This window comes from Lemur catta, chromosome 7, assembly GCF_020740605.2.
Source record: "Lemur catta isolate mLemCat1 chromosome 7, mLemCat1.pri, whole genome shotgun sequence".
In the NCBI taxonomy this organism is placed as follows: Eukaryota; Metazoa; Chordata; class Mammalia; order Primates; family Lemuridae; genus Lemur; species Lemur catta.
This window is the reverse complement of record NC_059134.1, coordinates 103,002,071-103,284,615: the sequence shown is the minus strand read 5'-3', so window position 1 is coordinate 103,284,615 and position 282,545 is coordinate 103,002,071. Positions and strand designations below refer to the sequence as shown.

The following is a 282,545-nucleotide window of genomic DNA, read 5'->3' as shown; positions in this document are numbered from 1 at the left end:
GCCAAGGCAATGGGCAATTTTGGGGGCCAGCTCCCGTCTTCTCGTTCTGATTCAGACCTAGTGGCCTTGCCCTTCCCCCGCCCCACCCTCTCAACAAATCAAAGTCGAGGCCTTAAGATGTGGTTTCCCCGGGCCTCCCTTGACTTCCTGTCCCACAGGGAAGTTTTGCAGCCACCTGGGCTCGTGGAGGGATGGGCCTGGGTGGCAGGTCCACACGCTTACTCTCCTTAAAGACAAGTGTCTCTCATCTTCTGACCCCAAGAGCCTGGCAAGAGGGACTCGCCTCTTACTGATGGATCTGAGTGTGAGACCCCTGCCTAAGCCCACGGACCGCTGCCAGGGTCAGCTCAAGAGAGGCTCCCTCCCCACCAGCTGCGCTGGGCGTGTTGCCTGCAGCCCGCTGTGTCCTTCCATTCTCTGTGCCTGGGCTGCAACCTCTCATGGTTAGTGTGAAGTCCACACTCCTGGCTTGGACCTGGGCGTGGTCTGGCCCTGTCCTTCCTGCTCCTCCTGCCCACGCTTCACCTTGACCGGTCACTGGGAACTTGCCTGTGGGCCCTGGCTTTGCCCGCTTGGGGTCTCTGCTCTGGCTGCTCCCACCGCCTGCAGCTCCTGCCCTCACTCCTCCTTTGTTTGTCTAGATTCTTCTTGTTCTTCAAGATCCAGCTGAGAGAATCCCTCCTTGGAGGGGGGTCCGGGGTCCCCTGTGCTGTATGGGGCACCTGCATCGTCAGGGGGTGGCCGTGCCCATCTCGCCCACGGCTGTGACCTCCCAGACCCTCCAGCGCCAGTCTGCTCCCCTCTGCTTGGCCTGGAGTCAGCTCCGCAAGAAACAGTAGGCGCCGTGACCTCTGAGAGATAAGGATGCGAGTAACAGGTGGGAGGGGATGTCCACTTTTACCTGGTGCTGATTTCGCTACTGGTCAGCTTTTGACTGTGAGCGGCGGTTGCTTTGGTGATTAGCACGAGTCGGACGCAAGGTGTGGACTGTGAGGCCCAGACGCGCGGCCAGGACGTCTACGGATCAGCCTCTGGCATCAGCTCTGCCCAGGAGCGGACATTGGGACCAAAGCCCCAGCAGGGGCACGTGGTGTGTAGACCGCACGGCTGGGTCCAGATCCGGAGGAGTTCGACTGCACAGCCTGCTGTTTTATCAACACGGCCACGCGCCACCACGGAGATTTATTTTAAATGCACATCCCAGGACAAACGAGAGCCTTCCCTGCCCACCCCAGCGTGATGAGTGCCTGGAGCTGGGGAGTGTCCCCCAGAGAGCCCCCAGACCTGCTCCCCATTTACACGATAAAACTGACCCTGAAAGACCAGTTTGGATCTGCTTGGGGACGGAAGGACGGAAGGACAGGCTGAAGCAAAGCCCCCACTTGACTTGAAGAGCGGAGCTTGGGGCCGTAGACGGCCACTGCCTGTCTGTTCCAGGCCCACACAATGTAGCTAATTGGCCCCAACATTTTTCTTTCTTGAATTTTAAATCCTTTTAGCAGCAGATTATGTGACAAAGGCTGACCTCGCTGGAGCGTCATTAGGCTGGCGGAAAGTGAAGGCTCGGCTGTTCCTGGGTGAGTCTCCTGGTTGGGTTATTTAGAGGTGCCGTGTGTCACTCCTGGGGACCTGCACACAACTGTAAAGCACCTCTCCGAGCCACAGTGACATCTTCATTGTGGGCAGGTGCCCGGCCAGCTCACAAAGGAGCTTTTCCCTGCAGCTCCATTCCTGAAGGTTCTTATCCTGCCCTTAGGCACTCTTGCTCTGGGTAAAAGCAGGCACCATAATCCAAGATGAACATCCGACCTTTGACCCCTAGGAGGTCCTTGTGCTCAAGGCAGGGGTCCCTTTGGGGTGTGGCCTGAGGCTGCTGGGCTATGTGTTGTCCCAGAGCAATCCACCTCCGCCCCTTTTGTCCCAGCTTTTGATCTCACCTGCCTGTCAGGAGGGAGGGCCCGACTGGCCCCCACCAGCCCCCTTAACCCTTTCCTGCCCGCCCTGCAGGGCCAGGACCAACCCCACCGGAAAAGGATTCTGCTGAGAGCCCCACTGTGAGTGTGGGGCTGACAGGAGAGCTTGGGGAGCAGGGATCCCCCAAAATGGAGCTCCCAGTGAAAGTAGAAGAGAAAGCCCCGGGCCAGCTGGGCCCAGAGGTTGCTCCATGGCGAGGTGCCCACCCAGCGGCTCTGCGTTCCTCCCGTGGCTGCTGCGGGCTGGTCCGTAAAACTGCCGTTTTCTCCACCAAGCTTTGACAGCGTGGCCCGCAGCAAAGGCAGACCGGCTCCCTCCATTCCAGAGCCCAGCCCGGGCCTGGCAGAGCTGCTCACCTTGCCTGGCCTTGCAGGCAGGTGCGGGCATCTCCCTCGGGCCGTACCTGCGTCTTTCCTCAAGACCAATGCAAAAGCCTGTTTGTTTTCATAGCAGTTAAGTTGAAATAAAATTCACATACCATATAATTCACCCACATAAGTTGTACGATTCATTGGGTTTCAGTGTCGTCACAGAGTCGTGCAACCATCACCACTCTCCATTCTAGAACATCCTGATCACCCCAAACCCTCTACCTGTTAGCCGTCACTCCCCTCTTCCCTCCACCCCCCGGCCGCTGGCATTCACCATCTACTTCCTGCCTCTACGAATCTGCCTATTCTGGACATTTTATATATACGGACCATGTACTAGCTGCTCTTTTGTGACTGGTCTTTTGTGACCTGTTTTTGAATCAAAGAAAGGGCATCCTCCCTTCCCTAGCGCCCCCACCTTGGCACCGGCTGACCACCCACTCACTGCCGGCTGGCCCCAGCCCTGGCCTGGCGTGCAGACAGCAAGCGTTTAGGCCACTTCTTCTGAGCTGGACTTTGAAAACCAGGGGTCAGAGACGCTTCTGGAGGCTCTCGGGAGGCTGCCCTCTTCCCACCAGGCTGGCTCTGGCCAAGTCCCTCAGGAAATGACAAGGCGGTAATAATTCGCACATAAAGCGGCCCCTGCGTGTGGCACCCGGGTCGGAGTCGGCACACACCATCCTATGTCCTCTGCAGCCCCCTGAGACCCAGCAGGGCAGCATTCGGTCCCACGCCTGTCTTCTTCCAAGAGCTCAGCCCAGTCCCCTGCGTGGCACAAGCCCAGAGCCGAGGCTGTTCTCCCAGACGCGGGCAGTCTCTTCCTCTGAGCTCCTGCCCATGTCCCCCAGCACCTCCGCTGCCCAAATGTGGGGAGTCAGGAAGAGATGGAACCTCCCCCCAGTTTCCACATCTGAAAAATGGGCGCAATGATAGCAGCGTGAGGCTTGCTGCAAACACAGCACAGGCTTTGTGTACCACAGAGGTGCCGGCCAGCGGTCTCCTCTCCTCTCTCCTCCCCTGCCTCTGCGCTTGTTGCAGCATTGCCTTTGAGGGTGCCAGGGGAACCCCCAGCCTCAGATCCACCAGGGATGCCTCTGGCCCCCTCCCCCGGGAGAGCGGGGAGAGCCTTCCTCATCACTCTGCCTCCCGGCCCCTGCCCAGCTCTCTTCTTTAGCTGAGGCTGAGACCCCGCAAAGGCCCCCTTTCCCTGAAGCAAAACCATCAGAGGAACAAGTCCTCTGGCCCCACACCTTCGAAAACTGCTGCCATCTTCAGATAGTGGCATCCGGGTGGCCGCCTCACTGGACTGTGAGCCCTCGGGCAGGCCGGGGTCTGCCTGTCTCTGCGGCTCCCCCAGGGCTCTGCAGGACCTGGGGAGGGAGGGCACAGGGCTTGGTACTCTGGCTCTGTCCCAGGCGGAGAGGACCCTGTGGACATGAGCCTTGAGGGTCAGCACAGTCGCTACCATGGGCCCTAGGGACAGCCACGGAAGTCCAGGACACAAATCTCAGAGCAGGGCCCTGGACCTGCATCAGGTGAGAGAGTTTCTGAGGCTGGAAAGGGCGGGAGGAAAAGGGCAGGCCAGTGGGCACCCAGCTCTCCCAAGACCCCCCTCCGGGAGGTTCTTCCTGCAGACCTTTCTCAGCTACAAAATACAGATGGAATTTTATATTTCCCAAGGCATATATATTTCGTTTTTTGAAAGACAAAGGTAATCCATGTTCATTGTGTAAAATTCAAACAATTCAGAAAATATCCTTTGAAAAGCGCACATCTTCTGTTCATTCATTCAGTAACTATTTATTAAGCACTCACTGTGTGCCAGGATCTGTCACAGGTGCTTTGGCTACGTCAACCAAAGACCTAGACAAAATTCCGTGCCGCGTGGGGTTAAATTCCAGCACAGGAGGTGGACAAGGAACATAATAAAGAAGTATGTTATGTAACAGGCTAGCGGGTGCTGACGACTTTAAGCACGGAACCCTCCAGACCTTCTCCCTGCTCAGCACCCCAGGGAAGGGCTGACCTCTAGGACTTGAAACTAGAGCAGGCACCTGCGTCCTGGGATGTGACCCCATCTCTGGCCCCTGGGCTGGGAGAGGACAGGACAGACACAGAAGCCAGAGGCTGCACTGGCGTGTGCGAGTTCAGCTCCCCTGGGGACCTGCCCCTGAGACCCGTGTGCCCGGGAGGTGCACGTCCATCTGGAAAGATGTCCGGGAGAGAACTCGCTTTCTCATCACAAACCTCTTGCAAAAATGTCCCCAAAATATCTGGACCTTTTTCCCTTCCTCAAGGAGAGTTTGTAGAGAGCCATTTAGTACCTGTGTCTTTGCACCTTCCCCTGGGATGACTTGCAGGGCGTCCCCCTCAGCAGGTGGCCCCCGACCGTGTGTTCCAACCACTGTGACTGAAGGCCGACAGCCCAGACCCCGAGGCCCTTATGCCCCCCTGGAGGCCACAGAGACCCACCTGGAGGATGCTCTGGTGGCATCCCCAGGCAAACCGAGGCCCACCAGCTCTGGAAGTTGCTGTCCTGGCCCATCTGTGAGACCAAAGTGCAGTTTGGTGCCCCCTCCCTTAACATTCTGTCATCCACCCATCCATTCACTCACTCATGCATTCGTTCAACAGTATGCTGAGTTCCCGCTCGGTGCCCAGCCATGGGGTGAGGACGTGGGTTGAACAGGACACATGCCTTCCCTTCAGGGAGTTCTCAGCCTGGGGGCCAGGGAAGGGAGGTGGGGGGCCAGCAAACACCCATGACCAGTGAGTAGCTGGGTGACAAAGGTGACAGCTGTGTGCATTCAGGCCCTTGGGCGAAGGGCAGGCGGCCATCCTCCATGCCGGGGCAGGGCAGGAAGCAGAGCCGCTCCTCCCCTTGCACTGGCTGGGGAGCAGTGCGGGTCCTCTTGCTCTCCGAGCGCCCCCACCACCACCCCCGAGCTCGCCCACGTCTGGGCAGGGCCTTCCCTCCGGGCCACCCTTTCCTTTGCGTGGCACCTGAGCTCTGTGCGAGAGACAGGGAGGGACCACTTCTTCCCCTTCACAGATGAGGACACAGGCACAGCAAGTAAGCGGTTTGCTGCGGAGCACACGGTGGTGAGTGGGGACCCCCTACAGACTGCGCCCCCTCTCAAGCGGGAGAAAGCCAAGTCTGCCCAGAGGAGGTGGGCAGGCCCAGAGGCTGACAACGGTGAAAGTCTACCCGTCGGAGACTGACGTAGTGTTTGCGGTGCACGACATGCCCTTCTAAGCGTTTTGTAAATATCTACTACTTAATCCTCACAACACGCCTGGCGGGTAAGGACTATTAGTGGCCCTGTTTCAGGGATAAGAAAACTGAGGCACAGAGAGGTCAAGCTACTTGCCTGCAGATGCTCAGCAGCTGGAAGGCACAGCCCCGGTCCATAGGCAGGGAGCCTAGTGCCTGAGTTCCTGCCCAAACCTCTGTCTAGCTGCCCCTGGGGGCTGTTACCACACAGTCTCATGGGTAACTCGTGGGAAAGAGGCCCTCAGAAAACATTAAGTGAAAAAAGTTGCATTCAGCATCATGCATACATTTTGTTGCATGTAGGAGACAAAATATATACATATTTTTATATAAAAACATGACATCCATCTGTCACCTGGGGCCGGGTGGTGGCAGGAAGCAGGCACAAAACACAGGACACAAGAGTGATTAGCGTGGAGGAATGGGGCTGGGAGGGACCACCCCATTGTCCTTACAACAAAAATAACTCATTTCCCCATGAATGGGTTTCCTTGAAGTGTCACTTCACAGTTTCCCTTGGAGTCTCCAGGCTGGCCCAGGTGCCTGCAGTGGAGCTACGGGCTGATTATCCCAGGAGGAGAGGACAGGATCCGGCCGGTTCTGGGCTTGGGCACTCAGAATGCGTCACCTGAAAGCAGAGTGGCATTTCCCCGGGCAGGCCGGAATGTCCGGCAGGTAACCAGATCCTGCGTAAAGAAACACTGTGACCTTGCAGTGACAGAGGAGGCCGGAGCTGCGGAGCTCCAGCCGCCCTGTGTAATTCTGTCTGGGAATTCCTGGAGCCTTGGCGACTTGTGGGCACTCAGGCTCCCAGGTCCTGGGCCCCGACTCCAAACCCGGCCAGGCTAAGCCGAACAGTCCCAGAGGACCCACTCTTTTGGAAGGGTAAGGTGACAGTCCCCGCAGCTTGGAAACCGGCCAGAAGTCCCAGCGATCCAGTCTACAGAGGGTACTGCAGCCACCGGTGGGGTTCACACAGGGTTGAAGAGTTTGGGGACACTCCTGTCATAGCTGCAGGTGCCATGGGAAGTGACCTTGGTCCCACGAATGAGTACCCACTGGGTCCTTGACACAGTGACACTGCGGAAGTTCTGTGACCTCTCCGTGCCTCAGTTTCCTTGTCTGTACAATGGGGATATAATGACACTTACTTCATAGGGTTTTTGTGATGATTAAACCTTTGGAACCACCCTGGCAGGTAGTTAGCATTCAAATAATGCAGACAGGACTAAACGTCCTTAATCCTGGCAACACCCCAGTGGAGTGCCCTCTGGTCGCCCTCTTTTGTGGTGAGGAGCCAAGTGCAGAGAAGGCGCGTGATTGCCCTGGTGTCGGCCAGGGCTGGACATCCATCTGGGCTACTTGTTGCTTCTCTCTCCTGACAGCAGTGATCATCACTGGCTCCCCAGTTCCCAGGATGTGCAGATGGAGAAACCAAGGCACGGAGGCCCTGCTCTTGGCCACTAGTGTAGGCAGCTTGGCTATATCAGAAGGAATTAAGACCCCCTTCTGCAGATGGGGACAAGGAAGCACAGGGGGGCCTCAGGGACCAGCCCACACCACACCACACTATACCACACCACACCGCGTCCTGCCCAGGAGAGCTCTTGGCTTTGGCGGCCTGTAGATTGGACTGACCTGGACGGAGGAGGCTGGTCCCTGAGCCAGGCTGAGTTGTGAATCCAGGCGGCCGAACAACGTGGAGTAGGAGCCAAACACGGCAGCCTGGTCCAACCTTGGACCAATCCTGTCATGAAGCCTTGGGCAAGACACTTACCCTCCCCAGCCTCGGTTTACCCAACTGAGAAAGCAGGGAAAAGAATCTAGGTCTGCCCTATCCAATAGGGTAGCCATAGCTGAGCACGGTGATCGCGCACTTGAAATTTGGCTGGGGTGACTGAGGAACTGAGTCTTTAATTTTCATATGTATATATATACATTTTGTTTGTTTGTTTGTTTTTTAGAGATGGGGTCTCACTCTGTTGCCCAGGCTGGAGTGCAGCAGTGCCATCACAGCTCACTGCAACCTCAAACTCCTGGGCTCAAGAGGTCCTCCTACCTCAGCCTCCTGAGTAGCTGGGACTACAGGTGTGCACCACCACACCTGGCTAATTTTTTAATTTTTTGTACAGATGACATATTGCCATGTTACCCAGGCTGGTCTTGAACTCCTGGCTTCAGGGGCTCCTCCCACCTTCGTCTCATAAAGTGCTGGGATTACAGGCATGAGCCACCATGCCCAGCTAATTTTACTATATTTTAATGAATTAAAACTTAGATTTAAAAACTGATGCTCTATTTAGTTATTGGAAAATTTTACAAATGTTTGGAACAACTTGGGTTTTTGAACCTACTTTTTCAATCCTAGATTTTATGAAATCTAAATAGAGAGCAGGTATATCCGAAGAAAATGTAGCATCGGAATTGGAATGTTTTGCACATGTAAAATGCACACCGGATTTTGAAGACTTTGTACATATGCAACAAAAAACGTAATGGCTCATTCGTATTTTTATATAGGTAATCCATTGAAACGATCATGTTTTGGATGTATTGCGTTAAATAAAATATATTGTTAAAATTAACTTCACCTGTTTGTTTTCACGTCTTTAAATGTGGTTGTTGGAAAACCGGAAATGGCATTATCTTCCGATTAGAAGGGTCAAGATCAATGGTTTGCATCGCAGACATTGCAGCAGTCAATGATCTACTGCGTCCATCTCGGCCTGGCATGCACAGCAGGCTGGGGCTGGGGAGCATCGCCACAAGGGTCTGGAGCAGTGGCTCTGTGGCCAGGTCCAGGCAGAGCTGCTGTCCCCACCCCACCCCGGAGCACCTGTACTTCTGTCTCTGGCACGTGTTAGTGGGGCGGCCAAATGATGTAGCACCCAAACCAGGACGAGGAAGTAGGTGCTGGGACCACACACTGAGTGGGGCTGTCCTGGGCACACCAGGATGCGGGGCCCTGTGACGGAGCCGTTTCTGCCTTGGAAACACAGCCCCGTGTCCCCTCCCCAGGGGGAGCCTTCTGGGACTCCACACCCACCAGTGTCCTCCGGGAATTACCTGCTTCTCCCCATCGGTGCAGGTGACCGTGTCCTCTTGCTTGCTGCTGTTCACTCTGCAGCAGCAGAAAAAGATGACTCTCTCCTTTCTGGAAACTTCTGGAGTATGTGTCCCTTGACGAAATGCTCACCCCGGGCTTTCAGTTGCTAGCCTAGGCACCTTGGCTGTACGCCTCACAGCAACGCTACAAAGCAGGCGTTAAAGTTGTCCCTGTTTGATAGAGACGGAGGCGCAGAGAGGTTAAGCAAGTTGCCTGAGGCCACACAGCCAGCAGTAGTGGCCCTGGGATTTGAATCCGGGCTTTAGACCCTGCCCGGAGTGCTTCCCCCCCAGCCACATCACAATAGAGGCACAGGGGACAGCAGCCTTGCTCCGCTCAGGGTCCGGTGGCTGGGAGGGGATTTTGGTACCCGAGGGGGGTTCTGGAACCAATCCACTGTGGATACCGAGGATGGCTGTGCTTCTCACAATTCTGCGGGTTGCAAGTTGGGGTGACCTTCCCGCTGGTCTCTCCTGGGCTGACTCCTAAGGCTGTGGTCACCTGGCAGTTCCACCGGGGCTGGACCCTCCACAGCAGCCACCCCCCACGGCGGGTGGTCAGTGCCGGCTCTTGGCCCCGCAGGAAGGACTAACAGGGCCAGGCCCGTGAGCCACTCACATGTCGCCCATGGCACAGCAAACGTCAGCTGTCACTGTGAGCAGGATGAGAGTCCTGAAGTTTCCCTGGTCCCTACCCCAGGACCCGTCCTAAATCCATAACCCTTTTGGGGCACAAGGTGTCTGCCTCAAAGAGGTTCCACTGACCTAATGGAAGGACCATTGGCCTCATGGACAGTTCAGCCAGGAGGCTGTCAAACCCAAGTCCTCCTCCTACCTTGACAACTTCGTTGCCAGCTCTTGAGAGCTTCAGGGCACCAGGCAAGGCCACACCGAATCCTGCCCGCAGCCCAGGAGGAGCCGGAGACATCGGCGCCTCCATTTCATAGAGCAGAAACCAAGGCTGGGGAAGCGAAGTGCCCTGTCAAAGGTCACTGGGCCACTAAGAGGAAGCCCAGGATCTGAACCAGCTGTGTGACACCAAAGCCAGCTCTCGCGCCCACTGGGCTCTCCTGCTTCCAACGAACCGAAGTCGGCCCACAACCCTTCGGTCACGCATTGAAATAAGTCATTGTCACTGAAACCGGGTGTGTGGGACGAGAGCCTCGAATGGCCCAGCCAGCACCAGACCCTCTCTGTAGAATATCTCATTGGATCCCGAACAACCCAGAGGGGCTGGACTGGCCAGCTCGCCCACGTGGAGGGACAGGGGAGCTGAACGAGCGGCCGAGGTTCCCGGGGAAGGGTGGCTCTGGGACTGCCCGAGCCTGGGTCCCCCATTCGCCCTGGACCGGCGTGCAGTGTGCAGCACGGGGAGGAGGTGACTCCAGAACACGGGGGAGCCGTCATGGAACCACTCCACTCGTGCTACGTGGGTGCTTTCCTCACGGAGCTCAGTCGAGACAGGTGCCTCATTCCACAGGGGAGGAAACCGAGGCCCGGAGAACGTAAGTAGTTGACTTAAGGCCCCACTGCCAAGGGAGTCAGTTTCTATTTATTTCCACGTGGGCCCTGCCCCGCTTAGAGGCAGGTGTGACAGCAGAGGGGAGGGGCAGTCTCCCAGCTGTCCTGCTTCACTGGGGAGTCCTGGCCCCTCCAGGCTCCTGTCCTCTGGCCAGTCCAAGCCGCTCAGGCCCCGCGGGCCGACTCTCCTGGCCCCGGGCGCAAGGCCCGCCAGCGTCTCTCTGCCTAAAATCTTCTGGCCAGAGCAGCGACTGCTGCATCCCCGTGGGAAGCCCAGGGACCCCGGGCAGGTGAGGAGCGGGTCGCAGCCCCCGAGCCCCGAGACGGCAGCCCTGCTCAATGTCATCCTTGAGAGTCTGGGGTCACAGGCCAGTCCCCCCGCCGAAATGGAATAGTCCTTCTGGGAGCGGGGCGCTCTCGGCCAGCCGCGCCACTGGGAGCAGCATCACCTTGCACCGCCCGGCCACCCCTTTGTTGCGACTCCCACTTAAGATATCAAAGCCGCGGGGCCACAATGCCCCACTGAAAGCTGAGTCACCCAGGTTTTGTGACACCACCAAATCCCTCCTGCCGTCTCGCTCCGAGCCCGGGGCTCCTAGCGCCAGATGAAAAGGAAATCCCCAGCCATGGGTGGGACGGGGAGGCCCGGCGCCACATAAAGGGTCCTTGTTCCCAAATCAAAAGGGCCTGAACAAAAAGCAGGGAGAAGAAAAGGCTGGGGCGGCGGGGCCAGCTGCAGTCTGGCGCACCTTGGGCTGCCCGGAGTGCCAGGCCGGCCCCCAGCCCGGCTGGCAGGGGCAGCCCCTCCCCCACCGCTCCCCTGGCAGACTGGGCTTTTCCAGAAGGCCTGCGGTGGGAGGAAGGGAAGGGCGGGTGGGGTGGCACACGGAGCCACGCAGCAGGGCCCGGCACCCAGCATGGACCGAACCCCCCGGCAGCCTGCACCCCCCACCCACCGGCACCGGCAGCAACGGCGGCCCAGGCTCCTCTGCAGACTAGGGGTGGCCATCGTGGAACTGGCCTTGCTGGCCTTGCAGGGCTGTTGTTGAGATTAAATGACTCATCTATACAAAGTGCTTAGATGAGTGTGGGCACAGAGCCACCGACAGTTAGGCAGCATTTGCCACGTGCCAGATTCTGTTCGACACACTGACTTGGGTGCTGTCCTTCAGACAGTGATGCTGCTGTGCTGGTTCCCACGAGACAGGTGAGGACGCTGAGACCTGCAGGGGTTCAGGAGCTTGCCCCCTGCTGGAAGGTCGGGCATCCGGAATCGAAAGCACAGGCGATCTGATTCCAGAACCTGCCTGTCAACTAGCACACAGTCCGCCCCCCGCGGGTGGGCCGGGAGGGTGGTGACCGGCAGCACCAATGCCGCCCAAGGGGGCTGTGCCCACTGGCAGAGCGAAGCCCAAGCCTCTGTCCCATGTGCTTCCAGCCCTGCACCCCCAAGGCCCCCAGGAAATACCGGCCCGGAACGTGGGCTTTCAGAGGTGCTCCAACACCACCTCCCATGAAGAAGGAAGCTTCGAAAACCTGCCCTTTGGAATTGTTCAGCTGTTGGCTGCTAATTTAAAAACCCTGAAAACCCAACGCAGCCCAGATCAAACTGGTGTGAGGGCTACAGCTGGCCTAAGACTTCAGTCAGTGACTTCCAGTGACGCAAGGACGGAGCCCAGAGCCCAGGCCCAGGCTGCCTGTGTCCGCATCCCAGCTCTGCCAGGTACCACCGAGGGCACAAGAAATGGGCAAGAAATGAAACTTCTACACCTCAAATCCACAAAGTGGGGGTATCAATAGTTCAGGGTAATCTGAGGCTCAGCAGGACAGGTGGCAGCCACAAAGGGCCACAGCCTTAGGGCCTGCGTAGAGACTCCCAGGTCCTTGACTCCGAGGGCACTTGCAGCTGGGCCGGCTGAGGGACCCGCAGGCCACCCTTCCTGGGCTCTGCGGAGGTGGCGGCTGGACACCTTCCTCAGCTCACCTGCTGCTGGGCCAGGTGCCTCCAGCCCGGTGCTCTGTCCCCTGTGCGGGCAGGTGCAGCTGAGAGCCCCCATTCCCTGTCTGAATGTGTGGCTATGCTGGGGTGGGGCCGGTCTGTGACCTCTCACTTTCAGCAGCAAAACCAGCTTTTTAGCCCACACCTTCAAGGCAGGCTTCACCAAGGCCGCCCCCACCGCTCCCCATAGCCCAGGCATCCTTTTTTTGTTTTGTAAATTGCCTTTCTGAAAGCCACCCTGGCAGGCTTTGATGTGGCCCTTTGATAATTTAGCCTCATCAATTGGCAGGCCCTGCCCAGGGAGGCCGGCTTTGAAGGGGAGCCCTCTCCTCCCGGGGCAGGAGAGGCAGCGGCTCCTGTGTCCAGCCTGGGCTGGCGGGTGGGCAGCGCCAGGGGCTGCCCGCCTGAGAAGCAGTTCGCATAGCAGCTCTGTCAGCCCCTCGGTGAGGCCGGGCTCCGAGGTCCTGTGGGTGGTGGGGGGGGGTGGTGGCTGAGGATGGACCCTCACAGGAACCTGGCCGATGGAGAGCTGGCTTGCACTTCAGCTCTCGCACTTCCCTGCCATGTGCCTGTGGCAGGTCACTTGTCCTTCGTGAGCCTCAGTTTCCTCATTTAAAAATGGGGGTGGTGGTAGAAAATGGCCCTACTGACGCCATTGCAGTGAGGATTAAATGGGATGATGCGCTCGGCAGGTCAGCACAGTGCCTGGCACACAGTAGGTGCTCAGGACGAGCTGGAACAGTGATGATGATGGTGGCGTGATGATAAGGATGATGATGATGAAGATAGTGAGGACTGAGACGCTGCTGCTGAAGACCGATTCCAATTCTCTCTTTACAGGAAAGGGAGGGAACAACCTGAAGTCCCAAAGCAATTAGTGCTGGAGCCAGACCTGGCCCCAGGCTGCTGACTCCATTCCAGTGCTCTCCCCTCCACCAGTGCACCCCTTGATACTTCCTTGAATTGACCCAATGGTCTAATCCTTAAGTGGACTCCTGTATTTTGTGGGTGCCCAGGATTAGATGACTTGGTCTTAGATCCCAGACGTGTGGGGTCTGCCAGTTGCCTTCCTCACAACCCTCTCCCCTTCCTTCCTTAGTAACAGAAGGACGTTTGGTGTGGTCATGTGACTGAGGTCTGGCTAATGAGAGGCAAGCAGAAGTTATTAGATGGGGTTTTTAAGAGAACCATTTTTGCCCTTTCCTCCGGCTTCCTTCCCCCTGCTTGGGATGTGAGCAGGATGGTTGGATCTGGAGCAGCCATCTTGGGTCATGCAGCCATGAGAAAGGAGGTCACATGCTTCCTTGGAAACAGATGATAGGTAGACGGGGCCAAGGTCTCTGATGACCAGAGAACATCACGCCAGAGGCAGAATGCTCACCTGTGCTGCAGAAGCAAAGCTGCTGCCCTGGTGGAACATGTGTGCTGGTGGAGGAAAGCAGGAAATAAAACCATAAACACGCAAACATATCAGGTCAGGTGGTGATGAAGCCAAGTAAAAGCACGAAGAACGATTGGATAATGCTGCTTTACATGGCGGGGGAGGCAGTCCACGCCGAGGGAAGAAGGGCCTTAGAAATGTGTTGGCAGAACAGCCCAGAGTAAGGGAGCTGGGGTCATGTGAGCAGGGGTGTTGTAGCAGGCTAGATAGTGGCTCCCCAAAATATCTGTTCACGTTCCAATTCCTGAAACCTGTGAGCATTACCTCTTATGGCAAAAGAGTGAATACTATCTTATTGGCAAAAGACATGACCAAGTTAAGAACCTTGAGAGAGAAGCATATCCTGAATTACCCAGGTGAACCCTAAAAGCATTCATATGCGCCCTTACAAGGGAGAGACACAGACGGGGAGACACAGAGAGGGGCAGGAGGCCACGTGAAGACGGAGGCAGAGACTGGAGTGATGCAACCACAAGCTACCTTGAGCTGGCAGAGACCAGGAAGGATTCTCTCCCAGAGCCTTCAGAGTGAGTGTGACTCTGCTGACACCTCGATTTCAGGTTTCTGGTCTCCAGAACTGTGACAGAATAAACTGTTGTTTTAAGCCACCAGTTTGGGATTGTTTGTCACAGCAGCCCCAGGAAGCTAATACAGGGGCAAGTCGTGGGCACTGAGGTCAGAGGCTGGGATGGACCCTGTCACACAGGGCCTCGTAAAGCACCTTGAGGACTCTGGACCTTCTTCTGGGTGCAAGGAGAATTCATGGGAGGATCAAGAGCAGAGCATGTTTGCATCTGATGTACATATTGAAGGTCGAGTCTGGCTGTTGGGTTTCTAGAAGGGGAGGAGAAGCCACCTAGGAGATGGCTGTGATCATCCAGGTACAAGAGGGTTATGCCTCAAGGAGCCCCGTCCAGGGGCCACCCCACACACAATCGGCCAGTTGCATTCAGTGCTACAAGTGCTCTTGGGAAGACAGAGAAGGGCATGGCTGGGTCCCTCTGATCAGACCAGGTGTGATTTCAGTGGGAAGCAAGAGGCCATGTTGCCTCTGGAGCAGTGACACAGATGTGTGTAAATATTTAGAAAACTGGGTGTGATGTGTTCATCTTTTTTAGAATTTTCTCCCTTTTTAGTCAGTGATTCTTTGAATGACAAAGTGGAACCCCGCCACCAGTTATTTTTATGCCAATTTTCAGACAGGTCAGTGAGCTCTAGTAAGCTGAGGCAGAGGAGAAGGAAGGAAGAGGGAGGCCTGGAAAACTTCAACCCACAGCTCTCTATCAGGATGACAGAAGAATATGGCTCAGCTAATCCTGCAGCTCAAATCCTAGGGAATTCACAAGGTATGGTCACCAAAGGGAGCTTCACAGGTACAAAGACCAGCTGTTAAGACACAAAAGCCCAACAGGTAAATACTCTTGTCCGTCATTTGGTACCAAAGGCCTTTGCAGCTGGGGAGGCCAATCTGCCACAATTAAAACTAGTTTGGATGAGAGATCATTTTTCTTAAAGTCCCTATCCCTTCTCCCTCTGCATATTTGCACATACCACATTGCCTCTTCTCTGCTTTTTACCTGTCCAATTCCTGGATCCAGGTAGCAGATACCCAAGGTAGTACAGTATCCAGGAACCTTGAGCTTTGAGTAAAAGAAGACTTTCCCTTGGGCCATCCAAGAGGAGGAGTAAAATCAAACCCATCAAGGCAGGAAAAGCAGCTGGGACATCTACCTAAGGGGTTGGACAGAGCAAGGGGCCTCAGAAAAGAGAAGCAGGACAGAAACTTGGAAACTAGTTCCAGAGCAGGAGATCTGGTTTCAGTGCAAGACTCAGCCTAGAGGATGCTATTGCACCTCAGAAACACGATGCTGTACTCTCTATAGCTGGGGGGAGCTTTTAAGGGCACCAAAGCATTCCAGCATTGCCCAACCTAAGCTGTGTTTTAATCCTTGCACATTGAAGACCACCATCTCCATGAGTCATGACCTCCCTCTTCTTGTGCTCTTTCAGCTCTCAGAAGGCATAGGAAAGAGCTGTCACACATGCTGAATACCTAACATGTGCCAGGTTCTGCACCAGAGGCTTTACATATTTTGTATTCCTTAATTCTCACCACATCTTTGTCAAACAGGAACTATTAGACCATCCTTTCACAGATAAGGAAATTGAGGCTTAGAGAAGTGAAAACTTATCTGGACTTACATAAGTCTGTTCTTTTGCCACACTGCCTCACCCAGTCTTGAAATTTATCTATTTATTCTCCAAGTATTTATTGAATGCTGCCAACCCTGTTCCAAGTCCAGTAGATATTACAGTGAACAGAAAAGACACAAACCCCTGCCTCCTGAAGGAGGCTTCTGGATGCTGGAAACATTCTCATTTTTTTTTTATTTTTAATTTGTGAGATCAGGGTCTTGCTATGATGTCCAGGCTGGCCTCCAACTCCTGAGCTCAAGTGTTCCTCCCACTTCAGCTTTCCAAGTGACTGGGACTACAGGTGTGCACCACCACACCTTGCTTAACATTTTGGTTCTTGAATCCAAGTGTTTCCAGTGTGAAATGCATTAAACTCTGCCCTCACGATTTGTGCACTTACTGTATATATGTTGTGCTTCAAAAAAATTTTAAAAATCCCTTTCTTCATGGAGGTTACATTCTGATGGGGGCCAGGATTGGTGCTGTGTGAGGGAACAATAACCAAGATATGGTAGGCTGAACCATGGCCCCTAAAGATATCCAGGTCCTATTCTATGGAACCTGTGAATGTGATCTTACATGGGAAAAGGGACTTTACAGATGCAATTAAATTAAAAATATTGAGATAGGGAGATTTTCCTGGATTATTTGATGGGCTCTAAATATAACCACAAGTGTCCTTATAAGAGAGGGGCAGAGGGAGATTTGACTAAAGATGATGAGGAAATCAGGAGGTTGGAGTGATGCAAGGAAGAGGTCATGAGCCAAGGAACGTGGGCAGCCCCTAGAAGCCAGAAAAGGTAAGTGAACAGACTCTCCCTGGAGCCAGCGGAAGGAACCAGCCCCACTGACACACTGACGGTAGCCCAGTGAAACGAACTTTGTAATTTCCGTTTCTTATAATGTTATTTCCTGGTATTAGAGTTATACTTGCCACATAAAATGATTTGAAAATTGTTTCTCCTCCTCTTCCTCAGATCTAAAATTTCCATTTACTTATTTTTTTTAGTTTTATTTATGTGTTGTGATTCCTCATCTCTCTATTTATTATATCCATTTTTCCTTTAAATATTTGAGCATAGTTATAATATATTTGACCCTTGAACACGGGTTTTAACTGCACAGGTCCACTGATATGTGAATTTTTTCCAATAAAAGTTATACCGAGTGTGCCTGCCTCTCCTGCCTCCCTTTCCACCTCCTCCACCTCTGCTACCCCTGAGCCAGCAAGACTAACCCTCTCTCTTTTTCCTCCTCCTACTCAATGTGAACATGATGAGAATGAAGACCTTTATGATGATCCACTTCCACTTAATGAATAGTAAATATATTCTCTCTTCCTTATGGTTTTCTTAATAACATTTTTTTTCTAGGCTAACTTTATTGTAAGAATACAGTGCATAATATATATAGCATATAAAATGTGTGTGAGTCAACTGTTTATGTTATCTGCAAGGCTTCCAGCTAACAGTGAGCTATTAGTAAAGTTTCACAGAATCAAAAGTTATACGTGGATTTTCCACCGTGCAGGGGGGTCAGTGTCCCTAACTCCCATGTTGTTCAAGGTTTAGCTGTAGTTGCTTTAAAGTCCTTGTCTACTAATTCCATCGTGTGTATCATCTCTGGGTCTGTTTCTATTAATTATTTTTCCTCATCTGACTGTGGGTCAAGTGTTTCCATTTCTTTGCATGTCTAGTAATTTTTCTACTGTATGTTGGACATTACAAATGCTATGTTGTTTTAGTCTGGACTTTGTTGTCTTCCTTCAAAGAATATTGAGGCTGTTCCTCCCCCACCCACACTTTGACAGGCATTTAATTTATTGGTGAAGCATTTTGATCCTACCAAAGATTATTTTTATACTTTGTTAATGAGAGGTCTAGAATAGCCCTTACTCTAGGACTACAGTAGTGACATTGCTGCTCTCTGTTGAGATTCACTTCCCTGTGCCTCCCTCTAGAAATTTCCCTTAAGTATAAAGCCAGGATGAATGTGGAGCTTCTCTCATGTGTCTTCCTTCTCTCAAGGACAATGTCCCTGTACTGTCTATCTCCCAATGCCTTAAAAAGTTGTTTGAAATATTGTGTCCTGTTGTACACCTATTCACAGTGGAAGGCTGATTTTAATATTCATTATCACAGCTTAGTTGGAACCAAAATTCCTCTACTGTACAGTTTTTTTAGGCTTTTATTTTGAAATAATTTGCAAATTAAAGAAAATTTGCAAAAGATAGCATCAAAAGTTCCTCACCCAGCTTCCTCTAATGTTAGTATCTTATGTAACCATAGTGCAATTATCAAAACTAAGACATTAATATTATATAATATTAATAGTATGACACTATTATCTAAACTACAGACAGTATTCAGGTTTCATAAGTTTTTTTCCTAATGTACTTTTTCTGTTCCAAGATCCAATCTCAGATACCAAGTTGCATTCACTTGTCATGTCCCCCTAGTCTCCTCAGTCTGCGACAGTTTCTCAGCCTTCCTTATCTTTCATGTCTTTGACACTTTTGAAGGGCATTGGTCAGTTATTTAGTAGACTGTTCCTCAGCGGGATCACACCCTCAGAGAAGCTTCCATGCCGGCCCTAGCAAGAACAGCAAACCCCACCACAGCTGGCTCCTGGGTGCTAATCACACTGGACACGTTACCCCAGCTCTCCCCTCCAGGACACACAGCCCCGTGCGTCCAGTCTGTCCCACTCACAGTGGCATTGGAGGCCTGGGGCATGACAGTGGCCAAGCAGAGACCTGTGGAGTGGATGGTCTGGGAATAGTGACGCTGTAAGAACAGCCCTCATGCAGGTGACATTTTGGCAGGGAGCCAGATGTCAGTCAGCCAGTGATGCAACCCGTTATGCAATGACCACACGGTGAGCACAGGGCGCCGGGGGCCTGGCGCTGTGGCAGGCTGCGGCTGAGATGGCAGGAGCCCCTTTCTGTTCTGGAATCGAGCGCAGCCGGCAGAGGCAGCTCCCAAGCCGGCACGCGGTGGCTCTCAACCTCAGGCCGGATGCTGGGCCTGGGCAAGGCAGTGCCCTGGCTGCAGCCCCAGCTTTTGAAACCTCATCAAAACGAAGAGTGGCCTCGTGCGTGCTGGCCGGGGGGCTGGTGGCCCACAGGGACGACATTCCCAGAGAAACAAGGAGCCGGTGGCCCTTTCTTCTCGGCGGCGCCACAAAGACAGGAGCATGAATCGCTTCTGCAGCGACTGCATTTCCTTTGAGGGGCCTGTCACTGGCAGCGGGCAGTGAGAAAACATTTTGTCATGCGCGTCAGCTGCCTTTCTCGGGGCCTCATCCATCATGCTCGTAATGAGGTGGCAAATTGCTGTCTTGGAGAGACACTCGAAAGCCAACCACTTCAGCCCTGTCTGTGAAGGTGTCAAAGGCCTGCCCCCAGGGCGGGCTCCCCCCAGAAGCCTTTCTGCTGGGGCAGAATGCAGAAGGTTTTATTGATCACTAAAGAAGTTGCCGCGACCACCAGCAACTCCCTGGTTTCCTGGGGATCAGGCCTCCCTACCCCCTCCTACTGCCCCATCGCAGCCAGGGGGAGCCCATCTGCTCCCCACCCTCGGTGATACCCACAGCTCTGAATCCTTGTTGACTTCAGAGTTGGCCCTGGGAGATGCAGCTGACTGGGCCGGTCTGCTGGGCACCGCCTGGCTGCCTTCTACTGGCCTGGCACATGCGTAGCTGGGACGGCCTCCCCTTCCTCCCCCAAGTTCTGTAACTTGGCAGAGCAACAGCCAAGCCCTTTCCTGATTTTTGATGTGACATCGATGATGATGTAGGTGATGATGATGGTGATGACGATGGTGACGATGGTGGTGATTATGATGATGTTGGTGATGGTGCTGCGGATGGTGATGGTGATGACAATGATGGTGGTGGTGATGATGGTGGTGATGATGGTGGTGGTGGTGATTATGATGATGATGGTGATGATAATGGTGATGATGGTGATCATGATGGTGATGATGGTGGTGATTATGATGACAATGGTGATGGTGATGATGGTGATGATGATGATCATGATGATGATGGTGATGATGATGATGATGATGGTGATGATAATGGTGATGATGGTGATCATGGTGATGGTGGTGATGATGGTGATTATGATGACAATGGTGACGGTGATGGTGGTGATGATGGTGGTGATTATGATGATGGTGTTGCTGCTGCAGATGACGGTGATGATGTGATGATGATGGTGGTGATGATGATGGTGATGGTGGTGATGATGGTGACGGTGGTGATGAAGAGGAAGATGGTGATGATGAGGATGGTGATGGACTGGGCAGCAGCTTCATCCTCTCATAATGGAGCCTTCCACACATGGTCTTGTTGAGTCCTTGTGACCACCCATGAGCTAAGTAGTCCTGTCTTCCCATTTCACAGATAAGAAGGGGTGAGGTAGAGTGAGCTACCCCATCACCAAACAAGTGGGAGAGTCAGACGCCCTCCAGAGCCGGGCGCTGCACACTCTCTCTTAGATGACACCCACGTAACTAACCACTCTCCAGGTCAAGAAGGGACCAGCATTCTGTGGGGCCACTCCCTCCCCTAGAGGGGACCCAACACTGACTCTCGGGAACTCGCTCCCCTGCTTCTCTGTGTAGCGTGACCACCCATGTGTACCCCTGAGCAGGTTCATTTGGTTCTTTTCAGCCCTTCGTATGTGGAATCCCACTGCACGGGGTCCTTCACGGCCCCCTCCCCACCCACAGCATTTGGTGAGGTCTGTCCATGCTGCCACACGGAGCCGTACTTCACCCATTCCCACTGCTGCGCAACATTCCTTGGCAGGGGTCCTTCACCCCCCACCCCCACCAGCCAGGAAGTGCTCCCGGCTTGAGGCCAGTGTGCCATGAGCAGCTCCGGCAGCTCCAAGCCCCACAAGTGGCCCCTGAGGCTTCCTGCTTGCCCCTCACGAGGCCCACCTCAGAGAGGGCACAGAGAGGTGACAGCCACCAGCAGGAGGGCATCTGGGATATCTCTGACAAGGCTGCTGGGGCATGGGTGTGAGTGGGTGGTGGGCACACAGGGGGTGGGACAGCCTGGGCTTCAGGGTCGGAGCCCCAGGTTAGCACCACATCTCCTCACTCACTCTGACAAGGAGGGTGGGCACAGTCTGTGCTCTGGGCGTCAGCAAGAGCAATGTTGCCAGCCCAGAGAGGGGCAGCTTTCTGCCCAAGGTCACACAGCAAGTGAGTCCCAGAGCTGGGTTCTTACCCCCTCTCTCTGCCCCTGTGGAGGAAGAATCAGGCCACCAGACAAGGGTGCAAATGTGGAATAGAAGACACCAGGGACCTCGTTCTGAGAGCAACCTGGTGGGAGCAGAGTCCTGCATGTCTATGAGACACAAGCTCCAGCTGTACCTCCTTCCAGAATGCCTGGCCGGATGCAGCCAACCCGCTGCAGACTCAACTCAGCGACAGTGGCCTCCTCGGGCACTCTGCCCGGACCTCACCCGGCTGGTGCTCCGGTAAGCTCCTGCTGTTTACACCCCGCCATCTCTCCTGCTGGCCCCTGGCCCCGGCTGTCTTATTCCCAGCTGCCGCTGGCTCTGCCCAGTAGACGCGACGCTGAGCTGAGTAGTTGGACGTGTGGACTGTGGGGGTGTCACTAAGGGCTCAGCCCAGGGCCCCTGCCCGCAAACCCTGGTTCCCTCTCGTGTTTATGATGGGACTTGGCCACTGAAAACTCGATTTCCCAGAAACCTGCCAGGACTGCCGCCAGGTGTACAATAGTGGGACATGATGGTGGCAGTGTGGGGCCACTCATGTGGCCAGGCCATGGGGGAGGAAAGACGGGGAGCTTGGTGGCCTCTGCCACCCCTGGGACCTGGCGGAGCCCCAAGAAGTGCAGTGGGGGGAGGAGGAGGCCACCCTGCCCCAGGCTCACCAGCCTCTGTCCCGTCTGCAGCTCAGATGCGCTACACAGTGTGACCACAAGCTCGGCCTCCTCCTCCCTGCCTCAGTCTCTCTACCTGGTAAAGTGGACAGTTTCACCGATCCTTTCCAGCTTCAGAATTCCAAGGGAAGAATTCCAGAAAGAGCAGCCAGAGGCTCCTTGGGGCTCACATCTGTCCTTGTACGTCCTTAAAACCTGTCAACAGCTTTCCTCCGGTTAAAGACACACTCCGCAGCTCACTTAAAGGCCCTTCATGGTTGGTTTAACTGTCAGCTTTTTTTTCCATCCTTAGTGGGGTATAAAATAATGGTGCATTTTACAGTTGGTGGTGTCTTTATCCATGAAATATGGTAACACCAATAATTTCCCGTTTCCAGTAGTGCCCCAGTATCCTCATTCAACCCTGGCAACCCCAGGAGGTAGTCACTGTTATTAATATTGTCTCACTTCACAGAGGATGACCAGAGACGTTAACACCTTGCCTGAGGCCACACAGCAGGGTTGCCAATGCAAGTTACCCAGGGAGGTTGGACAGTGTCAGATGGCTCTGGACAAGGCACTGGGGACACCTCCTGAGGCAGGTGACATTTTCAGACTCTTCATGAATGGTCCAGTTTCTCTCTAGTGGAGAGACATCAGGTCTCTATGACATTCCAGACAGGGCAGTGGCAAAAGTGCAGATGCAAGACCACAGGAGTCATTTAGGGACCAGGAGGCTCTAGCTGGGCTGAAGCTTATGGGAATGTCTGGAGTCTTGATCATGAGGCTGTTAGGTACAAATTGTGCAGGGCCTTGAATGTCAGTGCAAGAAAGTGGTCCTTTGGGAGGCAATAGGGAGCCATTGAGGGCTTTAGAGTAGGGGTGTTGCAAGACTGAAGCAATGTCTTAACAGTGCATTAGGCTAAAACCAAGCTCCTTTTGCTGGCATGCAGGGCCCTCCCCAACCAGGCCCCTGGCACCCCTGCTGGTTTCCTCCTGACCCCTCACCGTTCCAGCCACACTGGGGCTTTCTCCGTTCCTGAGCCAATACACATGATCCTCCTGGAGGTCTCCCCAGGTCTCTGCACAGCTCCCTGCCCCTCGCAGCTCCCACCCCTGGGGACCCCCCCTCACTCCCCTCTGCTTTCCCTCCCACTGTCACCCGGCTTTACTGTCTTTGGGGCGCCCACCACAATCTGAGATGACCTTGATGTCTGTGTCACCATTGCCCGCCTCTCACACCACGTGCGAGTTCAACCAGGATGGAACTGTCCTGTTCACAGGCCTGTCCACGGCGTGTGCCACATGGGAGGCTTTGAGACGTGTCCATCGATGGATGGATTTATCCCCCCAGTCAGCGCGTGTGTGTCCATTTCATGAGCACTCAGGTAGCACCTGGCTGGGAAGGGGACGGGTGTGGTGCTGCACAGCCGTTTTCCTCCCTCTGCTGGTCCTGCTGCCACAGCGCATGGGGACCAGAGGTCTCAGATGTCAGACCATCAGGTGTGGCCCATCCAGGTCCCGGGCATGTTTGAGTGTGTAACAGGGAGCGAAGAACAGACCCGCACAGGTTAAGCCCTGGGCAGGTGCGGGGCGCTGGGCACCTGCTCTCCCTCCCGATGCTCCGTCCCCATCTCAGGGGAGGGAACCCAGGCCGAGAGCGGACATTTCCTGAGCTTTCACTAAGCTCACGCATGGGCTGAGGCCTTTCTCTGCGTAACCCTCGCAACAACCTTGCACTGTAGCCACGGTTGGGGGTTTTTAAAGTTCCATTTTTCCACAATGAGACGCAGCGAGGTCTCAAGGGTGGCCCTCAGCCACAAGGCCAGGGAGGGCGTGCGATCCAGCTGACCCCCCGGCTTCCTTTCCCAGGCCCAGGTGCCCCGCGGCTGCATGCGTGACCTTGAGCAAGTCCTGAAGCCTTCTCCAGCCTGGTCTGTAACGGGGCGAGTGTTGGGGCGAGGCTGTCTCCGGGCAGAGGCTTATAGGATGTGCTGGGCCCAGGGCCTGGCACTGGCAAGTGCCCGACAAACATCGTCACCACCATCGTCAACGAGGGAATATGCATCTGACCCAAAGTGGAACTGCCCTCCAGAAGCAGGGGCTCCTTCCGGGTGCACAGGAGAGCAAAGGCAGGTCCTGAGCTGCCACCCCTTGCGCGGGGACGGAGACCCAGGCCCTCGAGGGCAGCCAGGGGGTCCCCAGCCCGCCCCACCCTTTCCATCAGTGGGAAATGACTCGCCTGTTCCTCCACCCACCTTAAGAGCCAGGTACCCACATGAAAACGACTCGGGGTGGGCGAGCGCCTGCCTTTGTCATCAACGCCATCAAGGCCGGAATTTCTCATGGGAAAAGTAACGTCCTGGCTGCATGAAAGGCGGGGGGTGCGGTGCAGCCCGGCGGTTCCAGGGGTGACCGACCTGGTTCGTTTGAAGTCCACCCGTTATCTGCCGCTGGGGCTGTCTGGCTTCTGCTGGGGCATAAACAGGGTGATTGAAGTAGGCGGTTGTGTCTTTCCGGATGACAAAAGTCCCCTCGCTAATTGCTACATCAAATGATCGGGAACCCCCCAGTAGAAGCCCTCAAATTACCGTGAACACACACTGCAGCCCGAAGGCCGCGGCAGCGCCCCCAGCCCGGCTGCCGCCCAGCTCCCCGATTAGGTTACCAGCGCGGGCGGCGGCACAGGAAGGTCTCTGCAGATTTGTTCTGCTTCACTGCCAGCCCGCTATGCCAGCCCGGCCTGGGCCGCAGCCCATTGTCTCTGGCCTCCTGAGCCACCACACGGGCCCGGCCTGCACAGAGCCCCGGGTGGTGCTGGGGAGGTCCTCTCCCTGGGGCCACACCTCTGGACAGGGTGCCAGCTCCCACCCAACCCCCACACCAGCTGGCCACAAAGGTGCTGTGAGCCTCGCACCTTCAAAGAGGCCATCCCAGCACTGAAGTGACCTGGTCCCCATGTGCACCCAAAGTCTCAAAGCCCTCAGCCCTTTGGGCTCTTTGCTGTCCCTGACTGGTGGGGGGAGACTGGACATCTTGGGCCAGCACCCCCTGCTGTCCTATTACACACCTGTAACAGGCACCCAGTGAGTCTGGCCCCTTTATCAATACTGGGGACACACCACTGAGCACTTCCGGCATGTGCAAGGGTCCTGTGGCAGCAGTGTGAGGCCCATAACTGGAGCCAGGGAGAGCAAGGAGAGAGCTATGAGCTGAGTGCAGCAGGAGCGGCATTTTCTGTGCCAGAGCTTCCGTCACTGCAGAGGCTAATTCATCCTGTCATTGGCTTTGCCTGGTCAGGGCCGGTAGGCAGCAGGGCACCCTGGACCAGGTGGGCTCGCTCCCTAGTGGGTCAGCACCATCTCTGCACATGCGCAGGTCCTTGGCGCACTGGGGACCTTCGTGAGACCAAGATGAGCCCCACCCCGCCCCAAGAGCCTCGTTCTTTTCTTCTTTAAAATAGAGGCTGGGGTGCAAGTGGCTGTTTCAAAGTATTTATTTGGAGCAAATGAAATAGAGAAACACAGATAAAATGGAGAAAACTGGTGGTGTGCGGTGAGCAGGGGCGAGGGGGCCCAGCGCCCACCCCACCAGCCCCCATCCTCCTCCTCACTCTCTTGCTCCCCTCCTGCCTCGGGTCCCCCCAGTCCAGGGGACGTGGCAAGCACAGAGACGCTCTCAGGCCCTGGCACACATGCTGGGCTGGGAAGCAGGTCCGCTCCGGCTGAGCTGTGCCCGGGTGTGCAGCGCCCTCCGCTTGCTCTGTGGCGTGGGCGGAGGACCCACCTCTCAGCCCTCCAGCCCTGCCCCAGGCGCTGACTGCTGCCCGGCACCGCTCGCCTGGACGTTTCTCCACGGGGTGGGGTAGGGGAGAGCAGCTTTCTCTTCCCCAAATGAGATCTGCCCAATTTCACCCTGTGCTTGTGTTTGGAGAAAAGGAAGACCCCTTCCTCCCCAGATCCCCCGGCCAGCATCTCCCCACCTGGCAGAACAGGAGGAGCACAGACGCTGTCCCTATTTTACAGACAAAGTGACCGAGGCTGAAAGAGGTGGAGGGCCTGGCCCACGGCTGCAGGGACGAGGAGAGCTGGAGCTGCTGCTGGCACTCAGGCTGTGAGACCCCAGACCAGAGTGCCCTGCACCCCAACCCCCACCTGGCTCTTGCAAGGCACATGGACGCTCAGCCCTTTTGACTTTTAGAAATTCACAACCAGCCAGAGAAAAGTTGCTCCTTTCGCCACTGGACTTGTAGTTTCACCCCTAGGTGCATGACGCTTGGCTCCAAAGTCACCTGTTCCTGATTCTGACGGTTCAGCCCACCTGCATGGTGACACATCATACAAACGGAATCCTAAGTGGCCTTCTGTCGACTTTCACTGAGCAATATGTTTCGAGATTCATCACGTTTTAGCATACAACTGCTTCGTGCCTTTGTATAGCTGAACCACATTCCACTGTGCGTGAGACCACGGCTTATCCATTCCCCGCCGACGCACGTTTGGGCTGCTTTCACCTTTGGCTGTCGTGACTGGTGCTGCTATGAACGCATGTGTTATACAGGAGTACCCATACTTGAGTACCTATTTTCAGCTATTTGGGATGTACAACAAGGAGTGGAATTCCCGGATCATATGGCAATTCCATGTGGAACTTTCTGAGGAACTGCCGCGCTGTTTTCCACAGTGGCCGTGCCATTTTCCGTGCTCACCAGCAATGCAGGAAGGCGCCGGTTCCTCTGTGTCCTCACCCGCACTGCCCGATTTCCATTTATTATCATTGTCATTAGGGTAGCCACCCCAGTGGGTGGGAAATGGAATCTCTGTGCGGTTCTCACTTGCATTTCCCTAATGACAAAGGACGTTGAGCATGTTTTCACATACCTATTGGCCATTTGTATCTCTTCTTTGGAGAAATATCTATTCAAGTCCTTTGCCTATGTTTAAACAAGTTGTTCTGGCCAGGCGCGGTGGCTCACGCCTGTAACCCTAGCACTCTGGAAGGCCAAGGTGGGAGGATCGCTCGAGGTCAGGAGTTCAAGACCAGCCTGAGCAAGAGCGAGACCCCGTCTCTACTAAAAATAGAAACAAAATTAGCCAGACAACTAAAAATATATAGAAAAAATTAGCTGGGCATGGTGGAGCATGCCTGTAGTCCCAGCTACTCGAGAGGCTGAGGCAGGAGGATCACTTGAGCTCAGGAGTTGGAGGTTGCTGTGAGCTAGGCTGATGCCACAGCACTCCAGCCCGGGCAACAAAGTGAGGCTCTGTCTCCAATAAATAAATAAATAAACAAAAATAAATAAACAAGATGTTCTTTTTGTCACTGAGTTGTAAAAGTTCCTAATACATTCTGGACACTCCTTAGTAACATCGTAACTAGGGGCCTGCGTTTTCACTGGCAGTCGGTCCCCAGTTGGTGGTGGCGGGGTGGGAGGATGCTGCGTGGCTCTCGCAGGTGGCTCTGCCGTGCCCCAGCTGGTCTGGGCTGCCCAGGGAAACACCAGCAGGGTGGCCCTCATCCTGCCCGTCACAGCGGGAGCAAGGCAGGGACAATCTCTGGGTGCCTCGGTTTTCTCACCCGTAGAAACAGACGTAATAACAGAATCCACCTCATACAGCTGTTTTAGGGAAGCAGCGACTTCACTGATAGACAGTGCGGCAGAGAGCCGAGCACATAGTAAGTGCTCAATGAATGTTAAATATTAAAATATTATTACTGTATAAAATATAAAAACACTCAGTGCTGTGTCATCAGAGGAATGTCTGTGAAAACCACAATTGTTTCAAAGGGTACAAGGTTTTAGTTAGACAGGATAAATAAGTATGTGAGTTCTGGAGTGCCACAGTACGGCACGGTGCCTGGAGTGAAAAACAATGTGCTGTAGAGTTGAACGCTGCTAAGCCAGTCGATCCTAAATGTCCTCACCGCACACACCCCAGTGATAACCAGCAAAGTGACGGGTATGTTAATTAGCTCGATTGTGGCAATTGTTTCACAATGCATACATATATCAAAACATTGTGAAAGAACTAAAAGAAATGACTACACTTTTTTGCCTCCCCAAATATCAGATATTTTTTGAAAAATAATGATGCCCAGGATTAGCAGGAATCAGGGAACAGGCCCTCTCATGCTGCTTAGAGGCAGTGAAATGAACAACACTTTCCTTTTATTTTTAAGATGTCCTTAACGTATGATTGGCTGTTTAAAGCAAAGGTCAGAACAGAATATTCTGGGGTTTATGAAATACGTAGAAGGAAAACGTGTGGCAGCTACAGTGCAAAAGCTGAGAGGATCCCTCCATCGTGTGCGAAGTCGCATAACATTCTGGAACGGGAAATTGTGACTAGAAACTTCAAAGCGAGTGCTAAGCAAACAAACAAAAGAAAGAAAGAAAACAAGGAGGTAAAGCCAGTAAGCCAATGGAGAAGAGGAAATGGAATCCTCAATGTCGGGTTAATCCACAAGAATGCAGGCAAAGAGTGAGAAACAGACAGCGAGACTGGAGGTGTCGGCCCGACTATGGCAGTCAGCACGTCGCATGACCTGGCTTGAACTTCTCAAATAAAAGGCAGAAGTAGTCAGACTGGATGAAAATGTAAGACCCAACCATATGCTGTCGGCAGCTAACTCATTTTACGCACGAAGACAGAGATTGAAATAAGTATAAGGATAGAAAACTATATGCCATTCCCCGCCCACCTGGACCCCGCCCACCTACCTGGACCCCGCCCAGTCAGGCCCATTAGAAACGGGTGTTCAAGTGTGCCCACCTGGCCCACCTGCCAACTGGAACCTGGCTTTGTGCCCATTTTTTAAATGGTGCAAAGTGGGGGGTTTTTAGGACAATGAAACTGCTCTGTGTGGCATTGGATTTGAAATCATACATTTGGCAAAGCCCATGAGCCCTGTGCAAACTGTGGGCTTTAGTTAATAATAAGGTAATAATAATGTGCAAGATGTTAATAATACTAAATATTATTATGATAAAATACAATAATAAATCTAAAACTGTGCTGAAAATAGCCTATTAATTATTTAAAAACCAACCAACCAACCAAAAAGAGGCAGTGCAAAGAGTCCAAGACTGGAAGCAGCCCCAGCCTGACCTGGAAGCCGTGAGCAGTCAGGGTAACGATGCAGCTGCCGGTTTTCTGATTCTCAGCCAAGTTCACGGTTGGCTTCCCTTCGTGCTTCTACACTTATCACTTCACAGCATTAATTATCACGGCCCCTCCCCATTCACAAATAGCTTATCAACAAACGACTTGGGTGTCTGATAATGCAGCTGTGGCTGGAGTGAGCTTCCAGAACCTTCTAGTCCCGCAATGGCCAGCCGCTCCAGGCCCTCATCTCACACTGCCCCACTATCCAGCACTCACACCCGAGTTGGGAGGCAAGAGGTTAAAAGCACAGCTCAGACGCTGTGTGAGGCTGGGCCAGTTACTCAACCTCTCTGTGCTCAGGTCCGATTTTGAAAGTTAGACTTAAAGTAGCCCCTAGATCACAGGGTTAAGGAGGAGAGAGTGTGGTCAGCACATGTGCCCGGCTCGGGGGGAAGGAGTGGGGAACCTTCTCAGAGAGATCAGAAGAGGCCAGGGTGTCCCGGCTGTAGGAGTCAGCTCGGCTGCCGTAACAAAGCACGCAGACCGGCGGCTGAGACACAGGCATTTATTGTCTCACAGTCCCGGAGGCCGGAAGTCTGAGATCAAGGTGCCATATCTGCGAGGCCTCTCTCCTTGGCTTGTAGATGGCTGTCTCCTCCCTGTGTCTCACATGGCCGTCCCTCTGGGCGGACATGTCTGTGTCCTAATCTCCTCTGGTGATAAGGACACAGTCCTGTGGATTAGGGCCCACGCTAACGGCCTCATTTTAACTTGTTGACCTCTCTCCAAACCCATCTCCAAATACAGCCACATTCGGAGGCACTAGGGGTTAGAATTCTAACATACGATCTGTTGGTGGAAACAATTTGGCCATAACATCAATGAAATTCCTAAAATGCGCCCCCGGTCCTGGCCCCTCCACGAGGATGGCGGGGAGCAGCTGAGATGCAAATGCAGGGGTGGGGGGTGGCGGGGCTCCTGTAAGGCATCATCCGGGCTGGGGTGGGACAGGGGCTGCTGCCAAGAAGAAAGAGCAAGCGCCCGAGTGCTGGGTCTGGCCCGAGGCGGGCCCAGCTGCCACCCGGCCCAGATGGCCCTCTGGCCCTGCACCTGCATCTGCAGAATGGGCGAACACTCATTCAGACCCCAGAACGCCACCAGCAGGTGAGACCTTGAATAGTAATTGGCTTAATTGGCATCTGGGAAACACCCAGGACAGGCAGGTGGGAGGGCTGAGCCCCCTCCCCAGACAAGCCCTCCCCTTTCCAAACCTCCCCCTTCGGGGCCACTCTGAGGTGGGAGCCACTGCGGGGCGTCAGGAGAGCAGCAGGAGTGCCCGTGCCCGCCCTGCTCCTGGGGAGAAGTTGGTCTGCAGGCTCGGGCTCAGGTGCGCACGGGTCTTTGTGTGCCCAGGAGATGCCGGGCCGAGCCTTTGTGTGTGTTTGGTTCTGTTTGCTTTGTAACTACAAAGGGCTCACCAGCCCAGCTCGGTTATTTTGCTGCGACTGCAGGGACCTTTTACATCCACCACAACTGCGTCCCCGCAGCCAGGAGGGGCTTTCGTCCTGCAGAGGGCTCCGGCTGCTTCGCTGCCAGGCAATGGAAAGAACTTATTTTAGGAAAACGGGAAGCCACCTACCACTTAGCGAGGAATCCGGCTTAATTGTGACGCCGTTCTCAGTTTCTTTATTTAGCTATTTATTAAACTGGCTCGAACTAGGATTGATGGCAGTGCCAGCCTCGCGGCTCCTCGTGTGCCCCTGGCGCAGCCGCAGCTATTTCGGCCTGATTAAAGGCTCCACCAGCCACCCCCTCGCTCGGACACACAGCTCGAAGCCCCGGGCGCAGGAGGGCACGGCCCGCGGTTCGCAGGTCTGGTGGCACTGAAAGGCTGTATTTGCCTCCAAATCCACGCCCGGGGCTCCCAGCCACGCCATGGAGTCTCTCCAGGGGCACCAGCCTGGGCCTTGCAGCACGGAGCCAGCTGGGCGGACCCGGCCCCCACACCCACCCCAGGGCCCTCCCGGCCCCAAACGCCCTCCTCACACCCCCCTGTCCCCGTGGCTTTGAGTGATCTCATGTATTCATTCGCCTGCCTGATGGGAACATAGGGTCCGAGAAGCCAGGGCCCTCACCCCTCCATCCATCCTGAATCTCCAGGTTCTAGAATGTGGCTGGTTGCACGGTGGATGCTGAGTTTCTCAGTCCTGTGTGGAAATAGAGGCTTCAGAGACCAGCCCCAGGGGGACCTCAGCCTTGAAGACCCCCTCACAGGGGAAATGAGCGAGACACTATTTTGGGGCTGTCGGCCGAGCAGCCGGGTGGCGCCAGCCCCAGCCTGGGGGCTGCAGGGGGACCACGCAGGCCTGACCTGGGGGTGGCTCCAGATCCTGGAAGGAGTGCGGTCGCTCCTGTTCTCCAAGGGCGGGGGTTACAACCTGCACACCCAGGCCAGAGTGACGGCCTCACTGCGTCACGCCGCGGGATGGCGATGCTACAAAAGGCAGATAGTGACGAGTGCTGGGGAGGGTGGAGAGGAACCGGAACCTCCCTGTGTTGTTGGTGGGAATGTAAAGTGGTGCGGCCGCTCTAGAGAACAGGCTGGCTGCTCCTGAAAGGGTTAAACACAGAGTTACTTGTGACCCAGCAACTCTGCCCCTACGGCCCAGGAGAAATGAAAGGTGTCCACACAAGAACCTGTGCGCAAATGCCCGCGTGGCAGCATTGTCCCTAGCAGCCAAAAAGGGGAAACAACCCAGTATCCACCCACTGGTGAAAGGGCAGGCTCAGCATGGTCTGTCCACGGGAGGGGATACTACTTGGCCACAAAAAGGAACGAAGCACCAACACAGGCTACGTCATGGGTGACCCTGGAAAACCTCAAGACGAGGGCCCTCCCCGCCTGTCTGCCCAGAAGTGCTTTCAGCTGGCATGTTTACACCTGCACCCCAAAAGGCTGGGATGGTGGTTTGCCTCGGGGGAGGAGCTGGGGGTGACTAGGGTCCCTTGGTGCGGACTGTGTTTGTGTTTTGTTCCCAAGAACGGCCCGCCAGTGGCTTGCTGAGCCTGTCGGCTGGGCAGCTGGCTGTGTGGGGGCTTCACTCGAGCAAAGTCTCCGAGCTGTGCACGGGGAGCCGTGTACTTTCCTGTGTGTGCATCACATGTCAGGGAAAAACTCTTAAAGGTAAGGTTGAAACCAAGCGCAGAGGACTGCCTACAGGGTGGGGGCACAGGGGTGTGTGGGTTTGGGGGTCAGATGTCCCCCCCTCTCCTGGCAGGACTCATGCCCCAGCACTCCTGGCTGACCCTGGTTTGGTTACGGTTCTCACCTGTGCAGCGGGAATGACACTGGCGCCTACCTGAGGGGCTGTTCTGAGGACTGAGGGAACCGCTGCAGGTGACAGGTGAGCCGGGCCCGCACGGTGGAAGAAGTCCCCGTGCACAGCCGCTGCTTTTTGAGCTCGGTTAGCTGTTTCCGGCTCCAGGAGCCCGAGGCGATGGCGTGGCCATCCACGTCCCAAGCCTTTCAGCCCGTGCTCACGAGACCTCCCGTGGCCAAGGGACACTGCAGACGGGATGAAGTTAAGGATCTGGGGACGCAGAGATGAGCCTGCTATCTGGGTGGGCCCCACGGAATCACAGGGTCTGCCCGAGGAGGAAGCAGATCGGGGCCGGGGAGGGGACGTGACCGTGGAAGTAGAGGTCCGAGCAGTGTGGGGCCCAAGCCGAGGAACGTGGGTGGCCCCCAGACGCTGGGAAAGGCAAGGAATGGGTTCTATCCTGCAGCCTCCAGGGCGACCGGCCCCGCTGACACCTTGGTTTCAGCCCAGCTGGCCCATTCCAAACTGCTGGTCTCCAAACCACGAGAGGACACAGCTGTGCTGCTTTAGGCCAGTAAATTTGTGGTCACTTGTTACAGCAGCCACAGGAAATCACACGATGGGTCTCTCACGTGCCGCCTGCTGAGACATGTCCCAGAGCTGTGTCCTCCCCCCTCCCCCCAAGACCGTCTCCTCTCGGTGGGCCCTAGAGGTGCTGGGTACACTGCAAAGCCCCCGCCCGGGGCTCTGTCCAGGAAAGGGCCACTGAGGCCGACTGAGGCCACCTCACCTGGGGCCTCGGCTGCCCCAGCCCAGGGTACATCCCTCCCACGGGGGGAGGAAAGGTGGGTCCAGGACACTTGCAAACACCCGACACTGTCGCCACTCCATTCAGCACACCTGCTAAGCCCGGGCCTGTGCCGCGGGGTTAGGGGCACAGGGCTGAGCAAACGCCAGCAGGGTCTCTCCCCGGGAGTCCGAGCGCGGCTGGGAAGACAGATGTTCCTCAGACCCCCACATCGGCCAGGAGCACCCGGGAAGACCTACCGGGGGAGGTGATAATTGAACTGATATGGGGGTTGTCCCAGGCACGATGTTGGCGGGGACTAGACAGAGCCCCATGGGCTGGGGGAGGGGAGAGGCCACAGCAGCAGGGCAGCCAGGACTCTGAGCCCAACGGAAGGCTCTGGAAGGGTACAAGCTGGCAGTCTTGTGATCCCATCCACTTTTGGAAAGACCGCTTTGGCTACCCTGTGGAGACCGGCTGGGCTGGGGAGCAGAGTGGCTCCGGCCACTCCGGGACAGGGGCCACCATTCGTCCCCAGGGGCTGCCTGCTTCTTGAAGGGGGCAGGGCTACATCTCAGGCCTGCAACCCTGGCTGCATTCTGGGAGCTGGTTCCGAGGGACCTCCCTCCCGCTGGCAGGGGATGGGGTGGGGGTGGGGACCTGCAGAGGGAGGGAGATCCGAAGGACAGCTCCAAAAGGTGCCAGCTCTGCAGACCGGGGCTTCCGGGGGCCAGGACTCCGGGTTGCGTTGCCCACCCTGCCCCCATCATAAATGCATCTCAGCTCCTCTGTCCCCGTTCACTGACCTGCAACCAGGTGTGAATTGGGCCCAGCCAGGGACAAAATGGCTTTGATGAGCCAAATGGTGGAGAGTTCTTGGAGGGGGAGGGGCATTGGAATCCCCTCAGCCACCCAGGCCCAAGAAGGGGCCGGGAAGGGTTTCTTTTACAAGCCTGTCCCCTCCCCGGGGCCTGCTGTGCACAGACCCTCCCCAGGCAGCTGCCACCACTGCTGGCCAGGCCTCTCTGGGGGACAAGGAGGCTGGGTCCCCAAGGCCTGGCCCCTTCCTGGCCATAGAGATTGGGGTCCACCTTTCCAGAGGGTAGGCCTTTGGAGAGATTCCCAAAGGGACTAAAATGTTCATTTTTAAAAAATAGCAAATCAACCATGTGACATCTCAAGGCCTTCCCCAAGGCCTGAAGAAGAGCAGGGAGCACAGGGTGCCAGGCCCTTCCTGGGGTCTCTGTGGAGTGCCTGCCTGCCCGCCCACCCCGCCCTGTGGCCTGGCACCCTTGCTCTCTCCCACTGAGCTGGGGCAGCTGGTCAGGAGGGCCGGGTCCTGGTACCCCGTTCCTGCCCCAGACAGATGCTCAGACGGCGCCAGACTGACCAAGGCCCTTCCCAGTTATCTCTCTACCCCAGGGGTCCCAAGAGATGGGTGGGCAGGTGTCCTCATTTCACCGCTGGGGAGAGAAGCCTGCCCGGCCCAGTGGCCTCCTGCCTCCTCTCCCACTGTCACCAGGAGCTGACTGGGGCCTTCGCACCCCGACCGACCTTGGCAAGGCTGCCTCTTGTCGTCATCCAGGTCTCAGCCCAGGGACCCCCAGATGTCTCCTTTTTTTTGAGACAGTCTCATTCTGTTGCCCAGGCTAGAGTGCCGTGGCGTCAGCCTAGCTCACAGCAGCCTCAAACTCCTGGGCTCAAGCGATCCTCCTGCCTCAGCCTCCCGAGTAGCTGGGACTACAGGCATGCACCACCATGCCTGGCTAATTTTTTCTATATATTTTTAGTTGTGCAGCTAATTTCTTTCTATTTTTTGTAGTAGAGACGGGGTCTCGCTCTTGCTCGGCTGATCTCAAACTCCTGAGCTCAAACGCTCCACCCACCTCGGCCTCCCAGAGTGCTAGGATTATACGTGTGAGCCACCACACCAGGCCTCCCAGATGTCTTCCTTGAACCCTCCTCCCCCGCATGAAGGACACCTGTCACACTTCCCACTGTCCCCTGTCCGTGTCTTCCCTGCCTTCATCACTCCCCCTTTCCCACGGGCGCTCACTTCCTTGTTCTGCCACTCAGTGAGGCGGGGCTCACAGACCCGGCACCCAGTGGGTGCTCAGCAAACGCAGATCTGAGGATTGGAGGAAGGGACCCTCAGAAGAGGTTGAGAGGGAGGTACATCCCGGGGTGTGATGCACCCAGCCCAGCCCTGCTGCATGTCTGGAGAGCCAGCTGGGAATGGGTCCTGCCAGAGAGGCTCCTGCCCCCTCCTGTGGGGTCTCTGCCCAGTGGGGGTGATGCCACACCCCTGCTGCCATGCTAGGTTGAGAGGGTCTCGGGTTTGAAAGCACTCAGATGCTCTCTCTTGAGCTGTGGGACCACGTGGGGGTCCCAGGGCTGGCACTCAGGCTTTGGGGGATGGCTGATGCCATCTCCCTGCCACCTGCCCTTGGCCACTGCTGAGTGCCTAGCCTGGTGCCCTGACTGCACTCTGTGCCCCCAGATCCCTGCCCGCGTCCCAGCATGAGCCCCAGCACCACGCCCATCTGGTGCTGTTGACAGTGCCCCTCCTGGGTGTGGGGTGCACGGGGGTGCGGTTCCAGGGCCCCACTGCCGTTCACACTCTCTCTGCCACCAAGAAGCTGAGAGGCCTGAGACAGGTTGTTCGTCCCTCCTGGGATGATGCTGGATCCTCAGCCCAGAGGACTGTGACCGGGAAGGTCACCTGCCATCATGCATGTGACATGCTGAGCTGTGCAGCCCCGTCAGCACTGGAAAGACGTGACTCATGCTAATTCGTACCTTATTCAAATAGCCAACTTCCCTAGAGCCACCCTTCCAGGCCTGAGACCCCCGAGTTGGGGAGGCCTGTGGCCATGCCCCACGCCACCTCCAGGCCTGAGCGGATCGAGTGGGCCAGGGGCTGGGTTCTGGAAAGTGCTCTGGCCTCGCCCTGCAGCTGGGCCAGGCAGTGTGACCTGCAAGCCCGATCCACTCAGCTCCATGTGGTCAGGTGTGGCCAGGCCTCCTGGCTCCTTCCCAAGCCCCCTTTCCTGGACTCAGCCCCGCTCGCCCCACAGCTCTGCTGGGAGACTCTAGGCCAGAAGTTCTTCCTGGGTCTGGGTGGCTGTGGTGGTCAGCCCCGGCCTGTGGCTGCTGCCTCCCGCCACTCCTAGAGGGCCCCCAAAGCCCTCAGACCCTGGCCAGGCTGCTCCCGGGGACGAGACAGGGCAAGGAGGGTGACAGGGAACTTCTCCCAAATTCCCACCAGCCGCTGCCCCTCAGCCCATCCACACTGAAGCCATTGGCCATGGGGAAGGCCCTGCCTGGCCACAGGGCCCTGCTCTGGAAGCCTGCTTTCCCATCCTCCCCTGCCCCTAGCAGCACTTTCGGCCACAAGGGAGCCGGCGGGGCTGCACCGTCACGTGGGGCATCAGGTATTGACCAAGGGAGCCGTTGGGGGGGGGCAAAGGCCAGCTCACCACGGCTCCTCTGGAGGGGAAGGAGCCCGGGGAGGGGGGGGGAAGCAGGTCACCCACCCCGTTCCAGGTGCAGACACAGAAGGGAGAGGACAGACCCAGCCCTGTCCTCCAGGACAGCAGGGGAGGCCGGGGCTGGGGATGCCAGGGACTGGGGCCTGAGTCCTGCTTGACCAGCACTTGTGAGTCACCGAAGCCCTGACTTCCCCTCTCCTGACTCCACATCGTATCTGAGGCTGGGGACTGTGGTCCAGTAGAATAGAGCACAGCACACAGACTGTGTGTGCCACGCGTGTACCACCAGCATTGCCTGAGACAGGGCAGACGAGCAGCTGGAAGAGCACTGGGCTGAGTCCACGCTCAGTAATCACCCTTAGCTGTTGTCACCAAGGAGGTGCAAAAAGAATTGCTGAGCTCCCCGGGGAAGAAGTTATGGCCTGGATTCTGGGGAGGGGATGAGCGGGCAGAGAGAGAATCAGGTACAGCTTGGCCAAAGGGTAAGTGACTCGCATGCAGGGTGTTGGTGGGCAGCCAAGGAGCAGGGAGACCGGAGGCCTGGCTGCAAGTTCCTTATGAGACCAGTTTGCCGGGGGCTGGCTCCTCTGGGGCTCTGAAGCTTACAGAGGAGTCTGGACTTTTGTGCTGCAGGCAGAAAGTTTTAAGATGGGAAGCAAGGTCGGACCAGCATCTTGGACATTATCACCCAGGACTTCGTGAATGGCAGGAGTCTGATTAAGATGAAGTAGGAGAACTTGGGGGAGCCTTGACTCTGGATGTGAGACCATGAAAGACCACCAGGGACCCCCTCCACATGCTCCCGAGGCTCTAGCTGGAGGCCGAATCTGGTCTGGAGGGAACTGCGCTGACCCAGGAGGCCTCTGGCCTTCTCGCCTTGGACCAGCCTTCCCTGCTTCTGCCCCAGATCCTCCGGGCCCGAGAATCCCCACCTCGGCGGCTGGAAGCCACTAACCCAGGCCCCCTCTCCCTAATATTCCAGATGCTTCTACCTCCAGGCTCAGCCAGAGGTGGGGGCACAGGTGAGAGGTCGTGCAGTGCACCGACTCGGCCAGAGCCTGGACTTTTCCTTCAGGGCAGGGAACCAGCAGTCCCTGGCCGACAGGCATCCTCGGCCCAGCAACAGGGGCCGATGTTGCCCCCGAGGTCTGTCCTGCCGGCCCTCCCTCCTCCCCCAACCACCCCCGACCCCGGGTGTCCATTCTTTGACCAAATGTTTTTGATTTTGCAGGAAGTAGAGCAAGGGCCTAATCTGAGTTTAATTTTTGAAGCAAGGCCTTTGATTTAATACTTATTCATTTAAATAATTAATGCCTCTGAGTCCGGAGTCAGAATGCACCTCAGTCTAGCCCGTCTCTTTCCTTACATGCGAAGGCAGACCTCACAGCACTTGGTGCCTCCAAACCATTAATTTGTACCAACTGGGACATTCCAAGGGCCCGAGCAGTTCCCGAGCACGACTTGGCAGAGCTCGCCGCCATCCATCGGCGATTAAATCCCATTATAATGTGCTGCCGTCCCCGAGGACGTGGGGTGGGCAAGCGGCTGCCTATTTAGCAAGGACTCTGTGCTCAGGCTCGGTCCTCTTGTGGTTATAGAATATTCCAGGCTTTGAGACATTTTTTCAAACCTAGACTTCTTCACTCAATCAATAAACATTTATTAAGTGCTAACTGTCTGCCAAGCACTAGGTAGACCCTAGAGAGACAACTCGGACCCCAAAGAGAAAACACATGGACGTAAAATCTGCAGGGTCGAGTGCCACGGGGGACATCGCAGGACAGGCGTGGTCAGGGCTGCTCGGTGGAAGATGACCTCCGGTGGACACTGGAGGGCGGGTAGGTAGAAAGTAGGGGGAGGGGGTGACCCAGGGGTGTGGGCAGAGGGGGGACGGCCAGCTGAAAAGGGGGGCACGGAGGGGCAGGGTGCAAGGCAGCTGAGTTTCCAAGGTGAGGCTGGGAGGGCTTTTCCTCTACCGCTTCCTGGGGGAGATTTTTCATCTTTTTTTCTTTTTCAAAGCACAGGATGGATCTGCTCCCCTGGATGTCACCTTGAATCTGCACTGGCCAGTTGGTTTCTCCTTAATCTTACTACGATGATATGTGACTTCTTATCGTCCTGAGCAGAGCAGGCAAACAGCCCTGCTCTGCCTCTTGGAGCCCCTAGTTTTGTGCCGATGTAGTGTAGAGGTTCCAACAACTGCAGCTCTTATTCTGTAAATGGAGAAACTGAGTCCTGGAGACAGGACTGTCCGTAGACAGGCACTGGGTCCCTGGAGTCCCCTCACAGGAGGCTCCACTGTCGGCACTTTGGGCTTTTATTCAGAGGCTGATGTCAAGTCACACCAAATTGGACTTCAGTGCTGTTCAGAAAAGACAGGTGAGGGGACAGAGCAGACCCCAATGCCCCACAGGAGGGAGGGCCTTCCCTGGTCCACCCTTGGAATTCAGCCAAGGACAATTTTTCTAGTGAGAACAGCTATCTTGCCTGTGCATCCGTTAAGCCATCGATAACCCGCTGAGAAGAGCATGGAACAAACATGGGGTGAAGCTGGGGCCTTGCCGTCCTTCCTGGTCACCCCAGATGTCTGAGGGGTGCACAGCTGTCTGCAAGCGCAGAAGCAAAGGCATTTGGGCCCTCGGTGGCTCATGCGGTAGGAGCTCTTGGGACACCGGGGTGGAACCTTTCCCCTTCCCAGACACAGGACCTGGGTGAGGGCTGGTGAGAGAATGTGAGGGTGCAGGGTGGCCTGGGTCCCTCCCAGGGGACGTGCAAATGGCCTGGCTGTCCTGCTTGGCTTGTGGCACATGCAAGCAACAGCATGGACCGAGGCAGGCCCAGGTGGCCACGCTCCCTCCAGAGAGGGGGGCTTCCCGGAGCCAAGCAAGCCGCTCCCTGGGACCCAGGCTAACCCCAGGGCAAGGGTTTCTGCCTCATTGTGATGGGCACCCCAAAGTATTCACGGGGTGACTGAATGAGACATTTTCCAGTGCTGTCCTCCTCTCTCGGACATAGGACAGCCCACCAGCCACTGCCAGCTGGGTTTAATGTCACGCAGGTGCCTCTGTCATCTCAGGGCTCTAACCTGAGGCACAACACTGAGCTTTGTAGTCAGCGAATCCCCTGAAACCAGGGGCGATTTTTGCGCGTGCCTGCATTATCCCAGCATCCAGAGCTTCCAGCAGGGTTCTCAGGTCCTCGAAGGGCTCGGTGGTTGCCCGAACCCCTGGCTCCCTGCTCACAAGCTTGTAAGTAATTCACATACCCAGGCCCAGCAGGTGGAGACCCAGAGCTGCGGGAACGCGAGACAGCTGGGATTCTCTCTGACGGAGGGCAGGAAGGCTTCTTCCAATGGAATAATTTTTTCATCTTAAACTGTAAACATTAACTCAGAACCTGGGTTGGAGGCTGGCTCTGTCACTTCTCAGCTGGTGGTTTTGAATGAGTCACTTAACTTCTCTGGGCCTTAGTTTCTTCATCCTAAGATGGGGTAATTATAGAGCCTGCCTCAGAGGATCAAATGGGGATTAAATGAATTCTCAAAGATTGCTTAGAGCTGGACGTGGCTGCAGGACAGGTCCTGTGCCCAGCTGTGGGGAGCCCCAGTTGAATGCCACCCAGACCTGACCCCCAGGGAGCTCAGAGTGTAGTGGGGACGATGGACAGACAATGCCTGCACAGCCAGGTGGGGTGGCCACAAGGGCAGCACGGAGCTGTGGGAGCCCAGAGGAAGCCCCGCCAACCAGGCCCCAGCTTCCTCCTGGGGGCGCAGTCTCTGAGCAGAGCCCTGTAGAATAAACGCATCAGCGAGAGGAGGAGAAGAGGGAAAGGGCCGCTGAGGAAAGGAGATGGACCTCGCTGCTCCGCGCTCTCCAACAGACCCAAACAGACACGCACGCACACATACATGCATAAGCACACCACACACACACACACACACATATATGCACACCATGCACACATACACACACATACATGCATAAGCACACCATACACACATATACATGCACACCTTGCACGCATATACACACGCATGCACACACAGCTGCACACAAGAGCATGCACCATGCATACAAAGATGCAGGCACATGCATGCACACGTGTTCACACACATGCACACACCTAACAGGAAGATGTCTCCTGCCCTATGCACCAGGGCAGAATTACCTTCAGCCTCCAAAGCCTGAGAACATCCATAACTGTGAAGAAGCGCCCCCCCGCCCCGTAGGTGCACTTTTGCACTGGGAGGTCAGGTTGCAAAAAGAGAAGCAAAAAAAACCCCACAAAATGGTGCCATCTTGTGGTGGCAATGGGACTAGGCTGGAGGCCGCTGTTCCCTTCTTTTTTTGGAGGGTTTTCCCTAGAAGCTCAGCTTCCTGGGCTGGCAGCAACTGTGTCCCACAGGAAGGACAGAAGCCGCAGGGCAGCCTCTCAGCCACCCTTCCATTGGGGAGAGGTAGGGACATTCTAGACCAGCGTCCCTCCCACCCCATGGCCCCTGTGCTTGTTCCTGAGCAGGCTGGGGTCACGCAAGCACCGAGTCCTCTGCCAGAAGCTTCAGCAACCTCCTTCTCTGTCTGAGCTTCACTTGCCTCATTCATGAAACGGGGTGATTACGTCAGTGCTCGCCAACTAGGGCCCCCCTCTGCCTACTTGGGATGTCCCGTGGATAGACTAGGCCACCCCCCAGCATCAGGCCTGAAACCAGTGCTAGCTGGGGGTCTCCACCTGGCCAGTGTAGACACTGGCGGGGAGGTAGTGCCAGGGGCCCCCTTGCTGCCCCACAGACCCCAGGAGCTCGTGAGAGATGCAGGATCTCAGGCCCCACCCTGGCCTCTGACACCATGTCTTTACCCCAACAAGGCCCCAGGGATTTGGGCAGCTCCCCAGAACACCCGTCAGCAACTCCCGCCTCTCCCAGCATCCCCTGCCCCTGTGAGAACTCTGCTCCCCACCCCGCCCACAGGGACAAGGGTTCCTCGCCGTTGGTGGTGGGGAGAAGGCCTGGTGCCCCTCCCTGCAGGACGCCTCCCTCAGACGTCGCTTGGCAGGGAGGGGCAGGGACCCAGCCCTGAGAAAGGCTGCTGGGCCGGATCCTGGTTCTGCCGCTCTCTGGAGGCGAGTCCCACCCCCTGTCTGTGTCTCGGGGTCCTCATCTGTAAAATGGGGACAACAATAGACCTTATCTCACAGAGTGTTTCAAGAATCGAACAAAATACGATCCATGTAAAGTGCTGGTCGTGGTAAGAGCTCAGTAAATGTTCACCAGTGCAGGTGACGCTCTTCCAGCCCCCACCCCCATTCTGAGCACATTTAACTTGGGGCTTCCTCTCCAGAGTTTGAGGGGGGCCTCTCGGAGAGGACAAAGGAGGAGGCTGGGGCTCCTGCGCCCCATGGATCTGTCATGGGATGGATCTGCGACCGGGGACCCTGGCTTCAAAGGCGTCGGCAGTGGGGACGGCCTCACGCATTTCCATAATTCACTCCACACCAATTAATCTTTCACTGTCGATATGAGTGTTCGCTGAATGCCCTCCCTGGGAGAGCCCACCGTTTTCCAGCTCGGAGGGGCTTTCTTCTCGAATGGCATAATGTTAATTTCCCCCGAGTCCCCCTGGAAAGAGGTTTTAGAACAAGACGTGGAGCCTGGCAGGAAGCTGACATCTGAAACAGCCGTCCAGGGAGGAGGGGCTGTGATATTTGCTAATTGCCAATCAAGAGCTATGGGAGCGTCTGAGGCTTGGAAAAAAGTTTCCTCCTGCTGGGCTGGCTGGAGGCACAGGGCCGGTCCCCTGGCCACAGTCGCAGCTGCAGGGCGGGGTCCTTCGCCCAAATAAGTACCCTTCTTGGGTCTCAGGGAGGAAGGAACAGGGAAATCTCCTTTTGGAAAACTGGAGCGTACTGGTGGGGGCTGGGGCCTAGGTGCTGCGGTCACCTCTGCCGACAGCCAGCCCAGCTTCCGAGGGCGAGACTTCCCTCGCCAGGCATCCGTGAGATGAGGGCCGTGGCCAACATCAGGGGCCTTGGAGCTCCCTCCAACCTCCCCAGGGGAGCCCCCAGGGGGCTGCCCACTGTGGCCTGGCCCCGAGGCCCTTCCCCGGCCGGCCTGCCAGGAGCGCCCACGGAAAGTGGGCAGACAGGTCAGCCCCACCCTCTCCTCCCACAGGCATTGGCCGTGCCCAGCCTTGGACGCCGGTCCTCTATTTCCAAGTGACATCTGTGGCCTGTCCTGAGAGTGCCCGGTCCCGCCTGGCACCCGGAGCCTTTCCCTCTCTCAGGCCTGGCAGCCGCGAGCTCGGCTCCAGAGAGCCGGGGATCCCCGGGAAGGTGCTCGCCTAAGTGCCGGTGAGAGGCGGTTCCAGCTCACTGTGCGGACTAATGAGAGGGAAGCTTGAGAAACGCAGCACAGCACGGACCGTCTTAGGATGCCCCCGAGAACCCACAGGGCAGACATCTGTGTTCCAGCCTGATTTCCTCTCAGGAACCTCAAGGCTACAAAATGAGCACAACAGCCACACTAATGACACAAATATCAATCGTTGAGAGCCTACTCTGTGCTAATTACTTCCTTCTACAGAACCTTCCAGAATCTTCTGGAATCTTCTCAACAGTGCAATGAAGCAGGCTCTGTTATGGCCCCTATTTTATACAAATCAAGGCTCTGGAAAGCTCAACAGTCTTCCCGAGGTCACTGAGGGCCCACCCCCTGAAATAATAACTGAGGCATTGATTTTGGGTTGAAATCCTGATATCAAAGACCAAAATAGTCGCCCCTCACTTCCTCCCCCAGTGCTGTCCCCGCAGGGCTGAGGGGTGGAAAGTGTCCTCCCTGTCAAATACTTTGGGCTCCTGTTGCTCTGTCCCCAGAGGCCAAGCTGATAACACAACAGCAACCACGTCACAGCCACTCAGGGACAGCTCCCAGTCTGGTGCAGACGAGCGGCCTCCCCTGACCAGAGTGTGACCCCTCATCACTTCACGGAGAGCCAATGGGCTCTGAGAGTCACCACCGTGAACTTGTGTCCAGGTTCAGGTGCCGGCCTGGGTCACAGGGCCGCGGCCCCTTTCCAGGAATGCACGCGGAAGGCATTCCAGCCCCGGGAGGCACACTCAGGGGGGGTTAATGACTCGACTGGGCCATCCTGCCCTGGCTCACCCTATCGGACCCACCATCCTTTATCTCGGGCAATCACACTGACAGCCATAAACGGTGGCCTTGGCACACCCAGGACTGCAGTCTCATGGATCCTGACCCGGATTGTTTATTTGTTGAGAGTAGTTTTAGCACACTCCCTATTACCCCTGGGTTCACGGACTTTCCTTTTTAATTCTCTATTCGAGTGGAAAGGAAGCGGAGAGTAGACACGCCTGTCACTTGGGAATGCTGGGGTAACTTTCGGGCAATGCTTGGGCCACTGAGGTCATGCTTGCGTCAGGGACAACTCTGTCACACCGGCAAGCCTCGCTCAGCCCTCGAGGCCACCAGTGTGTAAGCTGCCCTCGGGCCTGGCCAGGGTCACGGTGTCCATGCAGGGATTCGCTGAGCATCTGGACCCCAGAGGGGCAGTGCTGGCCCCAGGGTCTGTGGGCCCCTGAGTTCCAGGGGTGGTCCCCCAACATTTCATGCAAGATTGGGTATGCCTGTGTTTTGGAGAAAGCTTCCTCCCAGTTCTCGGGTACTTGACTTTAATACTGGCTCTGCCACACAGCAGCCTGTGCCTCAGTTTCCACATTTGTCAAGTGGGGGTGTTAGAGCGCCTGCTCCGTAAACTTGTTCAGAGTAGATAAGCAAATGTCCCTGCGCGTGGTAAGTGCTCTGCAAGGGGTGGTGATTATTATCATTGTTAGCCATTATCGTGCTGCTGTCGTCATCGGTCCCTGTGACTCGTGTACCTGTCAGGGTCCTCCTGTGAGCAGATGGCCCACCCTGAGGTGTGGACAGGGGCTAATAAGTGAGTAAAGGATAGCAGGGGGGCACCTTATCACTGCCCTAGGCTGGGAGGAGGCAGTTACAGAACAGCAAGGAAAGGGCCGGGTGCTAGACAAGACAGGGAGGGGAGTGGGGAGCGGCCTGGGGGGCAGGAGGACAGTAGCCAACACAGCGATGTCCAGACCCTCCTGTCCCAGGGGCTCCCCATCCAGGCACCTTTCGTCAGCCATGTCCCAGGTTCTACAGCCAAGAAGGGCTCTGATTCCAGGACTGGTGACGTTCTTCCTTCCACAGCCAGCACGTGTGGCCAGGCTGTGTCATTGGCCCTGGGAGGGATGCCAGGGCTGCCATGGATGCACGTGAGAGGCTCTTTGACCTTCCTAAGCAGGGCTTCATGTGCATTGGGTCAATAACTCCAGGAGCAGGAATGTGACAGTCAGCAAGTGACAGGTGCTGCAGTCTGGCAAAATGGCCAGACAGCCTCCGGGACAGTCCACTCAGAGGACAAGCTCAGGCAACAGGCTGTAGCCCACCCCCGGGGCCCCTCACCTGGGCACCAGACCGTCCACCACCTCTCAGGCAGACTTTTTTCCCTGATGCTGAAAAATGATTAGGAATCAGATCCCGAAATGCTCTCGCGGTGGGAAGTGGCTCCACATCTCATTTCTGCAGGATTGAGGCTTTGTCCTTGCTTTCTGTGCTAATAATCAAGGGCTGCTTTAGGCCATCAAACCCGGGTACAAATTGAGTTTTTGCAAATGGAGGAACAAGTCCCCTGAATTGCCCACACTTCATTTCAGAGACGCACAGCTCAGTCTCAGAGCTGGACACCGTGACACCATCCGGACCAGGGCTTCTCACCTGGTCGGGTCCTCCCTCCCTGGGCTGAGGTCTCTGCCCTCCTTGCGTCGTGGGTCTCTTCAGGAATCTGGTGAAAACTACAAAGCCTCCACTAGAAATGGGGAGCCAGCCTTGTCACAGACACGTTGCTTTCGCTAACATTTCAAGGGTGGGCAGACCCCAGGTTCTGAGCCTATTTCCGCCGAGACATCTACGTTGTTGCTTATATCAGTTCACTCCTTTCTATCGCTAAGAAGTATTTCGTTATATGGACACACTGCACTTTGCTTATCCATACACCTGTCACTCGGGTTGCTTTCAGTTTGTAAAGATTATAAACAAAGTGGTTATGAACAACTGTTTTTGACATATGGTTTCATTTCTCGTGAGTAACTGCCTAGGAGTGGACTGGCTGGATCGTATGTGACGTGTGTGCTTAACTTTCCCAGAAACTGCCAGACTAGTTTCCAGGTGGTCGCACCATTTCACGTTGCCGTCCCCCACGTGCTCGCCAACGCTCCTGTGGGCACCTTAGCCGTTCTATGGGGTATAGAGCAGTATCTCGGGATTTTAACCTGCATTTCCCTGGTGTCTAATGATTGAGCATCTTTTCATGGGCTTATTTGCCATTGGTATATCTTCTTTGCTGAAGTACCTTCTCAAATCTGTTGCCAATTTTTAAAATTGGGTTGTTTGTTTTCTCATTTTTGAGAATTAAAAGCTCTTTATGTATTCTGGATACAAGCTCTTCGTCGGATATGTGATCCGTAAATATTTCCTCCCAGTCTGAGGTTTGTCTTTCTATTCTCTCAACAGAACAATGTCTTTGAACCAGCAGGCATTTTACATTTTACTAAAGTTCAATCTATTAATTATTTTCTTTTAAGGATCATGCTTTTGATGTCTGTTTCAGTCTATTTTGTGCTGCATAACAGAATACCACAGACTGGGTAATTTATAAAGAACAGAAATGTATTTCTTACAGCGCTGAGGCTGGGAAGTCCAAGATCGAGGAGCTGCATCTGGCGAGGACATTTTTGCTGCGTATGACATGGTGTCAGGGCAGCGAGAAGGTGAGAGAGAGAGAGAGAGAGAGAGAGAGAGAGAAAGAGAGAGAGAGGAGGCCAAGCTCACCCCACTCCTGAGATAACAAACCCACTCCCACGATAATGGCATTAATCTATTCACGTGGTCAGTGCCCCATGTCCCCAACACCTCCCATTCAGCCCCACCTCCCAACACCACTGCATTGGGGATCAAGTTTCCAACACATGAACTTTGGGGGACACATTCAAACCATAGCTCTATCACATCTCAGGCATATGCCCAACTCAAGGTCACAAAAATTTTCCTTATTTTCTTCTTGAAGTTTTATGTCGTAGATTTTATATTTAGGTCTATGATCCATTTGAGTTAATTTCTGTATATGAGGCAAAGTGTGGATTTAGGTTCTTCTTGGCTTTTTGTGGTTTATTTTGTTTTTGCACTTAATATCCAATTGTTCTTGTGTCATTTGTTAAAAAGACTATTCTTTCTCCCCTGAACTTCCTTTGTGTCATTGTTTAAAGTAAGTTGTCCATAGGTTTAGGTCTTTTCCAGTCTAATTCTGGACTTTTCATTCTGTTCCATGGATGATCTTTATCAGTCTTTATGCCCACTCAGCACCTACCACACCTTGATTTGGGGTTTAATTTGCTCTTATTTTTTCTAGTTTCTTAGAGTAGAAGCTCGGAACATTTATTTGAGATCTTTCTTCTTCTCTAATACAGACTTTTAGTGTCATAGATTTCCTTCTAAATACTGCTTAAATGCATCCCTCAGTTTTGGCATGCTATGTTTTCATTTTCATTCCGTTCAAAATACTTTTTAATTTCTTTAATGATTTCTTCTTTGACCCATGCATTACTTAAAAGTATATTATCTACTTTCTAAATATGTGGGGATTTTCCATCCGTTTTTCTGTTATTAATTTCTAATTTAATTCCATTTATTCAGAAGACATACTTTGTATGACTTGAATCCTTTTAAATGTATTGAGACTTGTTTCATGTCTCCAGAGATACTCTACCTTGGTAAATGTTCCATGTGCACTAGAAAATAACTTGTATTCTATTTTAGAACGGGGTATGTAGGATTGTATAAATGTTAATTAGGTCAAATTGGATGATAATGTTGTGCAAATCTTCTGTATCTATCTGGACTGGAATTAATATAGCCACTTTAGCATTCTTTTGTCTAGAAGTCCCATGTGCTATCTACTGCAGCCCAGGGCCAGGTTCTTTAGCCTTCTTTCGATTAGTGTAAGCATGATGTATCTTTTTCCATCCTTTCACTTTTAATCTGTTTTGGGGTTTGGGTGTTTTTTTTAAATCCAAGCTAATAATCTGCCATTTAACGAGGGAGTTTAGACCACTTACATTTAGTGTGATCGTTGGTATGGCTAGGTTTAAATTGACAATCTTGCTATTGCTTTCTGTTTGTCCCATCTGTTCTGTGTTCTGCTTTCTTTTTAGTTAATTCAGTATTTTTTGTGATTCAGTTTTATCTCTATTGTAGCCTTATTAGCTATAACTCCTTATTTTGTTATTTTAGTGGTTACTTTACAGTTTATTGTATATATCTTAAACTTATCATGGTCTACTTTCAAGTGATACTGTATCACTTAATGTCTAGTATAAGAAGCCTACAATAGTGTACCTCTGTTTCTCCTCTTTGTGCTCCTACTGCCATACCTGTTACTTCTAACTATACGCTATACAGGTAATTATCTTTTAAAGGTGTTTAAGTAGTAAGACACAAGTCATCTATTTATTAATAGAGCTGGCATTCTGGTGTTTATCATTGCTTTATCTAGATGGAGAATTTCATCTGGTATCATTTTCTTTCTGCCTGAAGAACTTCCCACCGTGTTTCACCTGTTCACTGTCCTGGGAGCAGACACGGGCTGATGCCACCTCCCCAGTCTGGGCACAGACCTGACAAATTGCCTTCTAGTTGAGGGGAGGGCAGGGAGGTGGCGTGGGTCTCTTGTTTTGCTGTAACCATTTTCTACAGCTCTTTTCTGAACAGCATCAACGGTGGCCTCAGGCCAGGATGGCCTAGACTTGTGCGGTCCACTGTGGCAGCCGTGGGCCCCCCGTGGCCACCTGAGCGCTTGAACTGTGGCAAGTCCAAACTGAGACTTGCTGTGAGTGTGACAGGCACACAGGACCCTGAAGCCTTAGTGTGAAAATAAGATTGGAAAATGGCTCACAATACTTTTTTAATGTTGACTATATGTTGAAATAACTGTATGTTGGATATATTGGGCTGAATAAAATATATTGTTAAAATTAACTTCACTTGTTTCTTTTTACTTTTTTTAATGTGGCTAGTAGAAGTTTTTTAGTTACCTATGTGACAAGCCCTGGCAAAGGAAAAGTTTGAAACGCCTCTATGTCCCCAGTCTGAATATTAGACAAGCTTTGCCATCCTGCCTGGGTCCTGGCCACCTGCAGAGCCCTGCCACCCCTAGCCAAGTGGCGGTAACCACAGACATGCCGAGTGGCCGCTGAGAGCTGGGATCAGACTGAGAATGGGCTCCTGAGCTGTCCGTGAGGGTAGAACGAACTCCCGGCTGGCCAGCCAAGGGCAGTGACCAGCAGTGTATGTCCCCGGCCACTACTGGAATGGCTGGTGCCTCTGCTGAGTCACTGGATTGAGAAATTTCTCGGCCAAGCTATAAGGAAACTACTTCCCCGTGGCTGGCATCTGTGCTCTGACAGTCTGATTAACAGGTCACCTGCCGGTCACATCCCCTGGTAAACAGACCTGGAAGCTGTCACACATGCCTGAGTTACCTCCAGTGCCAGGGAAAGGTGGGGGAGGGGGTCCTTTTACAATTATGTTAAAATTTGACCACTGCAGAAAAGAACAAAGCAAAGCATAGCAATCATCCCTATTCCACACCCAGAATTAACTGCTTCTCCCTGTTAGCTTATTTACTCTAGTCTTTTTAAAAATATATTTATTTTTCTCAAATCATAGAATGAATAGGTTGCCCTTAAAAAGAAATAAAAAGAAAGCAGAAAAGACCACGTTAGAAATCAGGCTGCGACACCTTTCCTGTGACCCTCCAGTTCTCAGTCCTTGTCCCTGCGCAGGGAAGGCCCCGCCGTGCATTCTGGGAAACTCTTCGTTCCTACAGCGTCTGCGGCCAGCCTCCTTGTTTGGGGCTCAGGGTTATTTCTTTTCATTTTAAAAGTGGCATCACACCATGTGTGCTGTTCCTGCCCCCGAGGTTACATTCCACCCCCCACCCCGCCCCCATCGCCTGTCTCTGCTGGGGCAGTCCCCTGGGCGCGCTTTCCAGAGGGCAGCCCGGCTGTGGCCACCAGCATCTGGATGAGCTCATCCTCTGGGTCAGCCTTCAAGGGTCTGGGAATTTACCCCCAATATCTTGCCTCCACTGCACGGAAGCAGAGGGTGTTGCTGCTGCATTGTTGAGAGAAACACAGTAGGGACGAATTTGACAAATTGTGACAGTTTATGGAATAGTCCCAGGTAACCCTCAAAATGAACCAGCAAAGTCTACATGAGCGGACACAGATATCTCTCAATAAGTAGGGTGAGGCTGAGGTCGCAGAGAGCAGGGGCCTCCCCACAATGGCTCTCTCTGGAGCATGTGTCTGGGGACATGATGGATGCAGGAGAAGGTTGGCGGACCCCACCCTGGAAATGCGGTCTGAGGATCTGGCTGAGAGGAAGGGAGAATTTCATTTTGCACTTCCCGAAGCATGGGGTGACTTTTTGTCTGACCACACGGGAATGGTTTGCTTTTATTTAAGGACTACTAAGCCTGCAGATAGCTGCAGGGCCACGGGGCTGGGAGAGGGCAGGATGGGCAACCCGCACAACCTCCGTCTTTCCCAGGGAATGGAGCTGGGTTCCGAGGCACACCGATTTGAGAACCATCCTCCCAGGCTGTGCAATCAAACCATTCAGAGCACGCGGGACATGGTGAGTGAGAATCCGGATCAGACCGGCCGTGACTCTTACCCAGTGCTGCCCGGCAAGCCCTGGCCCACAATCCTCTTGAACTCAGCAACACCCGACCCCCCCACATCCAGGTACCCCACAATCTCTGGCTTCTTCAGGCATCTGTCGTCTCTAGCTTTGGCTGGAGGTCGGCTTGCTGCCCCCATCCTGTCCCAATTTTCCAGGGGAAACCACTGTCCCTCCCCAAGTCCCAGCAAACAGTGTGTGCTGGCCCCACCCATGGGGCATGCCATGGGATTGGGGTGCATTCCTGGCCTTGAGGTCAGCGGGGTGCCCTCTTTCCCAGAGCTTTTGCAGAGACCTGGGGGCAACGTGCTCTCCTCAGTACTCAGAGCTGGGAGATGTCAGCCTAGAGCTTCCAGGGGCTTCATACAGGGTGCCCGCGAGGGGGTGCCTGCCCCAGAGTGAGGCCAGCAGACCAGTCACACATCGAGCTGCAGGACCCAGACTCACTTAGTCCGTTTGAGGTGGTTTCTTCACTTGCAACCAAGAAAAAACAAACAAGTAAAAAAACACAAAGCCCCTGGGCTCCGATCCCTCCACCTGGAGAAACCACTGAAAATGTCACCAGTGTCCAAGGGTCCTCCTCCCCAGCCCAGCAGCCCCCTCCAATGCCCTTCCGGCTTTCTGGCTTTCTGCTGTGGGTCCCTGTCCCCGTCCCCCAGGGGCGTGGCTCGCACAGGATGTCCTGGGCTCTGTCCTCTTATCTCTTGCAAGCATAGCTGGGCCTCTGCTCCCAGCTGGGCCTGGCGCTGCACCACGTGTGTATAAGGGGCCAGATGCTATTGTCAGCTTATCTGGTCCTAAAGGTCTGCCTTATCTCCTGTGTTTCGCTGCCAGTCACTGGTTTATGCTTTTATGAGGGCAGTTTGCTCCTCCTGGAAAGTGCTGAGCAATCACTGAAGGTGCCTGGCGTGGGGGCAGCAGGATTTCTTCCTTTTAAAGCAGGGGCCCCACGCCAGCCCTGGCTCAGCGGCCGCTGGGGCCCCACGGGAACCCTGCGCGGGTGGGCAGCAAGAGCGGATGCCACCCAGGGTGCCAGGGGCTTCTGCCAGGGGAGGTGATCGGAAGAGGAGCCTTCTGGGGAGAGAACCCTGGGGACCCCCATTGACCCCCTTGTTTGTCCCTGTGATCCCCTGCGGCACGCCGGATACACCTTGACCCACCAGCCTGGTCTCTGAGGTCCTACCTGACAGGTGGGCAAAGCCCGGGCTGGAAGTCAGGAGGCTGGGATCAGATCCTCACTCTGTGCCTCAGTTTCCTCACCTGTAAAATGAGCTTAAGATGCAGAGCTCCCCACCTGCAGCATGACCGTGGGGAACCACAGGAGGCGGCAGCATCGAGGGTCCCATAAGCCAGCCAGCATGAGCCGGCCCCTGTGCCTTTGTTTATAGAAGGTTCTAGGCACCAGATCCCTGACCCCTCCCCAGGACTTTTGTACACTGAGGCAGCCGGCAGGGGCCAGGCTAAGCCCCAGCGTCTTGTGAGAGGTTTCTAACTGCAGGTTAGAGGTTTCTCTGCGTTGCCAAGGCCCCCGCCTCCTCCCCAGGGCGCCCCCCATCTGTTTCTTTGTTCCTTCTCCCTTTGAGAACAAGGTTATAGTGGGAGCTCTAGGCAGTTTCTGGAATTGTCATCTCAGCACCTCCCAGAAGCAGGGGCTCCGGAGGCAGAGAGCCTGGCTCCGGTCCTACCAGTCACGTCACCTCTCTGGGCTGCAGCTTTCTCGTCTTTGGAGCCAGAGTCCTGGAAACATGTTGCCACTATTAGATTCATTTATTCAACAGACACTTGCTGAGCATCTACGGTGTGCCAGGAGTGGGTGCTGGGGACGCAGCAGAGACCAAAGCAGACGACTGACAGGCAAGACAAATGAGTCGAACGTGTGGCGATGAGAGGGAGACAGAAGGCTCAGCAGGGAAGGGGACGGGCACGTCTGGGGTGGAGGTGGAGCCCCAGCTGTCAATCGTGTGGCCAGGAAAGGGCTTGCTAGGTGGGTGACATCTGAGTCGAGACTCGAAGGGGTTTGGGGAGGAAGACGTGGAGACCCTGAAGTCCAGACAGCCATCATGGCACCTGCACAGGTCCTGGGGCAGGAGCCTGCTCTGTGCGGAGAGGTCGGGAGGTCGGTGACAGACCGAGGGGAGCACAGCATCGGGCCACTGTAGGAGCCACTCACAGCACTTCCCACCAAGGGGAGCTCTCACCCTACTTTCATGGTGGGGAAACTGAGGCACAGAGCGACCACAAGGCTCCAACTCCGGGTCAGGCCTGCATGCCTGTCCTTCAGTGGGTGCTCCTGGGGGGCTAGTTTTCTCCTACGACATCACTGAGCACTTGCTGGGGCGTGGTGACAAGCGTCACAGAGCCGACCTGCACGTACAGAGCAGGGCCGCCCCAGGGGCCGAGTCTGCGAAGAAGGGGACACAAAACCTAAGAAGGAAAAGTACGGAGATGCTGTTTTTTAAAAAATAGCCATGAAACACATACAAACACAAATGTACCTGGATCTGATTTTATCATGTGACGTTACTTTTATCTTGAATTTTGTGCGGCTGCTGGGGAGGGACTGAATTGTATCCCCGCAAAACTGCAGCCACAGTTTTAGCCCCCAGAATGGCAGAACGGGACCTTATATGGAATAAGGTTCTTTGCAGGAGTAGTTATGGTGAGGACCTCCAGCTGCGATCATTCCGGGACGGGGCCCTAGACCTACCGCCGTGTGTCCTCACAGGAAACGGGAGGCACAGAGACAGCGCAGAAGACAGACGGGGCCTGTGCGGCCATAGCCAGGAGCACCTGGAGCCACCAGACGCTGGAAGGGGCAGGAAGGACCCTGTTCTGGAGCCTTTGTGGGACACGTGGTCCTGCTGACTTGTTTCAGACTTCTGGCTTCCAGACCGTGAGAGCATAATTTCTGTTGTCCTAAGCCACCCACGTGGTCACCTGTTACGGCAGCCACAGTAAACCCGCGCAGGGCTGTGCACTTAACACTCTGGGCCCGCAGACCGCGACCCCAGCTCTGGGTGGGCGCTTTACAGGTGAGGGAAACTGAGGGCTCCGAGGGCCAGTGCCTTGCGAGGGGCAGTGCTGGCGCTGCCCAGGCTGGACGGGCACTGAGCAGAGGTGACCTGGACTTCAGAATCCCTCCGCCCTGGGCAGGCCCCAGGTCTGCCCTGAATGTGCCGTGTGATTTGGGAAGGTCCCTTAATCTCCCTACGTGCTGCCACCTCCTCATCCTAAAACTAGGACCAGCACCAGAGTTGGCACTCCAAGGCGCTCATGGCCCACCCCAAATAGCGATGCTAATTAGTAAGCACTCACTGTGTGTATAGTGCCAAGCCTCGGCCTACAGAGACTCGGGTAATTATCACAAAACCCCCACAAGGAAGGGAGGCAGTAGCACTACCCCTCTTTAACGGAGGAGGAAACTGAGGCATGAGAGATGAAGATGTTGCTCACACCGCACCGCTGGTCAGCAGCAGAGCGGGACTCGGGTGCAGGCGTCCAGCAGTGAGACAGAGGCCCCCCCCGGACACGTGTGTGTGGCAGGCAGCGGGCGCCCACCCACCAGGTGCCCCTTGTCTGAGCTGGGGATGCAGCTTCCTAGGCGGGACCCGTGTGCGGCAGATGACCTGCTCCGCTCCCCCTCCAGCCAGGCAGGGCTGGGACACAGGGCCCGGCCTGCCTTGGCCATGAACTCTGAGGAAACACTTCCTGGCGCAGCAGGGTCCTGGGAGCTGGAGTCGGGCCCACATCTGGGCTCCTCCCAGGGCAGGTCAGGGCCATCTGCCAGCCCCAGGGCAGATCCAGCAAGGTTTCCGTCTCAGGAGTGAGCGCCCAGACTCATCCCCAGCCCTGGGCAGAGGCTGCGGCTACCCACCGTCCCGCCCACGGGAGACGTCTCGCCCACCTACCCACGAAGTGTGGACAGGCCTGGTGGCCCAGCCTGCCCCAAAGCCAGCACTGCTGCTGGGTCCCCACGGCTGCCGAGCCCTTCTGTGGGGCTCTCCCACCCTCCTCCCTTCTCTCCCTTCCCCCTTCCTACTCCCCACCTCATGAGTGTCCCCGTGGTTCCGTTGCTGGCTGGGACCCTCCTCTTCGGAATGGGGCACCAATGTAGCCAACATCCCCAGTCACTCACGAAGCTGACCGACCCCTCCCTTCCTGCCCGGGGCCGGGGGGGTCAGAGCCTCAGAGCCACAGCCCCTGTCCTGGTCTACACCCAGCCCCTCCTGGCTGCATGCTCTTGGCTGAGTCAACTAGCTCAAGACTCAGTTTCCCCTCTGTGCAGTGGGGTGAGGATGGCACCGCCACGTGGGGGTGGAAGGCTGAGATGACTGCCACGTCCACAGTGGTCTGGGCCAGGGCACTCAGCATGGCATGGCCAGCAGGACCCACCCGAACGGGCTGGAAGTCTCAGTAGTGAGGTGACAGTGAGCAGACATAGCACACACTTCCACAGCCCCCAGCCCCTCTGGAGGGGGCACCCGCCCAGCTTTAGTCTCTGTTTCAGGTGGGCCAGGGCGGGAGCTCAGCAGCCTCCCAGCTGCAGGGTCCTGGGGTGCAGGGGGGGCCTCGTGGCTGCTCCCGGACGGACCCCACACAGGCAGCAACCAGTGTCCCTAGAAAGTCACATGGGGCCATTTCTTCTCCATTTCCACTCTGTGGAGGGCGGGCTGCAGCCCCTCACTTGCTGACAAGGGAGCTGGGGTTCAGGACTCTCTCACGGTGACACAGTGAGAGGTTGGCAACTGCGGGAACACGTGTCCCTGGGCACCTGCGGTGCGGTTGCTGGCAGTCACTGCTAGGACCCGTCCGAGGCTCAGAGCCTGCCCTGCCCTGGTGGAGCCTGTGGTGAGGATGGGGCAATGGCTGTGTCTGACCACAGGCTGGCCCTGTCCCTGCAGGACTCGAGCAAAGACGTGGCTCCCCTCTACCCCCAGGGAGTCTTGCCCGTCCTGGGAGAGGTCCCTGTCCCACGATGGGCTCCTTCGCCTCTCACCTTCGGGATGAGGGAGGTAGAGTCATTGCTGCTGACCAGGTCCGGAGAGCAGCACCCCCAACTCCGCAGAGCATGGCGACCCCTCACCTCAGCAGTCCTCCCACCAGGCCTGGTGTGGGTGGTGTCAGGGACTTGAGCTTGCGGAGGCTGCTTCCCCCTTCTCCCACCTCCAGACACAGGTGTGGGTGGGCAGCAGACGCAATGAGGGGGCCGGGCAGGGGCATCCTTGGCCAGGGTGCTGAGGGTCCACCCACATCCCCGTGGGACCTGGTGCCTCAGTCCTCGGCCTGCCCCTCCCCCTGGCCAGCCCCTCCCTCGAGCTGGGGGGCCAGAAATGGCTCCTTGTGGGCACCGTGTGCTGGGGGAGCCCAGAGCCTGCAGGCTGCAGGCAGGTGAGCCCAGCTCTGGGCGCTGCAGCACGAGGACCCACTAGGTGGGGGCACGCGGTGTCGGGACAGGTTCTCCCTGAATCCAAGCACAGCCTCTTCCCCAGACAGTGACGGGGCGGGCTGTGGGCATTAGGGGCAGCAGGTGCAGCACAGTTGGACTTCGCCACCCACTCCATGGCATGAAGAGGCCGGTGAGGAAGAAGGTCACATCCAAGGTGGGCAGAGCCAGCACCCTGGAGACCCCCGATTCTCTCCTCTGTCCCCAGAAGCCGTAGACAAAGGAGGGAGCGCGAAGGTGTCTCCTCTGGGAGCTGAGGCAGGGGGTGGGCTTGACTCAGAGAGCTGTGGGCCATGCGCCCCTGAGGAGCCACTGTGGCTGCCGTGGGAGGACCTGTGGGCCCAGGGAGGACGACGGGAAGGCCATTGTGCAAACTGGGGCAGATGCCGGTGCCTGGCTGCAGGGACAGTGAGACATGGACATTTAGACTTAGGAGCTCGAGTGCCCAGGTTGGGGGCTCGCTGGGGGCAGGACAGGCAGAGGCACAGCGTCTGGCTCGAGGGAAGGGGTGGCCCACGGTGCCTCCTGCTGGGAGGGACCCGGAAGGAGACGTGGGCTTGGAGGGAAGATGCTGGTTCTGCTTTGGACATGCCACTTAGGTTCCGGAGAGACACCCAGGCGGGACTGGCCAGTGGGCAGTGAGACGAGTGGACCCGTGCTGGGGAAGGAGCCTCAGTGTCTGCCCTCCCTGCGGTGGCCCTGCTGGCCCCCAGGACGCTGCTGGGCCCCCTCTGGCCCTTCTTGCCCCTGTGTGAAGCCAGATCCTCCCAGCCCCAGCACTGGCCCTGAGCCCCCCGCCCCCGGGCCAGCTGGCCTGGCTGGGACCTTGTGTGGGGCAGTGGCTGCATCTTGGTCACCTGCAGGGACCCCGAGCACACAGTCAGTGCTCAACGAATGTCTAAGGAAGGAGAGCCTCTCCGCGGAGACCCAGTGGACACAGCACATGCCCAGGCAGTCCTCTGGCTGCTATGTGAGGGCCCACGTGTGCTGTGTGGCTCATGTTGGCCTGGTGTCCACTGCCCTCACCCCTGGCCTGGCCCAGAGCCAACACCAGTCGCTGTTCCAGGATTGCCGCCCCCAAGACCCTCCAATCCCACGTGGCTGCCCTCCGTGAACATCTCCTGCTTGCCTGGCTGTGAGTCCGGGCAGGTGAAAGAGGCGAAGACACAGCCCCCACCTTGGGCCCAGGCCCGAGGCACCAGCCGGCCAGGGAGCAGCGGGAGGGTCTGATATCCAAGTGCAGCTGTGTGTTGAGGGGCTCGGATGGTGCCCCGGGGCACAGGGAGCCAGCGTGGACTCTAGAGCAGGCTAGTGCCAGGAAGAGGTCAGCCGCGCTGGGCAGCAACTCCACGCATCCCCAGACGGAAGCTGAGGCCAGGGCGATCCCAGAAGAGCCTGCTGGGCATCCCTGGCAGCTCCTGGCAGGGCTGGTGTCTGCTGCCGCCTGCTGCCCACAGACAGGGCGCTGCCTCCCTCGCACACTGCAGGGCAGGACCCACTTCTGCTGCAGCTCCTGGGCTCATGAACTTTGAATTTGGGCCCAGGGAGGAGGTGGCTGCCTCCTTCTGTCAGTGATGACAACCACCAGGGCCTCGCTGGGTGGCCCCTTCGGCTGGTGGGCTCGAGGAGCCGTAGGAAGCGGGCGGGCTACCTGCCATCTGGCTGCCAGCTGGGCCCTGTTCCCGCCACTACGAGGCCCCAGCTCACACCTTTCCAAATGAGGCTTTGAGGTGCAATTCTAGATCCAGCGTCACAGGGTAGAAAGGGACCTCTCTAATGCACCCAGGATGTCCCCAGGGTCCCTGGGACCCCGCTGCAACCTCTCATTTCCTGCCAGGAGGTAGACAGAGCAGCTTTCCTATCCCCATCATACAGATGAGTACACTGAGGCTCAGGGAGGTTCTAGACTAGGTAGAACTTGCCAGAGGTTGAGCTGGAGCTCAGATCCCTGGGCCCCCTTCCAGGGCCCTTCCCAGGGCCCCCCTTGGGCCAGACCCTGCCCCTCGGGGCAGCATTGCCTGGGGGTTCCCACTTCCCTGCTGTGACCTCCCTCCCGCCAGGCCTAGCTCCCGGCTTTCATGTCCACCTGTTGCCCAGCCTGGTGTGAGGCCAGGGCCCAGGCGGGCACAGCAGACAGCCTGGCACAGCCTGGGGCCAGACAGAAGGAGGCCCCTCACCTGCAGAGCTGACCCCAAGCCTGGGAGAGGGAGGGGTGCCCAGGCCCAGTCTGCCCTCAGATTCAACCCGGGCTCTGGGTTGGACATGTAGGTCCAGGGCCAAACCCAGTCTGAGTCAGCAGAGAGCGAGGGCAGCCACTGCGTGTGGCCCGGTCCCCAGGCACGCTCTGCCCTCTGGAGGTCAGTCTCAGAAACCGCCGCCCCAGGTTGCACGCGACAGCCAGTGGCATCATTGATTCACAGGGCAGACAGTGTTTGCTCACCTGGCCCGGGGGAACAGGTGCGGCCAGCAGCGGGGCGGGAGCCTTCAGAGCCCCACCTCCCTGAGCCCGGCAGCCCTGCTCTGCCCACCCCACCCCTGCTGGGGCTCTTGGGGCTGCGCCCCGGGGTCCTGCTTTCTTAGAGTCGCTCCTATGGGTGGGAGTGTGAGCTGGCACTCAGGTCAAGTGTGGCTGCCCCAGGCCCCTTCTCAGATTTGGAGCCAGGTCTGGCAGACAGGAAATAAGCCGTTGGGACCACTGGGGCCTGTCCTAGGGACAGAAGGAGAGGACGAGGCACCCAGCCCCAGAAAGAGCAGCTGCCCTGCAGCACCACTGAGACCCACTCGCTGACCAGAGGAGGGGACAGCGCCCAGGCCAGGCCCAGCTTTGCAGAGCGACCCCGAGAGGCCCCTCGATGGGGACAGATTGTCTCCAGTGGAGAATGGTGGAGCCCACCAGCTGAGCTCAGGGGCCCTCTGCACGTTCGGGACCTCCCAGTCTCAGAGAGGGCGAGCCAGGGCCTTCGGCAGGAGCACAGCATGCACAGTGACGGGAGCCTGCCGCGGGCCCGCCCACCTGCACTCACGCCCACTGCGCGGGGCTCGCTGTGGCGCCATCTCACGGATCAAGACACCAGGCCCCAGCAGGCCAGGCTGCTGGAAGGGGGGACGGGGGCCACATCTCCCACTGGGCGGGGAGGGCTGGAATTTCCTTTGTGTGGCGCCCTGGCCGGCTCGTGCCAGGCTGGGAAGTCTCTCTGGAGTTCCACACCCACAGCACCTGGTATTTTCATTCCCAGGTGAGTCTGATGCCAGGAGAATGTGGTTAAAGCTCCAGGCCCTGCCGTTTCCTGCCATGTCTGGGATCAATGGGTCCCTTATCTGGCGAGATCTTATCTGCATGTCCTTGACGGGTTCTGCAGCTGGCTCCTCGAGGTACAGAGAGGCCCAGGTGGGCAATCAAGGTGCCAAGGTTGGCCCATGGGAAGGGGACCCTCCTTCCCCCAGGACCTCTTCCCAACAATGCCTTCCTCCTCGCCCTGCTCACGGCTCCCGCGGCATTGGAGGCTCTAGGGGAGCGTCTGGTCCCTGCCTCCCAGCTCCCAGAGCTGCCCGCACTCATGGGCTCACGGCCCCTTCACCCGTCCTCACAGTTGCAGCCTCCCTCCCCCTCCCCTGCCTTCTGTTGTCACATCTCCCCTGACCCTGGCACGAGGACCCTTGAGATTACGTGGGGCCACCAGGATAGCCCAGGGTCGTCCCCCACTGCAAGGTCCCTTTCGCCATGTAAGGAAGGGAACATCTTCCAGGTCCTGGCATTAAGACGTGGACACATTTGGGAGGCCCAGTATTTGATCTGCCACAGACCTAGTACACAGTCAGTGCTCCGGGGATTTATCATAATAATGAGCACCAACTGCATGCAAGAGCTTTACCCTCCTGAGAACATCTAACCTTGACAGCAGCTTTGCAGGGGGGGTCGTAGTACTGCAGGCTCTGCAGGCTCCACAGGCTGAGCCATAAACGCAAACTCTCAGCAGAGGGCCAGGACTTACCCCAGACTTCCAGAGCGCTAAACCCTTTCCTGGGTGCCCGCGGCACACTCCCACCCCCACCTGAGGGCATCTGTCCAGTCTCCAGATGCCCAGGGCCTTGGACAGCTGGGGTGCATAGCTTAGGGCCAGGGCACCCCTTCAATGCTGGGTGTTTGGGGTGGCCACCCCACCGGTGAACCTCAGTCCCCCTCTACAAGATGTGGGTCAGGCTGTGGGGTCGGGGGAGATTGGGGTTCCCATCTGGATCCTGGCACCCACTGGCTGAGCAACCAGGACAGGCTGGGGAATTCGGTGTCCTCACTATAACACCCTGACAGCCCCTGCCCCAGCCAGTGGGGGGCACGAAATGTAACAATGTCCCCCTGCACCGCTGCGGAGAAGCCTCTGCAAACGCAAGGCCGCTGGATCTCTCGCCTCCCTCAGAATGCGTCTCATGGAGTGTAACATAACTCCTTCTGTTTTAGCCCCCAGGGGTCTTGCTACAAAGTTGCCGCCACGCCACGGAAAATTTAAGGGACAACAACCCCATTCAGCAAACTAGAGCGGGCCAGGGGCTCTTTCCGCCGGCAGGGGGCAGCATCGGCCCTCACTCTGAAGCCAGGCTGGGAGCCCCGCAGCCTCCCTGAGGCCCCAAAGGACACAGTGCTCTGGGCTTTGGGTACAGCACCCTGGAAATTCGTCTGGCCCTTCCCAGGCCCCATTTCCTTGTGAGTCCTCCTCCTGGAGTTATCCTCCCTCCAGGGGTGAGTCCTCCACGGGGCCGCCTCCCCCAGTAGACCCAGTGCTCCCAGCTGGCACGTGTTGGCCCCACTGGAGGCCAGGTTTGGCCCTTTCCCTTCTCTGACCTTTTGCTCAGCTGCAGGGCAGCAGGGGATGGGGCAGCTGCGAGGGCAGGGCTGTTGCCCGATCCCACCTCCCAGAAGCATCCCATGCAGCCCCAGCCTGGGCTCCAGCAGCTGTGTGAGGTCAGCAGAGAGCCCGCAGCTGAGCTCCCCACCCCAGCCTAGAGCAAGACGCCAGGGGAGGGCTGGCATTTGAAGCCCTGTAGCACCAGGAGGGGGATGTAGGATACACCCAGGAGGGTCCTCACGCTGCCTGTGGAACAGTGGCCACTGCAGCCCGTGGCACCTCTCCACTCAGCCTAGGGGGCTGCCAGTGTGCTCACTGTGTTCCGCTTGGTGACGGCAATCGGCTGACAGTCCCGGGAGGCTGGGTGCCACTCTGGGAGGGCCTGGGCCTGAGGTCATGCTTGCATCCTGGCCCATGAACAGGCTTGCAGCGGGACACAGGCAGGCCCCAGGGTCTCTGGGCTCCAACCTTCTTGCCCTGTGAGGGGGCTAGACAGACCTCTGAGGGTGTCCTGAGGGTTTGGAAGCTGCTTCTGAAGTTCCTGCTCACAGTTCCCCTCCAATAAATGAGCTCAGGGTCATGGCAGATAATTAGCGAAACACTAGCCTCCTCCACCTCTGGAGGGGGTGTGTTTTAGGTGCTGGGTCCCCATGGCCCCTGGACAGGGGTGCCGGGTCCCCACAGCTGCCTGGCTTTTCAGGGGCCCCAGGTGTACCACTCCCCTTCTGCCAAAAATAAAATTACCTATTTGCTCTTCAAGAAATAAAGCTGGGTGACCAACAGAAGCTGGGCTCAGCCTGGGAGAGGGGGTACCCCACAGGGGGAGGAGGGTTTAGGGCTGGGGCTCCGTGGTGGGGCAGCGCCTGGAGGCAGCAGGATTGGGAGTGGGTGGCTCTGTGTGGCTGTGGGCCCGGAGGCCACATGCCCAGTCTTGTAGGTCTGCGGCCAGTGGGCAGCACCCCGCGGGCATGGAGGGCCTTGGCCATGTGCTGGTGAGAGATTCAATGTCCCTCTGTCCCTGGTGAGTCCTGGGAGTGGAGACCGTCCAGCCGGTGGTGCTGCAGGCCTGGTCACGCAGCCAGTGGCAGAGCCAGGACGCTGCTGAGGGAGGCTGGGCAGGAGCCAGAGCCCCAGTCCTGTCGGGAGAGGGGACAAAGGAAGACCCAGGCCAAGGCCGGCGGCATGAAGACCCCCGAGGGCTTCCTGATGTTTGGATTTCAGCCCAGGGGTGGGCACCACGTTTCTGGGGAGTGAAGGGCACAGCACAGACAGTCCCAGCGGTGGCCGGGGAAGGGGGCAGGGGAGCCTGGCAGGAAGCAGGTGTGGCACCCGCTCGGCGTGGCAGGGCTGGCTCCTGCCCCTCAGAGGTTCCAAAGCCGAACAGTCCCCGGGCACAGCAAGTGAGGGGCTCAAGAACAGGCAGAGCATCCCAGGAAGCAGTTCCAGGAACAGCGTCCTTGGGTCAATTCTGGGAATTGGGACACCAGGAAGGCCCAGGGGACAAAGGCTGCTGGGAACGGCCTGCGGAGGCCCAGAGTGAAGAGGTGAGGTGGCCGGTGGAGGGCAGAGCTGAGTGTCCCCGCGTCCTCCGTCCCCCGGGCAGGGAGGAGCCCCCAGATGCCATGGTTCCAGGCAACTGTGCCCGGCTCCCCCAGGCCCGTGCTTCATGCTAAGAGGGACGTTAGCCTCGGCAGGTGTTAAGGGCTGCATTGTGTCCACCCACCCCGATTCATGTCAATGTCCTACACCCCAGTGCCTCAGAACGTGGGGTCACTGCAGTTGTGATCAGTTAAGATGAGGTCACACAGGAGTAGGGTGTGCCCCAATCCAACCTGACAGGGGTTCTTCTGGAAAGGGCAGACGGGGACACGCACACAGGGGGGACACCATGTGCAGACTGGGGTTCTGCTACTGCAAGTCCAGAACCACCAGATGCCAGGACAGAAGCCTGGGGCAGACCCCCTTTCCCGCTTCGGAGGGAGCATGGCCCTGCTGACAGCCCGATCTCGGGCTTCCAGGGTGGGGTTCCCTGGGGCATCATGCTCTCACGCCTGCAAGGTGTCCAGCCCACGTGCCCTCCAAGATGACAGCACCACAGTGGGCGTGAGGGTGGCCATAGCCCCAGAGCTCTCTCCCTGCCCCCATGCTGGCCTCCTTCCTCCACCCGCGGCCTTGACCTTGCTGCGGGCACCCCAGCCTTCCGGTTGGCCTCCAGGGAAAGCAATTGCCTCCTGGGGAGTAGCTGTTATTCTGCAAAGTTTTCTATTCACTGTGACTTTGTGCAGAAAAACCTTGCTTCCTATTCTGACTCGGAATGCCTGCCGCCCTCATCCTGGTCCCAGCCAGCCAGGACACAGAGACTGCCTCTGCCCCCAGCAGCCTCCTGGCTCCCCAGAAATGTGTCCACTGAGCACAGGCTCACGTGGGGCCAGAGGGCTCTGGGACCCCAGAGAAGGCGTCAGCGGCCAGTCTGCGTTGAGTCCCGACTGAGTCCCAGATGCCCGCTTTGCAGGTGCCGTGCAGGTGTGACTAGTTGGATCCTCCCACCTCACAAAGATGTTTATTTCACAGGGGAAGAAACTAAGGGCCAGCCGCACAAGTGACCAGCAGAATCTAAATCCAAACCCAGATAATCCGGCTCCAGAGGTTGCACCCTGCACGCCTGGCTGCCTGAGAAGCAGAAGCATCTGCAGGGAGAGGTCTTGAGGGATGCATAGGAGTGTGCGGGACAGGGTGCAGGGAAGGACATGGTGTGTGGCAGTAGCGCAGGGCTATCAGGCAGGCCATGGGCTGCTCCCGGCACTGGGGGCGGGGGTGGGGGGAGGCAGGGGGCTCTGGCAACATGTGTTCAAGCAACTGTGAGGGGCCCTACACAGCTGGATGGAGCCATGTGGGGTGGGGGCAGGGGCATGAGACGGCCGGAGGGGCCAGGCAGCCTAGCTATGGGGGTCCCCACATGCCAGGTGATGAGAGTCTGGGCCCACAAGGCCCAGCAGAGTGAGCACCAGGCCAGGTCCGGGTTCACGAGGTGGAGCTGGAGCCCAGAGAGGGTGGGTTCAGACTCAGAGCCCAGGGCTGTGGGGCTGTGGCCTGAAGCAGGGACCCCCACACTCTCCTGGGCTCCCTCCTCACCAACTGGCCGGGCCTCAGACTTCTCCTCTCCTCCCAACGCCTTCTCTCAGTGGACTCACGGTCCCCGTGGCTTAAGTACATCTATGCACTTGTGATGCCCAAACTGACATCACCGCCAGCCTCTGCCCTGAGCACCAGGATGGCCCACCGGTGCCCGCTCGGCGGCTCCCCCTGGGTGCCCAAGAGGCACCCCGAACTGCCCCGCCTGAAAGCAAGCCCCCCACACCGTCTCCGCGGGAGCTGCGCCCTGCTGGCTTCCGTTCCTGAGAGCTGGAACCCGGTTCCCCTGGGTTCCCGTGGTTCTGACTGAGAATCTGGGATTCGTCCTCGCTCCTCCTCCTCTCGCTCCGTCGGTGACTCCTGTGAGCTGCACTTCCAAATAGGCCCAGGACGGCCGCCTCCCATGGGCCACCCCCGCCTGCAGAATGCAGTGCCAGCTCCGCGTGGCAGCAGGCAGGCTGCAGGATACGGCTCTGCCACCCTGGGCTGGAGGGTTCTGTGGGGCAGCCGGGCAGCAGCAGGAGAGATGCCCAAGACTCCCCAGGGGATGAGGGAGAAAGGAAGAGGGAGCTACCTGTGAGAGGTAAGCACCCAGCTGTCCTCAGGGGCCCCTCACCGCCTGCAGCCCCAGGCTCTCCCCTGGCGTGGGGGTGGGAGGGGAAGGGGACTCGGCTGGGAGGATGGAGACCTGTCCAGCTCCTGCCCCCACCACAGCACGTGAGTCTCAGAGCTCTGCTTCAGCCACCTGGAACACACCCTGCTCCTCCTGGGCTCTGTGCTCTCTCTCCTCCAGACTCGCAGACCCCTTCCCCTGCCTGAGACACCCCCCTCCTGCCCCTGGTTTTGTCAACATTGCTTCATCCTTTACTCTCAGGGAGGGTCCCCCAATACCCTGTCACATGCTCCCTCTGCTCCTCCTTCTCCATGAGCCATACCCACAATTACCCAGTGCTCCCCTCCCATTCTGTCAGCCCCACCGTGGGCAGAGTCTGCCTTCTCATCACTGGTCCACAGCATCCTCACAGGGTCTGGCACAAACTAGGTGTGCAATAAATCCCTGATGAATTAATGCATGGATGGATGGATGGATGGATGGATGGGTATGTGGATGAGAGGTTGGATGGGTGGATGGATGGATGGATGAGTGGATGGATGGGAGGATAGTTGGGTGAGTGGGTGGATAGGCGGATGGGTAGATGAATGGATGGATAGATGATGGGTGGATGAATAGATGGGAGAGTGGATGGATGGATGGATGGATGGGTTGATGGATGGAAGAAAGGATGAATGGAAGGAAGGGTGGATGGAAGGATAGATGGGTAGATGGGTGGGAGGATAGATGGATAGATGAATGGATGGATAGCTGAGTAGGAAGATGGATGGATTGATGGATGGATGGATGAAGGTCATCCACCCTATGGCCTCACCCCAGTCACCTCATCTGGAGGAGCCTGGATATGTAATTGCCACGGCTGCTAATTCAGGACGTGCTCGTAGCTGAATGATTCTCCTGGCCAGAGTGTCCGGACTGGCACTGGCTGCTGGGTTTGTGCGATCACACTCCAACATTTCCATGCCAGCCAGACAATGGGATTTTTCACTCTTTTCCCTGACTTGGAAATCTTGAAAAACAAGGGAATCATCCCCAAACCTGCAGGAAACAAGCCTCCCAGACGACAGCAGGCGTCACAGACGGCACCCCACGTGCCCTGAGTGTCCTGGGAAGCCCACGCTGGACGCACCCGCCTGGGGAAGAGCCGTGCCTGGCCAGCCCGCGGTTCCGGGACAGATTTCTAAACTCGGCTCCGACGAGAAATAAACTTACGACAGAGTTTATCTAAAGGAGGAAATGGCAATAAAGCGTGACACCCAGGGAGTGATGAACCACGAGCTCTGAGACAGACACAAAACAGGTACCGGCAAATGTGGGACCCGTTATTTAAAATTCCCCCGGCTGACATGTCACACAGCAGAGCGGGCCAGACGCCGCTTCGAGGAGATGAAAAGAGTTCATTTCCTTCCTGCAGATAAACACGCCCGCGGCCAGAGCGCCCTGTGATGATAAATGGCTTCCTCCTGCCCTCAGCGGAGGGTCGCACCGGAACCTGCGGCCCATCAAAGGCCTGGGAAGGGCAGCGGCGGGGATGCGCCTGCGTCATCATTCCCACAGTCCCGGCCTGTCCCCAGCACCAGGATGCTACTTACCTCATGCCAGGCCCCCCACGACTCTCAAATACAGGAAGACACAGAGGGAATTGAGGGACACAGCTATGACATCCTGCCTGGCCCACAGCACGCTGGATTCTGGAAGGGAAGGAGCTGGAGGCAGGAGAGGGAGGACGGCGTCAGCTCCTTCTAGAAGCTGGGATCCGGCCTTGTCCTCAGGCACAGGCACTGAGAACATGGTCAGCCCACAGCAGACACACAGCGCTGCCGGCTGTTTCAGGAGGAAATTGGTCTGAAGGGTGACCGGAGCCCGGAGCAGTCCACCCCGGCAGAGCTTTCAGATGAAGTCCAAATGCAGTTATTTATAAAAGGCTGAATTGCTGCCATATGCAGCACCTCCTGGGGCAGGGCGGGAGGAAGGAGATGGAGACCCAGCCTGTGGCTTGCAGCGACCCATTTGCTGCCTCAATCCATCCTCCACATCCGAGATGCATTTGTGGTTTCCTGTCCCCGGTGCTCACCTGGGGGTGGGCAGGATGCAGGAGAGAAGCCAAGGCCCTAAGGAAAGCAGAGCCCCCTCCCTGGGCGGCGTCCAGCCTGCTGGGCCCCTGCTGCTTGCTAAGAGCTGTCCCCGCAGTGCGGCTCCCTACTCTGCAGTGACGGGGGGAAGGGTCTGCGTGGGAAGCCACGAAAAGAAACGAGGTCCTAATAGATGCCCTTCGAGAACGCCTGCTGAGTGCAAGAAGCCAGACACACCGGCCACGCGCTGCAGCGTCCCATGGACGCGAAACGTCTGAACGGGCAGATCCACAGACAGGACGCAGACTGGCGGTCGCCGGAGTGTGGGCTTGGGAGAGAAACAGGGCATGATTATTTGACAGGTACAGAGTTTCCCTTCCGGGTCATGAAAATGTTTTGGAACTAGGTAGAGGTGGTGGCCACACAACACTGTGAATGCACTAAATGCCACCGAGCTGTGCACTTTTAAATGGTTAATTTTATGTTATGTAAATTTTACCTCCATTTGTTTAAAAAGTGCACATGGAGATCAGCCGGGCCTCTGGGGAGGACCTGCCTGGGGACACCTGGCTTCCTGACTGGGACAGGTAGCCCACGTGGGCAGGTGGCAGCCTCTGGGGCTAGCACCTCGTTTGACAGACCCTAGGGTCGGCGCTCTATGCCCAGGACATGGGCCTCCAGGTACTTTGGGACCCAAACCCAGCTCGACTACTCAGGGCAAGTGGGCCATGACTGGACTGCCGGAGCCTCAGTCTCCACATCTGTAAAGTGGACACCACAGAAACAGAGCCCAGAAAACCGTGGCCCAGGCCCAGCACAGGGCCATCACCCATAGCTTTGTTCTGATTTGGGTCCATGTCTCTCCCTCCTGCCACACTGCCAGCTTCCCAGAGACAGAGGTGTCCCCTGCAGCCAGGCTTCCCAAATGCCAGGCCACAAACAGGTGCATCAGCCTCTCCTGGGGGCACTTGCTACAAATTCTGACTCCTTGGCTCCTGCCGGACATTCAGCAGTGGTGCAACCAGGTGGGGCCTGGAGGTCTGCATTTTAACAACTTCCTCTAGTGACCTGAATGCACAGCCAGGTGCAGGACCTTCTTCCCTCCAGCCCTGTGGTGGGGGTGAGAAGGAGGGCGAGGCTGGCGTGGCTGGACGTTGGTGGCTCAGGCGGCACGCACGCTGTGCCCTGGGCTGGCTGCAGCAGAGGCCGGGCCCCAGGGAGACCCTGTTTGCCGACTGCCTTCACCTCCCTGGCTCTGAGCAGGACCCTGCACTTCTTCTGAGCAGGAAACTATCTGTTGGAAATTCGGGGGTGAAAAAGAAGGCTATTTAAGAAACTCCGCAGCCTTTTGTTTTTTTAATAGGAAATGAATGTTTGGAGGCTTCCCACCATGGAACAATCAGATTAGGGGATTTACAAGAGGTGATTGGTGACATACACACACCCAGCTCGTGAGAGGAGCCGACACAGGGAGCCTTTGAGGTCTGGGGTCACCCTTGTAACAGCATTCGGGAATTTTAAAGTCAGTAAGTATCAATGCAACCGTGACAACAGCTCACCCCTGCCAGGCCCTCCACACCTTCACACCCTCCTCCCTGGTGCCCCAGCAGCCATACAAGACAGTAAGAACCTCAGGTGGCCAAGATGGAGTCCGGCTGGCTGTTCTCTTTCCTCGTGGGCCCCCAGCTGGCCTGCACGTCCCAGCCGCCTGGAGGTTAGTGTGGTCACAGGTGTGGCTGGAAATGGTCCAAGTCCGACCTGCAGGGAGCCCCGTGCAATCCTCCACGCCTGTCTCTTCTCTTGTCTGCAGAGGCTCCAAGGAGGACTCAGGCCCCAAGAGAGCCACAAGCTGGAAGGAGCCTGGATCCCTGAGTGACTTTGCGGAGCAGAGTCCCCTCCCCACCACCTACTTGCATTGGGTTTTGACATGGGTGAGAATAACCCTTTCTGTGTTAAGTTATTGACATTTTGGAGTGATTAATCACAGTGGTTGTCTCACCCTGTGAACCAGTGATCACAGCACAATCAATCCAGTGCCTACGATGGGCCAGACGTGGCCCTGAGCACCTTTTGTGTATCGACACGCTCAGCACTAACAGGGGAAAACAGAGCCCTGGAGGGGGGCAGAGGGATGTAAATGGTCCAGGGTCACCTGGCCAGGAAGTGACCATCCTGAAGCTGGACCTAGGCAGGCTACCCCAGAGCCCTGACTTTGTCACCTCAGTTCCTCCTATCGTAGAGGAGAAAAAATGAGTCTCAAAAGGGTCAAAGGAACATGCCCAGCTTACCAGCTGGTAATTCTGGGCATGGGATTTGAACCCCTGGCTCTGCCTCTGGAGCCCACACTCCATGACCACTCTCTGCTTTTGAGGAGGGAGCTAGGAGGGGCAGCATGAGCCTGCAGGGAGGCCCCAGTGTGCCCATGGGTGGGGCTAAGAGTGGGGACAGGAGTTCCAGACAGCGAGGCCCCTCTCCACTGTCACCCCTGCTTTTCTCAGCAGCGGCTTGGCCCCATGGCTGCGCACAGCCCATAGCCAAGTCCAGCTGGCCCTGCACCCCAGGTGCTCCTGCCAGACCCCAGTGCAAGGACTCAGCCACCAAACTCTTGGGGACCACGGCCCCTGTCCCAGTCAACCTTCTCTTGGCCACACTTCTCAGACACCAGCTGGAGCCAGCTTACGACTCCTTAAGACTCCTGCAGGCAGGAGTCTCCCTGACCTCCGCCCCTGCTTCTCTCCGCGGGCCCCCCTCCCCCGTGGTGCCAGCTGCACGGGCACTGCCCTGGCCCATGGCCTCTGCCTGCTCTGCCCTGACTCACCCCCAGGCCTCGGCTCCAGTGCCACCTCTGGAGGCCCCTGGGACAGGGGCCCTTCCCCATGACCCTCAGCTCCCCCTTCACAGCCCCCTGGCTTATCTGTTTGTCTCCCCCAGCACCTGACCCTGACCCGCCGCATGGGAGCCTCACGAAGGCAGGGACTCTGTGTATCTGAGGCACCGATGTGCTGCGGCCCCTGCACCCAGCTCAGAGGAGCAGGTGATTGGAGTCCACCGTCTACCACAATCTACCCTTGTTACCTTCCCCTTCTGTGGGGCCAGGGCAGGGCTCTGAGCACGCCACACACACAGAGGGCTCCAGGCCTCGCCTGGCAGGACTGCCCAGTGGTTAGGGTGGAGCAGGGAGGCAGGGCCACAGGACAGGAGGAGGGGACACTCTGGGATGGGCTATAACTTAACACCATCACGGGAGTGATTTCCTGTAACTTTGGTCACATTGCAGTGGTCAGAAGATCACAGAATCTGCTCATGCTCAAGGACTGGGAGGGGGACGGGGACGCAGGTTGGGAGCCATGGAGGGGCTGGGGGTGGGATTGCTCTAGAGCTGTGATCTCCAACACCTGGGTCTCGCATCACCGCCTGAGCTCCACCCCCAACCCCATCCATGGACAAATTCTTCCATGAAACTGGTCCCTGGTGCCAAAAATGTTGCGGACTGCTGCCCTAGAGTGTGTCCATCACACAAAGATAATTTATTTTTGCAAACCTTATGAAAACAGTGACCTCGTGAACACAGTGCGCAGCCCCTCCCAGGGCTTTGGAAGGGGCTTGGCCGGGGAGAGGGTTTGAAATAAGTTGTATCAGCATCATGAAAAATCCCCACCCTGTAAAGGGCCGGGGAGGGGCATCTGACAGGGCTGCCTGAAGGTGGGGGTGGGGACAAGAGCCTGCTTTGCTGGCAAGATGGGGAGGCCGGTCCCTTTAACAGGCTGGTTGCCATGGTGCCCCTCCCTGCTGGGCCCCCAGGGTGGGCACCACGCCTCTCTGCTGTTGTGAGACCAGCACCTGGAAAGCCCAGGAGGTGACTGCAAATCCCCCAGTGTGCTCCTCAGCGTGCGGCTTTTGGGGTAGCCCACTGCTCCGATTTGTGCTCGGCTTCCCAGCCCCGCTGGCCCTGCACCGTGAGTGCCCTTGGCCCGGATGTCAGCAGCCGGCTCAGGCTGGGGGCAGGAAACACGAAACAGAGGCAGGCGTGGATGCAGAAATGAAGGTCTGGAGAGGCAGCATGTGGGATGGGCCTCAGGGCAGAGGTACTCCCTCCGGGGGGAGCCCCCACATCCCCTGCCCAGCCCCCAGCACCGAGAGAGCTCGGCGTCAGGCACCTCATCCTGCATGCAGGGCTCAACCTCCCTTGGTTCATTTAAACTAGTGAACCTTATCCCCAGGGATGTGGAAACACCTGCTTGAGATGCCTTATCTGCCTTCCCTGAGGACCCTGCCAGTGCAGGAGCCACATCTGAGCCTGCACACCTGGGGGCAGAGCGGGAGGCAGGACACCTGGGCTCCCAGCTCAGCCCTAGACTTGCGGTGGGATCTCAGACCGCCCGTTAGTGAGGTGCCCTTACTAGCAGGATGCAGAGCCCTGTTCAAGCACAGTTTGAGGGAAGACCAAGGGGAACAGGGTTAAACTGGAGCTGCCACGTGGAGGTACAGGGCAGCAGGAAGATCCCCGGGCCTCCTCCTTGTCCCTCCTCTGCCAAGCGTCTTGAAGACTAAGATGACTTCGAGATCCCCTCTATTCCCATCCTATTCTACTTCCTATAAGAGACAATGTGCAGGACAGCCAAAAACCAAGACAAACAATGAAATCTGAAAAGAATTGCTTTTTTGGGGTTTTTCCTTCTCTTAGCATCTTGGGGGAAGGTGGGCTTCCAGCCAACAGTCTGGCCTGGGTCTGGGCACCTTGTCTAGGCCACGCTGGAGCTGGCCAGACCCCCCGGTGGCTCTCCCGCAGCTGACCACTGCCCCGGCCTCCACCAGCAGGGTCAGCTGGGGCTCTGGCCCTTCCTGGCTGTTTCAGTAACGTTCTCTTGCCGCCTCTGCAGCCCCGTTTCTGTCTTTCTCATGCAAGATCTTGTTGAGATCTGGCAGGGGTTTTGAAGGCAGAGTTGAAAGATTGTGAATAAACATTTCAGCTCTGTCTTCAGTTTTGTAGCTTCGCCTGAGCCCTATGACTCTGGGAAGGAATGTTTAAGGCAATAAACGGAAAAATGAAAGCCATGCAATTTGATCCCAAAGCCCTGCTGATCCTAAACAGTTCTTAGACCCGTTCCTGCACCGCACATCCCTCCACCCCCCTTCCCTGCCTCCCAGGCCGCGCATTAGCAGGTTCTCCTCTCCTCCCTCCCACCCCTGCCGCCCACTCCACACCGCTGGGCTGCTGGGGCCTGCTTGGGTCTGCCAGGAGCCAGGTACGAAGACAGGATTTGGCATAGGAGGGAATTCAGGGAGGAAGAAGGGGGAAGTGGAGGAGCCCTCGGACCTCCATGCAGGTCTGACACCTGGAGGGATGAAGGAAGGAGAGAGGACTGCACAGGAAGAGTTTCAAATTGCAGTGCAGCTCCACGGAGGTTCCGCCAGGCTGACTCTTTGGGGGGAAAAAAGCAGTTAAACTAGCTAAAATTGTCAAGAAACAAAGGGAATGTGCAGAATGAGAAAATGCAAATAGAGAAATATCAACAGAGAAAATTAAAAGAATCACAAGAGAATGACTTGATCAGCTAGCTCTATGCAAATAAATTTACAAACTGGGATAAAAAGGATTCTTCCAAAGAAAATGTAAATTATAAACTTAACCCCAGAAGAAACAGGAAAAAGAACTCAATCACCATTTAAAAATATAGTAAAGTTCTTAAATCAATCCACCTGTCCTGGGCCCAAACAGCGCCCGGCCAGTGAGTTCACATGGGAATCCTACCATAATTGGAGCGAACAGGTAATTCTAATAGCATTTAAGTTGTTTCCAGGCGTGGAAACGGTAGAAGAATTTCAAAAGTGTTTAGAAAAAGCTAGTGCAACACTGGTACCAAATTCAATGGAGATAGTACAAAAACTTTACAAACTACCGACCAACCTCTTAAGAATATTAATGTAAAAATCTAAAATAAAATATTACTAAACAGTAGAGTTTAGTTGCAAACTTTTGAATTGTTACAATGGAAATATACCATATGTTTTCTTCTGTTGTTTGTTTGGGGCCTTTTTCACCCCAAACTCCTGCTCCCAACATTCATTCCAGTTGTTGCTGTGTCAGTAATTCATGAATGACCCTTGCTGCCTTGCGGCCCAGCCCCCCACCCCCGCCCTGCAGGACTAGGCCACGCGGCCCAGCACCCCCACTGCAGGACGGGGCCATGCCGTGTGTGCCCGTTCTTCTCCCACGGGTTGTTCACAAGCGTTTGCGGTTACAAACAGACACGACGAACAGCCTTGCCGTGACAGTGTGCTCCCGGGAATCACTGGGTCATAGGCCGTGTGGCCATTTATGGCCAGAGGATACGAATTTGTCTTCCAAAGAGTTATTCCAATTTGCATGACACCCTGCCCCCGAATCCTCCCTCCGCCCCTCATGTGGAAGCTTCTGGGTGCTTCACAGTGATGTTGTCAAATGTTGATACTGGCAGACTTCTTAACTTTTAGCCGCCTTTTTGGTACAAGGTGTAATTCCCTGGCAGTTTGGGTCAGCCTCTCCTATCGCTAAGGAGCACTTTCCCACCTGCTGACGGCCGTCCCGGCTTCCCCTTCTCCAAGATGCCCACCTTTCCTGCTCCTTTTTCCAATAAATTGCTTTTTTGTATCTTTTGAACTTTGAGCATAGGCACCACCTACTCAAAAACAATTTAAAACATCAGCAGCGTTGTGGATCGAATCAAACGCACACGCTGCTGAGCTCCCGGGGGTCTGGTCCGGGCGGGAAGAGCTCCAGCCTCCGTCCTGCCTCCTTTCCGAACTTTCAGGCTTGAATGTGACTTTGAGATGGTCAATGGTTTCAGAATTTTTTCTACTGTTTTTTTTTTTTTTTTTTTGGCATTTCCCTGGATCTCTTCACAATTCTGAAACTTTCGCTCCTTTTTCTGACCCGAACTTAGGCCCCTCCCAGTGCACACACCTTTCCCAGCCAGGGCGCCTCGGCACGGGGACATGAAGACACACACAAGCCCAGGGCCCAGAGCCCGGGAAGGCAGCGCCCAGGGAGCCATGTCCATGGGCCCTCAGAGATTTCAGGGACTCTGCAAAGAAATCCAGATTCCCTGGGCCTGCAGCCTCCAGACGCCCAAGGCGTGTTAAACGGTCAAAACTCACGTCCCTGAGATGCCAGCTGATCTCAGGCCGCTCCGCTCCAGGCTCAACTTTTGGAAGTTCTCAACAACCATCCTCCCAGCTCTGAAACGCCTCGCTGTCAAATGCTGAACAGCTCAGTGTAAACAAGTCTGCACTCAAGTCCCCACGAGAGGTTGCTAGGATATTATCTCCGCGGGAAGTTTATCCACAGAGTCTGAAGAGGTTTCACACTAGAGCAAGTGGACTCTGCAGAGTGCCCGGTCCTTCCAGCCAGGCCCCCCACACTCTCGGGCCCTCTGGGTGCCTCAGGACGGGGCAGGGTGTGGCTGCCCGACGCCAGGTCAGGCCCCTCCCCACGCTGAGCGCTGTGCGAATGGGTCACACAGTCCTGGGAGAGACCGCAGGACGCTGGGGCCAGGGCACTGGGCCGACTCCAAGGCTCGTTAGTGCAGCCATCCCGGGAGTATTTCCAGCCCCAGTGCGGAACAGGGACTGTCCTCTTTCATGTCGCTTCTCCGTGTCGCTGGGGCAGTGACCCCAGGATTTGCCGTTTCTTCTAAGTTTGTGATGATGGTCGGCTGCGTCAGCATTCTTCTCCCAGAGACAGCGAAGTAAAAAGCCAGATAAATGTGAGCTGGGGACCCAGGGTGCCCAGGGAAGGACAAGGTTGCCCGACAGAGCAGTCACAAGCCCGCAGGCCTGGTTCCCAGGGCCCCAGGGCAAGCCTGTCCCTCTGCAGGCGTTTCCCCAGGGCCTTTGCACGTGCTGTGCCCTTTGTCCTGGATTGCCCGCCCACCCCACAGCCTGTGTCCCCCCCCCTCCCCCCGGCAGACCCAGCTCCTTGTTTAAGAGTCTGCCCGAGGTTGGGGGAAGCTGCCCTCGATTACTCCCAAGACAACAGGGACCACCCTGGGCTGAAACTGTCCTTGAACTTGGCTCTCCCCAGAGACAGAGCCTTCCGCCCATGCTCCCAATTCCTGTTCTCCTTGGTATTCCTAACGTGCAGCCCAGTGCCCATGGCAAATGTTTATTCCAAATGGAGAAGTAGTGGGCCAGCGCTCTCACCCCAGGGGCTGAAGTGAGGGCAGAGGTCCCAGGACCACAGGAACCCCCCCCCCCCCGCAAGGCTATGCTGGGGCTGCCCCAGGTGAGGGTTTCTTACCCCTGGTACTACTGACTTTGGGGCTAGAACATTCTTTGTTGTCAGGTGCTGTCCTGGTCTCTACCCACTAGATGTCAATAACACCCCCCAGGTGTGACAACCCAAAATATCTCCAGACAGAGCTGAGTGTCTCCTGGGGGCCCCGGGGTAGCCCACCTGTCCCCGGGCAGCTCGGTGGGCCTCAGCCCGCAGGAAGGAGGGAGAGGACGGGGTCCCGTCAGAAGTCAGGCGCTGCCTCCCGGGCCCACGGCGGGCTGCTCCCGCTCCAGCCCACTCAACAGGGGCAAGGCTCCTCCCTGGCCGGTGGCGCAGTTAGGGCAGGGCCGAGGAGGGCGGGCCGAGTGTGCAGGGCTGGGAAGCAAAACCCTTTGCTGCAGAATTTCGCAGCAGTCACTCGGAGGAGGTCGACTCACCCAGGAAAGCCCCGGCAGGCACCACTCCCGGGACCACCATGGGCAGCAATTTCCCACAGGCCCAAGTGCACAGGCTGTGACCCTCGAAAAACCAGCACAGCAACCGCCAGGGGCAGCGGCAGCCGGGAGCCACAGCAAGACTCAGGCTGCGTTGACGCTGGAGGCAGGACGAGACCCTGGGCCACTTCATGTTGAGAGGGAAAGTGGTCTGCAGAGATGGCACATGTGCCCATCTGTCCCCCTGGGCACCAACGCCGCCCTGTGCCTGCGCCTCTCACCGGCAACTGCCCTGGCCCTTAACTGCCCTCCCCACCTCCACCCCCACCCTCCAGTGCCTGCCCCACCCAAAAGGCACCTCCTCCACGCCCCCGGAGCTGGCTCCCCGTGCCCCCGAGCAGCCTGCAGACCTCAGCCCAAGCGTGACCTGCCCTCCCGGCAAGGATGAGCCCGTGCCAGGGTGCCACACCCTCAAGCACCAGGGACCTCTCGGTTCTCTGATGTGGTTTTTCATCTGTTTTCATGACATTTTGATCAATGTCCACCCCCCCTCATTGGACTTTAACCTCCAGGAGGGCAGGATGGGTGTGCTTTGCCCTCGTGTCTGTCTTGAGCCCCTGCCAGCAACCACGGGGCAGGAAGGATTTGGCAGCCACTTGGTGGGTGAAGGACAGATGACAGAGGCGTGGCCAGGGCCGGCGATGCTATGGCTGTGGAGGGCAGGTCCAGCCCAGCCACTGCGCCCCAGGCAGCTTCTCCTCTGCACTGTGAAGCGAGACCCCCAGAGGCCAGCAATGGCTGGAGGGACCCGTCTGCAGGCTGGTGGGAGCTGGGGTCTCAGTGAGGTGCTGAGGCTGAGCCCGGCCTGGGGCTGCCCCAGAGGAGGGGAGGCCGCGAGAACTCAGGCCGCTGCTGAGACCTGGGGGAGGTTGGGGGGCGCAGGTCTCGCTGGCGGGAAGCAGGGTACACAGAGGGGTCCCGTGAAGGAGGAATTGCCGTGTGGGACTCCTACGGAGCCTGGGGCCTGGGAGCCTCTGGGCGGCCCGTGTGGGAGTGGGAACGGCTCGGGGAGTGCGCTTGCCACTGCACGTGGACAAGATGAAGAGGACAGGAAAGGGGACCGGCCCAGGGGCCCCTGCCGCCCTGGGGCAGCCGACCTGGGCGAGGTGGCCGCGTCCCCGCAGGCCCTGGGGCCGCCTGGCCTGCTGCCGTTTCCCACGCCTCCGCTCAGCTGCACGGACGGACCGGGCCCCAGGAGGGAGGTTATTACGGGGACTGACCCAGGCGAAGCCCGGAAGCCGGCGCCGGAGTCTCTGAGGACCGGCCCTGTGAGAACAGCAGGGAAGGCGCCCGCTGAGAGGCTGAACGAGACCTCAGCGGTCACTCTGTGCCCGCCCGGCGTAGCCCAGTCCTGGCTGGCGCCCTGCGCCCGGCCTCTCTCCAGCCCCGGCCTCGGGACCCTGACAGCCCCGTCTGATCTCACAGCTTTGGGCCTGTCACTAAAGGACTCGAGAAACTCCTTCCCCGTGGGGGGCGGGGGGTTGTTTGAAGGTGGGAACCAGGCGAGAGCCTCGGTCAGCCCTTCCCGTGTCAGCAAAGGGCTGGGTGACGGCATAGAGACATGTTGTTCTTTTTGCATGACCAGGCGGAAGATCAAAATCCACCCTGGTGAAAAGGAATCTGATCTTGCCCTGTGATGCAGGTTCCTAGTAACGATCCTTTCAGACGCTTCGACCTCCAGTCTCCTGACAAACAAACGTCCCCCTGGCAACATGACTCCCGATTAATAAAGCCATCAGTGCTGCATGTGACAGCGGGGTCCCTCCTTGTCTGCTCAGTTCAAGGATGTGTGCATAGGACAGGAGGGTCACCTGCCCAGCCTGTGGTGTTGCCATGTGCTTAATATTTACGTCGTTAAATATGATCTGTCCAGTTTTGAATCAAAGTTGTTTATTATATCTCAAACAAGAAGCAGTACAATTAATCAAAGTACTTGCCTAAACTATCCACACAGTTTTGCCATCTTAACAGTAGCTTGCTTGTGCCAGCAGTGAGGAAGCCTGGAGAGCAAGTGACAATGAAATCTCCAAAGGTGTTTTCTGCAGCTTGTTGAGAATTGAGCATTTTTCTTGGCAAGAAGCGGTCCAAAACCTGGAGGAAGTAGTAGTCAGTTGGTGCCGGGTCTGGTGAATACGGTGGATGACAGAGTTTCCAAGTCCAGCCTCTGTAGTTTGACAGCGTTGTTTGTGCAACATGTGATTGAACGTTGTCTTGCAAGAGGATTGGCCTGTCTCTACTGACCAATCTCGGCTGCTTAATCGCAAGCATCCTCGTCATTTCATCCAATTGGTTTCAGTAGACACCCCTTGTAATCGAGTGACAAGGTTTCATGAAGCTGTAGTGGATGATACCAGCGCTGGACCACCAAACAGACACCATTAGCTTTTTTTGATGAATATTTGGTTTTGGACTATGTTTTGACACTTCATCTTTATCCAACCATTGTGCTGAATGCTTACGATTGTCAAAAAAATCCATTTTTCATCACACATAACAATACAGTGTAGAAATGGTTCCCCTTTATGTCGTGACAACAAAGAAAGGCAGGCTTTGGGACAATTTCTCTGTTGACACTCGTTTAATTCATGGAGAAGCCATCTATCCAGCTTCTTTACCTTGCCCATTTGTTTCAAATGGTCCAGTATTGTTGGAATAGTAACGTCAAACCTTGCTGCTAATTCACACACAGGTGGAGATGGATTCGTTTCCACTACAGCTTTCAGCTCATCATTATCCACCTTGGTCTCAGGTCACCCACATGGCTCATTTTCAAGATTAAAATCACCAGAATGGAACTTCCTGAACCATCATCATTCATTAGCCACATCCTTCCCAAACAATTTATTGATATTTCAAACCATCTGTGCTGCACTGGTTCCACGATGGAACTCATATTCGAAAGTGACACGAATTTTTGACTTACCCATGGTTTCACAAAAATTGCTCTAAAAAAATTTGAAAGATAATCACAAGCCAAAATGTGTGTTTGAAAGACTGAGGATGTACCTTCACAATAAACATAAAACAAGAAGTGTTAAAGTGAAATGTCAGAGGTATCAATTGTCCAACTTAGTACTTAAGGAAATTGGACATGTCATACTTAATAGAATATCTGGGCAGTGGAAAGTTCTGGTAGGCGAGTGGGGACCCCAGAACCCAGCTAAACATTCAGGGAAAGGCTCCCAGCCCAAGTGGGGGAAGGGGCTGGAACACTAAGGGAAACTGAGGCAGAGGCCCAGGGATCAGAAGGGGCACACACAGGGCAGTGCATGAAAGGCTGCTGTTCTCTAGGGCTTGAGAGGGCAAGGCTCTCGCTGGACTAACCCGGGGCAGCACCAGCCATTCCAGCACCTGCTGGTGCCAGGGGTCTGACTTCCTCTGGCCGGAGGGGGCTGGGGCTGGGAGAAGATGGCATCCCCCAGACCAGGGAGGATACACTCTCAGGCCCCTGCCTGCTCTCTGGGAGGCTGCCTGCTCTTTGGCCAGATGGCAGGACTCCCTGGAGCAAAATGCTTGCACCTGCACCTTCTCCTGTACCCCCCTCACCCCTTCCTCCAAGCCGTGTCCTCTCCCACTCGGGGCCAGGGTTGCCTCCACTGCCCTCATCTGCCGTCGGCTTCTATCACTTGTTGGAAGCCATGTAACAAAGTAAACCTCAACTAACCATGACCTGAGGATGCTGGGTTACTGCCCTCCAAAACTTAACAGTGTGAAGCAAACTTGATATTTGTTACACAGTGTTCAGCAGCTGTTTACTGGGTGGGTGGAAGGGAGGAAGGAAGGAAATGTAAGTGGAAGATGGATGGGTGGACGGATGGATGGATAGATGGATGGGTGAATGAATGAATGGAAGGATGGGTGAATGAATGAATGGAAGGATGGGTGAATGAATGGATGAACAGGTGGATGAATGGATATGCGGGTGGATGAATAGTGACTGGGTGGGTAGCCCGGGGAAGGGGAAACCCATAGGTCCAGATTCCATCTTTTCCTTTCCAAATGTTCTACATTATTTAAAAAAAAAAAAAAAAGAGAGAGAGAGAGATGAAAACCCAGAGAGGTCAGTGGTCCCTTTGGGCACACTGAACATTCTGGAACATGCCAGAACCCCCAGGCCCTGATGCTGCAAGCACTACAGTTCCTGGCGATATCCCCGAGGCCTCACCCCTCTCCCAGCCCCCTGAGCTGACGGGCTCAGCCCGCTCTGCCCAGGGCACATGACCCAGCCCTCCTGTGCTTCAGAGGCCCTCAGGAATTTTCTTGAAACCCCTGGCGAGCCTGGCTCTACAGGTCTGCGGAGGGCCCTAGGCACCAGTACTTTTAAACTTTCTGGTATTTTCGATGCACAGCCAGGTGGGGCAGCAGTTCCTGTTGGCTGCCGGGACAGTTTTTACCCCTCCCGGTGGACAGGACTGTGCTGCATGGCTGGGCGGGGAATTCAGAGTTGACAGACAACCGCAGGAGTGAGAAGGGGTGTCTCCAGCCCTGTCCTCGCCCGGCCTTCATGTCCAGGGACTTCCCTGTTGACATGAGCCCCTCCATCGCCTGACACCAGTCCACCCTGGGCCTGCTTCTTCAAGTGACCCTGAGTCACCGGGGCGGGTCCAGAGAACAAAGACCCTGCCGGGAGGGGCAGGACAGGGTAGCCTGGCCCAGACTTCCAGGAGCTCAGACATCTGCGGCTGACTCACGGCACAGGGGGCAGCACTGGCAGGTCCTCAGGATAGGGAGTGGCCATGAAAAGGGACAGATTTTAAACAATTAGGGAAAGAACCGCATGGCCGCCTGAGCTGCCCAGCCTCCCCAAGGGCTGAGCTCCTGTCCCTAGAAGTGCACCAATGAGGAGACGCGTTGGCGACCCACCCAGGGGGGGAGTCCAGGAGCGTTTAGCGAGGGGGCTGATTAGAAGGTGTGAGCAGAGAAAGGGAAACCCAGGCAGGCCACACCCAGGGCCCAGCACTGGCAGCAGCAGGTGGGAGCCCCGAGACCCAAAGCGGGCAGAGCAGGATGAGCTGGGCCGTAGGAGAGACCACCCAGAGGAAGCCGCCCCCTTGGGTAGAGGAACAAGGCCAAGGCACAGAGGGAGCCAGGGACAAATTCCTCAGCCTCTGTCCCCCCTGCCCACCGCTCTCCCACCGTCCAAACCTAAGTGGACACCACAGGGCAAGGAGGAGCAGGGGCCAGCACCACCCTGCTGGTCAGTACCCCAGGGCACAGGTCTGGCCAGGGAGGGGACTCTGAGGGACATGGGGCAGGGGGTGGCCTTGCTCTCATGACCTGTCAAGTCCACTGGTAGGAAGAATTTGGGGCAAGCTAAGTCCTGCCTCCAGTGGGAGGGTGCCTCAGGGTGCCGAGCCGGGCTGCACCTTTGCAGAAGTTCACGAAAATGGCCGGCTCCACAGGTGAGCACACGCCCGTGGAAGTGGCCATCGGGGCTTGTTGGTCAGGCTGGACTTGTTAAGCGACAGTTGCCCCCAGTGCTAAGGGTCAGGACCCCACTGGGGACTTCCAGGTGACTCATACAGGCCAGCCCTGTCTTGGAGCGGGGAGGCAGGTCTTGGATGACTAACTGGGCAGGAATAATGCGATAACGTGGGCCTGCCTTCTTGAGAATGAATGATTTCCCTCCCATGTGGGAGGCCAGGCAGGCACTTGCCTCACAGGTGCCTGGACTCTGCCCCGAGTGCCACAGCATTGGAGGTGCCCGCAGTGGTCCCCAGGGGAGCCGGATGGAGGTGGGGGCCAGCTGATGGGCCCAGGGAACCCCGGGAGTGACCAAGGGGCCTTGTCACACACTTTGGAAGGTCAGAGAACTGGGGAGTTGACAGAAAGCCACACGTCACTGGGGGAGAGCCGTTTCTTCAGCAGGAGAATGAGGTGCCCAGGCTGGTCCTCACACACAGGTACAGCCCACGAGGATATGACCAGCATGACGAGGACCCACCCGGACAGGGGAACAGTTGCCTCTAGTTTTCCAGTTCACTGTTTGTACCATTACTGTCTATCTTAGCTGGAAGTCTAGAATCTTCCTCAGAAAGCCTCACCCACTAATGTAAGTTTTCTGAGAACCTCAAGACTTACGCAGCCCAAAGGATTCAGTCTTATTTGCAAGTGGAAGCTAGCGGGGCGAGACTGCCTGCCATCAGTCCCCAGAGAGCCCTCCTTTGACCAAGGCTGTTTCTGCTGCTACTACAGGGTGGAACGCTGGGCCAGCGCAGCCCTGCTCCCTGCCGTGGCGAGACCCGCTCAGGTCCTCGTGGGGTCCCGTGCTTGGCTCCAAAGGGCTTGTGGATTCACAGGCTTGTCCCTGCTCCCCATCAGGAGCCCCCACAGGCTAGTGTGGCAGGACCAGCCCCCTGCAACCTGGGGCTCAGCTGGGGAGCCTGGGGTGGGGTCCCCCTGAGCACTTGTAGGTCCATGGACCTCAGTTGCAACCGTTCCAACTCATCAGAGAGTCTCCAGGGGGTCAGGGCTCCTATGCCCTGTTCCCGGGAGGCTCCTTGCTCTGCGGACATAGCCAGCCACGTCCTGCTCAGCAACCAGCTCTTCAGGCCTACGGAGGGAAAGAGATTGTCAAGCCACGGAACGTTCTGCCGTTCATTCCCTCCAGAGCCCGTGATCTATGCCTTTCTCCACACACCGTTACCTCTACCCGCACAGCCAGAAAAGCAAACAGCACCTTCCCAGCCTTCACGCCAATGAAAAGTGACATTTCACCCCGGGTGACACCTGTCCGGAGGAGCCGGACTCTGGTGCTAACAGTAACTGCTTGAACTCCCAGTCCTGAGCAGGGGACCCTGCATTTGAGCTGGAGGAGCAGTGGGGGAAGCCAGGTGGGGAGGGGGGCAGGGGAAGGGGAAGAGAGGGAGGGGGGGGCCAGATTCTCCTTTCGTCCACTCAGGACGAGACTACTGGGAAAATTTTGAAACAGAAGAAATTGGATTTTGTCCTCCTTCCTCCTGCTTCGGGCAGCTTTGTACGTCCCAATGCCCCCTTGCTCCAAGCTCCGCAGGGCAGCACCCGCCTGCCACAGTGTCCTGGAATCCCAAATGTGCCCCGGGAGATCTTGTCCTCTCAGTGCAGCCCATCTTTGTTTGAACGTTAGTAGGAAACCACACAGCACAAACCAATTCACACTAAAATGAGAGTGGCTGATAGACAGCTAACCCTCTAAGAGCTAGGAGCATTTTTTTAAAAGGTGTTTCCAGAACCTAATTATTCACTAATTGGAGGGCTTCACAGCTGTGCCAAATCAAAAGAAACAAGTCTTGGTGAATAAAAGGCCCAGGATGCTCCACTCCCAGGGCACAGGAGAGGTGGGGGCAAGCAGACATCTTGGTGGCCTGCCTGCCAAAGGGACGTCCAGGTAGCAACGTGGTCTCCCGAGTCACGGCGGGAATGAATGCGTGTGTTTACTGGAGAGACGCCCAGAAGCAAAGCAGGTGCCCTAAGCGACACAAAGGAAAAGCGGCCAGAGCCGGCTGCACAGTCTGCAGGGCCCACAAGACACAAACGTGGCACCCTTGTTCAAAAAGCAGGGAAAGTGCAGCTCAGGGCACTAAACCAACAGCTTTTTCTTTCTTCTGCAGTTTCTTTCTCAGCTTATCTTGGCGTTTTTTATTTGCTTTCACTGTTGTTGTAAAGCAGGGAAAAGTTAAAATCTTAACTTATTAGCATGAATCTTAGTGCTCATCTTTCCCTCGTGAGATGCAACTACAAGAGCATTTAACACGTGTGCAGAATCACCAAAATTACATGCTCGTATTTCACAGCTCGTACACGTTTTTGTTTTTACCAGAGCAGTGGAACCTCAGCAGAAAACTATCTTAATCGTTTTTATTTCACTCCTTTCCCGTTCCCCCTACATCATCATTCGGCTAACAGAGCAAGAGAGCATAGGACGGCTTCCTGGGTTTGGTGTTTCTTAGAGCTGCGGTTCCCAACGCCCAGGCTGTGGACTGGTACCGGTCTGTGCCCTGTTAGGAACCAGGCCGCAGAGTTCCACCTCCCACTTCCCCACCCACCCTGATCCGTAGAAAAATGGTCTTCCACGAAACTTAGGAACCGGGGCACGCAGCAGGGAAGCTTCATCTGCATCTACAGCTGCTCCCATCACTCGCATCACCACCTGAGCTCCACCTTCCCGGCCATCCCTGTCTGTGGAAAAATTGTCTTCCACGAAACTGGTCCCTGGTGCGGCAAAGTTGGAGACCACTGTCGTACAGCATCCTTGCCTCCTGTGATTGAAGCAAATCCTGGCCTGAACACAGGCCCAGGCCCTGGGCGCCATGAGGGTCCCGCTCACCCGGTTCGCCATCACACCCTGACCTTGTCCTCGCTTTGAGCTTCACCGAACACCCAGGCATCAGGGTCCCTCAGAACTTGGTACCTGCGCGTATTCGCATGGCGAATGCTACCTGGGAATGGGTGGCAGCGAAGGGTTAACATCACCTGCATCCTCTGCTCAGGTGCTCGCACCATCAGATCTCAATTGAAAACACAAGGTAACGACAAACTAATGAAGAATTTTAAGAGCACTGAACCAGGCGCAGGCTCTGAGTGGGGGGGGGGGGGGGTCTGTGTGACTGGGGGGGCTGCGTGCCCGTGGGGCCGGCCCTGAAATCAGGCCTTCTCCCCCTTCCCCCTGGGCTCCCTGTCCGTGCGCGTGCCAGGGCCGTGGGCTCACCTGAGGCCCGTGTGCCTTTGCAGTCTATCTAGGTCAAAATCCTGTAAAGGATGCGTGCCCTGGTCAATGAGCACAGCTACTCCCCATTGGGGCAAAATTAGGGGCACAGATTTCATTTAACATCTTTCTTTTCTTTTCTTTTTTTCTTTTTAACATCAAGGTTTCTAGACCTAGTCCATTCTTATTTTAATTTCAATCCGCTTTTATCCGAGTCCCTGGAGTCCAGCAGGAGAGCCAGCCCGTATCTCCAGCAAGCTCTGGTGGGGGTGGGAGAGACGGGGAGAGAGAGGAAGGGCTAGAGCAGCGGCCAGTGACTCGCTTGGCAGAGACAAGCATGCGGTGCCAGCAGGGGCTGTCGCAGGCTGGTCTGGGCAGGGCAGGGGGTCCTGGGGGAGGGCTGGGAGGGGCTGCAGAAGTCCAGGCACACTCTGGCCAGGGTCGGGCCGGGTGAGGCCAGTGCTCGTGCCCAGCAGGGACACACTGGCGATGCCAGGCCCCCCGCTGTGCCTCCTTCACACCCCATTTTTAACAGCGAGAAGTCATATCTGTTGCACGGCACCAGTGTGTGGCTCGTGCCACCCTGTGTGGGCAGACGCCTGCATCAGCAGGGCAGGAGGCCCCAGCACAGCTTACGGCATTTATTTATCCTGTCGGCTGTAATGCATGAGCTCCCTGAGAGGAGACTGAAGGCTGTGGGACCATGCATTCCTGGACGCTGGCATCACGGCTGAGGACCGGGTGAGGGTTGCAGGCACAGCTGTCACCAGGTGACAAATTGGTCCGCTCCGGAGGGAGCCAGCTCTAGCCACCTCTGACTCCTGGAATGGCCGTGGGAGGAGGTGGGGGGGGGCTGAATGTAGAAGGCCCCTCTGTGCCCAGCATCACAGACTGTCCCCTTTGTCTTCATCACGACCCGACAAGAGACCAGGGACAGCCGACATCCACCAAGGGATGCCCGGCTGTCTGAGCGTTTACACTCACGCACTCCTCTCTGCTATACAGCAACCATGGGAGGGAGGCGCCCTTATTAGCCCTAGTCTGCAGATGGGGAAACCAAGGCAGGCGGGGTGACAGCTGGTAAGCGATGAGCCGGGAGGTGAGCCAGGCTGCCGGGCCCAGGCCCAGCCAGCAAGCTCAGTGCAGCCCCTGGAGACAGCAGCTCTGCTTTCCCCAGACCCTGAGCACATCCCACCCTCCACGACAAAGGTCCGAGTGCATCAGAGAACCGGCAAGGAAACCCTCGCTGAGATTTCCCGGGCAAGAGCCGGGTGCTTACGTCACAAACCCAGGAGCGGCCCTGGGGTTCCTGCTGGGTCCCAGGTAGACGTGTTTTTCTGCTTTTCCGCCTCCTTCTCCAGCCCCTCCCACCCTGTGAGTGAGGCCTCAGTTTCCCCAAATCTAAAATGCATTTTCAATGTATGGTAAAATTAATTAGTGGTGAAACTCACATAACATAAAATTCAGCATGTTACCCATTTTAAAATGCACAATTCAGTGGCATTTAATGCATTCACAATGCTGTGCAGCCGTCACCACCCTCCATTCCAGAACATTCCATCGCCGCACCCATACCCATTAGCGGTCACTCCCATTCCCCCTCCCCCAGCCCTCACAACTGCTAACTCATTTCCTGTCTCCATGGATTTGCCCATCCTGGACATTTCATATAAGTGAAATCATACAATTTATGGTCTTTTTTGACTGGCCTCTTTCCCTGAGCGCAGTGTCTTCAGGGTTCACGCATGCATGGCGTGTGGCTGTGCGCCCTTTTTTGTTCCATGGCACGGACAGGTCACTTTCCGTTTGTCCTGTGCTGGTGGACTCTGGGGTTCTTTCCACCTTTTGGCTGTTGTGAGCAGTGCTGCCGTGAACGCTCACGGGCAAGGTTTTGTTGGAACACTGGCTTTCACTTCTTTGGGGCATAAACCTAGGAGTAGAATTGCGGGGTTGTAGGTAACGCTATGCACCATTTCATTCTCAAAAGGAGGTATTTAAAAAGCTCACTTGCAAAGTTGCTGGGAAGGCTGCGAACAATGGGCCAAAGCCCCTGCACTCGGAGGCATTCAGTAGGCAGCGGAGCGTGGTTAGGATAAGCTGGGCAGGCTCCCGTCTAGGCTCAAGCTCCAGCTCTATCACTCACTGCTGTGTGCCCTCCAGCAAGTTACTTAACCTCTCTGAGCCTCGCTTTCCTCTTCGGTCCACAGGGCTATGGTAAGGGCTAGATGAGCATTTGAGGTACAAGGACGAGCCTCGGCTGTCTCTGTTCTCCCCGGCACACTCAGCACCAGAGGCTTTTCTCTCTCTCTCATCTTATCTCATCCTGCAATTGTTGTCGTCAGCACCACCACCTCACAGGGGAGGGGACAGTTCAGACAGGTCGTGTAGCTTCCCTGGGCCACACAGCAGCCCCAGCTGTGACCAGGTTGGCTAGCTCCTTCCCCTCCGCACTCAGCCTTCTGAGCCATCATCTGCTACAGAAACCAAGCTCAGACGTGGCACTTGAAGCGAGTGTTTAACGCCCATAAAATCCAAGGAGCTCAATAATCCCAAATAAGGTCTCCTATGCATTTCCCCAGGAACCCAGCCCAGAAGGCAGAATTCAGAGCGTATCTCAGAAGGGAAAAGACATCACTCTTCAATTTTTGTCGGGTCTCTTGGTGTAAGACAGCTACGATCGTATCTCTAGGCCCAAACAAAGGCGTCTAACGGGATGTCTGCCAAATGCTCCGCTCCAAGAGTTCTCGCCGACAATTCAAAACAACCACATAATGTGGAGGACGGTAAGTGGGACTCCAGTTTAATGGGCAGAATGAAATCCACTATTCTTAGTTGTTGGAAGGATTTTTGGAAAAGGAACAGCTCTCAGATCAGATGCTCACATCACGCAGGCTCCTCCACTTAGTCATTTAATGACCATGGCTTTTTAAAGTTTCCAGAGAGATGTTTCCAGAAACCCAACATCCTCACCTCAACTAAAATGAGTCCACCCCAGCCAGGCACAAAATCCACTCCCCTCCTGGAAGGCAGGGGTGTCAGGGCTCAGACACCCCCACGGGATCTCGACACCAAGACAGGACCTGGGAGACCCAAATTCCGTGAGAAGGGATATTGGACAGTCGCTAAAACTGGACCCTTCTTAAGAGGTGAAAAACAGGCATCAGAGGGTGACGAACTTGCCCTTCACCCCGGAAATCAGGTCTGGGGTCATTGTCTCACGTTTGTAGGGCTCTTCGTAGTCCCCAAAGTGCTTTTATGCACTGTCTTAAGCAAATGGAAGTTCATTTCCCATGTAAAAACGCCAGATCCATGGATGAGGACGGTGCCCGCGGGCCTCAGAGACCCGGGCTTCTCACCGGCTGCTGGCGCTGTGAAGCCTCCATGCCTGGAGCCACGTCACGGTCTAGCGTGGCTGCTCCTGCTCCAGCCTTCACAGCTCGGTCTCAGCCAGAGGCAGTGGGAGGGGAAAGGGAAGGTCATGCCCCCTCTTTGTTCTGCTTCCTGGAAGTTACACTCCGTGTGCGTTGCAATGGACTGTAGGTGAAGTAACAATCAGAGTACTTTTGGAAAATTCAGGTGACGTTTTCTCATTTAAAATATTAATGAATCCGACCATCAGGTGAGCATCTAGCACGTGCCAGGCCCCACTGGCCTCTGCATGTACACAAACTTACCTCTGGGATTTCTCACGGCAGCCCTCTAAGGCGGTCCCAGCAAGCCTGTTTTACAGATGGGGAAACTGAGACTCAGAGGGCCAGGGCCAGGCTGGAGCCGGAGCCCAGGGCTGGAGGACGGAGGCACCACCCGACCCGCCGCACCGAGGGCCTGCGCTTCCTCCCCGGCCTGGGTCACCCGGTGAGTCATAGCCCCTTTGTAGTCACTTCCTGTGATTCACACTGTCTGGTCCAGCCCAGATCGTCCCCCAGAGGAAATACCAGGGATGGAGAGCGGCAACTGAGCACGAGGGGCCCCGACAGCCTCTAGCCAGCTTTGGGGAAGAACGCCCTGAGCAACAGGCCCCAACACATGACCCCCAGGGGACGCATGGCTTCTCCGAGGGGCTGGCCTCTCACAGAGAGGCCCCAGGGATGCTCCTGCCCCCAGACCAAGGGGATCGGGTGGCTGGCCCCACAGGGAAACGTCCCTGGGTCCCTCTCTGGACAGCCTCTGGGCAGCCACCACTCCTGGACAGGAAGGAGGTTGGCTCCAGCTCCAGGCTCCAGGTTGGAGCCCTGGGTCCCCCCACAGCAGCACCTCCAGGAGAAGCCCACTGTCCCCTCCTCTATACCAGCAGCTCTGCCTAGGACGCCTGCACAAAAAGCCGGTCAGCCACGGGCCCCCGGGGGGTTCTGTCCAAATGGGGGTCCTGACGCCCTGGCAGGTTGACCGAGACGGCACCCACATTCCCACCGCCTGGTAGACGAGGTCGTGGAATTAACGGTTTCTCACAAAGTCAAAGGCAAAGAGGCCTCTGCAAGTGATAACTTGGCTCTGTGACCAAATAAGGCAATATTACATTTCACTGTTTACAGCAGGCCCGCGAAACCCGGCGGCTCGGGGGGCACCGGGAGGAACGCAGCCTGCGCGGGCCTTCCAGCCCCAGCGTCCAGCACTGCGTCCAAAGCCAGTCATCATTTCCCTACAGCAACAACCATTCGTCACTTGCAAAATACACACTAGCAGGGGTGACCCGGTCTCAGCCCCAGGCGGTCGATTCCCTTGAGTGGCAGAACCTGGCTTTGAACTTCCACATCCATGATTTAAAGGCGGGGGAGCCCCTAGCAATTTATTCCAGGGCTTGAGTGAAAACAGAGGCAGTTTCTTAAATGGCAAACGTTAGAGCTCGTTTTGCGAGGTGCCTTTTTCTCTCCCGAGAATTTATTGCGAATTTTCTTGTGCAAATAAGACTTGCTGCTGCTGCGGGTGCTGCTAAGAGCCTCGGACAACCATTCTGTCCCGACGGTATTTATACAAGGACAGACACAGTTGGAGGGATCGAGTTTTACTCATTGGTATTAATAATAAGACAAGTGTAAATGTTTAAAACCCATTAGGAGGCTTTAAATGCTAAACAAAGCTTCAGCTTGCTGGCATTTGCACCCTGGGTGGGGACTAGCCTAACTGGCATCTAAGAAAACTTGAGCCCCAGGGCAAATCTACCAGCTTGAGCGTGGCTCTCAGCACCCAGCACCGTCTGCATAGACCTGGTTTCCTGGGCCCATGACGAGGGCACAGATTCACAAGACAGAGGAAACAGTTCTGCATCAGTCTCACCTTCAAAACGGGGTTTTCAAACCCGTCTTCCTCCCCACGAGACCCGGCGACTCCCCCAGGCACTGCCAGGTGTCAGGACTCAGTGAGCAAAGGGATCCGCTGGATCTCCGCTCTCTACCCCAGAGCGGCCTGGCAGGACCTCGCAGGGGCTCAGGAGGTGCTCTCTGAAAGGGAGAATGGGTGAATTAGTGAATGAAATGTATCACTGCATCTCTTGCCAACGGCAGACTCCAATTCACCTCCCTCGAATCCCATCGGAGGTCGTGGAGGGTGGATTTGTGTGGCCAGGGGCAGTCTTCAGCCGTCCCGCCTGGCTGCCCCCGATGGTCACCCTGCCCTCTCAAAGCTCCCCTTACCCCCCCCAAGGAGCTTTCCACATCCCTTTCAAGGCCCCGCCCCTACATCCACACCTTCTCCCGTGGGGGGTGGGGGGTGTGTACCAGGCAGCTATGTTGTCCCCGCTGCTGGGGCTCTGCTGTCCCCGAGTCTGCACTGAGGGTTGAACGTCAGGCAGGGCAGGTGGCCCAGGGGGCAGTGTGGGTCGGAGCTCTTCAGCCACACCCAGGTCCCACTGCTTCCAAACCCACTCCCCTGAAAGAAATGTCATTCACTGTCCAGGTGATTAATACCTCAGGGACCTAGTGTGACTTTTTAAGGGAGCGCACCACCGAGAGCCAGACCCAGCGGGGTTGAGCCCCTGCTCTGTGACCATGGCCAGTCCCCTGGCATAATCATTCATCCAACAGTGACCTACCCGGCGCCAGCCACGCCCTGACACAGCAGCAATGAACCAGGCTGGGATCCTTGGCCTTCTGAGACAGACCAGGGACATGAAAAACAGCCAACATTTAATGAGCACCGACTGTGTGCCGGGACCCCATCCTCAGCACCCCGCCTGCGTTACCTCATTTGATCCTCACCACGGCCCTGCAAAGCGGGCGTGAGCCTCGTGCGGCAGTTGGAGAAACGGAGACCCCAAGAAAAGAGCGAACTTGCAGGGCTGTGAGATGGGGCCACACTCCTTCCACGACCCCAGCTTTTCAGAGCTGGAGCCATATGAATGGAGGGAGACAGGGTCCTTAGACACCGGCCCTCGCCGTCAGTGTCTAGCTAAGCTGGTCCTGGGCACGCATGACCACAGGCAAGGTTGGAAAAGGCCCGCCCTTGGGGGTCCGTCGGGATCCCGGGGAAGTGTCTCCGCAGTAATGATTAACCACACGCAGCACCTGGCTTTGAACCCGCTGGCCTGCTGACTCACTTTGCAAAGCCTGCTCGCCCTGGGAGCGGCTTCCGCCACCTCACTTGAGATTCCAGCAGCAGAGGTGTCACAGCCGGGTGGGGTGATCCTGGCATTCAGACCTGCCACTGGGTAGCCCGAGGCCAGCCACAGGTGACACGAGTCTGATGGAGGAGACGGCGCTGGACCCCCTGCTGGCCAGTAAGGAGCGGGAGCCTCGGGATTGGGGACAGGGGACCAGGGGACCATCACTCACTGCCCCCCCACCCAGGCGGGACACCCGGTCCGTCGCTCTGTGACTGTGCAGAAGGCGTGGGTGGACACAGGCAACTGGCTTCCATGAGTGCCCAGCCCAGCCCAGCTGGGAGAGGGCAGGGGCGGTGCCCGGGGCGGGCAGGCTAATGCCACTGCCTTCCTGCCTGGCACGCCACCCTGCGTACGAGCAGTAATCACGAAGCTTGGGGTTTCTCACCCTTGGCACTGTTGACATCTGGGGCTGGATAACTCTTTGCCATGGGGGGCTGTCCTGTGTGCCGTAGAATATTTAGCAGCATCCGTGGCCTCTGCCCAGTAGAGACCAGTAATACCCCCACACTCCGTTGTAACAACCCCAAAGTGTCGCCAAAATGTGCCCGGAGGGCACAATCCACTTTCCCCCGTTGAGGACAACCACTTCCCGAGTACCAGCTCCGAGCGCAGCCTTCAGGCCACTACACATCCGAGCCTCCCGGGGTCTTACAAGGTTGGTCTCACGCTGGGGATGACTCAAGGCTTTGGGGCCAGACCCCCTGCATTCGATCTCAGACCTGTCGTTTACCAGCGGGGCCACCTAGGACAAGTGGCCTCACCTCTCTGCACCGTGGTTTATTCATCAGTAAGTGGGGCTAAGAATAGTGTCCGCCCCAGAGGAGTCTGGGTAAGGAAGGGACATGATCTAAGACACGGCAGGGGCTCTAAGCACAGGGCCCGGCACCTACTAAATGCTGTTATGATCCCATTTTACACGAGAGTAAAGCTGAGGCCCAGAGAAATTAAGTCACTTGCTGAAGGGCCACACGGCTGGTCGTGTGAGGGCTGTGAGGGACCCTAGACATCTCTCTCCAGAGCCTCCTGTGCAGCAAGAGGAGGCGGCTGAGAATTCAGGGACCCAGTCCTAGCCCCAGCCCGCCCTGTTCCTCCCTGTGTGACCGAGTGTGGGTCACTTCCCTCTCTGGGCCTCAGCTCCCTAGACCAGCAGGTTCCATCTCAAACAGCGCTCATCGGGCGGCTACACGGCAGGCTGTATCACTCACGCCAGCCTGGTCTTAGAGAGGGGGTCCTGCTCTGTGTGGGGGGGGGCCCTGAGGGCCTTCCTGGCATCAGGGACCAGCCAGGGGACACTTTGGGGTCGGGTGTGTCCATCTGTCCAGCCCATGCTGGTTGGGTGAGCGAATGAATGATCCCTCCGTGTATGAGTGAATGAATGGATGAGCGGACGAGGAGGCTGACCAGCATCCCATGGCACCCCCGACCGTGGGAACGCCAGGACGCCAGCTGAGATGTCCCTCCTGTATGACAAGGGGGAGGAGGCCGTGCTTGGTGGCTCCTGCTCTCCGCTGTCCGGAGCGAGGTCCGAGCCCTCGGGGCAGCTGCCTTCCCAGAGATTCCCCAGCCAAGGCTGGAGCGTCCCCCAGGGCTGGCCTCGTCTCCAGCCCTCTGGCCTCCATTGGAAGCTAGGTCCCAGGGCAGAGTGGGGACGGAGCAAGGATTTGCAAAAATGAGCAAAGTAGCTGAAAAAGGACTAATTTTTATTTTTGGTTTGTTCTCAAAGTGTCAGAGAGCTGAGACAGAGGGAGGAGGAATGCGAATTGAGCAAGGAAATGTTTACAGAGGAGCCCTCAAATGACTCCACACTGGTGCCAAGTGTTTGAGATCCCTGCACTGAGAGTGTCCAAGGACCCATTTCCTCCCCAGCGGCCCTCGGACGGCCACGCCACAGTATGGGAGAGGGAGTCGTGGCAGCATTGCCCTGTCACTCCCCTGGCACTGGCCTCTCTCCCCAGGCAGTCTGGCCCTTATGTCTAGAGGGCACCAAACTTGGGCCTCTAGGAGCCTGGAGGCTTGGATGCCAGTCTCCACCTCGCCCAGGAGCCTTGTTGGGTGGGATTCTGTCCAGGAGCTGCAGTGAGTGATACTCCTATGCCAACTACACAGCCCATGAACTTTGGACCTGGCCTTGAGCCTTGAGTACACCCTTGCTGGCAGCACAGGGCTGCAATTTGAGGGAGTCTCCTGGGAGGGGCCCTTGTTGTGTGTTGGAAGCTGCATCCTTGGGTCTTCATTCCTTTGTCACTAAGCTCTAGGTTCTCAGAGCCCTTGATTATATTAATAACTCTAGCATCTCTAAAAGGGAGCACTTAGACATGTATTAGTCAGTCACACTCTAGTATAAATGAGGTTAGCCATGGTCTTTCCTGGTAACTGCTGCCTGAACGAAAGTGAGCTCCCCTTCAGGATGTTGGGCAGCCATGGGACAGCAAGGGGTGCAGGAGCCATGGGAAGGGTCCTGGACAAGGGGCGGAGTGCATGGCTGCCAGTGATAAGCTGTGACCCTTCTCCAGCTGCCACCAAGGACCCCGGATTTCTCTTCCAGGGCCATGGGTAGGGACTTCCTCCCAGGGTGGAGGCTGAGAAGGGTGGTAGGAAGATCACAGAGCCGGATCTGAGCTGGATCAGCTAGATCAGCTGGTGCTGGGACCGACCTGCGGCAAATGGACGCCTCAGCTCTCAGCTGCCACATCTGTAAAATGGTCCTGAGACACCTGTGAGGGCGGGACGCGTGTGGCAGCGTTTCCCCCGGTGATGGTCATCATTGTCTGACGCTGGAGATGGGAAAGGCCGCTCTCTCTGGCTACCGCCTCCGTTTCCTCTTTAGACTGAGAACCTCAGTGTCCAACTCTACTGGGAAATTGCGTCTCCCTTTTTGCCAAAAGAAGTGAAATCCCACTGTGGGTCCTTAGGGCAGGAAAAAGGGCAGCTTAGGGGCTTCAAGAGACCCAGATGGCAGGGTCGTGGCCAGGATGAATCATATCGCCCCTCATCGATCAGAGAAGGGGTCCCCGAGGGAGGGAGGGGAGTCACCACAGTCGGAGGGGTGCACTGTTCTCAGGGTTTCCAAGAAGGTCTCTATTAACAGGAAGTGCAGACAGATGGGGAGAGAGGAGGGGAAGGAGGGAGCGCGGGAGGGAAGCCCGAAGGAAGGTCTTTCTCCTGAGGAGACCGAGATGGTGACGCTCCCATCAGAAGCCTAACCAGAGCGCATGGAACCAGCGCACCCAGCGGCCAGCTCAGGGCCGAGGGACCCACAGCCTCTGCAGCTCAGCCGCAGGGAAGCAGGGACGGAGCTGGGCTGGCAGCCGCGTGGTGGTGAAGACCTTCAGAGTGTCACCAGCCCCATCGATGTGTCCTCATGTGAACATCCGTTGGGAAATGTTCAAGAGGCCATGGCCTTGGCCGGCACCCTGGGGGCAGGGGCTATTTGCTGTAGCAATTACTTCACACAGGTCTGAAGTGAAACGTTACGTAAGAGGAACTCTGTGATCTCAGAAAGGTCACTCTTCTCTGGGGCTGTTTGCCCATCTCCATCGGGATGAGGGTGAGGGAGGAATTCAACAGTCACCTTGCAGGGAGAGGGGACCCAGGAAAGACTTCTGTGCATTCGGCAGCAAGAGGCAGAAATGCTGCCTTCAAAAAGGCGGAAATTACTTTCTCTCATATGAAAGAAGTTGAAAGGTGGATTCCGGGGCTGGGAGGGGGCTTCATTGCAGTCGTCACAGATGCAGGGTTCTTCTCTCAGGCTGCTCTGCCGTGCTCAGCATAGGCATCCACCTCGTGGCCCACCACAGCTGCTTGAGCCCAAGCCGTCAGACCTGCATTCCAGCCAGGGGGAGAGAGAAAGCGCAAAGAGGTGCACCCTCCCTTCCTAGAAGTTGCCCACATACTTTCACTCATTCCCACTGGCCTGAACTTAGTCCCAGAGCCACATCTAGCTGCAAGGGAGGCCAGGAGGTGCAGTTTGAGTTCTCAGTGGTCACATGCCAGCTAAAAATTAGGGGAACCTCTTATTAAGAAAAAGGCAAAGAATTAATTTGGGAGGCAGGGAGAACTGTCAGTCTGCAGCGCCTTGGTCTCCTCATCTATAAAGTGGGATGGCTGCTCCCCGTGGTCTCTGAGTCCTTTCCAGCCTAGACAGTCTATGTTCCACACAATTTGCCTCATGGAGTTTTCTAGACTTTAGGGTCCACTAGGGCAAGGAGTTCTGCATGCTCTGTTCACGGCTATTTCCCAGGTGCCTAGAACATGCCTGGCACATGATCTGTGTGTTTGTTGAGTGATTGAATTATGGTGTTTTAACGGGTAGACCAGGGGCCACTCACTCTTTTTTTCTCTTCTTCTTTTTAAAAAACTTTTCCTTTTTGCCTTTTCTTTTGCCTTCTCCTCCCTCTCTTCCTTCTCCTCGCTTTTCCTTTTTCAGACTCCCGGCCCTACCCCACTGGCTGCCCGCCTGCCGTGCCTCCCAGACCACAGACCTGGGTTGCAGGGGGAGGCTGCGGGGGGAGGCTGCGTTCGCAGGGCCCCAGGCCGGGGAAGCTGGGGGCTGGCGCTGAGGTAGCTTTGGTGTGGCAGTGCAGGCGGCCCTCCTAGTGTGTGCCTGTGAGTCCCTCCTCTCTCAGCCCTCAGAAAGGTGACTCCCACCCCACCGAGCCATCCTTACCTACCCCACAGAGACTGCTTCGGGAGAATGACTCCCCGCAAAAGGAAAGCGGAGGCACGTTCGGAGAACTTGACACTCCGGAGTGTTTGACCCCCGGCCGCGTTTGGAAAGGCCAGCGTTACCTCAGTCTACAATGCACAGCATGGTCTGTGTGTGCCTAAGCTGGGTTGTGAGTGGCTGCCGTCATTTGGCCACGTACTCGCAGTCCTGGCCAGTGTGAGTGCTGTTGCAAAGGCACAAGCGGCTGACGCTGCCCCAGGGCTGAGACAATCGCCTCACAGACAATCCGACTACCTCATTTCCTGGGTAAGTGCCACAGGCACACACTTGCTGTGTATTTTTTCTTTCTATGGAAACTGTAAAGTGCTATAATTAACATTGTATGTATCATCTTCCGGGAGCCGTAAAACAATTCATGACCAATTGGATTTTTTTCTGTCCCTTCCACTCTGTACTTTGATAAGGCATTTCTGTGAGAATACACTGTATGGACATATCCCTGGGGTTATGCCTGACACGGTTCGCAAATCCCAGAGGATCCCCCGTCCTCGGCGCCCACCAGCATTCCTAAGAGAGTTAGCACCTTGGGTCAGGGACAGCCGGCAGCCCTCAGGGCCTTCTCGGGGCTGGAGCCTGAATGTCCTTCCTCCCTCCTCCACCCAGGACGCCACACACATCCTGTCCTTGGCAGGGCCCTCCCCAGCGCCCCTCTGCCATCTTGTCATTCTCTGTCCCCTCACCCTGCTTCATTTTTCCTTAAAACCCCCTCACTATCTGGCATGATATATTGGCTTATTCTCTTTCTCCCCCACAAAAGTATAATTTCCATAGTAGCAGAGATTTAAAAAAAAAATCATTGTATCCTCAGCACTCAGACCTGTGCCACGGCGATGGGAGTGCTTAAGAAATACTTACTGACTGACGCCTTCAACTTTTCTAAATATTTTCTCCTGGCCCTGGTAGACTCTACTAAAGATGAAAAATACTTTTAATGCCCAATCTAGCAAGTCCAGAGAGTTCTTCTCGGGCAGTATAACAAGTCCTAGCACATGTCCTACTTTATCACGTGCTTTTAGATTCCTTCTTGTTCTAAAAAGTTTATAAGGCAGCTTATCACAATTTTAAAAACTCCTCTAAAAAGTAAAACAATTTGGAAGGTCATAAGGGAAAAGGGGTGCAGGGAAAGTAAGGTTTGGAAAGTGAGATGTTAAAAATAATATTTAGCACTTATAGATGGCTACTGTGGGCAAGTCAGGCTGTTCTGCCTGTTTTTGGTCACTTTCTCTCCGTGACAAGCCTTGGAGTACACACTGTAATAGATGCCCATTTTACAGATAAGGAAACTGAGGCACAGAAAGGCAAAGGCACTTGCCCAAGGTGGCTGAGCTGGTCGAAGGCAGGCAGGTCTGAATCACTGGTCTCTTATGCAGCAGAACCACATGTTCTTGGCCCTGACACCGGGACCCAGGGACACGGGGCCCACTTGTGGGTGGCACGGGGCCCTAAGCATCTGCTCAGAGCACCTCCCCAAGTCGTCTCTGAGCCTCTCGGTTCTGGGAGGGAGACACGAGCCTTCTGACAGTTTATGGTGTCCGTGAAATCAGGCCACACCCATGGCTCAGAGGGAAGATGCCTGTGACCAACAGCCAGCCAGCCCCCAGCAAAAGCTGGGTCTGGTTCTTATCTGAAAAATAACGGGATGGATGGAAGGCTCTGTGAGGGGCAGGAACGAGGGCAGCCTGGGAGGGCAGTGAGCAGGAGGGGCAAGTGTCCACCCCCCACGCCGCCGCAGGACAGCCCTGGCCCTGCACGTGCCTGCCTCGGCCGCTGGACGGCACCAGGAGAATCCTGGCCCACCCTCGCTGGCCGAGGCGCTGAGCCGCTCACAGAGCATCAGACTGGCCACGCCTGGACCACGTGTCCACGGCCCAGTTGCCAGGGAGATGGAGCAGCAGACCTCACATCCTCCTTCCACAGACTGGGCTCCATGCCCACCAATATGACATTCACTGGGGGACCCCCTAACAGGACAAATGTTCACCACACCCTCCCTGAGGGGTCCCCAGAGGACAGCCTCCTGCAGGGTCCACTAAGAACCACAGGCTCTACCTGTCTTCGAAGCAGAGGATGAGGGAGCTGGTGCCTTTCTGTGCAAATGAGATCTACCTTGACAACCCCCTCCAGGGGGATTTGGGCTTCTAGCACGGAGATTCGTGGGTGTGTGGGGCCCCAAAGTGATGGCCCCTCATTCGGTCCTAGGAAGTGTGCAAAAGCACGTTACGGACTGTGCCCCTGCCCCCGCCAGCAGCTGTGGAGTGCTGGCTCCCGGCTCCACGCTGACCCGGACAAACAGCCAGCCTGGTGTCAGGACCAGGGCCCGCAGCCCGTGGGAAGCGGGGCTCACCTACCGGGCAGCGCCAGTCGCCTTTCAGAGCAGCGAGTCCAGAGCCCGCGACCCTAGGGACTGGCAGAAACATGGCAGTCCGACGGTTCATTCGGTGTTGTTTGGTTTATTACTTTGCCCACATAGCTGGGGACAAGGCACTCATCTGCTGTGCTCTGCACCCCTCCTCCGTGCCCCAAGGGTGGGGCAGGGCTGGTCTTTACGGACTGCGTCCACCTGTCCCCATTGCCCTCTGGGCTGTGGACACACTGTTGATTCCCCTTAACTGGGGCCAAGTCCCTGTAAATAGTCCTTTCATTAAACTGGTCTCATTTTGGGCTGAATTGTGTCCTCCCCCAATTCATACGTTAAAGTCCTAACCCCCGGCACCCCACCAGGTGGCTGTATCAAGGTAAAATGAGGTCATTAGTGTGGGCCCCAATCCCATAGACCTGGTGTCCTTATAAGAAGAGGAGAGTAGGACACGGACAGGCACAGTGGGACGACCAAGTGAGGACACGGGGAGGAGACGGCCGTCTGCCAGCCACGGGGAGAGGCCTTAGGGGAAGCCAGCCCTGCGACGCCGTGATCTTGGACTCCAGCCTCCAGGACTGAGAGACAATGGATGTCTGTTGTTTAAGTGTCTCAGTATCCGTTCCGGCCACCTGAGCAAATGAACACAGACCCCCACAGAGAGCCATCTGCTTGCTACCGGGCTGTGACTGGTACATGTCATGAGATTGTGCGACAGCCACGGATACCCAGGGTTTGAAAGGTGCCGGGCCTGGTGTCCAGCATGTCCCCTGCAGGGGTTCACTGCAAGCTTATCCCCAGGAGGTGGATGCTCCAGAGGCTGCTGTCACCCCTGGAGGACAGGGAAGAAAAGCAAGGCTCAGTTTAAGAATTCTGCCCAAATCCCATCAGAAGTGGTGACGCCAGGCCTGTGCCCAGGCGGTTGGATCCACACCCGCTCTCTTCTGCTTCCCCGGGCGTGAGAGGACTCATCATCCAGCACGGGAGCATGGCTGCCCTGCTCGCCGAAGGTGGCTGGAATCCTTTAGGCTGAAGTTAAGACAGGGGGGCCGGATAGAGCCCACCGGGCATCACTCAACTTGTCAAAACAACCCTGGCACAGGTAACAACACGACAGTCGTGTTCTGTGTGTGCAGTCACTGCTGGGAGATGCCAGTCAATCCCAAGGCAGTTCCCGCTGCCACATTCAAAGACTCTCAAAGTGGTCCATGCGCTGCGAATAGTCCGATCTTGTTCCAAACTATGAAATGTCCTGCCCAGGGCTCCCCGCTGCCAGCGCCGGCCGAGCACCCAGGCGCACTGCTGCTCGAGCAAGAGGTTGGCTCTGCTAAAGGCAGCAGTGACCTAACAGACCCATCTGTGAGCGGGCTGGGGTCAAGGAGACGGTGCACGGCGCCCCCCACCCCCTGCCCCCCTGGCCTGTACGGGGGACAAAGAGTGGCAGGGCAGCCCCTGTTGGAAGTATGACCTGGGGACAGTCTGAGGGCTGGACATTGGTTGAGATTTTAAAATCAAACATGTCGTCATAAGGGTGGCCTGGGGACACAGACTTTGGTCTCTTTTCAAGGACAAAGGAAGCCAGCTCCTCACCAGGGTTGTCCCCTGAGAGGACTGCAGCGCCGTGGTTTTGTGCACCCGGGACCCCTGCCCAGAGCACCGTGGGCGGAAAGTCGTCACTGCTCTGAACCCTTGGAGATTTCTGAGGTTGGTGTTGCTTTTCCTTCTCAGATTCCCTTAAACGACGGGAAAGCGATATCTCCAAAGAGGGTTTGTGAGCAATCCCCTCGCACAGGGGCTGCCATCTGCATGCTGTGGCTGGCAGGGGCCAAGGAAAGTTTCCAGAGGGACACTCAAGGAGGGTTGCCCAGGGCCCTCCGGAGAAGAGGCCTGGCCGGTGGGGCCGGGTGTCCCCACGGGCAGCTTGACCCGGGGTTTTCCCTGGGAACTGTCACCCCAAACCCACATTAAAGAAGAAAGGGAGGTGCGGGGGACACACTCTGCTCCCTTGCGCCGAAGAACCTGAGTGACTTCGAGCTTTACCTGCCGGTTCTGGGAAGCCGGGCACTCCCAGGGGTCAGTTCACCAGGCTGCCACCTCTGCTCAGATGGAAACGGAGAATGTTTTTGTTGGCAAAGCACCTCAAAGCCCCGGCCCGAGAGGCAGATTCACCGGGTGATTGCAGATGCCGTCTCGATCACCGTGTTTTTAAACGATACCCAATGTGAAGTCACCCTTCTCTCGAGAGGTATTTTCCCATCACTCCTGAATGAAGCTCTATTCAGTCAGCCCTGAATGGCCCTGTGACCTTCCAAGGAGAAAAGCCACCAAGTGCGTTCAATTACAGAAAAGACTTTCTCTATGAATCTGCCATCTTCAAATAACTTAGAAACATATTTAGAGTTCGTATCTCACCTCTGTTTTATGCCAAGAGCCCTGGCATCGGTGCTATTTACTCTGAAAAAAACCAGGCTGTGTTTTCTTTAATCGCATATTGAGTGTAAATATTTGCAACATTAATTAGAGTCCGTTTAATTCCAAAATCTGGAGCACCATGGGCAGCCTAAGAGTAAACAGGCCGCTAGATGCTAGTCATCCCTGGAAGATTCTGTGCTGAGAGCCCCCCTCAGGCCTTTCACCTGCCCCAGCTGCAAACAAACAAGCTGAAGGTTGAGGGGAGGCCAAGGAGCCCGGAGCCCGGGTTTGAATGCTGCGAATCGCAGGGACTGAATATGGGATGTTTTCCTGTTATTTCCATACCTGTCTTGTTATTCCTGGTAATAATGTGTTGCAACTGGAGCACTGAGTCCATCCATGCTAATTCCAAATTCCAGAGAGATAAATGGAAGGTCGATATGGTACTGCTGGAAGGGTTCTGGAGTTGACTAGAAATTTCTAGAATCAGTTGGACCTGCGTTTGAATCCAAAGTCTGCCACTTACCAGCTGTGCGGACTTGAGCAAGCCATTCTCCCTCTCTGTGCCAGTTTCCTCAGCTGTAAATGGGAAGAGTAATTCAGACCTCATGTGGTTGAGGTAAGACAGATAAAAATAATAAAGCAAATGCTTAGTTCTGGTGCCTCGAGTGGCCCAACATCTCTGAGCCTAGGGCCACCTCCCTGCCTCCTAACAGGCAGGTAACAAACGTGAGGGGCACAGTGTCGGCTCACAGAACCCGTGTACCACACAGAAGCCATCGTCACGCTTGCATTTCCCCCGAGTGCAGCAGCCCAGCCGCTGGTGCCCTGCAAAACTCTTTTAGGCGCAAAGGGAACCGATTTCAGGTGGCGCCAGGACCTGGCCAATAGGAGGCTGGCAGCACGTGGTGAGAATGGACTTCAATTTCCACTCCTCTTGGAGTCTTCGGGGGGCTGAGCAGGTCCCGCACCCCTCTGTCCCGCACGAGTCTCCCCAGCTGGCAGTGTGGGGTCGGGCTCGGGGCCCCCCAGTGCTTCCAGGTAGAACTGAGGAACATTATTGCATTTTTATTGTGCTTTATTAAACGATCGGCTTCTGTTTATGGTCAGTGATTCCTATTTTCATTTCCAGTCATGATATTGGGTTCTTTAAAAATGATGTTTGATAAGCCCTTAAAAGGGAAGAAAATTCTGATGCATGCTCCAACACGGGTGAACCTCGAGGACGTTATGCCAAGTGAAGTAAGCCAGACACAAAGAGGACAAACGCTGCTCGAGTCCACTGAGGTCCCTGGAGTCGTCAAATTCATGCAGACAGAAAGCAGAGTGGGGGGTGCCAGAGGCTGGGGGAGGGGAGTTATTGTTCAATGGGGTCAGAGTTTCGGTTTTGCAAGATGCAGAGAGTTCTGGAGATGGATGGTGGCGATGGCTGCACAGCCATGTGTTGTCCTTAACGCCACTGAACTATACATTTAAAATGGTTAAAATGATAAATTCTATGCGATGTCTATTTTGCCATAATTAAAAAATAAAAATAAAGTTTGAAATAGTGAGTTGGGTTAAAGAAAGATATGAAGGAAATCATGGCACAGGAAGATCATGAATCCGGCTCGAATTAGAGACTCGAAGCCTGCGTGGCTGATGTTTGGGAACATTGGATTTCTACCACACGGCAGAGCGGTCAGAGCAGACTCTGGAGCCAGGATGTCTCGGTTTGAGTCCCAGATCTCCACTTACTGCTGTGTGACTTTGGGCAAGTAACTTCACCTCTCTGAGCCTCAGCATCCTCATCTGTAAAGTAGGAATCACAGTAGCACATACCACATAGAATTGCTGCACAGATTCGATGAGCTGATATTTACACAGTGTTTGGAACGGGGCCTCACACACAGTAAGTGCTCTCTTAGTGTTGTTAAATAAACAGACTTCCCTGAGGAGAAGCACAGGCAGACAGCTTGCCTCGCCTGTCCGAGGGCCCCTCTGCAAGTCAAGCCCACAGACAGAAACCTGCTGCAGCTACAGGTCCCCTGTGACAGAGCGGAGGACTGTCACTCCAGCAACCACGTTCTGCTGTCGGGAGCCCCTGGTATCCGTGGTGAGCAGCTGCCGAGGAGGCTGGGCCAGGGAGGTTCCCCAGCTGGAAGCCGCCCCAGTCCTCCTCCCCCTGTTAGCCAGGTGCATCCACCGTGCCCCTGCCCAGCGTCACCCCGCCCTGCGCGCACCTGCATGGGGTCTCTCTAATCCCTTCTAAGGACCCCTCGGAAACAGGCCAATGTCTGGCAATGACCAAATGGATAAACAAGCTGTGGCACACCCACACCATGGAATAGTATTCAGCCAGAGAAAGAAACGGAGTTCTGATACAAGCCCTCGTGTGGACAAACCTCAAACACTGAAGGAAGCCGGACACAAAAGACCATCTGATGCATGATTCCATTTATATGAAATATCCACAGCGAATAAATCCATAGGGCAGAAAGAGGATTGGTGGTTGCCGGGGGCTGGGGGAGGGTAGGAGATGGGGAGTGGTTGTCAATGGGTTAGGGCTTTTACTCTGGAGTGATGGAACATTCTGGAACTAGATAGAAATGCCGTTGCTCAACATTGTGGAGGTTCGAAATGCCACTAAATTGTGCATTTTAAACTGATCGATTTTATATTATGTAAATCTTACCTCAGTAAATTTTTTTAATTAAAAAAAAGACACCCCCCAGCCCTGCTTAGTGCAGCCACCTGGGGCCCCCAACACTAACCAGCCCCCACCATGCTCCCACCCCTGTCCGGGTGCCTTTGTCCCCACCTCTGTGTCTCCACCCAGCCTCTGCCAGAACCCCCTAAAGCCACCCTCTACCTGGAAAACTCACCCACTCTCTGCCCCAGCTCAGGGGCCACTGCCAGCTCCTATCTGCTCCTTAGGGGGTGGCCTCTGCCAGCATGTCAGCCTCCTGCCACGCCGCCCTGGCTGACTGAGCTGAGGGTGATACAAACAACCATGCCCCCTAATCCTTATGACGCACCAGGTTCTGGCCTAGAAGTCAGATTCTTGTCCTAGCTCCACGGAATTCCAACCCACAGCTTTGCCAAGGCCCATGTTACAGATGCACAAACCAAGGTGCTGAGAAGTAACTTGTCTAAGACAGGACTGGGGACACTCTCTGTTCAACTGCTGAGGCCCTGGGCTCAACTCAACTTCCACGTCACCTTGCTTGCCTCCTCTGGGTGGGGGGCCAGCCCTGGAGGGCGCGGGCTCTGCCTTGCTCACCCTTGCACCTCCCGACCCCCACCAACCCGAGTGAGGGCCCCGCCCACAGCAGGTGCTCAAAGAGCCAAGTGGAACCAGAAACAGTCTTCCCCAGGCCATGAGAAATCAGCATTTCAGCGACCCGTGACCCTGTAGGTGTTCTGATAACCAGTGACAGTGGGGCTGGAGTGTATGTGACAATCTGGGTGTCTCCTGAGCAGATGATGCACTGAGAGGGATGTGGCCACAGGTGGTGTGACTGTCATCAATCAGCTCTGGCCTCTGGCATCTGCTAAGGCTGAGCGACATTTGGGAGCAGGGGAGACTTGGGTGCCACTGCTGGTGGCTTTTGTGAGTCAGTTGCAAGCTCAGAGTCGCCACAAGGCCCCAGTGTCTGATAAGGCCCAGGCTTTGTGCAGGGCTCAGCCTGTCCCAGCAAGGACAGGGCCTCACCCTGCAAAGCCTATTTTAAACCTGGGCCAGGCCCAGGGGGTGAGCGCCGGCCCCAGCCTCAGCAAGAGCTGCCTTCCCTCCTTCCCTCGCCGCCTCACCGAAAAGGGAAACCATTTTCCATAATTACAAGCATTGTGTGCCGTGATTACTGTATTCTGCTCTATTCCGTAATGATGGCTGTGTGTTGTAATGACAGGCATGCCACTTCCCCGAACCAGGCCACTTGCCCCGCTCTGCCTAACATAAATATCTCCCTGGCATGGCAGGGTGTGGGGAGGTCCTCAGCTTCAGAGGGGCTGCGGCATGGGGCTCCCCAGAAATGGGCAGGGGGGTTCCAGATACTCCTCTTTCAGGCCGCTTTGTCCCCATCTGGGCCACATGGACAACCCAGCCTTTCTCCAGCCTGGCATCACTCTCACGTGACAACATTTACCAAAATAGCAGCCGAGACCAATCTTTTTAAAATGAGCTGGTTCAGGTATTTACTAAAATATCTTTTTGAACGTCTGGGTCTGCGAACCAGCATTTTTGCATATGTTGGACACAGCCAAAGGGTTTCATCTGAATGCAACGTAATTGGAGCCAAGAAAATGAAAAGAAGAAAAAGTGGCTTCAATCGGAATGAATCAACATCTATTAATGGCTGTTTAACATAGTTCTGCTAATAATAATGCATTAAACAATGTGCATTTTAAAGCTGGCTAAATATACAATAGCCCATCCCTGTCCAAAAAGGTAAACAATGACAGTTAAAAATAGTCTCAGTACGTATTTACATTTTTTTTCCCTCTGAGCCTTTTTGGCTTATAGTTCATCATTCCAGGGATATGAATTCCAAAATTTTCCCTGTGTATTTACATAACTGAGCAATTGCTATGTATCACATTGGCGATCAGACCCTTCCAAGAAAAATGGGTTTTTATCTTGACTCCTGCACAACAATGGTCAGATGGAAACACTCTGTGAAATGAGTGTGGCCTCCCTAAGGGCCCACGACAGCACCCAATTCCCATCCAACCGACTCTCCCCTCCACGGGCAAGTGTCCCGGGGTACGCAGCACATGCCTCGGGCTTCTTGGCAAGCTCACCACAGGGCACCTTCTGTCCGCAGTGAATAAGAAATCCCACCAGGTGCCTCGGCTCCCAGTGTCTGAGTCCAGACTGAAAGGAAATACTTACTAAGGAGAACAACAGGGCTGACTCGATGAGAGGAAGGAGCCTGGACTCTGCCCTTCATACACAGTGCACAGCACTGGGATGGGGGCAGGGAAGGAGAACCTGGCAGGAAACATTTCTTTGTGGTTTTGCTGCTACCAGCGTCTTCCACCCAGGGGCAGTAGCCGTGGGTACCAATCCCAGCAGGCCTGGTGGGGATCAGGGAGGACGCTCACACTCCGTCCAGCGTCCCTTCCACATCCATGTGGATGTGGCCTGTCCCCCCGTGGGATGGCTGGGTCTGTCTTCCCCAGGGTCGAAGCTGGACACCTTGTGGGTGTTACCTTGCCAGGTGGTCTGGGGTCCTCCCTCGCACCAGCCTAGCTCCTCCCTTGGGGTGCAGAAATTGTAAGATGACCTTTCAAAAGTTCAGACCCTGGCCCTGTCCACAGCGCCCCTCCTGTGGGCAGGGAACAGCTTAATGTTTTGTTTACCGTGGTTCTGCCTCAGAATTTATTGTATTTATCTGGAGATGTCATGGGTGTGCGTTTATAGATACACAAGGAGGCGCCGTCACCGCCGTGCTCCACGCCCTCCCCTGTGCCCACATTGCTGCTGGCTGGGAGGATGCTGAATTGTCCAGACCTCAGTTCCCAAACACAGCAGGGCTGGAGAGGGGTCCTCCTGGCCCCCTGCCCTGAGCCCTGCTGCAGGGATGTGGCCATGATGTGGTGAGGAGGAATGGCAGGGGATGTGGGTGACAGTCCCCACCTGGGGCCCTGGTTGCCCCCCGGCCAAGTTCTCTTAGCTCAGGTAGCTAGAATCTTCAAATAAAAGGACTTTGCCTCTACCTTGGGGCAGTTCTCACTTTATCCAGATTCCTAAATTCTGCACAGGCTGGGGGATGGGGGTGGGTAACAGGGTCAGGCCCTGCACCGCCCTATAACCTCCAGCTCCTTGCCACCCCTGGCTTCAGCCCCCTCATATGACAAATTGACAATAATTAATTAGGGCCCTGCCACCTGAGGGAGGGGGCCAGGACGCTCTACAGATGCTGGAACCAGGCCACCCCCGGAACTGCCCCGTGCCCAAGGCTGCGCCCCGTTTCTCAGGGCTGTCCGAGCCCACCGCCCCCCTTAGTCAACACCCTTCCCTGGGGCCCGGCTGGGGCGCGCCTCTCAGGGCCGCTCAGGGCCCCACCGCCCGCCGGGACTGATAGGACGGTCGGTCCGCAGCCGTGGAAACGCGCCCCGCGCCGCGGGAGGCCGGGGGAGGGCCGGGACGGCGTCCCGCTCGCTTGCTCGCTGGCTCTCCGCGTCCGGGTGGCCGCAGGGCAGGCGCGCGGGGCGGGGCGAGGACGGTGTCCGCAGGTAACCCCCGGGGGCGGGGAGGTCGCCAGGACCCCCAGACCAAAAAGCTGAGGGGGAGGAGCCGCGCGACTGTGCGCGAGGGCAGCCAAGTTTGGCTCCGGTGGCGCGTGCGGCTTTGCGTCCTGCCTCTGGGGAGGAGGGGGACTGTCCCCTCTGGAGCTGGGCTCGGACCCTGGCCCTCACAGCTGCTGCAGACCTCGAGAGGTGACTTCGTAGCTCCAGCTCCGGGACCCCGTGCGTCCGGGACGCACCAGACCCGGGCAGGGAACTGCGCCATGCAGGAGGGCGACATCGGCCTGGAGGGGCTGTCCCCCAAGGAATCCCCCGCAGCCCGTGAGTATCCAGGGTGTGGGACAGCGAGCGCGGCTGCAGCTGCGTCTGGGACGCCCGGGAACGACGGTGTCCTGAGAACTAAGGGGCGCACGAGGAGCAGGAGACAGGGACCCCCGACTCTGGTGGCGGGACGTCCCCGCGCTGCTCCGGGGTGAAGGTGAGAGGGGGGGCCTTTGTCCGTGGGTCGCAGGTCGCTGGGGGCACCGACAGGCAGATGGCAGGCAGAGCGCTGAGCTGTGCTGGGGCTGGGGGCGGCCGGCGAGGGGCCCCTGTGCGCCCCGGGCGGCATCTGCAGGGCTGGTCGGGCTGTTCCGAATCCCGGGGGAGCGTGATCCAGCGGATGCGAGGTTTTCGGATGTTTTTACAGGCGCTATTAATACACATAATATTTCCGAGCTATTCTAGAGATTTATTTGCGATATAAAGTAACGACTATGACTTGAAATCATAATGGAAACTGCGGAGGAACTTACCGAGCCGGGAGACAAATGAGGCTTGGACGCGAGACGGGGAGGGGAGTCCCTGCACATAAATCATGATCCGGGATATTTTTATACCAATAATTTTAAAATAAATGACCCAAGCAATGTTTCCTGGATGATTTTTTTTCCCCTCCCAGTTCGCAGGTTATTAAATAAACCTTGGAGTGGAGTAGGGACAGGGGTCCACAGCGTGCAGTTGGTTTGACTTAATTACACAGCACAGTTGTGCCTTACTGGAGCACCCTGGTTAGGACGCGTGCCCTACAATCAGAATGCCACCGCCAACCCAGGGCTGCTAACTATAGCTCTGGAGCCTCCTTTCTATCTTCTCCCTCCCTTCCTCCCCTCTTTTCTTTTTCGATCCCCACGGAGGAACTTATTCTGACATGTGCCTTTTAAACAGCCTGATTTGGCTTCTTTCTGGAAGTGACGCTGTGTGCTCATCAAATTAAAGGCTCAGGAGCAGAGAGAGGGGCCATGCCAACCCAGGGGGGTGGGCGGGGGCAAGACCTGGGCCTGGGAGAGGTCAGCATTGTGGCCTGGTGTGGTGTGGCCGGGCCGTCCTGCTGTCCTGAACGGCCTCCTCAACCTCACTGTAGAAATGACCTGCTCTGTCATCAGCTGGAAACACGAGCCCCAAACTCACCGTCTATGAACCTCTGACCAAGCTCTGGGCAATGATTTAAGTGCTTTCCACACTCATCCTCAGTACAACCCTGCACAGAGGGTGCGTCATCATCCCCATTGCACAGACAAAGAAACTGAGGCCACACCGGGAGTAACTGGTGGTACCAAGAGCCCAGGATGTCTGAGTCCAGCTCCTGTGAGGAGGCTGCCTCTCCCTTACCAGCCCCCACCCCAGGGAGACACAACTGAGGCCCAAGGAAACTTCCCCACGCACGGAGTGTACTACTACGGGGGCCTGTGCGGTGGTCTTTGCAGTCGTTAGACTGGGCCGTGGGCCTCGTTTCAGATGTGACGCTCTGGCACTTTTCCTTCATGGAGGATCTAATTGATCCGATCTGAGTGGTCGTCTGGGACAGATGACCACCCGGCCTCCACCCCTGGAGGGCAGGCCCCTCTGCTCTGCTCACCTGCTTCCTGGCTGTGTGCTGGGTCGGGTCTCGCTCTGGATATCAGCAGGGTCAGCAGGGAGACCCTAGGACTGGCCCCAGCCTCAATTTCTCCTTTTGCCACTGTGTGCGTCAAGGCATGCAAAAGATGGCTTGGCAAGCCCTTAGAGTGTCACACCACTCTTTAGCTCTTTTGATGTCATTAAGATCCAGAAGTTGTCATGGGCATTTGCCAGTAAATAGAAAACAAAAAAGCTATAGAGTTGGAGACAGAAAGAGGTCTGAACACCCCCCCCCCCCGCCCCCAACCCTTGTCCTGACACTGGCACCAGGGCCCTGAGAAGGGAGGCGCTTGCTGTATAGTGACCTGCCAGGTCTGAATCCCAGCTTTGCTGCCTGCAGCCCTGTGACCTTGGCCAACTTGTCTAACCACCCTGTGCCTTATCTGTAAAGCCCAAAGGGTAGTTGTGAAGATGACATGAGTCTATAGCCTTTCCAAGGTCCCTGGCTCTATTCGGTGCATGAGTGAGTACTGTCACCATTGTCATGATCATCATCATCATCGTCGTCATCACTACAAGCTTCAGTCTGCACAACCCAGATGTGAAGTCAAACCCAGTGTTCTGGAACTTATTCTAAGACCTGCTTGTTCTCACTCTCCGGCAAACCCTGAGCCCACGGTCCCAGGGAGCAGTAAATCATTACAGATGCCATCTCCCATGCTGCCTTCTCGAGCAGCTCCATAGTTATTTTTTAATAAGCTATTTATCCATAATCTCCTGGTCTGCGCCTCCCACAAGGGCAAGTAGAGTTGGGGTGGGATCTGCGGCATCTCTCCACTGGGGCACGTCTGCCCAGCTCGCTTCTGCTCCTGTCTCGAAGCCCAGCTGGGACATCCTCTCCTCTTGGAAACCAGCCCATGTGCCTTTCTGCAACCATCACCCCTATTTCCAAATATTTTCATCACCCCAAACAGAAACTCTGTATCCATCAAATGGTCACTCCCTGTCCGTTGCCCCTGGTAACCTCTATTCTACGTTCTGTGTCTCTATGGATTTGCCTAGTCTAGATACCTCATACGAACGAATCGTACAGTATTTGTCCCTTTGTGTCTGGTTTCTTTCGCTTAACGTGTTTTCAAGGTGCATCCACGTGGCAGCGGATATCAGTACTTCATCCATTTCATGCCTGAATATCATCCCATCGCACGTGTAGGCCACGTTCTATTTATTCATCCATCTGTCAATGGACACTTTGGTTATGTCCATCTTTTGGCTATTTTGAATAATTCTTCAATGAAAATTTACATCTAAGTATCTGTTTGAGTTCCTGTTTTCAAATCTTTTGGGTATATAACTAGAAGTGAAATTGCTGGATCATATAGTATTCTACATCTAACGTTTTGAGGAACTGCCAAACTGTTTTCCACAATGGCTGCACCATTTTACATTCGCACTACCAGTGTATGAGGGTTCCAATTTCTCCACATTCCCATCAGCACTTGTTTTTCATCTTTTTAAAAAATTACTGCCATCCTGGTGAGTGTGTTTGCATTTGCCTAACGACCACGTAATTATGTGGAGCATCTTTACATGTATGTAGTGGTCATTTGTGTGCCTTCTTTGGAGAATATCTATTCAATTCCTTCATCCATTTTTAATCGCATTGGGTGTCTTCTTTTTTGGTTAAGTTGTAGGAGTTCTTTATAGAGCCTGGATATTAAAGCCTTATCAGCAAATAGTTTATCCCATTCTGTAGGCTGTATTTTCACATTCTTGAAAATGTCCTTTGATGCACAAAAATTGTATCTGCTTTCTCTTTTGTTGCTTGTGCTTTTGGTGTCATCTCTAAGATCCAAAGTCTTAAAGATTTGCCCCTATGTTTTCTTCTGGAAGTTTTACGGTTTTAGTTCTAATATTCAGGTCATTGATCCTTTCTGAGTTAGTTTTTGTGTATGGAGTATGGTAGGGGGCCAACTTCATTCTTTTTTGTGTGAATATCCAGTTGCCTCAGCAGCAGCTATAGAAGAGACTATTCTTTAGGGGTTTGCGTTTGAGCGTTTGAGTGTGTTAATATCAACAACCGCAAAAGCTGATACTTGGAATGCATCCTGCACACCAGCTCTCATTCAGAGCACGTGGTGTATATTAACTTGGGAAGTGTGAGATGCCCTGTGGACATTCACAGGGAGACAGAGACTCAGTGCTAACATGAAGGCCAGAGACAGACTCTTCTGTTGACAGCAGGGGTAAGGATGACACATCTGGAGGGAAGCCTGCCCCTGCCCTCTGTAGCCACATGCAGAGGCTGGTAGAGACACTGCCCCGGACACTACTGTGCCGTCTGCACCTACAGGCAAGTCTCAGTTGCAGACAGCACCCGATGCTCTGTAGAAATGATCATACAGTGAGTTTCTCTCCTTTACTGAGATGTAAATAATTGAGGAAACTATCTTCTATCTCTGCAGTCAGACACATAACTCAATTCTAATTAAACAGACATAGATGCATCTCCTTCTTAGGACAGTGACAGCATCAGGTGCTGGGGATACAGTGTAGTCACGGTATCAGAAGGTGGGGATACAGTGTGGCCACAGTGGCAGAAGCTGTGATACAGTATAGCACAGTGCCAGCAGCTGGGATGCAACGTAGTCATAAAGCCAGGAGCTGAGATATAATGTAGCCACAGGACCAGGAGGTGGGGATACAGCGTAGCTTCAGTCTTTGCTCTTAAGGAGTTTACTCTATGTAGATTTACATTACGATTTGTGTTGTGGAAGGTTTCTAATTCTGGCTAAATAAGCTCTGTGTGCCAAGGATGGGTCCACCCCAATAGCCCAGTCCCCCTAACCTCTGTGCTGCTACCATGGCGGGTTCAGCTCCCACTACCCTTCGATCATGCAGCAGGTTGGGTCTTGGTTAATTGCATCCACCTCTTCTGCCTCCCTTAATGGACTTGGTCCACTTGGTGGCAAGAACTATGTCTCATTCATTTCTCTAGCCCTAGCACAAGGCCTGGCCATGGCAGGCCTGGTGAAAGTTGGATGGATGGGTGGTGGATGAGTGGAAGGATGATGGATGGGTGGGTGGGTGGATGGATGGATGATGGGTGGATGGCAGCTGACAGTTGTGCCAAACTCATTCTGTTCCAGGCAGTGTTGCAAGCCCTTTACTAATGTCTCCTCCTTTAATACTCACTTGTTAAACTGGTAGCACTGGGAGCCTCTTTTGACAGACAGGGAAACTGAGGCACAGAGAGAGCAAGGAATGTGCTCAAGCTCACACAGCCAAGGGTGTTCTGTGAATCAGTTGGGATGTGTCTGCCAAGCCCACATGGGCAGGGGAGGACCCTGAGACCCAGACGCTGACAGACAAGGCCCACCAGAGGTAGGGATGGCCAGCAGTTGGCGGGGGGGCTGGCACTGCCTCTGGCTCCAGGCCTGAGTCCGCCCATCTCTCAGGGGAGAAGACAAGTCTCTCTGACTGCCTGGCTGCTGCTGGCAGCCGCACCAGAGAGCCCCGCGTGGTTCATGAGATCGTCACCTCTCCCCACGCCGGCCCCTGCCTGGTACTGTTCACCGCTCAGTCGTCAGCACTGGGCACGTGTGCCAGGATTTCACGCTGTGTAATGAAGTATTAAAAGCCTTCCCAGCCCTCACAGATCCACTTGACAATGGTCACATGGCCATTAGGTAGACAAATTGCTGGTTTCATGTATTTAGCCCCTGAAGGGGACTGGGATGTACAGTAGATGCCTTCCTGGTAATTTCAGCTTCCTTTCTTGTTGCAGCCCGTGGGGACATTTTGCTCCCCTCTGGGCCTTTTGCCACGGTTCAGACCGGCCCTGGGTCCCGACATGCAGCCAAACCCAAAAGGCCCTGGGAATAACAACTCCACCTTTACGAGGCCAGCAGCGGCCTCCAAGGAAGGGTCCCTATCTCCAGCCACACCTGTTCTCCTCTGGGTGTGGTGTGCAAACATTGCCCTTGACACTACAGACAATCCTTTCCCTTTTACAGTCAACTGGAGTCATTTCTGCCCACATATGGCCTCCGGTGTGCAATGATTTTTCAAGGCATGTACATGGCACTCTGACACAAAATCCAGAGCATGGTGCAAATGGAGCTATTGCTGTGAGCTATTAGAAAGGAGGAGGAATCAGGCAGAATTTCCTGGCATTGAGTTTCCTGGAAAGTAAATAGCTGGCGATTAGAGCAGATTGGGAGTTCAGGGTGAAGGAGAATCAGGAGAGAGCCCTGGGCTGTATTCTGGTTCTTGCTTGCAAACTTTGTCAAGGTGGGCGCTATGCTTGGTTTGGGCTCCAAAGTAGTGTTTGACTCCTAACCTCAGCTCTGTCCTCAGATCCCTCCAGCCCCATCCCTTATTTAAGTCACAGAACTATAGGCGGCACTTCACGCCCTCTCTGGCTTTGTCCCCAAGTTCAGCCCACTGCCCGGTGCAGGTGGCGCCCTGCCCACACCTCTCTACTCCGTCCACTGCTCTCCGTGTCTATGGACAAACACGATGATTTCACCCCTTTCCCTCTTCCTGGCCTCTCCCAGCCCCTTCCCAGCCCAGCCCTGCAGGTGGGGTGCACCTGCCCCTCCAGATCTCCCTCCCACCCTCTGCTCTTGCCCTCTCTGTTCAGCCTTGCTACCCTTGCTAGAGCCCTGACCCCCTCTTCCTGCTCCCCGGGGTCTTGGCACAGGCAGCCCCTCAGCCTGGAGCTCCACAGCCCTCTCCGCAATCTGTCACCTCCTCAGGCCTTCCCTGATGCCTGGTGGCCAGTGTCCTCAGCACCGAGCTCCTTGAACTTGGGCGCTTACACAGCTGCCCCTACATTTTTTTTCATGAGTATTGGGTCAGCGTTGTTCTCCCTGCACCCGACCAAGTTCCAAAAGGCAGGGTCAGGCTTGTTTTTGCCAATTTGATTTTATAGCCCCAATTTGTCCTTAAACCCCCACAACCAGAGCTGGAGGAGACCCAGGCAGTGTGTGGGTTAGCTCAGTGCTCTGGTCTCAAAAGACACCCTGGGAAATAAATATGCCATTTCATTTTTATGCTATATGATAAAGTGATTTTAAGGGATAAATATTTCATTCCAGATATTGGTCTATGATTGAAAGATGTGTATTGATGTACTCACTCCTCTCTCCTCAGGTGGGTGGATGGATGGAGGGAGGGAGGGAGGGAGGGAGAGGCAGATGGAAGGAGGGGGACGGGGGAGAGAGAGAGAGACCTTTCTATATTTTGTGTAACATATATATAATCTCTATGATGGCAATTGTTTTTTTTTTCACCTATTTAGCCAGCAAAGCCTGGTGTTAGCTCCCTGTAATACTTGGTAAATTTCTTATTTGCATGATTGTCAAATGCAAGCAAGAAAACTCACATTAGGACTTGTTTGGGGTTATGTTGTCACATCAAAAATGCCCCTAAACTGCTTCCATCATCTTGCATGTTACATTTTCAAAATCAGCCAGCTGGTTTTGTATCTTTTGTGACTTGTTTCTACAAGGTGACCTAAAAGGGGTGGCTTCACCCAGACTCTTCCCCCGCCCCGGGAACAAACAGCAGGTGTGAGTGGGGCTCACTGTCCACCAGGGTACCCTCAAATCAGATTATAATCGCCACCATCATTCCTCTGGTTTTGTTTAAATAACCTTTTTCTTTTAGAACAGTTTTAGGTTTGCAGAATTATTGCAAAATTAGTACAGAAAATTCCCATGTACCCCACACACATTATAGTTTCCCCTGTTTTTACCATTTTACATTAGTGTGGTACATTTATCACAACCAATGAGCCAATACTGACACATTTTTACTAACTAAAGCCCACAGTTTATGAGGATGTGCTTGATCATTTTTCGCTCCAGGACCCCTCCAGAACGCCATGTCACATCTAGTGGTCCTGTCTCTCTGGGATCCTCTTGGCTGTCACAGTTGCTCGGACTTTTCTTGTGTTTGTCACCTTGACAAGGAAATGCTTGTCAGGTATTTTGGAGACTGTTCCTCAGTTGGAACTTTCTTCTCATGATTGCACTGGGATTATCCACGTGGGGGAGGAAGACCACAGGGTGAAAGCCATTGTCATCACGGTGTATCAAGGGCACCTGCTGTCACTGTTGGTGTTGACCTTGGTCACCCAGCTGAGGGAGGGCTTGTCAGGTCCCTCCACTGTAGTGCTACTTGCTCCTCTTTTTAACACTAGTGTTTGAAGTCCTGGAGAGGCTTAATGGGCTGTCGAAGGTTTCAGATCAGGACCATCGATTTGTGAAACCTGAAACCGTCTCGAGCTGACTTTGCTGAACTCTGAGCACACCGGGCTCCTCCCTAACTAGCATTTTCGCACCAGTGTGCTCATGCTACTGACAGTTCGCTGTAGTTATAGATTAAACAACATGTGACTAAGAGGAAAAACAGCGTAAAACACTCCCTTGGCCAAAGCTCTGTAGGCAGTAAAGTTTTCGGCTGAGTGATAAGTTGAGTCTTGACCTCGACGGACCACATCATACACCCAGAAGTTCCCCAACTTCCATTTGAAAGGGAGAAATATTTAAATAATTATGTTACTGATTTTAATGGTGATTGGAACTGGTGCTTTTCTGCTTTTAAAGAAGCTAATGAACATCCTGGATCCCCTCCAGGGACCCCTGAATGAGATAGCCAGGCCCAACCTCCTCCCTGTATTGGTTCAGAGAGGTTGAGTGATATTCCTAAGGTCACACAGCAGTTTGGTGGCAGGAATGAATGTGCTGATTCCAAGTCCAGCATTCTCTCTCTTCTACTCCCAAATTGACCAAGGAGGTTAGGGTCTAAGGATTATTATCTTTGAAAACCCCTTAAGCAGGCCATATTGGAGATCAACCTTTAAAATAGGTCTGGCACGTTGTGTTTCCTCCTGCCTTAGAAGAGATGCCCACCTCTGTAGCTGGATGCCAGGTGAAGTTCTAGGCCTGGGTTTAGAGGGCAGATTGTATGTGAAATGCACAGGGCACCTTGAACACAGGGACAGCCAGGTATGGGGTGATGTCCACGTGCTGAGAGGCACCAGGGCATGAGAGCTTAATGAGGAACAGTGGGTTCACCTCCCTACTCAGGTGCCCTCTGGGGCATCCACTCCCTGGGTGGGGGGTGGAACCACCTGCAATGTTTAAAGTTTCATTTGCACACTGTTCTTTCGGGAGAAAGCAGACATTTTAGTTAAATCTGAATACATGCACTGCACCCGCAAGGAGAATGTGGATGGCCCCCAAAGCACACCCGGGGCTGGTTCATGTTTGATACCTAATTCTAGCTTTTTAAAAATTACCGTTACAGTTAGTCTATATATATGGGTAAAATACAAGAAAATAGCTTAAATTAACATCAAGATGAAAGGAAAAAATGAAAGATGCCAAGGATGGAGCTAGAGGGGCCAGGAGGGAGCCCCAGGCCACAGCAGGCAGAGCTCTTGGGCTTCGAGGGGCCAGGCCTGCTGCTCCCACAGGTCGCAGAGCCATGAGGTGAAAATCAAGCCATGGTGCAGGAAAGGCTCTCCCCAGCCACTGCCCCACAGCAGCCCCAGGGCCTTTGCACGAGCTTTCTCCTGCCTCAGAGTACTCTTTCCTCGTTCTCTTGGCATAAATGTCTCCTGAACAGAGAGACCCTGCAGGCTCACTCCGTCCAGCTAGCAATGTCCATCAGCCACTGTCCTAACACCCGTTTCTCTCCTTGATAGCACTGACCACACTGTGTAATTAGACATTTTAAATCAAACTGTAATTTACATACAGTAAGATGCCCAGATCTCAATTGTATGACTCAATCAACACAAATCCGCATATCTGTGTAACCCGTGCCCCATTAAGATATAGAATATTTCCATCACGCCAGAGAGCAGCCTCAGACCCTTCCCCATCAAGCCCCTGACTTCAGCACCACGGCATAATCACGCCTGTTCTAGAACTTCATAGAAACGAAAGCATGTGGTATGGACTTTCCTGTGTCCACTGCAATGTTTTGGCGCTCACTAGTCACATGTTCCTGTTTATTACCGAGGGTACCCCATTGCACGATGTACCCGTCTGGGTGTCCCTTCTCCTAGAAAGATGCCGGGGTTGTTTTCAGTTTGCAGCTGTCATGAATGAAGCTGTTGGGAACAAAGCGTTTTATGAGCAGGTGTTTTCATGTCTCTGATGAATGCCTACGACCGGAGTTGCTGTAGGATGCACGTGCGTCTAACTACTTGAGAAACTGCCAAGCAATTTGCCAGGGTCCTTAACGGGCTCCGTGCCCACCAGCAGCATCTGGGAATCATAATTGGATTTTAATCTATCGGCCTTCTCACTGCCTTCCCCTCCTCCGACCAACAGAAATGCCAGGTGGGCAAAGACCATGTCTCTTTTGTTCATCACTGAGTCTCCAGCACCCAGCACGCTGCTGGCACATAGTGGGTGCTCAGTAGCCATTTGCGGAGTGAACGAGGTCTCTGTACTGCAGCTTTTTTTCTGCAGGAACCCACACGCCTTGCTGGAGATCGCGCAGACTGGGGTCTGTATCCTTTTGTGAAAGTAGAGACAGTGGGAGCAAGAGGGAGGGCTATCACCTGTCCACTCGGGACACCCTGGGAAGTGTCTGATAACATGCGGGGGTTCCCCTGGCACTGGGACAAAGGGGAGGCAGGCCCCAAAGTGTCCTCTACAGAGCATGGCCCACAGTGTAGCCTGAAAAGGGTCTGAGCCAGGTGTAACCAGATGCTTCCTCCTGCCAAGATAAAGTCTTAAGAAGGCATTCACAGAGGACTCCCAGGGGACTTCCCCGGAGACAACTTCTGTAACTGTAACTAAGTGAGATCACTTGTTGCAAGGAGATACTGAAGTGGGGAAATAGCTACACAAAATGGGCCCTTGGAAAGAACGGATCAATAGGTCTTCTTTCGGCCAGTAATGAGCCAGACATTTCATTTGTGTGTTTGAGCTTCTCAGCAAGGAAAATGGAATGTGTCTCCTGCTTGGTAGGGGAACGTTTGTCTGTCGGTGAGTTCTCAAGAGGGAGAGGCATGCTCCCATCAACCCAAAAGTCATGTCAGGTGATGAGAAAGTGTTTTAAAAGAAGGGGCCTAATAAGCATTTGAAAAGACGCTTGGGTTTATTAGTCATCAGGAAACGCAAAGCGAAACCACCTGCGTTATCTTCATACGCCCACCAGAGTGGCCCAAATGCAAAGCACAGGAGATACCAAGCTCTGGCAAGAAAATGGAGCAACGGGAACCCTCGCACACTGCTCGTGGGAGTGTAAATTGACACTCTGGAAAACGGATAGGCGTCTTTACTGTTGAACGAACGCAGACTCTGTGGCCCGCAAAGCCACTCCCAGGCAGATACGGAGAAACGCGCACACACGTTCATCCAGGGACGTGAGTGAAAGGCAGCCGCGCTGTTCGAGAGAGCTCCGAGTTGGAAGCCCCTCCAGTGCCCGCCCACACCAGGACAGGAGGACGGATGAATACACTGCGGCCCCTCCCCACCGTGGAGCACTCTGCAGCAACTGGGAGGATCACCTGCAACCGCTCCCGACAGCAGGGGTGAGTCTCAGAAAGCTCATGTTGAACAAAAGAGGCCAGACACAAAAGGACACATACACACTCTGTGACCCCGTTTATTATACAGCACAAAAAAACAGGCAAAATGGATCCCTGGGGATAGACCCCGGACAGGGTTTCCCTCCAGGGGTCCGGAAGGGGGCTGCTGGATGCTGGGTGCGTGCATGAGTGTAGTTGGCAAAAATGTCTCAAGCTGCACACTTATGAGTACTTTTCTGTGGGTGTGTGTGATGCCTCAGTAAGATGGTTTCAACAAGTAAGGAGAAGGCAGTGCCAGAACCCAGCCCTGCTTTAAGCCCCTTGGAGCAGCTCTGCCAGGGAATCCCCTCCCACTCTGGCCTCTGCCTGTCTGTACTTGGTACTCGGAGCCCCTGGGGGGGGCTTGGCCACCCAGCGATAGGCTAAAGGCCAGGACAAGGGCAGGTGGAGTGAATGCTGGACTCCTTTGGGGGCTGACCCCGTGGTGGTCTGTGGAAGAGCCATGGCCAGAAGCTACTTGCTCTTCGTGTACAATGGTGGCCTGGGAAACAGGCTTGCTCCTTACGGGGCCACTGGCTGGGAAGCATTTTAAGTAGAATGTCCAGTAAACAAAGAGGCCTAAATACTCATGGGAAGTTGGGGTTGAGGACACTGTGCCAGTCCCTTGTGTTCGTGAAAGAGAACAAATTGGCAAGAATAGCTCTCACCATTCAGAGCCGCCACAAAAAGTGCATTAGTCAGCTTTTGCTGTGTAACAAATGACTTCAAACCCTAATGGCTTAAAGCAATACATATTTATCATCTCAGTCTCTTTCTGTGGGTCAGAAATGCAGCAGTGGCCCAGCTGGGTGATTGGCTCAGGGTCTCTCACGAGGTTTCCAGTCAAGATGTTGGCCAGGGCTACAGTCTCATCTTGAGACTCAGCCGGGGTAGAGGGTCCACCTCCAAGATGGTGCACTCATGCAGCTGTGGGCAGGAGGCCTCAGTTCCTTACCTCCCAGGGAGCTACTTAAGTGTCCTCACAACCTGGTGGCTGGCTCCCCCCCCCCCCGCCGCCCCCCGTGCCAATTGTCTCAGAGAAAGCAAGGAGGTGGCTGACATGCCTTTGTGACCCAGTTTCAACAGTCAAACACCATCACTTCTGCCCTGTTCTATTGGTTAGACGTGAATTACTAAGTCCAGCCCACGCTCAAGGGCAGGAGAACTAGGTTCCACCTTTGGAATGAAGGAGTCTCGAAGAATTTGTGGGAATATTTTGAAACCACCACAAAAAGCTCCAGGGACAGCCAGTCCTGGGTGCTTCATTTGGCTTAGAGGCTGTGACCAACTATAAAATGGAACCAACTGTCCCTGGGCTCGATCCAGTCAGAAAGTGGCCTTGTGACCACCAAGATCATCAGGTGGCCTGTTCCTGTGGAGTCCTAGGACCTCCTGGGTGTCGGCCACCATGGCCTCTCTCAGGACGTTCATGGTCACCACCCCCCATAACTGTTGCATGCCCAGACCTGGGCTCGTGGGAAACTCCAGACCACACTCATCCTCTCCCACAGGGTGTAACAGGGGATAGGTTTTGAGGCAATAGGACATTTATAAATGCCGGTTCTGACAAAGTATCTCACGGAACTTGCGAGGGCGTTTGCAACTCGGCGGGGTGTCAGAAGGAGCGAGCGCAGTCACAAATGCAGTCGGATCCCACAGTTGCCGGGTCGGGTGTGTAGGAAACTGGTCTGCGCTGAATAGGTCGAAGGAGAAAAGCCTCCTGCAGCAGTTGTCCATCGCTGCACAATGAACCACCCCAGGACTTAGTGATTTCAGACAATAACCATTTTTTGTGGCTCGTCAGGCCGTGGGTGAGCTGGGCGGAGCTGGCAGGCTCACGTGCCTGGAGTCAGCGGCGGGGCAGCGGGGGCTGGCTGGCCGCAGGTGGCCGTGCTCAGTGATGGGTGGGCTGGCTGTTGGCTGGGTGACGGGGTGATGCATCTCTTGTCCTCCAGCAGGCCAGCTCGGCTCGTTCCCATGGCAGTGGCGGTGCCTGAGAGAGAGAGCAGAAGCAGCCACGGTCTCCTGAGACCTGTCCCTTTGCCCCAGTCTATTGGCCAAATCAAGTCACAAGGCCAACCCAGACTTGGGGGACAGCGTGCTCTGTCTCTTAATGGGAAGAGCCACACAGTGTAAAGGGTGTAGAGAGAGGAAGGCGTGGGAGAACTGTGGCCTTTTTGCAGTTGGCTGTACTTGTGATCTTGACTTGATTCTGAAAGAGATGTGTGCTAGAACTCAGCATCTTCTGCCCACTAACGACTCTCTGAAAAATAGAAAGGATGCCTTCGTAACGGGGCTCGCAGTGCCTGTCCAGACCAACAGCCAACATCCCCACATTTGACGGCGGCGTGTTAACAGTGGGCTCATTGAAGTCCAGAACAAGTCAAGGCTGCCCTGGCCGTCTCTGCCATCCGTCAATAATCTGAAAGTTCTAGAATGTGCTACTTGGCAGGAAAATTAATTATAATTATTTAAAGAGGGAAATAAAATGATCACTTGAAGATGACCCGACGGCCTACCTGAAAAATGCCCGAGCATTGGCTTGACCCAGTTGGAACTGAACGGAGAGCTCCGAAGCGAGGCCGGAGGCTAAACAGCCTCCAGAGTGGATGTGTGGCCTGAACAGGTGTGACGAGCTGGAGATTATCTTAAATAATACATAAAAAGTCTAATTCAGAAGAGCAGGGAAAGAAGTAGAAATACCCTAGCAATACCAACATGAACAAAACTGCACAGTTCTACTGAAGGAACAAAAAAAATTTTTTGGAGAGGATGTTTAAACTATTTTCAGATTCAAATAGAAGATACTGGTCGGGAAACAGCTTTTAAGAAACTTTGGGGGAGGCGGAGTGTTAATACTTCATCAGTTGGGAACCAGCCACCACTGAGGCAAAAGCAGACTTCCACCCCTGACACCATAGCCCCAGATACGACAGTGAATTCCAGACAAATTAAAGATTTAAGTGTAAAAATAAAATCATAAATATTCTGGCATAAAATCAGATGGACATTTATGTTATCTTAGAGGAAGATTTTTCTGAGCACTAAATTAAACCCAAAAACTGTAGAGGAAAAACCCTTTAACTTTTGCAGATTAGAGAAAAATCACCATAAACAAAACATAAAGAAACATAGGGAGGCCGAGGTGGGAGGATTGCTTGAGGCCAAGAGTTTGAGACCAGCCCGAGCAAGAGCAAGACCCCCATCTCCACTAAAAATAGAAAAAAAAAAAATTAGCCAGGTATGGTGGCACACGCCTGTAGTCCCACTCGGAGGCTGAGGCAGGAGGATTGCTTGAGTCCAGGAGTTTGAGGTTGCAGTGAGCTATGATGACACCATGGCACTCTACCCTGGGTGACATCTAGACTCTGTCTCAAAAAAAAAAAAAAAAAAAAGAAAAAGTAACAAGCTGGGGATAGGGTAATTATTCACTGAGTATTCAATAAAGAATTGTTTTTATCATTCTAAAATAGACCTATTTACAGATCAATTAAAAAACCAAAAGACCAACATACCAATAGGAAAATTGGCACAAGACTAAAATAGGCAACTTACCCCTCAAAAGGCTAAATATCTAGTAATCAGAGACATGCAAATGACAGCATCTGAGATGTCTTTTTGTGCCCATTGAATTGGTGAAACTGATCAATCTCAGAGTGGCTGACCCTATGGAAAACAAGCTCTTTCACAGACAACTCTCAGCTCTGACATGGTCCATTGGTCTCTGGACAGCTTGGACGTGTGTCATTATTGCTTCCCCATAGATTTATCGTGAACTTGCTATGAGCAGAGCACTCTTGTAGGAAAAGCCTTCGCTTCCATACCCCTCCCCAGGCCGTGGGGAACTTACCCTGTGCTGGAAGGGCAGTGGTCAGCTGAGCCCTCCCACCCTCTATCTCCAGTGCTTAGCATAGGGCCAGGGCTTAAATTGTTGGAGGATGGATGGATGGGCAGATAGATAGATGGGTGGGTGGATGGATGGATGGATGGATAGGTGGATGGTTGGGTAGATACATGGGTGAGTGGGTAGATGGTTGGGTGGATGGATGGATGAATAGGTGGATAGGTGGATGGTTGGGTAGATACATGGGTGAGTGGGTAGATGGTTGGGTGGGTGGTTGGGTGGATGGATGGTCAGATGAGTAGGTGGATGGATGGATGAATAGGTGGATAGGTGGATGGTTGGGTAGATGGCTGGGTGGGTGGATGGATAGAGTGAATAAAACAGATGTTTACCACTTGATGCAATCACTCCAATCCTAGAAATGTATCTTAAGGAATTGATTAATCAGTTAGGCAAGAATGTTTCACATAGAAGAATGAAAAGGTGGAAGCCACCTAAGTGCTCACCAGTGGGGGCTGAGTGACTCCCTGCAGACACCCCAAAAGGAATAGTGTGAGGCTGTTGTATCCTGGCCCTCAGCTCCTGCCACATTCTCCCAGCCTCCATGTGCCACCCATGGGGGCTCTCCCCATTTCTGGAAGAAGCCAGGCACACTCCCCTCTCCAGACCACCACAGGCTCCTCCTTCTGCCTGAGCCGAGTTTCCTCCTGCGCCGACACTTTGCTCCTCCCTCCTAACACCTTCCCCGGACCCAGAAGCCCATCAGGGGCTCCGTCAGTGGTCCCTGCAGCCCTAGGTCCCCCAGGGGAATACTCATCCGTGGTGGTCTCACCACCCTTCACCCCACCAGACTGGAGCTCCACGTGGGCAGATGTTTATTGAGCATCTGGTTCATGCTAGACGTGGGGTTTACGGCAGTGAGTAAAACAGACGTGGTCCAGAACACGGTTAAATGAGAGAGGAAGAGAGTGTGTGTAAAGAGAGCAGATTATAAAATGCTATCATTATTAATAATTATAATGGCTCATATTTGTGTGACTATACGCCAGATACTTAAACGTGCACTTATACACGGGCCATCTCATCACGTGTCATTGAACCCTCCGAGGGAGGTGCAGCTACCTCCCTATTTTATAGTTGAGGATGCGTCAAAGGTTGTAGGGTTACGAAGTGGTGGGGTCAGGTTCAAATCCATGCAGTGGGACCACTTGTGTTATGCACTCCAGGGCACTCTGGGATGGATGCTATAAGAGAACATGTCAAGACATTGCGTGGCATCCTCTGGTTCTTAGGCCTTGTAACCTTGGGCTTCATTGTGCTGCCCTTAAAAGTACCATGGAGCCATAGAAATTTCCTTCTTGTGACTGCCGTGGTTTCTTTGAGACTTAGCAAATAATGTTTCAGTGCTACTTGGAGGGGTTTAACTTGGGGGCCTAAGGAGGAGGCTGGCTTCCACCAGCAGGTCTGTGAACAGCCTTTGATTCACGGAATTAGAGTTGGTGACAGAAAAATTCTCATCGTGAGTACATTATGATTGCCACACCACTGGCTACTGAATGCCTCTTCAGTGTGTAGAACTTTATTATGGGTTTGTCATCTCGTTTACTCCTCACAGCATTCTTCAAAGATAGGTATCATTATCCTCATTTTACAGGTAAAGCAGCAGGTTCAGAGAGGTTCAGCAACAAGGCAAAGATCACACAGCTTGCTCTGATATATCAGCATAAGACTTTCCTTTTCCAGCTTCAGAACCAGGGAGGAGACGACATGTTGCTTAAAATGTCGATTTTTTTTTAAAGTACTTATTGGCACACTGTCCTGAATTATTCTAGGACACATCTGTGAGAAATTCTTCTGGTATGAAATCTCCACTTCTCTGTGGAGTCAGCCGAACGCGGCCTCATTGTTGATCTTCAGATGCATATTTTTAGTGAGAGGTGGGTTGTGTTTATTTTTTTTGATGAATAGCAAAACGAGGTTTCTATAAATACAGCCATGGCTTCCCCCCTCTCGTTTATTTCCTGTGTACGATTCACAAGTGAGGGGACCAATCAAGTGAGTTCACCAGCTCCAAAGAATTCCACATGGAAAGTTTCCGTGAGTGACCGAGAAGGGACAGTCTAGTCCTCAAAGTGCTTCTCCACGTTAAGGACTCTAGACTCCTTGTTAAGAGCAAGTGTCCGTCCTGCCCGGTAGTGGATTTTGATCATGTTTAGTGATAATTGTGTGCAGGGGCTACCACTTAGGGACTGTTTCTCTTTCAACTGACAGCAGTCTGCTTTTTGAACTGAGAACAACTGTAGTCCAGGTGATAAATCCATCTCCACTTACAGTTTGTCCCAACATGGGGTCAGGAAGTGCCAACACACCCCAAGATCTGCAAGCTCTGGGCCAGCAGCGTGATCAACGAGGCAACCAAAGACTGCATTCACGGGAAGAGACATTTTCAGTTCTCAGCTACATGTAGGCAAACCCTGGTCCCTAAACACTGTCTGTCCCCTGAGCCATCTTGGAGGTGAGGACAACCATCTGTCCCTGCAGGGCAACTTTCCTACCTGTGCACCACGCCCAGCAGGCAGTTGGTGCTCCAGGAGTTGGGCATCTGGTTTGATGCCAAAACTTTCTCACATCCAAGCACGTGTTCCAATCGTCAACCTTGTTTTCTTCCTGCCATCATCTCATGTCATCCCTCGTGGCCTCTTCCTGTCTACCTATGTCTCTCCCTATCTGAACCGGACCCCGCCCCGTTAAGTGATCTTGCAAGTCCAAGGACGTCCTGCAGGGGGCGCTGCAATGTCCACGCTATGCCTGCCACCCACCCCACCTCGTGCCCAGCGTCCCAGCTCCCATGCACCAGCCCTCGACTATAAATTCTGATCCCTCTAAGGGACTTTATTTAGCTCCCTTTAAAATTATTGTGGTTAAAAAAAACCTACAAAATTTACCATTTTAACCATTTTTAAGTGTGCAGTACAGTAGTATTAGCTACATGAGTGTTTTGCAGCAGATCTCTAGAATTTTTTTGTCTTGCGAAACTGAAACTCCACACCCCTGAAACAGCAACTTAACCTCTTTTCCTCCCTCAACCCCTGACAAACATCATTTCACATTCCGTTTCTGAGAGTTTGATTGCTTTAAATAACCTCTTATAAGTGGAATCCTATAGTATTTGTCTTTTGTGTCTGGCTTATTGTATTTGGCATAATGTCCTCAAGGTTCATCCAAGTTGTAGCATATTGCAGAATTTTGTTTTCCTTTTTAAGGCTGAATAATATTCCATTGTGTGGGTGTCTATATCTCACACTTTACTTATGCATTTATCTGTCCACGACACTTGGGTTGCTTCTACCTCTCGGTTATTGCAGACAATGCCGCGGTGACCGTGGGTGTGCAAATATTTCTTCAGGACTCTGCTTTCAATTCTTCTGGCTCTGTACCCAGCAGTGGGTTTGCAGATCATATGATCATTCTCTTTTCAATTTTTAGAGGAAGCTCCGTACTGTTTTGCATTGTTTTTCATCCCCACCGACAGTGCACAAAGGTTCCAATTTCTCCATGTCCTTGCCAACACTTGTTATTTTATGCTTTTTTAAAAATTTTTTTCATTTTTATTTCAGGATATTATGAGGGTACAAACATTTTGGTTACATTTTATGTCTTTGCCTCACCCAAGCGAGGATTAGAGGCATGCCTTTTCCCTCTACAATGCTCACCACGTCCATTAGTTGTGAGTTTACCCCCCTGAACCCCCTAATCCCTGGAGAACATTACTACCTTGTGAGCACCATAGTGTTGATCAGTCAGTGCCAGTTTGGTGGTGAGTACATGTGGAGCCTATTCCTCCGATCTTGTGATAGCTCACTGCGGATAATTGGCTCAAGCTCTATCCAGGAAAATGTAAGAGGTGCTAGATCACCGTCGTTACTCATAATTGAGTAATATTCCATTGTATACACATACCAAATTTTAATAAGCCACTCATGAATCGATGGGCACTTGGGTTGTTTCCACATCCTTATAATAGTGAATTGTGCTGCCATAAACATTCGGGTGCAGATGTCTTTATTATAGAATGACTTTTGCTCTTTTGGGTAGATGCCTAATAGTGCTATTGCTGGATCAAATGGTATTTCTATTTTTAGCTCTTTGAGGTATCTCTAAATTCTTTTCCACAGAGGTTGCACTAATTTGCAGTCCCACCAGCAGTGTAAGAGTGCTCCCGTCTCTCCACATCCTCGCCAGCATTTGTTGTTTTGGGGTTTTTTGATAGAGGCCAATCTCACTTGGGTTAGGTGGTATCTCATTGTGGTTTTGATTTGCATTTCTCTAATGATTAGAGATGTTGAGCATTTTTTTATGTTTGGTTTATGCTTTTTTTTTTTTATGGTGGCCATCCTAATGGGTGTGAGCTGGTATTGATGTGGCTTTGATTTGCATTTCTCTGATAATTAGTGATGTTGAACATCTTTCATATGCTTATTGGCCATTTGCATATTTTCTTAAGAGAAATAACTTTTCAATTCTTTTGCCCATTTTTAAATCAGAGTATTAGTTTTTTGTTGTTGTTTTATTGACTTGTAGGAGTTCTTTACATAGTCTGGATATTTCTGGATATTAACCCCTTATCAAATATATGGTTTGCAAATATTTCTTCCATTCTGTAAGTTGCCGTCTCACTCTGTTGATTATTTCTTTTGCTGTGCAGAAGTTTTTAAGTTTAATGTCGCCCCATTTGTCTATTTTTGCTTTTGCTCCCTGTGCTTTTGATGGCATATCTAAGAAATCACTGCCCAATCCAATGTCATGAAGCTTTTGTCCCGTGTTTTCTTCTAGGAGTTTTACAGTTTCAGTTCTTACATTCAGGCCTTTCATCCATTTTGAGTTAACTTTCGTATGTGGTTTAAGGTCGGGCTCCAGCTTCACTGTTCGGCACGTGGATGGCCAGTTTCCCGTCAGTGTTTGCTGGGAGACTGTCCTTTCCCGTCGTGCAGCCTGGGCACTCCTGTCGGAGATCGTCTGACTGCACACGTAGGCGTTTATTTTGGGCTGTTTATTCCATTGGCCCATGTGTCTGCCTTTAGGCTGCTACCAACTGTTTACTCCTTTAGCTCTTCTTAAAAGATTGTGCTGTTTGCCTTCTCCTTGGCAGTATGTGTCTTAAGCTGCTTCAACTTTCCCCCCAACTTTGAAGGAAGCAATTGCCCTTCAGATTTGGTGGTACTTGGTGGCCATGGAGACCTTATGAAGGGAGCCTGTGCCAGCCAGTGTGGCGCCCAGGCCCCCGCCCATGGTGGGAGCGAATTCTCCCTTCCCCCGGGGAGTGAGGAGCCTCCCTGGCCTCCCCGGGAGCACAGTGCCATGTCCGGGAATCCCACGTGGGCACAGCGCTGCCATCCTGTGTCCCGCACGTCTGAGCGTGAATGTTGAGGGACGGAGGGATTAGCGTGGCCCAGCCGCAGGGTCTCCAGTGAGACCGGGCATGTTCCACGTGACGTTAGCCTTGGGGCCCCGACAGTCTCTTGGGAACAGACTCCACAGGCGTTTCCCACACGTGTCCCGGTGACCTAGAAATGATGATGCGTCCTTGGCAGGTTTTATATTTTTTCTTCCTCTTAACATCCAGCAGAACTCGTGCCAGCTGGGAAAGCAGAGGCCAAAGGGGCACAGCAGAGTGGCTGCCCTGTGTCACGACGTGAGTTGTGACAGGCGGGGCACACAGATCAGGGAGGGTCTGCTTTGCCGGAGCCCTTTGGAGCATTCCCGAGTGTGTGGGGTCAGCGTCTCTTTCTCGGGAGAGACAGTAATGGCTCTGCCAGACTAGAGACGGGAAACTCTCGGAGGGTGTGGGTGAACCGAGCCACGAAATCAGAGATTCCCCTGACATCACTGGGTCCTCGGACAGACGCCGCTGACGATTGTCTGATCACAGCAGGCGGCGTCTTTCCCTGGGCCTCAGGTCTCCAACCTCACATGGGGCCAGCTGCCCCGAAGGGCGAGGGAGGCAAGGAATTGGAGATGCTCTTTGAAAAGGCCGCTTTGTGTTGCTATACAGGAATACCTGGGGCTGGGTACTTTATAAAGAAAAAGGGTCTATTTGGCTCATAGTTCTGACGGCTGGAAAGTTCAAGACGGGGCATCTGCACCTGGCGAGGGCATCTGGCTGCCTCCACCCGTGACGGAAGATGAAGGTGGGCTGGGGTGTGCAGACATCACCTGGCAAGAGAGGAAGCACGAGAGAGGAGAGGGGAGATGCCGGGGTCTTTTACAACCAGTTCTGGGGGAATTAACACAGTGACAGCTCAGTCACTCTCCCCAGGGTCTTGATCTATTCATGAGGGATCTGCCCCCAAGACCAAAATAGCTTCCACAAGGACCCACCTGCAACAGCAGGGATCAAATTTCAACCTGAGGGTTGGAGGGACAAATATCTTTATTCTAAGCCTTAGCAAGGCTCCGTCCCAGGTGCGGGAGCCCTGCCCATGCCCCCAGCCGGCCCTCTCTGACTCCACCGGTACTTGGCCAAGAGTCAACCAACCACAGACAGGAAGCTGTGCCCAGGGCAGGGGCTGCAGAGAGGTCTGGGGTGGTCACAGCCTGGAGGAAAATGCACTGTCACCAGACAGACAGACAGTGACCCAAGCAGTAATAGAATCAGGTGCGAGGACCCGCAGGCCTCTATGCTGTCCCTCCAGCACTCAAAGCACCCCCCGCCCCGGGGGGTCCTGGTCCTTGCTGACCCCCTGCCTGACGTGTGCTCCTCTGGAGAGCGGCACAGCCCACCGTGCACTGCACAGCTCAGAGACGCCTTCCCCAACCTCCCACCCCCTCTGAGAGCCTCCCCCGTGGTCCACAGGACTTGCTGTGTACTTACAGCTGCTGTTGTCATTGCCTCCACTGGGACGGAAGCTCGCAGGGACTGTCTCGCTCACTACGGCACCCCCGGTACCTAGACAGGCATCTGCACACAGTAGGCGCTTGTGAATGCAGATTGAATGTGTGGCGGAAGTGCCAGCTGCCGTGGAGCAGCAGGAGGTCTGACACACTGCCTTGGAGGAGCTCACGAGGGCCTGACCACACTCAGGGTGAGCAGAGTCAGGCAGAAAGGGGCAGGAAGGGTGTTCGGGGCAGAGGGAACAGCATGTGCAAAGGCCTTGGGGGTGTAGAGAGCAGGAGGCAGGAGCTGACAGACGTGGAGCTGGGCTGCAGTATAGCAGGGGAGGGTGGTGGAAAGTGCCCTTCAGGAGCCATGCAGGTCTTGGGACACTCAGTGCCTTGAAAGCTAGGCGAGGAGATTGGGACCCACCCCCACCTCTGCTGGTCTGACCTTGAAATTTATAGAGGATATAATTCGATAACCCCCTGGGCTTTTGGTACCCACAACAGCCACTGCCCTGGCAGGTGCCAGCTGCCCATACACCTAGGATACACGAACTAGAATCATGTTCACATTACCCTCTCTGATGCTGGGGTCACGTCCTTCATCCTCTTTCCATAAATTCTTTTTTTCTCCCTTTCTGTATGGCTGGCCTCAAGTAGGCCTTCTGAGACAAATGTGTAATAGGAGTATTTTCTAGGTGTTTCCAAATATTAGCACTTATAAAACATAAATATTTAAAGAAGTCCACCATTTGCCTCATCGATGAAAGCCTCAGAAGTGTATTCTTAGGTCGTCCCCTAAAAATCAGCAGAGCTCTGAGTGCTGACTCATTCTTGCAGTGTTTGCATGCCTCGAAGCACAGTTGTAAACAGAATTGTTACTTGTCGAAGGTATGTGTACTAGGAATTGATATCCACTCACCCATCCACTTGCTCCTAAATTAACTTCTCCATCCATTCTTCCAACTAACCACCCATCCATTCGTCCATCCTTCCATCCATTTTCATCCACCCATCCATCCATTTATTATTTCATCCAAGCACTCCCCATTCATCTATCTGTCTATTCATCAACCCATCTACCCACCCATCCATCCATTGCTTATTCCATCCATCCATCCATCCCTCCATTCATCTGCCCATCTATTCATCCACACATCCATCCATCCATCCATTCATTTGTCTGTCTGTTCATCTATCCATCTATCTTTTCATGCACAGTGAGCACCGTGATCCCACTGGAGAACAAGACCAACCCTGTCCTCAGGGAGTTCACAGTCTAGTAAGGAAGACAGTCAATAGGCAACAATATTTCATTTGTTTCTAACTGGAACAGTTGCAATGAAGGAAAAGAGCAGGTGTTTTGAGAGTTTACACCAGAAGGATCTGACCCTGTTTGGGATCAGGAAAAAAAATATGTTTAAGCTGGGACCTGAAGGACGAGTAGGAGCTTGCCAGGCAAAAATACAGAGAAAGTGTTTTAGGAAGAGCAGCCAGCACGTGCAAAGGCCCTGAGGCAGGAAAGTGCTTGGCATGTCCAAGCAACTGAAGCAAGGTTGAAGTAGCCACAGTGGAGTGGTCCAAGGCTAGAGAGGCCAACAGGGGCCAGACCATGCCAGGTCTTCAAATTACAAATTCACATTACAAATTCGGACTTCGAAAGCAGACAAGAAGCCAGAGAAGAATTGCAAACCACAGGGCCACCCCAGACTTGCCTTTTCTTAATGACCGTTTAATTGCATCTATCACACATGGAGAAAAGTGCACGTGTCCTAAACATGCACGTGCTGGTCTGCCAGGGCTGCCATAACAGAGCACTGCAGACTGCAGTTCTGGAGGCTGGAAGTCTGGGATCAGGGTGCTGCCAGGGATGGTTTCTGCCAAGGCCTCTCTCCTTGGCTTTGAGATGGCCACCTTCCTCCTGTGTCTTCATGTGGCCTCTTCTCTGTACATGCGCGGAGATCTCTGGTGCCTTTTCCTCTTCTTATGAGAACATCAGTCCTATCGGATCAGGGCCTCACCGTCATGACCTCATTGAACCTTAATTACCCCCCAAGGCCATTCTTCTACTGTAGCAGCATGCGGGTATTTGGGGCTGTCAGGAACAGTGCTGCTCTGGTTGTCCTCGGGCAGGTCTTTTGGTGAATATATGGGAACACTCTGCTGGGGGCACGCTGGCAGGGAATCTCGGCGGAAACAGCTTTAGCTCTAGTAGGTGATGCTTTGCTGTTTTCCAAAACAGCTGTTCCAGTCGACCCTCCATAGCACCACGAGGGAGTCTGGGTGCTCCATGTCCTGGGGAAGGATCACTTTGGCCACAGCATGGAGACTGGGTGGCAGGTGTGGTAGGGGAGGTGGTGGCTGGGTCTAGGGGGGCAGCCGAGGGGATCCAGGCACATGGACCAATGACATTTGCAAGCATTGTGCCCAGGGCTCCGTGTGCCTTGTTTCACGGAATGCACAGCTGCCCTTTCTGCTTATAAAGGTTTTGCGCGAGTGTCGTCCCTTTTGTCTTTCGTTATTCCACTCTCGGAGCCATTGCTGGGGTTTCTGTTGTTGTGACTATTTTCTGAAAAGTCTGAAAATCCTCAAGCCAAGGGGAAAAGCAGGTTAAATATGAGTGAGTTAATTTCTCAGAAATTTTCTCCCCTCCTCTTCTGGCCCAGTGACTAGATATTTATTTACTGAGGGCCTACTATGTGCAGGGCATTTTTAAATATATATTCCAGGTGACTAAATTGTGCTCCCTGCCTTCAGAGGGGCACCAGGACACGGCCCAGCGAAAGTTCAGCCTCACGGCGAAAACTGTCGCACTGTGTGTGTTCACTTGCTGGTCGGGGCAGCAGGACCCTGGGCTGGAGGGTTAGAGAAGACCATGTTCTTGGCGCTTCCGAGGATGCTGGGACCTCACTTTTCCTCGTGTCTTTCGCCACTGTCACTCTGCCACGGGCTCCTGCCAGTGCCCTGCGTTGCTGCCCACAGGGCCGTCCCGAGAGCTGTGTGTGTGTGCACGCTCAGTCTCCAGCTCCGACTCCACTCACTGCCGCCACTCCCGGCTCCTGGCTGGGAAAGTGCTGGCGTCCGGGGATACAGCGGCTGTGCTTCCCTGGGCCCTACAGCCCCGTGAGGACCAGGGCCCCGAAGGACCTGGGAGAGGGTGCCGGGCAGGGCCCACACAACCCCGCACAGAGAGGTTCTGAGACAGGTCCGCAGCCACACGGCCGCAAGGACTCGTCCGAGACACATTCTCCCCCTTCCCCTTTTCTGAGGTGGCAGGAGGGGGACGAACTGCTACCAGCGGAGCCATCTACTCGGGCAGACTCATGGTCACCATGGCGCAGACGGATGATGAATGCTCTACTTCCCTGCTTTTCAGTTTGCATCTCGGCAAAAGTAAACTGAAGCTTGAGCGAGTGTTGTGGGAGTGAGAATGAGCAGCAGGATATGGTGACAGCCCGGCCGTGCCTTTGACTCTGGATCCGGAGGCTGAGAGAGGATGAGGTGGCCAAGCCCGTCCCTCTACCCCTCCTCAGTCGCGCGATTATGGTCACGGGGCAGAGGCAGGCCTGGGATGAGAACAAAAAGTAGGACATCCTTGGGGCCCTGGGAGAGCAGGGTCTGCGTTTAGCAGCAGCCTCCATCCGTCAGTCCTCCTGCGCGATTTCGGCCCGGACGGTGGGGCTGCCGAAGAGTTAAAGGGGGTCCCAGGGCTGGGAGGCTCACCTCCACTCTGGCTGCACCCTGGACCTGTGGGCCAAGGAGAAAAGGGAGGCTGCAAGGCTTCTACCATGCTCTATTAATAACCAGGCCATTTCCTGGCCGCCCTTCCCAAACCGCAGCCCTCTTTCCCCCAAAGCTGCCTGACTCTGCTCTTCTACCTAGCGTGGATCGCTGCGTTTCCTACTACAGTTGCTTACTTATTTCACTTTTTTCTCTTCCTGGTCCTTCTTCCCCTTAGAAGGCAAGCCACTGGGGGTGAGAATTTGTGCCTATATCGTTCGCTGCTTGTTTCCTTAGAAAGATGCGTGGCCCGGGGCAGGGCCCAACAAAGACATGTTCAGTGGATGAATAGACTCCCATGTGGTTCCAGATGTGTCTTCCATCCCGATCCAGGGCAGGATGGGGTTTAGCTTAAATGCCCTAATGTTTTCTTAGAAACTTAAGCAGAATAGTTTTGTGGTTTCTTTCTCCCCTCCCCAACAAAACTGCACAGCATCTACACAGTGAGTCATCTGATTCATAAAAGCAAACTCTTTGGGAGTCGAATGAGATTCTCTCTAGGCCCTGAGGGAGTTTCCCATGTTTAGTGAAGCCATTTCCATGTAACACCGGGCGCCTGAACTTGGTGGCTCAGGGGCAGGGCTCTGGTTTCTGGTTCCCACCTGCCAACGGCGACAGCCCTTTCCCAGACACTTGTGACGTGCTGGCCTCTCTCCCTTTGTGGAAGGCCGGCTCTCACAGCCGTTCCGTCCCACCAGGACCAGCTGCAGAATCTGCAGGGCCCAGCTGGAAACGGAAATGCAGGCTCTGATCAAAATGATGAAGCCTTTCCAGATCCTTCTGGGATCACAGATGGATGGTGCTTCCCGGCCCCTTGCGGGTGGCTGAGCTGTGGCTCCTCCTGGCTCTTGAGCAGCGAGTGGAGATGACATGGTCACTTCTGGGCTGGAGCATTTCTTTGCTGTCTCTAGACTGTCCACGGCATTCTCCGTCCTTCGGCCCAGAGGCCGGCAACATCTGGGATGGCATCTGCTCCCTCTGCCAGACTACAGTGAGCAGAGCCCCTGTCAGCCTGGCTTGGACTTTGGTCACAAGCAAAAAACAAAGTGCTGTTGGAAGCCCCCGAGCGCCAGGGCTTGGTTGTTACCACAGCAGGACCAGGCCCGGCTGACAGACACCCTGGGGTGGCTGGAAGACTGAGGAGCAGCTCTGAGACTCAAACTGAAGCTGGCCCCTGAGCCTGTACCCACAGGAGACCACACATTAATTATGCATCTGTTCATCGGTTTAGGAATATTTATTGAGGGCCTGCTAAGTGCTGGGCATGGATCTCAGGATGTGGCTGTAAATAGGCAGCTTTGGTCTCTGCCACCAAGGAGCTTTCTCCTGGCAGGACGCAGAGAGCTAGAGCCCATGGAATTGTTACAATGTTGCACTAAGTTCTACAAAGTGCAAAGTCCATAGGTTGTGCATATGTTGGGGGTGGTTCTTGGAGGAGATGCCCCATTCATTCACTGGTTCATTCCACAAATGTTGAGCACCTGTCCTCAGCTGGCCCTCACAGGCCTCTGTGGGAGGGATTTTGCAGCGATCTGGAGTGTGCCTGTTCTCGTGCTCCTTGGTGTACAGGGGAGAGAAAGAAGACCCCCACACACCTTCACTCCCTGTGTCTACGGACACACAACTCCACCATACACACACACCAGGCCCTTGCACGCACATCTGCATGTGTGAAGCGTGAGGAGGGGAGGGGTGTTCTGGAAGGAAATAAAGCAAGGAAATCATTACAAGAGCAGAGCAGGACTCTAGGGGTACAGCAGGAAATGGTCCCCCTCTCTCCTCCACTGCGCCTTCACACCTGCTCTCTGGGTGTGCAGCAGCCGGCTCCCACTGCCTCCCACCGGCTCCCACTGGCTCATACCGGCTCACACTGGCTTGCAAGAGCCAACTGTGTGTACCTTTCCAACTCTGCATTCAGTGACATCACACTGGCAGTTTGAAACAGGCCATGGTGGGAACATTTACACCACGGCAACTGGCAAACACTATGAATCAGGTTTGGTTTGTTTCGTTCCCAGCAGCCCATTTGCCCGCCCACCACTGTCCGGGGCTGGTCCTTCCCTGTCCCTTGGGGAGTTCCAGGGCAGGCCTCATGACTTTCTGGTCATCTCATAATAAAAGCTTTCCCAGCCACTTTTAATCACAAAAACATGGTTTCATGTGGGTAATTAAAATGTCCATTCCCACGTGAGACTTCACTGAAATGTTATTTTCTCCCCTCCACCAGCCAAGCCAGCCCCGGGCGAGCCCCAGGAGGATGCCTCAGCATGGGGAGGGGCATGGTGCCCCCCTGCCAAGCTTCACCCCAATCTCTCCAGCCTGGTCTCCAGGCTTCCCTGGACCCTCCGGGGTGAAGGGGCGGGGGCCTGGCTCGGCAGGCTCCAGGGTGATCTGGCTGGCCTGGTGCCCCTCAGCTGGGGCAGGTCCCTGAAGCTGACTCCTGTGAGGGTAGTTTTGTGGGCTTTCAGACACTGATGCCATGAAAGCATCCCGCATGGACCCCCTGGTGTCTGTAGCTGATAGGAAGAGACCGGGGGTCCCTGGCCAGCCAAGGTGCATCTCCCATCCTCAGAACACTCTCCACACCCTTGTGCCTCCACCTCTGCCATCGCTGGGGTCAGTCCCCACCCAGCACAGCCCCACCCCACTGCCCAGGTGCTCCAGCCAGCCTCTTGCCAGAGTTGCCTTTGAGAGGCAGGTCAGACCGGCCCACCCTCCCCCAACTCTGGGAACTGCGGGGGTCTCCTTGAGACTCTCCTCACCCTGGGGGTGACAGTGAAGTGCCGGGAGGAAACAACTTTCTCCCAGGAAGTCCCCTCTCCCTTCTCACGTTTGCCAAGTGTCACCAGACCGGTGTGTTGGCCCGCCCTCCTTGGTGATGGTCCGCACCCCACTGGCTGCCGCTCTGAGAGCGCTGGGCCGGCCTGAGCCCCACCACGCCCGTCCTGACAGCTGCTGCTATGTAGACCCCCGGAAGGGCATAGGGCACGGGAGGGGTGCGGGGTGCCATGTTAGACATCTGGGGAGGGGCCAGAGGAGGCCTCTCAGATATATCTGAGCTGGGACCTGAACCCAGAAGCAGGCATGAAACAAACTCTCACGTTCTCCATGCATTAAAAGACATGGACATTCAAAGCAGCCGAGAGCTAACTCTTAGAAAAACAGGCTAGGTTGTCATCTGTCCTCATGGCATAACCACTGCCAATGCAGTCACTGTTGGTTACTGAAAGGGACTTCGCGCCAGGCAGGGCACTGGGGCTTCCTCTGCAAATACCGAGATCCTCACATCCCCATAGAATTATCTAAGGGAGAAAAAAATACCATCGATCTGTGAAAAGAGCAAGAGCCATGGTGGGACGCTCAGACATGCCAGATGCCGTCGCCCCTCCTATGGCTAAGACTCGCTTCCTTGTCAATTCCAAGTGAAATGTACTCACCGATTCGATGCACATTGGTTAGGCCCCACTGTTTGCAAGGTCGCTGTTGCAGGGTGTGACTTGGGCCTATATTTTAGCCCCCATTCCTTTGCCTTCTTACGCTCTAGATAAACTTCAGTTTTTAGAATAAGGAAGGTTTTTTTTTTTTTTTAGCTCTATTAGAAGAGATTAAACAGAGACAGAATGGAAAATGAAGTATGTTTTTAAATAAACCAAGGCCTTGGTTCACATTCCCCCGGAACCTGGGTCCATTTAAAACGGCCTCGTTATTTTTAATGCATCCACTTCCTCAGCCCTCTCCTCTCTGGTTTTTCCCATGTTGATCCTCTGAGAAATCCCAGCAGTGACATTTATTAAAGCTCGGCCCGAGGCTGGGTGAGGCCTCGGGAGCCAGACTCTTGCCCAGGAAGGCTCCAGAGACGGACAAGAGCCCGCGAGGCCATCCCTCTGTGAGGCCAGGAGCCCCTCTGGTTCCCACCGCATTGATGCCGAATGTCAAGAGCATGTGAACTGCATCCGAAAGATGGTCCAGGGTATTTTAAAACCGAGCTGCCATCACACCAGAGCTTCTTCCCCAAAGACACCGAAATGTCAGGAAAAAGGAGCAAGCGAGGTGTGTGGCTGATTGTCCTTGTCAAACCCAGACTGAGAAAGCACTGCTTTTCCACGGGAAAGTGACCTCTTCCCTCCTTTCTTCTTGTCCTGCCCCTTGGACATTTTGCCTGGAGGCAGAAGTCGAGAGGAAAGAGATTCAATGGCCTCAGAGATGGGCAGACACCAGCTTGCCCTCTGGGACTTACTCAAATGGGTTCATTGCCTCATTTAGCCTCTTTATTTTAACTAAAAGACCCCTGAGGGCAGGAACTTGGTCTGGCCCCTTTGCTGATGTGTCCCCAGCACACATAACAGGGCCTGGCACACAGTAGGCATGCAATAAATAGTTATTAAATGAAGGAATGCAGGAGTGAATGAATAAATGAATGGCCTTCAAGACCCTCCACTCCCCAAGTCCGGGTGTGCTCACGCTGGGTGGTGTGGCGGGCAGAACAGCAGCCTCCCAGGGATGTCTGTGTCCGAATCCCTGGAACCCGTGACCCTCTCAGCTGGCCATCAGCGGAAACTAGGGTTGCAGGTGGAATTAGGGCTGCTAATCAGCTGACGCTGAGATGGGAGGCGAGCCCGGGCTATCCAGGTGGGCCCGATGGAGTCAAAGGGTGCTGAGGTGTGGAGGCGGCAGGTGGGCAGCGTCAGAGAAGCTGCAGGACGGAGGCGGGGTCGGAGGGTGGCGCTGCTGCCTCGAGATGGAGGAAGGGGCCGGGAGCCAGGGAACACAGGCGGCCTCTGGAAGGTGGAAATGGCCAGAAAGCGGGTTCTCCCCGGAGCCTCCAACAGGGTCGCAGACAAGTGAGACCCACCTGGAACTTCTGGGATTTTAAGATAAGTTTGTTCTGCTTTAAGCCACTAAGCTTCTGGTGACTGGCTAGGGCAGCCGTGGGACATCCAGGAATCGGGAAAGGGGCCAAGGCGGTGAGCGCTGCCATCTTTCGGCGCCGATCCTGTTTACAGGGAGCCTGGCGCTGGCGGTGGGACCCAGCCTTGCCCTCGGGAGCCCACCAAGGCGGAGGGAGCCTGAACTAGACCGAGTGGGGGGGATTTCTTCACAGCACTGGTCTGAGGCTCCTCAGATGCTAACAGACGTAACGAATGCTGGGCAGGAAGGTGCGATGCAGCCTTCGCCAGGCACAGGGAGCCCTGTGGCTGTGGCTGGGGGTAGTGGCCACTTTCTTTGCCTACAGGGGTGGGGTTGGACCCGGTACTGAGACGGCCCAGTCCCTGCCGATGTCGGGGATTAGGGAGGTCAGCTTCCATTCTGTTCTGGTTTTGGCTCTGGTTTTGGCCTTGCACTCAGATTATAAGACTACCCGTTTGGGAAGATCTCAGTTTATTTTAAGAAATACCAAATATGTAAACCATCAGTAGATGGCTTAAAATAATAAAGGCTCCATTAATGAATTTATGTAGAACGTTCCTTCCCAGAATCTGCACGAGAGTGTGTGTCTTTATCCCAGGCTGTCTGTGGGCTAAGAGTCAAAGACAGAAAGAGTGTGACAGGAGGATGAGGAAGAAGACTGGCCCGTAGTTACTTTGTGCTGTAAATTTGGGGAAGGTGGCTTTCACCAGGCAGACTCGCAACAGGAGAATGCAGGTGGTTCAGTGCAACCTGCCTATACTATTCAGGAGTGTTTGGTTGTAATTGACAGAAACCCCAGACCAGCTTCAGGCATGGCTGCATCCAGGGGCCCAGTGTCTCCAAAGCGCCATCTCTCTCCATCACTCAGCTCTGCTATTCTTTGTGTTGGGTCCATCCTCAGAAAGACTCTCTCTTAGTGGCCAAATAACAGGCATAGCCCCTGGCCTCTGCCCTAGGCAGCCCCAGTGGACACAGAGCACTTGCCCTTGAGGGTTAGCTCTGCTTGTCCTGACGTATGTGTCTGTGACCATCCCTAAATGAGTTGCCACGGCATGGGGGATGTTGAGTTGTGACTAACCAGAAGCGGACCACGTGGCCACTCCTGGAGCCAGGGGTTCCACAGCCTCCAGACTGCGTGGGCTGAGAGGGGCCAGTGGTGTTTCAGGGGAAACCAGGACACAAAGAGCGAAAGGCAGGGAGTGGGTACCGGGCAGGGGACACTCACCCCGGGACCAGCCCCACCCCGTAGAGAACAGCTCCTCCTCAAGGGGCTGCTCACACAGTGGCCCAAAGAACTATGATGGCTGAGAGTCCTCATGCCTGGTGACGGGCTTGGCACTGTGCCGGGAGCTCCCAGGCACTGTCTCCTTCCATCCTTGCAACAACCTGGGAGGCTGCGGCCCATGGCCCGTGGCCCCTCCCCGGTTCACAGATGAGGAAACCTGGGTCAGAGACGTTCGTTCTGGCTCAGGACCCCAAGTTCTTCACCACCACCGTCCCCAGCACCTTGTCTGAGATGCACCTGCACTGGGCAGTCCCTGTGCCCAGAGAGCCAGGCCCAGCTGACAGCCGGGACAGGGGAAGGTGGGCCCCACAGCCCGGGCTGCCTCTCCTTGAGGAGAGAGCCCAGGCTTAGCAGGGTTACCCGGATTGCATAGGGGGATGCTTGTCTGCTCCTCCTCTTGACTGTGACCTTGTGAGGCAGGGACCACCTAGGGACCCACACAGGCACACTCTGAGTGCAGCAGGGAAGTTTGCCAAGTGAGGGAGGGGACAGCTGCCGGGGCTTGGTGCTGAAATGCTGGGCTCCAATGACATCTGAGCGTCTGGGGGTCTCAGTTGGAGGGAAAAGACACAAATGAAAATACAGGCCGTCCACGGCCGCCCAGGAAACCAGACAGGCTGCGGTGGTGCTGCCCAGCCCGGCTCTGGCCTCGGATCTGAGTTCCATGCTCAGCCCTTCTCCTTGCCAGCTGTGTGACCTTGAGCAAGTCGCCTCCCCTCTCTGAGCCACAGGCTGCTCATGCAAACAAGGACGTGTGACAGAATACCCAGCCTCGTAGGTGGTTGTGAGGGTGAAACAGCAGACCTGGAATCTCTTAGCACTGGGCCCGGCATGTCGGAAGGACTTGGGACCTGCTACGGCGACGACCGCGGTGATGGTGGAGGTGGTGGTGACAGTGATGATGATGGCAATGAGGAGGAGGATGGAGATGGTGGCCATGACAGTAGTGAGGATGGTGATGATAGAAATGAAAACAATAATGTTGAGGACGACAGTGATGAGGACAATGATGGCAGCTGTGGTGACTGATATCACCCCCGCTGCTGTTATTCAAGAGACCAGGGTCACTTTCTCAAACCGATAAACACTCCCAGACAAACCGTGTAAGATGCTCCTCGGCTTGCGACGGGGTTACGGCTCATGAGCGCATTATAAGTTGGAACGATTGTCAGTTGAAAATGCATTGATCACGCCTAACCTACCAAGCAGCCTGGCCTGGCCTGGCCTGACCTGCCTTAATGTGCTCAGAGAGCTCGACACTGGCCTGCAGGGGGGCAAGACCATCTAACACACAGCCTGTCTCACAGTAAAGAGCTGAATATCTCGTGTAATTCACTGGACGCTGTACTGAGAGAGGAAGACAGTGGTTGTGTGGGTCCCTGAAGCGCAGTTTCTACTGACCGCGGTCACTTCTGTGCCATTGTGAAGGTGAAAAATCGCACGTTGCACTCTTGGGAGCTGCGGTAGTGCGTGGCCCACCCTTTGTCTCCCCACTAGCTCCTAGCGGCACAGAGCTGGGGACTCTGTTTCCCCAGCACACGGAACGGGGCGGCGCGCAGTAGGCCTGCAGCCTCTCGACGATCGGTAGCAACTGCCCTGTCTGTGACCTGGAAGGAACGACAGTCAGGTGTGGGCGGGACTCGCTGTGCTCGCGGGATGGACGATCCCAGGGGGGCTCGGATACAGGTGAACTTCGCATTAGAGGGTAAGCGTGAGCCGGGGCTCACCTGGAGGTGACAGTGGTTAAACGCCGTCATTGCCGCACATTTTTAAAGCACGGTTTTAAGCACGTCTCGAGGATCCCGGTCTGTGCCGTGTCATTTGGTATCTATGTTAAGTCATCTGGGTGTTGAAACTCTATGTTTTTCATTCATATCTAAAATAATTAAATTAAATACACCCATGGGTTTTTTTAAGAGCATTTTATTTTCATTATCTTAAAAAATAGATTATTTCATTAAAAATTAAGGTACTACCAATTTCCCTCAGGAGAAATATATCAGAATACACAACAACCCTGTTTAACAAAGGAAAGCTGATGTGTTTTAAAATCTGTTGGGTGTAAAATGAGGTGTCTTTAAAGACAGGTCTGTCACATTGAAGCCCTAGTAGCTTTTGATAACTGGCCGACGGTGCCTGGGGTTTTCATGCTTATTTTAGGGGTGACTGTGGGATCTGGCCCCCCTCTACTCCATATCTTTGTCTGATGCTGAGCTGAGATTAAGGGCAGGTGCGTGTGCCCCTCGGTCCCTGTGAGTGTGCAGGTGTGCAGAGTGCACACGCGTGTGCGGGGGCTCCGTGCCCCACAGCAGCTGGAACCCATCAGCCCCCTGTGCCCCGACTTCTTTGTCTTAGTTTAGGTCATGGAAATTTGCATAATGTAATAGGATCCAGAATTTCGTCAAGTTGCAAATCATCAATGGGTGCAGTGACACCATTTAAAGAATAAGGTTGGTTGTGGGGTATTTCATTTTGTTCCAAGCCAGAGATACCAACGCCAGGGGTCCAGGTGTCCGTGTAGCCTGGGCAGGCGGGGTCGGGGCAGAGCCAGCAGGAAACTCAGATGGTGGCGCGGGGGTGGCCCCGAGTGACTGCGAGTAGTAGTAACTGCAACTGCCCTGACCATCTCCAGAGCATCGTCTGCACTTAGAGATGAGGAAACTGAGGCCCAGAAAGTTGGGTGACCTGTCCAAGGTCACACAGCCCCTAAGGGTGGGTCTGGATGCCACGCCCAGATCTCTGACTCTGAAGTCCACACTCTGTCGCCCCAGGACAAAGCACTGCATTCACCCCCACTGGTGCCCTCTTGCTGGCCAGGATGTGGCAACAGCTGGAGCCAAGACATGTGCGAGCTGGGGATGTGGCCGTGGTGGCCGTGGCTGAGGATTGGGCAGGTGGTGTCTGGTTTTCACCGTTCAGCACCCAAACTGGGCCCCTCGAGTCTAACGCTGCAGCTCTGAGCGGCTGCGCCGGTTTCCTATTACTGCTCTAACAAATGACCCTGAGCTTAGTGGCATAAACTGCAGGAATTCATTCTTCCCAGCTCTGGAGGCCAGAAGTCCAAAATGAGTCTCAGGGGGCTAAAATCAAGCCATCTGCAGAGCTGGTCCCTTCACACGCTCTAGGGGAGGGTCCCTCCTTGCCGCTCCCAGATTCCTGTTGGTCCCTGACTGCACGTGGCTTGTAGCTGCATCGCCCCGATCCCTGCCCCTGTCTTGTGACTCTTGTGATTACGTTGAGGACCCACCTGGATGGCCCAGGGTAATCTCCCGTCTCGAGGTTCTCAACCTCATCACATCTGCAAAGTCCCCTTTACCACGTAAGGTGGGATCTGACCAGTCACTGGGGATGAAAGAGGGCTGCCTTTTGTTTCTTCAAATTAGGAAGATAATGTTAGATCCTTAGAAAGGAAAAGAAAAAAGCATGCACCTGGGAGAGAGAGCAGAGGAGGAGAAAGGGAAGAAAAGTTTGAAAAAAGAAGGATGGATGGGGAGGAGGGAGGAGAGAAGGAAGAGGGAAGGAGGAAAGAAGGGAGGAAGGAAAAGAAACAGAAACATTATGGAAGAAATAAGTGAACGTGTCCCCGGGTGAGGACCAAGCACACAGTGTGCCTGGTTCCCTTCCAGATTCTTCCCTGTGTATGTGCAGATATATGCAGGTCCCTTTAATGACACCCAGGTCAGGCTCTGTGCTTGGGGCCTTCCCGGGGCATCCCACCCAATCTTCTCGTCGTCCCTGCCAGGGGACCTGCCCACTGAGATACCAGAGACCCAGTCATTTGCCCAAAGCCATAGAAGGTGCAGATGGCATTGGTTCCAGCTCTTATCTGTGGTTCCAACAAACCCTCCAAGACCAAGAGTCGACATCAGCAAAACATGCTTTCATCTGTTATTTGCGTAATCATTCAGCATATGTGTTCCGCTCCTGCCTAACAGGGCTGGGGGGATGTGAAGATGAATTCTTCCTTGGTCCCTTCCAGACTCCTACCCTCGTCTCTGACATTGTGCTGTACCAAGGTGCTTATGTGTCTCCTCAAGCCTGAGACGTCCATGAGGGCAGGAAACAGCTTTCCCTTCCCTCTGCAGCCTCATGCGTTGCACAGGCCTGGTGGGTGATGGGGGTCGGCAGTGCCTTGATGGATGCATGGACGCCTGAGTGCAGGATGGTGGGCACCCTGCCTTCAAGGAACTCAGCTGTACAGAGCAGAGGTCGGCAAACTCCCATCCATAGGCCTATGTTTACAAATAAAGTTTTATTAAAACACAGCCACACTCATTCGTTTACATATTGTCCATGGCTGTGTTTGTAGTAGAGCTGAGTCACTGCTGCAGAGGCTGTATGTGGGTTTGCTTCCTGGGCGTGTGACTGTATAGTCGTGTGGGGCTCCGTGTCACCATCTTGACCATCAGCTGTCACTGTCTTGGAATTCTTACACATTTTTTAACAAATGCCCCTGCATTTTCATTTCGCTCTGAGCCCCATCAGTTATGTACTGGGTCCTGTCTGTATGACCCACAAAGCCTAAAAAATTGGCCGATGCCTGGTCTGGAAAATAAAACAGGCGCCTGACCCATGACAAATTCAAGGTAAAAAAATGTCACGGGGCCAGGCGCGGTGGCTCATGCCTATAATCCTAGCACTCTGGGAGGCCGAGGCGGGAGGATAGCTCGAGGTCAGGAGTTCCAGACCAGCCTGAGCACGAGTGTGACCCCATCTCTACTAAAAATAGAAAGAAATGGTCTGGACAGCTAAAATAGATATAGAAAAAATTAGCCAAGCATGGTGGCGCATGCCTGTAGTCCCAGCTACTCGGGAGGCTGAGGCAGGAGGATCACTTGAGCCCAGGAGTTTGAGGTTGCTGTGAGCTAGGCTGACGCCACGGCATTTTAGCCTGGGCAACAGAGTGAGACTCTGTCTCAAAAAAAAAAAAAAAAAATTAAAAAATCAAAAGTGTCACAGCCGCCTGCGAGGGGCATGGTGTCTTAGGAAGACAGAGCAATCTGTCAGGAAGCTTCCCGGACACGGTGCCTGCAGCAGCCCTGGCTCCCGGGGGCGTCCAGAGGTTGGATGGGGAACAAGGTGCTCAGGCCACAAGGACAGCGCAGACAACCCCACGCCAGGACAGAGAGTCAACTTTTCTTCTTCCCTGATCAATGCACAGTATGTCAAAAACCGACATAAATTATTCATTGTAGAAGAGAAAAGGAGCAATTATGTATTTATTTCTGTCCATCTGCCTTGGTATTTATTTGGCTGTTGTAGCCATAAGCCGATGGTCTCCACTGCAGGAGAGCGGCCGGCTGAAGGCGCTGCTCACGGGGGTAGACAAAGGTCAGGTCACACATCAGAAGGACAAGACCCTGAGCAGATGAGCAAACAGCCAAGACATCAGAAGGACAAGACCCTGAGCAGATGAGCAAATAGCCAAGACGTTCTTCCCAACTGTACACAGAAAGAAGTTGGAGTTTTCTTCTGCACAAGTAATTGTTTAAAAGATTGGGGCTTTTGCATCTATGCAAAGACAAAAATGAAAATTTGAAGATGCAGGTGCAGCCAGAGCCAGAAAAGCCCAAGCCTGGGGCGGGTCTAGCAGGGAAACTGTCCCATCGGTCAATATTTGCTGAATTGACAAGTGTATTGTTCCTGCCGTATCCCAGACCAGGAGGGGCAGCACAGCAGGATCTACCCGGCCACACCTTCCTCTCTGCGGCCAAGGGGCCAGTGCTGGGGGCCCCTGTGGGACTCGAGTGCCATCAGACACTAGGATGACCAGGGTCCCAGTGGCGCCAAAACCACTCCTGACTGAGCCTCCTTCCCTTTCCCCGGAATTCCTGAACGAGCTGTACCCAAAGGGACGGCAGTAATGGGGAAGCAAGGTGCTAAGGACTGTGACCGCAGAGCTGCCTGGCAACTGGGCAGGGGCAGTGCCGTGGGTCTGGGCCCACAAGAGGCTCGCATCTACTCACTGAGACCATGCCAGCAGCTGGTGGCCAGCTAGGGATGGGTGAGAAGAACTCCTGACAGCTGAGTGTGTCAAGAGCTGAGAAAGGGAGCAAGTCCCGTGCTGGGGAGTTTCCTGGCCTATCGTGACAAGTGACCACACACTGGGTGGCTTTAACAACAGAAACTTATGCTCTTATGGTCAGGTGGTCAGAAGACCAAAACCAAGGTCTATGTAGCACCTTAGTACATGATAATCTGACTCTCACCTCAACCCCTGGAATGAGCACAAGTACTGCCATTTGCAGATGGGGAAACTGAGACAGGTGAGAAACTTGTCTACAGTCACCTGTCTCGTTCCACGGCAGAATCTTGATTCCAACCCAAGGAGAAAGCCGTGAACTGTTTCTCCTGCTGCAAAAGAGGAGACAGGTGAGGATGAGGATTAAAATGTGACCGTCAGATGAGGCAGTTCGGGTTTGGCTGGGGGCATGGACTGCGGAGGTGAGTTCCTTGAGGGCTGGTGGTGGAAGTGATGGAGCCGCCTTGGAAAGGGGACTGAAGCCATCTGAAGGCTTCGAGCACAGCTGCACACGGGCCTCAGAATGGAACTAGGAAGGGAGGGTGTAAGTGATAAGACCATCAGCGCGTGTCAAATTGAACAGAGAAAGCGCTTGCTAAATGTCACAGTTGTGGAGCTGGATCAGTGGAGCAGTTCCGGGCGCTTGGCGGGGAGCCTGGCGGGGGAGGAGTTCAGGCAATGGATAAACAGGTAACGTGGGGGGCTCTCAGTCCTTCCATCCCTGAGACTCCAAGAAGCCGTGGCACTTTGGTCCCCTCACCCCAGTGGAAGGAGGGGATGCAGACCTCATGTACCCCTTAAATCACAAGCAATATTTGCATTCCCATCACATTTGAATTTGTCCACAAAAAATATGGATTTTGTGAGTGCTATTTTGCGGTTGCAAATACGAGAGCGCAAGTAAATTCACGTTTTCTGTGATCCTTGGCCCTCTGTGACAAAGCGAGGGTTTGCACCTCACGACGGTATTTACTTTTTCCACTCAATATTTAACATCTGGGTTTGTGCAATTGATTTCTTCAGTGGGGCATTTACACATGTAGTTTTGAGATTTGAAATTTAAGTTCATACCCACCCAGCTACTTAGGCTGGAGAAACCCGACCTCTAGACTCACACACACATTTAAGGGATTGTTAAATTGCCACATTTCACCCCGATGTTGGAACTATGTAGAAAGGGCCACATTGACTGCTGTGAAAAGAAAGTGTGAACTCAGGGAACAGCAAGAACAGCAAAATAATCGCAGTAGCTATTAGTGTGCGCTCCACTGGGGCAGGGGTTTTTGTCTGTTTTGGTCTCTGCTATATCCCCAGCATCTAGAACATACTCTGGCAAGCAGGAGGTTTCAGTGAAAATATGTGGAAAGAACAGACAGTCCCCTGTTCTTCCCTCTCCATGAGTGAAGGATGCTGAGGGAATTTTTTTGTGCTCTGCAATGTTTTCATTTCAAGGAAAAGGAATAGGAACCTCTCCTTGAGTTCCTGGTTATTTCCCTGCTGTTGGATAAATACATAGGTCTTTAATTTCCATTGTTAAAAATTTGCCAACACACCAGTAGCAATGAGCACACCTAGCTACCCAGATCTTGGCTCCTACATGTCATCCTCCACTGAGAAGAACCAGGGCTCCTCAGAGAAATGGCGACCCTGGGGCTGAGGCAGGGAAGGTGCAGACTGAGGCTGGAGTGTCCTTTGCACGAGGAAGTACAGATGTGTGCAAAGGTGGGGAGAACACAAGGCACGGGAGAGCTCACAATTCCGACCATGATGGAGAAACAGGGATCAGGCTTCCCTTCCCTGTCCTCTGCCTTAAACACCAGAAAGCCAGGCATAATGTACATATGAACAGTGGCTTTGCAGTGTTGGGAAACAGGCAGCTCAGCGCTATGACTCCTCAGAAGAGTGAAGCAACCAGGTTGAATGCATGACAACTGTCCAATCTTCCTTCCTAGAGGTGGTTTTCAGGCTGCAGCACAGGGAGGGGAACCCAGACGGCCCAGCAGTCTCACTGTGCTGCAGATGGAAACTGTGCCTGTTGCACAAGGACAGCAAGCTTGTTCCAGGGCCATGTGTGCATAGTGGTCCCCAAATGCCCAAGGAGCTGAGAAGCCAAAGAATGAGGCAGACAGATCCAGTTTGTCGTAAAGCATGGTTAATGGGGAACCTACGGGGGGAAACGTAGCCTTGCGTGGCAGCAAGGCAGGTAGATCTCCACACCTGCTCCCCAGACCCAGGGCTCTGCACCACAGGGAAAGGGGGTACGTGCTCTATAGAGACAGTTAAAGGCCACCTTCCAGGACAGGCAAGAATGCTATGTGCGTCATAGCCTATAATTTGTGTGATAACATCAAGGCTGCTTTGATCTGAAGGTAGGATTTATAGTGAGCGACATGTTCTCACACTGAGAACAGCAAAGAAAGTGGGAATCGGCAGGTGTTCCCGGGCCTGGGCTTCATCAGAAGTCAACACGGCAAATTAGCATCCAAGATGGAGTCACTTTTGTCTCCACAGAGCTCCAGAGAGCTGCAGAAAGGTGCCCTTGAGTCTTTGGCCAAGGACTGATCTACACAGGCATGAGAGGACACTGCCCAAAGCTGAGGAAAGAACCACCAGAAAGCATTGATCCAACACTGTGAGGGCTCACAGGAGGCTGGGAAAAGCTCATGTTCCCATGGTTAGAGTGAAAAGATCCTATACTATGTGGGGCATCCCATAGCAGCGTACTCACAGGGGGGTCACCTGGATTCCAGGCTATTCTGGACCTGCGTTATCCATGTGTGGGATGAAAGGATGGAACTAATTCTAGCAACTTAACTGCATGCCAGAACACAGTCTACCACTAACTAATGAATAAACAATAAAATCCAGCACCCAACCACATAAAACCACAATGTCTGGCATCAAATCAAAACTTAGCAGGCAAACAAAGAAGTTGGAAAATATGACCCGTAACTAGGAGAAAAATCAATCAATAAAAACAGACCCAGAAATGAGATAAATGATGGAATTAGAAGGAAAAAATGTTTAAAGGATTAAAAGCGTGCTCCATATATTCAAGAAAGTAGAGGGAATCATGAACAGATGATAAAAAGAATGAAAGCTATTTAAAAAGTTCCAAATAGAACTCCTGTAGTTGGAAAATGCACAGAAAGGGATTAACAACAGATAGAACACTGCGGAAGACAAGATCAATGACGTGGGTGGCATTGCGATAGACACTCTTCAGAATAAAGCAGAGGACAAACACCATGAAAAACGCACAGAGCACCAGTGACTTGTGGGACAATATTAACTGGTCCAACATACACATACTAGACGTCCAAGAAATGGGAGTGGGATGCAGAAAAAGTATTTGAGAAAAAGCGACCAGGAATTTTTTGTTGTCACTGAGAATGATAAGCCCACAGACTTAAAAAGCTTAACAAATCTCCATGAGAAGAAACATGAAGAAAACACACCAAAGCACATCATAATAAACTGCTGAAAACAAGTGATAGAGAAAGAAATCTTAAAAGCAGTCAGAGGAAAAAGACACATTATGTAAAAATGAACAAAGTTAAAAGTTTGGCAAACTTCTCATCAAAGTATATGCTAGTCAGAAAACAATGGAGCAACATCTTTACTGAAAGAAACAAAGTGTTGACCTAGAATTCTATACTCAGCAAAAATATATTTCAAAAAATAAAGACTTTTTCAGAAAAATAAAAGCTAAGAGAATTTATTGCTAGCAGACCTGTACTACAAGATATGCTAAAGCGGAGTTCTTCAGGCAAAAGGAAAATGGTAGATGAAATTTGGATTTACACAAAAATATAAAAGCATCAGAATTAATAAATAATAAATAGGTAGATTAATATAAAATATTTTCTCAATTTTAACCTCCTTCAAAGAAAATTAACTGTTTATAGCAAAAATAATATAACAACAGTATATTATAGGACTTGTAACATACATAGAAATAAAATGTGTGACAACTGTACCACAAAGAATGAGAGGGAGAAATGGAAGTATATCGCTGAAAGGTTCTTAAACTATATGTGAAGTGGTATAATATTAGTTGGAGGTAGAGTGTTATAAGATAGAAATGTATATTGTAAACTCAAGAGCAACTACTAAAGTAAAATAAAAAGAGCTAATAATCCAACAGTGAAGATAAAATGGAATAATTAAAAAAACTCATTTAATACAAAGAAAGCACACACATGCATATATATTATTTATATCAAAATGGTAAATTTATACTCAACTTTATTAACAATTACATTAAATATAAATGGGCTGTACATTCCAGTTATTAATAAAAGGCAGAGACTATCAGTTTGAATCAAACTAAGACCGAATTATATGCTATCTACAAAAGGGACAGAGAAGTCAGCTTGCAGGTGCTACCATGGGCCAAATCTAGAACAATTTAAGCATCAAAATAAATAATGATAGTAAACTGTTGTAAAATAGGAATCCATGATTCCAAATGGAAATAAATAATGGATAAGAAAAGCTCTTCTTTACAATAGAATGCCAACTTTTAGAAGGAAATCGGTAGATTCTAAAGCTAGCATTGATAGTGAATGTTTGATGAGGAACAGGATTTTTGCATAGTCATAAAGTATCTCCCCATCAATTCCCTATGAATTACAAAGGTCACAAATAGCGGCTGGCCTATATTCTTAAAAACTATTAAGGTCACACATAACAAAAAAATGCTGAAACTGCTCCAGATCAGTGGAAACTAAGAAGATATGACAACTTGGGCCAGGCGCAATGGCTCATGCCTGCAATCCCAGCACTTTGGGAGGATGAGGCAGGAGGATTGCTTGAGGCCATGAGTTTGAGACCAGCCTGGGCAACATAGTGAGACCCCTCTAAAAAAAAAATGGCAACTCAATGTAATTGAATTTTTCTCAAAAAAAAAAAAAAAGTGACAACTCAATGTAATGTTTATTCTTAGACTGAGATTAAATCCCAGACCTGGAAAAGCAAAGCTATTAATGACAGTATTGGAGCAATTGATAAAATTTGAATATGGATTGTAGATTAGATAATAGTACTATATTAATATAAATTTCTGATTTTGATAATTCTATAAAAGAGACTGTCTTTAAGCATAAAGCAGTGTACAGTGAAGTCCAGGCACAGTGGTGCACACCTATAATCCCAGCACTTTGGGAGGTCAAGGTGGGAGGATCACTTGAGCCCAGGAGTTCAACACTAGGCTGGGCAACACAGACAGACCCTGTTTCTACAAAATAAATCTTTAAAAAATTAGCTGGGCATGGTGGCACGTGCCTGTAGTCCCAGCTAGCTCCTTGGGAGGCTGAGGCAGGAGGAATGCTTGAGCCCAGGAGTTCAAGGTTCAAGTAAGCTATGGTTGCACCACTGCACTCCAGCCTGAGTGGCAGAGTGGGACCCTGTCTCAAAAAATATAAAATATATATAATGTGTTGCTATATACAAATACAAAGATAGAGCTAGAAAGGGGGGTATGTGGAGGTAGACGAGATAGAAAATGGTAAAGAGATTGAGGCAAGGCATGAGCTACCAGTGAAGATAGGCAAGGGTGCACCTGCATTCCTTGTACAATCTTTCCAATGTTTATATGCTTGAAATTGCATCAATGTAAAAAGTTACCCAACAGGGACATGACAAATACATTTTTAAAAATCCAGCACTAAGGAACTTACCCTTCCTTTTCCACTGGTGGGGTCCAACTCAAACGTGCTCTGCTGGAATCGCCCGGATGTTAAGAGACTCTGTTTGTGTAGAAAGAAAGCAAATCGTAAGAATAAGGCTCTTTGAGAGCAAAAGATCATCAATAATCCTCCACTGGGCCCTAAAATCTCATGACTGGTGACATTGAAGAACACGAAGAAAAGGATCAGAGAACATTCCAGGCAAGTGCTCAGTCAGTTCATCAGTCCGTGCAGCTTCTGAAGTGAGGTTGGACATGATGTATTCAACTCATTTTTTTTCCGCTATCACATGAGAAGGATCTTTAGGGGATGATCTTTGCGAGGGTGCTCTCCCCGACACCCACGAGCACGGCACTCCGAGACAAACTCTCCCCGCCTGAGCCAGAGCCCCACTGCCTGCAGATGGCAGGGAGGACTGCCGAGTTGCGTGACGCAGAGCGTGCTCGTGTTATGGAAACCTGGACAGATATGAATGTAGGCTGGTGAGGGGTTTGTCCATTTGGGGACCAGCCATTAGAGAAAAAGGAAAGCACATCACCTCCCTATCCAAACTTTTCTAGCTCCAGCACCCTCTCAGATGCGTCGACTTAGATGACTCTGTCAGAAACCAGGCAAGAGAGAAGGGGGAGCCCAGTCTCCAGCTCGCTGGGCCTCTGTCTCTAGCGAGTCTGACCCTGATGCTGCTGAACCTGGGCCACACAGGGACGAGCGAGGAGACCGAACGTGTGAGAAAGGTGCATAAAGAAGGCTGGGCTCGCTGGGCTCAGCAGAAACGCCCAATGCCAGTCTACATCACCGTGCCAGTTTTCTGTTCTTCTCAGTGAAAGTACATGTGGTTCCCTGTGGAACAATCCACAGTTTTCTTTTTGTTTATTCAAGCCTCAGCATGCCAATGCAAGGATGGCACGTACCGGAGCTGGTCACCTGCCATCAGTCTAGGACTCCATCTCCAGGGGGCCCTTTAACAAGGAGTGCGGCTCTGGGACCTCTGTGTTCCGGCAGCAGCGGGCTCGGGAGGGAGCTTGGCAGAACCTACCTGGGCAAAAGATCACAAAGAAGAGGCTCAGGATATTACAAAAGCAGGTTGAGTGTTTGGGAGAAATAAAAACAATGTAGATTGTTGTATTTCAAGCTTTTCCAGGAATATGGCGATTTAAGGTGAATGAGGCCACCTGCAATGCTGCAAGACATGGCGAATTCCAGGTCACGGGGCACAAAAGGACCAAAATGAGCCTGGAGTGTCTTGTGGTGCCAGGTGGCGATGAAGCCCTCAAAGCTTAAGGGGCTGGGTCAGAAACACAGGGGCTCCCGTGGGCCGGAGATGATGCAACTTTGAGTATCAAAGAATAATGTTGTGATGTTGGATCCTGGAAAAGGATGTTAAATAAAAATGAAGAAAATTTGAAGTTTGAGACTTTATAATAATATACGCAGATTGGTTCCTGAATCGTGAGCACATGTACCATGCGAATAATGCAAGATGTCGGTACTAGGGGGCACAGAAGCTCTCTACTGTCTCCTTATTTTCCTGTAAGCCTAAAACTATTCTTTAAAAAATTAATTCTATGGAGAAATAAGAATAATGGCTACACAGACTGGAACATATTGCAGATGCAAGAGTCTGAATGGGGAGAGAGCGCGCACTAGTGTGAGGGGCCCAGGCTCGATAGAGCATGAAGAAGGCAGAAGAACAGCTAAGGGATGCTTTCCCTGCAGGGGCTAGGGGAAGAAGACCAAAGAAGCCTTCTCTGTCAGGAATAACTTCTGGTTATTCTTGTTGGTATTTTAGACCTCTGAAGAATTATTCTCAACTGAAAACAAAGACAAAAGACAAAGTTTTCTATATGATTGCTTGAATTATAACGACTTCTCTTTGTCATTGAGCGTTCCCATGATACTCTTTAAAATAGTTTGGATCGTTGCATAATAAAATCATCCTCCAACCCCATCCCCAAAAAGGAGACCCAGGAAAATCTCAGAAATGGAGGCGTCACGTCTGTCAGAGCAGCACCTGCAGGTGTGACGATGCAGGCCCGGCCCCTGCACCTGAGACACGGCCAAACGAAAGGAAGGGAAAATGGAATTTCTCCTGGAGCCATTGAGATTTTACAAGCTCTGCATTTACAAGCAGTTTTTGGCTGGTATGACACTTTTTGAAACAAATTGTACCTCTGTGGAACACGAATGTTTTAAATAACGACCAAGGCCAGTTTCCAAATGTTCTCCAGCTCGCAGGATTCTGCTGAAACCTCCCTTGCAACAGTTACATTGAATCTAGGTATCCAAATGAAAAATAAAATACCTTCTCCAAATATTTTGGTGAAAATAGAAACTTTCCGTTTTATGAGATGATATTTTTGTCTTCCATCTGTACTCAAAGTAAAACAAAATATTAAGGCTTAATTCAATTTTATTTCAACTGTTTAACTTTGCCCCTGAATTTTTAGATAAATATTTACCCCAAAGATAAACTGGTGGGTTTGAATTTTTGAAACATAGTAAACATTTTCCTATTTAATAATCTATCTAGTTTCTATAAACTCTATCAATTTATCAGATGTTTTAGCTTCTTTTAAGGTTGGATAAAGTTTAAGGTTCATGCAGAATTTTTTTAAAGATCAGTTTATATTCTTTTCTTCCCCGACTTGCTTCAAAAATGGTTATGGAGTCATTTCTGGCTGTGTTTAATCAAGCTTTGGAGATTAGGCAATGAGTGGCGGGGGCTTATTGATTAGATGGAAGGTTGAAGGTCAGGAAATCCGAGCCTCAAAATAAACTTTGTCCTGATGCTCCCTCCCTCCTCTCTCCCTCCTCCTCCCCCATTTTCCTCTTTGTTTCTCTATCTCTCTCTCTAGTTTTCTCTGTCTCTCTCTGAGTATCTCTGTCTCCCTCTTCCTCTCTCCTCCTCCCCTCCCGTCCCCTCCCCCGGAGGCGGGTCCTGGTGTGCCATCACCTGTCTTGGCCACTAGGTGCTGGTTTGTGTGTGAAATTATATACCTGGGGGCCTCGCTGCCACACCAGAAAGTGGACAGACGGGATCCCGGGCACGTGCTTGCCAGCAGCAACAGGTTCTTCTTGAATGTCCAGGGCTATGCCTGGCTTCTTTGGGTTTGCGTGTGTCCTGTGAACACCTGGGCATATGCTTCCCGGACAAGCAGGATGTTTTTTCTTCCTGAACCACAACTGTTTTTCACAGCAGTTGCCACTGATGACAGCCTCTGATAGAATTCTGATGACTTGTGGCGTTGGCTGTGACACCTCGGAGGTGGAAATCCAAGGTCCATAGAGGTGCCAAAAGCCCAGCTCAGCAGGATGAGCCACGAGCAGGCATGAAACGGGACCAGGACTCTCACTTCCTGCTGCCAGCGCCTCACGACTGATCCCACATCACCTGGCGGCAGTGGCAGGAGTCCTCATGGCTTTGCAGTTGACAGACCAGGTTTCAGATCCTGACTTGGCTGCTCACAGCCAGGTGACCTTGGACAAGTGACTTCACCTCTCCATGCCTCGGTTTCCTCATCTATCGAATGGGAGTAAAGGTAGTCCCTGCCTCAAAGGTTGTCTCGAAGACGACCAAAGCAGCCAGTGTAAAGTGCAATGCTGGTCACGTGGTGGCGGGGACCAGATGACACCTGGCTCATTCAATCCGTGGCTTGTGCTTTGAGTACCTGCTGTGTTCCAGGAGCTTTTGTGAACACTGGGGATGGATTTTTAAAACAGTTTTGGGTTCACCTCACTAGATAAATGCTAAAAGGTAACGGTAGGGACGACCACTCCCTGAAGTTAGTGAATGAATGAATGCGGGATGAGCACGCAGCGTGCCTGCCCGGTCTTCTGAGAACCTGCATGCTACTGTGTTGAGCGAGAGAGATGGCAGCCTGCTCTTTTTGGAATGACTCCTCCATCCCTGGAGGGGACACTGAGCTGTCTGGGAAAATCACTTGAATGTCACCTGGAGCTTTTCCTCCTCGCATGGTCTCTTCACCTGGAAATCCCATATCCTACTTGAGGTGCAAGTTACATAATGACAAAACTAGCAAAATCTCAACTCCGTGGCAGCTGTGATAACACAGCTGTACCTGTGGCAGGTGAGGTTTGAATTGTGATGACTGTTGACATAGAAGTGCTGGGAAGCTCAGGCCACAGGGTTTGGAGGGTCCGGATTCTCCTCCCCACAAATGCAGCTACAGCCCCCACTCCTGGCATCGGGGCCATTGCCCCTGCTTGTCCCTCACTTGGAACCCCCTCCTCTGTTCCCTCCTCAGCCCCCAGCCAGGCCTGTGGCTCCTCCCAGGAGCCTCCTCTGACATCCCCTCCCTGGTGCTGTTCCTCTCTCTGACGACCTAGCTCTCCCCACCCGCAAGGGAGCTGCCGCCCATGGTCTGCGGCTGCCCGCGAGCCTCCCGTCCTGTCCTCTCCAACTCGGAGAGCAGCGTCCTCACGGATGCCTAGTGCTTCAGGGCACTCCTGCTTGGGGTTCTTGGCGCTGTCTCTGCTGGGAGGTAGTTAAGCAGAAAGGCAGAAACAACGTGGTATTTGAAGGTGCACGACCTGGGTTTGAATCCTGCTCTGCCACTCACTAGCTGCGTGATCCAGGGCAAGTTCTCTCATCTCTGACCTCGATTTTCTTATCTGTAAAATGTGGATACGAACCAAGAGACAGGCTGTGCTTGGAAGTTCTTACAAGGGTGGAAGCCATGTGATGCCTGGCTCGTAAGCAAGGCCAGCACTTACTGGATCGTTCCTGCTTCAAGGACCTACCATTGTCTTACGCACTTTTTTACTGGGGAGGAGACATTTTTTATTGAAGTGAAGCACATACTAATAAAAGTGCACAGATCATAACGTTGTAGTCTGATGGATGTTTACAAAGTGAACACATCTGCTGACTACCACCTACATCAAGCTAGAGAGGTTACCAGCCCCCCAAGCCCCCTTGGTGACACACCCCCAGTCATCACCTCCCGTCCGTCCACTATGGATTCCATTTGCCGGCCTTCAAATCCAATGGAATCTGGCTTTTGCTTGACTTTGTGTCTGTGAGATTCTTCCATGTGGTTGCATGTAGCGGTCGTCCATTCCCGTTGCTCTGGAGTATTCCACTGTACAAACACACCGCAGTTCTCTTGATGGGCATCTGGGTTGTTTCCAGTCGGGACTATGACAAATAATACTGCTGGGAACGCTTGAACTGGTCTTTTAGTGAACACGCACAGGCCCTGTTGGGTCCCTGCGTAGGAGTGGAATCACAGAGTCACAGGACATGCTTATGTTTTGCATCGGTAGTTACTGCCAGCGGTTTTCCAAAGTGGGGTACCAACCAGAACTCACGTCGGCAGTGTGTCACATGCACAGGACCCCGCACCCCGCCTGACACCCCGCACTGGCAGGTTTCAGTTTGGAGTTAGGTTTTGCTTTGCTTTGAGTCATTCTGGTGAGCGTGTAGCGTGATGTCTCCTTGTGGTTTTGAGGACTAACGATGGAGGCCACCACTTCACATGCATATGGGCCATTTGAAGAACCTCTTTTGGGGAAAGGCTTGTACAGTATTTTTAATTGGGTTATTTGTCTTTTTCTATTCCTTTGTAAGAGTGACTTGTATATTTTGGATACAAGTCCTGTGCAGTTTACACGGATTCTAAATATCTCTTCCCGCTCCATGACTCACCATTTCACACACTTTGTGGTGTCTCTTGAGCAACAGAAGTCCCTCATTTTAATGGCAATTTCTCGGTCTTTTTGTTCATAGTTACTGTTTTCTCTGTCCTATTTAAGAAATGTTTTCCCATCCTAAGGTCATGAAGATAGTCTACTGCGGTATCTTCTAGAAGCTTTATTGTTGGAATTGGCTTTGTGCATGGTGTAAGGTAGGAGGCCAGGGTTCATCTTCTCCCCTATGGCTATCCACGCACTTATTGACTCCACACCATGTATTGGAAGGATGGTCCTTGCCCCCGTGGTCAGAGGAGGGGACAGGTGTCACCTCCCCTTCACCCCATCTGCTAGCACATGCCTCTCACGGAGTCTGAGACTTCTAACTTTGAACTTAGCTTTCTCTGTTGTATAAAGGTATGTTTGCCAAAGTAAGAAGATAGAAAATATTTCATGTAATAGTTTTTTAGTTTGATTTATGACTTAACTATTTAGACATGTGGCCTCTACTTGTTAGGAGCAGGCCTGAGCCTTGATTGAGTTTTATCAATTTTATAGTCTTTTAAAGAACCAATGTTTAGTTTTGTCCATGTCTCCATTATATACCTGTTTTCTAAATCATTGTTGCCATTCTTCTCTTTGCTGTTTCCTTCCTCCTACTCTGGGTTTAACGTATTGTCCTGTCCTAGATTCAAACAGATTTTTAGCCTTCTTTTGGGGCCAAAAGCTCTAGAATCTGTATTTTTTTAAGCTCCTCAGGTGAAGAAGTGAGTATCCAGACAAGCATTCTGCAAACACTGGACCAGACACTGGACGTCCGTGGGGCAAGAGTGCCCAGGATGATTGTTGGATGAAGAGGGGAGGGCGGGGGAGGGGCGGGGGGGGGAGTTCCGTGGGAAAGCCGTGATCCCGTCTCCTCCTGCCCAGATGTGTAACCCTCTCAGGGCAACCCTGGCCCCACCTTTGCCTGGAGACCAGGGCCTTGCAGCAAGAGCGTGCCTTTTAGCGGAGCAGCTTTTGCCTTTTTTAGACGTGAGATTAAATGTATGTTAATGCTCGTCTTACCGCGCTTGGCTGGGAAGCCGAGCCGTCCCCAGGTGTCTCACCCACTGTTTTCTCAGTGTCTCGTTACACACGATAGCAAAATGCCAGTCTCCTAAGAGCACACATGCCACTCTGAAGGACGAGGGTTCCCAGTCCCGCCCACCCAGCTCTCCAGACCCCATTTGTTCTGGGGAAATACGACCAGGCCATCTCAAGTCTTTTTATTGCCCTGCTCTTTTGATCATTTTTTGATGAGTCAGAATCAGGTCACTGCTGGCACCAAAATATGCCATGGGCCGGGGGGGGGGGGGGGGGGGGCGCGGTCCTGTGCCGGCCCTGGAGGGGGGTGTGTGTTCCCTCTCCTCCCCGCTCCCAGACTCAGGTCTCTGCTGTCTGTGATCTTGTTCTCTCTTTCCCCTCTCACTTTTCCTCCTTTTTTTTCTTCCCTTCCTTTCTCTTCCTTGGTTCCTCTTTTTTCTTTGTCTGGGGAAAAAAGTCTTTACACTTGGGAGCGGGTCGGAGAGTGTGGGTTGGGGTGCGATCTGCCAATGTCATTTTTGCTGTGAGGTGCAGAGGTTGTTTCCTTGACAGCGCGGCTGGGAGGATTCTCCCGCTGCCCTGGCGGGTTTGTGGCTGCTGGAGGGAGGGAAGCCACGGACACCAGGCAGTTCTCCCTGCTCCCACCAGGGCTCCTAGATCCCGTGGATGGGCTGGAGCCCGGCAGTGCCTGGGGGCTAGAAGCCGGTGGCCTCCCGGCCAGCCCTCGCTGCCACACACAGGCACACTTGCGGGAAGAGTCCCAAGTCTCTTGTTCAGCGCCCCCGCCCCACCCTCCCAGTGCTGGTTCTCTGGCCCCAGCAACACAGATGAGCAGGAAACCTCCAAAGCCAGATGCTTATCTGGGGGACAGGTTTCTCAGTCCCCATGTGGCCCCTCCTGGGTCTCAACCTTTTTCTCCTTTGTTCTTAGTCCTATTTTGGCCCTGGAGAGACTGTTCAAATGGAGGCCCTGGGCTCAGGGGAACTTTAAAATCACCCCCAGGACCAGAGAGCGGCCCCTCCCTGACTGTGCTGGCCTCAATAGCAGCGAACAGGGCAGGGAAGAGCCAGGTTAGTTGAGGCCAGACCAGCAGGAAATAGAGGTGTTCCTGGTCTCTCTTCCCTAAAGCTTTTCATTCTTCCCTTTCCCTTTGCTCTGGGAAGTTCTTCCCTTTTTCTACTTCCCCCATCCCTAGCTGTCCATGGGCCTGATGCTGCTTGCCCTGTCCACCGATTGGAAGTATGGGGGGAGTCATTTATACCTTAGTATGAATTAGATGGACAGTTTGCCTTTTCTCAGGATATTTGCTCTGTAAGTCTCGCTGGCAAATGACAAGCTGCATTATAGATATTTGGGGCAGTTACAGGGGAATGGGAGTGAGGCATGCAGGGGGCTGACCTTAAAGGGACCCTCCGAAGTCTGGGCAGTCACACATGTAAGCTGCTAATCCCAAGTCCTCGATTAGTTTGCGTAGTGTTTATGTTCCAGGACAAAGGATTTTGAAAATACATGGCTGAGAGTGAGTCAGAGCCTACCCGAGAGCAGGGAATAGAGGGACCCGGGGCTGCTTGGCTGGCAAGGAGAAGACGCAGGGAGTTTTCTAAGGCGGCTGACTCTGTAGCTTTGATTTTTTTTTCCTTGTGAAGGAGCAATTCTGTGTGACTCCAAACCTAAAAGCAAGACTGGCTTTGTGGAGCAGATTCCTCTGCGGCAGGCAGAGCTGCCCCAGGAGTAATCCGCTGCCTCCGGAGGTGGTGAGGTCTCCTGGGCTGAGCCGTCATCAGAGGAGGCTTTGTGCTCTGCCAGGGCTGTGCCGGATCAGATGCTCGGGGTGGGCCCCTCCCCCAGCCCAGCCCAGGGATCATTCCGACAGTCCCCTGCGTCAGTCCCCTGCTGGAGCCACTGCTGAGCCCCCCTCGTCCCCAGAGGATCGAGCTGGGCTCCTTCCTGGCCTAAAGTCCCTGCAAGGCCTGTCCCCCCAGTCCTCATCCCCTGTCCTCCCTGCTTGACCTCTGTGCTCCAGGCTCCCGGCCTGGGTTCTTGTCCCCATCATGCAAAGCTCTTCCCTCCTCAGGGCCTCACCCCGCTGTGGCCCCCGCTCTTCTCAGGGGTGGCTCCTCTCATCATGTGGTCCTCTGCTCAGATGTCACCTCCCCAGGAGGGCTTTGCATGGCTGACCATGTCACATCACCACCCCCCCATTCGCTAACCCGCTGTCCTGTATCCCTGGTCCACAGTGGTCCTCACCACCTGATGCTCCTGTGTAGGCTCTGTTTACCTTTTGGTTTCTCCCCTTTGGGGCTGAGTCTTCTCTGGAACGTCAGCCCCAAGGCAGCAGGGGCTTGTCTGTGGTGTCCACTCCATGACCCGGCTCCTGCACTGTGTCTGGCACACGGAGGCTGCAGCCCCGACCTCCTGCCCGGGACCACTCAGGGAAGGCAGCTTGGTTAGACCACCGCCCCCTGCCCCAGGCAGCTGGCACTTTGTCTCGGATCACCCGCCCAGGGAGCGTCAGTCCCACCATGGCAAGTGGGACAGCCCTCGTACGGTGAGCCCGTCACAGCTGGGTCCCCTGGGGGACGCCCTCCAGTGTCTGAGTATCTTTCTGTTTGGTACGAAATGGGATCTCTCTCACCTCCAGCGTTTACCCGTCTGTGTGGCCAGCTGTGTGATCAGCGAGGTTCTGTAATCAAAGACGACTCCATCAAAATATTTCAGGGATCCGCCTCCACTGGCCCTTTAGGCAAAGATGATTTTCTCCAAATTTGTGCTGTATGGGTAAAAATCTGATAAATGGGCCATTTTCGCTTAAATATGAATAACAAAAGGGTCCAGTGCAAGGCACAGGCTACAGCATGTGTCACTGTCTTCAGTAACAGTCGTCCCTTCCCTCGGGACCAACCTGTTTCATGTGCATCACAGCAATTTTAGAAAACACAAAAAACTGCAAAGCAGAAAATAAAAGCCATCCCAATCATTTGCCTTGGATGACAGTAACAGGCTCCACGGCTAAGCTATCCGGGACAGCTGTTCCTGACCCCACGTGGCTCTGAGCCCTGGAAACGTGGAGTGTCTGAACTGAGATGGGCTGTCGGGCTAAAAACACACCAGATTTCAAATACTTAGTGGGAAAAAAAGCTGTAAAATATCTCATTAATAATTTTTATATTGAGAGCATGTTGAAATGATATTTTTATATAATAGATAACATAAAATACATTATTATTTTCACGCTTGTTAATGTGGCTGCTAGAATATCTCAATGACGCGTGTGGCTGGCATGATGTTCCTGGCGGGCAGTGCTGTTCCGTAGAGCCCAGTAACTTGCTCTTTCAGTGTGCAGAAATGCTCCATCAGGAGGTGAGGTTTTGGCGCCAAACCCAGCGGGGTTTCAAGGCTCTGATCCCCCAGTGTAGGGTAGGGGATCTGCTGACAGTTGTCAAGGCTCCTGGTTCGTGCCCTCGTTCATTTCTCCCACAAGCACGGGGCCCTGGGAAGACAGCAGTCAGCACACACTGTCCCCTGAGAGAAGCTTGCAGCCCAGCCGCTCGGCTGCAGGACAGAGACCCCAGACCTGGCAGAGGCCCTGCCGCAAAACAGAAGCTGAGCAGGGAGTGATACATACATACATCGGACCCACATGAAATGAACGGCAAGGTTTCAAGGAAAAGGCCATGGTGGCCAGACAAAAATCTGGAACATCTTTTATTCCAGCCACTGGGTCTCACGGGAAAGCATCAGGATCTCCCATAAAGATAACTACGCTCACGGTCTGTCCAGGGAGCTCTGGCTTCCTTGATCTTTGGGAGAGAGGCTGTGATGAGGTCACAGGTATCCAGAGTGAGATCCGCGCTGCAGCCAGCGCCTGTGATGTTGGGGTCGTCGCCAGGCCCTGGAGATGGGTCTCTAGGGAAATTAAGGGGTTGCGCTGGTCATCGACCCCAGGGGAGCAACGCAGGTTTGGGGCACTCACGTCCCCACACACCCTGTGGTGGATGCAGGGAGGCTGCGTGGGTGAGAGCAGTTCTTGTCGAGTTCACAGCCTCTCAAAGGCGCAAGGGCGCCAAGTTCCATCCCAGCTCCACAGCCCTGGGGCCTCGAGTCACCTTCAGCCCCTTGGACCGTGAGATGGGGGGACTGTGCTCTCCTCATCCATCAGAAGCCGAGTGGGATCTGGCAGGCACACAGTCGGCGGTGGGAGGGGCTCAGAGGAATCGTGCAGGTGTCACGCATCACCTGTCTAGCGTGCTGTGAGCTCGGGTTGAGGGGTCTGCGTAAGCGAGGTGGAGGTGGAGAACACTGGTGAAAGGGAATTGCCCGGCAGTCTGAAGCTCTTTTTCGCCCTGTTAGAGAAGGGGGCATCCGCCCGGCTGTGATGTGGAGTTTCCACTCTGCCTGTGGGGGGGGGGGCAGGTGGAGTCCCGCCTAAGGGAGGCTGACCCTGTCCCCCAGGGTGGAGTTTCTGATGCCAAGGCATCCACCACCCTGGGCATTGGCGCTGTGACTCCCACAGTCACGGGGAGGAGGGAATGGTTTCGGGCTCGGTCTGTGCTTCTCCCCACACCCCCAGAGACAGGCCCCAGGAGGGTGCGTCTGCACGAATCCACTGGCAGACGCTGCAATCGCTGTAAGAAGGCGAGTTAATGTTTGTAAAGAGCTTAGTGCGGTGCTAGCTCGTAGTAAGCGCTGTACAACTGCTTGTTAAATAAACATAGATGGGAAAACGTACAGTGTGCCAAAGATGAGGAGCAGAGTGCAGAAATGAGGCAGGAAAAATGAGGATGACAGGACAGAGGGAACCGGAGCGGCTGGAGCCGCTGGCAGAACAGAGGTGAGCAATGCCACCTGAGCCAGACAAGAAGGGCTTCCGGGAGGAGGCGGCTGGCCAGGCTCTAACCTGCCCGGTGCGTGCTTGTCGAGTTCTCAGGAACTCTGCGGGCAGGCCCTGGGTCCACGAAACACATTAAGAATCTGAAACCCTCCTATGGAAACACAATATCCATGGATTCGGTTGGAGGGAAAAAATCCCCCCAGACAGAACTTCATGCCTTGGCTGCGTTTCAGGACTTCGGCTGGCGGTTGCCGTGCCCGCGGAGTCTCGCTGTCACGCTGCAGCTGGCCGCCCTCTGCTCGGGCGCTGACCTCATGCAAGGGAAGGAAATGACAGGGGCCCCGTCTCGCACCCACGGTATCTCAGTTATAAATTCCCCAGGCGCGTCTTCCCCGGGGATAATCACAGCCCAGGTCGCTGCGAGCAGGTTATTTCGTGCGCCTGTGTGGCCTCGGGTTCTGTCCCACTCGGCTGCCCACCGGGCCAGAGCCGCTGTTGGCACTCACAGTGGCCCTGAGTCACGGCTGCTCAGTTTTTCCGTGCTCCTTTTCCTCTCCCGGGGCCGTGGTGAGTCACCAGCACTTATTAGGCCCCTCTGAATACAGAGATTTGTACTGGGCAGCAAGCTGGTCTGTGCAGGGACAGCCAGACCGAGGGCCAGAGCAGGCTCCGTGCAGCCTGGGCTGTGCTGGTGTCACCACCTCCACCAAAGGGTGGCAGCCTGGGGCACCTGTGTATTTTTAGTTTGTAAAGGGAAACCGAATCTCCTTCCTCCTACCTGTCTAGGTCCGGGTGTGTATGTGTGCAAGTGTGTATGTATGTATGTATGTATGTATTGAATTCATGGAGCGAGCTCTGGTTTGGGGAGGTCAAGAGACCTTGGTTCAAAGCCAAGTTTTCCCTTTTGCCTGACCCTAAGCCAAGAACATCACCTCTCCAGGTGTGCTCACCTGCGAAATGTGGGGTGATAAAAGCGGCCTCCAAGGTGCTCTGGAGAGTGCAGGTGCAGGCTGTTGGCAAGCCTGAGAGCAGTGCTTCTCACCTGGGGGTGATTTTGCCCCTAAAGGACAATTGACAATGTCTGCAGACGTTTTTGATTGTCACACTGGGGATGGGGGAGGGGGTGCTGCTGGCATCCTGCAGGTAGAGGTCACCAGGAAAGCTATGAAACATCCCCCAGGACACCCCCAGCCACAAAGAGTGATGCACCCCCAAATGTCCATGGTGTCGAGTTTGAGAACCCCACCTTAGAGCTCCATATAAGAGGAGGCCATCACCGGAACACCCCCAGGACCAGACTCACCATGGCCAGGTGCTTGCCCCTGGGTCCTCACCCCGGCCAGGAAGGGAGGATTTTCATCACCTCATTTTACAAAAGGGGAAACCAAGGCACACTGAGGCCGTGCGGTTGGAGCCAGGTTCATGATCTTGATCACCAGGCCCTGCATCCGTATAATTTGAAGCAGCCTGTTCTGTCTCACTTTGTAAAGTTTGGTTTGTTCAACTTCCCACGAAGTTGCAGACGGCCGGGTGAGTGCTCAGACATGTGCCCTGGGGCAGGGCAGGGGGAAGATGTTCTTCCCTGTGGGCGATGCCAAGGGGATGAAGATAAAATGCTGTTGGAAAGGGCTCCCCGGCCAGCCTCTCACGAGGAAGTCCCCCCCGACAGCCTTGCAGTCTGCACTCTTTGTCCCTTGACGTATGTACCCCCGGTGACTGTTGAAATGTCAGCAAAGACACGGGTGTCTGTCAGTGCCACCAAACAGCACCAAAGGGCAGCACTGTGGCAAAACAGGTGAGCTGTGAAGTCCAGAACTTCCCATAGTAAAATGCACCGTTTAGACTAATTAGACTGGTTTTTCCCTAATTCATAAGCAGGGAATTAATCCTGCTGACGAAATCGGTCCCTTTGGATTTTTAAGGATGAAAATCACTGAGTCAAAAAGCAGAAGATGGAAAATCAATGTAACAGTTTATGGAGAGGGTGCGTTTATAAGCCACTAGCGACCCAGAGTGGAGAGAGAGAATCCCAACAAAATGACCTGTAGGAGACCAACGGGGACAGGGTGAACATCTGCGGAACAAAAGGGACCCCATAAACTGGTCCTGACTCAGGAGATGTCTCCACTTAGGGATATTCTCTTCTCCCTCCCTATTTTGGGGTCTATTGTTTTTACTTTTTCTTGATCTCTGAAATCCTAAGATCGGAGAACCCCCAGCCCAGCCCACAAGTGGTCGGGAAGCAGAACTGACCCTCTGTGGCTCTGCCCTTCGCTCAAGGCCCTGGCTGTGCACAAGGCCACCTGCATTTCCCCTCCTCTCGCTCAAGTGTTTCTCCACCATCCACGAGAAAAACCTGGGGAGGGGCAGGCGAGAAGAAGCAGAATGCGGGGACGGGAGACACACAAGGCAACCCACTGGATAGGTCGCAAAGAAAGTGGTGTTTTATAGGCCAGCAGACGTCTGGAACCTGGCGAAGTCACGAATCACAGAAACAAGAGGTTAGATACCACTTCTGAGTGAAGCCACAGGGGGGTGCTGTCCGGGGAGAAGGTGGGGTGCCTAAGAGATTGTCCCCCGACTGGGCAGCCCCCAGAGGGGTTTGAGCACTAAGCCATAAGGGCCATCCCAGCCCCAGAGCCCTCTCAGGTCAGAAATGTCACTTAAATGTTTGACACCAATGTATCCAGAATTGACTAATTATATTTTTACTCTCTTTTTCACAAATTACACCTTGTAGAGTTCTGGAAGAATCTTTGCCACTTGAACGTAAGTTTAGAAAGATAGTACATTAGGGTTACACAATGTCGGTTGTTTACCAACAAGGATAAGAGGATGAGGTTACATAATCTTCTCTGTGTGTGGAATTCTTCCCAGCCCTGAAGCTTGACCTTTCAGGGGCAGAGGCCGTGGAGGACTGTTTGTTTCCAGTGAGGATCTGGCCAGCCTAGGGCGCTTCTCCAAACCCGCTCTTGCTGTCCAAGGTGCAGACAAAGGACCCTTTAGGGTCACTCAGCTCCCCTTGGCACAGCCGGCCTGAGGACTGAGTAGCCTTCCCGTAACTTTCCAAGTTCAAGGAATTCACCAACTTGTGCCTAAATGGGGAGTCTCACTGAGGCCCCAGGAAAGGGGAGATCATGACAGTGACAAGATGGCGATGGTAGTGCCAGTAGTCACTGTTGCTGAGCCTGGCGGAGGCTCTGAGGCTGAGGAGGCTGGCACAAGGCCACAGGGCTGGAGTGTCACAGCTGGAACTCGACCCCACCCCATCCCCTCTGACTCCAGATCCCAGTCTCAGAATCACGGCGCTAATGACGTCATGACCTTGAAAAGCAACTTTATAACTTTATAATACTTTAGAATCACCTCTGTAGGCCCTGAATGTTCCTAAGTGGCCGTTCGCCAAGCAATTATTGAGCGTCAGCTGTATGAACCTGGTAGACAACCCACTGTGAAATGGAGTCAAGGAAGGGCTGCACTAGAGGTTCAGGCAGGTACTTTGGGCAGAGAGGCAGAGTCCAGGACGGCTTCCTGCAGGAGGTGGTATCTGACACACACCATGAAGAACTAACAGGGAGTGGAAGCAGAGGAAGACTGTGTTCCTATTGGGCGGGGTTGCCAGCATGGCCCCTGGGGCTAAACCTGAGTGTGACTGTCCCTTGGGGGCCTGCCTCCTTCTCCTGCAGGGATGGTGGCTTAAAGACCTACTGTGTGTGTGTGGGCGGGGTGCTGGGTCCTAGGATGAGAGCTCAAAGCCCTGGCCCCTCCCTCAAGGAGGCAGCAGAGCCTTCTGCCGGCAGTGGGGGCAACTCTGCAGGGGCCCCACGGAGCCTCAGAGGGCCAGAGACTTTCCTTGGCCTTCCTAAGCCTACGTCTCCCCTGCACAATGGCAACCGGCATCCTGCCCTGGCAAGTGTGTGTTAGATGAGATGATACACACTTACACGGTGTGTAGGGGACTCTGCATGTGCCTGGTCACAGAAGCTGAGAGCTCCACAAACGGGTGCCAGGGTAACGTCAGTGGGCTCCAGAGAGAGGATCCCGTGGGGACGTTGCTGCAAGAGCCAGGGCAGCAGGAGGGGCGGGTCTGCAGGAACCAGTCTGCCCGGAGGAGGGGAGGACTGAGTGACAGCAGTTTGCCAGGGTGGACGCGAAAGCCGCATGGAGAACATTCCCGACTTCGGTCTCTGAAGCTTCTCTCCCTGCCGAGGTGACCCACAGCACAAGTGCGCGCCACTTGGGGACCTTTATTTAAGGGAGAAGCTATTGGAAGGTCCCCCCCGGTATGAAAACCCTTTCCGCCCTCAATAAATCCAAGGGGCACTTTCCCTGGTTAAAAATAAAACTTGGAGGGGCCCCGGCAAGAACGGAATCCTTTCTTCCTGTGTTTAAATTTCTACGGAAAATCTGACCCGCGTGGCCGCCGCCCCTGCCATGCGCGGGCAGACAGCGCTTATATCTTTAAGGAGGAGAAAGTCGGGCGGTGTCCAAGTTCCCGACCGGGCGCGGGCCGCCCGCGGGACTAGCAGCCGAGTGGCGGCGGCGCGATCGCCCCGGGGAGGGTGGGCGCGCCCCGCACCCCGCACCCTGCACCCCGCACCGCGCGGCCGGGCGGGCCGAGGGCGGCGGGCGGAGCAGGAGGCGGCCACGTCCCTGGGCCGGGGCGCGGGCAGGCCCGGCCCCCTGCGAGCGCGCCGCGAACGCTGCCGTCTCCGCTTGCAGAGGCCGCCGGGGCCGTGGATGGGGAGGGCGCGCCGCCCGGCGGTCCCAGCGCACAGGCGGCCGCGATGAGGGTCAACGAGAAATACTCGACGCTCCCGGCCGAGGACCGCAGCGTCCACATCATCAACATCTGCGCCATCGAGGACATCGGCTACCTGCCGTCCGAGGGCACGGTGAGTGCGGGCGGCCGCGACCCGGGCGGGAGGGCCACGCACCTGTGCCGCACCGGGAGGGCGGGAGCCGGGCGGCGGCGGGGCCTCCGGGGACGGGACCGGGTGCCGGCCGCACCCTCTGTCCGGGCCGTGTCGGAGGGGCCCACCAGCGCACGTGTGCCCCGGGAAGGGCGGGCCGTCCGGACCAAGTGCATGTGCTCGGCTGGCGCTCTGCTTGTCCGGGGCGCGGCGCCCACCCAGCCGAACTCAGCGCCTGGGCCCCGCATGGCATGCCCTCCAGGGCTCTGTCAGCGACCTTGCTCGCAGCCTCCTCGCCCCAGGTCCAGAGCCCGAGCGACAGCGCATGACTGGGGCCCCGGGGAAGACCTACTCTTCCTGGCCCGCGGCCAAGGGTGCCGGTTGGGGCAGCCCAAGTGGGGGTGGGGGTCTTGGGCGGAGACCAAGTTGGTTGCCACCCCAGGAAAGTGCTAGCCACCAGGCCACTGGGCACCATCCTCTGGGACTCCAGCGCCCCCTCTCCCCCCGCTGTTTTGAGAGGGGGGCACTTGCCAGGGGCGGGAGTTGTGCCCAGGGCACTGGGCCCAGCCCAGAACTCTCAATGCCCGGGGCAGCTGGCGGGCGCCGGTCAGTCGAGATTGTTTTCTGTGCTGGCCCCTGCCTCCCCTGGGCACCCAGGCATGGGTAGGGTGGTGGCTAGGAGTGGGATGCTGGTAGGGAGCCAGCCATGTGGTTGGGGACCCCTTTCCCAAGGTCTCCTGCCCCCCGCCCACCCTCCCTGGGGCCAGACCCAGGGGTCATAGAGATCCCTGGGTTGGGAGGGCAGAAAGGAGGGGGTGGGGGGCATCCATGAGGGGTTTGGCTTAAAGGAAAAACTTCTTCTGAAGAGGATATAGCTGTGGAAGCGGCTTGCTCTTGGCAGGAGGGGGATTCTGTAGCAGCACCTTCTGGAACCTAAGAACAGAATCACTCCCCTTCCTCCTTCCCCTACAGCCCTGGCCTGCCCCTCCCCAGGCATCAGGCCCAGTGGGGCTGCTTCAACCCTGATAGGGTTGCCTTGGCCTGTCCCTCTTGTCTTGGGGCTGGAGTGCCCAGGGGGGGGGACTGCACCCAGAGAGATGCAGGGCAGAGCAGGGGCAGGGCTCCTGCTTTGGGTCCCAGTGTTCCAGGGAGGGCAGAGACTCAGGCCTTCACTGCTCAGGTCACGGTGGGGGGCTCCTGGGGGGAATGGGGGGCTCCTGGGGAACAGAGCTTGCACAGAGCTGCAGGGGGCATTGGGGCAGGTGTGGATGGAGAGGGGGTCTGCCTGTGACAGATGGGATTGACCTCAGAAGCTCAGGGGTCATCACTGGAACAAAGCCATGGGCCAGACCATGTTGGGCACCCACGGACAGTGAGACAGGGAAGGCTCTGCCCGTCTGGAGCTCACCTGAGGAGTTGGGATGGACATTATACATTACCTACGACAGTGACAGGGACATTCCATAGTGCTGGGCTCAGTTATGTCTCACAACATGTGGGGCAGGTACTGTTATTACAGGTGAGGAAACTGAGGCCCAGAGGGACAGGTGACCTGTTCCAAGTCACCCACCAGCTAACAGGACAGCTAGGAGGGGCCTGAGAAACAGATCTGGTGGCCACAGAAAGCCTGAAGAGTGGACATTCTGGGGAAGGAGCTAGCTGTACCCATAAGGGTGAGGATGGGACCTTTCAAAGAAATCACATATAGGCCCAGAGTTGGGAACGTGGGACACAGTTAGGAGGCACGAGATAATGGTGGTGGCCAAGGTTATGGAGAAATGGAGGTTGACCAGATGAGACTTGACAGTGAATTGGATGTACGATAAGAAACAGAGCCCTGAACGAACAGGCCCTGGGGTCTGGAGTTTAGTTCGGGGACCCGTTGCTTATCCAGACTGAGAAACCACTGGTCTCTGGCAAACCCAGGTGAGGCCCACAAAGTCTGCAAAGAGGGAGCTTGGCCCAGAAGAGGCACACAGCAGTTACTCTGGGCATGGAGGACGGGGACTGCAGGAAGAAGTGTGCTGCTAGTGACATGGCCACGGACAGGCTGGAAGCAGCAGCTCTGGAGCCAGGGCCTGTTGGTGCAGGGCGGGCAGCATGGCAGGGCGAGCCACCCAGGGCATCCCCGGCACGGCTCGAGCCAACGATTATTGCTCACTCATTGCCCTGAGTCACCCAGCAAAGGCCAGAGGGCGTGGGCTGCACTTCCAAGAGTTCCTGTCCTGTTCTCAGATGTGCACCACATACGTGCACAAATCAGCCGCAGAATAAGCCCATCCCAGCCAGGCTGCAGTTCCCAGCCTGTGTCCCTCGGCCTCTCCTGTCTCTGCCATCCCCAGGTCCAAGGGTAAAAATCACTTCATTATTTCTCTATGATGAGGTACAAGAAGAAATGACTCGAAAGCCAGAGGCCAGGCTGGATGTGATTTATTTCATTACGTTTTCCTTGTGTTAATCTTTGAGTGTTTCTTTCTTCCTTCAAACTGGTGGTTGTCGGTGGCCTGGGTTCTGTGTGTCCCGAACAAGTCCAGACATCCCAGAGATACCTGATTCTCCAGTATCTGCGCAGCTGCTGAGATAAGAGCATTTCCCTGCTAGTCCGCCTTTGGGGATGATCTGTTCATAGATTTTGCTCAGTAATCATGAATTGATATGTAGTAACCTAATTTAAAAATTTCTTGAAATAATAGTACAGTTTAAAACTGATGTTCCCCTCTCATCTGTAACCAAAAGAAATTTTGCAGGTCTCTGATTTCATTTCCCTCATTTTCTGAGAAAGTGAATGTAGTGTATTCCCTTGAGTGATCATGATATTTCATACAGATGTGTGAATTCAGCTCCTGGAGCTCCAGCTCCAGATAATTTCTGAATAGACGAATGCATGGGGTCCCAGAGCAGCGTTCAAGGCGTGGACAAGGTGTGGACACAGCACTGCTCCCCTACCTTCTGCCCTTTTCCCGAGTTTGGGGAGGAGGCTTGTAGAGGTGGGCGTGGACCCAATGAAGGCTGCCCTCTCACCATTTGTGGTGCCCGGGTCAGGGCTGCTTGCTAGGAAGGGACCTTTGTCCCTGGCATTTTCCCCTGTGACCTTAGGAAGGCATTTCTCTTCCACCATTTTGCTATCTTATTTGGGGAAGCTCTTTCCAGGAGCACCTCACCCCAGATAGGGAGTCAGGGAGTAATATTCAAAATACTTTCATATCTTTCATCACACCTTTTATCCCCACGAGAATCCTGCGACCTAAATCAGGATGTCTTTGTAGGCTGGGCGCGGTGGCTCACGCCTGTAATCCTAGCACTCTGGGAGGCCGAGGCGGGTGGATCGTTTGAGCTCAGGAGTTGGAGACCAGCCTGAGCAAGAGTGAGACCCCCGTCTCTACTAAAAATAGAAAGAAATGGTCTGGACAGCTAAAAATATATAGAAAAAATTAGGCGGGCATGGTGGCGCATGCCTGTAGTCCCAGCTACTCGGGAGGCTGAGGCAGGAGGATCGCTTGAGCTCAGGAGTTTAAGGTTGCTATGAGCTAACACCACGGCACTCTAGCCCGGGCAACAGAATGAGACTCTGTCTCAAAAAAAAAAAAAAGTAGATGTCTTTGTCTACATCTCACAGATGAGAAACTGGGGGGCCAGAGTTAGGAGGTGTCGTGTTTAAGTTGCTGGGCTGGCTGAGTCTCAGCTTCTATGTCCTGGGGGCTGATGGCCACTACCTGTGACAGTGTGTGAGACCAAGCCTTTGCCGTTAGTCCGAGCACACGTGCATCCATTCCTCCTGCAGCCACATACTCAGTGCCAACCATCAAAAAGATGAAGAGGAAGCCCCTTACCCTCAACAACCGGGCACCAAGGGGTTGCCTCTCCTTTCTTAAGAATATGAAAAAGACATTCCCAAGCGTTCCTGAGCCTTTGCATTGGAAAGTTATGCATAAAGTCTAACCCAACCAACATCTCTCTCACGGCAATTTGAATCTTGGCCTTTTTGCCCTGTTCTACATGAGAAAAGCACCCGCTCCACTACTCCACGGAAGGGCTCCACACAGTCACGTGGCTTCCACGGGGACCACTGTGGTCCTTGCTATGTGTCCACCTGCCCAACTGTCCCTAAGCCCAGCTTGAAATTGCTCTCCAGACCTTGGGGCCGGTGTAAGGTGTAGTGGGGAGAGAGCCCACGCTTGCTGTTGAAAGGTCGCTACCCACTCACACTTACCCACGTAGGCTCATCCCCACTTGGTAAAACTGAGACCCGAACAGACGAGACAGCAGGGGAGCCAGGCCCTGGGGCTGTCACACCTGCGCTCTGTGCTGCCTGCTGCTGGGCCCAGCATCACATCCAGCTCCTGTTGTGACTTTTTAAAGTCTGAATTTGACACTGCCACCATCTTTCACTTGTGGTCTGCTCTGACCATGAGATTACAGACTGTCCTCCCCTATTTCTGTATTTATGTATGTGTCTCTGTTCTTAATTAGAGCAAACTCTCGTTAAGGGTTCACCATAGATATGCCAGATCATATTGAAAACTCTTTATAACTGCGGTCCCCAACCTCGGGCCGCAGCCCAGGGCTGGTCCATGCCTGTTAGGAACCAGGCCGTCCATCACCACCTGAGCTCCGCACCGCCCCCCATTGTGGAAAAATTGTCTTCCATGAAACTGGTCCCTGCCCTGGTGCCAAAAAGGTCAGGGACCACTGCTTTACAACACATATTGACATGTTTCATTCCTCCAGCAACCCCAGGAGGGAAGTTGTAGTACATGAGGGAGGTCTCAGGGGATACTGAGGGGCAAAGAGGTTCAGTTCTGTGCCAGGGGTCACCCAGCCGGTGAGTGGCAGCTAGTGACCAGGGAGGATGCCCACTCTCGATCAGCCTCTGTGCTGCCTCTCCCTGCTCCGTGCCCGGGAAGGCGGGCGATGTTTCTGCTTTCCCGAAGATTGTCAGGCCCTGAGAGTAGGTGGTTCCTCGGTCAGGCCCCAGTGGCCGTTGTTCTTGTTGAACTCGGTCACCTTTCCTGTCTCACCTTGGCAGAGAATTGTTGGCTGCGCCGTAGGGTAATCTCCCCCTCTCTGGCTTGAAGGGACCACTCTGAATGTCCTCTTTCCCTGAGAGTTTGTTTGCCCACCTTGTTCAGTGTTATCCACATCCCTGTCCACCAGGAGCATTTGTGGGGCCCCCACTAGGTGCTGAGTCCTACCGGACAGAGGTGTGTTAGGGACAGTCCCAGGCTAGGCCTCAGGGGTCCTGCCATCCTGTTTCAGGACCACTGCGAGTTACGAACTCGCAGGTGGATGGTTCAGAGATGGTCCCAGCTCACGGAGACCTGCGTGGGCCAGAGGGGTCAGCCACCTTCGCATCCCAGCGCACAGGGGGTTGGCCCCAGGCCCTGGAAACCAGGTCCAATTGCGAGGGCTGAGGAGGACAGGGAGCGCATGCAGGCAGGTCCAGCACGTGCAAGGCAGGGACTGGGATGTCCCGTCGGTGAGGATGGCCTGGCTCCCACGGAGGCCCCAGGTGAGGACAGAGGAAGCTGGGGAAGGTGGGACAGCAAGGATACAGGGGACAGTCCAAGCCCCAGGAGCTATTCCACGGGCCCTGGCTCAGCCTTGTAGGACCACAGTTCCCCACTTGGAGGATGGGGTGAGCCCCCAGTGTGCCAGGATGCCGGCAGGGGTGCCCTCTGCCCCCTTGAGACTGCCTGTCCACCTTGGTCTGACCGTCTCCTGCCTTATGCCAGCTCATTCCCTGAGCACGGGCCTGTGTCACCCAGGGGCAGCCTTTGGGTGCAGCTCTTTTGCCCACTCTGTTGTGAGGAGAGAGAAGCACCTTTAGCCTCCAGCTTCCCGTGACCCTACACTCCTTGGACCTTCCTGGGATGCTGAGGAGCGTGAGCGCCTGCCTTTGGGTGGAGGTGAGGGTGGTGGGATGGCCCTCGGGCACCCAGCCCCGGAATTCGATGGAGAGTCCGTCCGGGCACGTTCTGGACCAGCTTGTGCTCGGCAGAGACGATCATCGGCTCGATTAATCCTCCCGGCCGCCGGCGCGGCAGCTGATGTTATCCTCCCTGCTGGGCAGGGGCAGACCCTGAGGTTCAGAGGGTCAAGGACCTCCCCAGGCCTCAACGCTGGAGAGGAGCGAAGCCAGCACAGACCCAGGTCTGGCCAACCGCAGGGCCTGCCGCAAAGCTCCTGCCCTGCACTGTGCCAGCCCCACCTCCTGCCACAGCTGTCCCTGACGGGCTTGTGGCCTTGCATTGCCCAAGCTTCCCCACTAGCCTGCGCTAACCTGCTGCCCTACCAGCCCCACTTCACCACCACCCAGCTGGCCCCGGGAGCAGCAGGGACAGAGCTGAGGCCGCTAAAGGGCTGCACCTTCCCGTGTCCTCCAGCACCGCAGGCAGAGCCCCGCCCTCGGGGCAGCGTGTGGGAATTGGGCACCCAGGGCTGCAAGTCGGGCAGCTCCCCCCAGTGAGCCTCAGTTCCCCCCACTGGCAAATTGAGAACAGCTTTTTCATGCTTGTCCCACTAAAGGAATGCAGGAGCAGCGCTGGCTGCAGACGTGAGACAGGGAAGGCCGTGGGGTCTCCCATGGCCCATCTGTTGCTAGGCTGGGTGTGCAGCCATGCTGCCCTCAGGAGCCAGTGCTCCCCCCAGCCTGCCCCCGAGCCGTCCCCACACTGCCTGCCCCCCACGGGTGTGGTCCTGGCCCAAAAGCCCCCTGCAGACTTAAGTCGCAGCGAGCAACCGGGGCAGGGCATCCACACGGCATCCAGGTCCTCCTGGGGTCGCCAGGACAGCTGGTCCCCACATTGTTGTAGTCACAGCCTCCCTGTGCCCCCACCCTTAATGCTGAGTGTTTGGTGGGGGGTCCTCAGCCCTCCAGCTTCCTCGATGTACTTTCGGTTGTACCCAGCCTGCCACTCCTCAAGTGAGGGGTTCTTTCTGCCACGTCTCCAGACCAAATGCCCAGCACTTTAGCAGCCTGCTGCAGCCTGAAGCCGCACTGCGGTTCCGGCGACCATGTGGGCAGACTTTCCAGGCCAGCGAGGCCCAAGTGCAGCTCTCTCCACCAGCCACGGGTGTTTGGGGCCCTGTCTGGAGCTGTACGCCCACCTTGCACGCCATCGGGGGACCTTGTTCTTGGAGGGTGCCCTCAGGGGCTGGCTGGGGCCCTCAGGAGGGGGGTATCCATGCACAGCCACGGGGAACGGGGGTGGGGTGGGGGGGAGGGACCAGGCGGCCAGGTCCAGGCAGAGGCTCAGCCTCAGGGACAGCCACGGGTCCGGAGCTGTTCGTTGTGCTGCACCCGGCGAGGTTTTACCTATTTTTTCTTATCCTGGAGCCCGGCATGCTGCCTGACCTGTCTGCTCTCCATGACCAGCAACATTCCACAGGAGTTCTAGAAGCTCGGGTTTGGCGCTAGCAACAGCTGTGCCACAGGCAATCGTGTGAACGTGTGAACATCTGGCATTTTAAACCAGCCACTCCCGCACCTCATTTGGCCTCCTAGAGTCCTTCAGGCAAATAAGGAACCTGAGATGGGGCAGACCCTGTTAGAGCCCTCCCCCCTAGTTCAGTCACCCCAGGGCACCCACCTGTCCATGCCAGTGGCTCCCTGCGCTCTGCACCCAAAGGTGTCCTCCCACACAGGCAGCACATGCAGGGCGGGGGACATGTGGGGGAGTTAGCACCCCAGGAGTGACCCCCGGCCAGGGAGGGACCACTGCCCGCAGCAGTGACCGCTTGTTAACCCACCTCTCTCAGCCTCCCTCCGTCTCGCCCTACCCTGGCACCTTGTGTCCAACTCCCAGATTAAATACTCGAACCCAACCCTTCCCTCAGGGTGTGTCTTGGGAGAACCCAGACTAAGACAGTGAAAGCCTCACCTCTGGCCACAGAGCTAGTTAGTGGCCCTGCGGCCACCTTGACATGACACTGCCATGGACGCCGGCCATCAGGTTGAGGTTTGCACGTGCAGAACCTAAGCTTGGCTCTGCTCTGCCTGAGACCCTGCGCGGAGCCCTTCCTGCGGGGTTTCCCCTGGGAGCTTTTGCAGCAGCTCTTCTGAAGCAGCCAGGCAGGTCCCTGCCGTCCGGCCTGCCTAGCTCTGCAGACCAGGAGGCCTCTGTGTGACCAGTGTGGGAGATCAGCAGCGAACGTGTCCCTCTAGAGTGTCAGCTCCACCTAGGCAGGCCCCGTCCACTGTGCTCACGGCTGAGTCTCAGCCCCCGGGACAGTGGCTGGCACGTGGCAGGCATCAGTGAGTATTTGCAGGATGGCAAACGAGTGGGCGAGTGAATGAATGAAGTCCGTCAGTTTGACATGTGCTCGCTCTGAAGGCCAGTCACTGCCAACGCGATAGTGAGTGCCTCTCTCATTGTCAATGCTATAGTGAGTGTCTCTCTCTCTTCTTCCGCCCTTAGCTGCTGAACTCCCTGTCCGTGGACCCGGATGCCGAGTGCAAGTATGGCCTGTACTTCAGGGACGGCAAGCGCAAGGTGGATTACATCCTGGTGTACCATCACAAGAGGGCCTCGGGCAGCAGGACGCTGGCCAGGAGGGTCCAGCACGGCGACACTGCCCCGGGGGCGCGCAGCGTCAAGCAGGACCACCCCCTGCCCGGGAAGGACAGGCCGCTGGAAGCAGGCTCGCCCGAGCCCCCGATGGACTACCACGAGGATGACAAGCAGTTCCGCAGGGACGAGTATGAGGGCAACCTCCTGGAGGCCGGCCTGGAGCTGGAGCGGGACGAGGACGTAACTATCCCACTGCTGTCGGCTGGGCAGGGGGGTCGGCATGGGTGGCGCTTCCACTTTCAGAAGGCAGCGCGGGGGGCGGGGGGCCTCGTCCCAGCTTTAAGCTGATCTTAGAGAAGGGCCAGATGAGAATGCCGCCTTTGTCATGAAGGTGGGGTAGAAATTATTTTTGAACAGCTTTGGGAGGTCCCAGACCACCCCTCGGGGTCACGTCTGCCCTGGGAGAGGGGCTGGCCGTCACAGCAATGACCTGCGGGTCAGGACACTTCCTGCTCTGGTCACTTCCTCTCCCAGGAAGAGTTGCCCACCCATGGGGAGGACAAGGCTGTCCTGGGGGTCTCCCTGGATGGCCTCGGCCCTGCTCGGGCCTCAGTTTCTCGATTGTAAAATGAGGAGATGGGTCCGGCTGACCCCTGGGGGTCCCTGGTGCTCTGAAATCCGTGCCTCTTAACACTGTTTTCTGGAGCTCCTCTCCCTAGAAAGCCAATTTCTGAAGAGAACAAAAGGTTGACCCACCTCGCGTGCCCGGCCGCCGCAGTGGTTGAGGGTGCAGCCGTGTGCAGGGAAGGACTTTCACAGCCTGGCTTAGCGGTGCTTCTTGCCACTGCTCAGCTAATTGCTGTTCGCCCGCCTGGCCAATATCTTAACCTCTCTGTGCATGAGTGCTGTTCCTTATGTGAATGTTGATGGAAAGACCTCTAGCCTAGAGAGTGACTGTGAAGATTAGTCAAGGATCAGCAAAAGTCTCAAAAACACATGAAAAGCAAAAAAAGTAGTCAGCAGGTTAATTGAGGAAGCCATTGAGTCAACTGTGAATGTTGAAGATAAAAGTTGGCATTGTGTGATATTTTGTCCACAGGGACCACTGTGTCCTTACGTAGTGAATGCTTTTGTGATAAGGATGTCTTCTGAGAATTTAGACCAAAAAGTGAGTTAATTAGGGAACCCGGGTTGTAAACTCTGATATATGCCAAGTAGTTATTACTGCCCCTGGAAACAACCAGAACGCTCACAGGGCTTCTTTCTCACCCAGTACGGAGCATCTCTCCGGGCCTCTGCTGTCCTCCTGGGGGCTTGGCTACCGGGCGGGAGACTGTGAGTCCCACCACAGGGAGGACTCCCTCGGGACCTTCAAGCGTGTGGGAGGGGACTTAAAAAGTTCTGATACTCTGGAATCAATGGTTTGGTCCTAAAAGGGTTCAAAGAGTTTGCATGGCCTTCGAGGGCTGCAGCTAGAAAGCAGGTATGTGCCGGCCCTGCGGTTTCTGTCTCACGAGGTCCTAGACCTCAGCAGATGCCGCAGGGAGAAATGGGCGGCTGATTCTCGCTGGCTTTTGCCATTGTTCTGCCCGGCCGGCCCTGCGGCCTTGTGAACAATACCGCCACTGTGCAGGGTGTACGGCGCATGGCGTTTCATAAGTAGAGGAACCACCAGCTCCGTCAGAGGCAGGAGAGGCCGGGGAGGCTCGGCGGCCAGCCCCTCCCTGGGAGCTGATCTGCGGAGAGCTGTGACTGTGTGTCTTGGGCGTGGTGCGCCTTGTCTGTGCCCCAGGGGACTTACACTCTGTCAGTGTCACTCTCTCCTGACTGTAGCCTTCAAATCTCCTGCTCCACAGGAATCTCTGACATCTGGTAATTCCAGCTGACCCAGGCCAGATCCCCCGCCTCCTCCCTAGCCTTACTGAACTGCCAGGCCTCAGTTTCCACGTCTGGCAAATGGAGATGACAATAGTATTTACATCACTGGGTTATCAGAAGTCACCCTTGCAAAGTGCTTAATTCGGAGTCGTGTGGCATGTGGCAAATTCTTACTGGTTGATATTATATTAATATCACGCATTATTGTTCATACTGAAGTAGGAATAGCAGTGCCCAAGGAGAAAAGAACCTTTCCAAGTCTAATTTAATACTGTCATAAATATCTTTTTTAAAAAATGTATATTCTCTATTGTGACTTTGAAATACAAAGCAAACTTGAGGATATTTGTTACTGTCACAAAAAAGGTCATTCCAATGAACGACCTTAAAATTTCACTGATAATTTCGCTTGAGAGCCAAAAGAAGCTTTTAAGCAGTTAATCTGGCCATTTTAAAAATGAAACACGACTGTGGTGTAGGTGAGTCGGGTCAAGCTTTCAAAGTGGCTGAAGTTGAGATGTTTCCACCTCCCTGTCGGAGCCTCTCAGATCGTAAACTGCGTTTCACAGGGGCCTGCTGGAAACCCCAGAGCTCTTGTCTGAGGAGGTTGCTGGAAGGAGCCATCGTTTGGGCAGCCTGTTGCTCTCCTGGGGGGCGGACGAAGCCAGAATCTATTCACAGGCTGTTTGGACACAGCGTGGGAGGTGTGCGCAGGGCCCCTGCCAGAGCGATTACCGGGAAGAGCTGCTGCGGTATTTATTTCAGGGGAAGAGACGCTCTTGTTAATGAATCTTTCCCGGGGGTGTGCTCAGGTTACAAGGAGCAAAGGGCATAAGACAGCCTCTAAGAAAACACAGTTGCAGAATCCTACCCACTCAAACGCTCGATGACCCCTCCCCAAATTAAGACTCTCTGCTTTAAAGCAGGGTTCCTCATCTTCCGCTCTGGCGGCATTTGGTATTTAACAGCATCCCAGGCCTCCACCTGGCCAGTGACACCCACCAAATGTCCCCAGTCTGAAAACCAAAAATGCCCCCAGACATTGTCTAATGTCCCTGGGGGCCCAAATTGCCCCCAGTTGAGAATCCCTGCTCTAAAGGCTGGACGGGGGCAAAGGAAAAAGGAGACCAGAGGAAGAGCAAGGGGTGGATCAGCAAGTTCTCCTGGTGGGAGCCAGCGCCTGGGGATGGCCTGCAGACCCCGCCTTCCGCAGGAGACCAGGCAGCCTCACGGAGGTCACCAGCCATGCAGATGGGTCCCAGTCTCTGTCCCCATGGGGTGCCGATGGGCACGTGGTGCCGTGTTGCTCCTGGGCAGTGGGCTGTGAGCCTCCGGACGGGAGCCCTGGCGCTGGCCTTTCTCGTGGGGGCAGAAGGATTGTCTTGAGACATCCCTGGTGATGTGCAGCAGGCAGATGGTGCCCTGGGGGCGGACCTGGCTGAGCGCACATCCGGCCGGTTCTTAGAAACCAGATAGCTGTGTTAGTCTCCCGGCTGTAACAAAGGCCCGTAGACTGAGTGGCTTAAAACAACACAAATTTATTTATTTATTTATTTATTTAGTTAGTTAGTTAGTTGGTTGGTTAATTTTGGTTTGTTTAAAGATAGGGTCTCACTCTGTAGCCCAGGCTGGAGTGCAGTGGCCTCTTCATAGCTCGCCGCAGCCTCCAACTCCCGGGTTCAAGTGATCCTCCCACCTCAGCCTCCCTAGTAGGTGGGACTGCAGGTGCACACCACCACATCTGGCTAACTTTTTTATTTTTGGTAGAGACGGGGTCTCACTATGTCACCCAGGCTGGTCTTGAACTCCTGGTCTCAAATGATCCTCCTGCCTTAGCCTCCCAAAGTGCTGGAATTACAGGCATGAGCCACTACACCTAGCCAAAACAACACAAATTTATTCTCACAGTTTTAGAAGTCAAAAGTCTAAAATCAAGGTGTCGTCAGGGCCACATTCCGTTCCATCCTGCGCCTTCCAGCTTCCAGTGGCTCCAACCATTCCTCAGCCTGTGGCCACATCGCTCCAGTCTCCTCTTTCGTCTTCACGCTGTCTTCTCCCCTGTTGCGTCCTCTTCTCTTGTAAGGACACTAGTCGCTCTGTTCAGGGCCACCCTAGTCCAGAATGACTTTATCTTAATGTGGTTATACCTACAAAGACCCTGTCACGTGCACGGGCACCAGGGGTTGGGACTTGAACATGTCTTTTTAGGGGACACAGTTGGACCCGCTGCAATAGCTGAGATGCCACCCTGGAGTGGCGGGTCCCGGAGTGGGGTTGGATGGGGCAGAGGTACCAGCCTGAAGTGGGGGGGTCGTAGCTGGGGGACAAGGCAGATGGTCTGGGGGAATCATGAGTCCAGCCGTGGCCAGGCCTGCCTCACTGCAGGGCCCGGATGTGCACAGGAATCCCTGGGGGTCTTGTCACAATGCAGGCTCTGATTTGGCAGCCCTGGGGCGGGGGGCTTAGCCCCCAGGGCACTCAAGGCGCTGGTCCCAGACCACACTTTGAGGTGTGAGGAGTAGGGATGGAGGCCTTTTCCCCATGAGCCGGCAGAAGCATCCCCAGCGAGGTCTCCGGTGTCCACACAAGCCCCCGGTCTACTCACTACCCCAGAGGAAGCCCCAGATGGGGGCCCCAGGCACCACCTCCTGTGAGCCTATAGGAGGGCAGAGGGGTGTGTCCCCGAAATGCCTCCTAGACACTTTGAAGAGAGACCCTGGGGGGGTCAAGAAAGGCATTGATACTTTGATCCACAGGATGGCCTCCAAGGTCATTTCACGCCAGGGGCTCAGAGACCCCTAGACTGGCACTGCAGGACAAAGATGGCAGGACAAAGGGAGGGCCTTGAGGCAGGAGGCCCAGAGTTTCTCTCCCTCCCTCTTCCCTTCCTCCCCCTCCTTCTCACTCTGTCTCTGTCTCCCTCTCCCCTTCTCTCTGTCCTCTCTCCCTCTGTGTCCGTCCCCACCTCCCCCCCTGCCTCTTTCTCCATCTCTCTCCCCCTTTGACAGCCATGGGGTCAGGTTGCGGGGTTCCCATTAAAGGGACAAGAGAAATTTGTGGCCAACGTGTTTTCTTGCAGCTGAACCCATCAGCATTCTTGAAGTCCAGCCTCAAAGCCTGCCGGACATTATTTATGTCCGTGGGGTCACTGCTGAGAACACCACACGCTGAAATCCTGGCTGCGTGTGCTGCAGGGTGGCCCAGGCCCACGCTGCCCTGACGTTGAACTTGACCCTGGCTTTGGCAGATTCTGTGAAGGCCGCGGACACTGGAACCCTATAAAAGCCTGTTTGCTTTCATGCCGCTTCGCGGGGCTCACCTATGCACTTGCGGCAGCCGCTCCTTGGCACAGCTGTCGCGGGTGGGTGTCCCACCGCATCTGTTCCCCATCTTGTGGAGGTTGCTTTTGAAAAGCAAGTGAGGGTGGTCTCTGCAGGAGGGTGGGTGCTGCTTTCAGATGGAGCCTAGGGCTGGGAGGTGGGGGTGAAGATGGCAGCCTCGGAGCTCCGAGTGCGGGTCCAGACCACACTCAGCCCCTCTGAGAGTCAAGAATGTGGACGTGGACCCAACTCAGCCGCTTCCTGGCTGAGCAACCTTGGGCAAGTGGCTCTGCCTCTCTGGGCCTCAGTGTCCCCATCTGTCCAGTAGAGGTGATAAGACGACATGCTTCAGGGAGCAGTGGGCGGGAGTTATGAGAATTAACACTCGGGCCTGGCACAGGGTAAGTGCCGCTGACGTGGGCCGTGAACACCCGCTTGCCCGCAGCCCTGGGCACAGACTGCTGCTCACGCTCCCAGGGCCTGGGCCACAGCGCAGCCTGGCCTGCTGCCGGCAGAGGGGAGAGGGGAGTCAGATCTGAGAAGAGAACGGTCTCCCTGTGTGGCAACTCCCCGCCCCCACCCTCTGCCAGGTGACCACGGAGGGTGGTGGCTGCATTGTCATGGCCACAGGAGAGGGAGAGGACATCCATTTCCTGCCGTTTCCAACAGAGGCCGTGTGGGTGTGGGCAGGTGTCAGAGGCAGTTCTGGGCTTGGCTGATTGTTGGCTGGGCCTCGGGCCCACGACAGCCCAGCACTCGGGGTTGGGGAAGAGCCCTGGACACCGGGGAGTCTCGGGTCTGGTCCTGTCTTCAGGACACACAAGAGCAATAAACGTGCTCACAGGCTGTCAGTGTGGAAGCAAACCACCCCCGCCTCGTGTGGGCTTCCTACCCAGGCTATGAGAAGGTGGGCAGGAATTAAAGATTCTGACAGCTGCAGCCAGCGGGCCCGACAGCAGCCTTTGGACCTGGCTCCGAACTCCTCCGCAGGGCCTGTGCCCCAGCACACGCAGCCCCCAGCCCCCACCCCAGCCCCAGGCATAGCAGCCTCTTCCGGGGGAGGGAGAACGGACCTCCTGCACGGTGGGTTGTGGGACTTCTGGTCTAGTCCTGAAGACAGTTCTCCACTCGTAACTCCACCTTTGCAGATTTATTTCTCTGGCCCCCGAGGATTTGACGTCTCCTGTGTGTTCCGCTGAGGCCCAAAGCATATTGCCTGACTTTTATCACTGCCTAATTTCCTTCAGGTTTGTCTCGGTTTTATGGAAACATCCTTTTTTCAAAGTGAATCCCGGACTTTTTTTTTAAGGCCATGTCTTTAAAGTGCTCCCAAGGCTGTCGCACAGCTCTGGCTGGGGGGTCCCAGGCGGCTGGGGTGAAGTCTTTGCTGTTCTGGCTTCAGTTCTGAGACTGTCGTCTGTCCCCAGGACCGTGGTGTGCTGGCGTCAGCTCTTCCCAGCTCGTCAGGAATTCTGCTCGCCGGTCGTTAACCCGCTGGCAGCCTGCAGCAGGCCGTGGTGGGGGCACCTTCACCACGGGAATCGGCAGATGCTGCCATCGGGCTTCCTCCCCCTCCCCGACCCCAGCCCCCTGCCAGCTTCTCCTCGCCTGCCCAGCCCACGTGCCTTCCTGTCTTTGGGGGAGTGGAGTATTTCCAAACATATCCATTGAGTTTTAATTCTTGCTATGATCGTTTTTTATTTCTAGAAGTTCTATTTGGTTCTTTTCCAGGTCAGCTATGTCATGTTTTAATAGTTTCCTGTCCTTTGCAGATCTTTTCTGTCTTGAGGTTTATTTCCTTAAACGAGGTGCGCATAGCTGATTTATTAGCCATCTAATACTTTCATAATCCCAAGCCGAGTGGGCTGATTTCTATCTCGGTCACTTCTGCTGCTTTCCCTCCCGCGACTGTCTCTGGTCCTGCTGGGTCTGGCTCTCTTGCCTGCTGGCCACTGACCTTGTGTAACCGTGGGGTTTCCCAAGGGCTGGGATGAAGGAGCCCTTGTCCAGAAAGGCTTGGTGATTACAGCTGGGAATGACCTTGCACCCAAGTCAAGGCCCCCAGGTCGCCATGGCGACCAGAACTTCTCAGGGTGGTTTCTGTTCCTCCTTTTTCTCCCCTTTCTCTTCTCCTGCTCTGCTGGGCACCGGGGCCACCTTCTTGCAATGCCCTGGGGTTAGGGAAAGAAAGCCACTCCTTTCTGGGTCACCTGAAAGTATCTTGTCATGGGGGCCCAGCCCCGGGGGGAGGATCTCCTATTGGACTCCTCACCTTGGACGGGCCCGAATCGAAACTGTGACTCCTTCCACCTCTGGCCACTAAAGCCAGCCCAGTGGCCATGTTGTTAAATGCCACCGGGGAAGACACTATCCTAGTTGCTCCTCCAGGTTTGGGGTTTCCTCCAAAACATGACCTGGCAGCTTCCTATTCTCTTCTCCGTTCTCGGTTCTTCAGCGTCTTTAAGGCCATTACCTCTCTGTGTTCATCTCCCGTCTTTTACTGTTGTTTTTTTTTTTTTTTTACTGTTTTTTTCCATGGGAAGGTTGATCCGAGTAATCTACCGACCTTCAGCAGGAGCAGGAATATGAGTCTGTATTTTCTGCTGACTTATCATTTATTTCTACAACAAGCCGTCACTGAGCAGGCATTGGGGCCAGACCCCATGGCACAGGCTGGGGATAAAGATGACCACAGCCACCCCTGCCATGTTCCTGGAAAAGAGCGATCATGCCCAGTCCACCCACCAAGACCGCATCTCCTGAGTCCCAGCTCTCCTGAGACTCGAGTGCGGAGACTGGGCCAACGTGATGCAGAATGTGTCGTACCTCTCCCGCCCAGCGTGGCTATGTCCTCACGCCCGCGTGGTTGGGAGCTGGGTCTTCCTGTGCAGCGTAGATGTGGTCGGCAGTAACTGCAGCCTGGGAAGTGCCCACTGGCGGGCAGTGGCTTCTCCACAGAGACCCCCACCTGGGGCCTGGGGGTGTGCCCTCTGGGAGCCACGTGGGTGGAGGGCAGCAGCAAGCCTCGCAGGGTCAGCCCCAGGCTGAGCTCAGCCCATGTCCCCTGCTCGTGGGCCTGGGACAAGTGGCTCCAGGCCTTCCCTGCCCCCTCACCCATATTTAGGGCAGTGGACACACTGATAGCTACGGAAGGTCCAGGAGTCGATCAGATGAGGGTCTGGGTGCCGGGGCTGTCCTCGGCGGGCATGCAGTAGGCGTGCAGTAATGACGGGCTCCTTCCCTCTTCCTGCATCCCTCACTCAGTAAATGTCATTGAGCACCTATTCCAGGCCAGCACTGCTATCTGTCCTAGGGACACCAGTCCCGCGTGAGAGCCAGTGCTCCAGCTCACATCCGTGCCAGACGCTGGTACCCACAGGGCGGGCAGGTGCCAGTGCTGCCGAGAACGCGCCTGGTCACGAGGGACTGACCGGGATGCAGCGCCAGGCATCACGTGCCTGGAAAGGCTCTGGGACAGAGAACGTGAACCCCTCCCAGAGGGCGGCCACCAAGGCCACTGGTGTCTGCCGCTGAGTCCAAACGCAGGAGGATTAGGCCACGGCGGCCACACGTCCTCGTCAAGGGGCAGGGTGAGGAGGAGGCCCGGGCCCCCTGCAGGGACGGGTGTTCTCACTGAGGCTGGGAAAGCCGAGGCAGAGACAGGGTCTGTGCTGGTCCCTGAGGGCACTGAGGGCTCCGGGCCGAAACCCCGCAGTGAGGAGGCTTCTGTGCTCAGGGAGGTCTGCGTGTCCCCACTGTGTGTACGGCACACTCCCCGTGGTCCCGCCGATGCTAAACCGGAGCAGGGTCACTCACGCAGGCAGAGCTGTCCTGGGAGGCCCCGTTAGTGGCTCCGTGACCCTCGGGCTCCCACCATCCCGATCCTGACCCCTGACTGGAGGACCAGGCGTCGGGAGTGGATGCTGCCCTCTGGGGCGTGGAGCAGCTTGTGAGCACCAGGGTGGGGGAGGAAGGAAGCCCACTCTGCAACCAGAAAGCCACCCACGTCCGGTCTCCACTGGTGCAAACTTTTAGCAATTTCTGAGCCTGCACTCGAGCGGCAGTGAGTCACTGTCCGTGGCCGTGACCGGCTGGTGGAAGCATCAGGCCTCACCGTGACAGAACGTCCAGGCGCTCAGGTGGCAGCACATGGCATCCCCACCTGCCACGAACCCCCATGGGGGATATTTTTGTTTGTTTGGGGTTTTCTTCTTCCTTCAAAAGGAAAATGCCAGAAACAATTGGACCTGGGCTCAGAATGGGACTTAGATGGACCTAGCGTGTGTGTGCTCTGCACTGAGGTGAGGATCTCTGGCCTGCCCACCTGCCCTGGTTGGGGGCTAGTTGGGGCCCAGGTGGGCCCTCCGCGTGCCCAGGGCCATGGGTGTGGCCTCCCGATACCCCAGCACTAGCCTCCTGGGGCACTTGGCTGGGCAAAAGGCACCCAGCCGCCTCTCTCCGTATCTTCCTGCTGAGGGTGGGCCGTGGTCAGGCCGGGCACCACGTTTTAAAACATCCCAAGTGTGTTTTCGCCAAGCTGGTCCCACGGCCCCTTTCTCGAGTGTCACCAGCTGTGTCCCTGGGAGAAGCTCCGCTGCTCACGTAAACGGGCGCGTGCTTCCCAGGGAGGCCGCAGTGGCTCCAGCTCCCTGACCACCGGCGGGAGAAATCTCCATGGACTCGGAAGAATATATTTGGGTCTTTGCGTGCGGGTGAGCAGAGCCCAAAAATAAATCTGGGTCTGTAACAGGAAAAGACAGGCTCTTCCTCACATGAGCCGTCAACGGTCCTCTCTCCTGACTCAGGCGTGCCCCGTGGTGTCCACCCTGCACCTGTGAGTCACCAGGACTGAGGACCACCACCTCTCGGGTGTCAGTACCCTCTGTGGCTCCCCAGGGCTAGGGAGGTGGCTTGAAGCTACTTGGCCAAAGGGGTCTGTGCACAGAGGCAGGCGTGGTCTCAGCGGCCTGCGTCGAGGGTCGGCGGGGGGTGGGATTGATCCCCGGCCGGAGCCAGACTGACCTCTCTGTCTCAGGGTGCTGGACCAGGGCTGCTGACAGCACCAGGGCTCCTGTATTGCCCAGTCTGCAGATGAGGCAACGGGGGCTCAGAGAGGTTAAGTCACTTGTCGGAGGCCACAGGGGCAGGGCAAGATTCCAGCCCAGCCCTTCCAAACCCAGCCCTCTAAACACAGGGCCTCACCCAGTGCCCGTTTGACCTGCACCTCAAGGGCCACGGAAGGATCAGGGCTCCTTGTACCCAAGCCCTAGGGCTGCCTCCTCTAGCCCGTGTAGGGATGTGATGGCTCACAGGCCAGAGCCCACTGGGGTGTCCGGTGCCAGCGCAGCCCTGAGCCTTGGCCCATCCTGCAGCTGCCTCGTCCTGCTGTCTCCGCGAAGCAGCTTGGGGCCCCGGCTGCTGGGCCATGCTTCTGTGACGCTCTCCTAACCGCTTAGGTAGGCCCCTGCACGCAGCCGCGTGGGACCCTACCCTGCAGCATCAGGACGAGAGCAGTGGGCTGAAGGGTGGCCCCAAACCCATGTCAACCTGCAGCGCTCGAATGTGACCTTGTTTGGAAGAAGGGTCTTTGCAGAGGGAATCAAGTTAAACATTTCTGGATGAGATCATCCTGGATTTAGGGTGGGCCATAAATCCTATAGAGAGATACACAGAGGGAGGCAGCCACGTGACCTTGGAGGCAGTGGTTGGAGTGATGCAGCCCCAAGTCAGAGAGTGCCTGGGGGCCCCAGGAGCTGGAAGAGAAAAAGAAGGAGCCTCCCCAGAGCCTGTGGGGGGAGCATGGCCCGGCTGAAACTTAGACGTTGGATTTCCGACGCCCAGCACCGGGAGAGAACACAGTTCTGCTGCGTGAGCTACAGCAGCTCCGGGAAGCTAACGCAGGGAGCTATCTAGCACGTGTGCACTTCTGTGCCTCAGTTTCCCCAGCCGTGAAATGAGGGCAGTGATGGGACGTACCGCACAGTCTTGTTTTGCTGTGAGGCTTAAATGAATTAATGCAGGTGAAATGTACAAAGCAGGCACAGAACAGGCACTCCAGGGAGGCGGATTTCAGCCTCCGCCAATGTTGCCATTATTATTACCGCGTATTGCCCTTCACTCATTCATTGAATAAATGCGTGTGGCGCAGTGACCAGTGACCGTGGGCCTCACTGTTCACGTAAGCAACCACGGGTGGGTTCAGGAGGAGGGAGAGGCAAAAGCAGGAAGTGGAGCTGGGCGTCAGGGTGGGTGTCCCTTCCTCAGGTAGGACGAGGGGTGGGTCACCTGAAGGCGGTGACTTGGAGGCCCTGCTGGCACCTGGCCAGGCTGGGAACGTCACTTTTGTGGGCTTCATCCCAGGCTCTTGCTGGCTACATGTATTTCACCCACTTCAGATTTTGTTTTCTTAAAATTCATCCCCAAATGACTTAGGCTCCACTGCTTTTTGTCAACAACCTGCAATGAACCTATGCCCGTGGGTCCCACGCTCAGCCTGCTGTTGTGAATTCAGGCCCAGAACTGGGTCAGACCCTGAATCTGAGCCGGGTCGTTCTGTGCCCCGAGCGGGTGGACTGGGTCCCAGCCGGCCCTCTTCCTCCCGTTAACCGGTTCCTTCTTGCCAAGACTTCTGGTCAGTTCCTTTAAGCCATGGAATTGTGGAAAGGAGAGGTTGACGGGAGCTCAGGCTGGCCTCCAAGCCCCAGGGCCGGAGGACCCCACTCCGCATAAGGCAGCTCCAATTCAGGGAGCGTTGCGTCTCTGCTTTGTGTTGCAGCTGCATCGACACATCAGTCAGCTGAGTTGTCTGGGGCGATGGGAAGTTCCGACTGATGTTATGTGTGTCTGATGGGGCCATGTGTTGTGACTGCATAGACGCTACTCTCTTGATAAAAGAGCTCTCTTAAATTTGAAATCCAAGAGGGAATAGAGAAAGCTAGAGATGTTGGGGGCATCCCGATCTCATCCCTGAACGGGAGGTGGCATCTGGGCAGCACTGCCTGTGTTTGAATACGGCAGCCCCCGCCGCTGTAGACTGCGGGCCGTGGCCACTTACTCTCTCCAAGCCTCAGTGTTCCCATCTGTAAAGGGGGCCAGTGGCGGTGCCTTTCTTATGGAGCTGCTTGTGAAGGTTGTTGGAATCAGTTTTCTCGAAGCCCTTAGCTGGTGCCACCTCCTTGCCAGCCAGCACTCGGTGACCTCAGCTCTTCTGCACTGTCATTCAGCACCCACAAGAAGTGACTCATCCAAGCTCACGGCAGTTCAGTGGGGCAGCCGGCCTTGAACCAGGGCCTGACCACTCGTGTTCGGATAAAGGCTGTGCAGATGCAGGGAACCTGGGGCCTAGGCCAGGAGCAGGCACAGGGGTGGCCCCGACCCTACAAAGGGAGGATCCCCAGAGGGGGACTATCTTCAGCCGTCACTTCCTTGCCCCTGCTTGGGGACCCAGAAGGCCCTTGGTGCTCCCAGGTTGGGGCTGAGGAGCCTGGGCTCTGTGTCCTGGCAGGTCCTCTCTTGTGGCCCAGGCTGCTTTGGGGGCCTTCAGCTAACCCCCCTGAAAACTTGCCATGTGTTTTGGAGTACGTAGCCCCTGAGACCTCCCTCTAGGCCCTCCTGGATCTTAGTCATCCCCACATGACCTGGAGGAGCCCACGTAATCCCCTGCACATGCCACCATCTGCAAGGAGGGGACTCTGGCCATGCCTCTCGGTGTCATCAGGGTGGAGTGAGGCTGCAGACAAACGCAGCCACCATGGACAGCGTGGTAAACTGTAGCTCATCTGAAGGTAGAAGCGGTGCCCACCCACCCTGACTGGGACCTTCTCTTCTCTTTCTAGACTAAAATCCACGGACTTGGGTTTGTGAAAATCCACGCCCCCTGGAACGTGCTGTGCAGAGAGGCTGAGTTTCTGAAGCTGAAGATGCCCACCAAGAAGGTGGGTGGTTTTCCTCCAAAATATAGCGCCACATCTGAAGGTCACAGCAGGACAATGTCACCACCACGGGGCTCTCGATTGTTCAGAGAAGCCGAGTGGGCTTCGGTCCCACCCCTCGAGGACAGCGCAGCTCGGATGTGACAAGGCCTCTGGGCTCCAGTGTCCTGATTGTGGAGAATATGACCCAGCCTGGGGGGTCTGTAGAGACCCCAGATCAAAGCCCACCGGGACATGGTTGCAAGCAGAAGAGCCCACCTCCCACCACAGGAACTTGTCCTAATAACAAACGTGGTTAGACTTCAGGCGCTGGTTCTTTTCTGCTTGTGGTATCTCGGCTAATTTGTCAGATTCATTTTAGTTACATTTCCTAGCTTGCTGGGAGTTTTCGTCTTAATCTCTGAAAACGTTACGGTTTCGATGCAGTTTGACAGCGTGGCCCCTGAAGCTTAGCTAGGCTTAGTCAGCGCTCACTTTTGCGTGTGGACGGGACGAGGCCGTGCCCGGTAATAAGTCAGCCTCGGCTTCTCATGTCCGCCGAGATCCTTTGGATAACCTCCTTTGAAACAAAAGTGAAGTTTGGGGAAAAATTCCCTGGAATGTATCATAATGGCGCTGTTGGCTGGGCTCTCCCAAAACTCTGAGCTTTCAGCTCAATCCAGAAACCGAGAGTGGAGGGGGCGTTTTGGCCCCCCGGGCTCACTGTTCCCGGGATGCGCCATCCCAGCAGGGTGGGACCGTTCTCAGACTGTCCGAGAACAGATCCCAAAGGTCACGGCTCCGCAGCGCGACGCGGATCCCCCAACCGTGGTCTTTCCTGCAGATGTATCACATCAATGAGACCCGTGGCCTCCTGAAAAAAATCAACTCCGTGCTCCAGAAGATCACGGACCCCATCCAGCCCAGAGTGGCCGAGCACAGGCCCCAGACCATGAAGAGACTCTCCTATCCCTTCTCCCGGGAGAAGCAGCACCTGTAAGTGGGGAACCCCACCCTGCTCCCCAAAGGGCCCTGCTCTGTGGGGATTGAACCCTCTAGCATAACAAACAGGCTGAGTCTCTGTTCCCAAGGGACAGTGTATGCTTGTAAGAGCTTTGCAGCTATTGAGCACAGAAGAGGCCACAGAAGTGATTTCTGAGGTCACTGTTAACTGGGGAATTAGGGGGGCACAGATCTTGTCCTGCCCGGTAGGCCCGAGGGGGCACCCTCCAAGCAGTGGTCTGGGCTCTCCGCCCTCCTGCCCAGCTCCGTCCTCCTGAGGGCCTGGCTAACCACGCCTGCCGCCCAAAGGCAGAAACCGAACCGCAGCCCCAGGCCAGAGTCCTGAGGCCCCCCTTGCCAGCTGGGTTGCCTGGCAGGGCCACGCCTGTTATGGAACCTTCCCTCCTCCGCTGCTCCCGAGGGGCAGTGGGGCATAGCCACCTGGGGCAGTGGCGGCTGCAAGGTCTCTGTGGACCTCGCTGGGCAGAGCTGGAGCGTGGGCAGAGATGGGAGTAGAAAGCCTGGGTGCTGGGAACCCAGAGGGACTTTGGGTGGCAAGCCCCAGGGGGCTCCCAGACACCGCCTGCCACACGGGGTGGGGGGTGGGGATGGAAGGAAGTGCTAGGGCTCAGAGCTGGGGTTTCCGTCCTGTAGATGTCACTGAGAGGAAGCATGAGTCTCACCTGCTGTTACCTGGTCCTAGTGGGGGCATGAGGCTAGATGTGCCACCCCGAGCGCAGGATGCAGCCCCTAACCCAGCCTCCTCTAGCTCCAGAACAGGGGCTTGGGCACAAGAGGGAGCTTCCCTCTTTCCAGGACCCCAAGGGGTCTCCCTCGCCTCTGTCCTGGGCCAGCTCTGTCAGCCCCCCCATCTGTGGAGATAGAGACCCCCCCACCAGCCACCCTCCCCGCTCTCCCTAAGCTCCCTGGGGAGTGGCGAGTGTGTTCCCAAGATATCCCTCTGCCTCGGGAAGCCTTAGGCAAGCCCTGTGCAGCCCAAGACATCGGGATCTAAACCATTTGGGAGTTACAGGGAGGTTATTGTCAAGACTGGAACTGTCTGATGGTGGCATGACAGTGTCCCCGTCCCCCATGGTGTTGAGGCAGGGGCTTTTAGGACCTCCTGCAGAGGATGTCATGCAAAGGAAGCAATGATCTGCAGGGAGGGCCGTGTGACCACACTTGCCTTTCGGGTCACTTCTCAGCTGTGTGGGTCTCAGAGCCTCGCCCGGGGGCCAGGGGCAAAGAAACACACAGTTCCAAGTGCCCAGGGGTGGGCAGGCCATACCTGGTGTGCGGACAGAGTCACGTCCATTTCACGGTCACTGCTAATGGGGACAGTGTGGTTTCCCAGGGCCTTGAAACCCAGAGAAATGCCAGCTCTACTGAACCGTGTCTCATTTCCTTCCCAATATTTCAACAGATTTGACCTGTCAGATAAGGATTCCTTTTTCGACAGCAAGACCCGGAGCACAATAGTAAGTATCTTGCACGCGAGGGGGGGCGCTCCGCCAAGGTGGCCCTGGGGAAGCCGATGATAATTTCATTTCAGTGAAACTCCTGCGGGGGAAGCTGGCTCTAATTGTCTATGACCGAAATAATTAGAATAATGACACGGAGAGGGCAGCAAGGGGCCCCACAGCTCAGAGGAGGGGAATGAGAGCAGAGCGGCAGGAGGCAAGAGGAGGGATTATTTAAGGGACACGTATTCCTGCATCTTTGCAGCTCCCGGCACATCTCGGAGCCTCCCTGCCACTTGCTCCTGTGCGTGCCCAGCTGTCGGGCCCCAGGCCGGGGTTTCTAAGCAGGCAGGCCAGGGCGGGGGGCACATGGTGGTGGAGGCCAAGGCGTGTGGGGTAGGATATATTTCCAGGCCTTTGCCAAACAGCAAACTGAGGCTTGAAATCTGACCAGGCCGCCCTGCCCTATGCGAGGTACTGGCTTAATGTTTATCCCTCAGCCGCCAACTTGTGCGCCAGCCAAGCCGGCTGTGCATGGCCCGGGACCCAATTTCTATCTAAACAAGAAATTAACCTCGCAGCCAAGCCATTGCTGTTGTTCTCTCGTCCCTGCCCAGAAAGCTCAGCCTGGCGGACAGACATGGGGGGCTGGGATGAGGCAGCCCCTCCAGTCTCATCCACGTAACTGCCCCTAATGGCCACCAAACCGAGACGGGCAGGCGGCCAGCTGTGGGACGGTGGTGCGGGTCGCACTGACATGGGGGGGTTTGAGCTGCTGCCGAGACAGGCACAGGGAGGTCCCCATCTGCCCTCCGTCCCTCCCCAGCCCTGTGACCTCAGGAGAGTCAGTGAGCCTGCGTCCAGACAAAGACTGTTCTGGCTTGTTCCTAAGAGGGCAGCCATGCCCCTCCATCCGGACAGCCGTGTGGGCGCAGTGCTGGGCGCCGCGTCACTGCTGCGAGTTTTATTATTCCTGGTGTTATTGACTAACCTCGGCAATTAGATCCCACGGTGATAAATAACAGGAACTCGCTGACGTGAAAACGTCGGCCCCCCAGTGGGGAGATCAGGGCTACCATGCATCCGTATGAGCTGTCCCCTGGCTCTCAGATGTCAGCCACTTGAGAGAGCCACCACGGCGTCAACCTGACTTTTTGTATGTCATTATGACATAGGAGAAAATCGGAATAGCCAGCTGGGTAAACGGAGTCAGGGCTCATGTTTCAGTATTATGTGCACCCTGATTTTTTACACGCTATAGGGCTGCCAAAATACTCCAGAAGCAGGGGCAGGGTGCAAGTTTGGAAATCCACTCATGCCGCCAGGGAGGTGGCTGAGGTTCGGGGGCACGTGCGGCTGGGAGGCGCTGATTCCCGTGTTGTTGGGATCTGCTGTGACATCGAGGGTAGCCACGATCCCTGTGTCGACTGAATGGTCCTTGACTCCATGTACCTGTCGGGGAGCGGCGCTCTCTCCCAGAGACCCTGGAGGCCAGTTTAACGTGCTGCAGAGAAACTCTGACGGTTCAAAGCCTTGCCCTTGGTCAGTCAGGTCTCACGGTCTTCAAAACCCAGCAGCCTCCAGGGTGGGGGAGGCCACTGTGGGCAAAGGTGTAGGGGAGTGACAGCCCCCCCCACCTGCCCTCCACACCGCCCGCCCTGCTCCTGGCATTGGGGTGGACAGTGTGCAAGGCGGGAGGAGCGGGAGACCAGGAGCACCCCATGGGGAAGGGCCCAGTGTGCTGATCTTGGGTCTTAGACCTTCAGCCTATAGGTACTGAGGAGCCACTGAAGGTTGTTTAGGATGGTCAGATCTGTTCTGGAATGATCGCTGCCAGTGATCTGCGAGAAGGCAGGTGAAGGGCGCATGTGGGGTCACGGCAGTGGTCATGAATAGGGACCACAGCTACCTTTATGGAGGGGAGGGGTGGTTACCACAGAATCGGCAAGGTCAGGACTGATTACATTTTCGGGATGACAGGAAGGGGGCTGTTGAGAGCAACTGAGTGGGTGGTGCCTTCCTTCCTTCAGCAGGTGTTTACTGGGCACCTGCTGTGTCCCGAGACCGGTGGGCAAGGAGAAGCATTGAGCATGTTTATAATATGGCACACGGTGCGAAGCCAGCAGGGTTAGAAGACAGAGTGACAGGGCAACTTCATGGGCCTCTTTGTTACGGTGACCCTGGAGCTACTCATATCTGAAGGGAACCATTGCTTCCCACTGAAGGAACAGCCAGGGCAGAGGCTCTGCGGCTGTAAGAGCGGGTCTGGAGGGTGAGAGGCACAGCCAGGAGGCTGGGCTTACTGGGACAGCTGGGCAGGTGGGGACAGAGGCGGCGAGGCCAGGCAGTGGCAGGGCCAGACGGCGTCATAGGCCAGTGGGCCGTCGGGATGACTCTGCTCTTGCCCGAGAGAGTGGGAACAGAGTCAGCGTGCTCCGCAGTGCACATCTGTGTTATTCTCATCCCAGTTTATAGATGGGGAAACTGAGGCACGGGGAGGTGATATAGTTTGCCCAAAATCACACAACTACCAAGGGTAGAGGTGACACTCAGATCCAGACAGACAGACTCCTGGGCCAGAGCTCCTGAGGCCACCAAACAGAATGTTTTATCAGTCGAAAGAACACGGAGCAGGCGTGGGATCCCTTCAGGACGGCTCTGCCCAGGTGCCATGCGACCAGAGCCTGGTGCCAGGCTGCCTCCTGACCCGGTGCAGAACGGACCCCACCCCTCCCTGGGTCACCAGAACACTCGGCACCATGTCCAGGAGGGGTCCTGTTCCAGCCCATCTCTCAGCAAAAAGGGACAGTAAACCCACCGTGAGGACACGTGGGACAGCGATTGCTCTGAACAGCAGCTCGGTGCCCAGGAGGGCACATCGGTGCCTGGCCGCGGCCAGCGCCCCTCACTCCCACTTTGGGGAGCAAAAGATGGGAACTCCCCAGGTTACACTTGTTTATCCCCAAGATCCCCAAGCCCGGGACGTGGTTGAGACTCCCGGGCACAGCGGGCTGCGCCTTGGTGGAGTCCGCTGCCCTTGCCCGGGAGGCCGTTCAAGGAGCCGGTCTTCGCCAGCGTTTGGCCAGCTCCTTCCCAGCGATCGCAGGGCATCTTCTGCCTGCAGGAGGTGCCGGAGGTAACTGCTCTCCCTCCTCCCTGTCTCTCTGCCACAGGTCTATGAAATTTTGAAGAGAACGACATGTACCAAAGCCAAGTACAGCATGGGTAAGGACATTTTTGGCGCTTGAGATCAGCCTTGGTTCCTAAGTGGGAATCTCGCCTCTGAATCGACTCCGTGGGAGGTGGGCCGCCAGCTGGGGTTTTTAAAAGGGTTTTGATTTAAGGCTGTGCAGCAGTTTCAGACAGGGGGGGCCGTGAGGGGGGCCGTTCCAGGGCATAAGGCAGTTTTATGGCCCGGTACATTTAAACACAAAGGCATCCTTTGCTTTGGCCTGAGGCGTTTGTGCCAGCCTAGATGGGCTTCTGCCGCAGGGGTGGTCAGTCCGGGCTGGGACAGACCAGCATCAGGGGCCACCAAAGGTCCCTAACCCTCTCTCGACCCTCACAGCCCAGCGGGAGGTAGCCAGGGTTCGGGAGGCTGTAGCCCATGCAGCTTTCCCGGCCACTGGGAGCAGCTGTCCCCGGCTGGGGGCAGCCAGACAAGCACACGCTAGGGTGGCAGGCACCAGGGCTGATGTGGCCCCCCTCGGGGCTCACTGAAAGCATTGTCCCCCGGCCAGGCACCACCGTGTACAGACGTCCTGACTCCAGTCGTTGCCACAAAACCATCCCGACAGGGCTCCTGGGGACCATCTCCCAGAACCCCTTATGCCGCAGATATAAAATCTTGCCGATTATATCGTGTGGGTGGGAATCAGCCCCGCCGTGGTCCCTCGCCCACGGCTGCAGGCTGAGTTTGCTGAAGTGCAAACGCTGCAGCAGGAAGGGATGCCTCTCCCAGCCTTTGTTCCCCTCCTCTGGAGCTGTCGTGCCCCGCTGAGAGCTGTGCTCACGGTGGCACTCGACCGCGCTCTGCGATGACCAGGCCGTGGTCCTGGGGCACAGAGCTAGGTGGGTGAGAGCTGGAGTCCGTGTCTCCAGAGAAGTAACATGGAGAGCAGAGGGAGCAAAGGGCCCGGCACCTGAGTTCTTGGGGACAGGCCCGGGGTGCAGAGAAAAGATTCATGAATGCTCTAGGGCTCAGGCGGGCTGCTCGGGCGCTGACCAGCACAGCCACGGTCAGTCACAGGGACGCCCTTCTGGGCCTGAAATCTGTAAGCCCATGTCCTAAATCAATGGGGGTATGAGGGGAGCCCACCCAGGGGCCAAGAGGAGCCCCCAGAAACTGTCCCCGTCGGTCCAGCCCACCCCCCAGCAGAGCAAGAACCTGCGATGGCCACGTCCTCGCCTGACTGTAACGAGGTGGGGCAGGAAAACAGTAGCGTCGGGAGTTTAGGTTTTTGAAAGTGCTGCCGTAGGCCACGCTGCCAGGACAAAGCCTTGCGAAGGTCGATAGAAGTAGGGAGGAAGCGTGGTTCTAGTTCCAGGGCTGGGTGTCAGGCCTCAGTTTCCCCACTGGGTCCCTATAGCGCCCCTTCCAGTGGAAACCTGTGTGGCTGCTGCGAGGGGGTGCAGAGTCCGGGGTCCGGGGCTGTCTGGCCCCAGCCGAGTCCTCACTCCTGGTCATCCAGTTTCCCGCAGGGCTGGTCCCCTGCTCCTGGTGACGGAGCAGAGAGAACGGGGTCCTTCTCTCCACACCTGCTTCACGCTAGCACCTTGATGAGAGCTCTCCTGACCTCCAAATTCATTTATTCAACTTCTAGCAAGTGTTGGTGGAGTCCTGTCACCTGCCAGGCTCTGACCCAGGTGTTGGAGCTCCCTGCCCTCAGGGGCTTTATGTTCTAGGGGAAGGAAACGAATAATAAATAAACAGATAAACCAGAAGCCAGTCTGGCAGGAGGGTGGCTGGGGCAGGCCAGGGGATCCAGGAACCATGATTAGGGAAGGTCTTTCTGAGGAGGTGACATTGAGCAGAGGCTGGAAGAAAGTGAGGGGAGCCTCCCAGAGGGAGGAAGAAGCCTGTGCAAAGGCCCTGTGGCAGCGGGGTTCTGGGAGCATTCTAGGAACAGTCAGGGGGCCAACAAGCCTGGATGGGCCCCACCTCCATTTTGTATTGCAGGTGACACTTTCCCTTGTGTGTGGCTTCAGCCACGTGCTCCCACTTTCTCTAGTTTTGATTTCTAAGTGTCCCTCGGGTCCCCTGACCACTCCAGGTCACTGACCGAGGAGATAGTCCATTTTTAAGGAGGCTTCAGGGGGTCATTTCCCCACTGGTATCAAGTGGAATCTCAGAAGGTGGGCCGCTCAGGCCACTGAAAACCTGTCCCTCTGACCACCTGGAAAGCCTCTTCAGCCAGGCAAGGGGTCCCATGAGAGCAAAGGGTTTCATGGAAATTCCTCAGGGTGCTGGGCCTCCAGGATGTGTTTGGAGCAAGACCAGATCCCCAGGAACCCCCTTCCCCAGACTTGGCCCTGGCCCGCCCGTCCTCTCTTCCAGCCTCCCGGGGCTGGGCACCCACACTCGCGCTTGCCAGGAGGTGCAGGGGTGGCGTTTTATCGTGCACCCAGTGCCCGCCCTGGGGCCAGCAGAAAAGGGGCCACTGTCATCCTGCCGCCCCCAGGAGCACGGGACGGCTGTGAGCCCCTCGCTGGCCGCCAGCACTTGCTCCCCCGATGTAGCTTTGATCCTTCCAGGCCCTTCCACGTAACTAATAGCCGATGTATAAACAGGGCAAGGCGAGGGAAGAAAGAAGGACTCCGCCCTTCTAAGTAAAAGGCGGAAGTGTGAGCAGTACGGTAAGTGTGGGCCTCCCTCGGCTCTCCCGACCAACCCAGAGTCTAATTCCAAATTGTATGTGTGTTCTCTGACACCATCAATTTTTCCATCCATATGTTTTCTCATGATTCAGCTTTTCTAACCACTTAAAATCCACCTTTCCGGTCTGCAGGCTTGCCCTCGAGCAGGTGGGGGTAGCTGGCGAGTCGGAGGTTTGGGGGTGATGACAGAGTGACGTCACGGGCCGCTCGCGCCTCCCTCCTCCAAGACGAAACTTCCTCTTGGGGTTTCCTCTGTGTCTTCCTAATTCTGCCAATCGAGCATGTGTTTACCATCTCCTAGTCCATAGATACATAACCAGCCGCGTCATGCCCGGGGAGGTAGCCCCAGAAAGTGGCCGGGCTCCGTGTAGCCAGGTTCGTTTGGCTTTGAGAAGCTCTTGGTGGCTGAGACAGCCCTGAGACCACACTGACTTCACGATTGGGACAGGAGGCCCACCTGGTCCGTAACTCTCTCTCTCTGCCTCTGTTTTTAAGGCATCACGAGCCTGCTGGCCAATGGCGTGTACTCTGCTGCATACCCACTGCACGATGTAAGTAACCTTGACACACGGTTTATCTCTGTGTCACTCGGTTCCCCACATCCCAGGGAGCTCTAATTATCCTGTGGTCACGGCTTCCTGCTTGGCTGTCACTGTAAATGTCAACCATACACAGGCCTTCCTTGTTCCCCTCGTGGGGACGGAGAACTTACACACAGGGCCATCTTTTCTTGCAGAACAATCTCAGCAAGACAGGTGCATTGTGGCAAGCACCCTGCCGTGGCTGCACCTGAACCTCGCAGCCAGCTGGTCCACCCAGTGTTTTCCCTGGCCGGGCTCCCCCACCCCCACCCGTCCCTGGCCCTGGCAGGGTGACCAGGACTCTGTGTGTGTCTATTTCTGCAGAGCGAGTGGCCAGCTTCCTGAGCCGGCTCTCCAAATCCCACTGGTATCCCCCTGACAAATATAGCCCGTGGCTGTGCGTTGGCTCGGGCTGGAGGAGAGATGACTGTCTTCTGATTGTCTCTATGGAAACAGAGACCCAAGTTCAACAGGCCACCAGGCGTGGGCCGTGGGGCCTGAGCAGTGTGGGAACCCCGGGCAGAGGATCGCTGGAACTTTCCAAATGTGCATTACTGCTAAGACTGGGAGCCAAGAAGCAGGAGAGATGCGGGGACAGGCCTGGGAGTCTGGAGGCCCAGATTCCAGTCCCGGCCACTCTCTCTTGTTGGCCTTGGGCAGAGGCAGCGCCTTCTTGCCAAGTCTCAATGTCCCTGTCCGCGGATCAGGAATAATCACTTGCCCCGTCTAATTGCCAGGCTAGCAGAGGTGTCGGAGGGAATGCAGATAGGAGAGGGCTTTGAGGAGACACCAGATTAGACGAACACAGGGTACCCGAACAGCACGGGGCGGTACCTCCGGATGATGGTCCGGGGGAGGCTCCCCCAGACCACGACCCTCGAGGAAAGATGCCCAGCTGCTCAGCTGCCATCTTCTCCCCCGGCAGGGCCTCCTCCTGCCTGTGGGGCCAGGGACTTGGGACCGACCGACCCTGCTTCCTCACTCTGTGCCTCTGCTCGTGCTGTTCTTCCTGCTGCTGGCACGTCCCTCGCCGCCCCTCCCACGGCAGACCGAGCACCCACCCCTGGCCTTCCTGTTTCCTTCATCCCTGGCACAGCTGATTTCTTCCTCCCCTCCCTGGGCTTCTGATGCTCTCTGTACTACAGAGACACCACTGTTTGGCCACCTTTTTTTGTGTGTGCCATCTCCCAGAAGCCCTGGCACTCCACACTTAGTAGGTGCTCAGTAAACGTGGCGTACATTTGGCTTGGATTGAATCAGGTTGCTTTGGCCAGTGATCTGTCATTGGTGGATGTTCGCACGGCAGGGCTCGGACCCCACGGGTCATGGCCGTCAATCCCAGCCTCACTCATTCGTCCCATCAGACTTTCCTCCAGCAGCTCCGGTGGTTTCATCCTTCAGCCCCGCTCTGCCGGGAAAGCAGTCCCCACCTTCAGAGGAGGCAGCTGGGGCCACAGCTCTGCTCCCGAGACTTGGACCATACAAGCTGAAATGTTTCAGGGCCTCCCGCCTGTTTGGAGTCAGCCCTTTAAGTCTCAGAAGGGAAAGGGGAGGGGTCCACAGGCCTGAGCACCTGCTGTGTGCAGAGCACCGTGTTCAGGAGGAGCTTTACCTCGGCACAGACCTGAGGCTCAGAGAGGTTTAGTGATTTGCTGATGTCGGAGCTGGAGCCAAGAGCCATCCCTGGCTGCCACTCTGCTGCTCCGTCCCCCGCTGTATCACCGCCTCTTCCTTCCCCGAGGCCAAGTGCATCCCTCCTCCTGGTCTTCACAACCGCATTTTTCTTAGGACTCGATTCTGTCAGCACTTTAAACAGACTGGTGTGAGACCCCCGATCGCTGGCCCACGGTCAGGCAGCCAGTCTCCCAAAAAGCATCGCCAAGGCCCATGCAGGAAAACCCCCATTTGCGATCACCATGATGCCTTACGCAGCCCTGGGGAACCCTGCAACGTGGGTGGGATCTGTTCCCGTTTCCCAGATGGAGAAACTGAGGCTTGAGAAGCTCAGGCAGCTTGCCCAGGAGCACGCAGCCAAGGAGGCATGGAGCCCCGAACCTGGCCTGTGGACTCTGGGCGTACTGTAGGGTATACTTTACGGAATTTTACGTCCATAGATTTCTTACGCAACTGAAGGGCATCCACCCTGTTCAGCACCGAAGTTGATGTTTAAATACTGGGGGGACGACTCATTCTGAACCGAGTCCCTTGTACCCTTAACCAGCGCACTGGCAGAAGGAGACTCGGCCTGGCCGGGGGCTGCACGGTGAGGCCGTGGCCGCGTGCCGTATAGTGCTTTGCATTTCCCTACACCCATCTTCCTCACCGTGCTGTTGTCCTACGTCACTGCTATTGCCTTCGGTGCACGGCCCAGAGCACCACCCACCCCCGTCCCGTGCCCCCTGCATTCATCCATTCATAGGAACGTCTGCCAGGTCTACAGCCTCACCACCCTGAACCCGCCCGATCACGTCTGCTCTCGGAAGCTAAGCAGGGCCGGGCCTGGTTAGTACTTGGACGGGAGAACATCTGCCAGGCAAGGTGCTGGGTGCCGTTGCTAACCAGATAGCAGTCTGATGGAACTGTGCCGGGATGGGAGCTGAGTGCTCCGAGTGAGACCCTTAGAAGCCTCTTGTAATTAGAGTGTGGTATCTGTACAGAAAGGACTTTGGCATTTAAGTCAGCTGCTGGGTGGCTTTTGGCCTCCTTCCTGGTTGACATCTACCCACCCGAGGTGGCCGGCGAACAGACCTCGGTGAGGCCCAGAGCTTTGTCTGCCCGGTGAGCCTCAGCCCTGGGCCGTGGCACAGCCTCTCTCCTACTGCTCCTCCGTAGTTGTTTGTATCAATTTTGGGCTCACTTTCAACTTTGGGGCCCTTCTCCTCTTCCTGTGGATTTAGAGGTCGGGATCAAGTCCCAGTCTGACCACTCTTAGCTCAGGAAAGTCCGTTTGCTTCTTTGAGCCACAGTGTTTCCATCTGTAAAATGGGAGTGTGGGACCCACTGATCTCAACATGCAGTGACCGTGTAATTCATTGTCCCTCTTGGGGTGCTCCAGAGTGGAGTGGGGGCCCGACACTGGGACAGTCCCAGCAGAGTGGCCATATGTTCACCCTACAGATGCGATTCTTCCCGCTCCCCAACGCCCCCTCATGTTCGTGTTTCCAGTTCCAAGGACTGACCGTGGGTCCTGTCCTGGAGTCCCCTCTGTGCCGAGGGGGAGGGTGGCTCGGGCAGTCCGGGTGGGCGAGGCTGGCGGGGCAGCCAACAAGGGCCTGCACAGCACTTTCCATCAGAAGGGCAGGGACACCTGGTGACCTTCACGCTCTGTGTGAAATTTTGTCCCAGGATTATCTTAATTTGTGCCAACGAAAGGTGATGGAGTTTATGTTTTGAAACATTGCAAATCTGAGCCGCTCACAAGCTCCATCAGGTAATAAGGATTTTCCTTTTCTCTTTCTAAACAGGGGGACTATGAAGGCGAAAACGTGGAGTTCAATGACAGGAAGGTAAGTTGACTCAGGCGGCAGTGGAAGGTGGCTCTTCGGGGTCTGGAGTGGTCCCGGGGCAGGTGGGCCACGGCAGGGTCTCCCCCGGGGCGCTGGCTGCGGGGAGAGCAGCGGGCATCTGTCCGGGCACCACTTCCCTCCAGGTTTTCAGACAAGTCGGTGAACTCTGTGTATGTAGCTGCCTGGTTTTCCTTTTTCTCATTCTCGGAAGCATACTTGGTAGATGGTCCTAAATGTGAGGAAGGAAGGAAGGGATGTCCTCCCCGGGGCCTGCCCCTTCCGCACTGTCCTTCTGCCGCTGAACCCGCAGGGGTTAAAACTCTGATCTTACCAGACAACCGCAACCACGCCTGTGCCTCCAGCAGTCTCTGCTGGCATTTGGCCTCATCCCGCACGGCTCCGGGTAAATACACTTGGGCACCGCTGTGGCCAGGCCCACAGAGTCCCCAGCAGCACACTGAGGAAAGCTATTCGATGGGGTTCAGTGAAATATTTCTCAAACTCACCTGACATGGAACCCTTTTTACTGGAGATGTTACTGAGCTGGGGTCCCACAGAGCACACTTTGGGAAACACTAAGTGATGTTTTGTCCTTTGGTGGCTATTGCTAGTTTCCGCGCTCTTCAAGCGCCTCACTCCAGGCAGAGGGTCCCTGCTCCTTCCACCCGGCTCCCCAGGAAGTTTTGCCCCACTGGGGCATCTCCCCAGACAGCCACATGCTCTCCCCACCCCCACACGCTAGAAGGTCACTTCCTGCCCCAGCCCACCCCCGTGTCCACACCCGCAACCAGCTTCCCCCCCAGCTTCCACGTCCGCCCGCCGGGGAGCGGCCCTCTCTGGACCCTGCCTGTCCTGCCCTGGCCCCCACTGCTGACCCCTCTGCAGGTGGGGGGCCGAGTCGCCGCCCTGACAGCCTCACAATGGTGGCCTTGTCCCAAATCCCAGGGGCCAGGACCTCTGTGTATGGAATGTTCTTCATTTCAGCCTCCCTCCGGCCCCTCGTACATGTTTTTAAACCTTTGGTACTTGATACAACTTGCCTGCTGCCCGGGAACCCAGCTGAAGATACTATCTGATTTAGCACAAAATTACATATTTGGTTATTTTTAGTGTAACATCTGGCATTCGTCTGAGCCCCTGTGACTTGCAGAACTCCCCCATCCGATCCCATTGGAGAAGCACCATCCCCTCCATGGGCCTGCCCTGACCAGCTCTGGCCTTGCAGTCCAGCCCCCTGTGTCCCTCTGTGCCCCTCTGCCCCTTGGCTGATGCCCTTCCTTCACCTAGGAATGTGCTTTCCATGGACACCAGCAAACCCCTTCTGGCTGAACTCAGCCCTCTGAATCATGGGCCCTCTGCCCTGTCCCCCCAATATGCTGCAGCCACACTGGCCGCCTTTCTGATCTCAAGACCATTTGGCTGATGCCACATCAGTGCCAGGACTATCTCAGTTACTTATTCAAGAAATACTGGGCACTGCTGTGTGCCAGCACAGCAAGCACAGCTCCAGGTCTGTCCAGGCACAGCTGTTTCTCCTACCTGGAATGCTGCCCCCTCCCCACTTAATGTTATATCCCAGCAATGGGTACAAGGCCTGGCCCATGGAAGGTAGTCAGGGAGTAATGACAGATGGATGGGTGGATGGGTGGATGGATAAGTGGATGGGTGGATGGATGGATGGGTGGATGGATGGGTGGGTAGATGGAAGGGTGGATGGGTAGATGGATGGATGAGTGGATGGGTGGATGGATGGATGAATGGATGGGCAGATGGATGGATGGGTGGGTAGATGGATGGGTGAATGGGTAGGTGGATGGATGGATATGTGGGTGGATAGGTGGGTGGATGGATGGATGAATGGATGGGCAGATGGATGGATGGTGGGTAGATGGATGGGTGAATGGGTAGGTGGATAGATGAATATGTGGGTGGATAGGTGGGTAGATGGATGGATGGATGGATGGATGGGTGGATGGGTAGGTGGAGGAATGGATGGAAGAATGGATGGATGATAGGAGAGTGAATGGGTGAGCAGGTTGATGGATGATGGTAGATGGATGGATGGATAGATGGGTGGATGGATGAGTGGATGGGTGGATGGATGGGCAGATGGATGGATGGGTGGGTAGATGGATGGGTGAATCGGTAGATGGATGGATGGATCGATGGGTGGATGGATGATGGATGAGTGAATGGGTGAGCAGGTTGATGGGTGGTGGTAGTTGGATGGAAGGAAGAAAGGAAGGGAGGGAGGGAGGGAGGGAGGGTCAGATAGGTGTTTGGGTGCTAACTCAGAGCCTTGGAGAACTTCTCATCCTCTGGTCATGGCTCCATATGAAGTGGCCTGGTACTGAGTGTTTTACCTTTCTGGTGACACAATCTGTGGCTTTTCCATTATTGCTCCTGCAAGTGGCAAGCACCAGACCCCAGATACCTCACAGGACAGAAGGAAGAGTGCAGCCAAGGACGTATCTCTGTGCTGAGCGTGGGGGGTGGAGGTGGGATGTGTAAGGAAGAGGCATCCGGGCTGAGGCTGGGCACAGCCATAACATTGTAACCATCAGCCTGATCTGGGATCACAAACACCTGGGGGCCCTTGGGGCGAATGCTCCTTCCCTCTGGGCTGAGGGTGGTTTCAGATCTACACAGAACTAAACCCTGGGTGCCCAAGGGACACACTGAGGACTGTATTTGGACATGGCTGGAGGGTGCTCTGGCGGGCAGGGCAGTGGCTGCTTCCTCCTGCCAGGGCTCTGGAAGAGGAGGTCAGCTTGGGCCCCGTGGGGCAGGGGACAGCCAAGACCCCTCAAGAGGGGCTTGCTGGGGTCAGGGGGGTACTTACCCCAGCTGTGGGTTGAGGTCTGCTCCATTGCTGTGCTGGACTGGGTGCCACAGGGCCCGACCTGTAATTCATTCATTCATTCATTCATTCTTTCAACAATTACTGAAAACCTGTAGCCCGCCCCAGGCCCTGGTCGAGGCACAGAGGATGAGAAGGAGAACAAGATAGAATGGGTCTTCCTGGTGCCTCCATTCTAGGAGGACGGCACGGCGCCAGCACCTACTGTAACCAAGGGCTGTGGCAGTGCCATGCTGACCGCGTGGGCCCCGGCAGGATGTCCAGGCAGGAAAGACCCCAGTAGGTCGAATGGGATCCCTCTGGGGTCCAGGGGCTGGAGCCACTTGCCTGGCCTGGCTCTGCAGCCCATCCACCCGGTGCCCCGACGCCTCCCCCATGCTCACCCGGGCTAGGTGAGTCCTTGGACTTCTCCCAACAGTAACAGCAGCATCCAAAGTTTGACTTCTTTGCCCTGACAGTGCAGGGTGATTGATGCTCTCCTCTTGGCAGGAACAAAAGTCCAGAGATCAGGTGGTTTGTGTAGAAAGCTGGGGCGGGGCTGGGGGTGGGGTGTGATCTGTCCACCACACCTGTCAGAGGATGGTGGTGAGCCTGCCAGGGCCCTTCCCTGCCCGTGTAGGCCTTAGTCCTTTCTCTGTTTCTGCCTCTTCCTCCCTCTCTCCCTCTCTGTCTCTGTCGTTATCTCTGTCTTTGTCTCTCTGTGTCTCCCTCTCTGTCTCTCTCTCCTTCTCTCTCCCCCTTCCTCTCTCCGTCTCTGTCTCTGTCCCTCTTCCCAACCCCGCCTCTCCTCTCCTCTCCCTCTCTTCCTGTCTCCTTCCCTCCCTCCCTCCCTCTCTGTGTCTGTCTCCCCGACCCTTCCTCTTCCTCCCTGCTGCGTCTCCCGCCTGCCTGTTTTATAGACCAGTGACTTGGTTCCGGGGGAGGGGCAGGGGTGCAGGTTGGTGGTGCCGCCCTGCATTTCCAGAGCTGCAGTTCAGCGTCATCAGGGTCTGCTGGCTTAGACCCCGCTGTTTACACAGCAGAACTGCAGCCTTTCCGTCATCGTCCCCACAGCCAGATGCCCCGGTGCAGAGCAAGCATTCTGCTTTCTGCAAATCACTAACCCGCGTGAGCCGTCGGGTTTACCTGGTGCCTGGGAGGAAGGAGCATCCTTCAGTGTGAAGGAGGAGACAGGGCTGGCGGAGGGGTCTGCCCGGGACCACCCTGAGCTCCAATTCCTGGCCTCTCTCCCCTCAGAGACAGCCAGGGGAGGCCTGAGCATCCGGTCCCTCACCACCAGCGGCCGGCCTCACTGCTGATTTTTCAGAACCCGAATCCCACGGAATACATCCTGTGTGTGCTGCGTACAGAGGGACTTTAAATCAAGAGGAAGCTGCTCTTAGAGCAGAGCAGGCAAAACCCAGGGTTTTGACAGCCAGGTTCACTTCTAACTTATAAGAATGCACTTGGCCTTTCTGAGTTATCCTCTCCCCTGCTTTTTGGAGGCGTGTGTGTTGCCTTTGATGAAACGCAGCACTTGCATTCTCTGGAGCCCCAAGGAAAGGGAGGAATTCTCCCGAGGGTGATGTCCCGGCCCTGACTGCCTGGTCTGTGGAAGCTGAGCCCTCCCAGTGAGCCTCCTGCATGTCTTTGATTTTCAAGGACTTGCCTGAAAAAGTGTCTGTGTGTAGGAAGCTACCCCATTACCTCCGGTCTTCCCAGTCAGTGAGCGAGAGAGTCTTAGGCAGTGCGGGCTGCCAGAGCAAAACACCGCAGGCTGGGGACTTAATCAACAGAAATTTATTTTCTTACGGTTCTGGAAGCCAGAGGCCACTTTTGTTCCTGGGGAGGGCTCTCTTCCTGGCTTGCAGATAGCTGCCTCCTTGCTGTGTCCTCACGTGGGGGGCAGAGGGTGAGCTCCAGCCTCTTTCCTCTTCTTATAAGGACAGTAATCCTGCTGGATCAGGGTCCCACCTATCGTTCATTTCTAGGGGCAAATCCAGCCCTCGCTGGCCCCTCTGGCCGTTGCTGTCCTCGGCTGTGGGGAGGCCGGCAGCTTCGAGGTGCTGTGCAGTGAAACGTGGCCCATTTGCAAATTCCAGGAGTGTGCCCTTCATTGTTGAGATTGGGTGGGGGCAGTGATGGTGCACCCAGGGGTGCTGCTCCTCCCCATGTCAGTCGGGATCCCTGTCACACCCAGCCCCAGATGTCCCCAAAGGAGAAGCCCAGACACACTGGTTCTGTCAGACCCGAGACGTCTCACACCCATTTCCTGGCCTCCAGGGACTGGGAGCAGTGACAGCTCTGAGGGGTCCCCTCGCCCCTCACCCATGACCTCAGACTCGCGGTTTGGAGGTGCCTTGGCCCAGGGAACGGGCTCCAAGCTGAGGGGACGGGCAGCCGGCTTCACCCCTGGCCCCTGGTGGGCAGCTGCCCCCTGCCCACACTGACCGGTGCCCGCCGTGGGGAGGGTGCGCTGGCGAGCCCGGCCTGTGCATTAAGTTGATGAAGCCTTAACTACCCGCACACGTGGGATTTTTTTCCCCAGCAGTCCTAACACAGCGGCTTCCAATCCCCCAAACTCATTACCGTCCCTGCCGAGGCCTAGGGGGGATCCAGGCGCGTGTCGGTTCCATTTATTTCACTGAGCACTGTTAATCAGACAGCCCGTCTCAGGAGACAAACCTCACGCTATCTTTGCATCCCGTGAGGTTTTTTTTTTTTTTTTTTTAATTGGTGGTTTTGTGCCCTTTCCGAGAAATGGTTTGGTGTCCTTCCGCCTGCCCGCACTCAGCCAGCTCTCAGTACGGGCTTGTTGAATGAGTGAGTGATGTAGCTGTGGGCTGAGTCCCCGGCAGCCCTGTGTTCCGGGGAAGTCCCCTCGGAGTGTCACCTCTCTCCTCACCACTGCGTCTCCCCCAGCTCCTGTACGAAGAGTGGGCGAGGTACGGCGTCTTCTATAAGTACCAGCCCATCGACCTGATCAGGTAAGAAGGGCCCCAGGCAGGCCTGAGCCAAAGGCTGTGGGAATCGAGTCCCTAGTTCATGTTAGTCTATAAACGACCCTGTGCATTTCAACTGCCCCGAATATTCAGTACCTGGGAACCTGTTTGAACTTGAAGCACTTGTGTGGGAAGACCCACGGCCTCCCCGCAGGCCTGGCAGCCTGGGCCAGGGTTGGTGAAGCGGTTTATTCAAATTCCCCAGAGGACGGACTCTTTCCCTTCACGTCTGCTCCTAAATTCTCCACCTGGGCTGGCCCCACCGGGTGGCGGCATTTCCTGCATTGCGGTCTTGAGGGGAAGAAAAGAGCTGCCTCAAAATTTGTAAGAATTTGGCCTCTCCCGAGAGGACCTCTGTCCCCATGGGGCAGGAAGGAGGGGCGACCAGGTTAGGCAATGTGTCCTGTGGGGACTTGCAGGGACTGGGAGCCTCTGGTTGGCCTGTGGAAACGCATTTAAGCCATCAAGGTGCCAACGACGCTTAGCGTGAGGAGTGACTGGTTTTCTTGGCACCTCCATGCCGAGGTTCATTCCGGTCCTTACGCCGAACAGGACTCGGAGCCAACAGCCTCTGGGGAAATACATCTGCACCCACCAGCGTGGGCTGTCACCAACAGAAAGGCACCCACCTTCCTGGGGCCCAGAGGAGAAAGGGACAGGCATAGGGAAAGCAGAGGGCACCCCCGGACCTGATGGGGCGGCCCGAGCCCCCTCTCTGCCTCCTACTGGTGGCCCCAGTTTGAGTGAGTCCTTGCTGGGGAGGGGACCTGGCGTGGGGTACAGTGAGAGTCAGCTTGTCTCCGTCTGACTCTGCCCCTGCGGTGCAGGAAGTACTTCGGGGAGAAGATCGGCCTGTACTTCGCCTGGCTGGGCGTGTACACCCAAATGCTCATCCCCGCCTCTGTCGTGGGCATCATCGTGTTCCTGTACGGCTGCGCCACCGTGGACGAAAACATCCCCAGGTAGGCAGAGCCCCGCCCACGGCACACGCCCCTTCCCCGGAAGGCGTCCCTTTCCTGCGGCTCCTGCAGCTCCAGCGCAGAGTTCCCTGGGGCTCTGGCCTCTCACGCCATTCCTGCCCACGCACTCAGCGCCCGCCCAGCCTGTCAGGACCAAAGGCACCGTCCGAAGGGCTCAGTCGCCATCTAGAAGTGTGGCTGCCCTTTGGGGCGTGGTCATCCTAGGATATGCTTTATTGTCAAGACGAGACATAAATATCTGGCCCATTTTCATTGTTCAGAAGGTTTTTTGGGTTTGCTTCTTCCGTTTAATTTGTGGTCATTATGCGACCAGAAAATTCACGGCTTCCTTGCATGCTCAGGAAGCAAGACAGGTGAGTGTTTCGAGACCTCTGTGTGGGCTGGCGCTCAGGCGCTGTGTGGCACCTCCGCCTGCTCCGTCTTCTCAGTGGGGCCTGCCCACGTCCCCTCCTGTTGTCCCCGAGGCTGGGGACACATTGCAGGAGCAGGGCCGTAACAGAGGGTAGCATCACTCAGCGTACTCGGGCCTTTGCGTGTAGCTCTGGTCTGCCTTCCGCTGTGCACCAGGCACCTGTCACACGTAGGGGAGCTCTCGAGACCCAGGGCAGCCCAGCCCCATGGGTGGGGTGCAGTTCTCCGCAGGTGGCAGCCAGGACAGGAGTCAAGCGGTGCAGGTTTGAGAACTTCACCGGTGGTCGGAGCAGCCCCCAGCCTTCTGTGGTTGTGCCTCGACGCCCCAGGGCTAGCCCAGGGATAGCCACAGCCCACAGCCTTGGCAGGGACACTGCGCCGTTCTCCGTGTTTATCAAATTGCACCACCGGGGAAGTGAGACCCTAAAGGTGAATCGAGCTGGCCCTGAAAAGCCCCAGTGTATCAGTCCGTTATTTTCCTAACGACTCTGCCAGGCGTCTCCAAAGCAGCGCTAGAGTTTGGAAAATTCATCTGCGGTTCCGGCAAGTCTCAGCTGGGGAAGAACCGGCTTTTAGCACAGAAAGACCATATCCAGTCAATTTCTGTTGAAATGATGTTTTCACACATGAATAACACCTAAACTATTCCACCCCCGGAATCAAAGCTTTGCGGGAATCTGGCTTATCTCCCCTGGGTGTTATTTTGGTCCTTGGCTGGAGAAAACCTGTCCCTTTGTTTGCTGATGTGATGTGAGGTCACCGGTACTGGGGCTCAACTGTGGTAAAGATCAAAGTAGCCCAGACGTGGTGGGGATTTTAAGGCGACTTTTGGCTAAAAGAGCTCAAAGCTGGAGGGAAGTGACCAGTGAAAGGCGGGGAGTCCCCCTGGTCCCTGGAGGAGGCTGGGAGTCTCCAGCTTCCTTCCTCCTTCCCTCGGAGGGCGGCCTTGAGGCTCGGCCAGCCGGAGTGTGGACGCTCCTTGGTCGTGCCAGCTGGCTGGCCTTCCGTCACGTGGTCGGACATGCCAGCAGCAGTTACTCAGGATCCAGACACGGCGGGGCACAGACAAGGCCAGTGCCGAGGCCTCTGCCTGGTGTGCACACCCCGTGCCGTCCGTCCTCCCCGCCAGGGCTGAGGGGGCCAGCGCCCAGCCTGGTGCCACTGGCCCTTGTGAGAGACAGACCTCCCTGCCCTTTATCTGCACAGTGGCTGAAGGTGGTGAAGCAGGAAGCAGAAGGTTTAAAACCGGCAGGAAAAGGCTTCTGGCTGGTGGTGTTTGCTCTGGAAGCCGAGACTGGCCGGGAGGTGGGCTCGGGGGCCACAGGGCTCAGAGACGAGCAGGGATACTCCTGGGCCCTCCCTGTCCCCAGGCCTAGCCTTTAGGGCTCCAGGCCACCCTCAGGCCAGGTGGTCACTGTGGCCTTGGGCCACGTGCTGATCATGCAGGGGTGGCACTCCACCTGCAGGCTCCCTGGGAGAGGGTTGCAGGTCACACCCAGCTGGGGACGTCCTCCCTCATACCTCCTGTCCCCTTCTGCTTCCCTAGACAGGCCCTCAGAGGAGACAAGACTTAGTGAGGGTCAGGACCCCACAAGGCCAGCTCCCGGGCTTCTGTTTAAAATCACTACTGTCGCCAGGCATGTGGTTATCCCCTCAATAATAACAATGTGGGTGACCTCATGTGTGTCTGAGGTGTGCCAGGCCCTGTCCCAAGGGCGCCACACACATCGGTCTCTAATCCTCCTGACAGCCCAATAACATGGGTTCTTTGTTATCAACACCCCCATGCTGCAGACGGGAAAACTAAGGCACGAGGAGCTCGAGTCACCTGCCCAAGGCCACTCGGATCACAGACGCTGAGCTGAGTGTCAAACCCGTAGCTGGCCGGGCCCGGAGTGCACACTCCCTGCACCCGTGTGTGCTGCTCACCTGCCCCTCCCGGCATGCTCCCACATGCTCCCACGCACACACACACACCTCCCAGACACCCCGGACGGTGGCCTTGGCTGTGGTCAGTCCTTCCTTCATCTGTCCATCTTCAGTGCCACACAGGGCCTGGCACGTACAGTGCACACGTAATTGTTACATGAACGTTTAGCGACTGTTACAGAGAGCAGAGAATTGAGCCAGAGTGCCCACAGCGCTGGGCACAGAGGAGGGTCCCATAGAGCCTCACCACAGACGTTTATTAAACAGCACCTGCTGTGCACCAGTGCATGTGTAGACAGAAATTTAAAAGGTAAAATAAAAACAATAAACCACCCACTTCCACTCTCTCCCAGATAAGCATCCAACCTCTGGGAGTGAGCCTCCAGCTCCGAGCTGTGCCCACGGTAGCAGGAGGGAGAAGGTTCGGGGCAGGCCTGAGCTGGCAGGACCTTATTCTGACCCCCTCCTCATTTTCCAGAAAGGCCACAGGACTTGGCCAGGGTCGCAGAGGGCAGGCATAGCAAGCTAGGACCCGGGCTGGGCCACCCAACCTCAGCCGGCAGCCCCCCTCCCATGGCCTCTGGGCGGTAGGTGAGAGCCGTTCAGTGCCCAGGCCCTGAGACAGAGACCAGGGTTCAATTCCCACTCTGCTGTGTGGCCCTGAGGAAGTGGCTGTTCCTCTCTGGACTCATTATCTCATGTGTGGAGATGGGATTGTAACAGCCCACGGTGCTGGTCCAGGCCAGGTGGGAGATCCACGCAGGCCAGTGATGCGGCTGCTTCTCACACCACCGGAGGCTGCGAAGAATCGCTGTGTCTAGGATCAGCGGGCGAGAGTGCGAGTGCTGAGGAGGAGGAGGCGGGAGACGAGCCTGGGCGCTACAAGGCTCCGCTGTCCCATCCGCAGCCGCTGGTCCCAGCCTTGCCTGTCTGCTCGCTGCCCAGGACCCACCAGTGATCGCTGGAGGGCTGGCTGCCACCTGGGCTTCTCCTGGAGGCGGCCTGAGGACAGGCTGGGGGTGTTGCTCCCCAGTGTCACCCCAGAGGCGAATACTCTTGGCCCCTCTCCTGCCACAAAGCAAGCCTGGAGGGGGCCACATCCAGGGCTGGCTACAGGGGCTGCAGGGCCTCGCGCAAAATGGAAATGCGAGACCTTTGTCCAAAACCATCACACACTTTGAGGCGGCAGCAGTGGAGCATTAGCCCAAGTGTGGGGCCCCTCCGAGCTCAGGCCGGGGGAGCAGCACGAGTCACACGTGTGAAGCTGCCTGGGTAGGAAGGAGGGACGGGGCATGGCTGGCGCTGGCCTCATCGTGGCCACCAGGGCGGGGACCTAGGGGACCCTCACCAACCCCCAACTCGGGCCTGGCACTCCCTCCCAGCCCAGAGCGGCAGGCAGGCGGCGCTCTGTCGCTGTGGCCCGGCAACCGCAGACCCGCCCTCTCTTCCAGCATGGAGATGTGCGACCAGAGACACAACATCACCATGTGCCCCCTTTGCGACAAGACCTGCAGCTACTGGAAGATGAGCTCAGCCTGCGCCACGGCCCGGGCCAGCCACCTCTTCGACAACCCGGCCACCGTCTTCTTCTCCGTCTTCATGGCCCTGTGGGGTAAGCGGGGCCTCGGCTCGCTGGGTCCCAGGGCGGCAGTGACTCTGGGTGGTCTCCTGTACGTCCCCCGCCTGTCTCCGTGAAGTCCTCCGCAGGCAGGGTTTGCCAGGAACAAGCGTGGAGGTGGGGGCCGGTGGAAATGACCCCCCATTTTGTGCTCAGGTTACGAGGGTCTGCGTTACATCAAGACATGCAGAGGGGTTATTCTGAGCCAGCCCGGGGGAACCTGGGAGGGATGCTTTGCTCTGAGACACCCCAGGACCAGGGTTTCTTGGCCCAGGAAGGGCAGCTGATGTAGAACAGCGAGGCCAGCTCGGCTTCCTTCCCAGACCCCACACCCCGGAGGGAAAGCTGAGCTGGGCCAGGGCCTGGGCCGGCTCTGTTAGAGCCTCAGGGTGGCTCCACACACACATTCACAGGGAGCAGCTGAGGCCCAGAGGGAGCTGGTGGCAGCTGCCTGGGGTCACTCAGCTCCTGAGCAGCCACGGGGCTCCACTGTCCCCCACACCTAGGGCAGGCCCCTCCCCCTCCGGGAAGACTCCCTAATCTCAGCCCCCCTCATGCCCGACTCCAGCTTTGGGTGCATGGAGGTTGGTAAGTGGCGGGTGAAAGCATTTCTACAGGCGGTTTTGGTTGCGCAAACAGTACTGTTCCCACCTCTGTGGCCCCCTGTCACAGCCTTTGCCAGTTAGGGATTTGGGATTTGTGCAGTGGGCAGCCATGTGCTGAGCTGTCCCCAGGCCCAAGCACCACGCCGGGCACCCAAGCTCAGGCCTGTCTCCAGGGCTCCCGTCTGGTAGGAGATGGGGCCAGGCACAGGGAAGGGTGGGGACCCTTGGGGGAGGGAAGTCAGGGGGGCTGCCTGGAAGAGGTGTGGGGCCCTTGAGCTGCATTCTGAAGATTTTTGTCACACGTGGAGTTGTAGAGTCAGGGTCAGTGGCGGCAGAACCCCAGGAAGGGGGCCTATTGGCGTGTGCGAGAGAAGCCACTGGAAGCCTCATTGCGCCCCCCTTCCCTGGCCCTGTGAGTCCCCAGTTTGATCCCAGAAGTTCCCTCTTTCCCTGCTTAAATCTCTGGGAGGAATCCAGCCCCCAAACTCCCAGTCACTACTTCTCCAAGTAAAGGGTCTCCGATGGGAACAGACGTTTGGTAATTCCAGAAGCCCCCAGCGCTTGGCGTTGGCCGTCGCCATATCCCCACGAGTCCAGGAGGTGCCGTTGGGCTTGGCCGAGCGGTTTCATCAGAAGCACAGGAATATAAATTGCCAGCCCCACTCCCCGAACGTGAACAAAAGTTTTGAAGGTCCCTGGAGAAACCAGCCTTCAGGTCCTGCCCCTCCCCGAGTTCTGCCCTCCCTGGCATCATCTCAGGATTTGGAAAGATGCAGCCGTCTGAGGGCCCTGGCCCGCGTCCTTCTCTAAGCTGAGGCTCCAAACATGTCCTCCGTCGTGGGACTCCTCGGCGCCCTGCAGTAGTTCTGGGGTGCGTGGAGCCGGGCACCCCCCGCAGGGAAGCGCTTGGGTTTCAATTCCTCCTCCTGTTACGAGCACCGCCTGCCCCTGGGAGCTGGGTCTGGGGAAGGGAGCGGAGAGGCAAGGGAGCCCGGATGAAGAAATAAAACATCCCAGGCTGTACTTATCGTATTTCCAGCTCGACACACCTGGCAGTGAGAGGTCTCTGCACTAAGCGCCTGCAGTGGCTCTTGCTTTGGGAGCGTCAAAAGCTCCGTTGCAGTCTGGTCACTGCAAGAGCCTCTCACCTGGGCCTTCTCCTGGGAGTTCCTCCCTGCCGGGTCACCCCTGGAATTTGTCACCATCCTGGTTGTTTGGGGAAAGACCCAGGAGAGTCTGGCCCCTCGCCTGCGGGAGGCTCTGGGCCTGGCCCTGCTTTCCAAGTGGCAGAAGCTCTGGGCTTGTCACTTCCACTTGTCTGAGCAAAGAATCTGGGCCTGAACGTCTAAAACCCAATGGTTCTCAAACTGGGTCCCACAGGCCTCTGCCTGGCTCCCCACCAGATAAGAGGTTTAAGCCAGGACCAGGGTTGAGGGGAGAGACGTGCCTGGCGCCCAGCCCACACTCCCCGACCTCAGAGTGACTGTTGTGAAATCCTTTTTTTTTTTTTTTGAGACAGAGTCTCACTCTGTTGCCCGGGCTAGAGTGAGTGCCGTGGCATCAGCCTAGCTCACAGCAACCTCAAACTCCTGGGCTCAAGTGATCCTCCTGCCTCAGCCCCCCGAGTAGCTGGGACTACAGGCGTGCGCCACCATGCCTGGCTAACTTTTTCTATATATGTTTTTAGCTGTCCAGATAATTTCTTTCTATTTTTAGTAGAGACGGGGTCTCGCTCTTGCTCGGGCTGGTCTGGAACTCCTGACCTCGAGCGATCCTCCCCCCTCGGCCTCCCAGAGTGCTAGGATTACAGGCGTGAGCCACCGAACCCAGGGGGGCCTCCCTGGCCTCACCCTAGTCCCAGCCCTAATTTAAAGAGACATCAGTCCTTTTGCCCATTTTACGCTTGAGGCTTCTGTGTAGCTGTATGGGATGTCAAGACGGGAGTTCCTCTGCTGAGGTTCGAAGCCTCAGCTGGAGCCCACAGCCCTCTTTTAACAAGCAGGGACCCCGGAGACAGCAAGGAGGAGGGGTGTCCTGGCAGTGGTCGTGGCAGCGATAATCACGCGTCAGTGCTCCCACGGGAGCTGCGTCCTGACCCCTGAGGACGGCCGGCCACGGGCCGCGCGCTCGGCTCCGCGGTGCGAGGGTCTGGGCAGGCCAGGGCGGGGGAGGCGGTTCCAGTTGGAGCTGGAGACGGACACGTGCAGAGATAAGCATGGCCGCGGGACAAACGCGGTCATCTCTCTCCGTGGGCAGAGGCGTTCGCTCGGCTTTCCAAACGAGGCTGAGAACGGGAGCCGGAGGTCACCAGCTCAGCTGGTCACGCGGAGACGTCCAACGCGAGCTCTGTGCCGGGCTGGGCCGGCCAGGGAGGGGCGAGCGCCGGTGCTGGGTTCAAACCTAGCCGCAGAGCACTGGGAGGTGATGTCTGTGCGTGGCCTGAGGTCACGTGGCTTATGGGCAGATTCCCAGCTCCATGCTCTAGCTCTGGGTGTTAATTTGGGGATCAGTTGTGTTATAAATTTAGAAGCGGTAGCTCCCAGTCGCTGAGCTGAAGCGTGTGTGCCCACGCGCCTGCCTCCACCCCGCCGCATCCCCGCGCCTGGGAAGTGTCCCCGTCTCATGGACAGGAAAGCGAGTCTCCCCTGGCAGGGCCAGGACCTGAACCCACGTCTCCCTGGGCCCGAGCTCCCTCCACAGCCTGCCACGCCTGCCTCTTGGACACGTGTCCATTGGGAGCCATCTCCCGACACCCTCCAACCTCCGTGAGTCCCAGAGACCTCAGCACAGGGGGGTTCCTCCTGGCCTCCCCTCTCTGACCTTGGCCTGGAGGTGCTGGGGTGGGGACACGCCTGGTTGGGCACCCATTTCCCTGCTCCGAGCTGGGAAGATTCTCCCAGCTGGGCTCGTTTTGTGCAGGCTGCTGGCTTGGTGGTTTGGCCCAACCTGGTAACTGAGCCGGACTGGCCACATAGCAGGATGGTTAGATATAGTCTAGCGGTAACGGAGCCGGCTCCTGGGCCCGGCTCAGGTTCAAATCCCAGCTCTGTCACCTGCCAGCCCTGCGATCTCAGGGGAGTTTCTTCTCTCTGGGCCCAGGTTCCCCATTGGTAAATGGAGACAGTAACAACACCTACCCTGCAGGGTGGCTGGGAATGCGGACGTCTCACTGGCTGTTACGAGTGAGCCCTTGCTTTCTAAGAATTTGAAAACACAGCCCAGGCCCTAGAGACTGAGGCTCATAACCTCTCACCTTGTGCCCGGGGACCTCTGTCAATCATGTGCCTTCATCCCCTTTGCAGCGCCACCGTGTGCCAGGCATGGTGGTAAGCCTCTCGTGTGTACTGGTTCATTCACCCCCAAAGGTGGCACCTAGCGCTATCACCCCATTTGGCAGATGAGCACATCGGGGCAACTGCCCCAAGCTTACACAGCTAATAAGAAGCAGAGGCAAGGCTGGAACCTCGGCATTCTGGTTCCTGAGCCCCAAACACTGGGCAGCAGGTTCTGCTCCCTCTACCTGCATCCCTGTCTCTGGCTGGCCCGTGAGCATAGCACGTGCCTTGCGTATTCCTGACTGCATTTCCTCAAATGTGTTTTCTCCCTGTCTGTCTCCACGAAAACAGGCCTCTTTCACCTCCTGACTTGCACCAAGGACTGACTATGTGCCAGGCCCTGGGTGAGGAGCGTTGCACAGGCTCTCTGAGTAATCCCCACAACAGCCCCAGAGGCAGGTTGTGTTGTTTTCTCTGATGAGGACCCCGAAGCACAGAGAGGTTAAGTGGTTTGCCCAAGATCACACAGCTAAGAGACCCGTTAACAGATGTCACAGATCCGCACCCTGGCCTGTCTGCCTCCAAATCCAATTGAGTGTCCTGGTCCCACCTCCCGTCAAGACGTTCCCGAAGCCCCTGTTATGTGCACTCTTGGGGGAGCAGAAATTTGTCATGAGCCAGTAGTGAGGGGTGCGGAGGCGAACGCTGCTGAGCTAGCCTGTCCCCACAGGGCTGCGATGACAGTCATTAAATTCCCTGCACCCTGTGGGACGAAGCCAGCTTGCTCACCTAGCGGTTCTGTGTTGAGCACTTACTACTCTGCACCCTCAGTGCACCCCTCCCCAGCAGAGGGTGGCCTCCTCCCCGAAGCCGGGAAAGGGGCAGATCTGTGCCTGGTGACTCAGCCGGAAGTTTCTGTTGTTTGTCTCACGCCTCCCCGGCTCCACTTCCACCGTGGGATACACAAATGCCTCTGTCAAACAGAGAATCAAGTGCAAGATCTGTCTGCACGCTGCCACGCAGGGGAGGGGAGAGTCACGGAAAAGCCAAACCGCTCCCCTGAAGCACTGGCTCTGGAGAAAAGGGATTTGTTATAAATGGAGACAGAAATGGCAGGGAAGGGCCTGCTGGCCCAGAGGTACCTGGGCCGTCCCACTGCCCGCCCACTGCAGGGCAAGGGTAGCCGTGAGAAGACAAAGCCTGTCCCTGGGCCCTTTTCACACTAGCTGTCAAGGGCAATTAGCAGAGATCTCTTGTTGTGTTTTTTTAATCCCTTATTCAATTATTTGTTCTTTACTCTCAAAGGGATTATTTTCCCTCTGCTGTTTCTTCTCCCCTGCGTCCTTTCTGTTCCTACCTCCAGCTGTTCACGTTGCTGCTCCCACAATGGCAGAGAGCAGCAGGAGCCTGCCACTGCCTGGCAGCCGGGAGCCTGGCTGTCAACGCCCTCAGGGGCTTGGGCTGGAGTGTGGCGGATGAATCACCTGCAGCCCGCTGTTTTAATCTCTGCTTCCACTGCCGGGGCTCGGCCTTCCTGAGCTGGCATGCTGGTCCCAGAGACCTGGGCTTGCTGCTGCCTGGGATTTCTGACATTTGAAAGCCTTCAATAAGATGTCACATTAAGCAACTTTGAGCCCTATTTAGCTATTAGCTGGGATCAATTTTCTGAAATTATAGCATAATAATGGGGTTTTAGCTGCTTGTCAGTTCGACACAGAACAAAGGAGTTTATTTGATTTGAGCCCGGTCGCAAAAAGCTGGAGAAAGACGGTCCCAACTTTAATAAAATGTCAGAGATGTGATCGGAGCCCCTCTCGGGGGCCGTGCCTGCGATTTTGAATGGAATTGACAGTCACCCAGCTGAGCCACGCCCAGCCAGGTGGGGAGGCTGGCAGGGTGCAATTGTCTGCTGGAATTAAACTTGTTCAGGGGACAAATACACAGGGTGCCAGTGACTCAGGGTGGAAATGAAGGGCTGGAGGCCTCTGTGCCGCACCCTACCCCGCCCCGTCTCCACTGTGGACTCCTGTGGGGTGAGAGTTCTTCCACCCGCCACTCCCCAGAGACCCACCTCTGACCTCCGGGTCGTGGAAAGGGAGTGTGCCCCGTGTCGGGAGCCGGGCGAGTGCGGGGGCCTCTGATCCCAGGGGGTGTCTTAGTCAGCCTGGGCGGCCGTCACCGTGCCACAGTCTGCCGTTGTGTGTTCTCACGGTTCTGGACGCCGGGAGTCCATGCTCACGACACCGGTGATTCGGTGTCTGGCGAGAACCCCGTTCCTAGTTCCTAGATGGTACCTTCTCGCCATGTCCTCACGTGGTAAAAGGGACAAGGGAGCTCTTTGTGGGGTCCCTTTTACAAGGGCCCTAATCCCTTTCATGAGAGCCCCACCCTCATGACCTAATCACCTCCCCAAGGCCCCACCCCCTAATACCATCACTTTGGGGGTGAGGATTTCAACATATGAGTTTTGGAGGCACAGGAATATGTGGTCTATAACAAGTGACAACAAGAAACTAATGCACCAGATAATTAAATACAATATATAGCATGACGTGCATCTTAGCTCAGGCTGCTATAAAAAGTACCACAGACTGGGCGGCTTAAACGGCAGACGTTTATTTCCTGCAGTTCTGCATGCTGCTGAGAAGTCCAAGATCAAGGTGCCAGCCGATTCAGCTTTTAGACAGCCACCTTCTCGCTGAGCCGTCACATGGCAGGGGGAGACAGAGACAGAGAGCCAGCTCTCTGTGTCTCTTCTTATGCGGGCACTAATCCCACCGTGGGGCTCCACCCTCACGACCTCATCTAACCCTAACCACCTCCCAAAGGCCTCACCTCCAAATACCATCCCGCTGGGGGTCAGAGCTTGAACATGAATTTTGGGTGGGACACAATGCAGTCCCTAGCACAGGGTCCCATTTGAAGGAGGGGAATGGGCAGGGACCCTACATCCACAGTCCAAGGCAGGATGTGCCCCTGCTCTGTGGTCGTGTGACTGAGCCCTGCCTGCATCCCAGGGCCAGTGGGCTAAGAAGTGGGTGGCAGAGGTTTGGAAGGTGAGACCCCCACCAACAAGGAGCATGGACCTCACTGAGGACATTCACTGGCCGGCTGCAGAGCATGTTGTAACTAGCTTACAAGACAGATATTAATAGAAGATTAAACCAAACGAGCATCTAATGAAGTGTCCGGAGTTGTGCAGAAGCAGACACGGCGGAGGTCCTTGCAGCGAGCCAGGTCTGAGAACAGTCCCGTCATGCCCTTGCCCTGAGCACTGCCTGTGAATTAACTCACGGAGACCCCGTGGTGGGCCTCTTGGGCAGGCAGGATTAACAAGCCCATTTGACAGATGTGGAGACTGAGGCTGGCCGAGGTGTGGGCAGGTGCCCAGGTGATCAAATCACCCTGGATCTGACCCCATGTGGATCCAGAGTCCTTCACTCACCTGCTGCCTCTGGGCACCTCTACAAGAGGGTGTTTGTATGCCACTGTGTCGTGACAATAACCGTTGGAAGGAAGAAGGATTATAGCTCAACCACCTCTCTCAGCCCTGGCCTGGATTCTCTCCCCCTCTCTGTGTTTTGTGCTGAACTGCCTTCCAGGCTCCAGAGTTCAGGGTGGTGGTCTTGTCTCTCTGGTCACCTTGTAGGACTGCTGAGCCAAAGGCCATTTCTTCATTGAGCACCTGGTCCTCATGTGGGTCGGAAGCCACCACCCCTGGTCCCAGCTGGTCTTGGCGTCAAAAGGCCCGGGTCCAGGTTTCTGGCCTTTATTAATGAGTTACTTGACTCCTCAGAACCTCAGTTTATGTGCCTGTAAAATGGAGCACATTGTCTCTGCGTTCAGGGGTTCAGGGGTAGGATCAAAGGGGACCGGGCATGAGAAAGCACCAAGGCCAGCCCCGATGCCAGCTCGACATTGTGTAATGTGTGTGTGCTGTGTTTGGCACAGTGGCAAGGAGAACCGTGACTGGGAACCTCAGAGGGGTGCATTTGGAACCCTGTGAGCCCGCTGCCATCCCCGCGGCTGTTGTAAGGAGGGAGGGCTGCATTGCGGGATGGATGGATGCTCGGTTTTCTTCCTGCCTTTGCTTAGCCAGTAGAAGGTGGTTTTTCTCACCACTCATGATGTCCACCTTTGAGGACCGTCCCCCAGGCTCTGCGTGGGCCTTGATGTCTCCCTTCCTGCTGGCCAAGCCTGGACTCCACAGCTCCAAAGCAGGCATGGCAAACTCAGTGCCACAGAGTCCAGGCGATAGGGTGTGGTGGGGTCTGTGGCCAAGTGGAGAAGGCATGCCCGGATCTTGACAAAGGCATGATCATTGCTGAGCCCCAGCCTCCTGCTGCCAATGCTTCTGGCTTTTAAAGGAGAAGCAAGGACTTCATACTTTCATAAAATGTCTTTATTTTTTAAACATGGCTGAGCCAAACAAGCCGTGTCTATGTATCATCTCCACCTCCCCAGCCTTCCCAAGTTATATTCTAGGCTCCAGTCTTGGTCCTCGTCAACCTACAGATACCCCTGGGCCAGGGCCCTTGTATATATTTTAAGACACTCAATAGTACAAAGTCTGGAGCAAAAATACCTGGGTTTAATATGAACTGCCTAGCTCTGTGACCTTGGGCAAGTTACTTAACCTCTCTGTGCCTGTTTCCTCATCCATACGACGGCATGCTCTAACAACCAGACTTATTATGACTGTGACTATCATTTCCTTAATGAAAATCAAGTATCTATGCAAAGTCAGTCCAGCAAAAGGGTTCAGTGAAGACTGCGTAGTCAATGGAATTAGGCTGCTGTTCACCTGCCATTGACCTTGGGCACAGCGCTCAACCCTCTGAGCATTAGTGCCCTGGTTCGTAAGTTTACATGTGGAAATAATCCTTCCTGCCTACAGTCACCGCGAGGAGGCTAACTGGTGCCTGTGAAGTGCTAGTGCTGTGCATGGCACCCAGGTCCTCAGGACATGGTAGCTGGTGGCATCATGCCCAAGCTGGCGAGTGGAGGCGGGGTGAGCCGGGGGAGGTCTCTCCCATCTCCCTCTGCTTCCTGGGGCATCCCTGGCGGGGACCCTGCCTTCTCCCGCTGAGAAGCCCACCCTCCGCAGTCCTAGCTGCCGCTGGGCAGCTCCAGGCTCTGGCTCTGGCATTGGCTCTGAACACCTCCTGTTCTCCCGCCTCCCCAGACAGATGCCAGCGCCTGCTGCTGATGACCTGGGTGGTCTCACCACCCCTGCTTGGCTTTCTGCTCTCCATTCTGTGTGACGGATTCCTGGGATTAAATGACCCCAGTTTGAAAGGCCTGGTTCCTGTTTGTGTCCTGACTGGGCCTGGCTGGTGCAGCCGTCTGTGCTTAAAGCGTGTGCGTCGTGGACAGACACGTGCGAGCTCGGGGGGCCCTGGTTTCACCTCGGCTTGACGGGCAGGGGGCATGTTCTGCATAGACAGGAGGTGCAGACCCACGACTTGCTGATTCCAAAGCCTTTGTTCTTTCCGGCCACGCGTGGCCTTCAGCTAAGCACCACATTTGTGAGTCCACACTGGAGATTCCCAGTCGCACATCTCATTTTATTTCCACCACAGCGCCACCGCTTACCAGACAAGCCATTCCATCCACTGCGCCTCAGTTTCCTCCTCTGTAAGATGGGGGTAAATGGCGCCCACCTCCAAGGATTACTGTGAGGTTTGAGTGAAACTACACTATGCGCTTAGAACAGTGGCACATACGGCTCGAGAATCTGAGCCCTGATTCACTCTCGGACCGTCCTTCCCACTCCCCCGGCAGCCTCGGCTGATGTCCTCTGCGGGGGACGCGTTAGTGCTAGACACTCAGCCAGGTGCATCTCCGTTTGCAAGTTGTGTACTCGTGAGAGTCCTTCATTTGTGCAGTGCGCACCTGAGCACCTGTCTGTGCTGGGCTCCGGTGGGGGCTGCGGGCACGGCTGAACAAGGCCCCATCCCTGCCCCCCACACTAGGAGGGCCACAGTCATGGGACAGGGATCACAATGGAAGGTGGCACTGCGAGCAGGAGGGGTCCCAAGAGGCATTGCTATTTTTCCTCACACTGAGGAGTATGATCAGTGGCTTCCTGGAGGAGGCGGCATTTGAACTGCGTTCTGTATGTTGGGAATAGGAGAAAGGATGTAGCAGCCTTGGCCCAGCCCTTGTCCTTTCTGACCTCAAGGCCCCCACCTGTGAACCAGGGTCCCCGGGAGCAGCGGAAGAGGGTGGTTCAGGCACTGGCTCTGGGGCTACCTGCTTGCCCCTCGCTGACTGGCTGAGGAACCTTGGCTGGGACATGGTGGCCCGAGGCCTTGGTTTCCCTATCTGTAAAATGGGGGAACGATGGTCCCTGCCTGACAGGGTTGGTGGAAGGGCCGAGCAAGTTAAGTCATGTGAAGTTCTTGGCCCCGCATGTCATCCTTGCTCACCAAGTGGCACTGAAGATGGGATGCCTTTATGTCACCGGGAACTTCTCAGCCCCTGACTCTGCTTTTGCTCCCTGCCCGCAGCTGCCACCTTCATGGAGCACTGGAAGCGGAAACAGATGCGGCTCAATTACCTGTGGGACCTCACAGGCTTCGAGGAGGAGGAGGTCAGTGGGTTTGGTCCTGTGCATGCCCCACTGTCCCTCCACGTGCCCTGCCCCTGCCCCTGCCCTCCCCAACACACACGGAGGCCCAGCGGCGTAAAGGGCTCTTGGTCCAAGCCTAGGCGAGGTCGCTCCCCTCCCGCTTCTCAGTTTGTCTCCCTGGCGTTCCAAACACCCTCAGTTGCCAGGGCGACAGTTTTATGTCTGCTAAAGTGTTTTTGATCTCAGTGCTCACAGAGACACGCCACCCACCAGCGTGGTCTCGGACGCATTCCAAGGCTCACCACGCTGACCTCATTGCGTCTGGGGCTGCCAGGCTGTTGGCGCAGCCCATGGGTTTGGGGAGGGAACAGACGCTGCCCAGGGGTCCCCGAAGGCGGCCGTGAGCCTTTGCCTGCTCAGGTGCCAAACCCACGCTCCTCGGAGCCAGCTCCCTGCCTGCAGCCGGGCGTGGCTGAGAAGCAGGAGCGAGTCCCCCACTAACACGGAGGGAAAGCCAGTGCCGCACATCTCCGTGCCACAAAGAGAGGGACAGTCCGTACCAGCTGGCCACTGGGATGCCAGGTGGACCGCTCGCCCTGGGATTCCCCCAATTGCCAACTCCAGCAGGAATTCCCTGTGGGATATGTGGGAATGAAAAGGCACGACAGTCCCTGCAATTAGCCTTGGCACAGAGCAGAGGTGACCTCATGTGCTTGCCGTTAGGTGTGGCCACGCTGACCACTATTTAATTTTATAAAACATGCTCACTTTTTAAAGAGAAACCTCTCACACATTGTCATTGCAATGTGAGAATTTATTTCATCATTTTCTCTGGGACCAGGCTGCCCAAGTTCCATCCTGATTGGGCACCTCTCTCACTGTGTGACCTGAGGCAAGTTGCTTAACATCTCTGTGCCTCAATGTCCTCGCTTCTCAAATAGGCACTGAGGAATAGTCCTCACTTGATAGCTTTTTTTTTTTTTTTTCGGGGAAGTCTCCATGGGTAAATAGATACAGATCGCCGAGCGCGGGGCCCCGCACGCGGTACACGCCCCATACGCGGTCGCCCCGAGCCACTGCTGGGCCACACTCATGCTCACCCAGTAACAGTCTCAATCCTCTTCCACAGCGGGCCCCTTTATTCTGTTTCACAAATGACCAGACCGAGATCGATGTGGCCTGTCCATCGGCACGCAGGTCTTCAGGGACGGAGCCGGGGACGGAACCCGGAGCTCTGTCCTCATGGCAGGGTTTGGGGCAGCTGCCTCTCTGGGTAGATTCTTTCCTTGCTGTTTCAATCAGAAAGATTCATATAGAACAAAAAGCGTCACCACCTTATTTTAGAAGTCGATTCCTATCCTTTCCATGGGGACCAGCCCCCTTCATTCAGCCCCTTGGGGACCCATCCCATAATCTCCTAACCTGGACTACTTGGGGGTGGCGTCCAAAGCCACTGGGCCTGTGGCCCCAAGGGGCCTGAGTTCCCCAAAGTGAGCCACCCTTGTGCCCCCTGTGGCCGACCAGGGCCTCTCTAGGGAGTTAAAGTCCTCAGGGGGGCTGCCCCCCACATGTCTGAACCCCAGGTTTGGGCACTCACAGCAGAAGGACGCTCCTGCCCAGTCACTGGCCTGTGTGCTCCTTAGTGGAGTCTAAGACATTTCCGCCTGGCACTTGCTTAGAATCTCCAAAAACACGGGAGCTACAAAAGCAGCAGCCCCCGCAGCCACCCCAATGCAGCAGTGGCCTTCAGCAGACCCCAGCGGCACCCCCACCCCAGCCCGCTCCGCGTGTGCCCATTCACCTCACCCTGGTTCTTAGGGAAATTGTCTCTAGCGGATGGGTCCTATTTCGTAAAAACAACATAAGTAATGACATCTTTGTTTTTTTGTTTTTACTCTTCTGATTCCCTGAAGGAGGCTGTTAAGGTTTGGAATTTTTTGTCACTCCTCTATCTTCGCATAGCCTGTCTCCCTGGGAGGGGGACCTTCTCACGCACCTAATCTGTCTGTTTCTACCGTGCAGTTCCCTGCGGCTCTTCCACCGCGGGCGGGGTCTCTGCTTTCTCTCCCACCTCTGGGTCTCTCTTAACCCATTCTTCCGTTCCAGTGCCCTTCACTGACCTGCCCTGGGCTCCCCCGAGGCCTGGCACCTCTGGGCTGCCCGCGCTTGCTGACTCTTACTGCGCCTCTTCCGACCCCTCGGCTCCTCGGTGGACTGTCTCAGGGCCAGTTCACGGCTGGCTGTTCCCTGCAGCCCGGCTCAGGCTGATCCACCCCAAGGACACAGAGGCCAGATTCTGTTTCCTTCCTGATGGGCCGGGGCTCCCAACAATTGGGAGAATCCTGGGTCAGTATCCAGGCCAAGCACGGGGGCTTTCAATTGGAAATATTACCAGCAGCCAACTGTGAACTGGCCCCAAAGGTGCCCGAGGCAAATACACAGGCTGATTTGCCACGAGTTCTCTCACGTGAGGGTCTCTAACTCACAGGGCTCCGTTCTGGCTTGGTTTCTTTCACAGGATCATCCCAGAGCCGAATATGAAGCCAGAGTCCTGGAAAAGTCTCTGAGGAAAGAGTCCAAAAACAAAGAGGTACGGTGGCCCCTGGCAGTCAGCTTTCCCTGCAGTACAACAGGGTGGACCAGGGCTCAGCCCAGATAATAAACAGTTTAGGTTCTGTAAGCCTGTGTTGCAACTATTCCACTCTGCCATTGTAGCATGAAAGTAGCCGTAGGCAATAGGTAAACAAAAGGGCCTGTGTTCCAATAAAACTTTATTCACAAAAACAGGCAGGGGGCCAGATTTGGCAGAAAGGGTGTAGTTTATCAAATGTGCTATTTCTATCTCCTTGATGTAACCTGAGGGTGATGTCCAACTTCAGCAAACATTTTGCTTTGAGGCTTTTTGGTGGTACGCATAACAACAGTCCTGTGTGCCCCCTCATGTTCTATGTTAAATGATGAAATGGAAGCGTTTGCCAGACCAGGGTCTCTAAGCAAATGGCCAACTCCTTGTTTCACTCAGAGTATAAGAGTGAGGGAAAGAAATGTCTCTGTGATGTCCCCGAGGCCATCCTCACTTTGTAATAAATGCCTTTCTTTTTCCTCAAACCTCTCGTTCAAATGGACAGTCATGTTCACAGCCTGAATTGTCCCAGACCCCTAGAGGTGCTTGGCCACTTTGTTCATGGTGGTTTTTCACGTGACCTGGGACGGGCAAGCCTGGAGCCCTGCTGGGCCCTGCCAGCCTGCGACGGGATTGGGGACAGGTGAAGGATGCTCTTCCAGGTTCCCAGACTTTGCTGTCACATTTGTACCCTCAGACTCCAGGACTGAGGAGGACAAACCCCTAAGTTTCTCTTTCCTTGTCTGAGGTGCCAGGGGACGGAGCTCGCTGGTTCCAGGTGGCCAGGGGTCACAGTTGCCATAATCCCATCCAGAGGGCAAAGGGGGTGCTCCAGGAAGCCCCCCTGAAAAGCCCAGCTCCTAGAACACAACGCAAATCCACGGTACAGCCCGGTCCTCCCACAGTCAGGGAGGAAGTGCACCTTCCTGAACACCCTTAGAGTCTGAGCAGGGTTTGAGGGCAGGAAGAACTTAACCACAAAAGCAGGAGTTGTTGCCCTAAAATAAAGAGACCGTCTGACCAGGTTAACAGATCAGCCCGTGGCACGCTGCCTTCTGAGCGGCGCCCGGTGCCTTTGAACTGTCCCCAGCCCCTCTGGCCCTGCCTTCCTCCTGGTGTAGCGCGAGGCCTGGACGTCACTGCGTCTGAGACCCGAGGGCCTCCGTGGTGTTTTCAGGGCAGCGTCCCCAGCTCCAGGCCTGGGTCAGGATGTCTCAGGAGTCAGCGTGGGGCCCTCAAGAGTCCACCCTGTGGCTTGGTGGATGCACCTCTCAGAGTGAGCGTGGGTGGGTATTTCATTCCTTCTTTCGGGGCAAAAGGCAGCGTGGCACACGCCCTGCCCGTTTAAGGAAGGGGCTTAACCAAGCCGGAACACCGGATCTGGGCAGTGGGTGCCGGAAGCCACCTTTGGGACACGTGGTCCCTCTGCCTCTGTGGCTTGGTTTTGGCCCGACCCCTTTGATCACGCCAGAACAACAGAGGTACCGGGTTTATTTCTGCGGGGCTCAGATGGGGGCCCCAGGCCCTGCCTGCTTCTGGCGGGCCATACCCCTTATTTTCTCCTTCCTTTCATTTCGCTCGCAGCGGCTGCTTTTTGGTTTTGATTTTTCCTCCAGCTATGGCACGAAATTGGTTTATTACAAAAAGATCCACCACTTACTTGGCACGTTACCCTGGGCTTCTGGGTGCGGCTTCCTCCATGCCGTTATGAGATGCTCGTGGCAACCCGTGTCCTTGCACAGCGCGTACCGCTGAAATCCCCGCAGCCGTCTCGGGCGACAGGCCGTGACGGAGCCCAGTGGCGCGTTCACCCTGGAGGCTCTGTCTCGAAATCCTCGGTCTCCTGTTTCCGTGACCTTGGTGGCAGCCTTTCCTGTAGACGGTGGGTCTCCGCCGTCTCCTGTTTGTCTAAAACACCCGGAGCCCAGGTCGGCCTCGGCAGCGCGCTTTCGAGTGAGCCCGCAGAGGGGCCTGCTGCCTGGGGGGTGTCGCCCCCGGCCGGGGTCCCCGGCGCCTCCTCATGCTTCACCGCATGGTGCTCTCTTCCCCCACCCGCCCTCAGAAGCGCCGGCACATTCCAGAGGAGTCGACAAACAAATGGAAGCAGAGGGTTAAGACAGCCATGGCGGGGGTGAAATTGGTACTTCTCTATTTCGGGGGCATCTCGAGTCTTGACTGTGCGCAGACAATCCGAGTCGATTGTGTTTCTCCTCAACAAGCTCTGTTGTATTTTATTTTTAACATTCACATTCGTGTTTCTCTGCCTTCCTTCCGCACCCAGTGAGCCCCGACGTGTGTTGAGATGTCACTGCATGGCTATGGTGGGTCCGTGTGCGGGGGTGGCCCTGGCTTTCTTTGGAGCTCGTGGAACATGCTTGTCACAATTGCCTGCAGCGGGTCTTGGTTTTCTCGTTAACACGCATGCGACCCACCCCTGGAATGAGTGGCCTCCATGTAACGTCCGTGACGGCTTCCCGTGACAATGTGACACATGCATTTCCTGTTTAAAAACCCACTCCCATGGGAAACATCCCCGGCAGTGACAGCTCCTGCCTGAGGGATCTCCGGACCAAGCCACCCTCAGGCCCCGAGAGCCTCCAGGCCAGTGTCGCTGCGGGCTGTGTTGCTACGCAGCAGACAACGTCTTAACTTGTAATGCTGGTTGCTTGTTTCGACTTGCTCCACGGAGGGAAAATAACTATTATGGTCTGGGTGGCAAATGGCAAAACACCTTAGATCTTCTTGCCCTAAAAATGAGACTTTCAACCGAAGAAATGGACTCCAGATACAGGCCTCCCCCAGACGCGGGTCTAACAGTCCTTAGATGGCAGTGGACAGCACTGCGCCCCGGACACCAGGGAGTCACGCTTTTAAACAGCTGTAACTTCCATTATTACATAACATTTCCTAGGTGATAAGGCCCGGATGCTTCTTTGAATGCTAGACATTCACATGGGCTTGTTACCTGCAGGCATTCTGTGAGGTTTTTCTGAGTGTTTCTGTTGTCCAAGTTGTCCACAAGTACGCACGTGTGGGCACACACACACACACACACACACACACACGCGCGCGTACACACACAGACTTGTCTCCCCGCAATGGTTCCGCGAGTGACCCGCTCTGTTTTGTGTTATAGACAGACAAGGTGAAGCTGACCTGGAGGGACCGGTTCCCCGCCTACTTCACCAACCTGGTATCCATTATCTTCATGGTGAGTTCTGCAAGGCTGAGGTGGGAGGAAATCTCCACAAGGAGGTGACCGGCGCCCACCGGACCGGGTTCAGCCTTGGACGCTGCGGTCACCCTAGGCCTGGTGGTCCTATCTCCTTGGGGCAGCGGGTGGGCAGGGGAGATTCCAGCACTACCCCTAGGGTGGGAGGGGTCAGGGTTCCAAAGTGACCCCCAGGGGGGCCGTGCATGCCCTGTGGGGACGCGAGATGGTCTCAGGTGTCCCTGGCACACAGCTTTCATTGTGAGAGTGACGCGTTTGTTCACATAACTAGCCATGCAAACCTGGGGTCTCACAGATACCGTATAAGACAGAGCTGAGGAATGTTTAAGAAAACCATTAAATAAGTAACACAGAGACAGGACAAAAAATCATGGCAGTGCTGTCAGGGGCCCATGGTCTGTGCCTCAGGTCATGGAAAAAAGCCACATGGCTCTTAGGGAATTTCAATCCAAGGGACTTCAACCCCAAATCGATCTGCCTCGCCACATGCTAGCTGTGCTTCCGTCATCCCCCAAGTGGTCAGGGCCACCTGGTCGCACTTGAAGTGACAGTGCCTTCATGCAGCCCAGGAGCTCTGAGTCAGAGCCTCGTACGACCGCCCAGCCCATGGCCTGGGACCCAGGGCGCGGGTTGGCAGCTGGGCACCGAGGTGCGCCGAGGGCCTGGCAGGAGCATCTCATTCCATCCTCACCACTGGCCAGTCCCAAGCAAGGCCACATCCTCTCCCAGCCCAGCGAGGACACAGAGGAGCTAGAGCCAGCTGGGCGATCTACTCCAAGATCCCTGCGTTCTGGACGCGCTTGGAGAGGTGGCGGCAGGGCTGTCTCGGTTTTCTGGGTTGGGTGGGGGCCATGGAAAGCAGTGTGAGGACTCAGTTTCTCCTCATGCTCTCAGGCACAGTGACAGGGATCTCAGCTGACAAATCTGGAGAAGGGCAGGCCTCAATGGTGGGGACCCCAAGGCCACTTTCCTCTGCCCTGGAGAACGGCAGCCACATGGTGGTGGCAGGAAGGCTCTCGTGCTGTCCTGGAGACTGGATGGGAATGGGGTCAGCCACACTTTGAGGGTCATGTGTCCCTCCAGCCAGCACCAGGCTCGGTGCTTGGGGACAACGGGAGCATGACACGGCCCCCACCCCAGAGCATCCCCAGCCCTCACGCAGCGGGAGACGGGCTCAGAAACAGGCTCTCAGGCAGCCACGTCTGCCCCCAGGCTCTGCTGCTCCTGGTGAAGGGAAAGCATCGTCCTCGCAGAAGGGCCGGTGAGGGGTGGAGAGGAGGTGGCGCGTCTGGGGCTGGTCTGGCAGCTCCGCAAAGCCACCAGGGCCACTGGCTTCTCTGACCGTCTGTTCACCCGTCCTCTGCACGGGTCCCTCTTGGCCACAGTGTGGCTGCTTCACCTCCAGCCTCACCTGTGCTCTCCAGGCAGGGAGAGGGACAGGGCCGGGAGGAGATGGGCCCTGCAGCCACGGCTCCTGGAAGGCGCTTTCCCAGGCCCGCCCACACCGCTGCTTGCGTGTCCTGGGTGACGGCCGTTTCACACGGCCACCCCACCCTGCAGCCACCCCAACCCAAGGCTGTGGAACGAGCGCTCTGTCCTCTCGGCCAGGAGGATGATAGAGGAAGGGCACAGGGATATCGGTCAGGGAACTAGCCCTCGAAGTCCTGGTAAACCCCCGTCACACGTAAATCACACTCAAAGGGCTGATGACACAGCTCTGTCCCCAACTCGGGAGCTTCATTCAGTGAACAAATGTGGTTGAGCACCTGGGGTGTGCCCTGCAGCCCTGGTCCTGAAGACACAGGCGTGAGCCACCAGCCTAACTCCGGCCCTTGGGCACTTGCGTTCCTGGAGGGGAGTTGCCTCCAGGAAGGGAGGCCGCTGTGGGGGCCTGTCATGGGGGCACGGTGGCCCACTGGCAGGGCAGGGGGATGTATGCTGGGGTGGGGGCCCCTGGGCTGGGTCTCCACAGGCCTGGCCCCATCTGCACCTCAGCAGACTGGCACAGGGACATCTTCGAGGCCAGGCGACGCCTTCCCCAGGGAGGGGCCTCTTGGCAGGACGCAGGGGTTTTCCGTGGAAAGCCTTCGTTCCTGGAGCTGGCGGGGAGTGGTCCCCACGCCCTGCAGCTGGGCTCACCTGGTATGCGTGTGCCGTGGGCCGCAGGCACTTCCCTGGGCAGGGAGTGGTCACTGGCAGATGTCTGCAGAAGCCAGAGTGCATGGCGTATGGCAGGAGTTAATGGCCCAAGATATAAAATAAGAGTTTTGGGGGGAGATTTCTGAATGCTGCGGCCTCCCTCCAGGTGAACAAACCGCACCCGTCCCAAGCGGTAGCTGGGAGACACACGGCACAGCCCCGGCCTGTCCTGGGCGCCATGTGTGACCGTGCTGTCGGGGACAGGCCCGCACTCTGCAGGTGTGTGGTGTCCCAGGGCAAGACAGAGCCTCACCCGGCAGGTGGGTTCACGCAGGTTGAAACGCCAGCTCTGCCGGGTGCTTCCTGCGTGTCCCCCCTCCGTCCCTCTGTCCGTCCTCAGCCAGCACCCAGGATTGGGCATCCACGCCCATGGGCAGGGCAGGGCAAGGACTGGGTCTTCCCGGTGGAGCTAGGCCCGCAAGGAAAAGGAAGAGGAACCCAGACAGACAGACAAACAGATGGCTGTGTGTGGAACAGGCTTGTCACTGCAGCCGGCTCCACCCCCATCTCTCAGGCAACCGCCAGCCCTAGTTTCATGGAATGTTCTGGTCCCACGGTGGTTTTGGCAAGAGGAGGGGCTCGCTCTTGTGGGTGAGCCACAGGGTGTTGCTGCTCCTGGGTAGGTTGGGAGAAGGGACCTGACGCATCTCCCAGCCAGACCTGTCACCCGCCCCACCCCAGACCCCACCACCTCCTTTACCAGGGTAGGGTCTCTGGGAGGTGGCCGGGAGGCCGGCACATCTTAGCCCAGCAGCCATCTGAGGATGTCACCGCTTCCAGAAGCTCAGGGTCACCCCAGGTTGGGGGGAGAAGCCCCACCCAGCAGTCAGCCTGTTCTAGGACCAGCCAGGACAGCCACTGGGGTTGTGGCTGTCCCATGTCCTGTGCTGTGCTTGGGCACGGTGCTTGGGCAGACCTGGCAAATCCCAGCTCCTGAGCTGGTGACCGGGCCTGCCTGTGTTGCCCCTCTGAACCTCAGTGTCCTCTTCCATGAAATAGAACCCACCCCTCGTTCTCTGTCTGTGGGGGGTTAACACGTGCAGAGCCCCCAGCATTTGGAGGGGCCACAAAACGTCAGTCTTTGTTCTGAAGCAGAAGAGCTGGAAGGTCGGGGGAACTGGGCTGAGGGGGCAGATGGGGCAGGTATGGGGACCTGGGGGTTCCCCAGCCAAGAGCACCCCCTCCCCTTTGCAGATCGCAGTGACGTTTGCCATCGTCCTTGGCGTCATCATCTACAGAATCTCCACGGCCGCTGCCTTAGCCATGAACTCCTCCCCCTCCGTGCGGTCCAACATCAGGGTCACGGTCACAGCCACTGCGGTTGTCATCAACCTGGTGGTCATCATCCTCCTGGACGAGGTGTACGGCTGCATAGCCAGGTGGCTCACCAAGATCGGTGAGTGCCTGCAGTCAGGCAGCCCGGGTTGCCGCCCTCTTACTGTGCAACCTCAGGCTTGTTGCTTAACTTCTCTGGGCCCCAGTTACGTGTCCATGAATGGGGACCCTGAGTGCTGGGAGCCGAGTGACGTCATGGTGCCAGTGATCAGCCCGAGGCTGGACCTGGCTGTTGGGGCGTCCCAGCCACAGCCTCAGCAACCCCATCCCCGCCCCCCAGAGGTCCCAAAGACGGAGAAGAGCTTCGAGGAGAGGCTGATCTTCAAGGCTTTCCTGCTGAAGTTTGTGAATTCCTACACTCCCATCTTTTACGTGGCTTTCTTCAAAGGCCGGTAAGGACTTCTTCAGCCCGTCCCTAATTTGCTCCTCCCAGCTGCAGGGGAGAGGAAGCCTCTCCCTTACCTGTGGGTGGGGCATCTGGAGGCCCAGGGCAGAGCAGTCGCTGCGGCTCCTGCAGCTGATGAGGTCCGGGGAAAGGCCTGGCTCCTCCTGAGGTTCCAGAGCAGCCGGGACCCTGGGCAGGGGGGACCCCAGGCAGTCAGGACCCCAGGCAGCAAGCTCTGGGTGGGCAGCAATCCCCATAGCAGGTAGGGCTGAGTCAACAGAGTACGGCCAGGAGAGACCAGGAGGGCAGAGAAATGCAGCCACTGGCCAGCTGAGCCATGTCCCAGGCTCCTGGTGGGTGAACCCCACACCTGGACCATCCAGGCTGTGGAGGGGCCTCTGGCCACCCACCCCTTGGGCCAGGGGCTGGCAGGTCTGGTCTCAGAACCCCTCCCAAAGCCCCTTCCTCAACATCGCGGGTTTACAAGTGCCACGCACACCCAGAGTGGGGTCCGAGAGCCCCACCCAGAGGTCCAGTCCACCCGAGAGCCCCCAGGACAGAGCAGGCTCTCAGAGGTCCCCCACTGTGCACCAGCCCCCCCCCCAAGAGCTGGGAGGCTGCATGTCCTCACCCAGGGTGGCCTTGGCCTCCACCTGCCCCAGCCCACCCAAGGTCCCTGAGTGACCCCATTCTGGCTGTCTCGTGGCCCACCAAGGTGGACATTGCGTCCTGAATTCCTGGTGGCCAGCAAAGCACCTGGTTTCAGGCCGGAGTGGGCTTCACCTTCATCCCCTCTCAGGTTCCCGTCCCTCTGTCCCTCCACCGCACGTTTTCCTGTTAGAGAAGTTACATGTTCTGACCCCTCTCTGGGAGTGGGAATGACACGGACGTTCCACCAGTGGAAAGCCACTGGCTGTGCTCTAGCAGGTGACCTCGGGCCTCGGGAGAAGCCTGTGAACACACTCGAGGCTCAGCCTTCGGGAGTCACAGCCAGCACAGGCCCCTCCCCAGGCCAGCAGGGACTCGCCTCCTGTCTAACGACCCCCCCCAACTGTTCCAGGTTTGTGGGACGCCCGGGCGACTACGTGTACATTTTCCGCTCCTTCCGCATGGAGGAGGTGAGTGATTTGCACGTTCCGGCAGCCCCTCCCGGCCTGGCGCCCCAGGTTGCCGACACAGTGAACTCGCAGGAAGCAAACGGTGCACATTTGTTAAGCGAGTAGCGAGCCGATTCTTTCCTTCTCGGTGGAATCTTTTCTGTTCTCTGCCGGGGGTGGCGGGGCTTTGATCCTACTTGGTGTGTTCCTACAGAATTACCCGAAAAGGATAAAATCCCTTCCGAGTCAATGAAAGGGGAAAAAAAAAAAATCACACACAGTTTTTTTTTTATTTTTTCTTCTTTTATTTTCGTAAGACTTTGACTATTTCTCACTCAGGTTAAGATGCTTTCATGAGGACAGAACAGAACTTAGCTACCTATTTTTACTGAAACACCCACCTCTCTACCCTCACACACGAGGCTGGTGACATTTGGCCTCTGCTCAGCGGTTCTGGCCCAGAGCGTCTGGTCAGGGCACCAACCTGGCCCCTGCCACTGAGTCATGGCCCGTGACGCGCCCCACTGTGCTTGTCCCACGAGCAGCGGCTCCGTCAGACCACGCTGGGGCTTCAGGGCCTGTGAGCGGCCCAGGTCTCAGAGTGACCGGTTAGCAGTTCCGGCTCAGAGTAATCACGCTGGTCGGGAAATGCGGGGGCGGGTCTTCCTGAGAAAGACTGTACCAAACAGGGTGGGGAGGGTTGCAGTGGACGTCAGGAACAGGGCGATCTGGCCACCTGGAGGGCAGCCGAGAGGTTCAGCCACCCGAGGGCAGGCCCCCGGCCGTCCCAAGACGTGGGTCTCGTCCACAGTCACGGGGGTTTGCAAAAAGCCCATGAAGTACTCTTCACTTTTTTGCATGACAGAGGTGATACCCTGTCAAACTCATCCGTAGTTAGAAAAGTTGGGGAAATGCCTTTGTAGAATAGAGTGAAGCACAGGACCTAACTGCGTTCTATGAAAAGAGGGCTCTGGAAGCCAGAATTTTTAGTAACTGTCTACAAAGTTTTGATCGGGACTCAGAGAGGGTTCATTGTCCCCCAGGGGCCACCGAGCATCCCTTGCATTTCCTTCGCCTGGACAGGTTAAGCTTCTTGCCCACAAAGGTGTGTAACCGTCACCTGCCTGCCCAGTCCCTGGCCTAAGGTGGCCTCGGGGGGGTGGCAGCCACCTCCTGTGTGGCCTACCAACTGCAGGGTCTGTGTACAGGCCTTGTGGGACAGGGCACCGACCGGGGGGAAGGGGGGAGCCCGAGACCCCCTCTCTGGCAACGCACTCCCCTCCCCCAGCCTCAGTTCCAGACCCAACAGCCTGTAGGCGAGGAATGTTCGTTTCCTGGGGCTGCCCCAATGAAACGCCACAGACTAGGTGGCTTCAAACAACAGGAATTCAATATCTCACAGTTCTGGAGGCCAGAAGTCCAAAACTAAGGTGTCAGCAGGGCTGTGCTCCCTCCAAAGGCCCTAGAGGGGGATCCTTCCCAGCTCTTCCAGCCCCTGGTGGGAGCCGGGAACCCCTGCTGTTCCTTTAGGCATCACTCTGGCCTCTGGCCTCACACGGCCTCTTCCTTCTGTGTCGGTGTTTTCTCTTCTTACGAGGACGCCTGTCACTGGTCTGAGGACCCCCCTGCTGCCGTATGACCTCGCCTTGGTTCTGTCTGCACAGACCCTTTTTCCAAATAAGGGCACATTCGCAGGTCCCAGGGATTAGGACTCGAGCTTCTCTCCTTGGAGCGCACAGTCAGCCCACAGCAGAGGGTCCCCTCCCACCCCCAGGGGTGTCTCCCGAGCCCGAGGGCGGGGCTGACGCGCTCTGTGCCCGCAGTGCGCGCCGGGGGGCTGCCTGATGGAGCTGTGCATCCAGCTGAGCATCATCATGCTGGGGAAGCAGCTGATCCAGAACAACCTGTTCGAGATCGGCATCCCGTGAGTGCGGCTTCGCGGCCCTCCCCGGCAGACGGGGGCCTGGTGCTCGGGTGGGCTCCCGCGGTGGTCTGGGTGACAGGCGAAGCAGGGCATCCCCGGGATGGGGGCACCAGAAACAGGAAGGGGGCGAGGATAGAGGGAGACAGGCAGAGGCACCCTGTGGATGAAGGATACGGAGACGCCGGTGACGTCCCCCTCCCCACGCTGGCTGAGGACGCAGGGTGCCCACAGGCACCAAACCCTCGTGCCGGCCCCCGGGCTGGCAGATGGAGGGCCAGGGGCTTGGCTTCCTCCCCCTGCGCCCTTCGGAAACCCTGTCCCCATTCCCTCCTCCCCGGGGGCAGCGGCTCTCTGGGGTCGGGCACTTTCCCTGAGCCGTGTCCGCCCTGTGGCTGTTGGGTGGCCTGTGCCCTTCCTTATGCAATAGACAGAGGCTTGCCGCTCGGCCCCTGCCTCTTGGGTCAAGGGCAAAGGAAATAATGAACAGAGAAAGGATTGCAGACAAGCTCATCAGGGTTTAATACAGAAAACTGGAGATGCAACTTAGAGATGCAGACACGGCCCCAAACCCGCCTTCCCGCAACCTGCTGACGTCGTGTCCCCAGGAAGATGAAGAAGTTGATCCGCCACCTGAAGCTGAAGCGGCAGAGCCCCCCAGAGTACGAGGAGCACGTGAAGAGGAAGCAGCGCTATGAGGTGGACTACAACCTGGAGCCCTTCGCCGGCCTCACGCCCGAGTACATGGAAATGAGTGAGTCGCGTCGGGGGGCAGGGCTGGCTGCGGCGGGCTGGCAGGTGACTGCAGAAGAGAAACTGGCCAGCACACCACCTGGGGGGCAGTGAAGCCCCCGACCACCAGTGCCTGGCTCACTCTGAAAGCCCTGGGCGGAGGGGTGCTCAGGCGCTGCACCCCACCCCTGGGTCTGTGAGTGTGGTTCCTCGGGGCTGGGCCTGTCCTCCAAGTTCCTGCTCGAGCATCCACATCCCCCAGGCACGGTCCCCACCAGCCCAGCCAGACACAGCACAAGACGAGCAGCTCTTCCTTCTCCCTCTTCCCCCCACCTGCCGCCGCCAAAGGCCTGGCCCCTCTGAGCTGCAAGACCCTGCCTCACCCGGGGCCCCCAGCAATCCGGGTGTCTCCTCCACACCCTAGAGCCCTTTGGGAACCCTAGTTGGGTCCATGGCTCATCCTGGAAGAGCCCCTGAGTCACAGGTTCCGGGGCTTGCTCCCCTGTGGGCTGGCTGCAGCCCCCAGCACACAGCAGGTGCCCCATGGAGACCCATGCCTTGAGCCTGTTGCCCCAGTCATGTTGCTGGACAGGAAGATACTGAGAGCTGGCACATACCTCTTAGGGGTGGGGCTAAGGGGCATTGGGAACAGGCCAGGTGGGGCCTGCATGGCCACCTGGAGTCTCCCTGACCCGGTCTGTCTCCTACCTCTCCCTCCTGTCTCCTTCTGCTCCAGCCACCTGGTCTCCTTGCTGTTCCCCAAGCACATAGTGCTTGGGCCTGCCCCAGGGCCTTTGCACAAGCTGTGCCCCTGCTGCCATGCTCCCCCCCAAATACCTGCATGACTCACTGTCTTCCTCCAGGGCTCTATTCAGAATGTCCCCCAACAAAGGGGTCTTCCCTAACTATCATGTTTAAAAGGGGCAGCCCCTCTCCTGCACAGCCCTGCTCCTCTGTGCCTCCCCCTGCCTTGTGTCTCTGATCATCGGCTGACACCCTCGAGCCTCGTGGCCCCTTTCTGCCTGGCCCTCCCTGGAAGGATCGAAGCCTGTGAAGGCAGGCACTTTCTTTCTTGCTCTTCAGCCCCAGCCCTGCCCCTAGAGCAGGTCCAGGTAGACAGTGGGTGCTCAATGTGTGCTTGCTGACTGGGCGGATGAGCGAAGGCAACCTGGAGGACTCGTGCAGAGGGGCACCCAGACTGCAGCACCCCAGCCACTGTGGGCAGCTTCTCAAATGCTGGTTCCCGGGCCCGTCCCTGGTCCGTGCTGGGCGGGGCCTGCACTCTGCCCTTTTAGCAAAGGCCTGGGAGTGAGCGCAGCTGAGGGCTGCCCTGCACGGTTGCAACCTTCTGTTTAATTGCACCACAAGCAGCGCCTTCTGCTGCTCTCCTGTTGGCCTGGTCAGCCCAAAAAAGTCACTCCCACTCCCCAGATGACTGTGCAGGAAGCGTTAGTGCCACTGACTCAGAAGGAGGATCCTCAGTGTCGTGTGCCGGCAACTCTTCTGTTTCCTCCTGGAGTCAAATCCAAGCTGACCCAGAGGCGGCTGCTCCTTCCCAGCTGTTGAGACTCAGCGTGTGCCCGAGGCCCGCAGGGAGGGCTCTGGGAGCTGGGCCTCCCCCGCCTGCAAGGTCACGCCTTTCCTGGGAGACCCCAGGGAGAGTAGGTACCAGGAAAATAGCTCAGCCTGTGATTGGCCCAGAGACCGGCAGCCCCTTCCCCAGACTTATTTTCCCGGTGGCTGGAGGTTACGTCCCGTGTTCCTCATGGGTTTGGGGAAGGACAATTCCCAGAGCAGGCTGCTCCTGCCACGCACGCAGGGAGCCGCCTCCGTGCCCCACCCGGGCCCCCACCGACCGAGGCACACCTCTTGGTCCGGCTTTCTCCCCACCCAGGGGTGCCAGTCTTCTCCTCGAGGGCAGATCCAAGCTGGGTGCCCGGAGCACACAGATGTGGACTGGAAGAAAAGGCCCAGCTGGCAATGTCTCACCCCCAGCCCCAGTGGCGCCTCCAGCTTCCCCTCCGCTCCCCCCTCGTCCCATTAGTGCCACTCAGCAGTGGGGAAACCCATCCTGAAGGCAGCTCCCAGCCTGGGGCCTCAGCAGCCCCGGCCCGCGGGTGCGGCCCACACTGCCCAGCCCTTGCGAGGTCTCCAGACTTCACACAGGGCCAGCGTCCAGGGACATCCCACCGTGCCCACCACGCCCACCGCCCAGGTGAGGGACGGGCCCACCGAGACACAGTGCTGGGAGCTCTCCCCACCCACCTGCCCCACAGGCTAACAATGCCCATTCTCAGCCACCAGGCACAGGTGACATTCTGCCGGCTTCCTTGTTTACCACCTGGCACCGGGAGCCCTTGGACCGGGTCCTGCTGTGCAGTTCCTGACCCAGCTTCCCCTCCTCAGTTCCGTTCAGCAACCTTTTCCTGACCTTCTCGCAGCCCAGCCCTGCGCTGGCTACGGCATCCAAGGCCGAGCGGCCCAGCGTGGGCTGCGAGAGTGCGGGCCTAAGGCGGAGGCGACACCATCCTGGCCAGGGGTCCCGGCCAGGAGCCCGATGGAAGGGCTCCCGCTGGAAGACGCAGTGATGCGGGCAGGTCCCCGGGTCCCAGGGACCTGTGGCGAAGGAAGCAGCAGGGCTACGCCCATGTCCCTTCCCAGCCCAGGCCTGGGGATGACCACAGCCTGGGCCTTCGCGCTCGGGGATCTTTTTTACAATTAATGATGATGTTTTCAGGATTAGACACGTAAGTGAACATTGCCATGGTTCAAGAGCCAAACACCGAGATCCGGGGCGCAGTCTGGAATTCCCCTTACGCCTCGTCCTGGCCGGGGCGTGGTGGGTCTGTCCCCAGGTCCCTCTCACGCACCTGCAGGTGTCCGTGCAGGTGGGCTCGCGGCGGCAGGGCAGCAGACCGCGGTCTGTCCGGCTGAGCTCAGCGTGGGGGGGGGCCTCACAGGCCAAGGACGCCGGCTGGTGCTGACGGTGCCTGGCTCTCCCCACAGTCATCCAGTTTGGCTTTGTCACCTTGTTCGTCGCATCCTTCCCGCTGGCACCGCTGTTTGCACTGTTGAACAACATCATCGAGATCCGTCTGGACGCCAAAAAGTTCATCACCGAGCTCCGAAGGCCGGTGGCTGTCAGAGCCAAAGACATCGGTGAGTGACGCGACCCCAGGGGCCAGCGGGACCGGGTTCTGAGCGCGTGCGGGGTTTGGGGAGGGGCTTGTTGCACGCCAGGAGCCAGAGCAGGGCCAGCCAAGCGTCCCCTGTCCCGGATGGAGCCTGAGGGCAGGCGATGCAAGACCTCAGGGCTCGCTGACCCCTGCCCCACGGAGGACAGTTGGGAAGAGCAAGTCTGGGGTGTCCGAATGTCAGTCTGTGGCTTTAGGAGGCCCAGGAGACGAGTGCTCTCTGATGGCTCTCAACCCCCCACCCCCAATGTTTGTGTGGCCCTGAGTGCAGCACTAGACCGCCGGGGAAAGTGCCTTCCATGTCACCTATGGCGGAGGAAGAGGAAAAGAAGGAAGGAGCCCCTTATGTAGAGGAGGGAAGAGCATCTGAGACATGGCACGACTTGCCCGTGGGGTCAAGGCCAGGGTGAACCTCAATTCGGGCTTCTTAGCCCCAAGTCTAAGGCGTGCCTCGTCTGCGTAGCGGGAGGGCACAGGGACTGGGGGAGTGCGTGCTGAAGACCAGTGTAAAGAATAGCTTGATAACAGTCACAGGCGTCAGAAATGGAGCAGACTTGCCTGTGGGGTAGGGAGCTCCCTGTCACCAGAGGTATTTAAGCAGAAACAGGGTGAGTGTCCCTCCAGGAAGGGTAAGGGATGGGGGAGACCCAGTGGGCGGAGCTCCAGAGCCAGCCCTCCCCAGCCAGGACAGTGCTCTCTTATCTTAAAGCAGGATCCAATTTGCAGGGTGGAAACAAAATTACAAATATATATTCACTTTATCTCGTATTGAACTCAATTTTCGTTAAAATAGCACCTTTGCGCTAATTCTTGAGACAAAAGACTGAATTACATGTTAGGGATCATCAGCTGTCATTTTGCTGAAATAAAGATGACACACTAGCATGCTGGGATATCTTTGGGTTGGGCTCTCATGGGCCAAACATAATCTTGCAAAAGAGGTGGGAAGCTTCGTCAGCCTTTCCAGGGGCTTCTCCGTTCCTGGCTGCTTGGGTCTTTCTTGTTGGAAACACCCCTGGGATCCCCCCGTCATGGTCCATGTTCTCTCCGTAAGTTGCTAGCATCCTGCCTTGGCTAGAAGCTCCTTGGTCCACTGCGTGGCCTCTCGTGGCAAGGCCACCACCCACCCCTGGTGACCAGATCCGCCAATTCTCCACTATCCGACTCCAAAGTGACTTGAAGTCTGGCCATTGTCACGGATCAAACACCGTCAAATATCTGCGATTCCGTCTGATTTGCCTGCAGCTTCAGGCTGGTGCTACGGAAGGGCCGGCTTTGGGAGGGGCCTGGAACACGGGTCCTCTCTAGGGACATCCCAGCCAGAGCTGGAGCGTAAGACGTCATCGGCCTGTGTTTGGACACTTCTGCTTCCCTATGTCACCTCTTACCCAGGTGACCCAGACAATGAAGACTCAACAGACGCTCTTCAGGTTCAACGGCCTTGTAAGATTTTGGTTACAAATGTGAAAGGGTTCAAGAGCACCTGAGGTAACTGACCCTCCAAAGTCCCTCCTGGCTGTCCATAGCCATGGGTGAGCCCCTTGCCCCTCACCCCACACCCCTGACCAGCCGGGAGGGCCGGTGGCCACAGGGCTGGGGCTGGCCTCACGGATGCCCATGCAAAGCGTTGATCTGCCGGCGTGCTAGGTCAGAGGTCAGCACACGTGTTGTGTAAAGGGCCCAAGAGTAAATGTTTTAGGCTTCGTGGGCCAAGAGGTGATGCCCTCAAGTCCCAGGCAATGACTCTCACCAAAAGGCTCAGTCGTTTATACATTTTTCACTTCTCATTTAAAATGTAAAAGTCATTATTAGGTGGTGGCCGGGCGAAAAACAGGCCGTGGGCTGCGTTTGGACCTCAGGCTGTGAGGTCCCCTCCCAGGAGCAAGGTGAGAGTGCAGGCCAGGCCACTCGGAGACACGTCGCTGTGTCTGACATTAACTTTTCCTGGACGTTCAGCCTGTCGGGGCCTCCAAGGAGCCTCGGGAGGAAGCTTGGGCAAACCCTCAGTCCCACTTTCCAGATGGGAGACTGAGGCCCAGGTGGTTAACAGGGCTGAGCCGGAGCCAGAGCAGGCAGGGCCCGCCCCACACGTGAGAAGGGTTTGCGGGGAAAGCCTCACATCCTTCGCCAAAGCCCCGGCAGGGGAGTGCTGGGAAGGCTTGCCAGGGGCTTCCCGGACCATCCTTGAAAATTCCGGCGCTCTCTGCCCCATGGCAGTAAGAGGAGTGGGCCTGTCACTCCTTCCTCACAAAGGCCCAGGCAATGTCACAGCAGGCATGTGTTTGCTTTGGCATCCTTTGCTTGGACAAGCTCTGGTCGTCCCCAGATGGTGGCATCCAAAAATGTGCAAACCCACCTGGGGGAAAGAGCAGCTCAGAGGCCCCAGCTTCCCGCAGTCCCACGGAGGGTGCTGGCGTTCCCGGACAGGAGGGCTTCCACGTGCGTCCTTGGATTCCTTGCTCCTTGTTTTTGCTCGGTTCTCACGGATCAGCGGCACACTTCCTGGTTCCTGCCTGCCTGGGTGAAGGCATAATCCGCCTTCTCTCTCACGTTTGTTTACCGGCTCCTTGACTGTAACCTTTCCTTGAAGAGGCTTTTGTCTTCCTCCCGTGATCCGTGCGGGGGCCTCCAGGCAAGCGCCCTGGGGGGACAGTGGGCCCAGTGGCCCCTGGGACCTGAGCCCTGGGTGGCTGCAGGCAGCTGTGCCACAGAGGGCAGGTGCCCTGGTGCCCCTGCCGTGGCCACGGGGGGAGGTGCAGCGGGTCACAGCTCAGACGGACCCAGCCCCCCAGCGCCCCAGCCCTGACCTCCACTTCCTGTTCTCTCCTTGGCTGCTCAGAGCCTGCGGCCTGCTCTCAGCTCCTGGGCGGGCACCACCTCGCCCGGCACCTGGCTTTTCCCAAATACCTCCCTGCTGTGTTCTTGGAAACGGGGCTTAGAATCCCCTCGAATGAGAAAAATGCCTTGAAGAAGCAGCCAAGTAAAAGACAAAAAATGAGGCAGTTTCCCCCTTAGGGATTTTTCATAAAAGAAGCCCAAAGAGTTTTCTGAAAGAACATTCCCCTTTCACTTAGACATCCTCAGGCCGTGCGTCTCAGCCCGGAGTGAGTCAGAATAACTCAGGGCTGCCGGCCCCACCCCAGGGGAGTTCAGTTCCAGGGGCCGGGCCCGGGGTCCAGGCTCTGCATCTTCTTACGCCCACCCCCGTGGACGTGTGGGGACCAGGCATGGAGGTGTGGCAGGACCTGTCAGGACAGGCGTGTTCGGACTCCAGAAGGCGGGTGAAGACCTTCCCCACCGGCCCATCTCGCCTGCCCGCGTCCTGCCCTTCCGTGGGGCTGAGTCCAGACGCCCTCCCCCTGGACCCCCACGCCCAGAGACTTCACGCCCACCCAGGGCTCACCCACACCCCAGCACCCCAACTCAGAGCCCAGAGGGCCAGGTGGGGTGTGTGCATGTGAGAAGGGTAAGCCCCGGGAGTGCGCTTCCCGCAGGGTAACGTGCCCATTCCCCGTTCCTTAAACCCTCCAGCCCTCTCGAGTTTTTGTCCCGCCCTTGAGTGGGGATCTGGGTTCGGATGAGTATTTCTCCACTGCTAAGACAGAGGGCCAAGGCAGAGTGCCCGGCTGGTGGGCGACGGGAGGCAGCAGGTGGTCCCTGAGTGCAGGGAGCATCCCGGCCTGCAGGGGGCGCCACCGCCAGCCGCAGCCCGCTGTTGCCATGGAGACACGCTAGCCGCGGACCAGAGCTGAGGATCTTTTTGAAGCCGTGAGTCAAGATTTTCAGAACACATCATCCCGGTTTTCAAATGCCAATCAACACTTTTTAAGTAGTAGGCAAAGCCGGTGAGTCAGCCGAGCAGCCGGGACAGCCCGAGGCTGCCACTTTGCCATGTCCACTCTGGCGCCAAGAGTCTGGCTGGGAAGGGCTTTCTACGCTCACACAGTCGCTCAGCAAACGTTTACCCAGCAGCGCTGACGCCTGTGCCAGACACTGCACCAGACCAGGAGGTACAGGGCTGTGCGGGTCACAGCGCCCTGGAGTCTGCAAAAGCGCGCTCGGCCCGACACACGCCCAGAAGCTGGGCGAGGGGTGCGTGTCCGCTCGTGGCGGAAGAGTGTAAACCTGACTCCGTAAGGACACGTCTCCCTCGCGGGGCCACTGCCGGCTCGCCCGCGTGCCCACACTCTTTCCTCAGGGTGGGCTGGCCCTGGAGTCTGTCACGTGACTGCCCCACCCCGTTCCAGCAGGAAAGTAGAACCGGCCCTCCGCGGGGAAGACCAGAGCTGTGACAAACTCCTCCTCTCGGATGAGACCATGGCTGCCCTAGCCCCAAGGGCTGGTGACAGGTGGCCGCGAGGTGTGATTGTTATCTCCCGAGCTGCCCACGGAAGCAAGTCTGCAGTGGGCGTTTCTGACTGGTTGTGATGGTCGTGTCTGTGACCTATCATTGAGTCATCGCTGGCGGGCGCTGTTGCACTGAGCCTGTGGTTTCTAGCATCTGGGCCACACGGGGGGCCTGAACTCTTGCTATCTTTGCAGACCACCAGCATGCACCCCAAAAACAGGGACCGGGAGGCTCCCCCCAGCCGCTAGGGCAGAAACCTGGGCAGAAGGCCACCAGCCACACTCTTCTCTAAGGACAGTAATACCGGGCACTGTCCTCTCCTGGCGGGCTGTGACAAATGCTGGTTACTGCTGGCTCAGACCTGGCTAGGGGCAAGAACAAGCCCCAGGGCTCTCAGCCCAACAACTGCCGTGACACCGGCCTGGTGTGACAAGACGCAGCCAGGGTGGGGAAAGGCGGTGGTGGGGGACACAGACCCCTGCCCCAGAATTGCAGCTTTGAGGCCCTAACAAGCAGGGGCTTCCTGCTGGTCCGCGCTCACGCCCCTGCCCGGTGGCAGGCAGACAGCTGTGTCGTGATCCTGGCCAGGGGAAGGCAGATGGCCGTGTCGTGATCCTGTTGTTCATCTGTGATTTGGTGCAAGGCTGTGTCCTGGGGTACGGAAAGCGAGGGGGTGTCCAGAGGGGAAATGGTTTGCAGAGTGCTGTCACATCAGCACTGCCAGGTGTGCCTCCAGCCCCCCAGTCAGGGGCCCTGGCCTTGCTGTTCAACTGCAGTGCCGCATCTGGCCTGTCCCGGCCCTGTGCATGGGTGTTCTAGCGTTGGGGTCGAATCTGTCTCACCTAAGCCAGTTAGTGGTATGAACCGGTTCACGGGGAGATTGTTCAGAATCACTTAGGGAACAGCTGTTTTAAGCACCTCTTTTAGAAACTCCAACTTGCTCACAAACAGCTGATGAGCCAGGTGTACGCCGGGGCCCTGGCATTGTCCTGGCTCCCCCAGGACCTCCACAGACGGCTCCTCGTTGCCACCAGTCTCTGCCTGTCGTGGAAAAGAACAAAGCTGCCCCTGCAAGGTTGGCACCGGCTCAGGCTGCTGCCTGGTAGCTAGAACGGCTGAGAGTCTAGTCCAAGAGGGGTCTTTAAAACTGTGGCTTCTTCTTCCCCCAGGTATCTGGTACAATATTCTCAGAGGCGTTGGGAAGCTCGCCGTCATTATCAACGTAAGTGACACCAGGGACCTCAGCCGAACAGAGGTCCTGGCTGAGCTGCCAGGCGGGCCGGTTGCCCCCTCGAGGGGGAGCTGGGCCTGGGTCTCCCACCTCCAACCAGGGGCAGCCCAGGCTGCCGGGACTGTCTTCTCTTTATAAGTGTCCCTTGTTCGCATGGGGTGGGGAGGGTGAGCCCTGGGTAGGAATAACGACATTTTTTGTTTTGAAGCTTTGAGCAAACTTCACTGTGCCTACCTTGGCCCGCAAGTCCACCCCTCCCCAAGGTCCTGAGAATAAACAAGACACAGAGACAGAGCTAGGGAGAGAGACAGACAGACACAAAGACTGAGAGATAAGGAGGGAAAGAGAGAAAGAGACAGAGAGAGACTCCTCATTGGCAATCTTTCTGCCTCTTTTTTAAAGATGATTTTTAGATAAAGTACAAACCTGCTCTTTAAAGAAGGTTTGGGAAATGCCGAAACGTGGTGAGGAGAGGAGAAGCCCACCAGCCTCCCCCCCACCCACAGCTCCGCTAAGGGCCCCTCCTGGCCTCTGCCATCCCGGCCCAGGAGAAGGGGCCCCTCACCACCCTCGGGCTCTGCCCTTTCCGGGCCGCAGCCCCTTCTGCCGGGCGCCCGCTCCCACCAGATTGCAGGGAGACTGCGGGCAGAACGTGCACACCGGGACGGGACCACTCCTCAGCCCCACCTGGGGGAGCAAGCACAGGGCCTGGAGGCAGGGGGCACGTTCTGACGGGGGGTGCTGGGAACACTGGGGTACGGCCTGCCTGGAGCAAGGGGGTGCTGGGAGCACCTGGGGAACATGCAGACATCTCCTCAGGACAATAGCAGCACCAACGATAACAACAGCAGCTAACATTCGTTGGTCGTCTAGAACTTCCTAGACCCTTCTAAGCTCTTTCCACATGCCAACCCACTAGTCCGCACACGGCCCTTGCAGGCGAGGACTGTGAGGGCCCCATCTTGCAAGTGAGATACCCGAGGCACAGAGAGGTCAGATAACTTGCCCAAGGCCACACAGCCATGTGCGGGGCAGTCATTGGCTTCGGATCCCTGCTGTTGTAGCAGCACCAACTATGCTGCCCCCAGAGACAGCTGCGTAATAGAATGAGCTGGGTGAGGACTTTACGATTTATAAAATCCCTCCCCCCGCCTCATGCTCTTCTCCAGCGAGCCCGGAAGGCACAGTCCCCCATGGTGTTAGCCCTGCTTGACAAGAAAACGGTGCCACAGAAAGGTTGGGTGGTTTGCCCAAGGCCACACAGCTAGCAACAGGCAGCCAGCATCCACCCGCGCCTTCCGCTCAGGAGCCTGCTCTTCCCGGCCCCAGGCCCTCTCCCTGGGCCGCCTGAGGGGCTGACCAGGGCACCCCGAACCTCCACACAGTCACTTAGCGTGCCCGGGCCACGTGGCCACGCTCACCTCCAGGGGCAGTGCTGCGTGGCCAGGGCCCAGTGGGGCTGTGGGCAGGTCACTCTGTGTTGTGGTGGCCTCTCCACCGCCCAGCCTGGGTGTCCAGTCTCACCCCACTGTCCCCTGCCAGGCCTTCGTGATCTCCTTCACGTCCGACTTCATCCCGCGCCTGGTGTACCTCTACATGTACAGCCAGAATGGGACCATGCATGGCTTTGTCAACCACACCCTGTCCTCCTTCAACGTCAGCGACTTCCAGAACGGCACAGCCCCCAATGACCCCCTGGACCTGGGCTACGAGGTGCAGATCTGCAGGTACCACTCTCGGCACCTCTCTTTGAAGAGTCACATTTGTTGGGTTTCCAGGAAAGCCTGGGTTTGAGCTGGACTCAAGTCAGGGGCAGGTGACAGAACAACTCAAATTTGCTTTAAAAACGATCTTTTTAAAGATGACTGGGGAAAGGCATCTTCCCCAGATTTACTAGTTCCTGTGACTAAGAAGTCCAGAATAGCTTCAGGCGTGGCTGGATCCAGGAGCTACAGTTTGGCATCAGGCTCTACTCTGGCCCTGCCTCTCCACTTTGCCTCCTCCTATGTCAGCATCTTTTTCTGGCAGACAGAAAGGATCCCCAGAAACCGCTGCCCCACATTCTCTCTGCTCTGCAGCCCCTGGGGAAAGACCTTCTCTTTGCCGGTAGTCAGCAAAAATCTTAGGACTGAGTGTCCCGGGACTGTCTCAGGTCAGATGCCCGTCCCTGGACCAATTGTTGCCAAGGGCTGGAGGACTCTCACTGGCTCGACCTGGGTCATGTGCCAGAGTGTGAGGTCATGGTCAGAGAATGGGGGGATCCTAAGGAAAATTAGGGCACTATGACTCAAAAAAGGGGTGACGGATGCTGGGCAGACAAGAGCTGCAGGGCCACATCAGCCTTCCCACTGCAGCGGCCGTGCCTGCAGGGAGCTCCCCAGGAAAGACTGAGGCCAGGACGGGGCCATCTGCTGTGCATCTTCCATGTGCCAGCCAGGGTTGGGGGCTGGGGACTTGGGCATGGGTGGCATAACCCCTGCTGTCTGGGGTCCTCAGTGCAGGAGAGGAGCAATGCGGGCAGAAGCAGAGAGGTGGGACCTGGAGCGGTTGCGTTTGCAGGTGGGCACCTGCAGCGCATTCCTTCCTCTTAGAGTGTCAAGTGTAGAGGGTGACGTGAAGGAGCAGGCAGGGGCCTCGCGCCCTGGGGTCAGTAGGAGAAAGACCGCCGTGTGATGGACCACCGAGTTCGCATGGGGCTGAGGACAGGGAAGCAAAGTCAGGACTCCATGGTTCACATGGTGCTTAGCACTTGCTGACAGCCAGGATGATCTGGAACCTAGCTGAGATTCAGAACACAAGGACCTTAGCGACCAACATACACATCCCAGGGCCCGTGCAGTAAAACTCAGCCCTTTCTTCCCAGGGAGGCTGTTCACTCCAGCCTATTTACTCTTGCTTTACACACAGTTCTACTGAGCTTACCTACATGTTCCCGTAGCCCTTGATCAAGCAAGGGGCGGTGGAGCAGACAGCCAGGGGGCAGGGTGCTGACAGCGGCAGGAAGTGGCATGAGGAAGAAGAACACAGTGTCCTCTGTGTGCTGTGTCGGGGCAGGGACAGCACCACCCTGGGACCCCACACAGCGGTGACAGAGAAGGACACGCTGGAGCCGGGTTCCCCACCCACAAGGGCACAGGGCAACACAAGACACTCAGCACAACACAATTTACAGCTCTAAAAACCCTGCCCACCACGCACTGCAGCGCCCACGTATTTGGGTACATCGTCCCTAGGAAAGGCCCACTGTGTTTCCCCCAGCCCCCCATGTGGTCACCCCCGGTAGAGGGGGGACTGCAGGTCCCCCTTCCGGGCGCTGGGCTGCAAAATCCCGACCTCCCCGGCTTCTAGGCCAGGCCGTTCCCCTGTCAGACGGCACAACACCTTCTTCGAATTGTTTAAACTTTCCGCACAAAGAACACACTGAAGCTTTCTGTGTCTAACTCAAAATGAATTTTAGGTGAAGAATAATTAACAGAAAAAAGAAGGCAGCCCAGGTGCAGTGGCTCATGCCTTTAGTATTAGCACTTTGGGAGGCTGAGGCAGGAGGATCACTTGAGCCCAAGAGTTGGAGGCTGCAATGAGCTATGATGACACCACTGCACCCCATCCCAGGGAACAGAGCAAGACCTTGTCTTAAAAAAAAAAAAGACAGATAAATATATGGTTTATTTTACTAAAAATTCCCTCAACACTGTAAATGCTGCTGTTCATAGGTGAGGGTTAGCCTCGGCTGTCAGGAAGGACACAGTTGTCAGGCCCAGGCATTGGCTGGGGAAGCAGCTCGGAGGTCGCACACGTTGGGGTCCTGCCCACACGCAGAGGAGGCCGAGAGCACAGGGCGGAGACCCTGCTGTTAAGCATCTTGTTGGTTTGAGCTTCACAGAAGCAGAAGACTGCAGGTCTCACTGCTCCACTCCCCACGCTCCAGGTTTCAGCCAGGCCTCCGCCACCAACCGTTGGCCATGATTTGTGCTGCAGGTACTTGAGTCCCCACCTCTGCCAGCTGCACCCCTGTCAAGCCACCTCCCAGAGGAACAGTTCCCAGCCCGGCCCAGCCCAGGGCCGCAGGTGTGGCAGAGGTGGCATCAGCAGAGCTGAGAGCTATGATCACTGCTGGCTACCCTTTATTCCTGCGCTAAAGCAAGCATTGTCACATTTAATCCTCACATCCTCCCCTAGAGAGGGTGTAATAACCTCCCTGGGGGGGCCATGTACCAGAGCTAGTCAAGGGAACAAAAGAAAGGGCATCTCTGATAGAGGCTGGTATAGGTGGAAGGCAGGGGCATCTGGGCACAGTTGCAGTGGGCTTTGAGGGATGCATACAAGTTTGCCAGGTGACCCAAACACATTTCCCAGCATCCCAGTGCAGCTGGCCTTGAGGACAGAATAAGGGAAAGGGAAGAACAGGTGCGTGCAGCTTCTGGCACTGTGAGAACAGGGGCTGCTTGTTCCCATCAGAAAGCGGGTTATGCAACTTCTGACAGCTCAGCAGCTGGCACTGGAGCGTGTATTCCCAGCCCGATCCTATCTCAGGGGTTGGCAGCTTAGCACTGAACAGGCCCTCAGTCTCCAGCTCCCTCCAGAAATAAAGCTCCATGGGAGAGGGGCCCTATCTGTCACGTTCCCTCCTGAATCTTCACCCCTGGAATGGGGTCTGGCACATAGTAGCTGCTCAGTAAATGTTTGCAACATGAGTAAGTGAGGGATTGCCCCGACTGCGGCCCAGAGAGGCAAGGTGATTGCCCTGGGGACACACAGCAAGGTGGTGTTCACATGGGCTGAGTACAGCGGTTGTGGGTCCAGGCCAGGGCTGTGCCTACAGAGCCAGATCACTGGACCTCAGCTTCTAGCCACCAGCAGGGCTGCACCTGCAGCTGAGCACCTGGAAACTCTGCCCCTGGCATGGGCTTTTTCCGACCGGCTTTGGGGAGCTTTTCCAACACAGGGTGGGCTGTCATCTCCACTAAAGCCGAGCCCAAGTGGATGTGTCATCGCCCAGGTTTGGGGAGCAGTGGGGGCGGGGGGACCTAGGTGGAGACTCTCCCTGCCCCCGCAGACCCTGGGCATGTCTGCGTCTCTGTGAAAAGGGGAAGGAGCGGGGAGAACTGAAGCACAGGCGGGCGCCTGTCACTGCCGCTGGCCTGGCGGCTTCGTAGATCGCCCTGTGGACAGGCGAGTCCCCTTCGAGACGGGGTGTGATGAGCTTGTCTCTCTGAGCACATCAATAGGCCACATCTAAAATTGATAACAACTAAGGGTAGCTCCCATTGTTTGGAGGTAAGGAGGTGACACCAAGGAGTGGCAGCTGGAAGAGAGGACAGGCAGCCGGGCCAGGGCGGGGTGGGCAGGCCGGGTGGTGCCAGACAGGCTCCTGCCTGCACCGGTTGTGTGGTTAGCCTGGGACCTCGGCAAGTCTTTGATAGATTGTTTAGGTTACTGGGATCCAATATTTAGGTTTTTTTCTACTTTGATGAGATGTTTTGGTTTTTTTCTTCAATAATGTCATCCAAAAAGGAATAGAGTGGATAGGTGGTTTTCAAACTGGGCTCCATGGAACACATCCTGGGGTTCTGTGGAGGATGGGGGGTGGGTTGAGGTCAGGGGGGTTCAGGCTTAGGGAACCCCACTCCTTTCAACCAGGCCCTACTCCCTTTGGGACCTATTAGGATTTCAGGCAAGATTTCTTTTGGGGAAAAGACCTCCACTGCTTTTAAAAGTTTGGGAACTCCTAGCCCAGAGGGTCCCAGCACTCGATTCTGGGAACCCACGGCTGGGCCTGTGGGGGCACTTTCTGTATCTTACCTGAAGCCGCCCGGGCCCTGCACAGCCTGCGGTGGGTCCCAACCGGCGTCTGCTATGGGCCGGCCCATGTGCGCAGGCTGGGCGGGGGCTGCCGGCCCGGGGAGGCTCCCCTCTCTGCTGCTCTGTTGAGCCGCCTGGCGCAGGCAGGCACCCTGGGCCCCGCCGAAGACCCGCCCTCCACTCACAGGCCGCCTTTTGCAGGTACAAAGATTACCGGGAGCCCCCATGGTCAGAACACAAGTACGACATCTCCAAGGACTTCTGGGCCGTCCTGGCAGCCCGGCTGGCGTTTGTCATCGTCTTCCAGGTGCGGTGGGTCCCTCTAGTTTCCGGAAGGTTCGAGGACCAGGGCACGTGGGAAGCCTCTGCGCCCACAGTCAGGCCTGGAGAACTCGCGCTGGGCTGACCCCAGGCCCTAGCAATGAGGACCCAAGAGAAGGTCATGAGCAAAGGAAGGCAAAGGGAGGGCCCGGGCAAGCGCTAGTGGAGGATTTGGGCTCTTTGGGGAGGGTGGGTTTAATTCAGTAGAAGTGTCTGTGTTGAAAGGGAGCTGCAGGAAGGGGGACCTGCCTCGGTCCCTGTCTTGGTGTCTCACTATCTCTGTGCAGCTGGCAGGACCAGACAGGGGGGCAGTGGCTCTTGGATGACTCCAGAGACCCACCCCGCCTGCCCAGTCTCGGGGGTGGGCACTGGGCCAATTCTAGAGGCCAGAGGGAATCCAGGGCGCAGGCCCCAGACTGGGGGGCCGGCTGGCGCACTGTGGCTGAGGGCCCGGGGACAGGGAGCACCCTGAGCCGCATGGACACTGCCGAGGTCCTGTCCACGTGTGTCCCTTTGGCATCGAGTAAGTCCACGTGGGGAAGGCAGTGGGCCAAGGGCTCAGCATCTGGAATCCCCAGGACTAGGTTCAAGTTCCAGCTCTGTCGCCTACATCGTGTGGCCTCAGGTCCTTCCTCTTCTGCGTTGCCTCTCGCCTGTCAGCTTTTCCCAGCAATGGATGCAGAAGGTGTCTGGGGCTGGGTTCCCCAGAAGCAGAGCCTGAGAGCTCAGCAAGGTGGGGTCTCGGCCGGAGACAGCCTCAGCCCCGTCCCAAGGCAGCTCCGGAGCATGAATGGCACCCCAGACCTGGGCCCAGCTGGAGGCCAGACAGCCCCTTTTGTCTGCCCAGACGGGTCGTCATTGGCTGGGAAGAAGGAGACGGGAGGGGGCAGAAAGAAGTTCCGCAGCCGTGAGCATTAGCGGCCAACCTGGGCCACAGCTCAGGGCTGGGAGAGGAGATGGACCTGGGTGGACACCAGCATCGTCCACGGCAGGAGCCACTAACCCAGCCAGGGGTCTCACCAATGCTCACTGGACAGAAGTTTAACAAACAACGAGATTTTGGTTTTTCCATAAAAATCAACTTATCTCGCACCCTATCCACCAGAAACTTCCCCACTGAGTTGGCAGATGTTCAGGATGACCCTGGCAGGCTTTTGCAAACTGCAGAAGGGCCTGCCGGGTCGTCAGGGGCAGTTGACGTTTGCCCCATGGGGGTGCTATTTCTATAATTTTAATTCTTTTCCTTGAAGCCTCAATGCTTGTTGTTATATTTGGTGACACGTCACCCACTGGATAACTTAAGCCTCCTGGCCAAGGAATTCAGAATTATTCAGAGAATTTTCCCAATGACTGAGTTCAGGTTTGTTCAAGAAAGTCGGCAAACACTTCCCAAGCGCCTGCTGGGATGGTCCTGTGCCTCGATGGTACCTTCTGGGAAACTGCGGCCCGGGGAGGTCACAGGGCATGGCTGAGGTCACACGGCTGGGAGTGTTGGGGTGGGGCTCCCCCAGGGGAGGGGCGAGGCAGGGCTGTCAGGAGCATCCATCCGGGCATCCTCCTTCCCACCCCACGTGCTGCCTCTTCTCCTTGCAGAACCTGGTCATGTTCATGAGCGACTTTGTGGACTGGGTCATCCCAGACATCCCCAAGGACATCAGCCAGCAGATCCACAAGGAGAAGGTGCTCATGGTGGAGCTGTTCATGCGGGAGGAGCAGGGCAAGCTGCAGCTGCTGGACACCTGGATGGAGAAGGAGCGCAAGAAGGACGAGCCGAGCAACAACCACAGCCCCAGAGCCGGCCCGGACAGCCTCGGCGGCGGCCCGGCCCCCGACCAGACATACCACGGTGGTGTCCTGTAGCCGGGCCTCCGACCAACGGGCACCCCTCCCCGGGCAGGCGGCTTCTGGCCCCACCAGGGCCCGGTGGCTCCTGTGTTTTCTGCAAACACGAAGGACCCCTTTCTGATAGGACAACATTTTTTTTTCTTCTGTTTTTTTTTTTCCTTTGTTTTTGCACAAAACCATTATGCAGGGAATTTTTTTTTATCTTTAAGTATTCAAGGTGAATCAAAATGATGGCTGGTGATTGGGCAATAATTACATATAGCAAAGGCAGGTGCTTTGCGGAAACAATTCTTGGAAACCTTGAGTTTCTTTGCAGGGGAGGGTGAGCAGAGGCCCCTGGAAATCCTCCTTTTTAATCCTTCTGTTGCCTTACGGTAGATGCACAATGGTATGCCGGGGCACTGGGCAAAGTGATGTTTCGGGGAGGACCGAGAAGCCAAGAAGGAATAATGATGTTGACCTCGGTTCCCAAAGGGGTCACCTGCCTCTGTGGATGACTTTTAATCATCTTTGCCTTCGGTAATTTCAGAAGCTGAGACACCCCGGTCAGAGAGAGAAGTGCCCCATCCCTGTCCACACGGGGTGTATGGGAGTGTCCAGTTCACTCTTAGCGGACTAGGCAGGTGCGGGTGTCCCTGCTTAAGCAGGTCACAGTACCCTTGGCTTTGCAGCCCTTGCAGGCCCCTCTATCCGCCGCACCCCTGCCCCCGTCACACCGAGCTGACCTCAGAGTTGTTCATCTTCCTTGTGGGACAAAACCAGGTGACGGGAAAGTGGGCAGGGAGAAGTTACCTCGGAAGCATTTTTAAGGTTGGCTTAAGGATTTCAAGATGTCTTAAGACTTCCAGGGTGGCAGCTCGTTCGAAGCTTTAGAATATTTATTGGTATTTTTTTAAATCAATTATTTAGTAGATTTGAGGATTTTTTTCTGTAGTTCAAAGGTGGGAGGAGCTTATTTTATTAGATAACCAAATATCATTGAGAGGAATTTGAAATACTGTCACTACCAAAGATTTTTATTAATAAAGGCTTCTATTTTGATAACATTTCTCTATATTTTTACTCACAGGGATGTCACTGTTAGACAATTATCATTTAAAAAGCTTGTAAAAACAAGTCTCATACATGCTATGAGCAATCTAAATTTGCAGCAATTACACTAACCAATTCTCTGAAATTTCTCAAGCACCAAGAGAAACATAAAAAGAAATGTCTCATCGAAGGCGGGAAGAAAAACTGTGAATATGTTTGTTTTGAACGTATCCTTGGTGCGATGCTGACATTCCCGCAATGCGCTGCCTGAGATCCAAGTCCGTAGGTGTCTTGGGTTTCCATTACCAGCTAAAATCATGCAAACTGATGCTTCTGTTTTCTCTTGTACAGTAAGTAGTTTGAAATGGGGTTTTTGTATATAAATATTGTATTAAAATTAGGTGATTACCAAAAATCCTTTTATGGAAACCATTTTTTTAAAAGTGAATGTACACAAATCCACAGAGGACTGTGGCTGAACATTCATTGAAATAAATTTGAATACACGACACTTTTCTCAGTTGAATGCTGCCTGCGTGACCTTTGCCTTAGGAAACTCAGAGGCTGTCCCCAAAGTCCCATGGTTGACACTGCAAATTCAGAAATGACTGACAGGCATCCGTTGCCTTTGGTGCCAGATGAGAATTGTTCTAGATGTTTCTGGGACTTCATCTCTCTGTGAGTGTGCCAGTATTTGCATGCATATGCACGTCTGTGTTGTGCATTCACACGTGTGCTTATTTATTTGCATGTGCTTTGTGTGCATCGTCTATATGCATTGCCTGTGTGCACATGCTTGTGTTATGCATATGTGCATATGTATTTGTGTTTTACATGTGCTGTGTATATCACACATGTGTATGCATTTGCATTTGCTTGTGTGTGCATATGTGTGCAGGTGTTTGTGCACATGTGCATATGTGTTTGTGTTTGTATATATGGCTATGTGCACATGCACGTGTGTATATGGTGTGTGTGCGTGTGTTTGCGTTTTTTGCATGGTTTGTGTTCACACAAGTGTGCATGTATGTTTATCTTCACTTGTGTGCCTGTGTGCTTGTGTGTGTTTGCATGTGCTGGTTTGTGTTCATGCACGTGTGTGCTATGTATTCCTCCGTGTGTGTGTGTTCTAAGCAGCATCTTCCAGGACCCCCAAATCCTGACCCCTGGTCTCCAACCCAACAGACTGGTATTCAGGATTTCACGGACCTAAAATTTCTCCAAAACCTTTTGGGGACCAACCTGGGGTTGCCAGTGTTTTCATTTGGGCAAGTGGGGCCATTTTCTTAAAACCACCCCCTATAATCACTAACACTGCATTAAAAAAGGATATTTTTAACACCAAAATGTCAGCAAAACAGTACGGCCCTTTTAGCTGGGGACGTTCTGGGTAGGACACTCTCACTTCCTCGAACCTCCTGGACCAGGGAGCGCCTCGCCCGGACCAGCCGCAGGCCTCGGGCGCCCCCCAGTGCCGGCTCTCTGCAGCAATACCCTGGCTGCCTTGTGGTCAAGCAACCACTTCCCTAGTCCCATAAGGAGGGCCCAGGGAGTACGGCACCCCTGGGTGGCACCACAGAACTCCCTCCTGCTACCCTCCTGTCTCCATGGGTCCTTCCAGAGCCCAGGAGGGAACAGGGTGGGGATTCAGCTCTTGACCAAGATCAGAGAGCTCTTTAGCACCTAAGCCAAGTCTGGAACCCAGACCCCGTAAATATTCATGGAACATTCGAGAAGCATTTGTTGAACTCCGACTATATGTCAGACACCAGGAAGAGAGCAGTGAACAAAACAGACACAACCCCTTCCCTCAGGGATGATGTTCTCACAAAGGAAGTCAAACACAACCAGAAAATCAACCCCAAAATCAGATAACTGCAGAGGGAGAAGGGGTGCTGATGAAAAAAATAACAGGGCATGTGACCACGTTAGTCAGGGAAGCCCCTCGGGACCTCACCAACAAGGAGCCGGAAACACAAAATGGTGGGTTGGGTGGGGGAACCGCACATGCAAAGGCCCTGGGGAAGCAGCATGCTGGAGGCTGAGGCGGCAGCAAGAGCTGGGCTAGGAGGGAGCCTGCATGGAGACTGAGCTTGGTGGTAAGTGCCATGGGCAGGGGCTGGACGCTGCTATCAAGGGCAGTGATGGGACCCGACTTACACTTGAAGTCATGGCAGTTGTCGAGCGGAATTGCAGCAGAATGGGAAGCCAGAGAAGAGGACGTTGCAGAAATCCAGGCGAGTGATGGTGGAGCTTAGACAAGGGTGTTAGTAGTGGGTGGAGAAAAACCCATATTGTCACAAAGACCTGGGACGCGGCAATGAAAGCACGCCCAGGCCTCAAGTGCTGCTATTTCACAGATGGGCACAGGAGGCTCAGGGAGGATCGGGACACTGCTGCAGTCATTCAGCAAGCTGGCCTCACAGCCGGCCTCCAGGCCCAGGCCTCCAGGCACCTGGCACCAGGAGTTTTCCACTACTGGTCCTGGTAGTGTGGGAGGGGAAGGGGCCTCCGAGCACAGACCACTGTGCACAGATGGCCCTAAGGCTGAGGCACTGAGGCCTGCAGTCAACGCTGGTAGCCAGGCGTAGGGCTCTGCTGTTCTCTGAGGGTGGCAGCACCATTAGCATTCAGGCCAAGACTGCCTCCATTTGGTAGGTTCAGTGGTTGTTAATTTTGTAAGTTAATTTAATATATAAAAACCAGGTGAATCCACATTTAAAGATCCAGATTTGCATGTTCTCTTGCAAAATTCCAATGTCCAGTGCACAGCCCCATTTGGCCGAGTCACATTCTTCCATGGGCTGGAGCCGGGTGGTACCTACTCTGCTTTGTGGTTCACGTGCTCTCCCCCCACGGCCCAGCTACACCCTCCCAAACAGCCTACCCGCTGGCCGTGGGGCAGCTGAGGCCGTGGCCCCTGGAGTCCCTGGCTGTTCTAGACAAGCCTCAGGCTGAGGTCCTTGTACCTGCATCTAGATCCACCTGTGGGATTCCCTGGGACAGAACTTGGCCACAGTATGCACCTGGGACAGGGCTGTCCCCACCTCAAGGCTGGACTCAGCAACCCTGTCCCAGGGCACCCACATCCCCAACCCCTGCACACACTCATCTACAAGTCTCTGGGAGCCACTTGTGTGCCCCCTAAAATAACCCCCTACCACGGATGATATGCATCCTCACGCACCAGGCAACACTCATTTACCTGTCCACATTTTGTAAGACCCACAGCAAAGTGCTTACGCTAGCCAAAAACCGGGCCAGGAAGGAGCACCTGGCACAGTGCCAGGCACAGAGGAGGCCCCAGAGAGTGCTGAAGGAATGAAAAAGCAAGTGAAGGATGGGTGGATGGAAGGATATTTGGGTGGATGGATGGGTAAGTGGATGGGTGGATGGAAGGATATTTGGATGGATGAATGGATGGATGAGTGAATGGATGGCAAATAGACTGACAGCTGGGCCTTTCTGCCTTGAGCCAAGTGGACCTCGGGGTCAACCTATCAGGAGTGTCAGTGGAAGAGGTAGGAGGTTGTGGAAGGTAAGCTGGATGCCTCTGGCCGGCAGACATGCCCACAGCAAGCCGTGCACCTGCCGCTCACTCACAGTCTCTGGCAGAAGAGCTTGTAGCAAAGATACAGCTTATTCCTGGAAACACTGACTTGGGGCCAGCCTGGGCATTTTCGCCTGGTTTCCTCAGATGGCCTGGTGTGTGCCGCCCCTGCTAGGAGCCTGCTGGAGACCCGGCCACAGGGCAGGCGCAGCGCCCTTGCAGGCACTGAGGTCTGATTTGCTCACTGCAGAGTGATTCATTGTTTACTGCTGTTCCATTCCCTCTCCCCCAACCCCTCTCCTCCCCGGGCCCGTCCCCTCCCGCTCCTGTCTCCCTTCCCCCTTCCCCCTCACTTTCCCCATTCCCCTCCTCCCTCCCTCTCTCTTACACACACACACACTTTTATCTTTATTAAGGTATAACATACACAAAATTGCACCTGTCATAAATGTACAGTCAACCTCAACAAAAAATATACACCCTTGTAGCCAGGACTCAGGAGCACATGCCACCGCGCCTCGGAAGAATCCCGCTGTCCCCATTCCGCCACCCCAGCCGCTGCCCTGACTTCGCAGAAATCGCCGCACCTGGCCGCACCTGGCTGTCCGGCGGGTGGCTGCCGCCCTCTGCTGGCTGCCTGGGGTGCTGCACGCAGGGAAGGAAAAGCCCCACCTGGGCCTGCCCGGCGGGCGGCAAATGGACCACAAACTCAGTGGCTTAAATGGACATGAATTTATTATCTTACGGTTCTCTAGGTCAGGTGCCAGACACAGGTCTCAGTGGGCTAAAAGCGAGGTGTCAGCAGGCCGGGTCTCTGCAGGGAGAGGCCATCCGTTGCCTCCCTTGGCCGGGCCCGCTTCAAGCCGGCCTGGCTGGGGGGGTCCCCTCCCGCCTCGCTGATTCTCTGATCAGAGGACTCAGGATTAGATCCGGTCCACCGGGATCATCTCCCCTTCTCAAAGCACTTAATCTTCATCACATCTGAAACCTCTTTTGCCTTGTCACAGGCCTGGGGACTAGGATGTGGACATCCTGGGGGCCGTGTCCAGTCTACGTACCCTGTCCCCACAGGAAGGAGTCCGCACCCTGTCCCCACAGGAAGGAGTCTCTTTGGAAAAAAAACGAGCTACCCCCATAGAAAGCCAAGGACTCCCACGTGTTTGAGTAAAACCTTCAACATCAATGAAAAAGACCGAAACAAACAGAAAAAAAAAAGAGAGAAGAGAAAAAACGTGGAAGACATTGAGGCAATACAAGGAAAAAGAGAAAACGAAAGAATTCTCAACACCCTTCTCACAAATAAAAGATGAATTTAATTCCATGAAACCAGTACAAGATGTTTTTTCTTTCTTTCCTTTTTAAGGCACAATGCTAAGTGAAAGAAAAATACATAAACTGGACCTTGTCAAAATTAAGGATTTTTGTGTATTACGGGATATTATCAACAGAGTGAAAAGGCTCACAAAAAATGGGAGAAAATATTTATAAATCATGTATCTGATGGGAGATTAATATTTGGAACATATAAAAACTACAACTCAGCAACAAAAGACACAAATCACCCAATTTAAAAATGGGCAAAGGACTTGAATAGACATTTCTCCAAAGGAAAGGTATAAATGGCCAATATGCACATGAAAAGATGCTCAACATCATTAGGCTTTAGGGGAAATGCAAATCAGAACCACTATGAGACCCCAACTCACACCCACTTGAATGGCTACTATTAAAAAAAAAACAGAAAAAAGTAAGAGTTGGCAAGGATGTGGAGAAATCAGAACCCTTGTACATGGCTGGTAGGACTGGAAAATGGTACAGCCACTGTGAAAATAGTTTGGCGGTTTCTCACAAAATTAAACACAGAATTACCATATGATCCAACAATTCCACTTCTGGGAATATACCTGAAAGAAGTGAAATCTGGGACTCCGATATTTGTACACCCACGTTCACAGCAGCATCATTTATAGTAGCAAAAACATGGAAGCAACCCAGTGTCTGCCACCACACAAACAGATACACAAAATCCAGTCTAGCCATACAATGGAATATATTTCAGCCTTTGGACAATAGGAAATTCTCCCACCTGCCACAACACGGATGAACCTTTGAGGACATTATGCTGAATAAATAAGCCAGTCGCAGAAAGACAAATACTGCATGATCCCACTAAAGTGAGGTCCCTAGCGTCATCAGATTCACAGGCACAGAATGGTGGTGGCCGGGGCAGGGGGAGGGGAAAACGGGGGGTTAGCATTTAATGGGTACAGTTTCAGTTTCAGTCTCGCAAGATGAAAAGTTCTGGAGGTGGATGGTGGTGATGGCTGTACCACAGTGTGAAAGGACTCAATGCCACTGAACTGTTCACTTAAAAATGTTTACAATGGTAAATGTTATCTTATTTTATTACCACAATAAAAGAAAAAAACAGGGACAATCAGAGGCCAGGGCAGGTCAGGTTGGGGACAGAGGTCAGATAGATGACCCTCACCATCACTGCCATCGCCCTCCCCACCCGAGGCTCAGCCAGAACACACCAGGGCCATTGCGGGGCTGCATATCTGAGCCCCAGCCCCTCTCCCAGCCGGTGCTTGGGTGGTCACAGCCTCCAACTGAAGGCGGCTGTGCCTGACTCCCGCCCAGCACACCGGAAGGGTGTCCAGGAGGCATGGGGACTCCCAAGAATGGAAGCCACCACTTAAGGCTGCAACCTCTGAGCCTGGACACCATCTCCTCTCAAGGAGATTTTTCCAGAAGATGCAAGACAGAGGTTTCTCCCAGGGACCGGGGAGAGTCCCAGTAGCTGTGGTGGAGGTTTGGCCTGTAAGGCTCAGCGGAGGAGGGGCCCGATCCCCACCCCCCAACCCCCGAGTCCACAATGACGCAGGAGCTCACCACTCAGTTCTGCCACTGCAGGGACAGGGGCCTCGGGGCTGTCAGGGATGAAGAGGAAGCTGAGGTGACTTTTTCTCCAATTCGGAAGCAAGAAGAAAAGGACTTCTGCTGTGATTCAATACAAGGTAGAGACTCCCCTCCTGCTTGCTCTGCGAGGTGGGGGTAGGGGCTCTGGAGGGATGAGAAGGTGCTTGAGGGCGCTCCAGGCTTCCTCAGCAGCTGCTGGTCCACACCCATGCCCAGTTTCCAGGGGCACAGTCCGGGGGGCCCCCAGGCACAGTGCTGGGCATGAACATGGTGCCACATGAGGGCTGGGACCACTGCTCCACCCCTCCTCCACATCTACCCCACCCAGAGGGTCCTTGGAGGGTGCCTGACTAGAACCCTATGCTCCCCCAGGGGAGTTGCTCAGGGAACCGGTACAGGGACACAACACAAGTACCCGACTTGGCCACCCTGTCACCATGAATAGACCCCATGAATATTGGGCATAAAAAATTAGCCAGGCATGATGGTGCACACCTGCAGTCCCAGCTACTCAGGAGGCTGAAGAGGGAGGATCATTTGAGCCCAGGAGTTCAAGACTGCAGTGAGCTATGATTGTGCCACTGCACTCCAGCCTGAGACCTTGTTTCCAAAACAAAACAAAACAAACAAAAAGGCTGAAAAGACAAGGTACAGACTCAGAGGTAGTGGATCAGACATAGGTATAATTGCAGTAATAGAGGTGCAAATTAATCAACCCTTAAACAAAATCCATTCATTCAAGAGTATTTTTGAGCACCTATTAAGCGCCAGCCAGTGTTCAGGGTGCTTGTTGTTCGCACCCTCAAAGAGCTTACCTTCTGGCAAGAAACAGACAAAAAACATACAGTAAAGTAGAAAAATGACACAGCACACAGGTAACTTTATTATACTACATATCAGGTGTCATGTGCAAGTTACAAAAGAAAAGCACTACACAGGGGTAAGGTGGATGAAGAGTGTAGTTTAATGCCCCTTGGTTCACCTCCCACCTGCTGGAGGCTCCTTCTCAGCCTCCTTCAATGCCTCCTCCACGTCTCCCCAGCCCCTCCAAGTTGGACACCCCGAGCTCACCCAGTGGTCATCTTTTCTATTTGTCTTCCTCCACAGGTGACCTCATTCTATTGGTGCTTTAAATCCCATATATCTGCAAGTGACTCCCAAATTCACATCTCCTGCCACCACTGGTTATGCTGCTCCTGGAACCTCAGCTCCCCCTGCCTCTACTCTTCTGTTCCCTCTGCCCGGCAGACTCTTCCCCCCACACCCACACACCTGGCCCCCCACCGCCAGCACCTCTGCCTCCTCCTCTGACCACACCCCTGCCGCTCCCCACCCTCCGCTCCCACCCCGTGTCGGGACTCCCTTTTCCCTGGCTCTCGGGAACTTCTGGCATACTACGCGATTTTCCTGTTTGCAGCACGTAAGCTTACGTACTCAGGATGTAAACTGAGGACCAGAGGGGAAGTTCCCTGCTTTGCTTACCTATTTGTCCCCAGGACCTACTGCCTGGCACACAGTAGGCGCTCAATAAATGGTTGGGTGTTTTTTTTTTTGTTTTTTTTGTTTTTTTTTTTTAGTAAATGACTATTGGTTTAAAAATAAAATATTATTTAAATTACACTTTAAAACCACAATAAACCTCTGTGTTTTCTGCACACACAAAACGTCCCTGGGGGCACTAAGGAACACATTCCCGACGTTTGTAAATGTTAATGTTTAACTAACACCTGCTATTAGCATGTGACTTAATGGGATCTAGGAACTGCAGGCCCCACACCGGCCCTGCGCACAGTAAGGCTGCACCACGCTTTGCAAAAGGACAAGCTCAGTAGAGGCGCGGGCCGCCCTTGCGGCACAGACCAGGTCCTCGGGACCTCAGTCCAAGCCACCATGTTCCCACCCCGGGAAAAGCGAGCCGATCCGCCGGGCGCAGGCGCAGAGGCCGCCCCGACCCGCGGCGCCGCAGGCCCGGGCGGAAACGGCTTCGGCTGTGCTCGGGACGCATGCGCGGGTCCGGAGCTCTCGCGACACGAAGGGCAGGCAAGTTCCGCGGCGGAGTTCCGGTAGTGGCCCTGGGGTGCCGGACGAGAGCGGGCGGAGCGGGAGACGGGAAGACCGCGGGCCGTGGAGCGGGCGGTCGGGCCGGCCTAGGGGCGGCGAGCCGTGGGTGGTGGGCGCGCGGGGGACCGAGTCGGAGCCCGCCCGTCCGCAGGCCGCCCTTCCCGCCATGGACCCCTTCCTGGTGCTGCTGCACTCGGTGTCGGCCAGCCTGTCGAGCAGCGAGCTGACCGACCTCAAGTTCCTGTGCCACCGGCGGGTGGGCAAGAGAAAGCTGGAGCGCGTGCAGAGCGGCCTCGACCTCTTCTCCGTGCTGCTGGAGCAGAACGACCTGGAACCTGGGCGCACCGAGCTCCTGCGCGAGCTGCTCACCTCCCTGCGGCGCCACGACCTGCTGCGGCGCCTGGACGACTTCGAGGCGGGGGCCGCGGGCGGGGCCGCGCCCGGGGAGGAAGGTGGGCGCCGGGCCGGCGGGGCGGGCGGGGGCCGGGCCCGGGCCGAGGAGGCGGCGGCCGTTGGCCCAGCAGTAGTTGTGAGTCTGCCGGGCGCCCAACCTTTGCCTGGTTTGATTTGCGGGGATTTTCTCCGAACAACCCCGGGACCCGGGTGGCGTGCCCACTTTGCAAATGGGAGAGCCAAAATTCAGAAAAGTTAACTTACTCAGGGCTGCAGAGCCTGAACATCCACCCCCGAACCTCAGTATTTCTCCGCCTCCCCACTGTCTCCAGTAAATTAGGAAGGTCACTGAATAAAATGGTGTTGCAGGCCGGGCCCACTCCTGTAATCCTAACACTGGAAGGCCGAGGCCAGAGGATCTTTTGAGCCCAGGAGTTCGAGACCAGCCTGAGCGAGAGTGAGACCCCCAGCAGTACAAAAACTAGAAAGATTAGCTAGCCGGGCGTGGTGGCTCCCGCCTGTAATCCTAGCACTCTGGGAAGCTGAAGCAGGAGAATCGCTTGAGCCCAGGAATTTGAGGTCAGTGATCTGGGATGACGAAGTGAGACTCAATAAGAGAAGGAAATGGTGTTGCCCAGGACACCAAGTGAGACTCTTTCTCAATAAAAGGAAATGGTGTTACTCACCTTTGGGCGGAGAAGGGGAAGAGTCACAGAAGGTGGGGCAGAGGTTATGTGAGCTGCTGCACTTATCATTTCTTTCTGTTTCGGAATGTGCCTTTCACAGCTGTCTTGAGAATAATACCATCTGTTCAGTAACTCTTATCCAGGAGCTTACAGTGTACCGCTTGCTTTTGTAGGCACTTGATTTATTTGATTTCCACAATAATTCTGCGAGTTACGTAATGTTATAATCTATCATCATTTCTGTTTTACAGAGGAGAGGACTGTGGCTCAGAGGTGTTAAGTGAGTGGCTTGATGAAATGCACAGCTGATAACAGAGCTAGGCTTGGACCAAGGCAGTGTGCAGTTGGTGATGTTAGCGGCCATATTACCTCTCTGGTCAAGTTTATTCCAGAGTGTCTTCCTGCCCTCCTCTCAGTCACCTGCTTTGTCCACCGTCACCTGTGGCTTACATCTACTTCCAGAAGTAAAAGTGAGACCTGACTACAGCAGGGTTTGTCAGCCCTGTCCCCACGTTCTCAGAGCCCAGGGGAAGAGGCTTAGGGAGTGCTTCTGGGGCACCCCTCACAGGCTTCAAGTTGTGGCCTTGAATCAGCCATTCAGTCACTGAACCAGACAGGGCATAAACATGTGACACCAGGGGTGTCACTCTATAAAGATTGGTGCCCGTTGGTGACAAGATGGATAGCACAGTTCTGCCTGAAAGCATTTAAGTCTAGATTTTAAAAATACATAAACATCATTGGACAAACAGAACAGAACATTGACAAACTGGGCTTTTGGCTGGACTTGGTGACTCATGCCTGGAACCCTGGCACTTTGGGAAGCCAAGGCAGGAGGATCACTTGAGGCCAGGAATTCATGACCAGCCTGGGCAACATTGTGAGACCCCATTTCTACCAAAAATTAAAATTAAAGAAAAAACAATTAGCCAGGCATGGTGGCATATACCTGTAGTCCCAGCTACTTGAGAGACTAAGGTGGAAGGATCACTTGAGCCCAGGAGTTTAGGCTGCATTAAGCTGTGATCACTTCACTGCACTCCATCCCTGGGCAACAGAACAAAACTTCTGTCTCAAAAAGAAAAACTGGATTTTCAAGGATGTTTAATGACCGGAAAAACACTGATAAATTTAAAAAGCAGTCTACGAAATATGTATCTTTTTAGATTTATATGTATACATCTGTGGGTGTTTGGTTACAGTTCCATAGTTACAGTATCTTGGTGGCAGTACACCAAAAGGTTAACAGCAGGTAAGGGCAGGTTGATAATGGGTAATTCTGTATTTCTCCTTTACCAAAAGCAGTTTAGCACAGTGTTTAAGTTGGACTCTGGCACCATACTTCAGGTTTCAGATCATGGCTCTGCCATTGTCTAGCTGAATGACCTTGGGAAAGTCATTTAACTTCCCTGTGCCTCAGTTTCCTCATCTGTACAGATGGTCATAGTAACACCCAGCCCACAGGGTTGTCTGCAGTGTCTCAGAATTTCCAGGAGTCCTCCAAGCAGCATCCTGTCCTGTCTCTCTCCTTTCCTCTCCGCACCTTCCAGAAACAGCCTTTTACGGTCTCTGGTGCCAGCTTGCTGACCTCAGTAGTGATTTCACGTGAGGAGTGCGGGAGCCAGGGACCAAAGACCAGTGGTCAGTCAGGGCAGCTTTAAAAGTAAGGATTGGGGTGTGTACTAGTTTCCTGTGGCTGCCATAACAAATTACTACAAATTTGGTGGGTTAAAGCAACAGAAATTTACTCTCACAGTCTGGAAGCTAGAAACCTGAGAAAGCAAGGTATCAGTAGGGCCTCATTCCCTCTGAATGCTCTAGGGGAGAATTCTTCCTTGTCTTCCAATTTGAGGTGGCTCCAGGCCTTCCTTGGCTTGTGGCCAGGTCACTCCAGTGTCTGCCTCTGTCTTCACATGGCCTTCTCTGGGTGTGCCTTCTAAGGATATGTGTCATTGGGTTTAGGGCCCACCCAGGTAATCCAGGATCTCCTCAAGATTTTCAAGTTCATTAACATCTGCAAAGACCCTTTTTCCAAATAAGTTAACATTCACTGTTCTAGAGATTTGAAGCAAATGGATCTTTGGCGGGGGGATGCCATCTTTCAATAGGGTAGGATGTGGGAGCAGCCCCATTTCCTTTCCTCTGACAACCCCCCAGCCCCTCCCTCAGTTTCCCCTGTCCTAAGCTCCAGCAATGAAGTCTTCAGTGGGCCACAGCTCTCTGGGTGGTAATTGGGAGGGGGCCTGGCTGGGGCAGGTTTGAAGGCCATTCTCTGACAGCCCCTCTCCTGGTGGCTGACTTTAGCCTCTGAAGAGGACCTCGTGGGGGTCACTTCTGTCTACCAATACTCGTATCAGCACTGAGAAGCCCATGGGGGGGCTCTAGGGTTGCCTGTTTCCTAAAGAGGTCCCCAAACTCCAGTAAGTCATTTTGTTCTTTCCTCCCCAGACCTGAATGCAGTGTTTGACATCATATGTGACAATGTGGGGAAGGACTGGAAAAGGCTGGCTCGTCAGCTTAAAATCTCTGACACCAAGATGGATGGCATCGAGGAGAGATATCCCCGTAACCTGAGAGAACGGGTGAGGGAGTCCCTGAGAATCTGGAAGAATGTGGAGAAGGAGGATGCCACAGTGGCCCGTCTGGTGGGGGCGCTCAGGGCCTGCCGGATGAACCTGGTGGCCGACCTCGTAGAGGAGACCCAGCAGGCCCGGGGCCTCCAGAACCAGAGTGGGGCAATGTCCCCAATGTCATGGGACTCAGACACGTCTGCCCTGGAAGTACCCTGAGGGTCTGCTGCTCTGCCGCAGTGGACCCTGGGCATCTGCACAGGCTGGACTTCAGTTCTTTCCACGAGGGAAGCCAGGTGCCTTCTGTGCCCAGCCCCGTGAAGACACAGCGGAGCCAGGCTGAGTGAGCCCCACTCTCACAGCCACAGACTGACTGCTTCTGAACTCAGGCTGTATCGGTGCTTCCTCCGTGTGAGGCAGGGCCGGGACACTGCACAGATATTTCTATTCCTCACCGTTGCTCTGAGAGTGAGATCCTGTTGTCCCCACTAAACACCCTCCTGCAGGAGAAAGTTAGAACTGTCCGGCACGTAGAAGGAATCTATACAAATTAGCAGTTATCCCTGTTATTCTACGGCTGAGGAACTGGAGCAAAGCCTGCGAGTAGTAGCAGGAAAGCTGGGGTCTGAGCCCACACCTTCTGGCCCAGATGCCACGCCTTTAGCCACCATGTCTTTCTTCTGCCCCCATGGTTGGCAAAAAGCATGTTATATCCCATTTCCTCAGGGGCCATCAGGGTAGACCTGGACACGAGGACCAGGTGGCATGAAGGGTGAGACACGTCCGGGAGTCTGGAGACCTGATTTGGCCAGTGCTCAGCCCCTGAAGGAGCCAAGTCGCCCGAGGATGAGCTGAGATGTCTGCTGAGCGCTCACAGTCCACTCTGTAAATATTCTTATGAGTATTATGATTCCTGCAGTTGTATAGTTTGCTACCATTTTGTATCAAAATCAGTATCTTTCTGATAACAAAATTGGCAAGGAGGTGGGATCCTCAAATCCTCTTGCTTCTAAGGTAATCCTATTAAAGAAAATGCCTTTATGATGGAAACTTACAAAAAATTAGAAAGAATTTTCCCTGCCTATTAATACACCCTGAAGCCTCAACGTTCGATTTCAGTGTTGCTTGCAGCTTGTCGTGGCCTCCAGCCTGTGAATGTGGCAGCTGGATTGCCTGACAGCTCACTGGCCACGCGTGGACAAATGGTGGTCTAATGCCCATGGCTTTTGCCACTGTTGGGATCTGATTGCCCCTGAGAGGCCTCAAAATCAGAGCCAAGTGGCCATGCTTTGTTCCAACTCTGCGGCTATGACCTTGGGAAAGTCTCATGCCATGCTGAACCATCTTGACCTTGGTTGCTGAAATCGTAGCCAAGATTGTGGGAGCACTGTCTCCACTAAGCTACGGACCTTGGCCTTGGAGCTGCTCCACACCTTCACCAGATAATTCTGGATACCAGGCACTGTGCTGGGAGCCAGGGCCATGGCAGTGAATGAGACAGAAGTGGCCCTGCCCTGTTGGCCCTGAAAGCCTGGCCAGGAGCACAGGTCATCACCAGCTTGGGGTGCTGCCCAGGAGCTGAGCCCGACCCTCTGCTACTCACTGTACAGCCCCAGCCCCGGCAGCACCTGCCTCTTCAAGCTTCAGCTCAGGGCTAGTTCTGTAAAGAAAAACATCATCCCTCACGGACTGAAGTGTGAGCAGCTTGGCTTTGGGGAGTAAGTTTTCTGGGAGAGAAAAAGAATCCATATCTCTTGAGCAGAGGCAGATGTCAGAGGTTCTACATTCCCATAAAAGTTTATGGTATAAGCTGCTGTAGTGTGCAAATGTCCCACGTCTCCCTGCAAGCTTATCACACCTGGCAGGAGTCCTGCCCTCCCTCACACCAGGTGTTCTGAAAGGGGTTTGGGGAATGTGACATTAGTGCACCTAAAATTTTCCATTGCCTGGAGCAAAGGCTGGGCCAGGCTCTGTCCCCAGTCTGCCACTGGCTTAAGTCCTGGCCTGTCCCGCAGTCCTCCTCTGTGGGGCAAGGACATGGGTCTCCTGCCCTTGGCACTGACGTTCCAGGATCTCCCCACACTGAGGGAGGAGCTCCGCCTTCACAGCAGACCTGGGCCCTGCTCCCAGCCCCATCAAGCCCCACTCAGGATGCGGCATGGGGCGGGATTCCCAGCCTCAGTCTTCTCTGTCCTCGCTGCCGGGCCACACATGGTGTCCACCTCCAGGACTGGAGAGGCCTGGCCCAGCACCAAAGCCATAGCGCATGGCGACATGTGGCAAACTTGCTCCACAAGGTGAATGTTGTGCACAAGAGACTGCCCCAGGAAGATGGGACTCCTCGGCCAAGCAGAGACATCCCTTTGCTCAGCCAATGCCGTGAAGCAGCCAGCATAGCTGGGCACTGTGCCAGACGCTGGGGCTGCAACAGAACGAGATGGGACAACTGTCCTCAGGAAGCACTGGATTTTCCCAACTTCGTAAAACGGGAAAAGTGAAGAACATAAGCACCAGTGTCTGCAAAAGCATGAATGCTCATATAATCTCTGAAAATGGAGAGATAATGATAAGTATTTTATGATGGTGATGATTTTCTAGATGGTAAGCTATGCATACTTTATTTTCCACATTTTCTGTGATGTGTTTTTTTATTTTTTAAAAATGACCCACAAGATGCTGTAACGGGCGCAACCTGGACTGTTCCATGGGGAGTTTCCCAGAGAGCAGCGGAGCATGTGGGCTCCAGTCCTGGCTCTGCGCCCTGTGGCTCCATCCCTCTAAATGGGGCCACTAGGTAAAAATTACTTGTCAGACTGTGGGGTGACTTGTTTCTCAGGTGCCTTTAAACTTTAAAGCAAGCAGTAAGATTTCACCCAGAGCCCCAGGGGCGAGTCCAAAGGTTACTCTGTTGCCTCTTTATGGTCTACTCAGAACCCTGAGTTCAGCAGTAGCCTGTGGTCATGGGGCACCGCCCGTCTCCCTCCCATCTGGACAGACCCACGAGCCAGAACACTTCCTGAGCACCGACTTGTACCCCTGCCCCACAGGGAAGGTATTCTGCATCTTCACAGCCTCTCCTGGGACAGATGGGACCCGTGTCCACTCAGCACTGTAACCTTTGGACAGGTTCAGTTACACCCCATCCTAAGTAGGGAACTGCTATAATTTTTGGACAAGGATTTTCTTGTACCAACTTTACCAAAGGGGGAAAAAAAAAGGCTGTGTTCTTTTTTTTTTTTTTTTTGCAATCCTGTAAAATTTATGTTTCTGAAAAGGGTGCACATAAATTATGGGGTTTTCTTGACAACTAAAGAGTGACATCGTGCTCTCCTAGTCCTTTTTCCCCTGTCAAAGAAAAGGCCAAATGTCTGTGCTTTGCAGGGAATTTGATCCAGCACTTGCTGTGACAAAGGGGCAATTCCCTTGTCTTCAGGCTCCTGGATTTCCAGGCGCCTTCCCTCCGCCTGCCAGTGCCGCTCCAGGACTGTGGGCCCCTCCTCTAGCTGCCTTATGCCCCTGGCACTCCTGAGACCACTCCCCCCAGGCTGCACCTGCTTAGTCCTGGGCTGCCGCTGCCCCGTGTGCTTTTTGTTCTGCCTTGCCCATCGTCTGGGGCTCTGGTACTTCTCGAGACCATTCTGTCCCCCAGCCTTCCTCTGATCTCCCTCCTGGGCCTTGCCTAGCCCAGCTCCTGTTGCCCGCACTGCCTCTCTCTGGCCCAGATCTTTCTCCTAGGCCTGCAGACCCACATTGAAGACATAGAAGAAAATCCATTTCTTGCTTTCTGCAGCTTCTAGAAGCCACCTGCCTTTAATTCATGGCCCTTCCCTTCATCTTCAACCCCACACTGTAGCATCTTTCAATCTCTGACTGACTCTCCTGCCTCTATCTCAGTAAGATTCTTATAATTACATGGGGCCACCCAGCTAATCCAGATCATCTCCCCATGTCAACGTCCTTAAATCCACACCCTTGAAATCCCTTTGCCGTGTGAAGGAAAGTGTTCAGAGGTCCTGGGATGAGGATGTGGGCGTGGGCGAGGGTGCCTACTCTGCCTACCGCACGCTCGGGACTCAACGTCTCCCGCACCTGTGCCCAGTTCCGTGCCTGACCACAGACCCTCATTCCTCTCGCCGATGCTCCTCCCCCATGTATACCTGAGACCTCAGGAGCATCCCTCCCGCCCCTGCTGCCGCCCCGCTCCCAGCAGGGCGTGGCCCCTTCTCTCTGGACAGCCTCAGCAAGGGACTTCCTAACTCATCCTCCCTCTGCTGTTGCCTCACCCCCCGCCCCCTCTTCCATCCCACCCTGCCTGCAATGGGAAACAAACGAACCACACTATAGACCATGACTCTGTTCTTGGAAACCATGAGTTCTACACATTTTTTAGTTTTATATTCTTATTTCCAGATAACCATTCTGAGTCATCTTGCTGACCACTTTCTAACCACATAATTCCTGAGTAAATTGTGTCTGGAACCAGACCATGACGAGGACAGCATGTGCTCGTGCCAGGATGACCAGTCACCCCTACATCTGCTGATCCGAAGGCAAGGCTTCTGTTACAGGGAAAATTTGCAATTGAAAGCCATTTTCCTCAAAGAAGCCCTTAGTTTCTTTCTTAATTTTTTTTTCCTTAGTTTGTTGAGTCATTTACTAAGTTGAGACCCTGTGGCAAGAATGATGTATACCAACCATATCCATTGTCGCCAAAGAACAGAGGCCAATTCAACCCATTAATGGGGTCCTCATGGAGGGAAAGCCAAGTGACATGTGAGCCAAGTTTTCATGGTGTAGCTTGCATAGAAAAAGAATGTTGTGGGCCGTTTGACCCAGGCACAGGGCAGGTAGGTACAAGGCCTCCCAGACCTACCTGATGGCACTCTGTAGACATAAGGCTACAGTTTTATTTCCTCAAAACATCATGTGTTATTTAATGGTCAAACAGAATGAGCTTCTGTTTGGAATGAAGAAAAAATTCTGAAGCTGGGTGGAGGTGATAACTGCACATCATTGTGAATGTACTTAATGCCACTGAGCTATATGTTTAAAATGATTAAAATGATAAGTTGTATGTGTATATTTTGCCATAATTAAAAATTAAAAATAAAGTTTGAAGTAGTTGGATTAAAGAAAGATATGAAGTAAATCATGCCACAGGAAGATCATGAATCTGGCTCGAATTAGAGACGTGAGGAAATTTATGATAAAAGTGGAGTTTCAAATTAGAAAAAATTTGATAAATGGAGTTGAGACAACTGGAAAGAACTGCTGCATTCCTACCTCATGCCTGCTGCCAAAATAAATCCAAATGGAGACAAGATGTGAATGGGGTGGGGGAAGAAGCTGCAAACCTGGGAGGATTTCCTTGTTTTGAAGACAGCCCGGTGCAGTGGCTCTCGCCTGCAATCCTAGCGCTCCGGGAGGCCGAGGCGGGAGCTCAGGACTGCAGTGAGCTATCTTCACTGCACTCCAGCTGGGCGACAGATCAAGCATGACTTTGGTTTGTGTCCTAAGAGCCAGGGGAAGGCCCTGAAGAGGTCAGGCAAGAGATCAGAGTTGCATTTCTCAAGGCTCTGGCGGAGGGGATCTGAGGGGCAGGTTAGGAGGCAACTGAGAAGGTGGGAGTGGGGGAAGGCACGGCGTGGTGTGGGGTGGCGCGGGGTGAGAAAGAGGCAGCGGGGGTGCATTTGAGGGCTCTTTGCGGTTTGGTGTGACTGTGGGGCATGACTGAGGGTGGCGTGGAGGAGGATGGCTGGCTCCAGAGAAGTGGCTGTGGACACAACCACAAAGGTGATGATCATGTTAAATGTGAGGAGCCCTAGAGGTGTCCATTGGGCGAGGAGGTGCCTCCGAGGGGCTAGACAATTGCAGGGGTGTGGGTGTGAGCTGGCCAGGGAGAGCTGCCCAGGCCCTGGAAGGAGAGCACAGGGGCCCCGGAGGACAAGGCAAAGGGGCAGAGGCCTCAAGGCTGGGCAGTGACAGCTCAGGAATGGAGCCCCGCCCACGCTCCGCCAACACACATGCACCCTCGGTTTCAAACCACCTGTGGAAGGACCTTCTGGAAAAGTGTCCAGACTGCAGACACCCGGGTCCCTCTTCCTGAGATTCAAGGCTGGTGGAGCCAGTACCGACTCCAGTACTGCCCCAGGCAGGACTATTTAATCATCAGCTGTTAAGTGCTACTAATTGTCCTCTGCTCTGTCTGTCTGTCTGCTCTATCCATCTCAGCTTGCCAACCAAATTGCTCAGGATAGGCTGGGACCTTTTTAACTCAACTTTGATCTCAGATTGGAGCGAGCACTGGTGAACAAGCAGGTTTTACAGCCCAGGGCCACAAAGGGTGGTCTGGACTCCCGCAGAGTGAGACTCCAAGCCACCATCAAGGCTCCAGTTGACACCCCAGAGGGCACAAGGGTGTGTTTCTCTGGAGGCGGGTGGTCAGCTCCAGTGTGGACTGAGTGCCCCGGAATGCTGAGCCTCCAGTTTAAAACCTGTCCTGCTCCAGGCTGGCAGTGACGTCAGTGAGAGTCAAGCGGTGGGTTTGGCTTTTTGGTTTTGTCTTTAGATGAATCTGGGAGGCTCTGCCATCCAATTTGTAAAACAAACTGGCATGAGCCACCCTAGTGAGAGCTGGAGTGATTTGCCAAGTCACAAGGTGGAGCTAGGACTTCAACCCAAGGCCTCTGACGCCAAGGCCCGTACAATCCCAGGACACCACGCGGCCTTTTCAGAGAAGGGACCCTTTGAGTTGGTTTCGTGGAGCAAACAGTTTTCCGGGGCAAGCAGTTGAGGCCGGGAGGTGTGAAATTGGAGGGCACGTTCGGGAGGCAACAAGTGGTTTGGTGAGGCTGGTTCCTGGCAGATTCAGGAGAATGTTTTGGATTTTATCCCGTATACAAAAAGGAGTCGGCAAAACATTTTAAGCAGGACAATGGCATGATTAAATGTGTGCCCCAATGAATTAGAGAGTCCTCGGTATTTGTTCATTGGAAAATGAGAAAACAAAACAACCAGATTCCCAAGATGCTGTGCTTCAGCTTTCTGGCTGAGTTTGGTTGGGGGATGTGACAGTGCCTATCGCCACCTGGGAAGAAAGTCCTGCGTTAGTTAAGGCTGTAGAGTGGCTTTGGTTCAGGTTGTATTCCTTCCAAAGTTCTTTGAGGGCCAGCATCTTGTTTTAGTCTCACAGGAACGTTGACCTGTATTTAAGGGCTGTTTGTCCCGTTTGACAGGTAAGGAAACGGAGGTAGGGTCGGCGATGAGCAGGGTGGTCTGCGTGGGAAGTGGAAGGGTGAGGTCTGGGTCCGGATCGTCTGAACATTGTGCTAGACCAGAGGAGCCAGCCTGCCCTGCGGAACCCTCTAGTTCCCAGACGGGTGCAGCAGGCCCAGAACGTATCCCAGCTCGGATGGGGCAAAGCCCATCCCAGTCCATAGTCCCTGGGAAGGCTGCCCAACACCGTCCTCGTCCCACAGCAGGCAGTTACCGGCCAGCATGTGAGTGACAAACAGGTGACTTCGCACAGCACAGGAGCAACCAACTCCGAGAGCTAAAATAAGGCTTGTGTATGCTCCAAAAATACTCTGCTAAAAATAAACCTGACTGCTGGCTTCATGCCCAGGGCAGTCGGGGTGGGGCCAGAGAGCCACACTTCCTGTCCCCACACCCTTTTATTTTGGGAAAATCAAACCCTCCCTCCACACACACCCCCCAGAGCGTGTCTGCAGGAGGGAGGTGTGACGCCCTTCCCTGGGACTCTTGCTGGAGAGTTCAGGCACAGCAGGAGGTGACCCTTGCGTTCATTCATTCATTCGCCCCGGGTGCTGTGGTCTCCTGCGTGTGCCAAGCAGGGAGCAGGCAGACTGCACTCGGCTCTTCTGCTGTTGGCCAGGCGAGAGCTCAGGGAGCCGCTTTCCCTCCACAGAGCATTAACGGGTTTATTGTGCTGAGCCCTCGGCCAATTGTCACCCTAATCAGTCATTATCTGCCACTCTCTTACTTGGTCTCACCTGTGGGCTTAACAGACAGTGTGGATTCCTCTCAGGAGCCCTGTGACCTGGGTGTAAAGCGCCTGGAACATCTTAGGTGCCCAATGTGTGCTCTCCGAGGCGATTACAGATGTGTTATTCCTGGCTGGCTCTCCATATCCGTCTCCCCTCCTCTCTGCTACCCCAGTCGGTGCAAGTTCACCCCGTTTATGCCCCATAGGAATCAACTCACAGGAGACAGCTGGAAAAACCAAGGACCTGTTGGTCCACTGGAAGTGGCCAAGCACTGGGCAGAGAGCAGTCAGTGCGTGGGCACCCAGCCCAGCCCAGGGGAGCAGGGAAAGGCACCTGGGGCCAGCAGAGGATGCGACATGGGAGCTGGCATTCACGAGGGGCACTTCCATTGAGCCCAGTGAGCCCGTGGGGGCCGTGCTCCCCATCTCCCCCTGCAGTGCTCAGTCTCTGTCATCAGTGTGGAGACTCGGAATCCCAGCAGCCTCTTCCCGACCCTGGCAGAGCCTTGCTGCCTGATTTCATCACCCTTCCCACCTAGCAGTACTTCGTGAAGAGTTTTTGCTGACGTTAAGCCGTGTGAACAGCAGGGGCCAGAGTGTGTATGTATCGGACGTGTTCCTGGGGCCCATCTGGCCAGTGCTTGCAATCGCGGATTCAGACAACGTAACAGGCCGCAGTGGCAATGGGCCCTCACTTGGGATCCCCTCCGTGTCCTCCCTGTACTGAGATGAATAGTCCCCCCACAATTCATGTCCACCTGGAACCTCAGAATGTGACCTTCTTTGGAAATAGGGTCTTTATAGACATAGTGGAGCTAAGATGAGGTCACACTGGAGTAGGCTGGGCCCTAATCCAATGACTAGTGTCCTTATAAGAAGAGGGAAATTCGGACGGAGAGACGCATGCAGGGAGAAAGTCACGTGGAAACGGAGGCAGAGACTGGAGGGATGCGTCTGTAACCCAAGGAATGCCAAGGATTTCCAGCTGTGGCAGTGGTGTGGCTGTCTTCCAAGCCACAGGTGCAAGAGCTGCCAAGGGCGGCCACCAGCCCTGTGCCCAACCCCAGCTTTGCCTTAGCGGGGAGCTCCCCACAATTTTGCCACTATCTTTAGCAATCACTCTCCTTTCAAAGACACGGAAATCGAGGCTCCAAGAAAGAAGTAGAGTGGACTAACATTAACTGTGTGCCTTCTAGGAGCTCCACACAGTGTGTCTTCACTGCTCTGGGCATCCTGCAAGGAGAAAGCATCATCCCATTTGCAGACGTAAAGACGGAGGCTCCGAGCATCAAGGACCTTTGCTCTGGGTCACAGAGATATTTAGTGGCAAAACCAGAACCAGGAGGTAGGACTCCCAATGCTGAGTCACTACACCCTCCCTGCCTTCCTGGAGAAGGATGGAGGAGTCGGGACACCCCGGACCCCTACAGCAGCCCTGGTGGGGTTAGCAGCCAAGCCCTGCACCCGGATAATTGGAGTCAGCCCTCAGAGGAGGAGGAGGGGGCGGCAACCCTTGTACAGCCAGGGCTCTGCTGCGCACTGCTACGGCCTACCGGGCCCCCTGCGTGGGCAGGATGGCATGTTCCTTCCATGAGCCAGGGGGTGATTCATGAGCACTTGGTAAGGACGAGCAGGTAGAACGAGGCCCAGAATTCTCAGCTGAGGCTGCAAGAGCGTGTTTGGCTCATTTCTCTGCAATGCATGATCTCTGTCCCACTCTGGGGCATCAGTTTCCCAGGGTCTCGCCCGGGCTTCCTGGCTTCCGAGCTGCAAGAGGGTTTGCCCTGTTGCTCTGCCACTGTTTTCAGCCCCACCCTTTACAGCCACCCTTTACAGCCTGCTCCTTAGGCTGGCACTCAAGGCCTCGATGCCAACTTCAGCTTCACCCGTTTCCTGATACAAACCCTCCACTCTGGCTGCAGGACATGCCGTGACCGTCCCGCCGCTGGGAGGCGTTGGGCAACTTCCCGAACCTCACAGAGCTTCAGCTTCTCCACGTATAAAATGCCTTTCAATTCCACCCGTTTTTACTGAGCTCCTGCTAAGTCCACGACAGTCTGCGGACTTAGCAGTGGAGAAAGATGGTTTGTTACCGTCTGTCCTTTTGTGCCTTTAAATGCTGTACCATGTGCACATGTAACTTATTTTTTAATTTTATTAAATAATATTAATACTTACCAATGAAATGAGACTTAGGAAGAGGGAAAATATCTCACTCCAAGGGCTTCCATGAGGATGAAGGGAGGCCACACAGTAAAGTGCTGGGTCTGGGCCCAGCAAAGGGGAAGTGCTCATTTAACTGCAGCTGTCCCTCAAATGCTACCCTCTCAGCTCCTCTGATAAGCCTCCACCAGTGAATCCTGACCCTCACCCCTTCTGGGGCGTTGCTGCACCTTTGGTTGTGCTGTGCCTTGCACCCACATTCCATTCGCCCACTCGCCCTCCATCCGTGAGTCCACCCACCCCTCTATCCACCCTCCGTCACCTGTACATTCACGCACTCGTCAGTTACTTACTGCGTACTGCGCGGCTGCATACTGCAACGAACCAGGCAATGGATAATGAGCAGACATTTATTGGCTCACGGTTCTGGAGGCTGGGAAGTCCAAGGTCAAGGGGCCACATCTGGAGGGGACTTTGTTGCTGCGGGATCCCATGGCAGAAGGGCAAATGGGGGCAAGGGGAGGGGGCAAGGGGAGCCGAACTCGTCCTTCCATAAGGAACCCACTGGCCAATAATGGCATTAATCTACTCATGAAGGCAATGCCCCTGGGACCCAAATACCTCCCGTGAGGCCCCACCTCCCAGCACTGCCACGCGGGAATCAAGTTTCCAACACATGAACTCTGGGGGACACATTCAAACCATAGCACGTGCCTGGAGTGTGCCAGGTCGCCTGCCAGGTGGGCAGGAGGTGACAGTAAAACAGTTCCAATCCTTCCCTCGTGGAGATCCCCTGTAGGTGGGGAAAGATGCCCCACTGTAGGAAGTATTTGCCACACAACGCACGAGCTTTGGTAGGTCATATACAGAGTGTGTGCCCCACAGAGCACAGGGTGCAGGCGCGTGGCTTGCAGAGAAGGCGAGTCTCGGTGGAGACCCGAAGCCGGAATAGGCGATGGAGGGAGAGGAAAGGACATTCCGTGCAAAGGGCATGGATAAGCGGGCGAGTGGAGCAGATAAGAGCAGCTGGAACATTGCGTCTGACGTTGAGTAGTGAGGGGCTGGGGGCTAACGAAGGACCTCACAGGTCACCGGCGGCATCTGACTCTTGTCCCCTTAGCAGGCTTCAGCTTCAAGCAAGAGAAGGACATGATAAACTCTGGTTTTGGAGAGAGAACTCCAACTGCAGCGTGGACCATGGGCTGGGCGTCGGGGACCCGGCTGGCAAGATGGAGCAGAGACACCCGGGCGGGAGGGGGCGTCCAGAGCAGAGTGCAGGCAGTGAGGGCAGAGCATGGGGAGGGGTCAAAAGATTCCCCACTCTCTACAACAAAAATTCCCACCCTACTGAAAAGTGGAAAGAGCAATACCACGAACATCATTCATCTCCACTCAAATCCAACAATCATTAACATATCTCCTCTTTGGCTTTCTCTAAAGAGATAGCAAGATAGGTAGACTTTCTTTTTCTGAACCATTGGAAAGTCAGTTGCTGACATGGTGACACTTCGCTCCTGAGTTCCTCAGCTGCATCTCCTGAAAAGGACATTTTCCTCCTTTTTGTTTTGTTTTTTATGGAGAAAAAGTTTTGTTCTGTCACCCAGGCTGGAGTGCAGTGACGTCATCATAGCTCACTGCAACCTCAAACTCCTGGGCTCAAGTGATCCTCCTGCCTCAGCTTCCCGGGTAGCTGGGACCACAGGCATGCACCACCACGCCTAGATAATTTTTCTATTTTTTTTTTATAGAGATAGGGTCTCACTCTTGCTCAGGCTGGTCCCGGACTCCTGAGCTCAAGCAATCCTCCCACCTCGGCCTCCCAGAGTGTTAGGATTACAGGCGTGAGCCACCTCGCCTGGCTGACATTTTCCTCCTTAACCATAATACCCATGTCACACCTTGGAAATCCAACAAGAGTGGCACCTGCTGTCCAGTTTGTGTTCAGATTGTTCTGATTGTTCCAAGATTGCCTTTTATGGTTGGGTTTTGTTTGTTTTGAAAGCTGGGCTCCCATCAAACGTTCTGGCGTTGCATTTGATCATGTCTCTCTAGTCTCCAGGAGAGAATGTGAAGGGCTTGATGAGTCACTGGATTCCGGGGGTGGAGGGCAGGGAGGATCTGGTGTGGGCAGCCAGGGGTGCGATGCCCCAGGTGCAGATTCGGGAGTGGGCACAGATCTCGGGGGAGAGAGTCATTCTGGAAGAGCTGGGTGTGCGTGTCTGGTAGGCAGGTGGAGGCTCAGGTGGGAAGCCTGGGAGCTGATGGAGAGATACAGAGTGAGGGCTGCGTTAACTTCCTGGGGCTGCCACAACAAATGACCACAGACAGGGTGGCTTAAAACAACAGAAGTGTATTGTCTCAGCTCTGGAGCTGAAGTCCAAAATCAGCAGGGCCACACTTTCTCCAAAGGCTCAAGGGAAGAATTCTTCTTGGTCTCTTCCGGCTGCTGGTGGTTTCAGCAACTCTTGGTGTTCCCGGGCAGCTGTAGCGCTGCGATGCCTGCTCCGTCCTGCACATGGTGGTCTTCCCTGTGTGTGTTCACGTGGCCATCTTCTAAGGACACCAGTCTTTGGATTTAAGGCCCACCCTGGTGCTACCTCATATTAACTAATTATGTCAGCAGAAACCCTATTTCCAAATAAGCTCACATTCTGATGTTCCAGGTGGGCATCAAATTTGGGGTGTTGGGGGAGCCACGATATTCAACCCAATAGATGACATGAGCATCACCATGGTAACTGCAACTTCAGGAGAGGAAGCGACTGCCCAGGGAGAGCAGACGGAGAGAAGGGCTGGGGAGGGATCTGTGAGTGACCCCAAGGTTTCAGGGGTCACCAGAGGGCTCTGGGCCCTAAAAGGAACCAGGGAGTTCAGTCAGAGCTGTGAGGGGAGGTGGCATGCGGTGGACAGGGCAAGTGGTGTGGGATGTCCAGCAGGAGATGGGCTGAGCTGTACCCTCTGGATGCCAGGGCAAGCCGGGGACTTTGGCGAGAGTGGCGTCAGGGGACTGCTTGGGGGAAACCCAGACCGCGTGGGATTTTGTTTTCACATTGCAGGCGCTGGCCTCACAGACCTCTGGACGGCAAGGGGAGCAGTGGCTCTGCTTACGTATTACTTTTGCTGTTGTCTGTTCTTCCCATCAGACTGCAAGTCCCTCCAGACCAGGGGCCCACACCCGACTGTGTCCACTGTGACTCTCCCAGCCCCCTGTCGGCCGTCAGGCCTCCCAGGAGCCTCTGTGGCCCCAGCGGCCTTAGCACGTCTGCCCCAGGACAGCTACCACCTGCGTGGGGAAAGTGTCCCTTACAGGGCAGGACGATGCCGATGTCAGCCGATTTCAGCTGGCACCTATCAACCCCTTCATTTGCGACAGGTGCGGCACTTCACATGTGTGGACTCACTCATCAAATCCCACAGCAACCTCCAGGAGTACTGGAGTACTAACAGTACTGCAAGAGTACTATCGTTACTCCTACATAGCAGATGGGGAAACCAAGGCACAGAGAGGTCAAGTTGCAGAGGAAGTGCGTGAGTCAGGGTTCAGACTCAGTGACTGGGCTCCAGAGACCACAGTACCCTGCAGAATGCACAGCTCTGGACTGATCACTGACACCTGTTTGTCATCAAATGGGCTCCAAGGTCATCGGCGGATCTCAGGCCAGGCCCGTGGATCTGCTCCTGGAGCTCCCGCAGCTGTGCAGGCCTGGCCTCACCTGGGCCCTGGCTATATTCTCTGCTCTCCGCTTCCTGGGGCCGAGAGAGGATGCAGGGGCCTGAGCTCTGTGGGTCGGATGGGCAGGTGCGGGTCTGAAGCCTGGGGCTTCCAACCTCAGCGTGGCCAGGGCTGTTCTCGTGTGGAGAAGACACTGTCCTCCCCGCCAGACCCGAGACCTTGGCCCTGCACGTCAGCATGCAGCCTGCTCTCCACCTTTTGTGTCCCCGGCCTGCTTCATTCGGCGGAAAGCCCTGGAGAGACGCGCCTGGCCTTCCCGGCGCCCTGGCCTAGCGGTGAGGTTCTCCGGCTTGTTAGTTTCAGTTGTTAGAGGTCTTCATTATCTTTCTCACCAGCGAGCGGAGCCTGTGAGCCCTGGGCGAGTTCCTGCCTGGCGGGTGGGTGGGAGCCTGCAGCGTCTTCTCCCACACCCCAGAGCCTGAGCTGGCACGGCCGGGAGGGAGGGGCCCCCCGAGGCCGTGGGAAAGTGGGGATGGAGGGGCGCCCCAATTATCCACGCTGAGGGGGTCGCTGCCATGCCACCCCGGCCAGGGACTCCTCCCTGCTGTCCCAGGGTGTCCCAGAGGCCCCAGGCTGCTCCCAAAGAGAAGGGGTGGGAGGAAGGGACTTCCTTCTTCCCTCTGGCAGAACTTCTCGTCCCTGAGGCAGAGTAAATGTGAGCAGCCGCAGGCCTCTGGGAAGGAGGGAAGAGGACGCCCTGGCCTCAGTGGACACTTTCCTCCCTGACTTGTGTTTATTTGTCTGGAATCCTTTGCCCTGCTCTGCTCACATGCCCACTCTTATCTGGCCCTTCCGTTTCACCTTCAAAGTTGCTTCTTCCAGGAAGACCTCCCTGCTTCCCCCAGAGCTGAGGTGGTGTCTCCCTCCATTCCGCATGCTTCTAGAACACCCCACCACCCCCTTTCTGCCTTTCCCATGATGGAATTTAGCTTCCCTGAGGGTGGAAGCTGTGTTTTTCTGCCCACCCTGTGTGCTCAGCATCGGGCCTCACAGAGCATCATAGGCTTGGAGTGTTGGAACAGGAGTTGGCCTGTTGCCAGAACCAGGCTCACCCACTCACTGCCCGAGGTCCTGGCTTCTCCCTTCCCCACCAGGACCAAGGCCAGCCAGGAACAAGCAAAGAGCACAGAGAGCAGAAAAAGAGACAAGCCGGATGAAGGGGGCTCCATGGTGGGGTGACCTCCTGGAAGAGGTGACTTTAGGCCCTTGAACTCAGTGACTGGGAGACATCAGCAAAGTGAAGGGCTGGGTCAGAGTGTTCTGGGCAGGGAGAGCAACACGTGCAAAGGCCCTGGGGCAGGAACTAGCCTGGCAGGTTTGAGGGTCACAAAGGAGGCCAGTGTGAGTGGAGTTGAGTGAGTTACAGGTCCTGTTCCAAGTGTGTCAGAAGCCAGGGTGAACATGATCTGACTGAGCCAGCATTGCTGTGGGGAGGTTGTCTCGATGCCAGGGTGGCTTAATGAACTGAGGCCGAGAGATGTGGCTCTGGCCTTCCCCCGCCACCTTCATCATCATGTGGAAATGTTCACAGCAGGCCCAGCAAGGGGAGTGTCCAGTGTGGGGGCAGCAGAGCACTTGTCACCTTCCAGTTGCTGGAGTTAGTATTGGATGGTGAGAAGTAGGGCAGGGGCAGAGGGAGCCTGTCCGGCACCCACCCACGGGGAGCGTTCTGGCCCTAAGCTAAGGCAGCGTGGCCATCCCCTGCCTGGGTTTAAGTTATTTACACAAAGGTGTAAGGTATGTTGGAAGAAGGTGTTGGGTTATGACAAAAGGGGCCATTCTTTTTCTTTCTTATTGGAAAGGAATTGGGCTGCCGTAGGGACCAGCCACATGCCTGGATACATGGGACTGACAGGGTTGCCCAACCCAGCTGGGCACTCTGACCTCTCTGCTGCCGGAAGGAGGCACCCTCATGGCCCCTGCTCAGTGGGCTGCAGGAGAAGGGTCTCCAGGCTACTCCGGCTGCTGCGTAGGCTTGTGGGATGCAGCTTCACGTGGAGGATGGCGGCCCTCATTCCCTCCCTCGCGGCTGGACCCAGAGGTGAGCTCAGAGGGCCAGCAGGGGTGATCCAGACGCTTCTTGGCCTGGCCCAAAGGAGATCGCAGGGCAGGCTGGGTCACGGCGGGGCCTCCCGCCAGCACAGGAGGAAGGAGTCACTGTACTGCAAGTGGACTTAGCACTGCTTGGCCCCCAGCAGCCAAGAGCATCAGGCAAAGCCACCTCGACTGGGCAGCTGGGGGCTCCACAAATGATGACCGAGCACCTGCTCCGTGCTGGAGAATGAGACACAGATGGCAGACACAGGGACAGCCTGCTTCCCCAGTGCTGCTCACAGTAAGGATGAGATTCCGGCCTGCTGACCCCGGGGCGGCCCTCGGCCCCTCTCCCACGCCACGCTGGCCCTGCACTGTTCGTAATCTTCTCTGTGCTCGCACTTGGGTGCGGGCCATCTTTGTCAGCGCTGCGAAGGATCTACTCTACAGCTTTACCACGCTGGGGAAGGTCTGAGGAATCCCCGTAATGACATCCCACACATTTCCATTCTGCCTAATGTAAAAGCCCAAACTATCACGTGCAGTGAACTCACAGGCACAGGCCCCTCCAGGAAGCTGCGACGCCCAACAGGTCAGGCACTCCCGGCCTGCGCGTTCCCAGAACCGGGCTGGAAGCCCCGCTTGGCTTCTCTCTGGAAAGCAGTGCTTGGAAATTTGTTGCAGCAGCAACTCCTGGTGCAACTGTGGGCTCCTTTTGTGTCCGCTTGGAGCCACCTGGGGTTGCTGTTGGCTGGCTGTGTGACGCGATGCGGCCTCACTTCCTCCAGGAGCTGGTGGCTCTTTTTCTCATCCCTGCCGCGCAGAGCAGCTCCTAGCACCCGGCCTCAGCCCTCCTCGGCTTCATCAGTATTCACAGGTGCCGCCATGCCTGGCACAAGGGAAGCATTACTCACAGCTAAAAATTTCTATCCAAATTAAAAAGAAGAAAAAAAAACCCACCCCCACTGCCCAAGAAACAGGCCTCATTTTTCTTCCTCTGTTCTGGATCACAGCCAGCAGGTTCTCAGAATGCTGGGCCAGAGGGACAATGGGGACGTTCTCCGCCTGCCCTGGCCAGGCCGTGAGCGGTCATTTCTTCATCCCAGGAATAGGAGAAGGTGCAGCACGAGGAGGGTCCCAGACACCAGGCATCAGTGGGGTTCTGGGCAGGGGGAGATGAGGGTAGGGTGGGAGTCCAGGGACTGACGTGGGATGGCCAGGGCAGGCGCTTAAAGCTCCATTCGTGGGAAATAGGTTTGCTTGATATGTGGGGACATTTTTCCTTTCACATTTGATCAGACCCGCCCAACTATTTTGAACTAAACCTACATGCTACATAA

The 282,545-nt window shown here is 55.4% G+C and overlaps 2 protein-coding genes and 2 long non-coding RNA genes across 10 annotated transcripts; 3 read left to right on the top strand and 1 right to left on the bottom strand.

Moving 5' to 3' along the window:
- Window positions 1-86,737: 86,737 nt before the first annotated feature.
- On the bottom strand, window positions 86,738-89,794 carry LOC123641891. Its single transcript, XR_006736363.1, has 4 exons — window positions 89,546-89,794; window positions 89,106-89,269; window positions 87,506-87,550; window positions 86,738-87,365 (listed from the first exon to the last, which is right to left on the bottom strand). It is a non-coding gene; the product is annotated as an uncharacterized LOC123641891 (long non-coding RNA).
- Window positions 89,795-90,404: 610 nt separating this feature from the next.
- Window positions 90,405-253,597, top strand: ANO1 (anoctamin 1). Of its 7 annotated transcripts, XM_045558227.1 has the most exons (28): window positions 90,405-90,543; window positions 166,324-166,496; window positions 174,932-175,264; window positions 188,058-188,156; window positions 188,977-189,128; window positions 190,558-190,612; window positions 193,768-193,819; window positions 196,385-196,450; window positions 196,967-197,022; window positions 200,517-200,558; window positions 206,320-206,384; window positions 207,227-207,361; window positions 211,171-211,331; window positions 221,730-221,812; window positions 223,705-223,716; window positions 224,310-224,381; window positions 226,477-226,554; window positions 227,551-227,625; window positions 231,040-231,241; window positions 231,461-231,572; window positions 232,626-232,683; window positions 234,486-234,586; window positions 235,192-235,337; window positions 238,322-238,474; window positions 244,027-244,079; window positions 245,631-245,815; window positions 250,092-250,197; window positions 251,805-253,597. In XM_045558227.1, the coding sequence occupies exons 1-28, from the start codon at window positions 90,510-90,512 to the stop codon at window positions 252,069-252,071; spliced, it is 3,126 nt and encodes a 1,041-aa protein (XP_045414183.1). In that variant the 5' UTR covers window positions 90,405-90,509; the 3' UTR covers window positions 252,072-253,597. The 7 variants fall into 7 exon arrangements, with proteins under 7 accessions (XP_045414183.1, XP_045414184.1, XP_045414186.1 ...); XM_045558228.1 differs by lacking the exon at window positions 223,705-223,716; XM_045558230.1 differs by lacking the exon at window positions 196,385-196,450 and having other exon boundaries at window positions 90,406-90,543.
- Window positions 253,598-261,586: 7,989 nt separating this feature from the next.
- FADD (Fas associated via death domain) lies at window positions 261,587-270,310 on the top strand. The gene is made up of 3 exons (XM_045558226.1): window positions 261,587-262,073; window positions 265,149-267,871; window positions 269,681-270,310. Exons 1-2 carry the CDS (start codon window positions 261,788-261,790, stop codon window positions 265,487-265,489), a joined length of 627 nt encoding a protein of 208 aa, XP_045414182.1. The 5' UTR covers window positions 261,587-261,787; the 3' UTR covers window positions 265,490-267,871; window positions 269,681-270,310.
- A 3,812-nt stretch (window positions 270,311-274,122) lies between these two features.
- On the top strand, window positions 274,123-275,452 carry LOC123641890. Its single transcript, XR_006736362.1, has 2 exons — window positions 274,123-274,620; window positions 275,198-275,452. It is a non-coding gene; the product is annotated as an uncharacterized LOC123641890 (long non-coding RNA).
- Window positions 275,453-282,545: the final 7,093 nt, after the last annotated feature.

Bases quoted from the DNA above. Each gene is read 5' to 3' on its own strand.
- ANO1 (XM_045558227.1), top strand. From the start codon at position 90,510: ATGGAGGAGACGGCGCTGGACCCCCTGCTGGCCA. The intron at 226,555-227,550 runs GTACTTCTCTAT...TTTGTGTTATAG, and splicing joins CCATGGCGGGGGTGAAATTG to ACAGACAAGGTGAAGCTGAC. The intron at 238,475-244,026 runs GTGAGTGACGCG...TTCTTCCCCCAG, and splicing joins TGTCAGAGCCAAAGACATCG to GTATCTGGTACAATATTCTC.
- FADD (XM_045558226.1), top strand. From the start codon at position 261,788: ATGGACCCCTTCCTGGTGCTGCTGCACTCGGTGTCGGCCAGCCTGTCG. The intron at 262,074-265,148 runs GTGGGCGCCGGG...TTTCCTCCCCAG, and splicing joins GGCCGCGCCCGGGGAGGAAG to ACCTGAATGCAGTGTTTGAC.